The sequence below is a fragment of the Erithacus rubecula genome (assembly GCF_903797595.1).
Source record: "Erithacus rubecula genome assembly, chromosome: 10".
Classification (NCBI taxonomy): Eukaryota; Metazoa; Chordata; class Aves; order Passeriformes; family Muscicapidae; genus Erithacus; species Erithacus rubecula.
Window position 1 is genome coordinate 754,923 of NC_136662.1, and position 232,484 is coordinate 987,406.

At 48.3% G+C, this 232,484-nt stretch overlaps 8 protein-coding genes and 1 long non-coding RNA gene across 21 annotated transcripts; 6 read left to right on the forward strand and 3 right to left on the reverse strand.

Annotated features, from left to right (window-relative positions):
- The first annotated feature begins 18,923 nt into the window (after positions 1-18,923).
- Positions 18,924-109,959, forward strand: LRRC7 (leucine rich repeat containing 7). Of its 6 annotated transcripts, none has more exons than XM_079314337.1 (26): positions 18,924-18,974; positions 59,212-59,414; positions 62,817-62,934; positions 64,338-64,416; positions 65,287-65,376; positions 67,061-67,117; positions 71,620-71,683; positions 75,157-75,231; positions 75,651-75,795; positions 76,642-76,714; positions 81,385-81,514; positions 82,125-82,240; positions 84,626-84,695; positions 86,416-86,515; positions 87,786-87,910; positions 90,419-90,619; positions 93,652-93,765; positions 95,048-95,159; positions 95,338-95,518; positions 96,373-98,050; positions 99,807-99,956; positions 103,345-103,464; positions 106,120-106,338; positions 107,332-107,424; positions 108,547-108,621; positions 109,816-109,959. In XM_079314337.1, the coding sequence occupies exons 1-26, from the start codon at positions 18,950-18,952 to the stop codon at positions 109,921-109,923; spliced, it is 4,521 nt and encodes a 1,506-aa protein (XP_079170463.1). In that variant the 5' UTR covers positions 18,924-18,949; the 3' UTR covers positions 109,924-109,959. The 6 variants fall into 6 exon arrangements, with proteins under 6 accessions (XP_079170463.1, XP_079170467.1, XP_079170465.1 ...); XM_079314341.1 differs by having other exon boundaries at positions 108,564-108,621; XM_079314339.1 differs by lacking the exon at positions 99,807-99,956.
- A 7,094-nt stretch (positions 109,960-117,053) lies between these two features.
- On the reverse strand, positions 117,054-129,525 carry LRRC40 (leucine rich repeat containing 40). The gene is made up of 15 exons (XM_079314429.1): positions 129,338-129,525; positions 128,310-128,491; positions 128,040-128,113; positions 127,197-127,326; positions 126,123-126,246; positions 125,731-125,873; positions 124,934-125,106; positions 124,001-124,091; positions 121,020-121,065; positions 120,286-120,394; positions 119,719-119,826; positions 118,643-118,753; positions 118,148-118,225; positions 117,799-117,984; positions 117,054-117,230 (listed from the first exon to the last, which is right to left on the reverse strand). Exons 1-15 carry the CDS (start codon positions 129,492-129,494, stop codon positions 117,125-117,127), a joined length of 1,818 nt encoding a protein of 605 aa, XP_079170555.1. The 5' UTR covers positions 129,495-129,525; the 3' UTR covers positions 117,054-117,124.
- Positions 129,526-131,271: 1,746 nt separating this feature from the next.
- SRSF11 (serine and arginine rich splicing factor 11) lies at positions 131,272-146,980 on the forward strand. Of its 2 annotated transcripts, none has more exons than XM_079313956.1 (14): positions 131,272-131,379; positions 131,526-131,678; positions 135,592-135,725; positions 139,572-139,681; positions 140,882-140,974; positions 142,116-142,165; positions 142,493-142,620; positions 143,547-143,628; positions 143,786-143,917; positions 144,004-144,093; positions 144,583-144,678; positions 145,435-145,573; positions 145,650-146,210; positions 146,392-146,980. In XM_079313956.1, exons 2-13 carry the CDS (start codon positions 131,551-131,553, stop codon positions 145,845-145,847), a joined length of 1,380 nt encoding a protein of 459 aa, XP_079170082.1. In that variant the 5' UTR covers positions 131,272-131,379; positions 131,526-131,550; the 3' UTR covers positions 145,848-146,210; positions 146,392-146,980. The 2 variants fall into 2 exon arrangements, with proteins under 2 accessions (XP_079170082.1, XP_079170083.1); XM_079313957.1 differs by having other exon boundaries at positions 145,653-146,210.
- Positions 146,981-150,666: 3,686 nt separating this feature from the next.
- ANKRD13C (ankyrin repeat domain 13C) lies at positions 150,667-167,614 on the reverse strand. Its single transcript, XM_079313473.1, has 13 exons — positions 167,301-167,614; positions 162,641-162,682; positions 161,189-161,293; positions 160,195-160,280; positions 159,192-159,237; positions 158,460-158,526; positions 157,102-157,246; positions 156,313-156,444; positions 155,485-155,646; positions 154,359-154,438; positions 152,772-152,870; positions 152,150-152,250; positions 150,667-151,306 (listed from the first exon to the last, which is right to left on the reverse strand). Exons 1-13 carry the CDS (start codon positions 167,605-167,607, stop codon positions 151,176-151,178), a joined length of 1,503 nt encoding a protein of 500 aa, XP_079169599.1. The 5' UTR covers positions 167,608-167,614; the 3' UTR covers positions 150,667-151,175.
- Positions 167,615-171,223: 3,609 nt separating this feature from the next.
- LOC306805798 (cystathionine gamma-lyase-like) lies at positions 171,224-181,393 on the forward strand. Its single transcript, XM_079313958.1, has 12 exons — positions 171,224-171,434; positions 172,938-173,019; positions 173,302-173,397; positions 174,360-174,469; positions 175,913-176,044; positions 177,240-177,297; positions 177,597-177,674; positions 178,328-178,480; positions 178,848-178,969; positions 179,935-179,987; positions 180,647-180,785; positions 181,052-181,393. The coding sequence occupies exons 1-12, from the start codon at positions 171,273-171,275 to the stop codon at positions 181,058-181,060; spliced, it is 1,194 nt and encodes a 397-aa protein (XP_079170084.1). The 5' UTR covers positions 171,224-171,272; the 3' UTR covers positions 181,061-181,393.
- Positions 181,394-181,811: 418 nt separating this feature from the next.
- DEPDC1 (DEP domain containing 1) lies at positions 181,812-193,120 on the forward strand. 5 transcript variants are annotated; one of them, XM_079314345.1, is made up of 12 exons: positions 181,812-182,189; positions 182,879-183,163; positions 184,481-184,625; positions 185,299-185,414; positions 185,788-185,918; positions 186,362-186,409; positions 187,081-187,221; positions 187,689-188,471; positions 188,992-189,164; positions 189,783-189,959; positions 190,163-190,348; positions 192,292-193,120. In XM_079314345.1, the coding sequence occupies exons 1-12, from the start codon at positions 182,059-182,061 to the stop codon at positions 192,430-192,432; spliced, it is 2,457 nt and encodes an 818-aa protein (XP_079170471.1). In that variant the 5' UTR covers positions 181,812-182,058; the 3' UTR covers positions 192,433-193,120. The 5 variants fall into 5 exon arrangements, with proteins under 5 accessions (XP_079170471.1, XP_079170470.1, XP_079170472.1 ...); XM_079314344.1 differs by having other exon boundaries at positions 181,813-182,136; positions 182,898-183,163; positions 187,689-188,520; positions 188,969-189,164; XM_079314346.1 differs by having other exon boundaries at positions 181,815-182,136; positions 182,898-183,163.
- Positions 193,121-194,409: 1,289 nt separating this feature from the next.
- Positions 194,410-200,824, forward strand: RPE65 (retinoid isomerohydrolase RPE65; the record flags this gene model as incomplete). The annotated part of the gene is made up of 14 exons (XM_079314357.1): positions 194,410-194,507; positions 195,221-195,303; positions 195,611-195,761; positions 195,986-196,093; positions 196,181-196,322; positions 196,890-197,037; positions 197,297-197,378; positions 197,569-197,701; positions 197,819-197,958; positions 198,731-198,860; positions 199,762-199,876; positions 199,972-200,066; positions 200,149-200,260; positions 200,673-200,824. The coding sequence occupies exons 1-14, from the start codon at positions 194,497-194,499 to the stop codon at positions 200,822-200,824; spliced, it is 1,602 nt and encodes a 533-aa protein (XP_079170483.1). The 5' UTR covers positions 194,410-194,496.
- On the reverse strand, positions 200,666-212,479 carry LOC306805997 (methylcrotonoyl-CoA carboxylase beta chain, mitochondrial-like). 3 transcript variants are annotated; one of them, XR_013775356.1, is made up of 14 exons: positions 212,387-212,479; positions 210,944-211,338; positions 208,937-209,133; positions 207,895-208,073; positions 207,100-207,180; positions 206,385-206,563; positions 205,500-205,692; positions 204,537-204,628; positions 204,219-204,375; positions 203,597-203,719; positions 203,084-203,226; positions 202,677-202,758; positions 201,177-201,779; positions 200,666-201,123 (listed from the first exon to the last, which is right to left on the reverse strand). XR_013775356.1 is itself a non-coding variant. In XM_079314354.1 (13 exons), exons 2-13 carry the CDS (start codon positions 211,327-211,329, stop codon positions 201,696-201,698), a joined length of 1,896 nt encoding a protein of 631 aa, XP_079170480.1. In that variant the 5' UTR covers positions 211,330-211,338; positions 212,387-212,479; the 3' UTR covers positions 200,882-201,695. The 3 variants fall into 3 exon arrangements, 2 of the variants coding, with proteins under 2 accessions (XP_079170481.1, XP_079170480.1); XM_079314354.1 differs by having other exon boundaries at positions 200,882-201,779; XM_079314355.1 differs by lacking the exons at positions 205,500-205,692; positions 206,385-206,563 and having other exon boundaries at positions 200,881-201,779.
- A 2,365-nt stretch (positions 212,480-214,844) lies between these two features.
- On the forward strand, positions 214,845-218,605 carry LOC306805984. The gene is made up of 3 exons (XR_013775352.1): positions 214,845-214,996; positions 215,594-215,659; positions 218,439-218,605. It is a non-coding gene; the product is annotated as an uncharacterized lncRNA (long non-coding RNA).
- Positions 218,606-232,484: the final 13,879 nt, after the last annotated feature.

The window sequence follows — 232,484 nt, forward strand, 5'->3', positions numbered from 1 at the left end:
CAGCCCCAGCACCCCGGGCTGGGACCCCTGACTGAGCCCTGGGCTCCCAAAGCTGCTCAGAAACCCTGGGGGATGCTGCTGGAGCCAGGGGTCTGAGTGATTCAGGCAGAAATCAGAGTGAGGGGTTGAATTAAAGCCTGTGGATGGGTTCAAGTGCATTGAGCCACTCACACATAAGGCAGAGGTGCAAGTTGAATTTTTAGGATAAGTAAGTGAGTCAGAAAGTTTTAGTATGAGCTCTAATGCTTTTAGCGAGTGAAATGTTTCAAATGCCAGAGTTGCAGTGTGAGTTCTAGTGAAGGTTCAAAAACATATTAATGTTTTCAGTGGAGGCTCCAGGACCGTGGTTGTGGACAGTGCTCAGACATAATAGAGCTCTAGTAAGAATATTGTGACATTTTCAGATAGAGCAAGACAGGTTGTGTGTAGTTTATACATAACCTGGTGTGTTAATAAACTGGGGTTCTAACAGGTTAAGGAGTGCTGGTGTGAGTTTGTGTCTTATCTTGTTGGGAAGATCCTATAAGAGTTTCTATTGGGGAGAGTTGGTGCTTTACCCATTTGCTTTTTGCCATTTGCTTTTTGCCATTGCTTCTGCCATTGCTTTCCTGTGTCCCTTTTGAGGCTGATGTGCTTTGCAATAAATAACCTTTTAGCACTATGTGTTGCTTTGCTCATTTAAGATACCCAACAAAGTTGGTGCCCAGAGCACCAGGGATTAATAACCTCACATGTGGGACTGTGAGATCTGCAGCTGGCACTGCTGGCTTCTTCCATCTCTGGGAATTGCATGATGGGCTCAGCTTTGAAGGAAGCTCTGGCTGCCCCTGGATCCCTGGAATTGTCCAAGGATGGTGTTTGGCATAGAGGAACGTGTCCCTTCCCACCCAAACCATTCCAGGATCCTCCCCTAAACCCTGTGACTCTGCTGGGAGCCAGGGGACCCCTCTGCAGGTGGGGCTGGTGCAGCCCAAAATCCAAAAACCAGACTGGATTTCATTTCCAGGAATCCTTGGGATCAGCAGAGGTTTGTGGGGGTGCCCTGATCCCATCCCAGTGCCCCTGCAGGCTCTGGATCCATGTCCAGGGATGGAAAGGAGTTTTCTGCTGTCCCTGCAGGCTCTGGATCCATGTCCAGGGATGGAAAGGAGTTTTCTGCTGCCCTTCCCAGCCCCTCCAGCTGAGGGGAGCCAGGGCAGCTCCCACCCAAGGACAGCAAAGGCTCCATCTGACCTCAACACCAATAAAATCAAATTCCTGGAAAGGAGCCAGCAGGAAAGGCAGGGAATATTTCCCATCCAATAATTTATGCAGGAAATGGGGCTTCTCTCCCTACTCCAGGCTCCCCTGTAAAATGGAAAAGATTACTCTAGCTGGGCTCTTGTTTGGATGGGCTCCATTAAGCTGAGTGAGGCTTTGAAGCTCAGGTTTATTTGATGGAATTATTGTATGGAATTTATAAATCTGATACTTTAACCCCAGAGAGCCTCTCCTGCTGGGGTGAAGAAGCTGAGCTGTGCCCTGTTCCCTGGGCTCTGACGGAATGAGTGTAATTCCTGCAGGCCTTGACCCAAATCTCTTTTTCATCTCTTGCTCCTGGATTAAGCCCCTGATCGAGGGGAGGCTTCAAGAAATTCTTGTCAGAGATGCTTAAGTCGCTCAAGAAAAGGATGAGAGAAAAAGAGCTGGGAGGTTTTAGTAAACACTGAATGGTTTTTGCATCATTTCAGAGGCATGTGAAGCATCTGGGGTTTCTTGAGAACCCCACAGGTGAAATAGAAATGGGGTCTGGGGGAAGAGGAGCTTCAGCCCCTCCTGGGCTCCAGAATTCTTTAATTAAAAGAAAAACCAACAAGAACCTCCACAATCTGAAGGCAGCCTTGCACCTGCAGTGAAGCCTTACTAATTTTGGGTAGGCAATCAATAAAGGGTCAGGGTCTGCTGGGACAGCTCAGCATCCTCAAAGCAGGGCAGGGACACCCTGAGGAGCAGGGAGTTGGTTACAGCAGGCCAGGAGTAATTAGAGATGGGAGACTGCAATAATTAGAGATGGGAGGCTTGAAACCACTCTGAAGAAATTATAATTATTCTTGATACATTTTAATAAATGACTGACTAAAAAAAAAAAAAAAAAGATAAAAAACTCGCTTGGAGTAAGAAAAGATTGTTTATTTAGGGAGCAGCCTCAGTGCACGAGGGGAGGGAAGGAACTGGGGCTGGTGGTGACAGGCAGGGGACAATTATTGACAATTATTGCTCCAACCAGATGGGAAACAGCAGCTGGGAAGTGCCTGGAGCATCAGGATCCCCATGGGATCCTCTTAACTCCAGGGAATTTCTCCCTTTGGTGTTCCAGGCAGATCCAAAAACTCCCCCTGGCAACACCCTGAGAAGGGACCCATGGAGAAGGGAGGATTTCTTTGGGACAGCCCCATTTTTATACCGAGTTTTGGCCCATCCAGGAAGGAACGGGGAGCTGATGTTTGGGGCAGCACTGGTGATGATCCACTCCAAATTCCTCCCAAATTCGGGAGTGCCACATTCCAGTTGGGAATGAGGCTCTGGAACCCCGGGTCTGGCACAGGATTAACTCAAAAAGTCTCCCTGTTGTTATTGTTCCAATCCGTGGTTTTGTCTGTAAAAAAAAAAAAAAAAAAAAAAATCAAAAAAAATCCCCCGGTGCTCTGTGGCACCAACTCTGAGCTCTTGGCTCCTACTTTGTCAGGTTATCTTAAATAAGCAAAGCAGCTGGTAGTTAAAAGGTTATTTATTCCAAAGCACATCAGTCTCAAAGGCAATGGCAAAGCACTGGCAATGAGCCAATGGCCAGAAGCCACAATGGCAAAAAGCACCAACTCTCCCCAGTGCAAACTCTGATATTGGGGTTTTTAACAAGCTAAGATGCAAACCTGGACCAGCACTCCTCAACCTGTTAGAATTCCAGTTTCTTAGCACACCAGGTTATGTATAACACTACACGTACACTTTATTTTGTTCTATCTGAAAAATGTCAGCAATATTCTTGCTATAGCTCTGTGTGTCCAACTCTTGTCTATCACTGGAGCCTGCCCTGAAGAGATCAGTGTGATTCCACCTTCACTAGAACCTGTGCTACTACTGGGGCATTTGAAACCTTTCACTTGCTAAAAACATTACTTTAAAGCTCACAAATTTGCTTTTATTTAAATGTTTACTATATGTGTGAGTGGCTTAATATACTTTAATTTATCTAAAGGCTTTAATTCAGTCCCTGCACTCTGGTTTCTGTCTGAAGAATTCAGAGAGGCTGACTCCAGCACAGGGGCATCGGGGCAGGAGGGTGGCTCAGTCCTGGGAGCAGGGAAAGGAGCCCAGAGGGTCCTCCCAGGGCAGGAATTTGGGATGGAGCAGCCTGGGAGTCACCCTGGAATCCCTGGAGATGGGAGGGACCTGAGGAGTCACCCAGTGCCACCCCTGCCATGCAGGGACACCCCCCATTGTCCCAGGGGTGCCAGGCTGGCTTTGGGCACTGCCAGGGGTGTGACAGCCACAGCTGCCCTGGAATTCCATCCCAGCCCTTTCCCTGGCTCCAGAGGGTTCCAGCCCTGCAGCAGCCCCACAGTCTCCTCTGGGCTCTCTCCAGGTGCTGCTGATGCTGTTCCCAGGGCTGGGGCAGCTCTGCAGGTGGGTCTCACCTGGGCAGGCACAGGGACACAGCCTCCCCTTCCCCCATCCATGGGAATCATGAGCAGGACAAGGATCCAAGGAATGCCACCTCTGAGGGAGGGAGGCTCAGTCCCAGCCCAGGATCACAGAGACCCCCAAACCCCAACCGCTGACAGGAGACAACTCGGGGCTGGGTTAAAACCAGGACACCAATTCCCAGACAAATTCCCCCTCCCTGCATCCTGGACAGGAAATATTCCTGCAGAAACTCTCCGGACTGCTCACAAAATTAGAAATATCTGCTCAGTTTTACACCAGCAAAACCTCAGCCTCGTGTTTGCACCACTCGTTGCTGTATAAATATAGAAGCTGCTCTCCTCCAAATTTTTTCCAGCTTAATTTAAATTTCCTTGGATGGAGTAAGGAGCAAGGTTCATTCCCTGTCATGGGGAATGTAGCTCATGGAATGAGTTCAAGGGGGGCTTTCAAGATGGAAAGGGGAAAAAAAGATATAAATATAAATATATATGTATATTAAAATATATAGATTTATATAAAAATATATGTTTCTATATATAAATTTATATATATATAAATATATAAATATAATTTATATAATATATTTATAATTATACATCCGTAGGTAATTATAGATATATTAGATAATATACAAAAATAACTTTATAGATATATATTTTTAAACATTCTTTTTAAATTCAGATCATGTGGGCTCCACAGGTTTAAAAATAAAGCATCAGCTGCCAGGGCTGCCCTGCCTGCTGAGCTCCCACCCTGCCCTGCCCAGCTGATATTTGGGAATTTCCTCTGGAATGATTTCCCTGCCCTGCCAGTGGCAGTTTCATCACTCCCAGCTCGGTTTCCCTGGAAATGCTGAAATTCTTCCCTCAGCTTTGGGGTGAGGAGGAGCCTGCAAAGCTCTGCAGCCCCAGAGGCAAATCCTCCTGACCAAACCTGCACAGCCCAGGCTTTACCCACTTCACTCCAGCTGATTTTTCCCTGCTGAAGGGAAATTTGGAGTTTTGCTCCTTTCCAGCAGCCTGGGCTGGGTCAGGGCTCACTCCTGCTCACCTGGCATGGCTTTGTTTGATGTCTTGCCCTACTTTTGAGAACTTCCACTCATCTAAAGCTCAGTCAAAGCACCTGAAACTTCCACAGTCCCTCCTCTCCTCCATCCCTTTGTTCTTGGAACACCCTGGACTCGTGCCCAGGGGGGCTGGTGACACCGTGGCCTTTGCTCTCCTTTACTCACTCCAGTTTTTATACTTCCCATGCTCTATAAAGTTATTTTTTCCCTCTAAATTCTTTCCCTGGTTCTGTCCTTAACCTCACATCTTGATCCAGGTCCCTGCTCCCATTTTACACCATTCACAGATTTTTTGAAATAACTTTTTTTTTTTTTTTACCTCTGCCACCACTGCTGCTCTTCCTGAGGATTTAATTCCCCAGCTCCTTGTTCCCATTGGGAAGAAATGCAGATCTTTTGGAATGCTTGGTATTATTATTGCTTTGGGATCATTATTAATTATTATTGCTTTGGGATCATTATTAATTATTATTGCTTTTGGATTCCAAGCAATTTGATGGAGCCCAAGGAGAAGGGCAGGCAGTGCTTTCCCAGTTCCCAGAGGGATGGGGACACTGGAGAATGCTCCTGGCACACATTATCAGTGGAAAGAAGGTTCCTTGGTGTCCAAAATCTCAGTTTTTCTCTGGGTAGGAAAGGCTTGGCTCCTGCCCTGGCTGGAGCATCTCCCAGTGGGATGATGGAATTTTATCAGCCATGCACTGGGACTCACTGGCCATGAACAGGAGATATCTGCTGGAGGGAGGATGGGCTGTGGGAAGATAAAGATGATTGCCCAGCTGGTTTAAAGATGGCCCATGAGCAGAGAATGTGTGCCAGGAGATCAGGGGCACTGCCACACCCAGTTTGTAACAATGGCCCATTAACAGGAGATATCTCCCACAGGGATAAGAGTCACTGCCACACCCAGTTTGTAACAATGGCCCATTAACAGGTGATACCTCCCACAGGGATAAGAATCACTGCCACACCCAGTTTTTAACAATGGCCCATTAACAGGTGATACCTCCTGGATGAAGGGTGGGTCATGGGAAAGATAAAGATGATTGCCCAGCTGGTTTAAAGATGCCCATTAGCAGATAATGTGTGCCAGGAGATCAGGGGCACTGTCCAGCTGGTTTAACAGATGGGACAGAATCCACATTTCTGATCGCAACAAGACAGGAGATGGAGGAACAGGACACAGGGAATGGATCCCCAGAGGGCAGGGCTGGGTGGAATTTTGGGCAGGAATTCCTCCTGTGAATTCAGTGGAAAGTTTCCCTGGCCATGGCATGGAGCTGGAGTGACTTTAAGGATTCAAGGTTTCTCCCAAGCCAACCCATCCCAGTTCCTGCAGCCCCCCTGGAGCAGGGATTTCCAGGGATTTTCAGCTCCCTCTGCTGAATGGATTTCCATGCTGTTCTTCCAAAGGGCTGGCAGGAAAGTAAACAGAACAGATGTGCTCACACAAACAATCCAGTTTCATTTTAATGGAATGTTTATTCACAGCCGGTTTAATATTAATGGTAAATTGATCTCTGGAATTTTTTCCCATCAAAAATTAATGTGATGCACTCTTTGCTTTTGTGCATGGAAAGCCTCTCCCAATTAATTGGGAGATAACCACTGGAAATCCAACACTGCCACCCAGCCAGTCCCAGGCCATTCATTTCCTTAAGTGCACAAGCACTCCATGAATAATTAATGATGATTAATAGTGGCATTAAACTATTACTGGTGGATCAGGAGAGTGGGGCAGGTACCAGTTTGTGATTTATAGCTAGAGAACAATGAGGAATTTGGGAGGGGATCAGTCCCTGTTTAAGCTGGGTGCTTCACAAACCTGACCTCACACCTCCATGGCCACAAAGGTGCCACCTCCGGGGCTTGGAGGATTCCCAAACTTTTCCAGGGATTTGAACAAACTCTTCCCAACTCGGTCTCAGGTGGGAGTTGGACCCTCTGGATTCTCCCCCACGGGGGAGAGGTGTCCCAGTGCCATGTGGGGTGTGACAGGGATACTGGGGGGCAGAGCCAAGGGAAAGGGAAAGATTTTTCCATGGTAAAAAGCCAAGGAAGAGCCCCAGCAGGGCAGGATCCCACTTTCCCTGGAGAGCAGCTCCAGGCTGGGCTGCTCTGCACCAGCACGAACGTGCCTGGGCTGACAACATTAATATTGATTAAAGGGTTTATGACTAAGTGTGAGGAGGAAGCAGAAGCCTGTGCAGAGCTCAGAATAATTTGGAGTGGTTATTTTTAGGCCGGGATGAGATAATGGATTTACACCGAGCCAAGGGCTGTGTGCTTGAGCCCATTCCTGGCTTTATGGCTTTGAGTTCCAAAATATCCCTGGGGACATCACCCCTGGGCCACCCTCCATCCTCCTTCCCTGCAGGAGCAGACAGGACCTTGTGCAAATCCCACTGCTCCTTTCCCAGTGCTTTTTGCCTCACCAGCACCTCTTGAATCCATAAGGAAACCAGAGAAGTTGGAAAGAAATTAGTAAAAGGAATTTATCAGGAAAAACTTCTCCAAACCCTTCTTTCCATATGTTTGTTTGCTAAGCTATGGATTTTCCTTGGATGTTCACTCACAACCAACCTGCTGAGATTAAAGAATTGTTCAAATATTCAACGTGGAAAACATGAAACATTCCAGCCTTCAAAATAACAGTCTTGGGAAGCACCAATTGCACTGCTGGGATCCCAGGATGGGCTGGAACTGGGAAGGACCTTGAAGCTCATCTAGTCCCACCCATGCCATGGGCAGGGACAGCTCCCACTACCCCAGGCTGCTCCAAGATCCATCCAAGCTGGTCCTGGGCATTCCAGGGATGTGGAGTGAGAGGAGATCCACAAGGCAGGGATACACCTTTATCCCTGTGCATCCCATCCCATTATCCCATTATCCCATGATCCCATGATCCCATGATCCCATGATCCCATCCCATCCCATCCCATCCCATCCCATCCCATCCCATCCCATCCCATCCCATCCCATCCCATTATCCCATCCCATCCCATCCCATTATCCCATTCCATCCCCTCATGGTCTCCTGAAGGGAATTGCTGTTGCAATCCCTCCCACGGGGTTTGGAGCCAACCCCCTTCCCTTGGTCTCTCCAATGGAGGAATTCCACCCAGCCCCTGCCTGTGGTGGGGCTTAAGGGATGAGTCAGGAATTCACCTCCCCTGCTGTGCCTGTCCCTGTCCCTGTCCCTGTCCCTGTCCCCTGTCCCTGTCCCATCCCTGTCCTTGTCCCTGTCCCTGTCCCTGTCCCTGTCCCTGTCCCTGTCCCCTGTCCCTGTCCCATCCCTGTCCCTGTCCCTGTCCCTGTCCCTGTCCCTGTCCCTGTCCCCTGTCCCTGTCCCATCCCTGTCCCTGTCCCTGTCCCTGTCCCCTGTCCCTGTCCCATCCCTGTCCCTGTCCCTGTCCTTGTCCCTGTCCCCTGTCCCTGTCCCATCCCTGTCCCTGTCCCTGTCCCTGTCCCTGTCCCTGTCCCTGTCCCTGTCCCTGTCCCCTGTCCCTGTCCCATCCCTGTCCCTGTCCCTGTCCCTGTCCCTGTCCCTGTCCCATCCCTGTCCCTGTCCCATCCCTGTCCCATCCCTGTCCCTGTCCCTGTCCCTGTCCCCTCCCAGCCCGTTCCCAGGGGAGGAGTCCCCCGGAGTGCCGGTGATTCAGCGCCGTGCTGCTCTGGCCGCCTCCCCGGCTCCTCGCTCGTCAGGGAGGATGGGCTGAGCTGAATTTTAACAAACCCACTTCCCTGCAGCTCCTCCAGCACCAGCTGAAGGCGAAAAACAATCGAGACTTGGGCTCACTCTGGGCATGGATCCATCCCGCGGCAGGAGCTGTGTGCTCTGCTCATCTTGCTGGGATCCTCCTGCCCTCTCCCTGCAGAAAAAAGGGACAGAAAAGGCATTTTGTGCACTCCATGTGTTTGGAAACAAATCCTCCTCCTCCAAATGTGGCCCAGATCCCTTTGCTTTGGAGTTTAGAGATTCAGTGCTTGTGGTTTCCCCTAAAGGAGCTCCAGGAGAGCTGGAGGGACAAGGGATGGAGGGACAGGACACAGGGATGGATCCCACTGCCAGAGGGCAGGGCTGGATGGGATCTGGGCAGGAATTTGCCCAGATTTGCCCAGATTTGCTGTGGCTGCCCCTGGACCCCTGGCAGTGCCCAAGGCCAGGCTGGACACTGAGGTTTGGAGCAGTTGGGACAGGGGGAGTTGTTCCCATGGCAGGGGTGGGATGGGATGTCCCACCAGAAATCCATCAGGATTCTGTGATTCTGTCACGTGGAAATGGAATTTTGGGCGCCTTGCTGGAGCCCCCATGGGTTCACCCCCAAACTCAGGGATTCCCTCCCTACCAGAGGCTGCAGAGCCCAGGATGGAATTCCATAAAAGAGCTGGATAAACATGAAAGGGGGTGGAAATTGAGGCTCCTGGTGCTCCCCAGCCACCTCCCCTGCCTTGGCTCGGCTCCAGCTTGGAGATAGGGAATGGTTGATGCAAGCACCATCTCCTTCCACAGCCACTTGCTATTTTTTCCTGCAGAAAATAAATTTTTTAGGGTTTTTTTTTTTTTGCAGTGTCTGTCCTAGAGCATGGACAAGAAAGGTTGGCTATAAATTATGGAGGGCTGAGTCTTCTGTGGAGGGGGAAGGAAAATCCAGGAAGCCTCAGGAAGGGGAACAGAGCAGCACCTGGTGTGGATGGGGGTGAGCCAGGGGAGATGGGGATCCCACCAAAACCTTCTCCTGACCTTGGGGAGAGCTCTGGGGCTCTCTGGGCAGGGAGCAAACACATCCCATAACCCATCCCAACCCTGCCAGCAGCTCCAGAGCCTTGCAAGGGCAATGAAAAATTCAGCAAAGGCAGTGGAGAGAAAGGATCACAGAATTCTTTAGGGTGGAAAAGACCTCCAGGATCACCGAGTTCAAGCCCTGAAGCAGCATCTGAGCACAGAAAGTTAATTGGGCTCTGCTGGGGGAGGAGAAGGCAGCATCCTCCTCCCAGCACCTCCATCAACTCTGCCACTGGATTTGGGATGGGAAGGAATTTGGGAGCATTAATAGAGGAAAATGAGTTTTAGTCACTTTGTGGGGGAATTTAAATTTGCTTTGGCCAAATAGGGAAAGAGCAGAGCTGGGCAGAATCCAGAACTCAGAGCAGCTCCCTGAACCAGGAGTGGGAGCTCCTGGATGTGGGGAACAAATGGGAATGTGGGGATCAATGGGAATGTGGGGATCAATGGGAATGTGGGGATCATAGGGGAATGTGGGGATTAAAGGGGAATGTGGGGATTAAAGGGGAATGTGGGGATCAAAGGGGAATGTGGGGATCAATGGGAATGTGGGGATCAAATGGGAATGTGGGCATCAATGGGAATGTGGGGATCAAATGGGAATGTGGGCATCAATGGGAATGTGGGGATCAAATGGGAATATGGGGATCAAAGGAGAATTTGGGGATCAAAGGGGAATGTGGGGATCAATGGGAATGTGGGGATCAATGGGAATATGGGGATCAAAGGGGAATGTGGGGATCAATGGGAATGTGGGGATCAAAGGGGAATGTGGGGATCAATGGGAATGTGGGGATCAAAGGGGAATGTGGGGATCAATGGGAATGTGGGGATCAGGGGAATGTGAGGATCAAAGGGGAATGTGGGGATCAATGGGAATGTGAGGATCAAAGGGGAATGTGGGGATCAATGGGAATGTGGGGAACAAAGGGGAATGTGGGGATCAAAGGGGAATGTGGGGATCAATGGGAATGTGGGGATCAAATGGGAATGTGGGGATCAAATGGGAATGTGGGGATCAGGGGAATGTGGGGATCAAAGGGGAATGTGGGAATCAGGGGAATATGGGGATCATAGGGGAATTTGGGGATCAAAGGGGAATGTGGGGATCAATGGGAATGTGGGGATCAAATGGGAATGTGGGGATCAATGGGAATGTGGGAATACATCTGTGCTGCTGGGGCAGAGCAGGATTCCAGCACTGGGGTAAAGGGAAGCTGGACTGGGCAGGAAGGAGCTGAGCTGTGCAGGGATGTGAAATCCAGCATGGGCTGGTGGGTCCAGCAGCAAAGGGAAGTCTGGAATCCTCTCCTTGCTCCTTTTCCTGCCTGCCCTGTGAGGAGCAGCCCCAGCCCTGTTTCCCAGCCACAAACCCCCTGGCTCCTGTTCCACCCCGGGCTCTGGCTCAGCCCTCAGCAGGTTCTGGGAAGCAGCATGGTTTGGACCAGGAGCTCACCCCTTCCATGTCCTCCTGCCATTCCCTGCTCCCAAATTATGGAGCAGACAGGAGGGTTGGGAGCACTCACACCATCCCCTCCAAGCTGCAGCCTCTGAGCTGAACTCAGGGACTTCCCAGGAGAAATGTCCCATCCCTGTGTGGCTGAAAAATAAAGAGATGCAGGAATTGGATTGGGGAATGATTTGCTCATCACTTTATTCCATCCAGTAATTCCATGAATTCCAGCTCCAAGAGCTGCTCCTGGAGCTCACAAAGCCATCACACCCTGCTGGCTCCCAGCCCTAATTCCAGCCTCAAATCCCAAATCCTCCCCTTAACACAGGGCCAGAAACCCTGAAATCCTGCTGCTACAAGGGAGAGGAGCTCTGGAATCCCAAAGAGCTGCTGGGATGGGCTGAGCACCTGGGGAAAGCCAAGCTCTGCCTCTCCACTGCTGCATTCCCAATTATTGTCACACAAAAGAGCCTGGAGTGGGGACAAATCCATCATTGCTCTGCATCATTTCAATCTGTGAGTGGGGTTTTTAATACCCAGGCTTCTCCAGCTGCATCTTCCCATTTTTTATCACGTTTTCCCCATTTTCTGGAGCAGGCCTATCAATTCTCTGCTGCTTTCTTCCTCTTGCTTAATTGAAAATGTCACTTCTTGTATTTAATGAGAATTCCTGGCCTATTCTACCCCTGTCAGGAGAGACTTCATCCCAAATCCAGTCCTAAAAACCCACTGTGAAAATTTCTGCTGCCATAAACCCATAAGAGATTTGGGAGGGCTACTGGGCCCAACAAGGATTTGAACCCCATGTAGGAAAATTACAGCTATTTTTACAATTTCTGTCCCTCTTTTATTAATTCCATAAATTTCCCTTGTCAGCCAGTGCTGCTCCTGGCTTTGCTCAGGGATGCTGAGCCCCAGGAAGGGAGAGGGGCTGGAGAAGCAGTGGGTGGGTGGAGTCCCCATCCCTGGAGGGATTTTGGAGTCCTGTGGATGTGGCACTTGGGGACATGGAGCCTTGGCAGTGATGGACCCCTGCAGGTCTTGTCCCCACTCCATGACAATATCATCCCACTTCTTTTATTCATTAATTTATTTTTAAAGATGTGTGGAAAATCTGGGAAATGTGACCTGCAAACCAAGAGAGAGTGAAAACAACCAGCTCCTGACACTGCTGCTGTTTTTGGGGGTAATGGGAGAGCAGCAGTGGGGTTGGGAGGGAGGGAAGGCTCTGATTCATAATTCCCCATCCCACAATGTTTACAGCACTGGGGCTGGGAAAAATACCTGTTCCCAGGAATGCTCCTCAATAGGCTTGGCTCTCTCCTCACTGCCATTGCTTAGTAACAGCTCTATTTTTAAATGTTGGAGGGTAATAGACCAAAAAGTGGGAGTTTGCTCAGTCTCTGATCCAACAGGCACCAAACCCAGCGGGATGGGGCTGCTGGGATGGAGGGAGCTGGGCTGGGATCAGGGTGGGATCAGGGCCAGGAGCTGCCCACACCAACTTCCAGCTGGCTGAGGGAAAGCCCAAGCTGTGAGATGTGTGCAATGTGTGCAGTCCTGAGCTCCTGGTGATCTCCTGGAGCTGTCCCTGGGGCAGCCATGGGTGGGTTTGTGGGGAAGGAGAGGGTGCAGGGAGCTGGGGCTGGGCAGCAGCACCTTAAATCCCACAATCCCAGACTGGTTTGGGCTGGGAGGGACCTTAAATCCCATCCCATCCCACCCCATCCCACCCCATCCCATCCCATCCCATCCCATCCCATCCCATCCCATCCCATCCCATCCCATCCCATCCCATCCCATCCCATCCCATCCCATCCCATCCCATCCCATCCCATCCCATCCCATCCCATCCCATCCCATCCCATCATCCCATCCCATTATCCCATCCCATCCCATTATCCCATCCCATCCCATCCCATCCCATCCCTGCCAGGGATCAGGGGCTGCTCTGGGCACCCTGTGCCAGCCCCTCCCCACCCTCCCAGCCAGAATTCCTTCCCAATATCCCATCCATCCCTGCCCTCCTTCAGCTTACAGCAAATCCCCAACAGTTTCTTCTAAAATACATTTGCAGGAGTATCCAAACTTGCTAAAATCTGATTTGGGAAGCAGCTTTTGCAAACCCCGTGGGTGTTGTAATGGAAACGATGGGAGGGGTGCTGTGGACAGAGCCCTGCCATTGAAAATGGCATTTCCCAGGGTGTTTGGAGCAGGACAGAGCTGGCTCAGCTGGGCTCGGGGGTCGCTCCTGGATGTGGCGCTGTCCCCGGAGCTGTCCCTGGTGCCGCTGCTGCTGCCAGCACAGGCACTCCGGGGACAGCAGCGCACGCCGGGCACGGGATCCGCCTGGGGAGGGACCTTGGAGATGCTCCAGACCTGCAAAACCCACCCAGCTCCAGCACCGGGCACTGCCTGGTGTTCCTGATCCATAAAACCCACCCAGCTCCAGCACCGGGCACTGCCTGGTGTTCCTGATCCATAAAACCCACCCAGCTCCAGCACCGGGCACTGCCTGGTGTTCCTGATCCATAAAAACCCACCCAGCTCCAGCACCGGGCACTGCCTGGTGTTCCTGATCCATAAAAACCCACCCAGCTCCAGCACCGGGCACTGCCTGGTGTTCCTGATCCATAAAAACCCACCCAGCTCCATCCAGGGACTGCCTTGTGTTCCTGATCCATAAAAACCCACCCAGCTCCATCCCAGGCACTGCCTTGTGTTCCTGATCCTTAAACCCACCCAGCTCCATCCCAGGCACTGCCTTGTGTTCCTGATCCTTAAACCCACCCAGCTCCAGCACCGGGCACTGCCTTGTGTTCCTGATCCTGTAAAACCCACCCAGCTCCAGCACCGGGCACTGCCTTGTGTTCCTGATCCATAAAACCCACCCAGCTCCAGCACCGGGCACTGCCTGGTGTTCCTGATCCATAAAACCCACCCAGCTCCAGCACCGGGCACTCCCTGGTGTTCCTGATCCATAAAAACCCACCCAGCTCCATCCAGGGACTGCCTTGTGTTCCTGATCCATAAAAACCCACCCAGCTCCATCCCAGGCACTGCCTTGTGTTCCTGATCCTTAAACCCACCCAGCTCTATCCCAGGCACTGCCTTGTGTTCCTGATCCTTAAACCCACCCAGCTCCATCCCAGGCACTGCCTTGTGTTCCTGATCCATAAAAAACCACCCAGCTCCATCCCAGGCACTGCCTTGTGTTCCTGATCCTGTAAAACCCACCCAGCTCCATCCCAGGCACTGCCTTGTGTTCCTGATCCATAAAAACCCACCCAGCTCCATCCCAGCCCTCCCCTGTGAGCAGCACACATCCCAGCAGAGCGAGGCACCCTGTCCCTCCATGGCCACAGCTGCCCACATCTGGCACAGGAGGATCACTGACCCCTCTTTTCCCTTTCCCAGGGACTGACAGTGCTCTGGGGTGGGAGCTGCCCTCCCACCTCCCCCCCACAGCCCAGGATTTAATTTCAGAGGGAGTTCCCAGCTCTCAGTGTCAGAGGATGTGCAAGGAGATGAGCAGAGAACAGGGCATGGGCAGGGCTGGCTCCTGCTGAGTTACCAAAACAAGAATATTGGTCTAGTACTGATACTCCACTGTGATGGACAGAAGACTCTAACAATTTAAAGTTACATTTATTCAGTGTTTATTCAGTGTGGGACAATCCTCTGATATTCACTGCCAAACCACAGGTGAGCACAGAGTCTGTTTATTGGCAAAGGATTCAAACAAATACATATTCATAATAACAGCCCCTCCCATCCTCCCCTCCTATGGTAATTAGTTTGAATGGCTATTAAGCATTGATTGACTTCTTAAATTAGGTCTGGGGTCGTTTATGTGGGGAGGGGTCTTAAAAGGAGGAAGTAAGGTGAGTCCTCACCCTGAACTCTTGACCTTTTCTATACTGACAATACAAATGATTTCTGGGGATAGTCCAATTTTCCAAAGAATGGGTTCTGGTTGCACTGTCTGTGTTCCTTTGTTGTTCATCTTTTCCCACTGCAAGAACAGCTGAGCAAACACGAAATGACAGACAACCAATTATTTAAGTTTCAGACAACTCCTTCCTTCTAACTTCTAACTTGTAGCTCCTTTCAGCAAGGTGACCAAAATCCTGATTTTCTGAAGCGAGCGTTTCCCTGCTGCAGTGCCTGCCAGGGGATTTGCCTCACGCTGCTGCAGAGTGCAGCCACTGCAGCAGAGCAGGGAACAGAATTCCCTTGCCTGGGCTGTGCTCTGAGCAGAGGCTGTGCACAAACCACCTCTGCCAGCTCTGCAGCACAGCAACCCTTTGTGAGACCTGCAGCTGCTCCTGCGACAGGAGCCAGGCCTGGATCGTGGGGAGCTCCACTGGCAGCTGCTGGGAACTGGGATTGAAATATTTTCTGTAGGCCTGGAGAGCTCAGCTGCTCCAGGGAGGAGCTGGAATAGGAGGAAGGATTGTGCTCCACCTGACTGCCAGTTTGGAGGAGACAAAATGGGAATTGGATCAGGGATCCTTCTGACAACGTTCCTGAGCCCTGTGGCCAGCCCTGAGCGCCCCAGTGGCCCCAGGATGCTCAGGGGATCACAGATCCCAGATGGTTTGGGCAGAAGGATTTTAAAGCTCATCTCACCCAGCAGGGCACCTCCCACCACCCCAGGGCAGATCAGGATTGTCCCAGCTTCTCTCCTGAGCTCCTTTTCAGGAGAGAGGCAAGAGGGAGCAGTTTAATGTCCCTGGCTGATACATTTTATAGCAGGTTTTTTAAGTGCTTCCAGATGATAGAAATGGAATCATTTCAGTGTTAAAAGAAGAAATCGGTTGTTCCAGTTTTAAGAGTTATCAATTTTGCAGGTCCAGCCTGATGATGTCATCACTCCAGAAGAATGAACTTTTTCCCAAATTACCTTCAGTGCAGGGATGCAAATATCCAAATTATTCCAGTGTCAACCTAATGGAACAGCTCCAGCAATTCCTCATGGATAACAACAACTATCCATGGAGTGCACTCTGGGAATGAGGGGGGAGGGCAGGACCCTGCTGCTTTCTGGGTTTCCATCAAGATTTCCCTTCCTTTTCCATCCTCCTTTTTCAAGTCCTAAATTCTGCCTCAATCCCAATTCCCAAACTCGTTGACATTTTTGGGCAGAGCCTGCCAGGTCCCTCCTGCCCCACCACTGTCACCCTCTCCTGGGCTCTTTGTCACCACCCACAGAAGGTGACCTGAACCTCCCCCACATCACAGCTGTGCCTCATCCTCTCCTCTCAATCCCACAGTGAAAGGCTCCAGAAATGGAGATCAGCTTTGGCTGGGAGTTCTTCAAGTAGTGCTTGAGAGGACTTGGTGAAACCAGAGGGGAAAAAAGATATTGGGAATTCTAAAGGGAAAATGTCCAAAGCTGTGCAGCTCCACCATTTATTGAATAGAAGGAGCTGAGTCCTTAAAAGTGTTCCTTCTCTCTATAGTCCAGGCTTTTGAAAAATGGAGAATAAAAATATCTTTATTTCAGGGTTATCTCTGTGATGCTTTGATTTAACCCCCACCTTCCCAGCTGGACTTGACCAGACCCCTCTGAGCCCAGACCTGCAGAACATTTTTAGGGATCACACCCAGCTTTCCTGGGAAATTTGCTGAAGCAATTTCATTATTCAAGCCTTGCCTTATCCAGGCCCACAGCAGGAAAGGGGTTTTTTTAATAGGGGCTTAGCAGGGGAAATGCATGGAAGAGCAGTGGTAAAGCCCAGCTTAGTTCCACTTGTTCCACGGATCAGCTGGAGTTCTGCATCAGCAGAGCTCAGGGATGTGCTGGCATCCACATTTCTCACTATTCTGCATTTGTTGGCCTTGCATGTCCTGTCTGCACTGGACTCAGGGGAAGCTGAGACATGATGGAATTGAGGATTCCAGTTCCACAGCTCCAGCCTTGCCCTTCCCAGCTCCTGGCTTGGGGGTTGGTTCCCTGCTCCTCCTGCAGCTCCCCCTGCCTCATCCCTGTGCTTCTCCCTCTCCACACTTGCATTTTCAAGGAAGAAAATCTCTATTTTGTACATAAGGACTCGACCCTTTCGGGGGTTTTCCGGTTCCTTTGTGCCCTTCAGAATCTTGGTGTTTTTCAGGAACATCAGGAAAGGAAAGAACTCCCAGCTGTAACAAAAAATTCCTATCTTGTCCTACTGGGGATCTCCCAGGAGACAAATTTCTGTCTCTTGTCTCCCAGAAGCTGTCCCTGTCCCAGCTGAACCTGGACACCCCCTGAGATCAGAAACACTGGGCTGGGTTGGGAGGGACCTTAAATCCCACCCAGAGCCACCCCTGCCACGGCAGGGACACCTCCCACTGTCCCAGGGAGTCCCAGCCCCAGTGTCCAACCTGGCCTTGGATATTCCAGGGATCCAGGGGCACCACAGCAAACCAGGGCATGTGCACTTCGAGCACTGCAAAAATATTGGTGGAGGAAAATGTTCCTGGGCCTGATTTGACTTCCCACTCTGAGATGGAGAGAATGGGAGAGTCCTCAGAGCAGGAATTCCTCCACCAGCAACAGGAGAGGAGAGGTCACAGTGCCAGGGGATCATCCTGGAGCAGGGCTGGGGAGCTCACAGCTGGAACCAACCCTCCTGTGATCCTCCCCCAGCCCTGCTGCAGGCAGAGCCCCCAGAGCTGTGAAATCACCGAGGTGCTGACCTGACCCAGGCAGAGCTGTGAGGTCACTGTGCCACCGTGGCCACCCCGGGCCACTGCCAGAGCTGCCCAAGAGCCCCGGGAAGGGCACAGGGCAGCACCGGGGCTGGGCGCTGCTGCTCTGGGAACAAAGAGTGCGATCCGAGCAGCTCCAGGACTCGCTGCTGCCTCGGCTGCTCTGAGGAGCACCAGGAGAGGCTGCAGGAGCCCAGGCTCGTGGGCAGGGATGCGGTGGGAGGTGTCCGTGCAGGGGGTGGAACGAGGGGAGCTTTGAGCTCCCTCCCAACCCAACGCATTGAACCCCTGGAGGGTTCCCGGGATCGCTCCGGGTCACACACAGACACAGGGCAGGGAGGGACATCCAGGTGCGTGTCCTGCTCTGATGGGTGGGTGAAGCTCCCGGGACGGAGGTCAGACAGGACAGACTGGACAGCCGGGACAGCCAGGAAAGCCAGGACAGCCTCAGCCCCGGGCACGATGCCCTTGCCAGGGGTTCCCCGTGACCCCCGCCCGCCGGGGACACTGAGATGTCACCAGCAGTGCCCGCGCAGCTCCCGCGGGGCTGCGAGTCCCTTCCCTCACCTGGCCCCGCACCCTGGCCGGGTGAGGAAATGGCTCCTGCCGTGGCACAGGGGCCATGCGGGGGTCGCGGCTGTCCGAGCCCGTGCCCGGGGGACCGGGGGATGCTCCGGGGATGCTCCGCTCGCGGGGCGCCCGGTCGGGACGGGAACGAGCGGGGATGGAGCGGCACCGCCTGCGCTGCGCGCTTCGCATCGCACCTGCCCGCGGCGCATTCCTGCAGAGCATCCCCGCACAGAATCCCCCGCACATCCCCGCGCATCCCTGCACAATATCCCGGCGCATCCCCGCACATCCCTGCACAGAATCCCCCGCACATCCTCGCACATCCCTGCACAGAATCCCCCGCGCATCCCCGCGCATCCCTGCACAGCATCCCGGCGCATCCCCGCACATCCCCCGCGCATCCCGCGCACATCCCCCGCCCCGCATCGTCCCTGCCCGCACCGCCCCGCGGGGGGAGCCCGGTCGCGTCCCGCCCCCCCGCACCGCCCCTGCGCCGCCGCGGAGCGCAGCGCGGGCGCGCAGCGGGACCGGACCCGCCCCGCCGCCGCCGCCGCCGCTTTGTGTCTGGGCGCCGCCCGCGGAGGCGGAGCGGGCCCGGCCCTGGGCTCCGCGGCGCGGCGGGGCGGGCGGCGGGACAGCCGCGGGCAGCCCCCGGCGGCGCCCGCGCAGCCCCCGCACCGCGGCTCGGCCGCGCATGGACGCGCGCTCCCGCCTGCACCGTGAGTACGCGGGGCCGGGGCGGGAGGGGCGCGCAGCCCCCCGGGGATGCCCGGGCCGCCCACGCCCCCCGGGCGCGGGGAGGGAGCGCGGGGAGGCTCCGCCGAGCACAAAGGAGCGCGGCGAGCGCGGCGCAGCCCCGGGCGCGCTCCGCGCTCCGAGCCGCCGCCCCCGCGCAGCCCCCGCGGCGCAGTGACAGCTCCGGAACCCGCCTGCGGCGGGGGTCGGGCTCGGCGCAGCTCCTGGAAAATTCTGCGCCCTTGGCGGAGGCGCGGGGAGGCGCGGAGGAGGCTCCGTGCGCGCAGGGACATCGCCGCCTCCCCGGGCCGTGTGTCCATCCCGCCGCCCCGCGCTGCCCGGGGGCTCGGGGGCAGCGGGGCGATGGGCACCGGCTCGTCCCCGCCATGGGGGGTTTGGGGGAGGCCGGGCAGGGGGACCGCGGGCCCGTGGCGCTCGGAGCCGGCGTCCCCCGGCCCCGCGTCCGTGTGGCTGCCGAGGGGCGGCGTGTGCCCCGCGCACCGAGCTGGCTCTGCTCGTTTTCTCCGGGGAGGGTCACGGACAGGAGAGCCCTGTTGAAAGTTCCTTGTTTTGGGGGAAACAGGAACGATCCGATGGATATTTTTTGCCGCGCCCCTCATTCCACCTAAATCCCTTCCTTTTGCTCCTGTCCATCCGTGATTTCCAGCTAAAAACTCCGGCCACGTGCCGCTGGTGGGTGTCTTTAACCTCAGGTGTTGCAGTGAGAATAATCCTGGGGAGCAGCTGAAATCCCAAGCGCTCCCCTCACCATCCACCAGCAGAGAAGTGACTTAATCCGGTGGGTTTTGCTGTTCCGCATCTGCTCGCTCAGCTCCTCACGGAGGAGGAGGAGGAGGGAGGAGGGATGCTCGCCATGGCAACCTCGCGGCGCAGATTGCAGCCACTTCGGGGAAGTAGCGGGACTTGGGGAAGAAGCAGGAGCAGCTGGTCTCAGAAGCGGCACCATGGGGGATGCGCTGTGCAGGAGAAAAGCGGGACCCCTTTCTGGGAGCGTTCCCGGAGCCGCGGTTCCGAGGGGCGGGTGTGCGAGGGAAGGGGAATTCGGGGAGGTCACGGAGCTTCCTTTGCGTGCAGCCGCAGTGGAAGGAGGGCTCTTCACCTTCCCAGCACCGTTAATTACTGCGATTATTCCGAAATCCAATGATTTTATCGTCCAACACCTTCCTGTGCCTTGTTACCCCGGTGTCCCTGCGAACTTTAACCTTGGCCTGTATCCCATCTGCAAAACTTTTCCTTGCATAAAGCAGCGCTTTTATTTTTTAATTACCTCACAGAGGAGGAGCTTTGCTCTGTGCTCTGTTACACGGCCCATGTGAAATCCCCAAAAAGGGGGGGTTAGATGACACCGACTTTTGCAGCTGCTGGAGTAACAAACCCATTCCTGGGTGCCTGGTGGATCTGAGGAGCTGCAGCTCGGGAGCAAAGGCTGCAGAGAGCTGGGATGGAATCCCTGGGAAGCAGCAAATTCCCCACTCCCTGCACCTGCAGGAATTTGTCAGTGCTTCCCAACAATGTATTAAAAAATAAAGTTTAAAATCGCACCAAAAGGATTCTAGGAGAAAGCTTGGCTGCTGTCTCTGGAATATTTCAAGGCAGCAGCACCATTAGAGCCCCCAAAATACAGATTAATCACCTCTGAGGTCTTTGTATCTGGACAAGGCTTTGCTGGGAGAAAAGCAGAGACTCCAGGGATCCCAAACACAGCAGGACATGGAAATCCGAGCCAGGACAGGCTGGGGCTGTGTGGTGGCAGCCCCAGAGTCCCCTCAGAGCCCGTGGCCACCGAGCCAGCCCTGGCTCTGCACCGTGCCCTGGGCCAGCACCATCCCCTGGGGCTGCCTTGGCAAACCTGGCATCAGGAACAGGAGACTGATGGACAGCAGGGCTTTGAAACGGGGAATTCTATCCTCCTGGGCATTCAGGGAATTTTATCCTCCTGGAATTCTGCTGACACCCCCTCCCCTGCCCTGCCCGGTGGGGGAGCAGGGGCTCCATCCCCGGAGCTGCTCAGGAGCCCGGCCGTGCTCCAGGGCTGCCCATCCCGGCTGTCCCCACCTGGGAACGGGCTGGGGACATTCTGTGAGCAGGTGGGGGAGGAGCTGCTCCCCTCCAGGGTGTGAATCCGCCGGGCTGATCAGCGGCACTGGGAAAATCCGCTGGGACTCGGCTGGGGGAGGGAACCCACCCCAGCACCCCCAGAGGTGTCCGGGAACATCCAGGGCCACTCGAGAATCCCAATTAAGGATCTCGGTGGATGCGAGCCCAGCACAGCCCGAGCTCCTCGAGGTGGTACCAAGCCCTATTTAAAGATTTCTAAGAGCCACGATGTGTCCTTGGTTTATATCTCAGCTCCCTCTAATTTTAGCGTGGTTTCCGTAGGCTCTCATTTGCAGATTGCATCAAATCCTAGGACAAGGCTTGCAGAACTCGGGGCTGGTTCTTTTTTTTTTTTTTTTTTTTTTTTTTTTTCCTGGGAATGCAGCAATTTGTCGAGAGCAGAGAAATCCTCCGTGTTTGACTGGGCAGAGCCGCCCCTCCTGGTGTGAGCTGCGGAGAAGTTGGGGAAGGGAGGAAGGTGGAGGGATGAGCAGGGATGGCTGGAAGCAGCTGGGAATGAAGCTGGAGAGCTCTGACAGCCCCGGGGAGAGGCGGCTGCTGCCGCGGCTGGAGCCGAGCGCAGAATTAGGGAAAGAAAGGAGCCTTAAATCCCAGCGCTCCGGGAAGGGGGAGCAAATGCCGTGTTAATGGATCAGGTTCTGGTGAATAAAGAAGAAAAGAAGCTGTAAGCTCAGGAAGGCTCCTTTTTTATTGTAAGGAGGAGAACATTGCTCATCCTTTAGCTCCCTTGGATCCGGCGTGAATGACTTTAGAGCTACAGGAGTTTAAGCTCGTCGGAGGAAAACGGTGCTTCTTTTTTTTTTTTCAATTTTTTTTTTCTTTTTTATATTTTCCCCGAATATTTTCCTGGGGAAAAGATTTGGAAGTAAGAGTTGGAGCCAAGAGAATCTGTGGAGAGCAAATTTCACCTTTTCTAAGCTAGGAACCAGTGACCGGTGGGCAGAAATAATCCGAATTTATGTGAGTCGGGTGGAGGAGAGCAGCAGAGTTTTTTGCAGCCGGGATTAGGGAGCAGCCGGTGGGACTGGGAGTGCCGAGCACATTCCCATGGCTGGGAATCCAACACTGGGCTCCGCGTCACGTGAATTGCCAGGCACCGCTCCTGCTCCAGGGATGCTGGAGATGTGAAAACGTCCTTGGGAGATCTTGGATGCTCGGCATCGAAAGAAAGGGATAAAACCCGGGCTTGAGGAGCCTTTGGACAGCGGTGGCAGCTCGGGAATCGTCCCCGTGGGACAGGGAGCGCATCCCCTGCTGTGCCAGCGGAGCTCCAGGCAGGCAGCCCGGCCCTGGATCCAGCGGGATTTAAACGCTCCGGCTCCCTCGGAGCGGCTCGGCCCTGGATTGTTCCGCTGCACCGCTTTGCTGGGCACTTTTTTTTTTTTTTTTTTTTTTTTCGGTGGCTTTGCCATTTTCGCTGCGGCGGCCTGAGGGATGGCATGGCACGGGCACGGGCACGGGCACGGCCCCGGGCACGGCCCCGGCGGAATTCCCGAATTCCCCCCGCGAGGAACGCGCCGGGGCAGCGGATTCACCCTCACCCCGAGCCACGGCAGGAGCCGAGAGCGGGGCCGGCGGCGGCGCCTCGTGTCCCTGCTGCAGAACCCATCCCTGCTCTGCAGAGGTGCTGGCCAGGGACAGGCGGGGGCGAGGAGCTGCGCCGGGAGGGGACACGGCTCAGGGGGACACCGGGGGGATTTGGGGGGACAGACAGTGCGGGACTGAACAGCTCCTGCCGGGAGGGGACAAACCTTGGTGGCTGTGGGGGGACAGATCTTGAGGATTTGGGAGAGACAAACCTTGGTGGCTTTGGGGGGACAGATCTTGAGGATTTGGGAGAATCAAACCTTGGTGGCTTTGAGGGGGAACAGACCTTGGTGGCTTTGGAAGGGACAAACCCTTCTGGGGGTCGAGGAGCTGTGCCAGGAGGGGACACGGCTCTGGGGGGGACCCAGCTTGGTGGCTTGGGGGGAGAACAAACCTTGGTGGCTTTGGGATGGACAGTAATGGCTTTGGGGGAGAACAAACCTTGGTGGCTTTGAGGGGGAACAGACCTTGGTGGCTTTGGGAGGGACAAACCCTTCTGGGGGTCGAGGAGCTGTGCCAGGAGGGGACACGGCTCTGGGGAGACCCAGCTTGGTGGCTTTGGGGGGACAGATCTTGAGGATTTGGGAGAGACAAACCTTGGTGGCTTTGCGGGGGGACAAATCCTTCTGGGGGTCGAGGAGCTGCTGGCAGAAGGGGAAACAGCTTGGGGGGGACACACTTTGGTGGCTTTGGTGGTGACAAACCCTTCTGGGGGCTGAGGAGCTGTGCCAGGAGGGGACAGAGCTGTGGGCAGGGGGTCCTTGGTGGCTTTGGGGGCTGAGGAGCTGAGCTGTGGCTGCAGGAGCTCTGTCCCCAGCCCTGCCCAGATCAAACCCCACCAATCTCTGCTTTTCTTGCTTTTTTTCCAAATGTACAAAACCCAGACAGGTTCTGCTCCCAGCACCACCTTCCCTTGGCTGCTGCCCCTCCCGTGCTGCCTGTGCAGAGCCTTTGGGCAGAGGTTCCTCAGCCCTGGGACACGCCTGGGAGATGCTTTGGGCCAGCCTGGACCAGAGGGACAGGCTGGGATGGTGATGGAGCCATGCTGGGAAAGGAGGGATGAGCCTGGGAAAGGGGCACTCACTTCATAATCAGCATTAAAATCAGGATTTTGGTCCCCTCCCAGCTGGGGAAATCCTGGTTCTACCCTGCTGAAGGTGCAGGGATTTTGCTGCACTTTGATTTCACCCCAGGTATTTGCTGTGTGCAGCATCGAGGCAGCTCTGCCTGTTGTTCCAAGAAATATTCCTACATTTTCCAGCCTGAGCACTAAATTGGTGGCTTTCAGCAGTTCCCTAATTATGTGAGACATTTTTTGTACTTAACAAATGGTTCTGATTCCTGCCAGCACTTCAGCCCGGTGTTCCAGGCCCGTGGGTGTTGGGGAACAGAACATATTTCTGTGTCTGTGAATATGATCCCACACGTTGTCTTAAGTGGGAAAATGTTCACAGCCCTTATATGGAGAGGGATTTTTTTTCCCCCCTTAAATCCATCAGTGCCTTCTCCTGCAGTACTAACGCAGTTTGATCTTCCTGGTGCTCTCCAGGCTGGATTAGGAACCAGAAATTCACAGTGGGGTTTCTCCTTCTCCTGGCAGAGACCTGCCCAGGAGGTGGGGGATGCTTTTCCTCCCCTGCACAGCTGCCAGGTGAGGCTACCTGGGATCCTCCAGGTGCTGTTTCTGCTGGAATTGTGCATCCCTGGCTGGGATCCCCCCCCCTCAGCCATGCTGCAGCCTCCCAGCCCTGCAGGAACTGTGGAAAAAGCTGGGATGTGGCACAGATGGTGACAGCACTCCTGTGCCAGGGGGATGGTGCCACCTGGGGAGCACAGGAGTTCTGGGAGCACCTTTGGTGCCCTGGGGGCTGGGTACACCCATGGGCACGGGGCTGCAGGAGCCTCCAGGGGATTCTCCAGGAGCTCCTGCCCCATGGCAGCCCCAAATCCTCTGGGGCTTTGTGATCCCCAGGAGGAGCAGGAGGGGCTGAGGTCTCCTTTGGGAAAGGTGAGCCTGGAGCAGCAGCTCAGTGAGTGCACCTGCATCTGTTGGGATTCTTGGGATCACAGAACAGGGTTTTCTGCATTTGTTCATCCATGGCTGCAGGTGCTGCAGCATTTTTTTCAGGATTTTTTTTCCTAGCAAAACCACTTTTCTTTATTTTTTTAAATACCTGGCAGAGGTATTTTTGAAATACCTTTTGAAATATCATTTCCTGCAGAAATACCTGGGAAAGAGGCCACGCTGGAAACTGGGAGCACATGCACAAAAACCTTTTAATCCAGGATTTCTGTGCATTTTCTGTGCTCTCCTTGTCTCCATCCTGCAGGAAAAGGCACTTTTAACAGGATGTCATTCTCACTCTGCTGGATGAACATTCCCAGTTGTGATGACAACCATGTGGGAACTTGGACAAGTGAAAAATGGAGCTCCAGGAGCTGCCTTTCATCAGAGCTGCTATTTTGGGGGGACAGATTCAGCAGCAGCAGGTGTGAGGCAAAGTGTCAGCCTGGATTTAATCCCTGCCCAAGACATCTTGGGTTTGGAGAGGTGACTTTGGATAAATCTCATCCCCAAGGTCACTCTGTATCCGTGGGGAGGGCTGGGAAAATCCACACACAAAGCACACAAAGGAAGGTTTGCTCCTTCAGTTCTTCCTTCATCCAACTGATGCTGGGAAATACAAAATAAGGAGGCAGGAGAGTGGCATTCCAGGGAAATTTGGAGTTGCCATCCCTGGAGGTGTCCAAGGAATTCCTGGATTTGGTGACCTTGGAGGGATTTTTCTCAGCAATTCTGGGATCCTGTTCCTCAGGATTTGTCTCCTGTGTGCAGCTCCCACATCTGGAGTCTCTTCCACAGGGGGGGTGAAGGCAGGGAAGCCTCAGTGGCTCAGCCTAGCCTGGGGCTGGGGCAATGAGAATTCCTGGGCTGGGAATTCCCTCCTGGGTTTGGTGCTGCTGAACCCACCATCCCAGAGAGGCTGTGCAGGACCAACCCCTCCCTGCTGCCCAGGGACACAGTGCCTGGCACTGGGATGGGAAAAGCTTTTCAGATTTGGCCACTTGTCAGCTGTGAACTGAAATTTCCAGTGAGTTTTTTGTTTCCTAAGAAATCCTGGGCAGCTCAGCCCCACATCCAAACCCATCTGATTTTTACTCAGCCTCATTTAATTCCTCTCTGCCCAGGAGTTTCTGACCAGGTGCAGCAGATCTGACTCTGAGCTCTCCCACTGATATTTTCTTTTTTTTTCTCTCTGGAATACCCAGAAGTCAAATCCCACTCCTTTGTGTCCTCATCACTGAATTGGGTCAGGAGAGCTCCAGAGTCATTCCTTGGATCCCAGTGCTGGACCTGTGGCAGCTTTTGAGGGAATCAACTGCTCTGTTCAGAGGCTCATCCACATTTATCTTAAAAAACCTTCCCAAATTTCCCCTGGAGCAGCTACAACCCAGCCAATCAAAACAGGAGTCTGAAACTGAAATAAAAACCAAATAAATAAAAAATAAAGCAAATGGATATTGAAACAGAAATAAAACACTGAGTGGTGACTGCTGCCACCATTTAACTGCAGATACAACATGAACACTTCTTAATTAAGGAGTGGGAAAAGCTAATTAGCAAACTGCATCATGGCATTGTGGTGGAGATGAGAGCTTTGTGATTAAAGTTGCTTTGAGGAAACACGCCAGGAAAGAAATCCAGGTTTCCTGGAAGATCTGCGATGATTTTGTAATTGATTTCCTGGAGCAGGGATTTTTAATTTGCTGGGATTTCAGCTGCTGGTGTGTTTGAGATTCATTTGTCAACGGGAGGAGCCAGAGCCAGGCTTGCTTGGAGCAGCCCTGGCAGTGCTGGGATGAGGTTTAGGGGGTGAAGTGCAGGGCACAGAAAGGAACCTGAGCTCTGGCTGATTCTGTGCAGGTAAATTGGGAATTTGGGTGGGGTTAGAGGAGCTTTGGGGCTTGGAATTAAATGATCTTCCACAGAATCCCAGAATGTGCTGAGTGGGAAAGGACCTGTCCCCGTGCAGGACATCCCACAAAATCCAAGTGGGAATTCCAAAAAGGGGAAACACCCCAGAAATCTGTGGAGTCCAACCCAGACCATCCCACAATCCTGTGATTCAGAACCAAAGGGACTAATAAATTAAAGTGATTAATAAATTTAAAAATTTAATTTTAAACAAAATCAGACAAATCCAAGACATGTGGAGAAGCTGGAAATGAAAGGAAATCCTTTTCCACAGGAACTCTGGGATTGGGCAGTGCCCAGAAAACTGGGATTGCCTTTGCTTGGAGCCCTGAAATAAAGTTTCAGAGTCCAACATAAATACAACTTTTTACCTGGATGCTTTCACGTCCTGACACATGCAGTATAGATAAAAACCATCAGAATATTTGTACTCAATTCTGCTGATTTTTTCATCATTTTCTCATTATCCCTGGAAAGTGCAGAAAGCCAGGCTTGGAGGAAGCCCAGATTTACTGCAGATTCCAAACCTTTACAGGCATGAGTGCATTTTAAGATTATTTTTATTGCATTGAGAAGAAATGATGCACATTGAACCATTTCCTGACCTTTGACCACTAGGACCTGAAGGCCCTATATATTTGTGTGTATATATATATATATTATTTATTTATTTATTTGGGTTTTTTTCACTTGTACCCACTTGCCAGTAATAATTTCAAAGTGCTGCAGAAACCGAAGGGCATTTCTTCATGCTTCATCATGTATCAGTTTGAGGAGAACAACTATTTTATTTTTTATAGGACCAGCTTATTTCAGGGAATAAAGTCATTGGGTGGAAGCAGCCCAATACCAAAACTTGCCTCCCATGCTGGGAGTGGCCAGTGCTGGTCCCTGGCAGGTGTTTGGTGGCCTCAGGGCAGGAGGGGATTTGTCCCCTGCAGGTGTTTTCCCTTTTCCCTCTGCTTGGGAAGCAGATTTTAGCTTTTCCCTGTTTTCTGAGCCAGGCTCCTGCTGCTCACATTTGCAGCTTCATTTCACCTGGGACAGTGCCTGGAGCAGCCCCAGGGGATCCTGGAGCAGCAGATGAGATAATCAGCAGCTCCTGCAAAGTGATTAAATAAAGGTGGCACCTCCCCTGGGTGGGTTGGGGTGGCTTTGCCAGGTTTTGATGGATTGTTTGAGTCTGTTCAGGAGACTTTCCACACCGGGAGCAGCAGGCAGAGCATTAAATCCAGGAGCCCCAGGGCTGCTGAAGGTCAGTGCTCCCTGTGCCAGGCCAGGGCTGTGCATGCAGCACTAATATTTCACTTTTCACATGCATGGGGTGAGGTTTGTGGTTTTTTTCCTCCTGTTCCTGCAGTTTGATAAATGTGGGGAGAAATCCTGGCAGGGAACAAACGCTGGGATTTCTCTCCCATGTGCTCCCTTTGTCCTTGTGGTAGAGCAGCTCTTTGTGAAACCCCAGAGTGGTTTGGGTTGGGAGGGACATTAAAGCTCATCCCAAGCCATGGCAGCCACAGCTGAAAACCACGTTTCAGATTTAATTTCACCAGGAAAGTTCTCTGACCATTTACCCTCAGCTTGGTAGTTTATGGGAGGACAAAAATTTGAGTTTCTTTAGAAATGCTGAGCTCTTAAAAACCACATGGATGGTAATTAAGAGGGTTAATTAGCCAGGATCTCCTGGTGGGTTGTGGCAGTATTAAAGCACAGCAAGGTGAGTCCCACCCTGATCACAGCCAGGCCTGGTGCCAGCAGCACCCTGAATGGATTTGGGATAACCCCAGCTGGGATTTGGCTGCTCAGAGCAGCTGCAAATCTGTGCAAGCACTGAATATTGGAAATTTTAACAGATATTTTAAATATTTCGCAGCCTGTGTGCTTTGGCAGCTGGGGTTTGGGTTTGGGGGTTTTTTTGGCATCACCAGGCAGTTTCCTTTAAATAGTTTTGGATTTTTGCCTTTCCAGTCTGGCCAGGGTGACCTTTGCCTGCTGTGAGCTGAGCAAATGTCTGTGCTGGATGGTTGGTGAGGGTTCTGCTGCCCTGTCAGGGGATGATGCTGCAGGGGAGGATCAAACCCAAGGCTGGTTCTTTTACACATCCCGAGACTTTTCACCCCAAAATGGAGATTCCCACTGCCTGGAGAAAAGGAGGAATTTCTGCATGGAGAATGGTCAGGCTTGGGGAAGGGGGAGCCCCCATTCCTGGGGGGATTTCCCAGCCCTGCAGATGGGGAGTGGAATAAAGGTCCCTGTCCACCCTCCCCTCTGGATTTGGGATCAACTCCAACATTTGGGGACGTAAAGATTCCAACAATTGCAGAATTCTCTCAGGCACTCTGTCCCTGAAAGCCTTTGCTCCTTGTGATGGTTTCCACACTGCTCCCAGTTTCACAGCTTTTAAAAATATCCTCCCCAGTTTTGGTAGGAGGAAGTTTTCCTGCAGGAAAAGCCAAATCACCATAAAAGGCTTGTTATTAAATCTTACCAGCTCAGGGTTTTTAATTTAACTTGTTACATCACAGGAGTGTGAATTCATTAAACTCCCTATTCTTATATGTGGGATCTATTTCAGCTGATGAATCTCCAAGAAAAAGGTTGGAGATGCGTCAGCAGCTCCTGTGGCTTCTGGGAGGGAGAAATGTGGAATTAAAAAGGATTGTGTGGAAGGGGAGGGAGCAGACCCAGGGCACAGCCTGGATATTTGGGATACTGTTTGAGATATTGGAATATTTGGGGTATTATTTGGGATATTTGGAATATTTGGGATATTACTTGGGATGTTCTTTGGGATATTTGGAATATTTGAGATATTATTTGGGATGTTATGTGGGATATTTGGAATATTTGAGAGATTATTTGGGATATTATTTGGGATGTTATTTGGGATATTTGGAATATTTGAGATGTTATTTGGGATATTTGGAATATTTGAGAGATTATTTGGGATGTTACTTGGGATATTTGGGATATTATTTGGGATATTATTTGGGATATTATTTGGGATGTTATTTGGGGTATTTGGAATATCTGAGATATTATTTGGGATGTTATTTGAGATATTATTTGGGAGGTTGTTTGAGATATTATTTGGGATATTCTCATTCCTTTCCAGCTCTCTGGGTGTGTTTTATCCCCTGTGGGATAATGAGGAGCCCCCAGGCTTGGAGGGACCCTGTCCCTGTCCTGTGCCCTCTCAGCTTTGGCTTTTCTGTCCCCTGCAGGGACAGGGCCAGCTCTGGGTCTGCCCTTTGTTTTTTATTCTGTTTTTATTCCAGGCATTGGAACAGCCCAAGCAGAGATTCCTTCCTGCTATCCCAAACCCCTGTGCAGCACAGCATTCCCTCTGGCTCTCTCTGAACTCAAATTTCAATTTTGTTGGGCTCAGAGGGAACCTCAAACCCCAGGGGATTTGCAGGGAACATTGGCCTGGACTGTCCTGGGGGGAAAAAAACCCCAGAAATTCCCATAAATTCTCATTAATCCAGTGTTAGAACCATCAAAGACACATCAATATATTCACTGCTCCAATAAGTGATCAGTTAATTTTATTTTTAGATTTCCTCCCAAAATCCTGGCAGTGGCCACCAGGGCACCCCTTTGGCCTGAGCCCTCCCAAATCCTCTTTGGGACCTGGGAAATTCCTGCAAAATGTGGGAAACCCCAGCCAGAGTGGTTTTTGTCAGGCCACCCCTGCTTTTCCAGGGATGATTTAACACCCCATAAATCAGGATACACACCCGAGCAGTGAAAAGGGACAATATCTCATGGTACCATAGAGAAAAGTGACATTAATTACAAATTTAGGCAGCCGGTGTCAGTGCAAACCTGTTTGCTTGTTTACAGGAGAAATAATTCACCCAAACCCACAGTGAGGGAAGGATTTTTCTGGCAATTTAGTCAGGAAAAACATTGCTGGGAAATACAACTTTTGTGTCTCTAAATAACTGGAATAAAGTGATTTTTTTGGGGCTGATGGTGCACCTTGCACTGGGGGAACTCTTGGGATAAAGGAGAATTCCTCGAGGAAACAAAGTGAGAGGGAAAGGAAAGGATTATTTATTTATTCCTTTGCCCAGAGAGGAGCCAATCCTGGACCCTTTGCTCCCCAATCCCCAGTGGAGATAATTGGATAACCAAAGATAAATATTGTAGTTAAATGCAATGCAAATCTGCCTGGTTTAGTTTAACCTTTTTAGCTTTCAGTTCAAGTTTTGCTGTTCATCTTTGGCAAACAGCTGAGGTGAAAGCTGAGTTTGGGATCCCCTGGGATCAGCTCGGGCTGGATGCTCAGTGCTGGGTTTGTGTGTGAGCAGGAGCTGGGAAATCCCTCCAGGATGCTGGAAAACACAAACCCTTTAAACCATCCAATTCCCAGAGCTAAACTCACCTCTCTCTGCTGGCCTTGGAACATTCAGGGAGTCACAATCCTTTGGATTTGCTTAGCAAAGTCCTGGTGTTATTTGCTGGATGGGTTTGGAGGTGATGGATTGCACAGCACTGAGGGAAACAGAGATTTTAATGTTGTTTATGTCAGGGGTTGTGTCTGTGTGAGGGATCTCAGCTGGTTCCAGAGCCTCCCCTTTTCCTTTTCCTGCTGTTCTGTGTCCAGCTGCTCCTGGCAGGGCACAGGGGATGCTCACACTGCAACTCCTGCCTTGGCTTGGTGATTCCTGCCAAAATCAGGGAATCAGGGAATCAAAGAGAGCACTGAGTGCCTTGGTGATTCCTGCTAAAATCAGGGAATCAAAGAGAGCACTGAGTGCCTTGGTGATTCCTGCCAAAATCAGGGAATCAAAGAGAGCACTGAGTGTCTTGGTGATTCCTGCTAAAATCAGGGAATCAGGGAATCAAAGACAGCACTGAGTGCCTTGGTGATTCCTGCTAAAATCAGGGAATCAAAGAGAGCACTGAGTGCCTTGGTGATTCCTGCTAAAATCAGGGAATCAGGAAATCAAAGAGAGCACTGAGTGTCTTGGTGATTCCTGCCAAAATCAGGGAATCAGAGAGCACTGAGAGTCTTGGTGATTCCTGCCAAAATCAGGGAATCAAAGAGAGCACTGAGTGCCTTGGTGATTACTGCCAAAATCAGGGAATCAAAGAGAGCACTGAGTGCCTTGGTGATTCCTGCTAAAATCAGGGATTCAGGGAAAAGAGAGCATTGAGTAATTCCTGCCAAAATCAGGGACCCGTGTCCCCAAGTGCCACATCCTCAGGGATGTGAATCCCTGCAGGAATGGGGGCTCAGCTTTGCCCACTCTTTCCATGGGGAAATTCTCCTGCTGTCCAAGCTGAGCCTGCCCTGGCACAGCCTGGGGCTGTTCCCTTCAGTCTCATCCCTTCAGTCCCATCCCTTTGTCCTTGGGAAGGGACCAGCAGGATCTCCCCAGGTGAATCCAGGGTGCCCAAATCCATGTTTAGGGATGAATCCTCATTTTGGAGAGCATGGGAAGCAGCAGCAGGAAGGGGAGATGGAGCTGCCTGAGGCTCCTGTGGGGCTGCAATTCCCAAAATCCCTGTTGGGAGTCCCAGAAATCCCAGTCAAAAAACCCCAAAAGTTCTGGTGCTGTACATTGGGAAGTTGGAGTGAAACCCCTTGTGACAGGAACACGAGCACATCCCAGCCTTGGGATGATCCCAGCTCCAGAGGGCCCTGAAGCACTCCAGGAATGCAAAAAAACCAGGATTTTAATATTTAACCAGGAGCTGCATCTTTTCTTTCCTGGCTGGAAAAACAGAAAGTTGTGTCGGGTTCTTGTTGGAGGAATTTGGTCAGTGATGAAGAAATGAGGATTTGTGTCTTGGTTTTGGTTGGGATAGAGGGACAAAGTGAGGAATTGAGGAGGGAATTCCATTATTCCAGGGAATTGAGGAGGGAATTCCATTATTCCAGGGGATTGAGGAAGAAATTCCATTATTCTGGGGAATTGAGGAAGGAATTCCTTTATTTCCAGGGAATTGAGGAAGGAATTCCTTTATTTCCAGGGAATTGAGGAAGGAATTCCTTTATTTCCAGGGAATTGAGGAAGGAATTCCTTTATTTCCAGGGAATTGAGGAATGAATTCCATTATTCCAGGGAATTGAGGAGGGAATTCCATTATTCCGGGGAATTGAGGAAGGAATTCCATTATTCCAGGGAATTGAGGAAGGAATTCCATTATTCCAGGAACTGATGAATCCCAGTGCTGGGAAAGCTCCCTGGGAGGGTTCTGGATGAGAGGGACTGAGAGAGCTGGGACTGCCACACCCCAAAAATCCAACCTCTCCTGTTATCCCTAAAATTCAACCTCTCCTGTTATCCCTAAAATTCAACATCTCGTATTCCTAAAATCCAACATCTCGTATCCCTAAAATCCAACATCTCCTGTTATCCCTAAAATTCAACATCTCCTGTTATCATTAAAATCAAATCTTTCCTGGCATCCCTAAAAACAAAAATCCTGGTGCCTGTGGGCCCTGCCATCCTTTTATTTTTTCATTTCTCATGGAATTTCAAGTGCAGCTGGGATTTGTCTCATGTTTTATCCCTGAGTGCTGGAACAACCCCAGGCTGGTGAATTGATATCCCAGAAAATTCCCAACATTTCTGTTGGTGCAAATCAGTAATGGAAGGAGATGGGGGAGAAATGTCATTCCCTGCATTTTGTAGGATAAAAATCTCCTTTGTGACAAGAGAACTGTTGTCACCAGAGGGTAAAAAACAGCAAATAAAGCAGTTAAAAGGTTCCTTCTGCTCCTAAAAAAGGGCTCCTGTAATTCCCATTACTGTCATTCCCAGTTAAGTATGGAGGATGCACAGGAAGGGAAATTCAGACTTTAAAAATAATATTTTTGGTATGAAAATCAATATAAAATTATCAAATTTATATTTTAAAATATGTTTATTTTAAATGACTATATTATATTATAATATACAAAATAATATTATAAAAATAAAAATATATTTAAACTATATTTTAAAATATATTTATGTTAAAATATATCTCCCTTTTAATTCTGAAGGGACCCAGTTACATAAAATATTTTCCCAAATTTTTTTTAGTTAAAAGCTGATTTTTTAAAAAAATTATATTATCTAAATATTATAACTATAAATATAACTAAATATATTATTTATCTAAATAAATAACTGTAATGATGTAATATACATTTATATAAATATAAACAGGCATGTATAAATACCTCATGTACTAGTAGATAAATACATACATTTATTAATCCAAACACAGACATATAAATACACAAACACCCAAACCACACAGAAATTTAAATATGTAAACAAGCAAATAGAGCTTAATATCCCAAATCCAGGGATATTTCCATATACAAACACACAAGCATAAAAAAACCACAGAAAATATAAATAGAGATATTTCAATATGGAAGCAATAATTATAAATTCCAGGTATTTGGCTTGGATTTTGTAGTTTGTATTTTATTATTTTATTTTTTTAAGCACTTCCCAGTTTCTGGGCAGCATCCTGGGACATCAGTGCCATTCCAGGGTTTGTCTGGGCAGGAATTTCCTCGGGGGGAACTTGGTGTGAGGAAAGTAAAAAGTTCTTCAGCTCTGAGTGGAGCTGGGGAGGATTTGGGATTAAAGTTCCTTCCCCATCCAAACCAGTCTGGGGTTCTGGGATCAGTTTTTCTGGGAATTGAGGGTGGGGGAGGGAATGAGGGTGTTGGAGGAGTCTGGGGGGATCTGAAGGAAAATGTTCAGCCTGAACAGGAGCAGAGTGGAATCGTGCCAGGATCAGGGGATGCTGTGGGCTGGGAGGGAGCTGCTCTGGAATTCCCATCCCAGTCCCTCCTCACCCTCCAGGGAACAATCCTGCCCAAAATCCCTCCCATCCCTCCCTCTGGAGCCATTCCCTGTGTCCTGGCACTGCAGCAAATTAAAATCTCTCCTCATTTTCTTGGAATCCAGGTCAGTGGATCCACCCACTCCATGTGAGGGGAGTCTGGGATTCCTGGAGAGTCCCTGAGGATTCCTGTGATCCAAGATCCCTGAGATCCCTGTGATCCCACATTCCCAGATCCCTGAGGATCCCTGTGATCCCACATTCCCAGATCTCTGTGATCCCACATTCCCAGATCCCTGTGATCCCACATTCCCAAATCCCTGTGATCCCACATTCCCAGATCCCTGAGATCCCTGTGATCCCACATTCCCAAATCCCTGTGATCCCACATTCCCAGATCCCTGAGATCCCTGTGATCCCACATTCCCAAATCCCTGTGATCCCACATTCCCAGATCCCTGAGGATTCCTGTGATCCCACATTCCCAAATCCCTGTGATCCCACATTCCCAGATCCCTGAGATCCCTGTGATCCCAGATCCCTGAGATCCCTGTGATCCCACATTCCCAGATCCCTGAGATCCCTGTGATCCCACATTCCCAAATCCCTGTGATCCCACATTCCCAGATCCCTGAGGATCCCTGTGATCCCAGATCCCTGAGATCCCTGTGATCCCACATTCCCAGATCCCTGAGGATCCCTGTGATCCCACATTCCCAAATTCCTGTGATCCCACATTCCCAGATCCCTGAGGATCCCTGTGATCCCAGATCCCTGAGGATCCCTGTGATCCCAGATCCCTGAGATCCCTGTGATCCCACATTCCCAGATCCCTGAGATCCCTGTGATCCCACATTCCCAAATCCCTGTGATCCCACATTCCCAGATCCCTGAGGATCCCTGTGATCCCAGATCCCTGAGGATCCCTGTGATCCCAGATCCCTGAGATCCCTGTGATCCTACATTCCCAGATCCCTGTGGTCCCTGAGATCCCTGTATCCCACATTCCCAAATTCCTGTGTCCTGATGTGGGTGCTGGAAATGGCTCCAGCTCTCCGTGGGCAATGCACGAATATTTTCCTATGGAAATCAGGGATGAGTCCTTTCCTATGGAAACCATGGAAATCAGGGAATGGTGAATCCTTTCCTATGGAAATCAGGAATCCTTTCCTGTGGAAATCAGGAATCATGAATCCTTTTCTATGGAAATCAGGGAATGGTGAATCCTTTCCTATGGAAATCATGAATCCTTTCCTATGGAAATCAGGGATGAGTCCTTTTCTATGGAAATCAGGAATCATGAATCCTTTCCTATGGAAATCAGGAGTCATGAATCCTTTCCTATGGAAACCACGGGAGCAGCACTGGGATAATGAATGGAGCTGGAGCAGGGGGGTCTCTTGGTTGCTTTTTAAGAAGGAATTTTTTAAAAATTATTAAGAGAGGATAAAAAAGACCAAAGGGATTTCCAGGAACAGCTCCAGGTCTGTGTTCCCTCTGTCCTTCAGGGAGATGGAGTTTCCCACAGTCAAGTGAAACTTCCAGGTTTTTTAAGAGGTCACTGGACACAGAATTAGCCCAGAGAGGATCTGGGGGTGCAAACAGAGAGAAACCCCCCGTGGATGTGCAGGGATCTGGGATTCCTTCATTCCTCATCCTTGTGTTTCTGAGGAGCACAACAGGTGAATCGTGGCTCAAACCTTGTCAGAGCTGCAGAATCCCCTGAGAATTCCCTGTGCCTCTTTCCTGCAGCCAATCCAGAATTCCTGAGCCATCCCCTGGCAGTCCAGGCCAGGCTGGAGCACCCAGGGCAGGGGGAAGTGTCCTGCCCAACCCAACCATCCCAAAATTCCAGCACCCTCCTCCACAAAACTCCAAACTAACCCTTTCTTAAGGGTTAAAAGGAAAACCCTTTCTTAAAATTCCTTTTAGGAGAGGCACCACCATGTAATTAAGCCTCATAATTGCATTTACACATTTAAAACGTGGCATTAAAGGGATTTTAATTGGGATGTAGCCAGTGCCTCTCCCAGGAGAAGAGATCCTGCTTTTCCCTGGCTGCAGGCACAGGAATTCTGCATTTCCCTGGCTGCAGGCACAGGAATTCTGCATTTCCCTGGCTGCAGGCACAGGAATTCTGCATTTCCCTGGCTGCAGGCAAAGGAATTCTGCATTTCCCTGGGTGCAGGCACAGGAATTCTGCTTTTCCCTGGCTGCAGGCACAGGAATTCTGATTTTCCTCCTGCAGGCAGAGCCTGATGCTCCTCAGAGAGCATCCAGAGGGACACCCTGGTGTTATTTAAGGGTGTCTGTGCTCCTTGCCCAGTTTTTATCAGCTTGGGATGGACACCCAGGGACTGATTTCCAAACTGGGCTTTAACCTCCATCCACAAAAGAAACATTTAGTTCTCCTGAAAGACATTTTTACGTGCAAGTTGGGTAATTAGGAATTTAATCACTCTGCCTCCAGTAAGGGGAATGGGTTCTTTTGCTCAGAAAAAAAAAAAAAAAGCAAAGTTTAAAGTTTTTATTCCAGAGAGCAAATTGCAGGATTGATAGCCTGGAATGACTCGTTTGCCTTAGAAATAACTGGATGGGAAATGGGAAAAGGGAAAGTCATTTAGGAGGGCAGGGGGGAAGGCAGGAAATGCAGGAATGACCTTGTTCCACCCCAAAACCCCAAACCAAACCTCTGCCTGACACCTCCCAGGCCCAGCTCACCCAGGGCTGCTGTAAAACCTTCAGGATCAGAATTATTCCAATTGTTGGAATTATCACTGAGATTCCAGTGCCTTGCTGGGGTCAAAACCATGGAATTGTTTAGGTGAGATGAAGTTCACTGCCCTGAATTCTGCACATCCCCCAGGTTTGGAGTGCTCCTGTTGGGAATGAAGTGGGATTTTGCTTTTTCCCAGTAGGTTGTGTTTGATTCAGTAGGAAATTTGTGATATTACAGAGTTTAGTGCCCTTTATTCCAGAGGGGAAAAGGAAAAGGGCACAGGAAGAAGGAATGGGAATGTTCCAAAGGGTGTGTGGCAGTCACAGCCTCACCTGGGGCATAAATGCAAATCCAGCAATGTTTGGGCAGTTTTATGGATAATTATAATTATAAATATAAATGATATATTTATATATTATTTATATAATATATTATGTATGTATATATATATTTATATATATAAAATATATTGTATATATTCATACATGTAATATATAAAGATTACATAATATTAAAAGATATAGTTATATTATATATAGCTGTATAACTATATAATTAATATATAGTTATATAATAATATATAATATTATAATAATATATAATATATAATATATATTTTTATATATATTATAATATATATTATATATATAATATATATAATAATATATATTATTATATATAATATATAATAATTTTAATAATATATAATATTATATATAATAATTATAATTGTAATTATACATTATATATATTATATATTAGAATTATATGTAATAATGTATATCATAATAATAAATATTACAATATATAATAATAATTATATTTAATTTATTATATAATATTATATTATAATATGTGATAATTATAATATAGTGATTATAATAATTGTATAAATTATATAATGATTGTATATTATATATAATTATTATTATTAATTCATTATTGTTAAATATTAGGATAATTTGATATGGCCATTGGCTGTGCAGGTGTGAGCTCCTGGCAGATCCTGAGGGCTCAGGAAGGGAATTGAGGCAGGATATTCCTTTCCTTGTCACTATTTCTCCCCAAATGTGATTTTATCCCAAGATTTTTGGGCCAGGCAGTTCCCTCCATCAGCACCAGGCTGTGCTTGGATTTCCCCCTGCACTCCAGCTCTGGGGGAGAAAGGATTTGCTAAAAGAGTGAGTAAAAAATCCAAAAAATGGGGGGATGATTCCCTGTTATTAGTGATGAGTGGTGAAAGGAATCCCTGGCTCCTGCTGTGCTCTGCAGGGAATCCCATCTGTGCTGCTCAGCCAGACCCGGGGCAGGAGACACCCCTGGGAGCCTGCAGTGACCCCAACCCTGCCCCAAAAACTGCCAGGCAGGGCCAGCAATTTAAAAAGTTCATTCTGGAAAGGAAATTTTGGCCTTTGGGATATTTTTTTCCAATCGAGTCCGTGTGCTGTGCAAGGCATGAGGGTGAATCCCACATTTCCAGGCTGGATGTGCCTGCAGGTGTTGGGTGTTCCTCATTTCCTCAAAACTGGAATGATGCTGGCTGGAATGTTATCCCAAACACTGGGACATCCAGAGGATGGGTTTCACCTCAGTAATTGTGCTTTCAGAAGGTTTTCAGTGCAAATCAGTGAAGTCTCTATGGGTGAACAAGGTGCTGACTGGTAAGAAAAAAAAAAAAAAGGAATAAATATTCCTCAGGCCATTTTCAGGGATATTTATAGCCAAGAATGGGCAGAACTCAGGATTTTCTGTTTAAACACAGCTGCTAGCTGCAGCAAGAGCTCCTCAGTCATTTATCCCACCTTTAGAGGACAATTTAATTGTGCTGTTTGCTTGGGTTTATCCCTTTCCTCATAAAAACTTGAGGAAAAGCTGGAAGTGCTCTGCTGTTCTGGGGTTACTCGTGTGAGGATGAATTCCTGCTGCTTTGCAGCAGCAATATCCAGAATTAAGCAGGCTGAATAATTTCCAGGATCTGCACACTCTTTTAATTGTTTATAAATTGGTTGTGTGAATTGTTAGATTGATTTTTTTTTTTTTTTACATTTTTTTTTCCCCCAGGCTTGGTTCTGGATAATTTGTTTTATTGTTGATTTGTGTTGGGGTTTTTTGAAGTTTGGAGTTTTTACAGTTGAAGACCAAGGAAAAAAAAAATCACTTTTTTGCTTTTAGGTGTTGTCAGAGGAGTTCTGAACATTCTGGGACCTGGTGCAGAGCAGGCAGTGAATAATTCTGAAGTTAAATTGTTCCTCTTCCCACATTCACGTGGGAGAATTCTGGGTTGTGTCATGCACAGATCTTTTGTACCCTTGGTGGATTTGTTTCCTGTTCAGCTCCCCTCTCAGAGCTCTTGGCTCACGTCACAGCTAAAGGCTGGGTCACACTGTGCTCATGAAAAGGGGGAAACCAGCCTGGGAGAGCAGCTAATTCCAGACCCTCCTCACCTCTGGAGTGCTGCTGCCCCGGCCATCCCAGCTCCTTGGGGAGCTGTTTCCTGGCTTTTTCTGGGACACTGAGGACACAAGGAGTGTCCTCACCCTCTCAATGCCAGCAGCTCCCGGGCTGATCCTCAAATGCTTTCAAGTCTGATTGTCCCCAGCCCCAGAAATATGATTTAAAAGCCTTTCTGAGAGAGCTTTGGCCCGGGGCTGCTGCACAAAGCAGCAGTGTTGGGGGATAATGCAGGCAGGGCTTTCAGACAGCAATGCTTTCCCTGCTGCCTTTCTTCCCCAGCCCTGAATAAATCCATTCTGCAGTTCTTGTTCTGTGCCTGCTCTGAGGCATTGCCTTGTCCTGGCTCGGGGTGCCTGGTGCTGCCTGGCTCGAGGTTAAATGGTGCAAGAACAAACAAAACAAGAGGTTGGGTCAGCTGCACTTTGGGGAGATTTCTCCCTTTCCCTCTCAGATCCACCTGCATTTTCAGGGTCACATTTCCCACCTGCCTGCTCCTCTGGTGGCTGCTGCTGGCAGAATCCTCTGAAGGTGCAGCCACAGCCTGAGCATCCTCCTGGAGAGAGGTTTGGTTGCCTGGAAACTACAGCTGAGCCAACTGGAATTTCAGTTCCAAAGGAAACTCTGGGGGTTATTTCTTTTTTTTTGCCTTCCTTCAGGTCGGAACAAAGGCTGCAGGATTCCTTCCAAAGAGCCCCAGAAGTGCTCAGTGGAGCATTTTGGTGCCATCTGATGCAGGTGCTGAATGCAGAGGATGCAGAGCATTTGCATGAGGAGGGATTTTAGTGCTCTGTCCTAGAAAGGTTGAAATGGATTTTCTGGAGCTGACTGAAAACTTTGACACCTCCCACTTGGAGGAACCAGAACTCACAGAGGAAAACCTTTGCATGGCAAGCTGTATTTTTGGCATGGTCCTCCCTTAAAAACTCCATGGCTGGGAAATTTTAGGGGATTCCAGTTGTTTCTCCAAGCCCAGCTTTGGGTTTTCTGTCCACCCTGAAGCCAGTCCAGTGATTTTTTTTTTTAAATCCTGGCCTGTTTATATCCAGCTGAGGGGCACTGCCTGTTTCTTCCCTTGGTTTTCAAGTGTGAAATGTGGGATATTCTGGAGAGAACAAGAGGAAAAGTGGCTGGAGGGCTCCTCCTGTCCCTCCCTTCCTGGGGTGCTCCAGGGATCTCAGGGGGACACTCAGGGGTGCTGGGCTGTGGCAGGAGCTGCTGGGGCTGTCACCTCCCAGGGACACTGGGATCTGCTTGGCACACTGTGCATTTCCCAGCTGGACTCTGGCCCAGAGCACCAGGATCAGCAGGATGGAGCCAGGCAGAGGAATTCTGCTCTTGCCTCCCTGATCTGCCTTTCCTGCCTGCTCCTGGCAGGGCAGGGGTGGAGGCTGGTGCTTGGCATTTCTTTGACATTGTGCTGGCTCTAATATTAATTTGTGGTGAAGAGCAGAGAGAGAGAGAGAGTTCCTAAAAATAAATTACTGGAGGACTTCTGAGATGCACACTGACTCCTTCCCCCTCTCCTCTGGTGTTCTGCTCCACCCTAATTCGTGGCATTGGCAGATTTGGGGGCAGCAGGGGTTTATTGCTGTGTTTCTGTACCAGCACTGAAAGGAAATCAATGAAATCTCTCTTTGGTCTCAGGTGAACGAGGGGCAGTGGCTTCCCACTGGCAGAGTGGGTGGGAGTTTGGGAAGGAATTCCTGCCTGTGAAGGTGGGGAGGTCTGGAATAGAATTCCCAGAGAAGCTGTGGCTGCCCCTGGATGGGATTTAAGGTCCTTTCCAACCCCAAACCAGTCTGGGGTTCTGGGATGTGACTCTATGAAATGTTTGCTGTAAGAACTCCCAGGCAGCAGAACTCACCTGCTGTCAAATAAATTTTTATTTATTATTATCAACCTTTCCTAAAGGCCACGGCTGGGTTGGCTCAGGGACAGCACAAAGCTCCATTTTTGCAGACACAGTCCAGCCCTTCTTTTTTGTCAATTTTAGGTTCTTTTCCTTTGCTTCCTGCATTTTCAAGGGAACTGCTCAGGCTGGGCCTGTGCTCAGGGTAAAAGTGCAAATGAAAAGCTCCCAGCTCCAGCAGTGCTGCAGTGACTTCATTCAGAGCAGCCTTTTCAAAGCAGGTGCTGACCTACTTGCTTTAAATCGGGCCCTTTTTAACTGCACTTAATTAAAATTTATTCCTTTTTCAACGCACTCCATGAAAGCCCTTTGTGCATCCCAACAGCCACTACCTAGAAATGGGAATGGTGGCCCGGGAGAAATTCCATTTTCCCCCAGTAAATTGTCCTGTAGCTGCTCAGGGATGCCTTTGTGATCTGGAGGGTGCTCAGCAGCCCTTTGCAGAGCCCACAAAAGGCAGGAAACCACCAGCAATGGTCGGGATGAATTCCCTGGTGCTGAATTCCAAGGGCTGCCAAGACTTCCCCATTCACTTGGAAACAAGTGTCACCCTGGGTTATGTCAGAGCAGATCTGCTGGGGTAAATTATTGGGAAATGTGCTTGACAGCAGGGCCTGACCACCCAAATTATCATTTAATAGCTCGTTTATCCTGAGGCAGATGAGAGGGAAATCCCAGGGTCTCCAAGGCCACACGTGGCCTGGAATTGTTCACACTGAAGTGCTCCCATCTCCAAAAGGAAGCTTCTGTCTGCTTTATTGGGATATAAATCTGCTGGGAAAGGTTGGGTTGCAGTTAATTAAAATGCAAGCAAACAATGAGCAGGATGTGCATCTGCCACGGGGTTTGTTTTGGGGCTGTTATTGTGGCATTTGGGAAGGGAGCAGATGAGTTTGTTTGTTCCAAAGCCAATTAGGAAGGGACAAAATGATCCCTCAGCAGCAGGTCCCGGTGTGGGAAGAACCTTTCCAGAGCCTCTGCTGCTGGGGAGAAACTTTTTATTGCTTGGAAATAGAATCTGTGTGCTGGGGGGGGTTGTATCAGTCAAAACCTGGGGGATTTTGGAGCTTTTGGAACTTTTGTTTTGTGAGGTTTTCTGTTTTTCTAATCACAGGAGGGTTTGGGTTGGGAGGGACTTTAAAGATCATTCTTCTCCCCTGCATCTTCTGGAGAGTGTTCCATGATTTCAGCTCTTTCCCTTTGGATCAGCAGGAGCAAAATCCAGGGGAAAAAAAGCATTTCCAGCATAGGGAAATGACCTAATGAGCCCCAGCTTTACTGTCTCACAATTTTCAGGACTGGGGACTTCCTGAGCAGCTTCTCCCAGTCTGTTTTAAAGGGAGCAGAACTGCACAAACAACACTTTAAAAACTGAACCTGTCAAAATTAGAGGTTGGACAGAAGATCTCTCATTGGGAAATGTCAGAATTGAGTTTCATTTCTTTTTCTGTGTAATAGATTGGTTTTTGCTCTAATTAGCCCATTACTTGTCACTAGAAGGTCCCAATAACACCTGAGATTATTTGACATGACTCATGGATGGCATTGATCTCAAAATCAAAATATTATCTTTATTTCATTTTCTTTCTCAGCAGCACAAATCACTGAATCTTTTTTTTTTTTCTGGTCAGAATTCCTCCTGTTTCGTTCTAATGAAACATCTTGACAGTTTGGATCAGAAAATATGGGATACCTTGGGAGTAGAGGGAAGAGCTGTTTTCATTAGTGTAGAAATGTTATCACAGCCTCGCACACGGGTGTTAGAAACATCTGCTCCCCTAATTAGTTCACTGAGTATTTCATTTTTCTACATGGCTTGGAAGGCTCAGACACGTCGTGCTGGGCTCCCTCACAACTGAAACAACAGAAAATCAGCCCAGGCCAGGCCTAGACAAAGGCTGTGCTCTGCTGCTGCTCTGGTTTAGAACAGCCTCAAACAAAGCTGGGAAGAGTTTAAAGCAAAAAGGGTTTGAGCAGGGATGGCACAGATGTTCTGTGTGGTGACTTGCACCACATTTAATGGCATCTGAGGGACTAATTAGTGCTTAATTTGGGCTTATTTTTGTGTGCAGCATTTGGGGAGCACGGATACATCCACATCTCTGTTTAATGTAAAGTGCTGCAGGTTTCTTTGTTGGGATATTGGTTCAGAGTTGATGATGGGAGGTTTTATTTCCCTTTTTTCCCTCCTAGAGAATGTCCAATTGCATGTGAGCCAAACTGGAGTCTGCTGGGTTGGGGGGCTTTAGGTTGATCCTTCTCTTTCTCTCTTTCTCTTTCTCTTTCTCTTTCTCTTTCTCTTTCTCTTTCTCTTTCTCTTTCTCTTTCTCTTTCTCTTTCTCTTTCTCTTTCTCTTTCTCTTTCTCTTTCTCTTTCTCTTTCTCTTTCTCTTTCTCTTTCTCTTTCTTCTCCTTGGGAGAGACTTTGGCTTTGTGTGTCTTCTCACTTCTGTGCCTTTAAGGATGGCAGAGAGTCTGCATCCCCTGAGGTTGGAAATTCACATGGAACATGTGGGAAATTCACATGAAACATGGGAAATCCACAAAAAACATTGGAAATTCATATAGAACTTGTGGAAAATCCACATGGAATGTGTAGGAGATTATTCACATGGAACATGTGGGAAATCCACGTGCAACATGTGGGAAATTCTCTTAAAACATTGGAAATCCTCATGGAATACATATGAAATTATTCACATGGAAAAGTTGGGAGTTCCCAATTATAAAAATAAGGAGAGCAAACCAATTAAACCTGGCTGAATACGAGGGGGAGATGATTTGGGATGCTGGTGTTTGGCTGCTCCATGTTAATTTGGAGGAGGATATGTTTGTGTGCTCCTGCAAGGAAACGTTTCCATGCCAAACTCCAAACTCCAGCCCTGATTTCACTGGAGTGCTCAGAGCTGGGGTTTGGGGTGTGACTCATCTTTAGTCACAGCAGAGCCTGACATTCCCACTTGGAAAGGGCAAAATCTGCACTGCAAGGGGGAGTTGGGACAGTTTAGGTTTTGTATTGGAATATTTAGAGCTGGAGGAGAAGGAGGGAATATTCTGTTTGTCTCCCCCCTGATCTATGATAAAATCCCAATCTCACGAAGTCATGGATTGTGCCAGGTTTTTCTAGGATTAAAAACCAGTCCAGACTATTTTATAGGTACATCAACTTCCCTTGACAAGCGTTGGAGCAGCTCCTCGTGTGCCAAGGCAAGAAATCTGTGGGATGCAGCTGGGCTGCTGCCCATGGGCATAAACCAGGAGAAATATTTGGTGTCCTTTGTGAAACACAAGGGGAATTGTGGAATTATGGAATGGCTTGGGATGGAAGGGACCTTAGAGCCCATCCAGCTCCATCCCTTGCACTCCAAACCCTATCCAAGCTGGCCTTAAAAACATTTTTGTGCCTTGCTGCAGCCCTTGCAGAGCTCCCAGGTTTTGTCTTTATGTCAGTAAACTGATGGCTTCTCTTAAGAAAAATTCCCTAAAAGCAAAAAATTAACTCGGGAAAATGTCAAAGAAAAAAACTTGTTCTAAACCAGGAGGAACTTCTTTCTCTGGCAGACTGACATCTCCTATAATCATCTTCTAAATCCAGAAGACAGGTTCTTTGTCATCTAAATAATCGCTTTTTTGCTCTCATGGGAAGTGACAAAGTGAAATCCTTCCCTCAGAATTCCGTCTGTTCCGAGTGGATGCTCACACACCTCCCAGCCCTGGCTCATCAGCTCCCATCTCATCTCAGGCACTGCCAGACTTCAGATCCTCTCTCAGTGTTTATTTGTGTTTTTGACTCAGTGCAACTCACCAGAAATTAAAATTTAATATTCCTGGTCAGCGTTGGCAGCTCTAATTCCAACACCGAGCGCTCCCATGGATTAAATTCTGTCACAGCTCTGCTCTGTGGAGCTGAGGGGGGGCTGAAGGCCAGGCTGGAAGGAGTTTGGAGCAAGCTGGGATAGTGGAAGGTGTCCCTGCCCCTGGCAGTGTTTGGGATCCCCTCCATCCAAACCATTCCAGGTTCCTTTGAGTCCCAGGCACAAGGTTTCCTTCCCTGGGGATAAACCTGGCTTAAAACACTGTGGGTGAGGAGCTGGGGTGGGATTCCATCTCCCACCTGTTCCCCACTTCCCACTGGAACATTTCCCTCCATCCTCATAGACCCAGAGCTGACACTAAGTAATTCCTGCCCGTGGCTGACACTGTTTTCCTGTTGTCTTTTCCCAAATCTTTTCCACTCCTCTGTACTCCCAGCAAGCTGCTGGCTTGTCTGGTGTCAATAATTCAGGGAATTCTGTTCACACCTTCCTAAGAGCTGAGGGGTCAGGAGGGAGCTGCTGAACATTCTTCCTACTGGGAATAAACCCATGCCCCAGGTTAAAATGGAAAGATGTGCCCAAAAGTTTGTATTCTCCTGGGGCAGTGATCCTTATCTCTGTGGGAGATATCTTCTGTTAATGGGCCATTGTTTAAACTGGGTGTGGCAGTGCCCCTGATCTCCTGGCACACATTCTCTGCTAATGGGCCATCTTTAAACCAGCTGGGCAATCATCTTTATCTTCCCACAGCCCATCCTCCCTCCAGGAGATATCTCCTGTTCATGGCCACTGAGTCCCAGGGCATGGCTGATAAAATTCCATTATCCCACTGGGAGATGCTCCAGCCAGGGGAGGAGCCAAGCCTTTCCTACCCAGATAAGATTTTGGACACCAAGGCACCTCCTTTACCCACTGGTTTCCAGGGGACAAGAGCTACCAGACCTTTCTGTAGATCACTGCTTCAACAAGACCCCTTCATCTGCACTGCACCACCCTGACTGGCAGGGTGTCAGGCTGTATTCTGACTCTGGCAGTGTTTTTTCTTCTGTACTATTGCAGGTATTTTATTTTTCTCTTTTTTTCCTATTAAGTTGTGTTTCTGACTTGGAGTCTCTCACTGGTTTTGCTGTCAAAACCATTACAACCCAGCAGGGTGTTCCTGGGATATCTTGTCCCTAGCAGCCCCTGGGGCTGTGCTCTGCCTGGGCTGTGCAATGGGGTCAGGGAAGTTTTGGAATGGGAATTGCAGGATTTGAGGGAAAGCCCTCAGGGTTACAAGAGCACAGGGCAGGAAACATTTGTCTTGCTCCTGAGGTTTTGAACATTTATCTGCTGGCACAGCTGCAAACATTCCTGTTGTTTTTTGTGGGATAAATCAAGGATTAAGGCCAAGTGGGTGAACAGAAATATCTGGTTTGTAGAAAAAGACCAAAGATTCTGGGATACGTGAATTAACATTCTTATACTTCCTCTTAATGCCAATGCCAGTTCTGAGGAGTTTCCTTGGGATCATTCCTGGGATGCACAGAACATTTAGGCCTGGATGGGGTCAGCAGAGCTGGGAGATGATCAAGGGGAAGGATTTGTGGAATTTTATTGTTCATCTCTTCCTGAATATGGGACTAATCCATGACTAAACCAAGAGAAATGTGCTGGAAATGACTTGGATCAAAAATAATTTAAGTGAAACATTCTGTCTTATTTTGAACTTTATTTGAATTCTACTGAATTAATTTTTTTCTGACTGTGTGAGATCAGCGTTCCACCAAACACATTCTCCCTTTTCAAAAGATTTCTCCAGTTTAAAAAGTTTTCAAGCAAAAACACTTCCAGCCTGGTTTTGGCAGCTGTCAATAGCCAACAGTTGGAATCCCAAAGTAGTTCCTTAAAAAATTCACCTGCTGGTTGAGCAGGATGAAACCTGAGAGCCCCTGAACCACCAATTTCCTGATTAATGGGATTAAATTTCATAACAACAGCAATGCATTTCACAGCTAGGAAGGCAACAAATGTAAAATATGCATGGTGCTGTAATTTATTTTTTCCTTTCTTTGTTTCAAACTTGAATTTGGAGAGTGAGAACTCCAGAATGTGCTGTAAATAAATATGAAAAATGGAGTTTAAACCAAGCAAACGCTCAAGGCTGGAAGTTGTCAGGTTTCTGAGCAGGGAACAAGCTGGTTAAAATACAGTTTTATCTCTTTTTATAGATTCACTATTCTAAAAGACTCTGTAACTATGGTTGCTGCTGTCTTTCTGATCCATTTGTGCTCAGCAGAAGAATGGGGATATTTTTTGCACCTTTTGGGAGAAGGGGAATGTTTTTACTCCAGGGAAACTGGCTGTGATGAAAGGATGGAAAGGAGAGCTCTATGTGAACTCTGCCCTGCCTTAAATCTATTTCCAGTGGTCTGAACTTGGGCAGGGGGACCTGTGGCTCACCCAGGTCCTTGGGGAAGGTGGGGAGGAGCAAGGCTGGGCTCCTGCTCTGCTTTAATCCTTTGGTGCTCATCCTGCAGAGGTCTCAGCTTCCATGGCTCAGCTGTCAGCCACTGAAAATGAGATTTCCCCTGATGCTTAGTCAGAAATCCCAGTGCTGCTCCTTGTCCTGTTCCCTTTTTCCTGTGCCCTGCTGGGGGGAGTTGAGGTCTGACCCCTCTGTCACCCTCTCAAATGGGGTGACAACACTTGGCTGACAGAGAAGCCCTTTCCTGTCTTACTTTATTGCTGTTTTCCCCTTTTCCTTAGTGTTAAACCACTGGAATTATCATTGAAATAATGGGATTTTAGAACATTTGCTTTGCTCATACCTTGCACAGCCCTAGAGGAAAGGTCCTGCAAGGTTCAGGGAAGATCCTACAAGGATGAGGATAGAACATGCAAGGTCAAGGATAGATCCTACAAGGTTAAGGAAAGATCCTACAAGGTTGAGGATAGAACCTGCAAGGTTAAGGGAAGATCCTGCAAGGTTAAGGGAGGATCCTACAAGGTTGAGAGAAGATCCTACAAGGTTAAGGGAATCCTACAAGGTTGAGGATAGATCCTACAGGGTTGAGGACAGGTCCTGCAAGGTTAAGGGAAGATCCTACGAGGTTGAGGATAGATCCTACAGGGTTAAGGGAAGATCCTACAAGGTTCTGGTTTTGGTGACTTTGTGGCAGGTTTTAGTGCTCCCCCTGAGCTCCCACATTTTGCTGGGCTTGTCTCCATCCCATGCAGTCCATCCCTCTACATGAACCCACTGGCAGAGGAAGAGGAGGAACAAACAAACAAACAACCAAATAAATAAATATCCTCTGCACGAATCCAGGCCAGTTATTAATAACATGGGGCTCTGAAGGGGTGGAGGCCTCCAAGAACATTCCAGGAGGAGCAGCCAGGGGCAGGAACCCTCAGCTGGGGCTGGAAGGAGGGTGGCAGGGAGCCCCAGGAGGGCCAGCACAGCCCCTGCCCTGCCCTGCCCTGCCCTGCCCTGCCCTGCCCTGCCCTGCTGCTCCCTGGGCTCCCCGAGCCTGGGATGCTGCTCATCCTCCTGATGCCATCTGCTTCCCTGGCTGCAGGGAGGAGTGGGATCCACTCCAAGCTGCTCCAAATGTGGTTTTTCCCTGGTTGAGGCTGAGGTTCAGATGTTGGTGTGCAGGGCAGTCCTGGCCAGATGGACCCCACGGAGCTGGGATGGCCTCTGGGAGGGGATGGGAGGGTCTGGGGGTCTCTGTTGCATCAGAGCAGTGACCCTAAATTCCCTCAATCAGCTGGCCCTGAATTCCTGTGCTGCATTCCCAGAGCCTTCTGTCTCTATGGACTAGATGCTCCCTCCTCAGCTTTTGTCCAGCTGTTTTTCCAGCCCTGTCCCACCTCTCTCTGTTCCCACATCTCTCTGATCATCCTGACTACTGCTGATTTTTCATTCTTTTTTGGCTTCTCTACCCCAAATTCTCTTTATTTTCCCTCCTCTCAAACAGTGGCCAGAGCCCTGATCTTATTCTCCCTCTTTCTTTGATCCCTGTCCTCATTTTCTGATCCCTGCAATTTTTTTCCCATAGGCAGATGACACTGAGCACAATGAGATTCTTTTTGTTATTTTCCTTCCCAGTTTGCAGTATGCTGCCTTTGAATCAGTGAATCTCACCACAAAGCTGAGCCTGGGAAACTGAGAGGAGCTTCTGGATACTTTTCCCTGGTTTTTGCTGCAGGAGAGTTAGGAATGACAACACTGGAAAACTGTGAGAGGCAGGGAGGTGGGAATTGTGGGGATTGAAATCCCTGCAGCATTTACAGCTCAATCCCAAAATCCTGGAATGCTTTGGGTTGGAGGGACCTTAAATCCCATCCCATTCCACTCTCCCAGGCCCTGTCCTGGCCTTGGACACTGCCAGGGGTCCTGACTCCCCATGGCTGCAAAATAATTCTGGTTTTAGGATTCTCCTGAGTTAAGTCCTGATAGGAGGAGTTTGTCTTTTTAAGGCTGTGGAGGGATTGAATTTTTACTTTGCCACTGGAGAACTCAGAGAAGGGATGTGTTTATTAAATATTAACAGAATCATCTCTGAGTTGTGAGAGCTCACTACGTGTAGTAAATCAGTGCATTCAGGGTTGTCTGGGAGTCACCCAGCTCTGAGGACTTTAATGGACATAATTCAGTGTATTTTGGGTTGGTTTTATTCATTTTTGAGGGTGACATCCCCACAGGAGCTCTTTCCACTGCCTCCTCCACGTCTCCCAAAGAGAATCCACGTGGACTGAAAAGTGACAAAGTGTCTCAAAACTGCAAAATTACCAATCTGTTAGAAATATTGCAATAGAAATGAGCATAAAATAGAAAAAAAAATGCATAATACAATCTAAGAATACATAAAGTGTTTTGGCCATAGCCAGAGAAAATTGTCAAATGCCAAGGAGCACTGGGGGAGGAATTGGGGACCTTGTGCTGCTGTGAGGACATTGATGCACATTTTTATTTTTCATCATTATCAGTAGAAAGGTGGCTGAGATAATTTAAATGGAAATAAACTGATGGAATCGTCAGCTGTCCAATGAATTTAGAAAAGCTCCAGGAAAAGCCTCAGTTCCTCTGCTTGCACTGTGGGAATGACAAACAGGGATTGCTCAGTTTGGTTCTGGGAAAAGATCTGGGAAATATTCCATTGGTGCAGCTCAAAAAATGAGTAAAACCTTTATGAAATGCACCTGTTTGAGGGATTTGCTCTGGAACAGGTGAAATTATAATATTGGCAATTCCTGTCAGAATTAGTTTGAGTTTTGTGAACTGGAATTTGGAGGATGTTGGGACATTCCAAGTGTTGCTGGGAATGTTGGGGCTGTAATTCCTGGCAGAACCCTCCAGATTTATTGGGATTATTGGAGGCTTTGCTTTGGTTTGTAGCTGCCCAAACACTTCAATATTTGATACCTGCTGCAGAAAATGCCCATCAAATCCTCATTCAGTCCAGGATGGGAAATTCCCTATTTCCCTTCCCTCTGGGTTACAGCTCTGTGCCCTTGGGCCAGGCTTGAACTCCTTTTCTGGAGTCACCAGAGCAGGTTGGAAATGCAAATTTGCTGCTTATTTATAAGTTGCTGCCAAAAAGCAAAAGCCCAGAGGCTCCCAGTGCCTGGTGCAGCTAAGGCTGAACCCAGCAGGTGGGTGGATGGTAAATTTATCCAGGGGTTTTGTCCATGATTTTTTAATCTGGCTCCAGGCTCTGGACATCCAGCACTTGTTGGGGTTGCTCTGGGGAGGAGTCTCAGCCTGAGCTAAACGAGCTGAGACAAGGAAAATCCCTCTGCTTTGCTGGAATGCTTAGGACAAACCAGGGAAATAGTGGAAAAAAATAAATCCCAGAGCAAATCATTGTGGCTGAATGAAAAGGATGTGCCAAATTCTTGCAGAGCTGTTCTGTGCACACCTGCAATTCCCAGAGCTCTGCAGCTCCCTTCCCTGGGGAATTTTCCCTTTTATTCCCAGGGTGGAACAATTTGGTGCAGTTCTGGTGGCTGCTCCCAGTTTACAGCACGAGAGATGAAACTCTCTGGAGAGAGTCATTGCAAAGATTGCATAATTGGGCATTAAAGTTCTGATTATACTTTCCAAACTGCGGGACTTTGTTAAAAACCTGACATTCCAAAGCACTGAATTTCAGTGTTTGACAGCTCAGCTGTGAGAGAGGTTTTTTTTTTTCTTTTTTTTTTTTTTACAGAACATTTGTACCAGAAGAACAGCATGTTAATTGCCTAAAAAAAAACTGGGACAGATTAATCATGGAGCAGGATAGTGGGGAGAATGTAGCTCTAGAGCCCTCTGCTGCTGGATTTCCTCCTGGAAAGGGTTTCTGGCTTGGGGAGGGGCTGGAGTGGCTGTCCCTGCAGGTGGCACTTGGTGACAAGGTGGGGACAGGGCACAGCTTGGGCTTTTCCAGCCTCCCTGGCATTCTCCAAGCAGACATCCTTCCTTTCCATCATGTCCTTGAACATTCTTATTCCTTAAGCTCTGGAGGTGTCCAGCTGAAATGTTGGAGTCACCTCCCATTGTAGCATTTGGAGAACGACCAGCCCAAGCTGAAAACTGGATTTGGAGAAGGGATGGATAGCCACAAACTGCTCAGTGTCAATTCTTTGGTTTTACTTTGTTGTTAGAAGTGGGAGCTGGGTTTGTGCCACACAATAAAATCATGGGATCAACCTCCTGGTGGGGAAGGGACCCACAAGGATCTTCCAACTCCTGTCCCTGCACAGGTCTCAGATTTTGTACCTGGGGGCATCTGGAGCAGAGACAGCTCTGTAGGGCTTTGTTTTCTCAGATTTATAAAGCCAAGACCTTCTGGCACAATAATTTCCTTGGGAAAGGGAGGAGCTGCCTGGAATCTCCCATTTTCCTGTGCAAGGGCAGCTGCTCTGGGGTGACTCTGAAGCACCAAGGGAAGAGCTGGGAGCTCCCAGTGCCAGGAGAGGATTTAATTTCAACCAGAGAGGTTGTGCTGAATTCTGAATTATTCTGAATTATTCTGAATTATTCTGAATTCACCTCCCTTTGATGGGAACCTGGCAAAACTTGTTTAAAGCACAAAAGAGCAGGAGGCATCAGAGTGTTAAAACCAGGACATGGGAAGGAAGTGAGGATGTGCCACCCACAGATTTCCTTAGGGAAATGAAACCTAATTTCAAGGAACCACCTGTAGTGCAGCATTTTGTGAGGAAACATTCTCTGGGCAAGCTGTGGCTGTCTATAAAATAATTTTCTCATATTAGAGCAACCAATTTTCATGGCTGCTTGTGGGAACTGTGCCTTTGGGATTTCCCTGGTGCTGACATTCCCAAAATCCCATTTCTGAGCAGGATGGAAGCATCTCCCAGCCCTGCACCCACAGCCAGGACAGGGATGGACAGAGCACAAGGAGGAAGCGTGGGCAGGAAAAGGTTTTGTGCTTTTTGTTAAAATACAGAGTGGAGTGAGCAGGGGGAATTTCAACTGGGAATGAGCGAGGGGAAGAACTAAATCTGTGTTTGTGCAGGTCAGTGGGATGTGTCTGCAGGAATCCCTAGGAGAGAGGGAATTCCACAGTAAAGGAAGGATAATTCCATGGGACAGAAAGGCAGGAAGTAATTGTGGAGGTGCAGAACTTTGAGCTGTAGAGAATTTGGGGAGGTCAGGGAGGAGGGAGAGAGGCAGGGCAGGGTCTGGAGGGAATCCAGGAGCATTGGGATGGGGAAAAGAGAGAGGATGGCCCTGATGAGAAGGTATTGCTGGGGAATAACAGAGAGCAGAGAAGGTTTAAGAAGGGAAATGAAAGCTGGGAAATTGTGGGAATATCCCTAAGAATGGGGACCTTGTGGGGTGGAAACTCTGAGGTGTAGTTGGATTGCTGGGGCTTGGGATCAGAACTGGAATTGTGAATGGTTCAAAAATCCCAGTTTTGTTCAGGAAGGAAAAGGTTCTGTGGCTGGGTGGGAACAAGTCCCATGCTGAGGGAGCCCCACGATTTCCAGGCAGGTTGCTGTGTGCATTCCAGAGGGTGGAGAAATACAGAAATGAACTTAAATTCCTGTTTGGAACTCCAGCAATGCCTGGCCCAGTGGGAATGTCCCATCCCATGGCAGAGGCAGCAGGGACAGGGAGGAAGGGAAAGGTCCCTCATCCCACAGGGCAGGAGAGACCCTGAGGGGCTGGGAAGGGGCTGGAGAATCCCTGAGGAGCTGGGAAGGGGCTGGAGAATCCCTGAGGGGCTGGGAAGGGGCTGGAGAATCCCTGAGGAGCTGGGAAGGGGCTGGAGAATCCCTGAGGGGCTGGGAAGGGGCTCAGGCTGGAGAAAAGGAGGCTCAGGGGGAATTTCTGGCTCTGCACAACTCCCTGCCAGGAGGGGACACTGGGGATTTGGGATCTGGGAACAGGGACAGGAGAGAGGGAACAGCTCAGGGCAGGCTCAGGGTGGAATTCCCCCATGGAAAGGGAGCTCAGGGACTGGAGGTGCCCAGGGAGGGTTGGATCCCCATCCCTGGGGGAGCTCAGGGAATGTCTGGATGTGGCACTTGGGGACCTGGCCAGGGCTGCTGGGTGACAGCAGAACTCACAGATCTTAAAGACCTTTTCCAACCTTTACAATTCCAGGGTTCTGTGATTCCACAGAAGTCCAGCTCTCCCTGTGAGTCTCCCTGTCACTTTTAATTAAATCTCCCTGTCCTGGGTGGATCCCATTCCCCTCCTGGCAGCTCAGCCCATTCCTGCTGCCTCCTGCTAAACTGGTTCATCAGCCAGGATTGATGCAGCTGGATTGGGATGGAGCCACTGTCAAGGAATTGGGGATTCTGAGGAAAAAACCCAGAAGTTTCCTTGTCCCTGCTTAAATCCCACTTTGTTCCCTGGTGCCTTCAGCAGGTAAATGATGTTTTCTCTGCTGCTCCTTTGGAGAGCACTTCCAGCCATTGCTCCATAAAGCATCAAATAAAGCCCATTTCATCCCGAATTTCACAGCACATCATCTCTTAAACGGAGGGATTACTTCACATAAAAGCTGCAGCACATCAAAGATCCGAGCAGAAATGCAAATTCCCTGATTTCCAGACAGCACACTTCCCAAAGAAATCTCTCTTGTTTATTGGGATCCTCTCCTGCTGAAGTGTCTGCAGGGTGAGCTGTCAGAGTGATTGGAATTTCCAGCAATTAACAGCATAATGATTAATTTTCGACATGTGCCACTAATGTGCAACAAATTGCTGGAATTCTGTCACTCCTATAAAAAGAATCCGGGGTTTTCCTCGAGGTTGTGCAAGAATTGTCTGTGGGGAGGACAGGACACTGATTTTTTTGGTAACCAAACCAACCCAACAGCTGCTTTTGCTGTCACTAAAATGTTTTTGCAATTGGAGCCATCAGCATCTAGGGTTATCCAAAAATATTTACTCAGGAAAACTCCTTTAGGAAGGAATTTCAGGGAAGGAAATTGGGAATTTCAAGGCAAGGCCAATAGTGACCTTTGGAATCAATGACTATCTTATCAGAAAAGATAAAAATTTGCCTTTATATCTCAAAGGTGTGAGGTCTGGGCATTGATGACTGGCAGAAATAATTCTTCAATTGTACTTTCCCCTTTTTGTGCTCCTTTCCCAGATGAGGTGCTCAGGTCTCCAGGGACCTGCAGCAGAGCCAGGGAACTTCCCCTCATTAACATTCCCGGGAGACAAAAGCTGAAATCTGATTTTTCATGCTTGGTTATTTTATTTTAGGATTAGCCAAATCTGAATGTGAACCTGAATGCAGACCATTGTAATGGGGACATAATGAAGAGGATTCAATTATCAGCATTAAAAGGCATTTCTGGGGGAGATATGCTGCTTATCTGGGAATTTCTGTGCAGGAAAACAATGCAGATAATATTGCACACCCCTCTCTTTGATAAGACCAATTCCCCTTTGGAAGCTCCCTAATAATTCTGTTATTCAGAGCCAGAGTTCCTTAATCTTCCAGGAAAGTTAATGAAGGCGATTACCAACATCTTACATAACCCAAATAAATCCCTAATTTTGCATTTCCAATTAGGAACAGAGCAGTGACATCCCTGCCTCCCTCACCTGGGCAAAGTTTGGGAGAAAATGCTTCTTGTTTGTAAACAGGGAGTGGGAAAGTGTAACTAAAATGGAGAATCCCAGGGATGCTGAGGCTGGAAAAGCCTTCCAAGGTCACTGAGTGCAGCTGTGACTGATCCCCTTTGATGTTTTTTGGGATGTAGAAGATTCCAACCCTTTTCCATGGGCAGGGGCAGCTCTGCAGGTGCTCAGGGTCTCACCTGGGCAGAGGGGCAGGATCCAGGCTGGCACTGCTCCTTCCCATCCTGGCACCTCCTGCAGAAATCAAGCAGGATTCCCAGGAAGAGCAGTGCTGAGCAAATTCCACCTCATCAGAGACCTTTCCTGAACAGGAAAATGGGGAGAAAATACAAAACAGCAGCAAGGATTGATGTCAGAGCTTAAATAAACACAATCCCCGAGTCACAGGTATGGGATTGCAGCTGGAGACAAAAGTTTGGGATAAAGAACACAAGGTAGAGGTAGGGGGAGTTACACAACCCACAGAGCAAAGAAACAAGGTGCTAAATCCTCCCAGTTTTAGTGCAGAGCTGGTGCCCACAGAGCTGCAGCCTGCAGGAAGGTGAGCAGCAAATCTGGAAACCAAAATCTGGGTGAGGAGGTGGCAAAGCTGCAGAAAGGCTCCACGTGGTTGTAAATGCAGAGAGAACTTCCCTCCCTCCCTTCAAAGCTCTGAATTATTAACAGGGTTGTGTTTCTAATTGAAATGTGGTGCTGGAAATGAAGATGATTCCAGAGCTTTGAAGTTCCCTAATTATTGCAGTGACCCAGACTGCAACTGGACACTGTGGAAATCAGCCAGGCAGCCCACAGAATTAATTAAAGGGAAGAAAGGAAATAAAAGTGGATGCCTGGCCAGTGCCAGGAGAATATCCATGGGGAAAAGGCTTTGGGCTGAAGGAAATTTGAGGGTTGTTTTCTTTTTTAATTCCAACCTTAAGCTCAGCTTTGTTCCATTTCTTATGTGTGGTCAGTCCCTGTTATCAAATCTCTTTTGGCAGAGAAAAATGTGAATTCTGGGGTGTTGGAACAAACTTAAGTCAGGAGGAGGGAGCAGCTGCCCTGCAGGAATCCTGGTCAGGGCTCCAGAAAAGGCTCCTGCCTTCCAAACAGGATTTTATGGGATTTGGAGAACAGAGGGATGTGCTTTAAAGAAAGAAGAAATCTAAAACATCTTTGGAGGTTGAGATGGGAGAAGGAATTCCATGTTAATGGTGCTGATTGTGCTGCTAATAAGAGAAAGGAAAGAGGAGCAGGAAAACCATCCCTGGTGTGAGATGTGAATTCCCTGCTGCTCTGAAACAATCCCTATTTTCTGAGCCCTCTGGAAATGTTTTACTGCTCCTTCCAGCCCTGCCAGGCTCCCATCCACACCTCCAAGTTCTTGATTTTCAGCATTTCTCAGTAACTTTGCAGCTCTGCCAGATCCCTGCAGCTGGGATTCCTTGGAGTTTTCTGAGTGAAACTGGGAGAGCAGGAGGGGTTTGATGTTGGTCAGACACCCAGGTTGGTCCCTGAGAACCCAAAACCCTTTTCTGCCTTTGGCCCTGCCTGAATTTTGGCTCTGGATTTTCACTGTGGTTATTCCCAGCTCCCTGAGATACCAACACTGCTGTGAAGTGTTCCGTGAAAAACTTGTCTGGGAGAAAAAAATTAAATCCATCATTAATGTATCCTGCAAACCAGCCAATTAAAAATTGATTTATCCTGCCAGTTACTCAGAGGAGACTTGTGGAGTTTTTTGGGGCAGCATTTTCACCTGCTGTGTTCCAACACCCCCTGCTTGGCTCTCCAGGAGATCCCAGAATTCCAGAATGGTTTGGGTTGGAAGGGATTTTAATTCCATCCCATCCCACCCCTTCCACCATCCCTGGGACACTTTTAGGGATCCAGGAGCAGCCACAGCTCCTCTGGGAATTCCTTCCCCAAATCCCATCTATCCCTGGATGCATCTCCTCATGTGCAGACCCATTGCAGAGGATAAAGCTTTTAAGGTGGAAAAAAAAAGAAATTGTTGGGTCTTTTACCCTTTTATTCCAAGATATTTGGAATGCTGGAACCTGTTTCACCCCATCCTTGCATCAGCTGGGGGAACCTGCAGCAGTTTTCTCTGTCTTTCCAGCAGGTGAGGGAAATGTCTTCTCCTGTGGCTGCTGATAAACAGGGATTAGTGTTTTCCTGCACAAAAGATCCCTGAATGGAGAGGGGATTGGATTTTATTGTAATTGATTTCCATAAAGCTCCTGTTTTCCTCAGATGAAGGAGTTTCTTTACAAGACAATAAACTGCAGGAACTGATAATGAGCTGCTTGCTGGAGCTGAAAAGGAGCAGGTTATTTTATGCTGCTTTCCTCATTCCTCTGTCTCTATTGAAGAAATAATCTGATTTTTGAGCTCCTTTGGAGGGTCTGCTCTCCCTGTGTGATGTGTGAGGTGGGAAATGAGCTCAGGACTCAGCTCTGGGGAATTTTAGTTCTAAAATGGGGACAAGCAGCAAGCTCAGGTGTGTGCAGGGGAGGCAGAGGGTGAGGGATCCCTTGCAGGGACTGAGGAGGGGATGGAGCTGCTGTGTCCTGACTCAGCTCAGATCCTCTCCCAGGAGCAGCCCCCAGCACCAAGGAAAGCATCTCTGAACATCAGGAGAGAACAAAACGTAGGGAAGCAAAGTGTAATTACCAAAGCTGGAATTAGTCCAGGGTGGGAATTAACAATGCTGAAATTTATAAAAGGTTTAATTACCACAAGCCCACAGGGTGTGAAATTCTCCTTTCAGTTGTAGCCCAGGTCCTTCCATTCCATACTGGTGCTTTCTACAAAAACCTTATTTTGTTTTATTTGGAGTAATTTAGTGCTTTTTTTTTTTTCCTAAATACAACTCAAGAGCTTGGAAGTGTTTTGGAAAGTGGGAGTTGAAGGTTGAGCCCTCCTTGCCTTGGTGCTAAATACATTCCAGGACAGTCTGGCTTATCCAGAATGTTTAAGTAACTCCTGGAGGTGTCCAGGATGGATTTAGGGGCTGCTTGACCTGTTCCAAAGCTGCTTTTGGAGCATTCCCTCCTTCCTGCAACGTTTTGTTCCAGTGCCAGGGACTGAGGCACTGTGTAAAGTTACTCACTGAGTTAGGGGTGCTCCCACTGCTGGGGGTGAGGGAGGATCTGCATTGCTGGGATTGAGGGTGGGAGAAGTTTGGGGAACTCCCTGGGTGTATTTTAGTGCAGGAAATGGATTTTGCTCAATGCCCTGTTGGAGTTTCCAGGGGAGCAGCAGGAATGGTTGGGGATTGCTCTGTAGCCACAATTCCATTCCTTTCTCCCTCAGCTGCTGCAGGAGCCCCTGGGAGTGGCTGTGGGGCTCTGCTGGTGTGGGGGATCCAGGGAATCCATAATTCCCATTCCCATGGAAGCAGAGCCAGGTGCCTCCACCCCAGCCCAGGCTGGGCCAGGGGCCATTCTTGGCTCTGTGCTGCCACGGGTGTGTTTGGGCTCTGTGCCTCCTATGGCTCACTTCCCATTAAAGCCAGGCTTGGTGTGTTCCACCCCAGAGTGGGGAACCAGCAAGATCCAGATTTCCCCATTCCCACCTTTCCCTTCCAGACAGACACCCCCAAAACCGCGCGGCGCAGACCCCGAACATCCCTGGGGGAAAACTGCTTTTAACAAACCCCAATCCACAGAATCACCCCAAGAACATCCCCCCAAAAAAGCTGCTGAAATCCCCCTTTCCCTGCCTTTCTTTGGCCTCAGTATGCTGCTTGGAGATGACCAGCAAAAGGAAGATCATCGGGCGCCTGGTGCCGTGCCGGTGCTTCCGCGGCGAGGAGGAGATCGTCTCCGTGCTGGATTATTCCCACTGTGGCCTGCAGCAGGTGCCAAAGGAGGTTTTCAACTTTGAGAGGACCCTGGAGGAGCTTTACCTGGATGCCAACCAGATTGAGGAGCTTCCCAAGGTAATCATCCACCTCCTGCTGGGAGGTGTGCCCGGCTCTGGGCGTGCTGGAGCTCCTGGGATGGGCAGCGATGGGGAGTCCAGGGAAACTCCTTGGAATTGGGGTTGGATTGGGAGAGTAGGGATTCCTGCTGCTTCCTCCCAGCATGGCAATGGGGCAGCTTGGAGCCTGCAGCTGGGAAAGACACTTCTCCAAAAGAAACTGCTCTGGCACCAGAAATTCCTGTGCTGTCCAGTCCCTGGATCAGGAATTGCCACTGCCTTGGGATCCTCCCTCTACCTGCTTTTCAAAGCGAGCTCTGCTTCAGGATCAGCCCTTTATCCCTGGGGAATATTCCTGGGAATCTCAGTTACCTCCTTCAGGATCAGCCCTTTATCCCTGGGGGATATTCCTGGGAATCCCAATTCTCTCCTTCAGGATCAGCCCTTTATCCCTGGGGGATATTCCTGGGAATCCCAATTCTCTCCTTCAGGATCAGCCCTTTATCCCTGGGGGATATTCCTGGGAATCTCAGTTACCTCCTTCAGGTTCAGCCCTTTATCCCTGGGGGATATTCCTGGGAATCCCAATTCTCTCCTCTGTGTCAGGATCAGCCCTTTATCCCTCTGGGATAGTCCTGGGAATCCCAATTTTACAAGCAGGAGTTTCATAACTGCCCTGGGATCATCCAAGTCATCCTTCCTGTGTAAAACTCTTCTGGAATCTTCCAATCCATTCTCCTGCTGATCAATGTTTGCTATAAGAAATTAAAAGTTACTGCAACCAAAATGTTCTGGAAGCAAAAGAGGGAAAGGTGGAAAAACCAATTGCTGGCAGGTGCTGGCTCCATAATGAGTGTGAAGGGATGGGATCCAGCCCTTCATGGGATTTTTCTCCACAATAATGAAAGATGATTACCAATCTCTAATTAATCATTGCTCCATTCTCCATCAGCAAATTTCCCAATTTTTTTGCTGCACAGAGACTTTGTACAAATTCCATTTACAAAAGTACAAAATGTTTGTTTTTTTTTTTCCCCATGCCGTGGAGCTGCTTTGCTGGAATTGATGGTTCATTGCTTGAGGAGCAATGAATTCCTCCACAGAGGAATTCTGCACAGATGGTGGGGCAGGGCAACCAAAATCCTGGTTTTTCACGGAAAAATACTGTGGGGAGCTGTCCTGGAGACACAGCACACAGCTGGGTTCCAACCCCAGAAACCCCAAATGGATCCAGGAGAAAACCTGCTCAGGAAAAAAAAAACAAAAAACAAACCTGCCCTGAGCTCCCTTCTTGTCCTTCTTGTCCTTCTTCTTCTTCTTGTTTTTCTTTTCCTTGTTCTTCTCCTTCTTGTTTTTCTCCTTCTTGTTCTTCATCTCCTTCTCCTCCTCCTTCTCCTCCTTCTCCTCCTTCTCCTCCTTCTCCCTCTCCTCCTCCTTCTCCTCCTCCTAATAATAATAATAATAATAATAATAATAAATTCCCTTCTTTTCCTTCTGCTACTGAGGAATACCTGAAGTGTCTGTTTAAAGAGGAATTTTTGGGGGATATTTGGGTTGGGCTCCTTGAAATTATCAAAGTGTTTCAGACTTGGGCTCGATGGAAAACAAATATATCAGAACAAGATGCCAGAATCTGCATGGAAAACTGAGGTCCAAATTGCCATTGGGATGAAGGTGATCATTTAAATTCAGAGTAAATCGAGTTTAACATAATCCTGGCCATGTGGAAGAGGAGATTAATGGCAGTGTTAACAGCACTCATCAGTTTTTGTCTTAAGCCTTTATTAATTGTTACCAGGAATTCAACAGCTGAAATAATTCCTTTATCAAATTTTCTGCTCGAGGTGTTTCTGCTGCAGAGCTCAAGGCTTTTTTTTTTTTTTTAATCACTGAATTAATATTTCAGCACATAAAGTGCCTTCTTTTCTTCCCATGAAACTGGCACTGTATTACTTAACATGAACTTTCATGTTATACATTCAGTTCTGCCATTCTCTCCTCCCTCTGTAAATGTGATTTCAAAGAATTTCTTCCAGAGGAGATTTTTGGTCATTTTCTGTTCTTTGCCAAATATTCTGTGCCCCTGATATTACAAAATTCTTTTGAATCAAAACTTTTGATCGTGTTTTATTATTTAATGAGGAAACAACTCAGTTAAGCCCAGCTCTACTTTCATGTGATGCTCCAGAACAGAACCCAATAAATTATTTTATATTTAACTGATGCCTTAAACTCATTCTGCCTGGTTTTATTTTAATTTTTACTTTCCATTTTAGATACCACAGTGATGATTCTTTTCCTGCTGATTTTTCTTTCTTCATTTCTTGTATTTCTCTGTTTTTTTAAGGATTTACAAGATGGTTTTATATTCCTTACTCTCTTTTTTTTTGGCTAAATCCAGCCAAGTCTTTTTATTCTCTTTGCCTTTGACTTCATTCCCCTGCTGCAAAAAATCCTTTATTAGTATGAGTCAAGTGAATTGATGACTAATAAAGGGAAAATTGATCTGGATGAGAGTGGAGTCATTGGAATCAGCATCCAGAAAAACATGAGTGGGATGGAATTCTCCCCAGAGGTGCAGAATAAAACCCTGATTTTATAACTCAGAGCTCAGTAGCATCACTTGGATTTGGTCTGAGAGAAATTAAAGTTGTACATGGGCAGAGGGAATGATGATTCCCACAAAATCCTGATGGCCAGGGGGCTCTGGAAACTGGGAAAAAATATCTGTGAAGCCTCCAGTGGGTGAAAAAAAAGAAATTTTGGGACCTGATTCCCACATTCCACATGTCATGTTCCTTCTGGTGCAACAGCACTTCATAAAATCATTCCAGGGAGAAGATTTTTAACTGGGATTAAACTTCCAAAAGCACTTCCAAAGCCTTGGGTGTGTCCAGGTGGGGACAGAACTCTGAGTTCTGAGCCCTCCTCAGCTCCCAAAGGAATTCCTGGTGAAATCTGGGAATCCACCTCTATAAAACTGGGATTTGGTGGAAAAAATTAGAATTGAGTCCTGAATTTTGGGCAGGGATTTCAAGAAAGTACCCTCTGGATAATGCCAAAGCTTTTTGGACCTTGGGGATAATTATTTAATCTGAATGCTGTCACAGTATTTTAAAATTTCATTCATTAAATATTTTAATTTAGCGCGAGGCACGAAAATTTGGGGAGTTTTATGACAAATATGAAATATATTAAAAAAATATGAATTCTATGTGGAAATATCAAAATCACAAGGCACTGATGGCAATGAATTTGCAAATTTTGGCTGCTTTTAACCATTCCTGCCACTCATTCCTGCCTCATTTTGGGAACCTTCCCAAAAAACCCGCTGGGAGTGTTTTCTGCTGTTCGTACCACCCCAAATGGAATTTTTTTTTTTTTAAATTTCTATTTTTTTTCCATGCAATCCTTGGAACAGCAACTGTTCAGCTGCCAGGCTCTGAGGAAGTTGAGCATTCCTGACAATGACCTGTCCAGCCTGCCCACCTCCATCGCCAGCCTGGTCAACCTCCGCGAGCTGGACATCAGCAAGAACGGTGAGACCCCAAATCCCAAAAAAAAAAACAGCCCAGGATCACCAAAAAACAAAAAAATGGGAGCTGGGGTGAAGGATTCACTCCTGGGGGTGAAGAAATTCCTGTTCCGTGTCGGGTTTCCCATCAGGGGATGATCCATGGAAATCCAGCTCTGGTTTTTCTTTTAAAAATCAAAAATCCAGCTCTGGTTTTTCTTTAAAAATCAAAAATCCAGCTCTAAATTTTCCTTTAAAAATGAAAAATCCAGCTCTGGTTTTTCTTTTAAAAATCAAAAATCCAGCTCCAAATTTTCCTTTAAAAATCAACAATCTAGCTCAAATTTTTCCTTTAAAAATCAACAATTCAGGTCCAATTTTTCCTTTGAAAATCTACAATCCAGGTCCAATTTTTCCTATAAAAATCAACAATCCAGGTCCAATTTTTCCTTTGAAAATCAAAAGTCTAGCTCAAATTTTTCCTTTAAAAATCAAAAATCCAGCACCAATTTTTCCTTTTAAAATTGGAAATCCAATTCTGGTTTTTCCATTAAAAATCAAAAATCCACCTCCAATTTTTCCTTTAAAAATCAACAATCCAGCTCTCATTTTTTCCTTTTACAATCAAAAGTCCACCTCCAATTTTTCCTTTAAAAATAAAAAATCCAGCACCAATTTTTCCTTTAAAAATCTAAAATCCACCTCCAATTTTTCCTTTAAAAATCAAACATCCAGCTCTGTTTTTCTCCTCTAAAAATCTGAAATCCAGCTCTGTTTTATCCTCAAAAATCAAATTTTTCTTTAGCATCCTGTGCTCTGGGGGATTCTGCCCAGTTGGGAATAGGAATGTGCAGCCAATTTTCCTTGAATTTAGGAAAATTCCACTTCCAAAGTGGTTTAGGGCTCGCTGGGCTCTTTTGTGTGGAATTTAAATTCCCAGGATTTATCCAGACTGGTTTGCTGCTGTGCACTCCCAATTCTGCATTTTCATATTGATGGGCCAAAAATCCTTTGCTGTCTGAGCTCCAGGGTCTTTGTTTTTTAAAAAAAATGAGTTTTAGGAACTCCTGGGAATGTTTGGGAATTTCCTGTCAGTGGGGACCTGGAGATTCTGAGGATCCTGTGAGAGAAGAGCAGTTTGGGGAGGGGTGAAGGCACAAATCTCAGCACAATTCTTGTCACTGCTAATTCTAGGATATTATATAAATCCAGGTTTGCAGAAGAGTTAGAATTTTGTATTTTGGTGTGTTTATTTCAGCATCACCTTTTGGATGCTGATTCCAAACTGTGTTTCCTTCCTGCTTGAGCTGAAGATCCCCAGGGAGAATTTATGAACAAACCAGGCTGAAGAGATTTTGTGTAGATAAAATCTCTCTCTACCTAATAAACATTTTTTGTGTGTCTGATATTGTTTCTGTGCTTTTTTAGGAATCCAAGATTTCCCAGAAAACATTAAGTGTTGTAAGTGTTTAACCATCATCGAAGCCAGCGTCAACCCCGTGTCCAAGTGAGTACCAACACCTCGTTTAATTAATTAATTAAATTTAATTAATGAATTTAATGAATTAACCTGAGTTTGAAACCCAGGCTGGGTTTACCTGAGCTCTGTCAGTGCCACTCAGGCTGGGCAGTCTCTAAATGAGGCTCCACCTGGACACTTTGCCACTTTATTCCTTATTCTTTTCAAAATCTTGCAAAAATAGCAACAAATAATGTGTTGGAAAGCCAGGAGTGAGAAAGTGGAGTGAAAGGGGGAAGTTTAAAAAAATAGAGAGGGAGGAAAAGGGAGGAAGAATGAGAGGAAAAGAGAAGGGAATAAAAGAAAGAAGGAGTTGAAGAGAGAAAAGTGAAAAGGAGAGAAGGGAAGAGAGAGGAGAGAAAAGAGAAAAAAAGAGAAGAGGGAAAGGAAAGGAAAGGAAAGGAAAGGAAAGGAAAGGAAAGGAAAGGAAAGGAAAGGAAAGGAAAGGAAAGGAAAGGAAAGGAAAGGAAAGGAAAGGAAAGGAAAGGAAAGGAAAGGAAAGGAAAGGAAAGGAAAGGAAAGGAAAGGAAAGGAAAGGAAAGGAAAGGAAAGGAAAGGAAAGGAAAGGAAAGGAAAGGAAAGGAAAGGAAAGGAAAGGAAAGGAAAAGGAAAGGAAAGGAAAGGAAAGGAAAGGAAAGGAAAGGGAAAGGAAAGGAAAGGAAAGGAAAGGAAAGGAAAGGAAAGGAAAGGAAAGGAAAGGAAAGGAAAGGAAAGATCTGCTAGAAGTGAGTTCTTGAGGAGAATTTGGGTAGAAGAAGTAGGTGAGAGAGAAAGTCACCTTTCTGCTTCTAAATATACATTGTTATTATCTCCATGGCAATCCGGGGGGAGCATTAAGGTTTGCTCTGTTTTTTTTAGGCTGCCAGATGGCTTCACACAACTTCTAAATTTGACCCAGCTCTATCTCAATGATGCCTTTTTGGAGTTTCTTCCAGCTAACTTTGGAAGGTAAGAATGAGTCACCACAGCTTATTCCTGTTTGAACCCAGCTCAGGGTCCAGCTCAAAGCTGGCTCCTCTTGGAAAATGGAACAAAACCCCCAAATTTTGGTTTTTCAGCCCTGTTCCACGGGGGGTGATGGGTTTGGGGTTTGGGGAAGGGGAGGACAAGCAGAGCTTGAGGAGGCTCCTCCTTGCTCAGTGCCTGGGCTGGGAGCAGCACACTGAGAAAACAGCTCAGATTGCTGCAGAATTCAAAAAGTTTAATAAAGGACAATAAGAGAGAAATAAAGCAATAAAACCCCAATGGCTGTGGGCATTCCTGCAGAGCATCCTTAACTCAGGGAACGTTTCATAACTGCATCAGCCTGTAGGACATTCCCAGACCTTCATGCATTATCCAAAATCATCCCCACAACCTGTACATTGAATTTGTTTCTGGCTCCATCCTGCCCAACACTCTCTGATCAATAAATTCCTCCCCTGCAGTTCTGCTGTTCTCACCCTGTCTCCATCCTGATAATCCAAGAATGTGCAGAATTATTTTATTTTTTTTACCATTCTCTGAGTTAGTTACACAAACAGAAGCTTTTTACATCAGCGTGTTACAGTCCAAAAAATAGATTTATCACACACTATTTCTAAGTTTTGTGAATGGCAGAAGTAAAAGAAATTATATTCATCCAGCAAAGTTTTCCAACATTATCTTAGAACACTGATTTTAATATTTGCAAAAAGTCAGGATGGAATGGGATGGAATGGAATGGAGTGCAATTTTATTTTATTTTATTTTATTTTATTTTATTTTATTTTATTTTATTTTATTTTATTTTATTTTATTTTATTTTATTTTATTTTATTTTATTTTATATTTTACTTTATTTTACTTTATTTTATTTTTTTTTTATTTTTACTTTATTTTGCTTTTTATTTAATTTATCTTTATTTATTTATTTATTTATTTTTCTTTCTTTCTCTTTTTCTCTCTTTCTCTTTCTCTCTTTCTCTCTTTCTATCTCTCTCTTTCTTTCTCTCTTTCTCTTTATTATTTCTCTATTATTTAATTAATTAATTAATTAATTAATCTATTTATTTATTTATTATACATGGGAACATCAGCTCAGCTCTCCAAACAAAATGACCCAAAAAAAAAAAAATAAATAAAAGGTGGCAAAATCCTGCTGGGAGTGACACTGGGCTGCTCAGAAATAAAAAAAAAAAAAAAAAATAAAATTAATAAAAAAATAAAGAAAGTCTGCTTTATCACATCCCCTGTATGTGGGACTGGAAAATATCAAATATCAAATATCAATTTGGGACCTTGCATTTACAAACCTTGCTCTATTTTTATTTTTTTATTATTTTCTTTTTTTTTTTAATATATATTTTATTTTTTATTTTTATTTTATTTTTTTTTTCTTCCAAACTTCCCAACTTTTCCCATGTTTGCTTTGCTGGAATCAAAAATAAATAAAATTAATTTTAAATTGCTGAAAAAACCTGATCAATGTCAGAGCTTTTCAGGAGAATTCAGATAAGGACAGAGATTACATAAATTTTTTTTTTTCTGATTTTTGTGCCACAAGAACTGGATTATTTTGCACTAAAAGTATTTCTTAAAATGAAAATAAATAATTTCAAGCTGTTCTGATGGATTCTTTGAATGCATTAATTATTTTTTCTCCTATTTCCAGACTTGTCAAATTGCGAATTTTGGAGTTGAGAGAAAATCACTTGAAAACTCTACCAAAGTAAGTGCTGGGGAATTTACATTTATTCACCTGCAATTCCCAAAAATTACAAATATTTGCATTGGCAGCAATTGGATTTATAAAAGTAATTTTAAAAAGAAGGTTTTTATTAAAAAAAATTTTAAAAAATCATGGTATAAAGAAAGATGGACAATGGTTGATCAGCTGAGTGGAACTCAAAAGCCAAAATTTGACTTTTTAACTTAAATATCTGATATTTTAATTTAAATATCTGAGGTTTTAATGTAAATATTGATATTTTAAGATAAATAAGCTAAAATTGGGAAGCACCAGATGAGCCTGGTCGGTGAGGATGTGACATTTTCCTCACCTAGGATTTATCTGAAATATTAAAAACATCCTCAAATATTTTATCCAAAATTATTTTCCCCTCATGGTCTGTCAAGAATTAAATTTTTTGGGCTTTACAGGACATTGAGTCTCTTCTGCTCAGGATTATTTAAGTGAAGTGGACAAAAAGTTCTCAAAAAAGCAAATTTTTAAAATTTTTTTAAATTTTTTTTTCATCTCTTGCACGCTGTAGAAAAGATGGATTTGAGAATGTTGATATGGATTATGATTTCTCTGGATTATTACATGGATTTGAGAATGTTAAATATTGTAAAAGAAAATAATAATTCTACAATATTTAGAAAAAATAATGTTTTAAAGGACAAATTCAGCATTTGGGCATGGAATGGAATGTGGTTTGTGCTCATTATATTTAATTTAATTTAATTTAATTTAATTTAGTTTATTTCCTGGGATGTATCCATAGGAACTGGATGCAAAATAGACTAAAATTGGAGCAGAAATAACAATTTAAAGGAATTCTGACATGGCAGGATATTCCCAGAAAAGTTTTTTTAACCTGCAGAAAATTCACATTTAGCCCAAAGATCTTCACAAAGTTCTCCCCTAAAATCCACAATTTATTTTCCCTGTGATTATTTCCCAAGATCAATTTGAAATATTTGGGAATCTCTGCTGGATGTTACAGATAATTTCAGATCTTTTACAAAAGTTTTGCTTTGTCCCATAAAAATAGAAAAATAGAAATTTTTTTTCTGGAATTTCTGTAAAATTTCAGAGCATTTGGAGATTCTGAGCAAGTTTTAATTTAAATTTTTAGTTTTAATTCTTTAATTTTTTAATTTTTAATTTTTTAATTTTTTAAAATTTTTGATTAAATTAATTTAATTTTACTCTGCTGGTGGATTCCTGGACCACAGCACATCCCCTCACTAAGGAGAATTTTATATTTTTTTTCTCTGTCCTAAACATTATTTTCTCTTCATGGTCAGCAGATCTGATGCTCCTAAACTGATTTTTTGGGATTTTAACCTGAAGAGGAATCAGGAATATTCAGGAATCTCCTCATTTTGGGGTTTTTTTGGTTGTTTTGTTTTGTTTTGTTTGGTTGGTTTTGGTTGTTGTTGTTGTTTTTTGTTTGTTTTTTGTTATTTTTTGTTTTGGGGTTTTTTTGTGGGTTTTGGGGTTTTTTTTGTTTGTTTTAGTGGGTTTTTTTGTTTTGTTTTTTTCTGGTTTTGGGGTTTTTTTTTTGTTTTGGGGGGGTTATGTGTGGTTTTTTGTGGGGTTTTTTTTGTTTGTTTTAGTGGGATTTTTTTGGTTTTTTGTTGTTGTTGTTGTGGATTTTTTTTTTCTTTTTGGGTTTTTCGGAGTTTTTTGGAGTTTTGGAGTTTTTGAGGGGTTTTGGGGTTTTTGAGGGTTTTTTTGTGGGTTTTTTCATTTTTTTAACCTGAGGAAAAAATCTGGACTCTTGTGCTGCTGCAATTTTCAAAGATCCTGGAGAGAATTCCAGGATTTCTCCCCAAAATCAAGTGGCAAACTGAAGGATTGCTGGTGACTCACTGGAGTCTGCAGGGATGAGAAAATCCCAGGATTTGCTGCTCTCACCCTCTGACTCACTGCCTCAAAAAAAATCCTGGATCCTCAGCAGATCTTCGGGATTTTTTGGCAGCAGGAATTGTTTTTCCTGCACGACCTGCAGGGAAAAATATCCAATGGATCATTTCCAAAGGAGAAAGTTCTGCTGTTGGGGGAAAAAAAAAAATCAAAATAAAATAGGATTTCTCCTGGATTTCAGCATTAATTTGCAAGTTGCAGTCCTCTGGGGAGATTCCAGATTTTTCCTGAGTTAAAAGGAAAAAAAAAATTAAAAATCATGGAGGTTCCTGAATATTCCTGATTGATCTCAAAGGTCCAAAATTCAGATTTAGTTGGATTATTTGTAATTTTTATTTATGGTTATTTCATCATTTCCTGTGTATGAGGGAATTCAACACATCAAGGTTTTTAAGCAGCATCATTAATACTGTGTGAAAAGATTTTAAAAAATAAAATTAATTAAACAAAATTCTTCCTGTTATCAATACCTGGCTGATACCTGATAATTGATATTATGTAATGTTATGTGTTCTATTCTATTCTATTTTATTCTATTCTATTCTTTATATAATATATACATATCCTATATTATATTATATTATATTATATTATATTATATTATATTATATTATATTATATTATATTATATTATATTATATTATATTATATTATATTATATTATATTATATTATATTATATTATATTATATTATATTATATTATATTATATTATATTATATTATATTATATTATATTATGTTATGTTATGTTATGTTATGTTATGTTATGTTATGTTATATTATATTATATTATATTATATTATATTATATTATATTATATTATATTATATTAATTATATATAATTCCCAAATCGCACTTTTGGAAGCCGCTTGGCAAAAATCACAGGATTTGGGGTTTTTTTTAAATGTGTTGAAGTCAGTCCTATTGTTTTGATTTAGGAAATAAAGGATTCCCCATTGTTTTCCTTTAAGAAATAAAAGATTTCCCATTGTTTTCTGTAGGAAATAAAGGATTTTCCCATTGTTTTTCTGTAGGAAAAATAATTTTTTCATTCTTTTGCTTTAGGAAGAAAATTATTTTCCCATTGTTTGGCTTTAGGGAAAAAGGGTGTTCCATTATTTTCTTTAGGAAATAAAGGAGTTCCCATTGCTTTAGGGAAAAAAGGATTTCCCATTGTTTTACTTAGGAAAAAAGGATTTCCACATTGTTTTGCTTTAGGAAATAAAAGATTTTCCCATTGTTTTGCTACAGAAAAAAAAAAAAAAAATTCCCATTGTTTTGCTTGAGGAATAAAAGGATTTTCCCATTGTTTTGCTTTAGGGGAAAAAAGGCTTTTTCTCTGTGGCCTAAACCAGAGAATTTTCCTGCTTATTTGAAGAATTTACAATAAAAATTCATGTGGGCTTTATTTCGCGCTTTCTGTGTTTATTTTCCAGTTCCTCTGTAGTTTATTTCCTTTTCCTCTGTAGTTTATTTCCTTTTCCTCTGTAGTTTATTTCCTTTTCCTGTGGAGCTTATTTCCTATTCCTGTGGAGTTTATTTCCTTTTCCTGTCGAGTTTATTTCCCATTCCTGTGGAGTTTATTTCCCATTCCTGTGGAGTTTATTTCCTGTTTTTCTGGAGTTTATTTTCTGTTTTTCTGGAGTTTATTTCCTGTTTTTCTGGAGTTTATTTCCTGTTCCTCTGTAGTTTATTTCCTGTTCCTGTGGAGTTTATTTCCTATTCCTCTGGAGTTTATTTTCCTGTTTTTTTGGATTTTATTTCCCTGTTTTAAGAAAGAAAAAGTGAAATTTACTGTCAGTAAAACCCCAGCAGTGCTCTCAGCACAGCCAAGCTGAAATGCTGAACCAGGGCTCTATTTTTCACAGATAATTTCATTATTTCAATAATAATCACTTTTACCTCTGGTACAAATTACAAAGATAAAATGGTTAATATTTTAGATCACAGCAATTAAGGCTATGCTAATATTTTTGATTAGGATCTGATTACCTCAGGAGGCCTCTGAACTGCCTCTTGCAGTTCATGGGAAATGATTTAATTATTTTTATCTTTTTTTTTTTTTGCACTCCCCAAACCCAGGTAGAGTTTGGTCTATGAGGGCTTGAGGAGAAATTCTGCACTGGGCATAAAACCCTGTTCATGGAAACAAAGGCAAAATTTGATTTATTAACTTTCAACTTGAGAACCTCAGAGCAGGGGACCTGGCTTGAGAGTCCAAACACTTTCTAGTGGTTTATTAAAAAAAACACAACAAAGGCATAAATCTCCCTCAAAAAAAAAAAAAAAATTTTTTTTTGTATTTCATTTAAATCACTTATTGATATTACATGGGGCATTTTCCCTGAGCAAACATGCCAAAATGTACTGAGATTTTATTTATTTTGACATAAAAATAACTGCTGGTGGCTTTTGAGTTCAACAACCTCAATGTCTCAAGAATGCAATATGTGATGCAATTTTTTTTTTTTTTTTTTGCCACCACAGTATCAATGCAGGTTTATTTTTATCCCACCAAAATCTGTCGTTTTGGGGAGTTCAAATCTCATTTTAGGTTTTCCTGGTCTGTTCCAGGTCAATGCACAAACTGACTCAGCTGGAGAGGCTCGACCTGGGCAATAATGAGTTCTCTGAGCTGGTAAGAAAAGCTCCAGTTTTTCATGGGATAACCTTTGGGGTTTGGATGCTCTGGCCATGGGGAATTCCACTTTCATGGAAAGGTTTTCTGGGATCATGGCTTTGGGCAAGGGGCACAATTCCCTCCAACCCCATCCAGTCTGGATTCTAATTCCAGCAGAGTTTCCTGCAATTCCAGGAGTTCCTGTCCCTAACTCATCCCCAAAATCAGAATTAATTTCCCTGAGATTGAAATCTTTGGGGAATTCTGTCTGTTGCCAGCACAGGAGGAACATGGATCAGGGATTACAATCCTACAAGGGAATATTTCCTGTAGCTTTAGTTAAAACTGAGATAATTCCACTTCAAACAAACCCTGAAATGTCACCTGGTGCTAAAAAGCTGTAGCAAAGTCTCTACATCTGTTTTATGGAGCAACTCCCACCCTCTTCCAGGCTGCTCATTTATTCCAGGCAGGAGAAAAGAGAGGATTGAGCTCTGATTTCTAATTAAAATCTTCAGCGTGGATAAACAGAGAGAAATTTTCGCAAGCGCCCCTCGGAATTTTAATTGCAGGAATTAAATCCTTCCCAAATTCAGGGTGTCTCTTCTGGGGGGGTTGGCTTGGATTTGTGGTGTTTGGAAAGAATTGGACAATTTTCCATAAATTCCCACGGCAGCCAGGGCCAGAATTCCCAAATTCACTCATTTTTCAGGCAAAATGCAGGAACTGGAATCAGATGGGCAAAGAGGAAAAGTGGTGCTGGTTTAACTCACACCTGGAAAAATGGGATTTAAAGGTTGTGTTTTCATGGATTCTGGAAACCTGGCTTGGGTTTCCATAGAAATTTGTTTTTTTAGTAGAGGAATTCTGGAAACCTGGCTTGGGTTTCCATAGAAATTTGGTTTTTGTTAGAGGAAGGTGGGTTGGTGTCATGGGGGAGCCTCATTTCTCTTCTATCCTGGGACTGTTGGTTTTGGGTTTTTTGTTTTGTTTTGTTTTGTTGGGTTGTTTGGTTTTCGGGGTTTTTTTGTTTGTTTTTGTTTTAGAGGTTTTTTTAGGGGTGGAATTAAATGTAGAAGAGATGGCATTTTTTGTTCAGACTTAGTTGTTTATTAATTTTTATTGATGTTACAGTGAGTTTGACAGTACTTTTAGCCAGCAAACTAAAATTTGAATTTTTTTCCCCCAACAAGGTTTTTTAAGGATAAATGGTTCAATTAAGAATGGACACTTGAATTATTTTTACTTTTAACTTAATGACCAATCCCTCATGACCCAGAATGTGGAATTTTTTATTTAATTACAGAAATACCACTTAGACTTATGAAGAACAAGGTGAAAAAGAAACATTTTTAAAAGCTTTTCTTAAAACTTTTATCTTGGTTTTTTATATACTCCAACATTCTAAGACTTTAAATTCTAAATTTTCTACTATGTGAGGACATTTGGACAATTCCTTCAATAAAAGACTTGAAGGTTTGGTCAGACTGAATTGGTCAGGGAGCTGGACTGGGTCAGTGTGAAACATTTCCAGCTGGTCCTATTCCTATTCCTGTTCCTATTCCTATTCCTGTTCCTATTCCTATTCCTGTTCCTATTCCTATTCCTATTCCTATTCCTATTCCTATTCCTGTTCCTATTCCTATTCCTATTCCTGTTCCTGTTCCTATTCCTATTCTATTCTGTTCTATTATATTTTATTCTATTCCTATTCCTGTTCCTATTCCTATTCCTATTCCTATTCCTATTCCTATTCCTATTCCTATTCCTATTCCTATTCCTATTCCTATTCCTATTCTGTTCTATTATATTTTTTCTATTCCTATTCCTGTTCCTATTCCTTTTCTGTCCTATTCTTATTCCTATCCCTATTCCAGTTCCTATTCTTATTCCCATCCCTAACCCTATTCTATTCCTATTCCTATTCCTATTCCTATTCCTATTCCTATTCCTATTCCTATTCCTATTCCTATTCCTATTCCTATTCCTATTCCTATTCCTATTCCTATTCCTATTCCTATTCCTATTCCTATTCCTTCCTATTCCTATTCCCATTCCCATTCCCATTCCCATTCCCATTCCATTCTACTCTATTCCAGTTGAAGCAATTTATGTGGAAAATGAGAATATTCCCCAAACAGGCCCAAACCAAAGCATTTCTAGCAGACACAAATAAGATTTTAATGACACTTGAATACCAACCCACCCACAAAAATCTCCTCTGGATCATGGTGGAATATTCCACAATAATGGGAAATTCTAATCCAAGGAATTCCCCATCAAAGTGTGCTCTGTGCAGCCCAGGAACAGGCCTTGAAGAAAGGTGTCTGTTAATGAGAGGGATTGAAGAGCAAATTAAAGTTGAGAGGGGAAATTATGATTATCCATAATGACCTCAGCCCCTGAACACTCCAGAGGGATAAAGAAACATTAATCAGCGCAGGAACAAATAGTATCAAACGACCATTAATCAATTGAGCCTGGAAATGAGAAGTGGTTTTAATCACTGGAGGACAGCAGAATTTCAGTGGAATTAACAGAGGCAAAATAAATCATCTTTAAAATGCTCACCACTGGTTTTTAATGGGATACCATTATGTGGAGATGTGGAAAGCAAGGAATGGGTTCTGTTCATCAGCTTTGTTCTTACCTGATGAGGCATCAGGGGCTTCTCCCACATTCTCTGGGCAAATGGAAAATCAGATTTTTTTCTGGGAATGGCAACATTCCAAACCAGACCACGTGGGATAACTCGAGGTCTCTCTTGGGGTCTGCAGGTCCATTTGTTTCTGCCTGTGCTGGAATAATTCCAGGGCACTTGTACTGCTGGACCCTGACTTGGAATGGAATATTTTATGGAATATTTCCTGGAATGTTTCATGGAATATTTCATACCAGGTTCTGGCAGGCTTTGAAAAAAACCTCAACAATTTGAGAGGGCGAAGGCAAATCCCAAATGTTTGGTGTGGAAAGGGTTTTATGGGAGAGGAAAACACTGCTGGGGAAATCTGGGAATATTTGTGACCTGGATTTGTAATTCTGGAATTTGACAGCTGGAGGGAGCGAGGAGTGATTTGGGGAATTGCCTTTTTTAGCTCCTCTCACTGATCCCCTGAAGGGTTGAAGAGAATAAAACAGATGGAAGTTGGATTTTGCAATTCCAGGTTTTATCAGTGCCCCTTCTCTCCTGTGCATTCTGACTCCTGGCTGTGCCAGCTGCAGATATCAAATCTCCCAGGGATGTGTCCTTTGGGCTCATTTCTTTTGCAAAAGGTTCTCAAATTCTCACAAATTCTGATAAGGAGCATCAGTGGTTAAATAACACAAAGGGAATGTTCTCCTCTTGTCCTTAAACACCAGGTGGGGTTATGAAAAAACACAGGGAAGTGAAGAGAGAAGCTGTATTTTTTAAAGAAAATGTTGATTTTTATTTAACTAAATACACACTGCTTTATTTAGCTGCCCACAATTGTATTTATTCTTTTTCTCAGCCCGAGGTTCTTGAACAAATCCAGAACCTAAAGGAGTTGTGGATGGACAATAATTCCTTGCAAGTGCTACCTGGGGTATGGACATTTATTTTATGGAATTACTGGGTGATTTGGTGACCTGCACCTACATTTCCTTGGGTGGGTGCAGAGAGTCAATAATTAATTATTGATTATAAAATTTATGGGATGTTTCAACAACAGAAAAGCTCCACCTGCCTGGTGGGAGGTGGGAATTGGGAACATCCCTTGGATCTGGGTCCAGATGGAGGAATACCTCAGCTGCATGCCCAGGAATGCCAAATCCCAGCAGATTTGATTAATCTGAAGCACATTAATTAACATGGGGGGAAGGTTCATTTTACCCAACCCGGGGAGAACAACACCCCAAAGGGTGCAGAGAGAACTCCAGATCTGGATTTGTGTGTTTGTCTCTAATTAACACTCTAATTAACAGCTCTATCTGCTCAAGTAACTCTGTCTCACGTGCTATTAAGTCTATAGGGAAGTTAAAACAGCTCGTGTACCTGGATGTGTCCAAAAACAGGATCGAGACCGTGGACCTGGACATCTCTGGCTGTGAGGGGCTGGAGGATCTCCTCCTCTCCTCCAACATGCTGCAGCAGCTGCCAGACTCCATAGGTGAGCAAACAGCAGGGATTCCTCTCCATTTCAAACCTTTTTTTAATATTTTTTAATTTTATTTTATTTATTTTGGGAAATTATTTAATTTTTTTTAACATTTTATAATCATGGAACAAGGCTTGCCATTCAATCCCAAAGGAGGCAGGAAATGGTGTCTGCACATTCCCATTCTGTAAATTCAGGAGCAGAATTCCTTGCTGGGAAGGAATTGACCCACCTGGTTTGCTGTTTTAATTAAAAAAAAAAAAAAAAAAAAAAAAAAGAAGGACAGAAATTAATTTGGTTTAAATGTAAAAATCAGTCTGAGAGCAATGGTGGGGTTGCTGCTCATTCACAGTGGAAAAGGGAAATAAAAAGGAAATAATTCAAACTATGAATTTTCTTTTTATTTTGACTGCTTTATCTGCCTGGAATTCCTGAGTTATTTGGGATCTGTGGAAGTTCTGGGAGCTGAGTGACTGTGGGGACATCCCTGTGTCCACTGGGACATTTCTTTTCTGTCTTGAGCCCTTAAATTTGCTTTTCCCTTTCCCTTTGAACATGGAGCTGTAAAATTCCTCAATTTTAAATAAATTTACTCAGATTCCAACGTGGATTGCTAATTAATGCTGCTAATTATTGACACTCTTCTCCTCCTATTTTCCATCTTCTACATCTCCCCAGCAATCCCAGGATTTTTATTCTATGATTTTTCTGCCCACATTGCTTTTTAGAGGGCATTTAGCAGGAATAAATCCCTTTGGAATGATGCTCCCTAAAATCCAGAGCAGGGTTACAAATCCCTGTTTCTGGGATTCCAGGAAATCTCCAGGGGAGCTGTTTATCCCTAATTTCTTCCTGCAGGATTGTTGAAGAGACTGACAACTCTGAAAGTGGACGACAACCAGCTGACAATCCTGCCCAATGCCATTGGAAAGTGAGTCCAAGTTGCACCATTTTTAATTAAAATACCTTTCCCCCTCTGCTTGTGGGTTTTCAAATATAAAATCAAACAAATATATTGAATTATGAAATGATTTCCAACCCCCAGGTTGTGCCATTTAAATTTGGAGCAGCACTTGTAAACCTGGGGATTTTTCAGTGCAAGGGGGAAGAAGGTAAAATATATCCAATTTTCCAAGAGGTGTGAATCAATTTGGATGAGCAGAGCAGCAAAAGTAGAGGAATTTGGGGGAAATCCATCTGTTCCCATGGCAACAACCAGGGAAGGATCTGGCTGTGGCCTCACAGGGATGGAGAGTTCCTAAAATATGACAGAAACCTCAGTAGGAAAGTGCAGTGGTTTTGGTTTATTAATTTGAAAATTTTTTTGTTGTGAGATAGGATTAGGTGAAAGGCAATGTAGCCCTAACTTTAAATGGTACAAAGAGTAGAAACTATAAGAAAAAATTAAGACTATTGCTTTTTCTCTCACACACTTTTTTTTTGCACTGAAAACATACAGAAAAAAAATTTAGCCAGTTTACTATTTTTAAAATAGCCTTCCACTAATTCCCTTGGAAGAGGAGACTTTTTTGCTTCTGTTTATGGAGGGTTTTTTACAATAAACAGTTTTCTTGTGGCTTTGATGTTACACTGATCAGCTGCTTGGCAGAATGAAATTTTGATTAATGTGTAAAAATCTAACAGTTTTTCTCATCATTATTATTGAGAATCATATTAATTTATGAGGTGTAAGCCCTGTTTCAATAAGAATTTAGCTGTTGTGATGCCATTTGGGAAAAATAATCCATATTTGTGACCTATTCCAGCCACTGAAATCCCAGGCTGGCCCATCCTTGGTTTAGATTTATGGGATTTTCATGGAGAGCATCAAAAGATGGGAATCACTGAAAGACAAATCTTTGCTCCCCAAATCTCTGTGGAGCAGCAAATTCCCATCCAAGAGGAAACTCAGGAGGCTCCAAGATCTGCAATAAAATGGATTTAAATCCAACCTCAGCAATTTTGGGAGTCAGGTTCTAAAACCTTTCAAAATGTTTTTGATTTATTGGATTGCTCCAGTTGAAGGGAAATCCCCTTTTTAACCCAATATCTGTTCAGTGTTTTTCATGGAGCTTTAATCCCATTCCAAAGGCACAGCCCCTGCTCTGAAGTGGAATTGCAGAGCAGCTGGGATCACCTGGGATCCTTTGTGCTTTTGCAGTGGAAAATTCCCTCTCCTCTAACGAGGGCAGAGTCTCCCCCACCACAATGAACTCAGCTCTGACTCAGCCCTTTGGATGGACTCCTGCTGGGTTTCTTTATCCAAAATTCCAGTGGTGGAACCCCCCACCAGAGCCTGTTATTGTCACCCAGGGACTGGCAGTGTGGAGGAGGGAGCATTCCATCTCTTCCATGCTGACTCCATGCTCTGCTGGAGACTTCCACCCCCATTTTTGGGATTTCTGTCCAATCTCAGCGTGCACAATAGGCCTGGCTTAGTCAAACATTCCCCACAAAATCAGGGATCATTCATTCTCCAATGCAGCCACAGGCTGGAGACGTTCCCTGTGGGATCTGCAGGGGTGGGAAGGTGCCAGGAGCAATTCAGGACCCACAGCTGGGCCTGGGGCAGTGTTTGGGGCACGGGTCACGCCAGGCTAGATTGGTGTTCCCAGGTTTCAGCAGGATCTGGAGTGAAAGAACCAGAGGGAATGGCTTGGAGCTGGAAGAGCTGGGATCAGTGAGGAGGAGGAGGAGGACAGGGAGGGTCTGGCAGAGCTGGAGCTGTGCCTGCCCCATCCCTGGGAGTGTCCAAGGCTTGGAGCACCCTGGGGCTGTGGGACATGTCCCTGTCCAAGGTCCTGGAGGAGCTTTAGGGTCTCTCCCAACCCCAACCAGTCTGGGATTCTGGGATCCTTTGTTCTGCAAAATTCATTTTCCCTGATGTTGGACATCAGTGCCAGCAGGTGACCCCTGGGGTTTGGGCTGCTTTGGCCATTCCTGGGCTGTTGGGAACATCTGTGGCTGTAGGAAATGCAGCTTGGATGGGTGGGAATTGCTCTCCCTGCCCCATGAATCTCTCTACTCATCTCTCTAAGAATATTCCTGATTTTCCTTGCACCATTAACTGCCCTGTTCCAGTGGGTGCCCAACTGACCAGCAGCTGATTCGTGTCTGCCTTGCCTTAAACCTGGCAGGGATGGGAATTTCTCTCAGCAGCACAGCCAGGTTAATGATATTTTTCCTAAATCAGCACTGGCAGAATTACAGCTGTTCTGTCAGCTTCCCTTCATGCCTCATCCATGATCCATGGGGATGGAAAATCCCTTCCTGAGCTGCAGCTCTCCCACCCCAGGGGTTACAGAGAGGAAATACAACTCCACAGGGATTTTGGTGTTTTTATTGTGCCATCTCCTGATGGCAGCAGGCAGGAAAACATCTGGGAAGGCTGTGCCAGGCATCACCTTCCCAATAAAATTCCTCTCTGATAAAATCATCCTTCACTGCCAGAGAAATATCCATGGATGCAGCTCAGATTTCCTGAAGGACTGGGAGGTGGCAGTTCTCAATGAGTTTATCTCATTTCTGGGTGTGTTATCAGCAGGGAAAGGGGAATGTGCTCATCCTGCAGGCTAACAGGATTCCCACTGGGAAAAATCCTTCAGTGTGTGCTTGGAGATGAGTTGTGGATTAAAGGAAAGCTGGAGCAGAACCTGGCAGAGCCTATGGATGTGTTCCAAGGAGCCCTTTCCTGATCCCTGTGGCTTCCCAGCCTGCTGGAGTGCAGCAACCACAGGGAAGTTCTGAGGATTCCCTGGGAGGAACAGCAATCTCTGGTTTCATTTGGCATCAAATTTGAAGGCTGAAAGATCTCTTAAATTAAAAAACTGGGATTAAGGTAAATTAGATACAGAGTAAAGACCCAGTCCTGCAGCTGAGACTGCTGTGAATCAAACAGAGCAAGGTCTGTGGAAGGTGTGGTCAGAGCTAAACTTCTTAAAATATTTGGGAAAAAACAGAATCCTCTGACAAGTCCCTAAGGCAGCGGACAGGGAGATGGGAAATTTTAGGAAGAAATAATTGGCTGTTATTTAACCTTACCCTGATTAAAGAATTTGAGAGTAAGAGGTGGAATGTGAGGAGCAAAGAGGGCAGAGGAGCTGGGTGGTGCCACTTGTGGTGGTCACACAACTTTCACTTGAAGGATTTTAATTGACAGTCTTGTTTTAGAAGAACTTCTTTGTCATTAAGGAAGTTCTCTAGAGAAAGAACTCTCAAATTTGGAGAATTTTAGTCTCATTTAGAAAGAAATATTTTCTCCTAAAATATTTCAGAATATTTTGATGTATGTCTATAATCCATATATTTAATATATGGATTTGTATATCTCACTCTGTAATGTGTAGTAAATCCATATATTCCCATTGGGAATGTTATTTGCATTATCAAACGTTAAATTCTTGGTTCTGTGATCTTGGTTGCCCTGATCTCTGTATGAAGTCCTTGGAATTCTTCCTCATGCTCTTCAATATCCTCAAATATCCCAGAAAATCTGTATTGTAGCGTGGGCAAACCAAGTGGCCTTAAAGTGTGCTCAAAAAATCCAATTATTACAGATTTCTGCCAGGGAAATCATAGAAATCATGGAATAATTTAGGTTGGGAGGGATCTCAAAGCCCATGCAGTGTCACAGCCTGCTCCAGCATGGCCTGGGACACTTCCAGGGGCAGCCCCAGCAAATCTACCCTGGATGTTCCCTCTCAACCTGGTGGAACCAGGGGCTGGTGAAGCTCCCAGAGGTTTGGATATGTTGCGCTGGTTTGAAAGCAAAACCAGTGAGAGATTCCAAGTCAGAAATACAATTTAAAGGGGAAAAAGAGAAAAAGTAAAATACATGCAATAGTAGAAAGTAAAATCCACTGCCAGAGTCAGAATACAGCCTGACACCCCACTAGTCAGGATGTTGGTAGCAGTCCAGATGAAGTAGTTTTGTTGAAATAGTGATCTATAGAAAGGTGTGGTAGCTCTTGTCCTCTGGAAACCAGTGAGTAAGGGCAGCTTTGGTGTCCAAAATCTCAGTTTTTATCCAGGTAGGAAAGGTTTGGCTCCTGCCCTGGCGGGAGCATCTCCCAGTGGGATGATGGAATTTTATCAGCCATGCCCTGGGACTCACTGGCCATGAACAGGAGATATCTCCTGGAGGGAGGATGGGCTGTGGGAAGATAAAGATGATTGCCCAGCTGGTTTAAAGATGGCCCATTAGCAGAGAATGTGTGCCAGGAGATCAGGGTCACTGCCACACCCAGTTTGTAACAATGGCCCATTAACAGGAGATATCTCCCACAGGGATCAGGGTCACTGCCACACCCAGTTTGTAACAATGGCCCATTAACAGGTGATACCTCCCATGGAGATAAGGGTCACTGCCCCAGCTGGTTTAACTGATGGCCCATTAACAGGAGACAGGGATCACTGCCCCAGCTGGTTTTTAACAGCTGGCCCATTAACAGGAGATATCCCCACAGAGACAGGGATCACTGCCCCAGCTGGTTTAACAGATGCTGATAGAATACAAACCTTTGGGCACATCTTTACATTGTGACCTTGGGCAGTTGTTGATTGGATGCTGCAGTCCTGCTAACCAGTGGTTTCCCATTGCAGCTTGTCCCTGCTGGAGGAATTTGACTGCAGCTGCAACGAGCTGGAGTCGCTGCCCTCCACCATCGGGTACCTGCACAACCTGCGCACGCTGGCCGTGGACGAGAACTTCCTCCCGGAGCTGCCCAGGGAGGTGAGTCCTTCATCCCTGCCCAGTTCCAGGCTGGAATTCCAGCGTTCCCTCCCTGCCCTGGCACACAGATCACCCAGCAGGGAGCTGCCTTGTCTTGGTGTGCAAGAGAAAAAATTCCCAAGGTGCTCGGTGGTAAAACGGAGCAGTAAATCCATGGAAATTTGGGAATATCCCAGTGAGGAACCCCAGGCATTCCCTGAGGCTCCTGCCAATGGGAAAATGTCGTTTCCTGATTGAATTCTGGATTTTCTGCCCCTTGTGCCTTTCAGTAAAACCTGATTTAGCCACCTTCTGAGATGAAAAGTGATAATAAACTTCATTATGTATTGTTTATTATTTATACTTTTATATTTATTATTCATATTATATATATTTATATTTATATTATTATTTATTATTTATGTTTATATATTCTCATATTAAATATGAACTATGAACTATTAAATGTAAATATATTTAATAAATATATTACATATTTTCTGTATTTAATTTAAATATTAAATATATTACATATTTTTACATTTTTATAGTAAAAACACCCATGTCACATCCTCCAAACTGTATTCCCAAATTTGGGATTCCATCATTTTTGGCTTTTCCATTCCCACAGATTGGGAGCTGTAAGAACGTGACTGTGATGTCCCTGCGCTCCAACAAACTGGAATTTCTTCCTGATGAGATTGGCCAGATGCAGAAGCTGAGGGTGTTAAATCTGAGTGATAACAGGTACTATTCGCAGCTTTTTTTTTTTTTTTTTAGCCCATTTAGGAATTTTTTTATTAGTTTAAACTTTTCCTTTGAGGTCTTTGTAAAGATACATTTCTCTAAAATATATTTTAAAATTAAAAACTATCTTTAGAATTCTAGTTTAAAAATAGTATCATTATCATTTTAATGTATTTTAACTGAAAGGAAAGAATCGTGGTTCTTTTTTCTTAATCCTTATGGTTTGGTCTCAGTTCATTTGACATCCAAAGGAAAACTTCAAGAAAACTGAAAAAGGCCAAAATCTGAATCTTGGTGTGTTTTAATAGCTTCAAATCCATTTCCTTCTTTTATCTCCTGCTGTTTCCATGAAAAAAAAAAAAAAAATGAGATTGTCTATATGTTTGTAATATTTAATGAGAGAATTTCCTCTTTCTGTTCCTAAAAGGGCTGAGAGAATTCCTCCTTTTCTGATCTTAAAGGACTGAGTGAATTCTGCCACCTTGTTCCTAAAAGGGCTGAGGGAATTCCCCATTCCCAGTCTTAAAGAGCTGAGAAAATCTTCCCCTTTCTGTTCCTAAAAGGGTTGAGAGAATTCCCCCTTTCCATTCCTAAAAGGGCTGAAAGAACCCCCCCATTTCTGTTCTTAAAGGGTGAGAAAAATCTCCTTTTTCTGTTTTTGAAGAGCTGAGAGAATTCCCCCTTTCTGTTCTCAATGGGCTGAGAGAATCCCCCTTTCTGTTCCTAAAAGAGCCAAGAGAAACCTCCCTTTGTCCTAAAAGAACTGAGAGAATCCCCCTTTTCTGTCTGTGGGGTCCCAATTTGCCACTCCCAAAAAAGTCAGAAAAGCTCCTCAGACCCCCCCATCCATCCACACAAATTCCAAACCCTCTTCTCCTGCTCAGGAATTAGGATTTAGTCAGATTGTTTCCACGAGTGCTGCTACAGATGAAGAATTTTTCCTGCACTGCCGAATTTAAAAGCAAGAAAATTGTATTAAAAAAAGAATATTGGCTGAAAATATTCAAAGCCCAGCAATGACTTTAGGTGCTCCTCATCTTTAATCTTGTCTGATGTTTAAAAGTTGTATCCAGGGGGTCTTGGCAAAGCAAGTGAAAAATGCAGAGTTGTGTGGTTTGGTTGGGTTTGGAGCTGGAGAATCAGTGGGATGTCTTGTCCCACATCAGTCCCAAGGGTGTGCCCAGTTCTGCTCCCTCTGATTCCCAGCTCTCCACCCTGGAGCATCCCAGAGACAACTCCCAGTCCAGTCCTGACTTTTGTGTGCCCAGAAACGTGGGAATCACTTCCCTGGGAGGCAGGGTCTGACTCTGGCACTAAAGGGCTTTTCCTCCAGATTTTTCCCAAATCTCGTTTAAGATTTGGGTTTGCTGATGCTCCTTTGGTCACTCTGGTTCTTCCCAATTCCTTCAACCCCCAAAATCTGGGAGAGCCACAGTCCATGGCTGGGCCAGGGTTAGGTGGGAAATGGGTCAGGAATTATTGGATGTGAGGGGGGGGAGATCTGGAATAGAATTCCCAGATTTGCTGTGGCTGCCCCTGGATCCCTGGGAGTGTCCAAGGCCAGGCTGGGGCAGCCTGGGATGGTGGAAATATGGGATGGGATAATGGGATCCATGGGATGGGATTTAAAGTCTCTCCCAACCCAAACCACCCTGGATTCCATGATTCTATAAAAACTCCCTGTTCTGAAAGACTGATGGGAAAAACATCAATGAAGATTCCACAAATATCCTGCCATCCACTCCCATTCCCACTCCCAGATCCCTTTTAGAAAATTGTGTTTAAATGTCTCATTAAAATACTTTTTTTCCCTTGCTCCATTTAATTTTATCATTTAAGTTATGAATATTTATATTATTTTAATCTTTGGTCTGACATTCTGACAAAAATGAATTTTCCATCATCTTGGAATATTTCTGTTCCAAACTTCCAGTGTCCAATAAAGGGAGCTCTGTGAGTGACACTGAGGTTCCTCTAAACCTCCCTGGGACCAAGAATTTTTCTTTTTTCTGTCTTGTGTGTGTAATTTTATTGCACTGTAACCAAATTAAAATATCTCAGTCTCTCCTCACTACCAAAGGATGTGATGTCAGCAGTTCTACTTTCCAGATAAAACCCCTAATGTGGAATATTAATCAGAGTAATAATAATAATAATAACAATAATAATAATAGGAACAATAATAATAATAGGAAGAATAGGAACAGTAATAATAGTAATGGTAATAACAGGAATATTCATAAAATATTGCATTTCAGTAAAATTGATTTTTAAAAACTGTGAAATTTTAGTTATTTCAGTGTGATAAACATGCTGCATATAAATCTTTAAGTAAATGATTTTGGAAATGAAGGATTCACCTTGTCCCAATATTCTCCTTTACAGACTGAAGAATTTGCCCTTCACTTTCACCAAACTCAAAGAACTGGCAGCCTTGTGGCTTTCTGACAACCAGGTAATGTCTTTAAAAATATTCCCATTTCATATATATATATATAATATATGTAATATATATATTTTTACATATATATAAAATATTCCCATTTTCCTTAGGAAAGGGGCTGCCAATGAACCCTGTCACTCCATAGAAGATTTAGAGAAATTTTGGAAGGGTTTGCTCCCAGCCCAGCTGTAGATTTCCATTTCCATATCCAGCCATAAATCCTGCTGGGTGTCATTTTTTACTATGGAAAAATCACCTTTGCAGGATTTATTTTACCAAAATCAGCCTCTGCCTCCTTACCAAAGTAGTAAATAAAGGGCAAAAGTAGCACAGGAGTATTTTTGAAGTAGAAATTCAAGATGTTTGTTCCCAAACTCGTTATTACCCTGTTTTATTATCAGCATTTGCTCCATCTGCTCCTCTATCCTTGGCTTCCTCTTCCCTTTTCCCACCCATTCTCCCATCCCTGCATATTTTTAACTCCACAGCACTCAGGGAGAGTTCAAACAAGTCAAAGATGCACGAGGATTTTGGGTCTTGCTTTGGAGAAAATTCATTTCTGTGCCTTTGAAATCTGAGGGGGCCTTTCTTTGTTCCTTATAAACTCTGGTTTATACCAGATATTCTTTGGGATTCTATTTTAACCCAAATTATGCAACAGGAACCCTGAGAAATGCAACGGTTTCAACAGCAGCTGAGCTCTAAAATAAGTCTGCAATGTACATTTAGTTTTAGAGCTGAGCCAAAAATGTGAAAGCTGGAAGGGGGGGGGAATAAAAAATTATTATTAAATTTTAATATGTTAAATGAGGATTCTTGAGGTTTTTTTCCCCTCTGATTTCCATTTTTAAAATTAACATTGCCTGGCTGTGCAGCCCAGGCACAGAACACCCCCAACCCTTTAAATACACAACATTTCCCAGCATTTTGACTTTCCTGTGGCATAGCATGGATTGATCTCCATCCTCTGGGCTGTGACAGTCGCTCCTGGATCAGAGTGACTTTGGGTAGAGCAAAGCCAAGATAAAACACTTCCAGGTGAAGTCAAACACAGCAGGAATTCCCAGGGAATGCTCCATGGGATTCTGCAGTGTAGGTTTACTCCCAGCTGAACTGATAACCACCAGGAATTTACTCTTCATCATCAATTAACTCTTCATTAGGCCTGGCTTAAAATGCATCCCCAGGAGTGTTTTGTTGCATTTGTGCCATAGGAGGGTGGCAAAAAGGATAATCCAACACAGTTCTTTGTGTAATGGAGAAGCAAAAGAGAGAGAGAGCTGCATTTACAGGAACACTGCACTTGTACAGGGTAGATCGTGCCAGACAGAACAGGAAAGGCTCTTTGGCCCAGGAAGGCAACACCTCTCTGAAATCATGCTTTGTGCAAAACATCCCCAGCACTCCCAGGGCTCTCACACACCCTGCAGGTGTTTCATCATTGCTGGGATCTCTTGTCCTTGTCCATCCTGAGAAACCCAAGGCTTCAAGGCTGCTTTTCCCTGGCTCCCAGCAGCATCCAGTGACAGTGTGTAACTGTGCAGTGCCAGGTCTGTTCCTGCTCCTTTTCCCTTGGAGCCCCCAGGCAGGATTCCCAAGGAAAGGGGAGAGGAGGCTCCACAGGGAGTTTGTTTTCCTGCAGAACTGCAGCCAGCCTTGCATCCCCTGTGCAGGGGAAGCTGGATCCTGCCCATTTCCCAGGAATTAATGTCTGTGTGTTCCCACCCCTCAGTCCAAGGCCCTGATCCCGCTGCAGACGGAGGCGCATCCCGAGACCAAGCAGCGAGTGCTCACCAACTACATGTTCCCCCAGCAGCCCCGCAGCGACGAAGGTAAAACCCCAGCAGCTCTTTCCTTGGGGCCAGGCTGAGCTGGAACAACACCAGGCAGAGCAAAAGGTGTAAAATAGGTTCATTGTATTCAATATAATATTTATTGAAAGGTTTCGGTATTTATTGAAAAGGTTGGGCAGTGCAAGAGCCCAGCCCGGGCTGCACACAAATCATGGTCATGAATTTTACACTTTTATAAGTTTTGGTTCATATTGGGGTCAATTTTCCAAACAGAACCCCAGGCTAGGAAGTCTCAGCCCCTGGTTTGCCCCTTTCCTTCACTGCTGTTTATGATTTTTGGGTCCCAGTTGTCCTTGATTCACCAGCTGGGAAGGAATTGTTTGGTCCAACCACCCCATAAAGAAAACTCACTAACACCTTACTAACACCTTACTAACACCTTACTAACACCTAACATGGAATTCCAGAGTTACACACCAAGCAGCAGAGATTGTGAAAAATATAAAAGCTGAAAGCCAAGGCACCAGGGGAAGGCAGGGAATTCCAGAGGGAGGGGAAGGTTCACAGCTCCACTGACATTCCAAGGGCACAGGGACATCCCTGGCTTGGCTCCCATGGATGAATCCTGATAATCCCAGGCTGGCAGACTGACATTTTCTGATTTTTATTTTCCCATCAACATTTTCTGATTTACATTTTCACACTGACATTTTCTGATTTACACTTTCACATTGACATTTTCTGATTTGGATTTTTACATTGACATATTCTGATATAAATCTTCAGACTGACATTTTCTGATACAGATTTTCAGACTGACATTTTCTGATTTAAATTTTCACATTGACATTTTCTGATTTACATTTTCAGACTGAATTTTCTGGTTTACGTTTTCAGACTGACATTTTCTGATTTCCACTTTCACATTGACGTTTTCTGAACCCCTTTTATTTTCAGAGAGGAGCAATCTGGGCCCTGCCCTGGGTGTGCACACACCAGGAATTTTTGGCTCCAGACAGGAGCTAGTCTCCCTGTGGTGTGGGGGTTCTGGGCTCCCAAATTTGGCTGGATTGAGGCTCTGCCCCTCCCACAGGTCCACTAAATTCAAATTTTCACACTCCCCCTCTGCTCCAGGGCTGCCCCAAACCTTGGTGGTACTTCCCACCACTCTAATCCAATTTTTATTCCTGACTCTGGGATGGTTTCTCAGTTCCCATTGTCCTCCTCACATTTTCAAACAATCACCCAAGTGACCAAGAAGGAAAAACCTGTTTGGATCATCCCCCTCTCCCTTCCCAATTCCCTGCAGATTTCCAGTCAGACAGTGACAGCTTTAACCCCACTCTGTGGGAGGAGCAGAGGCAGCAGAGAATGACTGTGGCCTTTGAATTTGAAGACAAGAAGGAAGAGGAGGAAAATCCAGGGAAAGTCAAGGTAAGAAGTGCTGGATTTATTCTGGGACCCATTTATCATAAATAGGGTTCAACATGCAGGGCTTGCACTGGGTTTGTGTTTTAATGGCAGATTCCTGCTGTGTCCCAAAGGGAATTGAGACAGAATTACTGCCCAACCTATTATTTTTTATTTATTTATACATATACATTTATAATTATAAATATATAATTATATATATAATTATATATATTATAATTATATATAATTATAATATATAATTATTATAATATATATTATTGTATATTATTATATATTGTTTTTATAATTTTTATAATATTTTATTTATTTTTCTTTTTATTGTCCAACTAAATACCTTTCAGGAATATTTGAATCCCATAGGGGATCCCACATTCCTCTCAAAGTACAAGTCAACAAGGGCTTTGCAGCCTCATGGAATGTGCAGTGGAGAGGGCATCACTTGTGAAAAATGAAGTTCAAAGCATGAATTTCCTCCCCCAGTTTTAGGAAATTAATGTCATTGCAGAGTTCTGCATCAATCCCTCAATCAGCTGCATTGTCAGGAGGGTATTTTCAAACCTGTCAGCCTTCACATGGCATGGAAATGTCTCTTTCTTGAATAATATAAAGGAATTATCCCACACTTCAACCCTGCAAATCTCTGTGGTAGAACACCCAAAGTAAAATGTGGGGCCAGAGATAAAATCATCTGAGATTTAAATCAGATTTTACTTCTCAAATTAACAGTTCTCTTGTCAATAGCAATTTAACATTCCATTGAAAACTTGGTGGAAGTTCTTGGTTTTTCTTTCCAATATTTTTCCCAGTTGGGAATTTCTCTCCAGCTCATGTGCCCAGAGCTGATGGACTCTTCTGCTTTAGGGAAACAGAAAATGAAGCCAAAATCAGCCCTCACCTCACAATAAATAGATGAAAGTGGAATTTTACCCTGGATGACTTGCAGGTTTATGGGTCGTGCATGAAAAACATCATCTGGGAAACTTTTCTGTTGTTCCACAACTTTTATCAGAATTTTCCCTGGGGGTGACATGGCTGGAGGTTTCAACATGAACATTTTTAGCAGCTTCAGCAGAGCTTTAAGGGGTACATTTAAATAAATTTAAACCCTCAACAGGCATCAGCCACCAACACTGCAGCATTTCATAAGAGCAGAAGAAATTTTCACTTTTTGTCTCTCATCACACTGAACTTTCAGCCAGACAGATGTTAAAATAGATTTAATAATTGGGATTGTCCAATAGATTTTTTTTTATGGAGGATTTTGAACTTTGAAAATTCTCTCTTTGGGGTCAGGCTGCTTTTGATGGAATGGGATGGGAGGGAATCCAGATTTCCTCTGGGGTGGTGAATGTGGATCAGGGAGGGAAAGATGCACATCCCAGTGCTGTCCCCCACCACAGTTGATATTAAAGCTGCCAGGGAGGTGAAGCTCCTGCTGAAATCCCTGCTTGGGGTTGTCTGTCTGTCCCAGCCTGCAGCTCCTTCTCCCTGGCTGCAGCTCCTGAGGATTTGCCCCAAACCATGGCCTGAGCTCAGGGAGGCACCAAGCCCCTCTTGAGGCCACCCCTAAACACCATTTCATTCCACATGGTTGGAGCAGGGCTTCAGTGCTGCTTCCCAGGCTTGATTCATCTCTTCCTGTTGGAATTCTTTATTGAAAGCGACATCCCACTCATAGATTTCAGCATTTTCTGTTCTACTCCCTGATGTTTATTCTCTCCTGGTTCTGATCTGGATGCCAGCACTTGATAGAGTTTTATTTACCAAATCAATCATGCTTTTTGCCTCTGAAATATTCCTGCAGACAGACCACTTCCAGCTGAATCCAAAATTGAGTTTTTCCTACTCGTTGGGAATTTAAATCCAGCAGCTCTGGCTGTTAAAACCAGCTCACCCACACCGTGAAAAAATCTGCTGGCTGGTAAATTCCAGATCCTCTATCACCAGCAGGACTCTGAAGTTTCCTGACACCCTCTGGAAGTTCAGGTGTGGGGTTTTCCAGGAAATCTGTGGGGCTGGCAGTCAGGGAAAGCTCAGCCTGGCCTCGGGGATTCTCTGCAGAGCTCTGGGTGTGTTTCCCTGTGCCAGAAAAGAGTCACAGACACCCGGCTGTGTGTGAGCATTATCCATCTCCAGGAGCAAATGGCTCCCAGAGGATCAGCTCCTGCTCTCAGCTGCCATCCATAATTCAGATTAATTGGGTACACGGAGCGTGGCTGAATTAATTCAGCATTTCCAGCAGGATTGTTGGGGAAAGCCTGATGGAATGTGTCAGCAAAAGTGCAGAGCTACCCACGCCCTGCCAGGGGGAGAGATGGGATAAATTCCCATCCCCTCTTTTATGGCACTGGGATTACATTTGATGCTGACAAAGAGGGGATGAGCGAATTTCAGTCCCGAACTCCCCAAACAAATCCCCCAAACCACGAGGAAAGCGCCCTCAGCCATTTCCATTCTGCATTTCTGCTCCCCCTCCTAATTTTAACCCATCCTTTTCTGCCTGTGCAGGTTGAGATCAACCTCAAGCGTTACCCCACTCCCTACCCCGAGGATCTGAAGAACATGGTGAAATCTGTGCAGAACCTGGTGAGCAAACCCAGCCTGGGCGTGCGCCCCGAGAACGCGGCCCCGGCCGCCAACCCCGACCCCACGGCCAAGGACAAGTACGAGCACAAGTGGCCCCTGACCCCCAAGGAGATCTCAGTGGAGGTACTGCGAATTCTCACTCCTCTCCAGAATTCCACACCCCTTTTTTTCCAGGTTTTGAACCCCAAAGGATGTTTTGATCCGCTGGGAACCTCAGACCTGAGATTAATGTTGGGTTTAATTCGGGTTTAGATTGAGTTGCTGAGTTTTGTCCAGTTTGAGACTGAGTTGTTGTTTTTTCCCAATGCTGCTGAATGTTGGGGTTGAAATCTCCCTAGATGGGAATTCTGCTGTGGATTTATCCCAGCACTGTTAGATTTCATTTGGTGACAGGGGGCTCCATGACCATCCCATCCCATTTAATCTCCCTGGGCTCTGCCTGGCCCTGCTGTGCCAGGAGGTACCCTTGGCTTTGCTGTTAGGAGCAGGATTAATTAACCCTTAATGAGTTAATGAAGGCAGCAGGGGAGGCCCATCCATCCAACCCTGGATGCTCCCAGTGAGCTGCAGAATCCTCCTGGAGTGTTTGCCAAGCACAGGGACAAATTCTAGCCCAGGATTATCCCCCAAAAGGTGAATTCCTAAATCCTGCTGGAGCCTGGTCTCACCCACCCCACCAAAACTTCGAGCATTCAGAATGGGGGAAATCCCTTTTGGAGTTTAAAAGCTTGGGGAGTTCTGCAGGAATGTCAGCATTCCTGAAAATCTTGGCAATTTAAGGCTGAAAAGAAATAAATGAGGAAAAATATTTTCCTTCTTTTTCACTCCTTTGTTATCTGAACATTGTGATAAACTCCCTGTCCTTGAAATGCCCCTGGCTGTGGCCACTCCTGGGTGCAGGAATTGTTCTGTTTTCCATGTCTTTGTCTAACCCCCCAAAGTTTTCTCTTCAAGGTGGCTTCAGAAAATTTCAACTCTAGGCACAATTTCAATTAGGACTAAAAAAGCGGAGTTAAATACTTAATTTCAGCTAAAATATTTAAATCACTCATGTTTTCATCGAAATCTGAAATCTTCAATTCCACCATTATTCCTTTTTTTCACTCATTGAATTCTCACTGTGCAAATCTGGTCCTTGAACCAGCTGGTGACCCAGGCCACGAGTCCTGACATTCTGCTCTTGTTGCTGAATATACAGAATTTATTTTGTATTATCTATTGTTTGAAGTGGAATATTCTCCACAGCTTTCTGTGGGGTTTAATTATCCCTATGGGTTTTAATTATCCTTCCATGTTTCCATCTGGAATTTGATCCCCATGGCCTGGCAGAGGTTTTAGGCGCTTGTTGTGGCTGTGGCTGGCGACGTGGCCTCCAGAAATATTTGTTAAAATAATGTGAAATTTTTCAAGGAGAAAACAAACACTGCAGTGAGCTGAGCCCCTGCAGGGTCCTGGGAGCTGGCAGAGCCAGGGATGCATCCCCAGGGAGTGGAAGGAAGGAGGAGATGAGTGTGGGGACACAGGAACCCCACAAAACCCTGCACAAAGAGCTGAATTACTGCATCCAGAGCCTTGAATGTGGCTCCTGAAATCAGGAATCCCACCAAACAATGGCATTGCAGTTTCCTCCCTCATTCTCTCCCAGAGCACAGCTCCCCCAGCAAAAGCAAGATTTCACCTCCTGAATTATCATGGTGGAGATGGGGGAACTTTTTCAGATTTTAATTTCCCTGGGATGGAGTCAAGACTGGTACCACAACTATTCCAGCAGCTAAAGAAAAGGAAAGGGGATGTTCTCATCCTTCCAGACACCAGGAGGGGTTTTGAGCTCTCATCAGGGTGGGGCAGATCCATTTCCCTCTCCTGGGCTTCCTGCACCAGGATAAAACACACGGGAAGAGCAGGCAGAGTGTGAATGGTTCTGTGAACAATATTGGCCTGATTTCACTTGTAACCCATTAAATAAAACATAATTAAGCTCCACTTGCTCTGTGGATAATTAGCAGACAAACTCAAGCCTGGAGTTAAAGTGCACTTTGAAATTGCAGGTGTGTTGTGATGTAGCTAAAGGCTGAAGGCACTTTCTGATCCCAGGTAATTGAATTTCAGATGCAGTGCTCACTTTCCATCCTCAGATAAACCAGTTTCTGATCTCTTTTGGCTTTCCCTGCAATTAGTGTGCACGTGTCTCTTCAGAAACTGTTTCTATATAATGAAAGGGAGCATCTGGAATGAGGAGCTGCATGTCAAATGCACTGGAAAATCCATCCTTCACCCCCATTCACAACAAGCAAACAATGTCTTGATTAATCACCCATTAAAACAAACCCCTTCATCATTCTAATTCTTTTGGAAAAATGTGAGTTTTGGCCACAGAGGAGTCTGGGATTATTTAGGGAGTTGTGCTGCTTTTTCATGAGAAGCAATGAGGAATATCAAGGCCAGCAAGTCAGGTCTTTATAGCTCCTGTTCTTGATGTGTTTGAATTGAGAATATCCCACATTTCCTCTGCCTCATCCCTTCCCAGAGCCCTGGGCTGCTCCAGGCAGATTCCAGGAGTCTGCTCATTCCAAACATTCTGTCCCTCTGGATTATAATTTAATATTCTTGTGTTCTCAGCCTGAATAGTTGATGATTTTTCTCTTGCCAGCTGTTTTAATGGTTTGCAGCAGGTATTTTCTCCTCAGTTCTCTGCCCTCTTCCTGCATCCTTCCCCAGCTAATCATGAGGAATAAATCCTGAGGAATAATCTCCAGGCACCAACTCACCACAATTGCATTTATCTCTTCCTTTTCTCCTTGCAATTTTCTTCCTGTTGGTGACCTTTTTGTTCTTCAGCTTGTAAGAAAAAGGTCTTCTTAAAGAGAGTGAAATTAAATGGGACATGATTTGGGGTTTTTACAGCATATTTCACATATTCATGGCAGATTTACAAATGCCAGAGTAGTTCTTTTGAAAGTGCTTTTTTTTTTTTTTTTAATCGCTGGGCTGGGGGATGAAAAGAAAAGGAAAATGTTATAAAATAGGGAACTTTGTGCACCTGAAGTTCACATCCTGTCAAAAATGGAACTGCTGGGTCTCCCTCTCTTCCAGCAAGGGGGGCACTTTAAGCTTAAAACTCCTGGAAGTTTCATGGCACAATATTGGGATTCCAGGTCCAAGATAAAGAAACCAAAGAATCCCCCAAGAAGCCCCTGCCTGACCCTGAGAACAGCCAGAAATCACCTCTGGAAGGCCCAGGCAGGGAGGACAAAGCCCAAAGCTCAGAGGTACAGCCAGACCTGGGCTGCTCAGGTGGAGAACTTCACCCTCTGCACTGCCCACAGCAATGGGGTTCCACCAGTTTGTTCCTCCAGTTTGTTCCACTGCACTGGGAGAGGGCTGTGGGGTCACTGGGCACCTGTGGAGCACCAGGGCAATCCTCTGCATGGGGAAGGGGTCACTACATGTGGGGATCACCATGGAACTGCCTTAAATATCAGCCCTGAGGGCGCTGATTAAAATGAGGATTAAAAAGGTCCTGCCTCCACTAGAGCATCAGATGCAAAGGGTTTGGTGTAAACAGCATTAAATTCTCCAAGGATAAATCACATGGCAAATGCTCCTACAAATCTCTGTCACTACAAAAAGGGGTTAAGGGCAGTTAACCTCTGGAAGTTTTCTCCTTGTAAGTAAAAACAAGAAAGTTTTAACCCATTGTAGCATCGTACATTCCAGCAATGTGGATTTGGGTTTGGGTGCTCCAGATTAAATTGTTTCTCTGGTTATTACATCTCTCCCTCTTACCTTCCCTCTCACTGGAGAACCTTTACAACCTGTCAGGGTTCAGAGATCCTCCTGTGTCACCCATCCCTGTCTCATTCTCCTCACCTCTGAGCTTTCTGGAGGGGTCAGAAAGGCCCCAAAATTCCCATTGGTGCCTTCATTCCCTCCTAGGGCCCAATGTCCTGATTTAAATTTTTTCTTTCTAAGAATGAGTCCCACTTTCCTCCCCCAGTTCAACTGGGGTTTATTTTCAGCACATGTCCTGTTGCAGGGCTTGTGTGAAGGTCAACTGTGCTGAACTCTAAGGCAGAAGTTTATTAAATCCAAATCATTTTAATTTAGCCACAAACTCCTTGGAGACAAAGCCATTTTAATTAAGTACAGCTCCAGGGACAGCTGAATCTCTGGAAGGACTCACCAGAAATAACTGAGTGAGGAATCCTCCCTCCTGAAATACCAATTGTTTACACTCCATTTGTGTTTATTTCTTCCTACTGGCAGCATTTCTGATGACCTTGACTTCATCAAAAATTGTTTACACGGCCCTGACGCATCCTGCAAGTTCCATCTGGTTTGTCCACATTTCCAGAACGAGCACACCACCCCAATTTCGAGGAGGGTTTGTGTAGCATTAATTAGAGCTCTCTGCTGGCAGATCAGAGCTTCCTGCACTGCCCGTCTGGTGGGTCTGGGGGGACCACGAGGAGAGCGCTGTGACCCGTCTGTGTGCTGCAGTCCGAAGTGCTGCTGCTCCCTGTGCTCACTCTGCCTTGTTGTGTCCCTCAGGATGCCTTTGGACATCCTGGCAGTGAGATGAGGATAGGGGAGCTCCGTCCTTCCATGCCCGAGACGCCGCTGTACCCCCCCAAACTCGTCCTGCTGGGTAAAGACAAGAAAGGTACTGATGGGTTCTCAGCCTTTGAGATGAAATCATGAGATGGGGGTGCTCCCCATCTGCTTGTAAACCGTGGACATTTGTGCACGCATCAACCCAACCCAGTAACAGCTTTGCCTTTAAAATGTGTTTTTCTGGTGTTTCGCCGCCCCCTGAAAGCGTTTGCTGTGTTTTGTTTCAGAGTCGACAGATGAGTCTGAAGCAGATAAGATCCATTGTCTGAATAACAGCGTTTCCTCAGGCACTTACTCAGACTATTCCCCTTCCCAGGCTTCCTCAGGGTCCTCCAACGCGCACGTAAAAATGGGCTCCCTGCAGACCACGGCTAAAGAAGCAGTGAATAACTCTTTGTGGGGGAACAGGTGTGACATCTTTCCTGACACAGCTTCTGCTTCCCCTTTGTCCTGTCTGGGCCCTCAGAGCTGCCCTGTTAGGGCGTTTGGGTTAAAAGAATCCATGTTTTTATCCCGTGTTGGCCGTGCAGAGCTGGCCGCCCTCCATGTTCCATGGTCCCACAGCTGGTGGTTCAGCTTTGTGCCACCTCCAGGAATTAAATCTCCTGCAGCTGGTGCCCCATTATTGCTGTCCCAGCTCCCTCTGCCCTGGACCTCCAAAAAAGTTCTGGAAAAGCCGTAACCTGCCCTGGAAGCATTCCAGAACCGGTCTGTGCCTGCCCTAAACCCCCTCACATCGTTCCATCCACAGCTCTGCCCCATTAAAGAGCTGGATGAGAACGGGCAAGAACTGCCTCTGGTGTCTCTGGTTAAAAACTGGGGGGGAACCTTCTGTTGCACTCATGCATTATTTTTACAGCAGGAAAATCTGTTCAGAGGGATTTCTGGGAACACAGCATGGAGCCAGCCAGGCCTTTGAGTGACTTCTTGGCTTCTCTGTGTGTGTCCTGCTGGAGCCTGTGCTCCAGGGCAGAAACCTGCCGCCACCATTCCCGTGCCAATGGCACGGCATCCACGGAGCTCGAGAGGAGCTCAGTCAGTGCCAAAAACACCGAGGGGGCAGGTTTGATTCCTGGACTCAGTGATCCTGTGGGGCCCTTCCAAGTGGGAATACTGAGTGCTAAGAACCCCTGCAGTCTCCCAGTGCGATCCCGAAGCCAGAGCGTAGACGGGAGAAGGTTGATCAGCCTCCCAGGGACGATGAGCGCTGACGTGCTGGGACAGAGGACATTTTATCTTGTTCCCTTCTCTTGTCTTTGCAGGCTGGCGCAGTCGTTCCCACAGCCCCTGGAGACCAAGCCATTGCTGAGCCAGCGGGAGGCGGCTCCGGCCGGCGGCGTCCCGGCGCGCCCGGAGCGGCGCCCGCTGAGCGACGCCTTCGCCGACAGCTGGAACGACAGCTCCCACTACGACAACACGGGGTTCGTGGCCGAGGAGAGCACGGCAGAGAACGCCAGCACCAACCCCCTGCTGAGCACCAAATCCAGGAGCTCCTCCGCGCACGGGCGCCGGCCGCTGATCCGGCAGGACAGGATCGTGGGGATCCCCCTGGAGCTGGAGCAGCCCGCGCTCAGAAACACACACGACTCTGAAGTGCCTCCTCCCAATCCTTGGCAAAATTGGACCAGAACCCCCAGTCCTTTTGAAGACAGGACAGCTTTTCCTTCCAAACTGGAAAGCACCCCCAACACCAGCCCTTTGCCCGAGCGGAAAGATCACGTCAAGGAGTCTCCCGAAATGACGAGCACTTTCACTCCGGGAATTCCCTGGGAATATCACGACTCCAACGCTAACAGGAGCCTCACAAACGTCTTCTCCCATATGCACTGTCGCCCAGACCCTTCCAAAAACGTCATCTCCATCAGCAAGAGCACGGAGCGGCTCTCCCCGATGATGAGGGATTTAAAAACGAACAAGTTTAAGAAGTCGCAGAGCATCGACGAGATCGACATCGGTGCGTACAAGGTGTACAACATCCCCCTGGAAAACTATGCATCCGGGAACGACACCGTGGGCCCCCACGAGAGGGTGGACAAGCTGCTGGGCCCGGAGCACGGCGTGCTCAGCATGTCCCGCAGCCAGTCCGTGCCCATGCTGGACGACGAGCTGCTGACCTACGGCAGCGTCAAGGTGCAGCCGCAGCACAAGGCGTCGGTCACCAAGAAAGTTTATCAGTTCGACCAAAGCTTCAACCCCCAGGGCGCCGTGGAGCTGCCGGCCGACAAGCGGCTCCTGCCGCCCTTCCAGCTCAACGCCGAGTACCTGCCCCAGCCGGCCAAGAGCCTGCCCCAGGAGCTGGTGAGCCCGCGGGGCTACCGCGGCTACGCGCCCGTGGAGCCCGTGTTCTCCTTCTCGCAGCCCTCGGTGGGCGAGGAGCCGGCGGCCGCCCCGTTCCCCGGCCCGGCGGCGCGGCCCGGCTTCCTGCGCAGGGCGGATTCTCTGGTCAGCTCGGCCGAGATGTCCGTGTTCCGCAGGGTGGGCGAGCCCCAGGAGCTGCCCCCGGCGGACAGGTACGGCCGGGCCCCGTTCCGCGGCGCCCCGGAGCGCCAGGCCGGCATGGCCGTGCCCGAGGCCCAGTTCCTCAAGCGCAACGGGCGCTACGAAGACGAGCACCCTTCCTACCAGGAAGTGAAAGCCCAGACCGGGAGCTTCCCGGTTAAAAACCTCACGCAAAGGAGGCCCCTGTCGGCACGAAGCTACAGCACAGAGAGCTACGGCACGGCCCAAACGCGGCCGGTCTCAGCGAGGCCCACCATGGCAGCTCTGCTGGAAAAGATTCCGTCAGACTATAACTTGGGTAACTATGGCGACAAGCCTTCCGATAGCAGTGATATAAAGCCGAGGCCTCCCCCTGGGAAGGGAAATGAGAGCTGTGCTAAAATGCCCGCTGACTGGAGACAACAGCTACTTAGACATATAGAAGCTAGAAGGTTAGACAGGGTATGTTTGGCATTTCTCTGCAATTAATGCCTTTAGTTGTGTGTTGCGCTCTGTCAAACGATTTGCACGTGCAGTGGTGACCACCAGAATTCCCAGGGATGAAATTCCTGCCGTGGTGTCTGACCGGCCTGCTGAGTGCCCTGGGGGTGCTCGGCTGGAGCGAGGGATCCCAGAAATTCCAGAGGCTCCTCACTGATGATGCCCCTTGGGACAGTCACCAGGGTGGTGGCTCCGGGCCCTGGGTAAATCCAGAGGCTTCACACTGCTGGCATTCCTTGGGGCAGTCACTGGGGTGAAGACTCTGGATCCTGGGTAAATCCAGAGGCTTCACACTGGTGGCATTCCTTGGGGCAGTCACTGGAGTGAAGACTCTGGATCCTGGGTAAATCCAGAGGCTCTGCCCCGGTGCCCGTCACCGGGGTGGGGGCTCCTGCAGCTCTACCCAAAATTAGGAAGAGCCCTGAGGTTCTCTCCTGCTCGTGGAAGGGCTGCTGGAGCCACCAGGTCAGTAACGACCAAGAGGTGCTGGCCGTGTCTTGGCAATAAAAAGGAATAAAGGAAAAAGAGAACAAGCAATAAAATGTATTTTAGCTCTGGTGTCACTGTTAGCGCAGGGGGTTTAAAAGTGTCTATAACTGAGAAATATCCCTGGGTATCCACTGCCACTGTTCTAATGGGAATGTGGTCATTACTCCTTTTAGCTGTAGGAAGTTATGCTGATTTGCCTTCTATCCAAAGGGTTCTTTAGTGCATGATTCAGTCATTACCTATTTAATGACCTAATCCACGAATCCGATTTACTCCGTGATCTGAAGTGGTTGTGACAAATTCCTGTGGTGAAATGCATAAGAAGTCATTGCCAAATGTGTCCATATACTGCTTTATGCTAGAGCCTCCTGAGTTTGGTGTTAATATCCTCCTTACCTTCCAGTTGCTCAGATGTGATGATATTAAATTATCCTTTAGGATCAAATGGGGAAACTTTAAAAAGGGGCTCCAAGGCTGAAGCATTTTTCTCCCTCAGCTCTTTTCCTTGTGCTGTGTAAACCCACTGGAAACTGCCTCCTACCCAGGGAAACCAGTCCCTTCCAGGTGGCAACAAACTCTTGCCAGATCTTGCTGGTTTAAGGAACATCTTTACACTTACTTCACAATGTGTGCAAAGGGTATTTTAGCCCTGCAAACTGACACTGGTCCCTAATCCCTGCGAGGTGGTTCCTGCTGGGTGCAGAGCTCCAAGGAGCTGGGCTGGGCTGCCTGCTGGAGGCTGTGCTGGTGGGAGCAGCCCCTGTCCCCTGGGTGGGCGCAGGAGCCGTGTCCCTGTCCCCTGGGTGGGCGCAGGAGCTGTGTCCCTGTCCCCTGGGTGGGCACAGGAGCTGTGTTCCATGTGTTCAGCCAGGTTTTCAGGGAGCAGGACTTCCCCAGGGGTTGCTCCTCCATGCTAGACACGCCTGTGACTGCACAGCCAACCCCAAATTCGGCCTTTTTTTGCCAAAAAACGAGACTTGTCCCACGTGAACTCCAGATGCCACCACCCCCCTTGTGCTGTCAGCGTGGAGTCCTCTCTGGTGCCCATTTTCTGTACGAGGAGCAATGTACTCGCTGTGTGTGACCAGTGCATGCCTGGAGGAGCTATTGATTCTCAGTACTGTTTGTTGGCTTAAACTAAAACTCTGTGAACTTAACCATGTATGTGTGAGACTTAATTCTGAGCATGTGTGTTCACGTGTGTCCCGTGGTTGTTTCCTCTACTCAGAGCGCTGCTTACAAACACCACACAGTTAGCCTTGGCATGCTGCACTCTGGAGGGGTTTCAGCCATGCATGCCGGCCGAAGCATGACTTTAAACTTGCAGCCTAAATCTAAATTTGAAAACCAAATGCTTCAAGAGCTACCTCTACCGAAAGTAAGTATGGGCTAGCCAGCACTGCCGGCGTTCCCGGTTAATTAACGATCCTTGCTTCCTCCTGGTTTAGCTTCTGCCTCTTCCTCCTGCTTTTGCCATGCCCAGTCCGCAAGGCAAGGCTGGCAGGGGTGCAGCTTTGCCCCTTGCTGGTCTTGCTTTCTGGATTCTGGAGCTCCCTGGCTGTCATTCCTGCCTCCCTGCTCTCCTCACACACTCCAGGGCTGCCATTTGCTCAGTGGGGAGCGTGGTTTGCTCTTGGGATTGTTTGATCCTAGAAAAACGGGTGTGGAAGTGTTAAACAGGCTCCAGGAGACAGGGATTTTAGTATTTCAGCATTAATTTGGTGTGCTGTAATTCCTGATGGGTTTTGAGCACGTCACCACACCCAAACCCATTTTAAACTTCGAGAAACACCTAAAAAAGAGAATATTTCCCTCATTTATTTACTGCTTATCTTATATTTATTATCAATATATTGTTGACTAACACTGACATACAAAACTATATATTCCAAATGAATATTTGAAGGGAGAGGCACACAGGACAAGAGAGGGCCATTCCTACAGGATTCCCATTGCCAGGGAAGGATGCTGAGACCTTTCTCTGCATCCTGAGGGACAGGCAGAGCTCAGCCTCTCCCTGCCCTGGCACAGGAGCTGAGGGGACAGATCAGCTCTGTGAGTAATTAAAGGGCAGCAGAGCCCAAATCCTGCATTTCCAATGGGATCATCTGTGCTGGGAATTGCCAGTTGGCCCCTGGCACCGCTGGCACCTGCCCAGGTCAGAGCAGCCTGGCCAACAATTCCCAAAGGAGAGTTCCAAAGCTTCAGAGCTCTGAGGATTTGAGGAGAGCAGGATAATTTAGCAGGAGCCCAGAGCTCGGCCCTGCTCCTCCTGCTGCAGTGGGAATTGCAGGAGTCCAGGGCAGGATGGCAGCACCCAGGGAGCAGTGCCAGCCTTTTCCCACTGCCCCTGCCCCTCCACCCTCTGTCACCTCCATGCCACGTGCCCCCAGGCTCCTGTCCTGCTCTCGGTCTGTGCTGCTCTGTTGTGGGGCAGGAGGCTCTGGGGGATCCCCCTGGATGTGTGTGCTGGGCAGGGACACCCCAGTGTTGTCTTTGCTTCCCAAGAACTCGTTTGTCTGCTCAGGTACCTGTCACCAGTCCCTGGAAAAAAATCCATTGGGCATCAACCCCACAAATGGTGCTGGTTCCCTCCCTGTGTTAGGAATGGGGTGTTTTGTGGCACTTCCAGAATTTTAGGCTGTAGGGGAATATGGATGTTAATGGTGGATGTCTGAGGAAATTCAGGAATCTGCTCTGTGATATATTTTGGGGTGTGGTCTGATGTGGATTATTCTGCTTTTCTCTTTCACCAGCATTCCATTGCTCCATATCCATAGAAACTGTGATGCTGAACTGCGCTGGGGGGGTTGTTCTCTTGCTGTACTGTTTGGGGAAATGATTGTTGGGAAAGATTACTGCAGGGGGAAATGACTGTTGGAAAAATACTGTGTATATTTAGCCTTGTTTAATTTTATTGCTTCACACCTTCCACAGAATTTGCATTTCCTAAAGAATCCAGGCCACAGCAGTTTAATCCTTGCCTTTCCTCTTCCCCCCTTCCCGTGGCCTGGATTCAAGAGAGTAATGAGTGAGCTCTGGCTGTCAGGAAATCAACTTGAACAATGAATTACTTTGAAAATGTTCATTACATCCATCTACTCCCTGTAGAAAACGTGGGAAGTGCTGCTTTCCTCTTTTCCCCAGATTCCATGGAAGTGGAGCTGGGTGGCAGCCTGGCCCAGCTCAGAAAATGGCCAGTATTGCAAAGGGACAAATTCCTTTTGGTGCAGCAAATGCAATCCCAGCATTTCCCTGTTTCTGGAAGAAACTTTCTGGATTTTCCTGTTTCCCTCTGGAGTGCGAAGTCCCCTCTGCAGATCCCTCAGCATTCTCCAGAGGGATCCTTTCCCCTTTTGGCTGCCAGTGAAAAGTTTTTAAAAGTTTGTATTTTGGTGCAACCCATTCCCAGACAGGGAATTCCCACCTTCCTTGGGAAGAACAGGGAGAGGGGAGCAGAGGTTCCCTTTGGAATGGGCACCCAGAGAGCTCCATAAATTGATCCCTCAGGGTGTGAGCAGATTCCCAGCACAGCTCTGGAGGGAACAGCTCATTCCTCCATTTTATTGGGAGTAAAGAAAGCTCTGCAAGGAGATCCTGGGCTTTAAACAGGAGAATTGTTTACAAAATTCATTATTTTCCTGGAAGATTCCTTAAATGATGAAAGAATTATAATGAAAGTTTGCTTTAATTTTAAATAATCAGGGTTAGATTTTTTTCACTTCATCTCACGGAGATGTGATTTAAATCGTAATTTTCTTCTATTTACTTTTAAACTTCTGTTTAAAAATAGTTTTTAATGGAAAAATTCCCAGCTTTCACATTTCAAAGCAAATTTGATTAATTCTTCATCCATCTAGAGAAGTGTATCCAGATTTATTTCTTTTTTTAGTTGAAACTGAAGAAGAAATTCCTGGAATGGCAAAGGAGAAGAATAGATATTTTTTGTTCCTTTGCAGATTCCCGTTAATCAATAAGCACTACATTGTGCCAGGTGCTGTCAGTGGCAGGACAATGCTGGAATTTTGGGAAATCTGACACCCAAAAGGTGTTTGGAAAACTCCCAGTGATGATCAATAAATAGAGAGACAATGGAAACTCAGGATGGGGCAGGAAAAGTCCTGAAAACATGAATGAAACCACCAGGGGGGAAAGTGACAGGGAAAAAACACAGAACAGGACAAAAATTGAATTATGAACATTGAGGGAACTTTCCCTGTGTGTTGTGACCATTCACCTTGAGGCAAACATTGAATTCCAGGTTAACATTGTACAAAAATTCTGCCTGGCACGACCCAGGAGGTTCTGGTAGCCAGCACAACCTCGGCACTGCCAGCAGGGGAAGTTTGCTGCAGAAAACACAAACAGCTCCTTTTTCTTGTGGAAATCCTTCCTAAAAAATCCTTCCTAAAAAAGTTCCTGCTGCTGGCATGAGCAGTGAGAAAGCCCTAACTCCAGAATTAACGCCAGGCTGTTTAAATATCAGAATTTTGCCAAAACTCGTTTTTCTGAAAATAACGAGTCCCATTGGGTGAATTTTCTCTCCTCTCTCATCATTCATTATTCTCATGATTTCTCTCCCAAACCTCTGGAGCTCCTCTGCTTGCAGAGAGCCCCACGGTGGGGCTGTGCTGGTGGAGCAGGCAGGGCGTGCATTGCATTGCAGCCGTGCATTGCAGCCATGCATTGCAGCCGTGCATTGCAGCTGCTGGCTTGTTTGAGGGGTTTGTGCTGGTGACTAAAGGCTGCCCTGCCTTTGTGAACAGACCCCGTCGCAGCAGAGCAGCCTCCTGGACAACGGGCAGGACGAGGTGGCCGTGGGCAGCCCCTGGACCCCGTACCCGCTGGGCAGGCGGGACGTGCCCCCCGACACCGTCACCAAGAAGGTAAGGGGTGCCAGGCTGGGCTGGCTTGGCAGGCAGCTGTCTGCTAAGGAAGGAACAGCCTCTCTAGAAATGGAGAATGCAAACCCCCTCCCTCCAAATTAGTATAATTTTGAAATGAAGGGGCTCTCAGGCAAAGAGATGGGAATTAGGAATAACAGTTCTTTACTAGGAAAATTACAATAGCAATGCAGTATTACACAGAACAATCCCAACCCTGCCAGAGTCAGAATCCAAGCTGGCACAGTCAGTCAGTCAGGGTGGTGGCACAGTCCCATTCCATGGTGCTGCATCCTCCTGCAGGGGCAGATGTGGCTCAGCTGGAGCAGTGCTCCTGGAGAAGGGGCAGTTTCCTCTGAAGCTCCAGGGATGATGTGAAAAGGTCTGGCTTTCCTCTGGAATCCAGTGGGAAGAAGGTGCCTTGGTGTCCAAATCTCAGTTTTTCTCTGGGTAGGAAAGGCTTGGCTCCTGCCCTGGCTGGAGCATCTCCCAGTGGGATGATGGAATTTTATCAGCCATGCACTGGGACTCACTGGCCAGTAACAGGAGATATCTGCTGGAGGGAGGATGGGCTGTGGGAAGATAAAGATGATTGCCCAGCTGGTTTAAAGATGGCCCATGAGCAGAGAATGTGTGCCAGGAGATAAAGATCACTGCCACACCCAGTTTGTAACAATGGCCCATTAACAGGAGATATCTCCCACAGGGATAAGAATCACTGCCACACCCAGTTTGAAACAATGGCCCTTTAGTAGATAATGTATGCCAGGAGATCAGGGTCACTGCCCCAGCTGGTTTAACAGATGGGGACAGAATTCATACTTTTGGTCACATCCTGAATTGCAGCCCAAGACACAGCACTGCCCCAGCCCAGCCCTGGTGCAGCAGGACAGTTTTGGGCAGCACCTATGGGTGCTTTATCTTCATTCTGCCAGGGTCGGGATTAAATGCACGAGATGGAATTTCTTGTTTGGTCTCAGACTTTTATTAGTTCTGATCTATATTACAAACCATCAGTTCTACAGCACTTCAAACACTAACAAACTGAAAATGGAGCCCTGTGTCTCTCTCTACAAGGCCTTTTAAGGATTAACTGTCCAATTAAGAAATGCCACCTTAATTAGTTTTACTTTTAACCCAATAACCAACCACCCATGGCCTTCAATGTAAACTTCTCTATTTAAATACAAAATATCACCCAAACCCATGAAGAAGAAGGTGAAGAAGGACAAACCTCCACCCTAAAACCTCCATCTTGCTTTATATATATATATTAGAATATAGAATCTATATTCTAATATTATATTCTAATATTATATAGAATATTAGAGTATATTTAGAATATATTACTATATTCTAAAACCTTAAACTCTGCATTTTCCAGCATGTGATATTACACACTTCTATTCAAACTACACATCCATAATCCCAGTTTTATCAGTCAATTTTGGAAACCTCCACTGCCCCAGGTAAATGCAGTGTTGTTCTCTGGGGGTCAGTTCCTGTCAGCACAGAAAGTCTAAAACTCTCAGTGACCAGGCTTCCAACACCTGGGGGTGCTTCAAGGCTTAAAGGAATTGCTGTGAGTTTGGGGTGGTATTTTCATGGTGCCCTTTGTGTGTGTGGGCAGTGGGTGCAGAGGGCTGGGCAGGGATGCTCCTGCCCTTGTCCTGGAAAGTTTCATGCCAAGGTTTCATCCCAGTGATGCTGACAAAAAGCACAAGTGGTGGGATGGCTGGGCTGCTCCTGTCCTGGAGAGTTTCATCCCAAGGTTTTCTCCCAGTGATGTTCAGTCCATAAAAATCACACGTGCTGGGATGGCTCCAGCCCAGCCCTGCACAGGCAAAGCCCTTTTGCTGATGGACTCCTTGGAAAATTGTCTCATTTCTGGTGATTCTGTGGTGGTGGATATTGAATTCCAGTCCTGGCTGCCCCTCCCAGCCCCAGCTCTGCTCATGGGCTCAGGAGCTGCTGGGTTGGGCTGCTCTGAGCATGAAGCTGGAGAATGGAGAATGCTCACACACAGTGTTGGAGCTGCAGGGATGAGGCAGGATAATCACAGGGCTCATTGCCAGATCCATCCCTGAAGTCCCAGGAGTGAGTGACACCAGGTGGAGCCACGAGTGCTCCTGGTACCTGCTGTGTGCAGTGGCTCCCTGCTGCTCCAAGCTTTTATCCAAGGCAGAAGCAGCAGCCTCTGAATTCCTGGAAATGCAGCCAGGGACTCCTGAGTGCAGGAGAATTGCAGGAGGGTGGAAAACAAAAGCCATTTCTCCAGAGATGTCTCTGGGCAGAGGAGGGGGAAGCTGGAGCTGTGGGATGCAGCTGGCCCCGACAGCCGGGCTGTTTATCCTCCCATCTATGAGAAAGTGGGATGAGAAGTGCCAGGAGCTGGTTCTGCCAGCAGCAGGGCTGTTCTGGGGCAGGGGGCTGTGCTGGGCAGGGGGCTGTGCAGCTGCAGGGCTGTGCTGGGCAGGGGGCTGTGCTGGGCAGGGGGCTGTGCAGCTGCAGGCTGTTCTGGGGCAGGGGGCTGTGCTGGGCAGGGGGCTGTGCTGGGGCAGGGCTGTGCTGGGCAGGGGGCTGTGCAGCTGCAGGCTGTTCTGGGGCAGGGGGCTGTGCTGGGCAGGGGGCTGTGTCCCTGACGGTGCTGGCCCACAGGCAGGTAGCCACATCCAGACGCTGATGGGGTCGCAGAGCCTGCAGCACCGCAGCCGCGAGCAGCAGTACGAGGGCAGCATGAACAAAGTGACCATCCAGCAGTACCAGCCCCCCCTGCCCATCCAGATCCCCCCCTCCCAGAGCTCCAGGGCCCCCCAGCCCCAGCGCTGCCTCATCCAGACCAAGGGCCAGCGCAGCACCGACGCCTACCAGGAGCAGGTGAGCACGGGGAGCTGGGGACACCGACCCCCAGATGGACCTGGGAGGAGAGGGGACCTGGGCAGCTGGGACTGGGGGAGCTGGGCAGCTGGGACTGGGGGAGCTGGGAGCTGGGACTGGGAGAGCTGGGAGCTGGGACTGGGAGAGCTCTGGTTGGACTGGAGGAGCTCTGGTTGGACTGGGTGAGCTCTGGCTGGTCTGAAAGAGCTCTGGTGGGACTGGGAGAGCTCTGGCTGGACTGGGAGAGCTCTGGTGGGACTGGGAGAGCTCTGGCTGGACTGGGAGAGCTCTGGTGGGACTGGGAGAGCTCTGGCTGGACTGGGAGAGCTCTGGCTGGACTGGGAGAGCACGAGATGCAAATGCACCCCTAACCCTTCCTGCTGTGGTGCAGCCCTGGGAGCAGCTCCTGTCCCACACCCCTGATGTTCAGAAGCTGCTGGGGGAGGACGTGCTCAGCTCAGGCCATGGCCAGGAAACTCTCTGAGCTCATTTATATTTTATATCCAACTCCCCAACAGTCTTTGGGCTCTCCCTGACAGAAAGAGGAGGCTCAGCACAGAGTGTGGCAGGAGGGGTGGGAGCTCAGTGCAGGCTGTCAGACCCCAGCTGTGCTCCAGACATCCCAGAGAATTTTATCCCCTGGCTTTGTCCCAGGGGTGCTGCACATCTGGCTCCTCCTGGGAAAATAAAATTGCACCAGATGAAGCCTCACTGATGGGTTTACCCCAATGTTTAAGTGAAAAGCTTGGCCAGGGTGGACTTATCTTTCACAAATCTAAAAGAAAAGAAAAACACGAAAATCTGTGCAAAAATCTGTGAACCACAGGAAATGTTGTGGTAAAAATGCAGTGTGGGGAAATCCAGTTCTTCCAGTTTACAGCAAAATCCCAGTGGCTTTTCCCATTCTGTGGAGCTCATCCAGGGAAATGGGATGTGAGGGAAGGAGGTGGCTGGGCAGGGCTCTGTGCTGACATCTCTGCTTTTCCTGCCTAGTTCTGTGTGAGGATAGAGAAGAATCCTGGCCTTGGGTTTAGTATCAGTGGTGGAATAAGTGGACAAGGAAATCCATTCAAACCTTCTGATAAGGTAAGTGTGAAGTTCCTCTCTCCCTGCTCCTTGTTTGAGAGGTCACAGAGTGGAGGCAGAGAACATGAGGGGATGTTTGTGCTTCTCTCTTGGTGTAATTGAAAGATTTTTCTTCCCCATACTTGGCTTTATTTTTGGGTTTGTTTGTTTTTTTGTTTAGCAGAGTGTTGTTTGCTTTTTTTCCCCAGTTAAAGAAGATGAGGGAATCAAACATCAATCCCATATTCCCTGGATAAGATCATTCTTGGGGCTGTTTTCTGGAGAATTGTCTCTCTCACTTTTATAAGAGTCACCTTAGACCCCAATTACACTTTTACTAAATTAACTAGAGGGAAGCCTAAATTACAATGTCACCTCTGGAGGCTGAAATTCCAGGGTTTGTAGCTGCTGTGCCAAATAAAACCAGCCTGGAAATCCCTGGATCCTTCCAGACCCCAAGGCAGCAGCTGATAAAACTGACACCTGGTGGTGGTCAGGGACATCAGGATTCATTTTGGGAATTGCACATTTAAGGTAAATCAATTTGCAATAGAGGGAGGCCTCAAAAACTCCAGCATGGGTGAGTCCCATGGAAATTGGACTCTCACAGCCATGGATTTTTGGTGCCATGGAACTGATTTGTTGGAAAAGGAGGCCTTGAACACATTCCTGGAGTCGATGTTCTTGGATAAAACTGGATTTGTTTGCAGGGACAGTGAGAACTTCCATAGGTAGGGAGAATGTTTGGCAAATTAATTTGGAAATTAATTTGGAAATTAAAGCAGTGTTTCCTAGAGGAAGCAAAGATTGCTGTGCAGATTATGATACACATCATTCTAATAATTAACACTTGCTCCATTTTAATTACCCTGCTGATAACCTGTCACTCTGTTCACACTGGGCTTTCTTTGCTGTGTGGGATTTTAGCTTCAAATGTCCCACAATTATTGCTAACTGCTGAAGAGCTGCTCCAGCCCCAAACTGGTGTTTGACAGCAAACAGAATAAAACAAAAAACAAAAAAAAAAAATTGGTGTTAACCCAAATCTCCAGGTAGCCAAAGCCCCCAGGCCCCAGTTAGGGAGTTTTTTGGGGTGTAGTTCTTGGAGCAAGCATCCTAACCTGTGTTACTTCTGACTTATAGGGTATCTTTGTTACTAGGGTTCAGCCTGATGGCCCTGCCTCCAGCCTGCTCCAGCCTGGAGACAAAATCCTCCAGGTAGGGATGGCCTGGGGCCCCTGGGCAGAGCTCAGCCCAGACACAGGGGGGTCTGAGGCAGCCCTGGGCTGCCAGATCTGCTCTGGGGGACTCTAATGGGGATTTGCAGCTCTTACCCCAAAGCACTTTTTGCCCTGGTGGCCACGGGCACCTGGTTTGGATCAGAACTCGTGGGCAGCACCCAGGACAGGGATTGTCCCTTATGGTCACTGCTGGGCACCCCCAGAGCAGAGCCTGGGGGGCTGCAGGGTGTCCAGGGCAGGGAATGGGGCTGGGAAGGGGCTGGAGAATCCATGAGGAGCTGGGAAGGGGCTGGAGAATCCCTGAGGAGATGGGAAGGGGCTGGAGAATCCCTGAGGGGATGGGAAGGGGCTGGAGAATCCCTGAGGAGCTGGGAAGGGGCTGGAGAATCCCTGAGGAGATGGGAAGGGGCTCAGGCTGGAGAAAAGGAGGCTCAGGGGGAATTTCTGGCTCTGCACAACTCCCTGCCAGGAGGGGACACTGGGGGGATTTGGGGACAGGGACAGGAGAGAGGGAACAGCTCAGGCTGGGCAGGGCAGGCTCAGGGTGGAGGAATTTCTCTCTCACAGGGTGAAAACCCTGTGGATTCTTGGGGCACCAAGTTTCTCCTGCTTTTCCTGCTGCCAATCCCCTCACAGTCATTCCCAGGGATGCTGACCAGCCCTGGCCATTCCCCCTTTGTCCCCTCAGCTCCTCCCTCCAGATTCAGGCAGATTCTCCTCTCTGGGCTCTCTCCAGGCTCCTTTTCCCCTCTGGCTGTGCCATCTCACTCTGCCCAGCATCTCCCAAATCCTGGAGACCCCTCCCAGCTGCAGTGTGCAATTCCAGGGTTCCATTAGTGCCTCGTCTTGGCACAGCTGTCCATGTATTGGGAATTTTCCCTGCCTGGAATTTGAATTGCTCTTTCCCAGAGGGAAGGTGTTTTATTATTAAAGCTTTAAGCAGGTCCTGCTCAGACCCCAGAGTCACAGCATGATTTAATGGAAATGAAATCATTCCTTGGAGCACCCAGCCCAGCCCTGAACCCACCCCACAGAGAACATGAGAAATCTGTGCTCTGTGCTCATGATAAATCCTCCTATGTCCATTATTTATTTTTTTATTGCCAAATATCCCTTTTTCCCCCCCAAACAAGCCACTAAGTGTCCTTCCCTTGTGTTTTCCCTGCTGCAGGCCAATGGACACAGCTTTGTACACCTGGAACACGAGAAGGCTGTGCTCCTACTGAAGAGTTTCCAGAACACAGTAGACTTAGTTATCCAACGTGAGCTTACTGTCTAAATATTTTTTTATAAATAGTAAATATGTCTAGCCAGATCTAATGTTCAAACAGATTTATACATAGGAAACCAATTTTTTGCCAATTGCTGGACCAATGGCAAACAGTAGTGCCAAATGTATAATACTCTATGTTAGTACCAATCATTGGGAGAAAATATAAGAATTAACTCTATAAATATATTGTTCATGTGGCTCCGTATTAGTTTTACTTGTCAGCCTCTGGCTGTGCATTGGTGCGTTTTTTTAAAACCAAGTTCCTTCTTAAAAGTCAATTTCATATGATTTCAAAACACAGAAGCACATACAAATCCTTTAGGAATTCTGCTGTCCATCAGAAACACTGCCTCAAAGTTGTATATGCCTTTATAAAGATGAAATATATTAACCTGTACTTCCCATGAAATATTTCTATCATGTCGCATACGAAAGTATAGAGAAGAAAAATATTTTCATAAACACCTCAAAGAAAGTATATATTAAATTAAATTTAATAATGTTCATTTATTTTCAATGCAAAGATATTCTATGCCTTATGAAAATACCTGTACATATGCCGTGTGTATAGCTGGCTCCGTAGGGATCAGGAACTATTCACTAAACAGGGTGAGAGAATTCTCCAGTTGGAACTCTGGGACCTCTGGGACAAGGAGCCCACTGGGAATGGGAGGTGATGGGATAACAGCTCCCTCTGGAGTGGGATAACTCCCTATGGAATGGGTGATCTCTCTCTGGAATGGGATAACTCACTCTGGAGTGGGATAACTCCCTATGGAATGGGTGATCTCTCTCTGGAATGGGATAACTCACTCTGGAGTGGGATAACAGCTCCCTCTGGAGTGGGATAACTCCTTCTGGAATGGGTGATCTCTCTCTGGAATGGGAGAACTCCCTATGGAATGGGATAACTCCTTCTGGAATGGGATAATTCCCTCTGGAGTGGGATATCTCCCTCTAGAGTGGGTGAACTCCCTCTGGAGTAGGATAACTCCTTCTGGAAGGGGTAAATTCCCTCTGGAATGGGATAATAACTCCTTCTGGAATGGGATAACAGCTCACTCTGGAGTGGGATAACAACTCTCTCTGGAATGGGTGAACTCTCTCTGGAATGGGATAATCCCTCTGGATTGGGATAACAACTCTCCCTGGAATGGGATAATTCCTTCTAGAATGAGAGAACTCCCTCTGGAGTGGGAGAATTCCCTCTGGAGTGGATGAATTCCCTCTAGAGTCCATGAATTCCCTTTGGAATGGGATAACTCCCTCTGCAATGGGATAACTCCCTCTGGAATGGGTGAATTCCCTCTGGAATGGGTGAATTCCCTCTGGAATGGGATAACTCCCTCTGCAATGGGATAACTCCCTCTGGAATGGGTGAATTCCCATCTGGAATGGGTGAATTCCCTCTGCAATGGGATCACTCCCTCTGGAATGGGTGAATTCCCATCTGGAATGGGTGAATTCCCTCTGCAATGGGATAACTCCCTCTGGAATGGGTGAATTCCCATCTGGAATGGGTGAATTTCCTCTGGAATGGGATAACTCCCTCTGGAATGGGTGAACTCCCATCTGGAATGGGTGAATTCCCATCTGGAATGGGTGAATTCCCTCTGCAATGGGATAACTCCCTCTGGAATGGGTGAATTCCCTCTGGAATGGGTGAATTCCCTCTGGAATGGGATAACTCCCTCTGGAATGGGTGAACTCCTTTGCTCTGGCTCTTCCCTGGATTCCATGTGCACACACTACAGGAGAACACCGAGGACAGGCAGGTTTGGCTGGATGGAGGAAGGTTGTGATGGTGGCAGTAAAACTCCTTTTGTTGCTGCTAATTTTACTCTTTAATTTCTCATTTCAGATTCCCCATTGACATTGTTGTGTATTTTACCCCCCACCCCCTGTTCCAGGCCCTGCTGGGGATATTCCCATGGGTGAGGCTTTCTGGGATCCTTGACTGGAGTCCTGGGGAGGGATGGGTGCAGAGCTGACACATCCCAGGGAGCAGCAGGTTGGCAGAAGCATTCCCAGCACAGGGACAGCCCCTCATGTCCAAATCCTGTTCCCAGCAGAGAATCCCAAAGCCCAGACTGTGCCCAGCTGCTCCTTCACCCTGAATAATTTCCCATTTTCCCAGTGCCAGCTCACAGCTCCTACCCAGCTGATGGCAAACCAGGAAAGTTCTCAGCCAGTGACCATTTAACATCCTCAAATCCAGTTTCACATTTTCCAAGGTATTTTTTAACTGCCAGCCCTGGGAGGGGACAGGGGGCTCCACACAGGGAGCAGGCAGGACAAGGCTGAGGGTGAAGGGGCAGCTGAGAGCAGAGCCAAGGAAATCCAGGAAAAATCTGAGTAGGAAACGTGCAGTTGGTAGTGAGCATTTGGAGTGTAAAGATGTCACTTGGTTAAAAACCTTTCCAGGGTCTGAAGGGCTCCAGGAGAGCTGGAAAGGGACTGGGGACAAAGGATGGAGGGACAGACACAGGGAATGGATCCCCAGAGGGCAGGGATGGGTGGGATTTGGGAAGGAACTCCTGGCTGGAAGGGTGGGAGGCCCTGGAATAGAATTCCCAGTGAATTGGCTGCCCTGGATCCCTGGCAGTGCCCCAGGCCAGGCTGGAGGGGTTTGGATCCCCTGGGACACTGGGAGGTGTCCCTGCCATGGCAGGGGGGGCACTGGGTGGGCTCTGAGGTCCCTTCCCACCCAAACCATTCTGGGATGCTGTGACCCCCCTCTGCTGGAATTGAGATTGAATTACCTGGTGTAATCAGAAATGCCCCTGCAGAGAAATCAGCTATCAGAAATGTTCCTGTGCAGAAATCAGCAATCAGAAATGTCCCTATACAGAAATCAGAAATGTTCCTGTGCAGAAATCAGAAACAGAAATGCTCCTGTGCAGAAATCAGAAATGTTCCTGTACAGAAATCAGAAACAGAAATGCTCCTGTGCAGAAATCAGAAATGTTCCTGTGCAGAAATCAGAAACAGAAATGTCCCTATACAGAAATCAGAAATGTTCCTGTGCAGAAATCAGAAACAGAAATGTCCCTCCACAAAATCAGAATCAGAAATGCTCCCATACAGAAATCAGGAATTAGAAATGTCCCTGGAGAGAAATCAGCAATCAGAAAGGTCCCTGTACAGAAATCAGAATCAGAAATGCTCCTGGACAGAAATCAGGAATGTCCCTGTGCAGAAATCAGGATCAGAAATGCTCCCATACAGAAATCAGGAATGTCCCTGTGCAGAAATCAGGAATGTCCCTGTGCAGAAATCAGGATCAGCAATGTCCCTGTGCAGAAATCAGGAATGTCCCTGTGCAGAAATCAGGATCAGAAATGCTCCCATACAGAAATCAGGAATGTCCCTGTGCAGAAATCAGGAATGTCCCAATACAGAAATCAGGATCAGCAATGTCCCTGTGCAGGAATCAGGAATGTCCCAATACAGAAATCAGGATCAGCAATGTCCCTGTGCAGGAATCAGGAATGTCCCTGTGCAGGAATCAGGATTAGCAGTGTCCCTGTACAGACAGACAGGTGCACAGAGCTCAGGACAGGGAATGCAAACCCAGGGAATGAGCCCAGCCATGGCTCAGGGGAGGCTCCTGGGGGGGATCAGGGTGTTTGTTCCCAGGAACTCCCCTGGGTGAGGGATGGGACAGGGGCTCTGTGACCCCTGGCCAGGCTGGGGACAGCCCCAGGTGGCACAGGGTGGCAGGGCTGTGGGGACAGCCCCAGGTGGCACAGGGTGGCACAGGGGTGGCACAGGGTGGCACAGGGTGGCAGGGCTGTGGGGACAGTCCCAGGTGGCACAGGGTGGCACAGGGGTGGCACAGGGTGGCAGGGCTGTGGGGACAGTCCCAGGTGGCACAGGTTGGCACAGGGGTGGCACAGAGGTGGCACAGGGTGGCACAGGGTGGCACGGGGTGGCAGGGCTGTGGGGACAGTCCCAGGTGGCACAGGGGTGGCACAGGTTGGCACAGGGGTGGCACAGGGGTGGCACAGGTTGGCACAGGGGTGGCAGAGGGGTGGCACAGGGTGGCACAGGGTGGCAGGGCTGTGGGGTCAGCCCCTTTCTGGCAGGAATTGGACACAAACTCAGCCAGGATTCCATTCCCAGAGCCCAGGGCAGGTGCCCAGAGCTGTTTCCCCCCCTGAGCCATCCCAGGGACACGTTCCCTGCTCCAGGCTGGACTGGAGGATGCCCAGAGGTCCCTGCTGTGATTCTGGGATGTCACAGCTGGAATTCCCAAAGGAACTGGGGATGTTTGTGCAGCTGGAGCTCCCTGCCCCAGGCCATGCCCACACAACTTTTTGGGCAGCAGTTTGGACAGGACAGGGATCTGTGGGTGCATGGGGAGCTGGCCTGGCCCCACAGGTGGCACCAGGACCAGGCAGCACCACCCAATCCCAAAAAGCACCATTTGCAAATCATGGAATTGCTGACCAAAAAAAAAAAGAAACCCCAAAAAAAGCTTTTTGCCAATGCTCTCCAGCTGGTGGAGTGGGAGTGCCTGGCTGGCACCACGGGGTTTGGGCACTCCAGTGGCACTGGGACTTCTCTGTGTCCCCTCCCTGGGCAGGGCACTCACTCATCACTTCAGTTTTCTACCTGTGAGTACTGTATCCAGTTCAGAACCAACAGCTTCCTTTAGTAAAGATTTTACCATTTTATAAAAGACATGTTTAATTATGATGGAGATGGCTGTATTGTAATTAATATTTTGAGATAATTGTGATTTTGAGCTTAAATTATATACAGAAATGGTCATTTTTGTATGTGTTCAAAGATTGCTATATTCCAGATGACTGTACTTTTCAGTTGAACTCCAGTATCCATGTAAATAAAGCTGAATGAGGAAATATTTACTACTTTATTAACATAGATTGTGAATGTACTTCATGTTTTTTGCAGTATAAAGAACTTACTGAACTTGAAAGCTGCTTCATTTTCTGTGCAAAAAGGTTACTTCAAAAATTCTATTTTAAATCTATTGATTGAGTGCAATCAGCTCCTGTCCCTTGGCACATGCAGGTTGTCCCTGGCCCTTGCATTTTGGGCTTGCTGCATTTTGCAGATGCTCCAGTGCAGGGGGAGCCCAGGGCTGAGCCCATGCTGTGCAGTGCAGCAGAGCCATTTTCGGCTTTGCTGCACCCACCTTTTTCAGTATTTCCAAAAAAAAAAAGTGTTTTGAATAACATTAAAAAGTCTCTTTATTGTATAAATAATAAAAATGTCACCTTATTGTAAGGCTTTGGGTGGTTTGGTTTTTTTTTTTTTTTTTTTCCCCTGGCAGAGAGGAGGTTTCAGAGGGTGGGGAAGGGGCTGGGAAATTTGGTAATTCCCAGCTGGGGCTCCCCTGGTTCAGCTGCAGCCACTGGGAGACATCAAATGTGGAGTGGGAGGGATGGAAATGGGGAAGGAAACTCAGTTTGGTGGCTTTGGGGGCAAATGTGTGCAAGGACAAATGTAGGGATGGGTGGAAGGACAAAATGTGTGGAAAGAAAATGCATGGAGGACAAATGCATGGAAGAAATGGATGAGAGGACAAATGCAAGAAGGACAAACTATGGAAACAAAAGGGGGCAGGGGGGTCCACCATGCAAGGAGCTGCAGGAGTGGCCCTGGAGCTCCAGGTGTCCCCTGCTGTCCCTGCACTCAGGCACTGTCACCCATTTCCCAAGGGACAGACCCTCCCTTCCCACCCCCACTGCCCCAAACCCCTTTCCCTGACAGGTCAGTGCCCCCCATCCTCCTGCCCAGAGCTTCTGGTCCCCTGAGCTGAGGGAGAGCTCAGAGTGTTTTATTTCATCTGGACACGTTGAAAAGGTGGGGATTTTAATGTGGAATTAAATCCTGCTGTGCTACAGAACCTCCAGGGCTGTACCCATGAGAGACCCTGAGGAGATGGGAAGGGGCTGGAGAATCCCTGAGGAGATGGGAAGGGGCTGGAGAATCCCTGAGGGGCTGGGAAGGGGCTGGAGAATCCCTGAGGGGCTGGGAAGGGGCTCAGGCTGGAGAAAAGGAGGCTCAGGGGGAATTTCTGGCTCTGCACAACTCCCTGCCAGGAGGGGACACTGGGGGGATTTGGGGACAGGGAACAGGGACAGGAGGAGAGGGAACAGCTCAGGCTGGGCAGGGCAGGCTCAGCAGGAATTTCCCCATGGAAAGGGAGCTCAGGGACTGGAAGGTGGTGCAGCCCCACCCAGATCCACTGCAGGACACTTGGAAGAGTTTTGAACAAGACAAAGTTCTCAAAGTTCCCATGTGCAAAGCTCAATTTCAGCTTGAAGGAGCCAAAGCAGACATCCAAAGGGAACATTTATTGTCTGGGTGCAGCAGCAGCCCCAGTGCCACTCAGCTGAGCCCTGCACACACCTGGGGCACCTCTCAGCACCTCAAACATCACCACCCCCACAGCAGGGGCAGCTCTGGTGAAACAAGATCAAACAGGGAAACAAAAACCACAGAATTGTTCCCTCTGCCTCTGGCCCCAGTCTGATGGTGACAGGATGGGACCCCCTGGCTGTGCTGAAGGCAGCTTCCCTTGCTGTCCTGTGATAAAAACAGTGCAAACAGAGTAAGGGGGCAGAAATCCTGCTGGAACATGCAGAGGGCAGGGAATGTTCCACAGCTGGGCTCTGAACTCTGCAACCAAGGCTGGAGGCTGGGCAGACCCCCAGCCAGCAGCAGAAGGATGGAGGCAGGGGAGCCCAGGGGTACTGGGGGGACAGAGGGGACCTGGCTGCTCCTGTGGGGCTGGAATGTGGCTCTGCAGGGATTGCAGCAGTGCAGCTGTGCCCTAGGCCAGGCTCAGAGGGATGCCCAGGCTCAGGAGGGATGCCCAGGCTCAGGAAGGGTGCCCAGGCTCAGGAGGGATGCCCAGGCTCAGGAGGGATGCCCAGGGCTCAGAGGGATGCCCAGGGCTCAGAGGGATGCCCAGGAAGGTGCCCAGGCTCAGCAGGGGATCCTGCTCCTCAGGTACTCCAGCACTGCAGCCGTGCCCTTGGCCAGGCTCAGGAGGGATGCCCAGGCTCAGGAGGGATGCCCAGGCTCAGGAGGGATGCCCGTGCTCAGGAAGGGTGCCCAGTGCTCAGGAAGGTTGCCCAGTGCTCAGGAAGGGTGCCCAGGCTCAGGAAGGGTGCCCAGGCTCAGGAAGGGTGCCCAGGCTCAGGAAGGGTGCCCAGGAAGGTGGCCAGGCTCAGCAGGGGATCCTGCTCCTCAGGTACTCCAGCACTGCAGCCGTGCCCTTGGCCAGCACGGCGGCGCGGGGCGTACGGAACGGGTTCCCCTCCAGCAGCAAACTCCTGCAAACAGGGATGGGATCAAATGTGGCACCCACACACTCCTGCCCTGCACACACATCTCTGAGGGCTTCCAAAGCCCTGGGTAATTCCTCTTCTGTCCTGCTCAAGGAGTTTGGGTTTCTGCTTGCCTCGTTCTCAGCAGATGGATTTTAATTGAGATTAAACTGAGATGCTGAGAAGTCAGTGGGGTGTAGCACACACCCTCCAGCAGGGGCAAGAAGAGAACTTCTGGGATATAGAATCAATTCCAGAGTGGCTCAGGCTGGCCCAACCTTCCCTGCTCCAGCAGCAGTGTGACTGGGAGCACAGGGAATGTCACCCCCAGGGCTCCAGCATGAGCTTCACACAACCCCCAGACCCCCAACACCAGCTCTGAATGATCTAACAACTCCCACAACTCCCTGCAATGTTCAGAAATTAGGGAAGAGATTATGGAAAAAAATTGTCCTGTTCCACAGAGAGACCCTTTTAGGCAAACCCCACACCCTGCCCAATGGGTGCTTTTCCCTCTGGCAAACATTGCCTGAGGAACTCAGAAAATGTGTTTCTAACCCACCTAACCACACACCTGAGGTTCTCACAGTTGCCCAGCTCTGGGGGCACCTGGAGGAGATCATTGTTCTGCAGATCCAGAGTTCCCAGCTTGTCCAAGCCCTTCAGCTGCAGGGGGTCAATGGATCCCACCTGGTTGTTGCTGAGCAGGATTGTCTCCAGGGCTGGGAGGTGATACAGGACACTGGGAAACACCTTAAACCTTCAGGAAGGGAAAGGAGGGACAGTCAGAAACAGGGCATTCAAAAAAGGAGCATTCCTGGGAGCTGAAGTGGCTCCTCATTCTCACATCACAGGAAAATTGTGTCAAATTCAGTCCAGCTCTTTCTATTATTGCATTAAAAACAATCTGAGGAGTTGCTCACCTATTAAAAGCCAGATTTATTGTGTGCAGTCTTTTCAGAGCCTCCATTTCCTCAGGCAAGGCTGTCAGAACATTGTTTCTGTTATCAAATAAAGACAAACAGCAAGAACTAAACTTGGAACCATCTCCTGCTTCTCTTTCTGGCAGTGCAACAAAATCAGCCCATTCCCTGTGCTAATTCCCAGGATTTTTTGGTGTGTTTTTTTCCTGGGGGGTGGTGGGAGTGTTTTGAAATAGCAACATCCCAGAATCCTGCTCTGACTGAGGCAGGATCTCTCCTCCACAAGGCTCAGAACTGGTCCATTTCTTTTGGTGTCTTCTTTAGACAAAGCCCAAATTTAGGCCATGTCCTGTTCCAGCTCTGGCACAGAGGAATTTTGGGAGTGAGAGATGATTTCAGTGCTGCCATCCCACTGGAACAGATGGCTGCTTTAGGGAGGCTGGGAAAGAAATTCCCAGGCAAGGAAGTGTAAAAAAAAAAAAAACCATCACCAACCTGAGATCCAAATGGGTCAATTTTTGGAGCAGGCAGAGCTCTGAGGAAATGGAGGAGATTTTGTTGAAGCCCAGGCTGACATCACAAACTGAGTCCTTCAGCTCCACAAGCCTGCAGCACAAAAGGAAGATGCTCTCATCATGGTTGCTTTGTAAGTTACTAAAAAACCTGGTTTATTCCACAAATCAAAGGCATGTTGTGGTTTTTATCTGAAGGGGTTTTGGGGAGATCATGGGATGTCACTTGTGAGAGCTGCTGCTCCTCCAGCCTCACAGAGGGGGGAAGGCAAAGCTCAAATCAGTGATCTACAATCATCAGGTTGCATTTTCTCTCACAAATATTGCCACCAAAGTCTCCTCAGTAAATGCAGCCAGGAGCTATCTCAGAGACCATCATTGACATCACTACCACCTCCTGCCCTGGAGATGTTTAAACACAGACTTTACCCACCCTCTTCTGCAGCCAAAAAACCTGACAAATAACCCTACTTTTCCCATCTTTTGTTTCTGTTCCCCTGTTGTGCTGTTACAAACCCTGGGAGTATCTGCTGCTGCTTGTGGAAGGTTATTTATTGTACTGACATGCTTTGCAGTAAAGGTTTTAACAGCTCCAAAAGTTCCCTGTTGAACCCCTCAAACAGAATCTCTAAAACAAAAGGCAATGAAATGAGAAAACCCTCCTGCCTGCACTGCTGGCAATCCTGAGCAGCTGCACACCCCCCACAGCCCCCAGGGAATCCAGCAGCTCCACAGTGACAAGGCACAGGATGCACGAGCAGCAGCTCCCAAATCTGAGTCTCTGAAGCCTTTTGGCCCCTCTGGGATTGCCCCTCTCTGAGCTGTCTGTGCCACAGGGTCTGTTCAGCACATCTGGGAATAAATCCAGCTGTCAAACACCAGTGTGCATGATGGGGGCTCCCAGCAAACCTCCTCCTGCCACGGGGGGATTCTCTGCTGCCAGCAGTGCCAGGGAAAGCAGTGCCTGCTGCCAGTGGGATCAGTGTGCACAAACAGCTCAGGGATGCTGCAAACCAAGGCAGGAGGGGAGAGCAAACCCCGTGGGGGTCCCAGCAGTACCTTGGGGGGATCTCCCTGAGCTGGTTCCTGCTGAAGTTCACGGTGGCCACGGGGTTGGAGCCCACGGCGTCAAACACGGCCCCGGGGATCTCTGCAGCCTGCTTGTCACTGGGGCAGGATGACACCAGTTAGGGACAGGAGTGACACCAGTTAGCCACTCATTAGCAGGGCATTGCCACCTCGAAGAGGACAGCAGCAGCAAAAAGCTCCCAGCACTGCCCCGTGTCCCAAACTGGATTTTTTTTTTTTTTCCTTTCCCAACCCTTCCAGCTTCTGAGCAACACTCCTCTACTACAAGATGTTCTGGGACTCTGTAAAAATCATAAAGAGTTTTAAAAGTACTAAAAGCACCTGCTGGGGTTCAGCACTTCAATGAGTTACTGCAGAATATTTGATAATTAAAAAAAAATCCAAACCTTACAATCTAAAACTGCCCAGGAATGAAAGGGGGAAATGCCCATGTGCAGAGGGTTTGTGGAGAGCTGGATGATGAAGGTGAGGAAAAAACCCACCAGCATAAAAAAGGATAAAACAGAAGTGTTGTGAATGGGTAACACCCCCAAATACCTGTACTCCAATAATTTCAGTGTGGTGATGGCGTGGATGTTGACCTTGGACTGGCTGGGAAGAGTCATGGCTGTCACAGGAGGATCCTCACCAGGGCCAGGGACATCATCTGGGGACACCAGGGGGACACAGCTGAGCTGCTCTGAGGGGCAGCACCACCACCCCTCCAACCCTGCTCTGCCTCCCCTCAAAACCAGCAGCTTATTTCAGTCATTTCCTGATAAAGGGCTTTGTTTGCCAGCCTGGATTTGGGGTTCTTTTGGGGTGAAGGGGGAGAAGGGTTGACCTGGGCTTTGTGAAGCAGTGGAGATGAGCTGCTCTGTGAGGCTCTGCCACAACTACAAAAAAAAATCAGGATTTCTGACTGGAAATGATGACCTAGAGCAGCTTCATCCACACCAGCACAATTCCAGGTGAAGCATTAATATTTACAAACCCTCCTCTGTGAAGTTCCTTCTGATTACTCCCCACAATCCACATGAAAAATCTCCTGCAGGCCTGAAATGGGAATTCCCATCCAGCTGAGCAGGGTGAGTCTGGTTTTGTAAAGGATAATCCTCAATTCAGAATGTTTAATATTCAGTATTAGCTACTAGGATAAGAAAAAGAAACAGAAATTATTATTGCAGGATAACTGGGGGTCTTGGATTCAAACAACCATCCTCCCTAAATTCTAATTTACTTTAATTTCTTAAAACATTCTCCTTAAAATGAAGTGGAAGAAAGCAACATACCTTGGATTTTGCTTCTCAGATATTTCAGCAGTTCCTGGGTGCCTTTCTTTAAATAAAAAAAAAAAAAAAGACAGACCCCAAGTCACTCAGCAGTATTTGTGGGGGACAATGCAGAGGGACAATGCCAACACACAGCACTCCTGCCCAAAAATCCCACTGAAAATCCCACAGCAGCTTGGGAATTTATTTATCATTTTATTTATTCCTGCTGAAAATTTCTGATCCTGAACCACAGCCCCAGGCTCCACTTTTGTAGCTCCTTATCTGAAGATTTTTGCCACATCCAAGAGCAAGTGACAAAATTCCAATGAGCTTAATTTTCATTTTAAAAAGCTCCAGCACAATTTGCTGCAGAGAACAGATTTACAGTTTGTCACTGAAGCTGACTGACCAATGCTCTGCTTCTTCAAATCAAAAACTCTGAGAAAATCAGGGCAGTTTGCATCATTTGCAGGGATTTGTAACAGCTCCAAAGGTTTCCCTCAGTTCTCTCACAGCAACTTCCAGTGGTCAGACACAGCTGCCACTGCATAAACCTGTGAGGAGTGAAGGCAAATCCCCCTGCACTGATGGTTTAGGGGAAAGGCAGGATTGGGGGTGATTTTGAAGGTTTGGGATGGGATTTTGAAGGTTTGGGGGGTGATCTTGCAGGTTTGGGGGGTGATCTTGCAGGTTGGGGGGTGATCTTGCAGGTTTGGGGGGTGATCTTGCAGGTTTGGGGGGTGATCTTGCAGGTTTGGGGGGGTGATCTTGCAGGTTTGGGGGGTGATCTTGCAGGTTTGGGGGGTGATCTTGCAGGTTTGGGGGGTGATCTTGCAGGTTTGGGGGGTGATCTTGCAGGTTTGGGGGGTGATCTTGCAGGTTTGGGGGGTGATCTTGCAGGTTTGGGGAGTGATTTGCAGGTTTGGGATGTAATTTTGCAGGTTTGGGGGGTGATCTTGCAGGCTTGGGATGTAATTTTGCAGGTTTGGGGGGTGATCTTGCAGGTTTGGGGGGTGATTTTGAAGGCTTGGGATGTAATTTTGCAGGTTTGGGGGGTGATTTTGCAGGTTTGGGGGGTGATCTTGCAGGTTTGGGGGTGATCTTGCAGGTTTGGGGGGTGATCTTGCAGGTTTGGGGGGGTGATCTTGCAGGTTTGGGGGGTGATCTTGCAGGTTTGGGGGGTGATCTTGCAGGTTTGGGGGGTGATCTTGCAGGTTTGGGGAGGTGATTTTGCAGGTTTGGGATGTAATTTTGCAGGTTTGGGGGGTGATCTTGCAGGTTTGGGGGGTGATTTTGCAGGTTTGGGGAGGTGATTTTGAAGGCTTGGGATGTAATTTTGCAGGTTTGGGGGGTGATCTTGCAGGTTTGGGGGGTGATCTTGCAGGTTTGGGGGGTGATCTTGCAGGTTTGGGGGGTGATCTTGCAGGTTTGGGGGGTGATCTTGCAGGTTTGGGGGGTGATTTTGCAGGTTTGAGGGGCTGATTTTGCAGGTTTCAGAACCAAGGATTGACCTAAAGTCCTGGATATCAATGAGTATTTTTCCTTCCAGCTGACACAGCCTAAGAGACTGGATGAACAGAGAGGGATAAAGGGAATGGGGATGTTGGAAAGGATGGAACTGACCCAAGGAGACAGAAAGGGAGAGTGGGGCTGGAAAGGGAAGCCAAGCTGGGAAGTTGTGAGGAAAAGGTGAAGGTCAAGCTGAAATCTCAGTAACAGATGTGAGGAGGAAAGCAGAGAGCAAGGCAAAGCTCCAGAGCCAAGTAATAGCAGAGGAGTTAATAAAAACAGACCAGGATTTACCAGAAATCAACTGGAAATTCATCAAGAACCAGGAATGGGGTTGGAATGAGAGGCCTGAGGAAGAGAAGGTGAGCTGGGCAGGGCTGGAGGAGAGGAGAAAAGAATCTGCTGCTCCTCTACACTCCCTCCAGTCCTTTATCTCAATATCCACCTGCTCCAAAAAGTGCCTGGGGAGCCCTAAAGCTCCTCCATCAATTGTTCCTCTAAATCAAGTGGAAAAAAACCCAGCCAGGCAGAGCAAATTGCAGCCCCATGAACTTACAGTGCTGGTGATGGAGCCAGGCAGCACAAACAGAGCTGGTTCCCTGTGCTGCTCCAGGTGGGAAACACAGCCCAGGAGTGAGAGCTGCAGCTGCAAATCCTCAGGAATCCAGGAAGAGCAGAGCCCCAGGCTCCAGCCTCCTGCTGCCCTAAGGATTCCTTTTCTTGGGAATAACCCACACCCTCCCTTTGCTGCCTCCCTGCAAGAGAACTAATCCTAGATCCTGAATTAAGACAGGACCTTAAATCCCATCTCATTCCACCCCTGCCATGGCAGGGACACCTTCCCTGCCAGGGATCCAGGGGCACCACAGCTGCTCTGGGCACCTGTGCCAGGGCCTGCCCACCCTCCCAGGGAACAATTCCTGCCCAAAATCCCATCCAGGCCTGTCCTCTGGCACTGGGAGCCATTCCCTGTGTCCTGTCCCTCCATTCCCTGTGTCTGTCTGTCCCTCCATTCCCTGTGTCTGTCCCTCCATTCCCTGTGTCTGTCTGTCCCTCCATTCCCTGTGTCCTGTCCCCCCATTCCCTGTGTCTGTCTGTCCCTCCATTCCCTGTGTCTGTCTGTCCCTCCATTCCCTGTGTCTGTCTGTCCCTCCATTCCCTGTGTCTGTCTGTCCCTCCATTCCCAGTGTCTGTCTGTCCCTCCATTCCCTGTGTCTGTCTGTCCCTCCATTCCCTGTGTCTGTCCCTCCATTCCCTGTGTCCTGTCCCTCCATCCCTTGGGAATTGTTTCTCTCTTTCTGCAGCTCCTTCAGGCCCTGCAAAGCCACACTGAGCTCACCCCAAAGCTTCTCCTCTCCAGATGAACATTCCCAGCTCTCCCAGCCTTTCCTCCATCCCTCTGACCATCCAGTGGCTGCTCTGGACCCTCAGCAGCAGCTCCAGCTCCCTGCAGTGCAGAAGTTCACACACACACAAACCCCAGTGCTTACTTGCAGCAGCTCTCTGCGAATGGTTCTCAAAGGGTTTCCCTCCAGTGCCAGGAATTTCAGCTGGGGGAGGTTTCCCAGGGTGTAAGGCAGCCTGAGAGGGGAAACAACTGATTCCAGAGCAGCTCCAAACAACTGAACAATGTGCAATGCCTGGTCAGAGAGGATCCTCAAGCTCAGGTTCAAAGGAAGAGATGCAGGGTTTTAATTAACTGAAGTTGGAAAAGCATCCAGTCCTGCTGTGCCCAACCCCACCTTGTCCCCAGCCCAGAGCACTCAGTGTAACCCCCAGGAATTGCTGGGACACCCCCAGGGATGGGGATCCAACCTTCCCTGGGCACTTCCAGTCCCTGAGCTCCCTTTCCATGGGGAAATTCCTGCTGCTGTCACCCTGAGCCTGCCCTGCCCAGCCTGAGCTGTTCCCTCTCTCCTGTCCCTGTCCCCAAATCCCCCCAGTGTCCCCTCCTGGCAGGGAGTTGTGCAGAGCCAGAAATTCCCCCTGAGCCTCCTTTTCTCCACCCTGAGCCCCTTCCCAGCCCCTCAGGGATTCTCCAGCCCCTTCCCAGCCCCTCAGAGATTCTCCAGCCCCTTCCCAGCCCCTCAGGGATTCTCCAGCCCCTTCCCAGCCCCTCAGGGATTCTCCAGCCCCTTCCCAGCTCCTCAGGGATTCTCCAGCCCCTTCCCAGCCCCTCAGGGATTCTCCTGCCCTTTCCCAGCCCCTCAGGGATTCTCCTGCCCCTTCCCAGCTCACTCAGCTGCTCCTCACAGCACTTCAGTCACAGGCAGAACACAGAACATTTCACAAGTCCCACTTTGATGACAGCAATCCCACAGCACACAGAGGGTTCCTCCCTCCCCTGGCTGAGTCATTTTTGAAGTGCCCTTCCCCAGGGGGAGGGAGGAGCTGCCCCCACCCAGCCCAGGTGCCACTATTACCTACTGATGTCATTGTTGGCCAGGTCCAGCCTCTCCAGCTTCTGCAGCACTGTGATCTCCTCGGGCACTGCCTTGATCTTGTTGTCCCTGAGCTCCAGCACACACAGGGAGCTCAGCTGCTTCAGATTCTCTGCATTCAGCATTTCAATCTGATTCTCCCCAGCATGTAATTCCTACAGGAACAAAGAGCAGCACAAGTGTGGAAAAATTGCTTTAAACTCACCTCCTAAATCATGACATCAGCAGTCACCAGCATGATGATGTGGGGAATATGGACATCTTGATTCCCCTTCATCTGCCTGGATATAACCTGATTATGTTAAAAGGAAAAACAGTGTATTTACTCCATAGTTATGAAGAAAGAATGAACAATGAACAAAATGAAATTTATCCAGAAAAAGTTCCCAGAGATAAAAAAATAACTGTTGCAGGCAATATTAGATCCAGCTTTCAGTCACTCCTCTCCCTAAACATTTTCTATTTCCAAATCTGGAAACTCATCTTTCAAAAGGCTGAACAATGAGGGCAGAGATAAAAAAATAACTGTTGCAGGCAATATTAGATCCAGTTTTCACTCCTCTCCTTAAACATTTTTTATTTCCAAATCTGGAAACTCATCTTTCAAAAGGCTGAACAATGAGGGCAGTAAGAGAAGCTGCACGTGGGGATGCATTAAACAGAGTTCTAAACCCAGAGCTGCCATCTGGTTTTGATCACAGAGCTTGTGTTTACAGCACTGCCATTATTTCAGAGCTGACAGCAGAGGCATTTCCAGCAGAGCAGCAGCCCAGGCTCACCTTCAGTAACTTGCAGCAGGGGAACTCGGGCAGGGCTCTCAGTTTGTTCTTCCTCAGGTACAGCTGCTCCAGGGATGCCATATTTGCTAATTTAGCAGGAACTGTTTCCAGGTAGTTTTTGGTACAATCCAGCTGCCTCAAGCCTGTGGAAGTCAATGCCCAGTGATAAACAGCAAGAAGAGAGGATCAAATTGCATTTCTACAGCAGCATAATTATCCTGGGGTTGAATTTGAAATAAACACAACAACACTTTGCCAGACAGATCCTAGAAGTAGTAACTCTGATTTTCCTGAGGAAACAGTAACTCTTTAAAGATCTGCTTTAAAACCCTGCTAAACACAAGCACAGCAGAGGCTGTTTGGAAGTGAATAACCCGAGGAAAGTGATTTACTTTTCATGGCACTGAGATCTGCAGGCAGCTCCCTGAGCTGGTTACAGGCCAGATTGAGCCTCACCAAGTTCACCAGCAGAGCAAAACTGCTGGGGATGGCTGTGAGCTGGTTGTTGGACACATCCTGCAGGTTGGAACAGAGAGAGACACACATGAGAGGAGTCTGAAACATCCCAGGAGTGCTGCTAGTGCAAAGTTAATTAGTGGCAGAACAGTAAAATTATATGGTTGCAACAGGCACAAGTGTGAGAGAGGAAAAACTCCCCCAGGACTGACAGATCAGGGATTTCAGCTTTCCCAAAATATGTCAGAGCAAAGCCAGGGCTTTAGACTGGCTCTTTAAAATGCTGCTCATTGTATCTAATTGATACAGTAATTAATGGCTCCTGGGTCACAAGAGCCCAGCCCACAACTGCAGGTTCCTCTGAAGCCAATTTTAGTTTTGGTTACAATTTTTTTTTTTTTTTTCAGAGCATTTTAAAACATGACAGCTAATTATTTTTTTAACTATTATTTTTAGCTTGTTGTAACTAGTAACATTACTATCTGTATGTTATCATTTTGTAATTATCAAAAGTTAGTATGTTACAATTTAAGTTAAAAGTTGTTTTTTAGTTTCTTTGTAGTGGTAAGTTTTGAGATTTTTCTTTTTTTACTTGTAACATGGTATTTTTGTTTGCTTGTGAAATTGGTTTTTGCTTGGTAATAACATTTTTTTTTGTTTGAGGTGGATTTATTTTTTGTTCTAAGTTACAAAATCCCTAACTCACATGCTAACATACACTTTGCCTTCCAGTTATCCAGTAAAACTAGCAATTCTTCTCTTCTACATCAAAACTTGCTATCATTTCTATTCCTTCTTCAAATTCTACATTCCAAGACCTTTCTGTTACACATCTATAAAACCTCCCTGCCAAATCCTGATCCTTCCCAACAAACACCAAACTAAAACCAAACCCCACCATGCACTGACAGAACAGTCACTGGAATATTCCCTGAGATTTCTAACCAGCAGTGGGAAAACAGGGAGGAATCCTTGCCAAAGAAAGAATGAGAGCTGAAGTTGTGCTTTACCAGCTCCTCCAGGCTCAGGAGCTGGCCCAGCCCCTGGGGCAGCTGGCTCAGCTGGTTGTGCTGCAGCTGGAGGCTCCTCAGCTGGGGCAGCTGCAGCAGCTCCTCGGGGAGGCTCCTCAGCTGGTTGTGGCTGGGGTGTAAATTTGGAACACAAAAGGAAAGGGAAAACACTCAGGAGTTTTTAGGAATGGAACTGCACACTGAATATTTGTGTCACACAGCCTGCTGGTAGGGACACTGCCATCTCTAAGGAAAACCTGACAATTCATTGGTTTTATTTATTTGTTGAAGAAGACTTTTAATCCTACTCTGAATTTACAGCATTCCAGATGCATCCCAGTTTTGTTGATGTACTTCACACAAGCAGTGGTAGCATAACCTCTCCTTGTGCACAAATATACAAAATTACCCCAGTAAACAGAAGATTCTCAACCTTCCAGCACAAACAAGATCTGCACAGTTATTTACAGAGTGCATTATTCATGACTGGAAATGTCTTATCCTCAGAACTGCCTGACCGAAGCAAATAAATGCAAATAAATATTTTGTGTGTGATTATTCAGCACAACACTGTTTGCACCTTCCAAGCAATTGTGACTTTGAATATCAGTGAAAACAATTCCAACAAACCCAAGGCCACTAGTTTTGATCCAAAACTGGTAACATGTATAATATATAATTATATTCTATATATTAATATATATATAGTAAGTAAGTTAATATATATATAGTAAGTAATCTGGAATTAATTTTTTGACAGAAGGGTTGATATCCTGTAAACTCTCACTGACACCTGAAAGTCACTGCAGCATTTCTCATGTTTGCTCTGTTGCATGGCCTTACCTGACATCCAGTTTCTGGAGATTTTCAAGTTGCCCTAAAGCAGAAGGGAGTGATGTCAGTTGATTGTCATGCACCTGGAGAAGAGAGGTTTGAGAACAGTTACTCATTGGTACCTTGGAGGTACAAAACACCCCTTGGAGGGATTTTTTTTTCCAGGAATTGCTCCCCAGTATCCCTCTGTGCCCTGGCACTCCAGGGAAATTGCTAAACAGAGCCCCAGGAGAAGGCAGCCCTGCATTCCAGAGGGAGCAGGAGGGGTCTGGCACTGACATCCAGCACGGTGAGGGCAGGCAGCAGCTGCACGTCCTGGGAGAGGCTCTGCAGCTTGTTGGAGGCCAGGATCAGCTTGCTGAGGTCTGTCTGCTCCCACCAGCGATCGGCAGCTCCGAAGGACAGGCTCTGCTGGGCACCCTCGGGAGCCTCCAGGTTGATCCTCCACACGTGCTCGGGCACTGCGGCACAGACACAGCCCGGGTATACAGATAGATAGATATATACATATACATACAGGGATATGCATGTGTGTGTACATATATAAAAACATGCACGTGTACATAGATGCACACATATACACATACATATATACACATACATACATATAGATATCCATACATACACACACACATATAGAACACACACATTCCCGCAGTCACTCTAGACCCATACATACATATAGATATCCGTACATACACACACACATATAGAATACACACATTCCCGCAGTCACTCTAGACCCATACATACATATAGATATCCATACATACACACACACATATAGAATACACACATTCCCGCAGTCACTCTAGACCCATACATACATATAGATATCCGTACATACACACACACACATATAGAATACACACATTCCCGCAGTCACTCTAGACCCATACATACATATAGATATCCGTACATACACACACACACACATATAGAATACACACATTCCCGCAGTCACTCTAGACCCATACATACATATAGATATCCGTACATACACACACACACACACATATAGAACACACACATTCCCGCAGTCACTCTAGACCCATACATACATATAGATATCCGTACATACACACACACACACATATAGAATACACACATTCCCGCAGTCACTCTAGACCCATACATACATATAGATATCCGTACATACACACACACACATATAGAACACACACATTCCCGCAGTCACTCTAGACCCATCGCGTTCTAGAGACATTGTAGCAGAGGTAAGAACACGACACAAGCCAGACGCGCACAGCAGCGGGCAGACGGTGCCGCCGCTGCCGGGCTGGGCTCACCGTGGCTGAGGCCGCGTCCCGCCAGGTTGAGCTGCCCGCTGCGCCGCGCCAGCCGCAGCAACCCCTGCGGCACCGCCGCCTCGGGCTCGGCCTCCCGCCCCAACCGCGGCCCCGCGCCGCCGCCGCCGCCCGTCCGAGCCCGCCGAGCCGCCGCCATCCCCGGCACCGCCGGAGCCGAGCTGGAAGCGGCGCCGCCCGCAGCCGCGCCCCGGCCCGCCCGCCTGACAGGCGGGGCCCGCCCGCCGCCATTTCCCGCCCTCGCCGCCGAAATGGAGCCGCGCTGAGGGAGCCGCGCTGGGCCCCGAGAAACTCGGTGATGATGATTGAAAAAATAAAAACATGGATCTAGAGAAAGGGAAATATATGATTGAACTGTTTAAATCCCCCTGTTACGAAGATTATGTTTCCTAAATATGTTGTATCTACTGACAGCTTGCTTTCACACAGCCCAACAGATTCTGAAAAATCAGGTTTATCTAGATCCGTGTTCTTTTCTTATTTTAAGCCTTATGGTCTATACAAACTCCAAAACTTGTATGATTGACACGAATCATTTGTCAAGTATGTGATTCCAGAAATTCACTTCAGGCACTTGCTCTTCATGAAGGATATTGGCCTCATTAGTTTTATACCAGCATTCTTTAATTCTCCTTCTTTTTTTTTTTTTCTCCTTTCTCCTCTCTCAGTGGAGTCAGAAACACCCAGAAAGAACTGAGTATTTCAACTGATTATTAAAAAGAAGTGCTGCTTAAAAACAGGTTTTAAGGACTTCTGAGTGTGCTCTGTGCCTCAGGGCCCCTGGTCACTTTTATCTCCTTCAGTTCATTCATTTTTCTCATTCAGTGCTGTTGGAAATCAACTAAATTCTGCCGAATTTATTTCTTCATTCACATTTGGAATTTAAATAAGCTTTTGGCAATTACAAGATACGGCATCTGTGATATTTCCTGAGTGGAAATGTGATATTTGATAGGGCAGGACAGTGAGCATCTACTTTATGAATCAGATGTAGAATTTTAGCTTGATTAATAAATAAGGTTTTTATTTACATTCAGGAACATTTATGGGAAAACACATTACAAATGAATCAGGAAATAATGTAATTTGTACTATGCTAACAGCAATTTATTTTTTATAAATAATATTAATATTAATGAGAAATTCCCACCCCAGCGTTGCACTGCTCTTGATGCCTACCTGAAAACAGAGGCCAGACAAAATTAAGAGAATAAAAAACAGTAAAATGAGGGAATAAAAGTGAGAATAAAATTAAGAGTTAATCTCCCAATTACAGCTTCAGGTCATGAAGTAAATTCCCCCAAGTTTGCTGCCCCCCAACTCACTTTTATTTGCATTTCTCAGGGCCTGAGGCAGTGAGAAATCCTCTTGTGTCTGAGCAAAATAGGAAAGCAGCAGCTAAAACTGTACCTGGAGTTTAGAGTTTTACACTAAAGAACTACATAAATATAGGAAAAATTAAAAAGCTAGAACCCTAAAACATCGCTTGGACAGTGTATTTCATGAGAGTTTGGTCGGTGAAATTGTGGGAACAGAGGTCACTCTTGAAAATTTTTTAAAGTTTAATAAGGGATAAAAGGGACAGTTTCCAGCACTGACAGATTATCCTATATCAAAAAGGAGTAAAATGGCAATACTAATTGTACTATAGCCGAATCGTTATAGTTAATATTAACTCGCAAAAGCTAATTATAAATGCGAAAGCACTATGTTTACACTGTTATAGAGATTTGGGGTTTTTTAAGATTCGGGTTATTTTGTTACAAACAGCAATAGGAATATCGTTTATATTGCTATTTATAACAAAATAAGAGGCGGTAGGAGGAGGGAATAAGGGCTCGGAGCCCCCTCAGGTTTCCCGCGCGCGGGCTGTGAGGGGAGGGGGGGGGCTGAGCGCGCCCCGTCTGCGCAAGCGCCGCCCCCGCGCGCGCGCGTCCCTCTGCCCGTGCGCGTCCGGCGGCGCTGCGCAGGCGCGGGGCCGCGCGCCGCGGTGCACTGTGGGATACTGCGGCCCGGGCAGGCTGGTGAGGCGGCGCGCGCGGGGCCGGGCCGGGCTGGGCCGGGGGCGGCGAACCGAGCCGAACCGAGCCGAACCGAGCCGAACCGGGCACAGCGCCCCGCCCCGCCCGCGCCTCACCCCGCTCCTCTCCCCCCGCTCTGTCTGCTGCAGCACCGGCGGAGCGCGCGGCGGCGCCATGGCCTCCAGCAGCGGCACCGACGTGATCCAGGTCACCAACGTCTCTCCCAGCGCCAGCTCGGAGCAGATGCGGACCCTCTTCGGCTTCCTGGGCAAGATCGAGGAGCTGCGCCTCTTCCCCCCCGAGTGAGTGCGGGCCCGGCCGTGCCGCCCCCCGCCCTTCTCCCGGGAGCCGCGGGGGCGGCGCTGCTCCCGGCGCGGTCACGGGATTGGTGCGGGATTAATGCGGGATTGGTGCGGGATTAATGCGGGATTGGTGCGGGATTAATACGGGATTGGTGCGGGATTAATGCGGGATTGGTGCGGGATTGGTGCGGGAGTGATGCGGGATTGATACGGGATTAATACGGGATTAATACGGGATTAATGCGGGATTGATGCGGGAGTAATGCGGGATTGATGCGGGAGTAATGCGGGAGTAATGCGGGATTGGTGCGGGATTAATGCGGGATTGATGCGGGATTGGTGCGGGATTAATACGGGATTAATGCGGGATTAATACGGGATTAATACGGGATTAATGCGGGATTGATGCGGGCCGGCCGTGCAGCCACACGAGCGGCTCGGCCGAGAGTCACGTTTGGCTCCCGCAGTTGTTTGTTCAGGGTTGTGCCCGCTGAGCTTCCGCCACCTGCACAGCAGCAAAACTCTTCCATCTGTAAAAATGCATTTCTTGGGCTGGAGTAGCGTTTTACCCCTGATTTACTTTTAATATTTGTGTTGCTTGCCAGCAAATCTGTGCTGAGCAGCAAGGTGACCACTACCAGACAAATACACATTTCTCGTTTGCACACCTTGCAAGGAATTCTGTGCAATTTAAAACAAATAATGCACATTTCAAATGTGTATGCGACTGAAAATAAAATTTCAGGCACCCTGGCAATTTACAAATAGCCACAAAAAAGACCCTTTTTATGTCTTCACTTGCAGTTAAGTTCTAATGAAAATAAATAATGCTTTCGGGATCCTTTCTGATGCAATATCAAACCTGGGTGTTAGCAGTGCTGATGGTTTCAGTTTGGTTGATTTACAGAGCCTGCTGTCATTGTATCTTGATATTTTGCATACTCCTTATATAACTCAAAGGTTTTCTTTCTGCCACGATGAAGATTAATCAAACCAGAGCACACCCAATTATTTGCAATACCCGAGATAACTTGGATTTTTAATTTTAGGGGGAAAAGCTATGACAGAAATTAGTTTTTCCTGATTCCCAGGGGGAGTTTCCTTGTTGCCAGCTGGCCTGGGGCAGGTGCAGTCCTATCCTGGCTGCTCTTTGAACACTTTGTCTCATTTTTCGGGCCAGCTGGTTGGTGGCTGTGAAACTTTGTAGCTGTGGATACACATTAACTAATGTGTTGGGTGATTGCTTCAGAGCCCTGCTGTCCTTTCCCTGCTCTGAGGGGGGCTCTGGGTTACCCTGGCTCCCTGCAGGGCCCCCAGTTCCACTCACCCCAAAACCAGGGACATTTCCTAACACTGCCACGTTCTTCTTCTGTTTCTTCTCCTTCAGATTCCAGCTCCTGACTTTTCCCTGCCCATCCATTTTTGGAGGGGTGTGGGCTATAAATTCTAACCTGTGAGTTCTCCCTGTGATCTGGGTTCCTCTCTCTGCTGGATCCTGCTGGGATTCTCCCTTCCTTGAGGAGCCAATCCCATTTCCCTTGCTCCACCTCCTTGTTTGATCTGTGTCACTCTGCTGCAGAACTTCCTTGTTCTCCTGCACTTCCAGATCATCTGTGACTTCCTGAGCTTCTCTAAATTCCTGCTTTTCCCAGTTTCTCATTTATTGTACACTTCAGCTTCATCTTTAATGCACCACCAGATTTGGGATTTCTTCCAGTTTTCCTCCCCCTCCTCCTCCTCCTCCCTGACTCCATTGCCTGGTTCTCATCTTGATTACATTCCATAAAGCTCCATCCAAACTGCAAATTGCTGACTTTCCTGTATTCCAGCCCCAGGAAATCCTGGTGTTTCCAAGCATTCCAGTGGCTGAGAGACAATTCCTGAATGTTTCAGATTTGGGTGAATTAGAATAATGGTAGATGATGGCTTTTTTTTTGGGAACTGTTGAGAACAGCCAGTTCTTGTTGGATTTGAGAGTGAGTGGAAATAGAATTTTTAAAAGTGCAATGCACAGATGTAAATTAAATGTCAGGCTGCAGAAGCATTGCCTAACACATTTTCAGTTGTTATTTTAGGTTCATTATTTTGGGAGAAAGCTCAGCTACCCCAAAACACTCCCAGTGGCACTCCTGGCTGTAAACAGGATCTGCTGCAGAGTCAGTAGGATCTGCCCTGCTTCACATTCCTGTGTTATCACTGGCATTTTCAAAATGCCTTAAAATATTGGGCTGCATTTCTGTGATGAGCTGTCTAATTTTTATACAATTCAGGTTAGGAACTCCTTCAGCTCTGCCATCACCCCTTGATTTACTTTCCTTTCCAATTTTGTTCAACACCTTCTATTAATGCTTCTTTGGGTTTATGTTATTGTTATCTTATTTCTTATTATTAATTATTACTTATGGGCTAATAAAGGCACCATTTTGGCAAGCTGCTGGGCACAAAAGAGCCAACAGATTCCATTTTTTTCCTCATTTATCACTGCAGTTACTTCCCAATTTATTCAGTCTGCAAGCTGTGGGAGCAAGTGGCTGTTTCTAATTTTAATGCTTCAGGAGCTGCAGTGTGCTGGCTCCAGTTTAGTTTTCCACATCAGGTGAATGTAAGGTTATTAAAGTGTGGTCTGACAGTCACTGGGGGCAGCTGTGTGTGCTGTGCTCAGTAGGGCTGAAGGTGAGGGAGCTTTTGGCATTTGCAGTGCCAAAAATAAACCCTGGATCTCTGAGGTTGTGTCAGAGTTGTTTCCCTGAATTCTGACAAGCCCCAGTGTTGAAAGGCTTGATCAGCCCAGATCAAACTGCTCTGGAGCTGGGGTGCCTTTGAAGTGGGATGGTTTGCAGTTGTGGCTGGGAGCCCAGGTAGGAAAATGAGATTTTTGTCAGGATCAGTGATGTTTTCAGAGCTCCCTGGGCTGATCTGGATCTCTGGCCTGGCACAGGAACAAGAGGTTTGGGACTTGCTGCTGCTTCCACTCCCAGCTTTTAACTCATCTGTCCCACAGTTCTGTCTGCAGAACAATTTTTCTTCCTGTCTTTGAGTTTGTAAATCCAATTACAGCAAAATCTGCCCCACTTGCAGGACAGGGGGCTCTTAAAAACCCATTCTGGACCTTGCCTGGGTTGGCTGCACCTGGTTTTTCACTTTGGTTTTAGGGAAGTTACAGCTGTGGTTCTACAATTCTTTCCTGTTGTAGGAAGTAGATATTTCTGGGTTGGTTTTTCTTTGAAGTGACTCAAAACTTGTCAGTTTTGGGTTTGTAGGTTGACAGACACTTGTTCTGAGCTGGGAACAGACACAGACCTCCCTTGGAGAGAGGTTTGTTTTACTCTGCTCAGCTTTTCATTCCTGCCTGAGCTCCTTGAATTTCCTGCTGAGGGACAGGATGTGGGAACATCCCCAGGATGTGGGAACACGGTGAAGTTTGCTCTAAAAGCTGAAATGGGATTGGGTTAATGAGTAAAACAGGATCCCAGCCTGGTTTGGGTTGGGAGTGACCTTAGAGCTCCTCCAGTGCCACCCCTGTCCTGGCAGGGACACCTTGCACTGTCCCACTGCTCCTGGGACACTGCAGGGATCCAGGGACAGCCACAGCCCTTCAATCACCCCCTCCTCATTTCACAACCTGCCTTTATCAGCCCCTTGGGGCTAGAGCAGGGGGTGTGAAACCACAGGCTTGAACTAACACACAACTGGTGACACTTTCTCTTTTTCAGCCAAGTTTTCCTCCCAGCCAGAGAAATAAAAACCCAGGGCAGATTTTGCGCTCACGGATTGATAGCACATAACAGAACTTTTATTTACCTTTATTCCTGGTGCATAACAGAGCTAATGCTGAGCTCCAGGTGAGGAGCAGAGCAGTGTGTGGCTGTGGCTGGCCCTGAGTGCTGTCTGTCTGTCTGTCTGTCTCTTGCAGTGACTCCCCCTTGCCCGTGTCGTCGCGCGTGTGCTTTGTAAAGTTCCACGACCCCGACTCGGCCGTGGTGGCCCAGCACCTGACAAACACTGTCTTCGTTGACAGAGCCCTCATTGTGGTTCCCTATGCTGAAGGTTTGTAACTTGTTTGATGTTCTATGGGGCCACCCTTGGGTGGTGGTTGGTTCTTGGCTAGTGCACAGAATTTACCAGTAGTCCTATGTCAAACGTGTCCGAGATTTGCCATTGTGAAACCCTTGGTATATTGCCTTTGGCCCCTGGATTTGATCCCTTCTGTTTCCATGGTGACACCAAATCCAAGTGGAGAGTTTTGTGTGTCTGCAAGTGTAGAATAAGAACGTTTTAGGCAGAATTCTGTGCAAATTTTGCTCTGTGTCAGTCTCAAGGAGACGTTTTCCCAACCAGACTGTAAAGCAAACGGGTCAATCTTGGAAGGAAATTCCACCTAAATAATTGTTTGCCACTTTCACTCTCTTCATGAGAATGGTTTCTCCCTCCCTGAGAGTGCATGGGAGAGGAATTCACATTCCTTTGGGATATGCTGCCCCTGCATTTATTTGGGAACATCCCCAAAAAAGGCCCTCACTCTCCTTATGGAGTCCAGTATACCAAGGGTTTCAATTATTATGGTTTAATTCAAAAGTGACAACTTCCAAGAGGTGCCACATGGGCACTGGTCCTAGTTTTTAATTCCAAGTTTTCTTGTTCATCCTTGATATATTTAATAGAATTTCACTAAATAATAAACTCTTCTCTCTGTTATTTGTGTGTGTGATTTTTGTAGTGGAGAAGGCAAATGCAAAGCCCTTCCAGATGACTGAAAAACAGTGGGTCCTCTGCAGCTACAGGGGATTCTAGCCATTAACTAAAGGCCAGCAAGCACTCAAGTCCCCAAGTGTTTTCCTGGTGTAACCACTTGTTAACTACATTTTCTCTTCTTCTTTTTATTTTTACATTTTAGGGTGTTACAGTAATTTGAAAGGCAATGAGCAGGGTTTTTGGAACTTACCTTAAAAGCAAAGTGCTGAGAAGACACCTCTTCTTACAGAAGTCTTATTAAACTCTTCTAGACTTGCTTTAGAAGTAACTGATTTCCATTGTACTTGTGCATTTCTTGATTTACTTCTGGGAAAGGTTGAATTGAATAAAATCTTGCAGATTAAGTCATACTACAGTGCTAAGTTTGGTACATGGCCTGGGGTCACACCTGTAATCTGCCATGCTGGAGCTGTCTCTTGAGGCCTGGGGAGCTGTCTTATCTTATCTTTGTATTCCTTAAGCTGAAAAGATACAAAACTTAAACTGAAAAGATGTTGAACTTAATTCCTGGAGTGTAGGAATGTGCAGTGACTGAGCCCTGCTGCTTCCTCAGGGCCCTGAACCCCTTGTGCAGTGGAATTACTGCTCCTGCTGCCACTGCTTGAGCAGAGCTGAAGGTTTAACCCACCCTGTGTGGGTGTTAAACACAGCAGCAGCCCAGGGAGATTGTGCTGCAATATTCTCCAAGCCCATGGGACTAATGCTTAACTCTTCCTACAAGGATAAACCCACTTTTCTCTTTGTCACTCTGACTGTGCCCACTGTGGATGAAGCTGGCACATAGAGAAACCTGCCCAGCAGCTGTGCTTCAGAAAAATCAAATTATTCAAGTAGAATATTTCACTGGGCCTCTTCAGGAGTCACTCCTGGGCTGTACCTTGTGTTATTCACCAGATCACAATTTCATGTCCTTGGCACATGACAAGAGAGATGTTCAGCCAATCCAGTGCTGCCCCTGGGTTGATAATCCCACACTTGTGTCCCTGTGCTGGAGTAGAGTTTTCCCCCTCAAAATTCAGCCTGCCAGGGTCCCAATTCAACAAGAAGCAGCATTTCCCCAGCCCACAGTGCCACTGCTGATGTGCTTAAAGCCAGGCCTGTGCTGAATGGGGCCTCTCTGATTTCTGCTGTGCTCATGAACCTGTGTGATTATTGCCTGTCACTAAAGCAAATGTTTATTATCTGTTTAGTGCAATCATTCCCCCCCCTGTCCCAAGTTTTAGCTCACACAGACACTTTGGTGTTGGCTGTTGCTTTGTGTTATAGAGCTATACACAAAGGCTACGGTAAGGTTTAGTATTTGTCATTTTCTCTGGGCTAATTCCTAGATTTGGAAGGAACTCTTAAAGGTTAAAGATGGCTGGGGGGGGTGTTTAGGTTCTTTGGTTAATGTTTGTTTCTTTTGTCTGTTTCTTTTTCTTTCATTTCTACACATTCATGCAGTATTTCATGGTTCTAACAAAGCAGCAGTAAAAAAAGCTCTTGAAGCATGAAAATTAACTGGTGAGGGGCCTCATTGCTTTTTTTTTAAATTGTAGTTTATTTAAATACTTTTTTAAAGAAACAATTAGAGGATCAGATGCATGAATTTTTTTTTTAATGGATGCAGATCTTCTATGAGGTGTCTCGAGCTAAGTCTGAGGATTTATATTTAGATGCCAGAAATGTTGTAGTTGCACTAATTTGAAATGTTTAGCTGTAATTGATAAATATCCTCTTGAGACATAATTTTGCATGCCAAATGACCCCATAATCTCTCTGTAGGTATGTTGATATATTTATGCATTCCTGCCCTTTGCCTCCATGACCTTTTTCCCCTGTCCCTCCATAAGTTTGGGTATCTAAAGTGCTGCCAGCTCAGTGCCACGAGCCAGATATCAGTGCTGTGTATTGTACTTTGTGTAGATTATCGGCACTTCTCAGTATAGGTGGGAGGAACCATTACCTTTATTTAACAGTGGTTTTTCTTTTTTGTTGTTGTGTTTTACAGTTCTTTTCCCTGGTTCAGCCTGAACTATATACCAGGCCCTGCTGAAAATACCACCCAACAGTTTTCTTCTGCAGCTTATCCAGTTTCTCTTAAGTGCCCTGTACAATATTGTATGTTTTATGATGAGATGCAGTTTCTTAATATGTATCACAGAAACACTACTGGTATTTGCAACTATATAGTAAAATTGTTTTATTGAACTCTCATTTTGGGGGCTTGGGCACATTAACAAATTAATCCATCTGTATAGGGCTTTTGCTGTTGGATAGAGTAAAACTCCCTCCACACCTCAGTGTCCTGAGCACTCTGTGTGCAGAGCAGGCAGTGCAGTAACCCCTGGGCTTAGCTGGCTGCAAGACTTTGGGCCACGAGTCCCCTGTGCCACTGCAGGTGGCAGCAGCATTGGTGGTGCTCTAGGCTGGCACATACTTGGAACAAATGCATTTTACTGCACAGGTAAGGAATGTGCCAGCATCCCTGTGTGTATCCCAGCCACAGACACACCCCCAGCAGGACTGCATTCCATGTGCCACGTCAGCAAAAGCCCTACCCAAAACACCCATCCCTTCTCTTTGAAATTTGCCAAAATTTGTATGGTAGGTGTAAAAAAAAAAAAAAAAAAACAATAGTGAACTGTACCATATTATTAACCCCTAAATCCAACTTTTTTTGTCTTGTGTATCTTGATTTTTCTGTGTGCTTTGTAGTGAAGCAGCCGACACGAGTCGTTGTTCATAAAACAGCTTTTGAAAGTTGAGAGCACTCTCACCCCTGGAGAACCGACTGTGCTTGCTTACGTTTGGTTCATGACTTAAAAATCGAGTACAGGTGATGAAACCTTGGCAGTGTTAACAACAAAGTAGTGTGTATTGTGCTATTTTTTTTTTGCTCTAGAAACTTAACCTTTTGTAGAGAAAAAGGAACAGTCAAATTGTCACCCATTGAAGTTGCATTCTGACCCCCCAAAAAAAAAAAAAAAAAAAAAAAAAAAGTTAATGCTAAATGTTAATAGCCATCAAGCTTTGTATTTTAGCCAACATAAGTACTTTCAACAAACTCAGGTGGTGTATCAGGGAGACTTTGCTGGGTGTATTTGTGTATTTGGTGCCCCTGGTTGGGATGCTCTCTAATGCCAGGCTGTTTTCCTGCAGGAGTCATTCCTGATGAGACTAAGGCTTTGTCTCTCTTGGCACCAGCTAATGCCGTGGCAGGGCTGCTGCCCGGGGGGGGGCTGCTGCCCACCCCCAACCCCCTCTCTCAGGTAGGCTGGGCCCCCCTGGCTGTCTCTGCTGCATCCCCTCTGCATCCCTGCTGCTTCTTCCAGCCTGATTGTTCAGCCCAGCTCCTGGAGTGCTGCATCCACCCCTGCACTGGGACAGCTCTGCTGGGAATGGGCCACTGGAGGGACAAACAGAACATCCTGCTTGCCCTGTTTCCTTATTTCTGCTCTCTCAGGGCTCTCCTTGTGCCTCCCACCCCTTATTTCTGCTCTCTCAGGGCTCTCTTTGTGCCTCCCACCCCTCTGACCCACTGTACTTTACAGATGTGACAAGCAGTAGAGATCTCACAGGTTTTAAATTCCTCAAGTCCAAGGAGCTGCCGTGCTGTGAGATTCCCTCCATTAATCCTCCAGCTGAGGGCAAAGTTGGAGCCTGCTTGTGTGAACCCAGCAGAATTCATGTGGAAGATGAACAGTGAGAATTGCACATTGTGGGAGAAGCTGGAGTCACAGCTCAGCTCTTAACAGGGCTCAGAACCAAGGAGGCAAATTAATCACAACAAAACCTCATTAATTGTGCACTCCTCAAACCAACCCTCCTGCTGAGCTGAGGGAGCCCCTGAATGTCACCTTGGGAACCCAGGGAAGGGCTTGGGAGAACCAAATGCAACCCAAAAGATTTAATTCACTAAAAAACTGCCTGGAGATGGTTGTTGAGCCCCCTATCCCCAGCTGTGGCAGCACTCAGGGTGTGTTCAGCACACACATTTCAGGGCACTGTGCTGCAGTCAGGTTCCCAGTTTGCCAGTCAGGTTCCCAGTTTGCCAGTCAGGTTCCCAGTTTGCCTGTCAAGTTCCCAGTTTGCCTGTCAAGTTCCCAGTTTGCCAGTCAAGTTCCCAGTTTGCCAGTGCCTGCTGGGTTTGGGTTTGTTTCTCAATCCTCTTTTTTTAAATGCCCAAAATGAGCTGCTTCAGGAGCCTTCTGCTCTCCAGTAGCTTTTCAGGCAAATTTGAGATACTGGCAGGATGCAATATTGTTAAATTGCCTTTTAACATAAACCACAGCCACCTCAAAGGAATTAAAAATGGGGCAACAACCTCAAAAACTTAGAATGAATTTCCATTTAGCACTGAAAAATAACTTCATTTTCAACTCTCCCTTCCATTTTTGCAATGTTTTACTCTTCCACCTTTCTTTCCCCTGCCCCCTGATGCCACTGACTGATTTTTGTCCCTGCCACAGATTGGTGCTGTCCCTTTAGCTGCTCTAGGAGCTCCTGCTCTCGACCCTGCCCTTGCTGCTCTTGGGCTTCCTGGAGCAAACCTGAACTCCCAGGTATGTCCCCATCCCAAAATATCCTTTATTGCCCCCCTTCCCTGCTCTGAAATTGCTTTTCATTTGTGTCACTTCACAGCCACTGCCTGCAAACTCCAGGGATTGGTTTCTCTATTGGAATAACAAAACATCTGCTTGAATATCAAATTCAATGTTGGAATAATTTGGGAATAGCAGTGAAATATTTCAAATATGTGTCATTATCAGGCCTTGTTCTTCAAGTAAAAAGTAGTTTGACTTTTTAATTTTGGTGCTGTCAGAAATGTGAGGAAACTTCATTAGGTTGTTACAGCTGAATAAAAAAAGCTTTTATGTACTGAAAATAGAATGTTGAGTATATTTTGATCAATACAAATATAGCAATATAAATATACTGATCATAACTATATAGATAAAATATTTAAGAGGTAAGAACCAATTGCTCTTTTGAAGCAACAATAATTTAATGCATTGCTAGTGCCATCATTTAATTTTTTTATGTATTCCCATATGGAAGAACAGGCAAATGATGGTAAAAATTAAATAACAAATTAAAAAATCATTGCAAATGCAAATTAGAAAAAATGTAAATATGGGGTGATGAAGGATTTTTGCACATTAAACCATCAGATTGTAACAAACAGCTCAAAAATGAAACTTTGGGCTCATGATAAAAAAAATGAGTGAGGATTAAACATTTTCATCTTAATACCCCATTGGTGCAGGAAGTGCCTGATCAGAATAATACTTGGATTATCCTAAGAGCTGTAAATGCATTTCTTCATGGAATATTTCAATGTTTACAAGGTGGCATTGAGGTCTTCAGTGGAGACAGCTTAGAGAGCTCTGCTCTCTTGCAGTGACAGAAATAACCTGGGCACAAAATTAATGAGTACATAATTAGAGATACAACACACCCCAGCAGTGTGTTTTTATCCATTTGTGGTTTTATCTGTTTGTGTTTTTATCTATTTATGGTTTTTATCCATTTATGGTTTTTATTCCTGATCCTGCTCAGGGCAGGGCTGGCTTTGGCTGCTGTGGAAAATCAAAGCCCTGAGCCCCCAGTGTGACCTTTCCTCTCTGCTGGGGCTGGAATTCCAGGGAATTCTGGAGCTCTCACATCTCCCAGCCTGATTTTAACTTGGTTTTTTCCTCCCAGTCTCTTGCAGCAGATCAGCTCCTAAAACTGATGAGCACAGTGGATCCAAAGTAAGTACCAGTGTTCCCAAATCCTTGTACTGGGGAGAATCCCTGGGAATGTCCCTGGGAATGTCCCTGGGAATGTCCCTGGGAATTCAGTGCCCAGTCCTGTCCTGCTGCAGCTTGGAGGGGCCTTGGAGCAGCCTGGGCTGGGGAGGGTTCCCTGGGATGGGATGGGATGGGATGGGATGGGATGGGATGGGATGGGATGGGATGGGATGGGATGGCATGGGATGGCATGGGATGGCATGGGATGGCATGGGATGGCATGGGATGGGTGACAGTGCACACCTGTATCCCTTGAATTCCTGAATTTCTGGAATTTTCTCTTGCCAGGTTGAACCATGTGGCTGCAGGACTTGTGTCCCCCAGTCTGAAATCAGATACCTCCAGTAAAGAAATAGAAGAGGCCATGAAGAGAGTCAGAGAAGCACAGTCCTTAATTTCTGCTGCTATAGAGCCAGGTAATTAATTCCAGCCTGGAATGAGCCAGGTATTTAATTCCAGCCTGGAATGAGCCAGGTAATTAATTCCAGCCTGGAATGAGCCATTCCAGCCAGGATGGGGCTTGGACACAACCCATGATGGTCTGCAGAGCACTGTCTTTATTTATTGATCAGGTTTTTAATCCATCCTGCAGTGGGTGCTCCCTGTGTCCTGCAGAAATGTGCTGGAATGAATCTGGTGATTTGCCCAAAATTCATTGATTTGAAGGTTATAAAACACCCAAGCTTCCCTGAGGGAAGTTCCTGCTGCTGTCTCAGATTCCTGGATTTCCTGGCCTCACCCTGCTGATGCTTCTCAGGGATGTTTTCCTTTATCTTCATTCCTAATCTGGGCAAGTTTGTGAATAATTCTCTTTTTTGGAACTTCTTTCAGCAGGTTTGGTTTTAGAACAAGCTCCAGCAGCTCTCTCACAAATGTCAGAGCCACCAAATCTGAGAGGCAGAAACCTGAATCCTGAAAATACAGAATATTCATCAGCTCCTGATGGTTTCTAGGAAAGAACAGAGCTCCTGTTCTTGTTCTTGCTTAGCTTGAAACTCTTTTGTGGGAAATTCAAAACAATCATTTGAGAGGTTCTTCAGCCCCTCATGAAATGGCAGATTCTGGGATTTTCACAGGATTTTCCATTGCCCTGCAGCCATCAGCTTTTCCCTGACTTAAATTATTTTTTTTTCCTGAATTTTGACTTTAGTTTTGCATAAAACTGTTATTTTATGTCACAAACACGTCCCTGTCCTCTGTTGGTTCTTTTGCTCTTGTGAAGAAAATTATAGATGAGCCTTCATTTCAAACAGCAAAATTGATTTCTATCAATTACATGAAGGCCCAGGTCCTTTCCTTTAGAAAATCTTTTTGAATATTAAAATATTATTTCCTTTTTCAGACAAAAAAGATGAGAAACGAAGACACTCGAGGTCGCGGTCGCGCTCGAGGAGGAGGAGGACACCTTCCTCCTCCAGACACAGGTGGGTGAGCAATCCCTTAAAAACACCTGCAGAAACCATTCCTGGCTTTGGTTTAGGGCTCCAAGGTTGATTTGGGTGTGCAGAGCTGGGGCTGAGGCTGTGGCTGCATTTGGGCTGGGAACATCCCCACATGTCCTCCCTGTGCTGTGTCCCCCAGACGTTCCAGGAGCAGATCCAGGAGAAGGTCCCACTCCAAATCCAGGAGCAGGAGGAGATCCAAAAGTCCCAGGAGGAGGAGATCCCATTCCAGAGAGAGGAGCAGGAGGTCTCGGAGCACATCCAAAACCAGGTATTGCTGCAGGGACTCTCCCTGTGCTGGCACATGAGAAATGCTGCTTCAAAGTGACTTAAACCAAATCTCTCTTCTATTAAAAGGGATAAAAAGAAGGAAGAGAAAGAAAAGAAACGTTCTAAAACTCCCCCCAAAAGCTACAGCACAACCAGGAGATCCAGAAGCACAAGCAGGTACAGAAATGGGATTTTCCTTGCTCTCTGTTCCCAGCAGGATTTTGATACATTTCAATATTAAATAGGAAAAACAAAAAAAAAGTTGTTGTGATGGAGCAGCTGCTCTGTGGAAGGTGTCCCTGCCCATGGAAGCAGCTGGGCTTTGAGGTCCCTTCCCACCCAAACCATGCCTGGATCCTATTGGGTCATGATTCCAGTCTGGATCTGGTGCAGGCACATCACCTGTGTCTGTAAGATACTCTTATTTTCCTGCAGGCTTTGAGGGGAATTCTTTGAGCTCAGAACAGTTTCTCCTTGCTGTATATCAGAGTTTGATGCTCCAGAACAAATCCAGGCAAAAGCGTTTCATTTTTTTTTTTTAAAAAACTTCCAAATTTAACTTGCACTTTCAACAGCTGTTTAGTAGCCTGTGAGCAGGGCTGGGGCTGGAGTTGGGGTGCATTTGTGGCTGCCAGAAGCTGAGCTGGGCTGTGTCTGTCCCTGCAGGGAGCGGCGGCGCCGGCGCAGCCGCAGCGGGACGCGCTCCCCGAAAAAGCCGCGCTCGCCCAAACGGAAAATGTCCCGCTCGCCGTCACCCAGGAGGTCAGGGCAGCACAGCATGGGGGCTGGGAACCACAGCTGGGACCCCCGGGGGGTTCTCTCTGGGGGGAATCTTTGCAGCTGCTGGGGGCTTGGCTGGGAGCTCCAAGGGCCAGGGGTGGTGGGGGTTGGATGTGCCACAATTCCAGGGGTGGTGGGGGTTGGATGTGCCACAATTCCAGGAGTGGTGGGGATTGGATGTGCCACAATTCCAGGGGTGGTGGGAGTTGGATGTGCCCCAATTCCAGGGGTGGTGGGAGTTGGATGTGCCCCAATTCCAGGGGTGGTGGGGGTTGGATGTGCCCCAATTCCAGGAGTGGTGGGGATTGGATGTGCCCCAATTCCAGGGGTGGTGGGAGTTGGATGTGCCCCAATTCCAGGGGTGGTGGGGGTTGGATGTGCCACAATTCCCAGTCCCTTTGGCTGTGCCCAGCTGATTTTGGGTGGCCTGGGTGTTTTGTGACCCTGTCCCAGGATGGGGAGTTCGAGGGGCTCCAGGGTTTGGGCTCCATGGTACCTGTGGGGCCCCTGAGCTCAGGAGATCCCACGGTTCTGTTTGCTCAGCCTTGGCTTTGTTGTCCTTGAGCCAGAGCTAAGTTGGGATTTTGGGTCTTTCCTGAAGGCAGAGGCTGTTCCCCACTTGCACTCTGCCATTTTCCTTTGGGTTTGCTGTGGGCTGTGGGTAACACTGGACACAGCTCCAGCCAGGGAATGGGGTGATGGTGATGAGCCTCATCCTCCTCCTGCTGATCTTCATAGGCATAAAAAGGAAAAGAAGAAGGATAAAGACAAGGAGAGGAGCAGAGACGAGAGGGAAAGGTCAACGAGCAAGAAAAAGAAGAGCAAAGACAAGGAGAAGGATCGAGACCGGAAATCGGAGAGCGACAAGGATGTGAAAGTATGTTCCAAACCCATCCCCCACCCCCTGCCCCTGCCCACAGCGAGGTGCTAACGTGTCCCTTTCCCTGGCAAAGCAGGTCACAAGGGACTACGACGAGGAGGAGCAGGGCTACGACAGCGAGAAGGAGAAGAAGGAGGAGAAGAAGGCGGCGGATGCTCCCTCCCCCAAGGGGAAGGAGGCGGCGGCCGAGAAGGGCAGCGGGGACCCGGGCAGGGAGTCCAAGGTGAACGGGGACGATCACCACGAGGAGGACATGGACATGAGCGACTGAGCCCGCCCACAGCCCCCCGTGTGATCCTTTATGCTGTACTTGTTAATCCTCAACCTAGATGTATCCAGCTCCGAGCTCTCCGTGGTCTGTCCATCCCGATACTAACTCACACCCAAAGCTTGAGACAGGGACCCGCCCCTGCTCCGGGGCCGGGCCGGGCTGCGCGTCCCTCCCCCAGCACGGGCGGGGCCAGCGCTGCCTCCCCTCCTGCTTCCCTCCCTCCGGAGTGTCCGGGCTCAGCCAGCAGGGCCAGCGACGTGTGGGAAGGGTGGCACAGCCCCCCTGTCCTGTGGGAATGCCCCTGGAGGGTGGCACAGCCCCCTGTCCTGTGGGAATGCCCCTGGAGGGTGGCACAGCTCCCCTGTCCTGTGGGAATGCCCCTGGAAGGTGGCACAGCCCCCTGTCCTGTGGGAATGCCCCTGGAAAATGGCACAGCCCCTGTCCTGTGGGAATGCCCCTGGAGGGTGGCACAGCCCCTGTCCTGTGGGAATGCCCCTGGAAAATGGCACAGCCCCTGTCCTGCAGCCACCCAGGGGCCTCCCAGAGTCAGCCTTGTGTCACAGCAGCTCTCTGTGCCCTTGGCTCCAGTGCAGGGCGTGGTTGGGCGTGGCTGGCTGTGCCCAGGGCTCTGTGCCCAGGGCTCTGTGCCCAGGGCTCTGTGCCCTGACCCTCCTCAGGGCTCTGTCTCCACCGTGCCCCTTCAGCTGGGCTGGAATCCTGACTCAGGGCAGTGCTGCCCGTGCCCAGGGAGGGAGGGTTGGGGGAGCAGCCTCAGCCAGGGCTGGGGGCTCAGGAGCTCACCCACTGCAGCAGGGAGTGCATTTTAAAATGACCTTGGCCTGTTTTTAAAGCAAGTCCATTGATAATGTACTTTTTACTTGATCTCGAGTTGTACAAACGATGAATTTGTGTTCCTGTCCCGGCCGTTCCCTCCCTCCCGCACTCGGTGATCCCCTGGTGATCCCCTGGTATTTGCAGAGTAGTTACCCAAAGCTGTTCCTTAGTTCCTGCAGCTCCAGAGCTTTGACTTTGTGCAGGTAAAGAGACAAAAGTAGCCGACAGTCTGTGCCATGTCCATGTACAGTTTCGGAAAATGTTTTACAAAACTTTGATAATAAAACCCTGAAACTTCACCTCCTCTTCCTAGAAAAGCCCTGGCTGTTATTTCCACTGCTGGATGCACCAAACTTCACCTTGTTCCTTTAGTTTTGGGGAAGAAATGGGTTAAAATGGGGAGGTTGATGGGAGTGCTGGTGGATGAAAAGCAGGAGAAGGCTCTGGGGAGACCTCGGGGCCAAAGCTGCAGTTATGGAAATCTTTGGTTTAACTGGCAATGGTTGAAGCCCTTCCTGGGAGTTTTCCTGCCCCTTTAGAATCAGATTTTCAATCAGCAAATCCTTTACCTGCAGAGGGAGGCCCTGATCCCTCTCTGAGCTCAGGGGCTGATGCTGGGGAGCAGGAGAGCAAGGCTAAGTTTGAAAACTAAAAACCCCACCAGAGTCCCCAGCCCTCCCTCAAAAAAACCAAAAACTCAAAAGAACCCAAAAGAACCCAAAAACCCCCAAGTTTCCCTCAAAGCCAAAAGAAAATACCAAACAAAAAATCCCCCCCACCCTCCTGCAAGGCCTCTGTGCACATCCAGCCTTTGTTCCTGCCCTGTGATCCCAGGAGCTGAAATCTGGAAGGATTAAACACAGAATTTCAGGCTCCTTTTCCCCCTCCCTCAGCTCCAGGTGGGGCTGGAACTGCTCCCACCCCTCTCCCCAGAAAGCCTGGAATTCCCAGAGGGCTGAGAAGAGGCTGTAATGAAAATGCAGGATTTTATTTAAAAAATGACCAAGAAAATGCCCTTGCAGAACTCAGCAGCAGGAGCTCCTTCCCTCCCCTCCGAGTCCCGGGGACAGGAGAGGGAAGCCTGGATTGCACAGGTGGAGCAGTTTCCAAATCCAACAGCATAGTTTGGTCTTTATTCTAACAAATGATACAACCCAAAGTGACTATGAGTGAAGGGAAGAGAAAACCAGGGAGCAGACAACAGGAAAACCAAGAGAGGTGACTCATTTTCCATGGGAGTTACAAACTGTCAGGAAAAGTGAAACTGCAGCATTACAGGAATTGGTTAATCCAGATGAAATAACACAGTTCTCCTGGCAGCAATCACAACTCAGGAGCAGGGACAGTAAAAGAACAGAGGGGCTGCTGGGAATATCAAAGGAATCCCACAAACACACCTGGGGGACAAAGGGGTTCAAGGCAGGAATTGGGAATTGCAGTGCTGGGAGTGCAGCAGCTCCAGGAGAGGAAATCCAGGGTGTTCCCTGTGCCAGGGGCAGAGCAGGAGTTTGGAAGACCAGAGGAACAGTTTGGTTCAAAAACAACCCACGGGATCCTTCCACAGCAAGGTTGGACAATTGGGTTGAGCAAAATTCCTGGTTGTCTTTGAAGAGCTAAAAAAAAACCTCAGGAAAAAGAACAGAAGTGGTGGGAGGGGAGCCCCAGGCTGGGATGTGATTCCCACCTGGCTGCCCCTGCTGCTCCCTGCAATTCCTGCTGGGTGCCCAGGGATGGGCTGGAGCTGCAGCACTGACACATCCATGGATTTCCCTCCCTGGGACCAAACCCTGCAAGAGCTGGCCTGGCCTTCAGGGCAGTGGGGAAAGCTGAGCAGCAATCCTGCTTGGAAAAGGAATTTCCCAGAGCCACGGGAGAGGGGAGGGACCCTGTGCCCCAGCCCAGAGACAAACTGGGCCCACAAACAGTCCCCGTGCCCATGCAACACAACCCAGTGCCAAAAACAGGTTTTAGTGGAGAATATAAACATGGATATAAACATGGATATAAACATGGATCTAAACTTGGGCAGCCCCTGGGGATCCACAGGCTCAGCCCAGTGTCCCTCTGACAGAATTCCCTCAGTGCAAACCTGCCCTGGTGTCCCCACGTGTGAGAACTTCTCACCTGGAATGTTCACACAGGAAACCCATCCCAGGAGGAGGGAAGGTCCTGAGAGCAGCTCCTGGGGCTCCCCTGGAGCTGGGGAACAAGCCAGGGAAGTCCCATCCCCCAGCTGCACAGGGAGAGCAGGAGCAGCCAGGGTTTCCTGGGATAAAGCAGAACAAGGACAGTCCCAGGGCTGTGCCCACATTCCAAGGCACAACAACCCTCCTGCAGCCCCTGCAAGTGTCCTGGGGCTGAAAATCCCCCAGATGTGCAGCCAGAGGCCACAGGAACCACAGGAAACACTTCCAGGACCTGCCCTGGGCTTTGGGCAGACACCCCATGGCCACCAGCCCCCAGCAGGGCTGGAGCCACAGGAGACCCCCCAAAACTCTTCCTGTCTTCCAGTTCCAAGCCCAGGATCCACCCTGGGATCCAGCAGTGGCTGCACTGCCCCACAGCCCCATGGAGCCAGGGATGAATTTGAGAAAAGCAAAAAATGCAAAGAAACAAATCCCTGGATCCTCCCTGAACCACTGGGGGAGTTGTGACATTGACCTTGGGGAGGAACCTCTCCCTTCACTGAATTCCCAAGGGATGGGGTGCCCTGCATGGCTCCACACCTGGCACAGGTCCTGCAGCTGCACAAAACATCCTGGCAGGGGACAGGGCCCTGTGCTGCCCACGGGCACCAACCCAAGCCCAGCTCAGCCCCAGGACATTCCCAGCCTGTCCCAGAGATCCCACCTGGCTCCCAGGAGCAGCACAGGCAGTGTCAGCTCACCCCAGGGGTGTGAAACACCAGGTCAGGAATTCATCATTACTTGGGAGAACAAGTTCCATCATTCCCTGAGGATGCTCCACACCTGCCCTGACACAGCACACAGCACTGCAGGAGTCATTTCCCTTTGCTTGTTTTCCCTAAAGTTTTATTTTGGATTTGAGTTTGAATTAACAGCAAAGCTGCCCTGCTCCCCTGTCCCAGTGCTCCCAGTTTTCCCCATTCCCACACATCCCAGTGCTCCCAGAGCTGTGGGAAAGGACCAACCCCACCCTCCCTCTCTGGTGCTCCTGGACTTTGCTGACAGTGATTCCCTGGTGCTCCCCAGAGCAGCCTCTTTGGGATGAGATTCCAGCATTTGGAATCCCCTGCTCTCAGGTGTGCCTGACACCCTGCCCTGTGCTCTGCCCTCCCTGTCCCTCGTGCTCAGCACAGCTGTTCCCTCCACTGAGCAGCAGTGATCTTCTTCATTATAAACTTTGATCCTTAACTCTATGGAATTCCAGAAAAAGTTTTACCTACAGTGCACAAAGAATATAATTTGGAAAATATTTACATTTTTGTACAATGACACCACAGCACTTGAATCTAAATTTCTTCATACAAACAAATAGCACCATCAGCCTTCTGCACAAATCTTGCCTAACAAACCCCAAAAAGGTGGATTAGTGGTAGATGAGGAGACTGGAACAACTGGGAATGGGAATAAGCTCAAGGAGCTGGAGTACTGAAACATCCACAAAGGGCTGGACAAGATGAGCTTTGAGGTCCCCCCACCCCAAACCAGTCTGGGATTCTCTGTGATGGAAACACAGGAAAGAGGCAGGAAATGAAGTGGGAACACCCCAGTGAAAGCTGCCCAATGGCACCAGGAGTGCAGGGCAAGCTCCTCCTGCAGGAAGGGGCAAAGCCTGAGCTTTCCCCTGTGCATCCCAGATTTCCAGGCTGCTGAGGGCACACACAGACTGACCTGCTGGTGCTCTGCCTTTCTGGGACACCTCTCCCAAGTGAGGCTCAATTAAAGGATTAACAAGTGACATTCCTGGCCAGGCAGCCCTGGAGTGCTCCCAGAAGCACAGGGAGCAGAGAGCAGGGAGGGAATGAGGGGATCAGGCTGGGCTGCTGCTCTGGAGGTGCCTCTCTCCCTGCAGAGCACAGCTGGCTCTGCCCTGGGGGCAGCAGGAAACCCAAGTGTCAGTGGTGCCCATTTGGTTCATTCATCTACAGCCAAGGCATTCTCTCCTTGGGGATACCTTCCAACATTCCATGGCTGAGCTGGGAGCTCAGGGAACAGGGAGCACGGGAGGGACAGGGGGGGAATCACCCCCAGCCCCGGGCCCAGCTCAGTGCCAAGGTCCAGCAGTGTAAAAAATTTAAAAAGCAGCAGCTCCTGCCAGCAGCTCCAGGGCCAGGAGTGGCTGTGCCAAAGGGAATGGCAGCAGGAGGCTCTGGGAAGCAGGAGCTGATGCCCAGTGCAGTGCCAGCACATCTGCACTGCTGCTCGTTCCCTTTGAGCTCATCCCTGGCTGTGCCCACCCACAGCTCTGCTCCAGAGTGGGTGCAGCCTCTCCCCTGGCTGGGCTGGGCTCCCCAGGGAGCTGCCAGCCCCCCTAGAGGTCGGGGAAGCGGCTGGGATCCTCCTTGTAGTCCTCAGGAATGCTGAAGATGGACTGCTGGAACTCGTCGTAGCGGAACTCCTGGAAGGTGACAGTGGCCGTGATGGTGGGGAACACTGGGATGTCTGCAGGACCAACAGCCACAGTCAGGCAGGGCAGGGCACAGGGCACCAGCACAGCTCACACAGCTGGGAGCAAAGGTGGCCCTGGCCACCCCCAGCCCAAACTGCTCAGGGTGCTCAGCACACGTGGCAGAGCAGAGCAGAGCCTGGCCAGGCTCCCACTGCAACCCCAGGAACCTTCTGTCCCTTAGGGAGTCACAGACATGGCAGAGCAGAGCACAGCCTGGCCAGGCTCCCACTGCAACCCCAGGAACCTTCTGACCCTTAGGGAGTCACAGACATGGCAGAGCAGAGCCTGGCCAGCCTCCCACTCTAACCCCAGGAACCCTCTGACCCTTAGGAAAGGGGCTTCTGGGACCACCTATCCCATGAGTGATTTTAGACATTTAGACATTTGTGATTTTAGTCATTTCCATCTGTTACAAGTGCAATTGTTTTCTATTTTTCACTTTAAATAAATCTATCAGCAATAATCCTTGAAGGAAAGGAAACACAGGAATGTTCCAAAATGCTCCACACCTGAGATCCTCCCTAATGCAGGAAAAATCCAACACATCCCAGTGCCCTTGGAGCAAGGCCCCAGCACTTCTGTGCTCCTGAACTCTCCAGCAACACACTCCTAGCTGAGAGTTCTCCCCCAGAACTCCAAAAAGGACTTTCTGAACACACTGCACATGTTTAGATCTGGATTGGATATTCAGGGAAATTTCTCTTGGAAAGGGTTTTCCAGCCCTGAAGGGATTCAAATCCCTGTGGATGTGGCAGTGCTGGGGAATGCACTCAGAGGGCTTTTCCAACCTAAAATTCTGGATATGTAAAGCCCCAGGAGTTGCTGTGTGCTCTTACCTAGTTTGACAGGAAAGCCTGGTGGAAGCTTCATTTGAACAAATTCTCTAAGTTTGTTAAAGTGCTTGAAGGGTGCAATGACTTCTAAGACATTCAACAACCTGCAAAGGAGAGCAGAGCCTGTGACAGATCCTCCTGCCACAGCCTGTCCCTCTGGAACAGGAAAACACCATCCAAAGGGCCCAGGGACACAAGGTGACAATGACATCATCCCCCTTCTCCATCCCAGGGCTTCAGGGTCACCCACACCCAGCTCCTGGTGATGCAGAATTACAACAAACCAATCCCACAACAGCAATTCCTTGGCCTCATGTTCCACAGGAGATGAGGGATGAGGAACCATCCCCCTCCTCCATGGACATGTGGTTATGGGGACACAATTCTGTGCTAAAACTCATTCTGGGAAAAACCATTTCAGAATTCTATGGGTTACTGGTAACCCTGCCCAAAACTCTGCTCTTACCAAGCCAGGTGAGGGCTTGGCTCCTCCCCCTGCCCATTTTTAGGGACTCCTTGCTCAAGGGCCTTTAGCAGTGCCACTCCCACTGTGGGATCTGGAGGGTTTTGGACAATGAGAACATTCCCAGCAGGAATGGCTCCCTTGGCAGGAGCCTGGACTCACGATTCAATTCCTAAGGGGAATTCCTGGCTCATTGCTATCGTGGCTTTGAAGGTTTTCTTGCTCTCCTTGCAGACCAGCTCCCTGCCCAGGTGAGGAGCTCTGTGAGGGAGAGGGAAAGTCAGTGTTGCCCAGGGAACTCTGGATTTAGAGACTTGGCTTGGAAAACATCAGGGAAGAATCTCTACTTTCAAAGGATTTGCTTTATTGCAAAGCTGTGCAGAATAAAGATAAAAACCTTTTAATTTAGATTACTTTGAGTTCTGCTAAAGACAAAAGCAGAGAAATTACTCCAATAAAGTAATTCCTCATAAACATGGTGCTAATAAACCCTCTAAGAAGTGTATATTAACCACTACCCAAAAATGCCCATGGCAGGGAGTATTTAAAGTCCCTTAATCCATCCCTCACTGGGTGGGCTGTAAGGTCCCTTCCAACCCAAAGCATTCCAGGATTCCCTGCCCACAGCTGAGGCACTGACACAGCTCCCACACACAGGGATCCCTTCCCAGCCCTGTGCAGAGCAAACACTGAGACACCAAACCCAGCACTCCTCCCTCCCCACAGAAACAAGCAGCACCCACCCAGTGGAGAACTCAAACCCCCCTGAGACCCTTCCAGCCCCAGCCCAGGGGTGCAGAGGTGCTCAGCCCAGGGGTGCAGAGGTGCCCAGCCCAGGGGTGCAGAGGGGTCCAGCCCCTGCCCAGGGGTGCAGAGGTGCCCAGCCCAGGGGTGCAGAGGTGCTCAGCCCAGGGGTGCAGAGGTGCCCAGCCAGGGGTGCAGAGGTGCTCAGCCCAGGGGTGCAGAGGTGCTCAGCCCAGGGGTGCAGAGGTGCTCAGCCCAGGGGTGCAGAGGTGCTCAGCCCAGGGGTGCAGAGGTGCCCAGCCCAGGGGTGCAGAGGTGCTCAGCCCCAGCCCAGGGGTGCAGAGGGGTCCAGCCCAGGGGTGCAGATGTGCTCAGCCCCTGCCCAGGGGTGCAGAGGGGTCCAGCCCCTGCCCAGGGGTGCAGAGGTGCCCAGCCCAGGGGTGCAGAGGTGCCCAGCCCCTGCCCAGGGGTGCAGATGTGCCCAGCCCAGGGGTGCAGAGGTGCCCAGCCCAGGGGTGCAGAGGTGCCCAGCCCCTGCCCAGGGGTGCAGAGGTGCTCAGCCCCTGCCCAGGGGTGCAGAGGTGCCCAGCCCAGGGGTGCAGAGGTGCCCAGCCCCTGCCCAGGGGTGCAGAGGGGTCCAGCCCCTGCCCAGGGGTGCAGAGGTGCTCAGCCCCTGCCCAGGGGTGCAGAGGGGTCCAGCCCCAGCCCAGGGGTGCAGAGGTGCCCAGCCCAGGGGTGCAGAGGGGTCCAGCCCCTGCCCAGGGGTGCAGAGGTGCCCAGCCCAGGGGTGCAGAGGTGCCCAGCCCAGGGGTGCAGAGGGGTCCAGCCCCTGCCCAGGGGTGCAGAGGTGCCCAGCCCAGGGGTGCAGAGGGGTCCAGCCCCAGCCCAGGGGTGCAGAGGTGCCCAGCCCAGGGGTGCAGAGGTGCCCAGCCCAGGGGTGCAGAGGTGCTCAGCCCAGGGGTGCAGAGGGGTCCCTGGGGGCCCTGCAGCCCCAGCAGCACTCACTTGCCACTCTCTGCAGAGATGTACTCCTCCCAGGAGATGGTGTTGGGGGACGGCGGCGTCAGCGACTGCCGGCGCACGGGCTGGGGACAACAGAGCTCAGCTCAGTGCCACTGTCCCCTAGTGCCACTGTCCCCTAGTGCCACTGTCCCCCCTCAGCTCAGTGCCACTGTCCCCTAGTGCCCCTGTCCCCTCCCAGCTCAGTGCCACTGTCCCCACTCAGCTCAGTGCCCCTGTCCCCTCCCAGCTCAGTGCCCCTGTCCCCTCCCAGCTCAGTGCCACTGTCCCCTCCCAGCTCAGTGCCCCTGTCCCCCCTCAGCTCAGTGCCCCTGTCCCCCCTCAGCTCAGTGCCCCTGTCCCCACTCAGCTCAGTGCCCCTGTCCCCACTCAGCTCAGTGCCACTGTCCCCACTCAGCTCAGTGCCCCTGTCCCCTCCCAGCTCAGTGCCACTGTCCCCACTCAGCTCAGTGCCCCTCTCCCCCCTCAGCTCAGTGCCCCTGTCCCCTCCCAGCTCAGTGCCACTGTCCCCTCCCAGCTCAGTGCCACTGTCCCCTCCCAGCTCAGTGCCACTGTCCCCTCCCAGCTCAGTGCTCCTTTCTATAGGATTGGGCTGTGCTGCTCCATCATAATGAGTTAATTCAGGGCTCTGAGTGCCAAGGCAGCAGCTCCAGCTCACACAGAAATGAATTAATCACTTTAAAAGCTCTGTGTGTGTTCCCAGCTGAAGCCTGGCTCCTTCTGAAGAGCTCTTGATTTCCTGGTGCTAATCACAGGCTTCCTCCCATTTTAATGAAGCTCAAAGGAACACGATTGCCTTTCTGGCTTCCCTTTCATTCCCAACAATCAACATTGGGTCTCAAAGAATCCAAAGTGATTTGCCACAGCCAAACCCCTCATCTCTTCTAAGAGACAAATTAAAGCTGAATACCCAATATAACCACAGAAATCCCTCCCTGTGTGCACTAATCAGGGCAATTCATTAATGCATCACCACAATTACACTTGTGGGTCATGTTTATGATTTTTAAATTATGCCAATCAAAAGCAAATAAAAACATTATCTATGCATTTTTTTGCACCATGAGTGCAAAAATTCTCCCCCCTCCTGGGCAGAGTTTATCAACTGTACCTCAAAGTTCTGCTCCATGAGGTTTCCCCCTTTGCTGAGGCTCTCCATGATCGCTTTGTTCCGTAGGATGTCCTCCTCACTGAGGTGTTCCCTTCTTTTCCTGGATTCCAACACAAGTCCATTCACCAAGTAGAAATCTGCCAGGAAGTTTCCTACTCTTTCCTGCACAAAAGGAATCAGGAACATTAATGACTGGCAGAAGATAAAATAAAAACCATTTGGATTCTTGCAGATCGAATAACTGCAGTAAGGGGATTTGGGGATTAAGCTGGAATTCCTCCAGCCCCCCACATGGGCTGGCAGTGGCAAATCCCAAAAATCCAGCAGGAGCAGGTATTTCTTATGAAGGGAAGCTTTAAGACAGAGATTGCTGAAGGATTGGAGTGAAATCCCTTTCCAGAGCACTGCCACTGCTGCCTCTCTCCAGCAGGAGAGCACAGAACCCTTCCTGCAATCACCCTGCAGAGCTCAGAGCCCTGAATAAAACCATTCCCAGTCCAATCTGCCCTCCCCTGCCCAACAGCTCCAGAATCCTTTCTCCTAGTTTTCCCTGCTGAAGACAGCCCAGCAGAGAGATTCCACATGGAATGAATTTGTGCTAATTGGGGATAGAGGGAGAGGGATTTTTCCTTTGTCCTGAACAGCTCATCCTTTCAGAATCCTGGGCTGGTTTGGGTTGGAAGGGACCTCAAAGCCATTCCTGGGACACCTGCCCTGTCCAGCCTGGGGCAGCCACAACTTTTCCAGGAAATCTGCTCCAATGCTTCTGCCAGTGCCTTTCCCTCCTCCCTCCTGCCCAGCACCAGGCTCTGAGTTCCTCCCACTCACAGTTTTGTCCTCCCTGAAGAGCCACCCAGTCTGGGCCCGTGTGAATGTGATGGATTTGGTGGATAAGGTGGCAGAGTAAATATCACTGCTCATCAAAATGTCAACCTCCTCTTCTGTCTCCATCTCAGATTCCTGGAAGAAAAATTCCAAAATCCTCAGCAAAACTCACAAGCAAGGGCTGCCTCTTCTAAAGATACACCAATAAATACAAATCCATAAGCCTTGTCCTTTGGCCCTTTTCCCAGAAGCAGCATTTCCTGAATTTTCAAGCAGATTTATAAAACCTCTGGCCAAATGGTTTCCAAATAGTTTAATCTTGAATATTAATGTGAATAAAGCATCCCAATGAGATTTATGCAGCAGCTCAGCAGCCACACCCTTTCCACAGGCAATAATCCATCTGCTTAAGTGATTGGGGCATAAAGCTGTAATTAAAGACTTGACTAATTACAGGGGGTCCAGTGAGTCAGACTCTCACCTTGTTATCAGCTGAACTGGCCATGGAGTGATGAAAAGGATGCAAAGCAGTGGGAGCAGGTCTGAAAACCCACCTGAGGACACCTCAGCTAAGCCCAGTGGAACAATAACAATAATTGAAACCACACCTTTCCCATCTATTCCCATTCCAGCTTTTCCTCAACCACCAATCTGCATTCAAAGCTGCTTTTCCTCACTAAATTCAATATCACCCTCATAGCTCAAGTTGGAACAAAAAACCCTTTGGTTTGCAATTCTTTGGGTGTTTCTGAGGTAAATTTTCTTTGCCCCACCCCCTTCCCAGAGCTTTACCTCGTGGTGTATTCGCTGGTAAACTTTTTGCTCGTTGTCTAAAACTACAAAAGATTCGGAGGGCGCGGCGTCACCGTTAAAAATGAAGCTTAAATCCCCTCGTTGGCACTTCATGTCAGTAAAGTCTATCAGAGTTGTGTCCAGCCTGTGAAAACAACCCCCAAATGTCACTAAAACCACCCAGAAGTGAAGGAGGAAATTCAGGTTTCAAGCAGGAAAATGAATTTTTTTTAATGGTAAATAAATACGTAAAGGGATGAGTTCTCGTAGGTTTTCAGAAGTGAAGCCTGGATGCAGAAATCAGCAAAAAATTGTTAGGAAGTTTTCTTTCAGAAAATTGTATTTAATTCTGGCAGCAGGAGGAGGGGAGGGGGAGAGAATTTATTCATTGCTACACACTGAAAAACAACAGGGTCCTCCACAGACCCTGACTTGAGTAACAACACTGGGACAAGACCCAAAATCTGAGGAGGACTCAGAAACAAACTCATTTTTTAAAAATTTGATTTATTTTTATTGCTATTTCTATTTTTCTCCCTCACCAACACCAAGGAAATGCTCCTGCAGACCTGAATAACTGGAAAAAGATGGAAGCAAGGCCATGGATCTCTGTAGCAATTCATGTCCTATTGCCAGAGCATTTATTTCTCTAAAAAGGTGCTTCAAGAACCTGAACTGGCTGACTCTGAGGAGTGAGGAATTAAAACTCCTCACAGGTTTCCAAGCAAAAACCTGAATTTATCTATTTTCCCCTCAGTTCAGGCCTCATGAGAAGGAAAGTAACAGCTCCAGACTCAAATTTCACCAAAAAATTCACTTTACACACCCAAACTACCCCTTTAATAGAACAGAAAATTCTACAGATTGAATCTCCAGGATCACAGTCTTGCCTCTTTGTTTTTAAGTTTTAGCCCTTAAAGAAAATGCCAGAAAATACATTTGATTCCAAACTAAATCAGTGGAAGAGCTGAGCTTGGAGAGACTCCTGAAACCCCTGCTGAGTTTGTGAATTTATCACATTAAACACCTTAAAGAGAAAAATCATATCACTTTTTTTTTTTTTTTTTTTTTTTTTAACTACAGACTGGAGCAGCAACATTTCTCCACAAAATACTGGAATTTATTGGCAGTTGTGTTATAAATACCCAAACCCTGTTTCTACTGGCACATCTGGCAGATAAAGCTTTATCCAGCTGCTCTTGCTCTATATTTAAGTTATATTCAGCTCAAAAGAGAAATCAGAGAGGCTGAAATTCCAAGCCATGGATGTGTCCAGGCTCCTCAGGGATTCTGTCAGATCCACTGGGATGCAGCTTTTCCCTGGCACAGAAATATTTGGGTACAAAAGCAGCACTCACCTGATATTTATACCTTGTTTGTGTATTTTACATGCATCAGAAGGCAGAATTCTGGAAAGTAAAGGCACTAAAGGAGAGAGAGAAAAAGCAATCAGGGCACTGAGATCACTCTGCAAAGTATCCCCATTAAAATAATTTCATTCCCATTAAAATAATTTCACCAGTTTGATTCTGGATGTGTTTTAATGCAAATACAGAATTTCCCTTCACCATCTCAATCAAACAACCAATAACAAGGGTATTTCTATTTGATAAAATTGATTTTTTTTGTAATTGTAACTGCACACCCTGCTTCCAATATTAGACAGAATTTGTATTTCCAACACAGGTAAACCATTTAGAAATCCTAATAATTGTGGTTATTCACAGTTTGAATTCTGGGATTTAACAGTTTAGATAACACACCAAGGGAAAGCCTGGCTCCAATTAAAGCAGAACAACCACAAGCATCAAAATGGACCAAAGGATTAATATTAATTACTAAATTAACACAAAAAAAAATCACAGAATGCCACAGTGGTTGGGTTGGGAGGGACCTTTAGGATCATATTCTTAAAGCAGAGTTACTTCCCCTCCTTACTGAGCCACTGGGTGAGAGAACTCAGCTCCAAAAGTGAATGAGCCAAACCAAATCTGGAGAAAGTTGTGTGTCCTTTCCTCAGGCTCAGAGCAGGACAGGAGTGTGCAGGTGATTGCATTATCTCCCTGGGGAAGGGACAGGGGAACACTCACCCCAACTTTGAAAATCCCAGTGAAGCTCTAGATAGAAGTCACCTAGCTGAGAAGAAAAGAAATATGTGTTCACAAGTTTTTCAGGTTAAATAATTGTAAAATTTGCTGAAAGACAGGCAGAAGTTGGGTTTGGCAAACAAATGTTGTATTTGAATTTGTACTGAATTTAAACATCACTGAGCTTTAGCTGCAGCAGAATCAATAATGAGGAAATTATGTAGCTCATCTGAACTCACATTTTTAATCATTTTTTAATACTAATTCAACTATCAAGCCCTGGCTTGCAAAAGATTTTTGCAAACACGTGTTTAGAAAACACCTATGGAGTTCTCTGCTTGCTTTGATTGATCCCATCAAATACAATTCCAATTAATTAGACAATAATTAATGAGTCAAGTTTCAGGCAGGACTATTGCAAACACCATTTCCACTGGTCCTGTGGAAATGTGCTGGAGTCATGAGGTCAGAGCTGCTCAGGGATCACAGCACAGCTCAGCTTGCACAGGCACAACTTCATTAACTTCTGATAAATAAATGGGTTTCTACAAATTGCTGTCCCCAAACTGAGCAACATTTCATTGTGCCCAATGGGAATTGGCTGCTGGATGCTGATGGAGAACAAAACCAAAAATCTCCATCACTGGGCAAGAGTTATTTGGGGACTGAACAGAGCAGGAAATTATTCATTGATGCAAGATTTAAGAAAGCCTTAAAAATCTAATTCAACAGAAATTCTTTCACTCTGGATTACAATGATGAGCAAGTCTGTCTTACCCAAACCTTTCATTTGAATTTCTAGAAGTTGAAAGGAAGTATTCCAGAAGTTGAAAGGAGGTATTCTCTTAAAATAAATAGAATTCTATGACCCCTTAAAACAGAGCCAAGATTGCTTTTAGGAGCAAAAGACTGGTAAAAACATGGAACAAACTTCCTGGCAGTTTTGCAGAGTGTCCTTGCTCAGAGCACTGCTTTCCATCCCACCTGCTTCTGTCAGCACACTCACCTCCTTCAGGGCTTTTAATAACCGAGGTCGCTTCTCTTCAACACTTTCCCTGGATTGCTGCTTGAGCTTCCTCAGGAGTGCTGAAACTGCACAGGAATTAAGCCATGAACTCTGTCTGCTGGGTAATTACAGGTGAGTGTCTTATTTGAGGCCTTAAACCCAACAATGCAATGGAACATTTCATCAGATCTGAGAAATTAATCCCAGCTACAGGAACTGCACATTAACCTGCATGGATCACCCCAGGAAGAAAAGCCTCAATAATTGTTTGTAAAATGAAATGTATAATCATATCAGGAGGAGTTTTACACAGGCATTAGTAAATATGTGGATATAAATATACTGAATGTGTGCAATATCTACTCCACTGAGAACATCAGTAGTGAGGAGTTGCCATGAGAATGCTGTTGGTAAATTATAAACTAGTTCATTAATATATTAATAATACCTTTACATATGTAACACATGGTGAGTTTCCTGCTATAGGAATGCACCACCACACATGACAATACCAAATATTATTAACATCCACCAGTGAGTAGCAGCAGAATGATTTCATTTTGCTACTCCATGTCTGAAGTGAATAAAAACTTGAATAATATGTAACATATACATTTTATTTTCCCACTGACCTGCTGAGATGCAGCCTAAAGCCACATCCCACTGATACCTGAGCAAACCTGTGAGCACAGGGAGATGATCCCACCCAGCTCAGCTCCATCCTGACCCAGGATATGCTGGTGCAGAGCTTTCCCCATCCCAGTCTGAGCAGAGTTAACAGTTTGCTTATGTAACCAGTGCAATTTCTTATCAAGGAAATGGATGTGCCTGATCATGTCCAGATAGAAAATGCTCAGTTGATTAACAGAAACCCTTCAGAGAGCTCAAAGAGGGCTGGGGGAAAATAAGCCAGCCCCAGAGCTCTGCTTTGCTGCTGTGAGTGAGCCCCAGTTTGGGGCTAACTGGCAAACTGGGAGGATGAAGAGGTGCTTACTCATCTGTCTGTCTCCATAGCTGATGGCTTCGGCCAGAGGGCTCCATCCCTGAGCATTTTTCACCTTTACTGGAGCATTATGGGCTAAAAGCAGGTGGGCACATTCTGGGAGAAAACATCCACAGTTATTCACAGGAGAGGAAGCAGCAGGAGCAGGCAGAATAGAACTCTAGCAAAGCAATTCCTGTCAGAGATACTACACAGATTATCAAAACACAGATCTGCATTCTGACTCATTAACAAACAAAGCCATTTGGGCAAGTACTTCCAGCAATTCCCTGTTCAATATTACACTAAGAATAATTGGGGATCAGCCACCAATTACATAACACTGAAGACTTGTCCCTCCTGCTACGTGGATTTTGCTTTTTATAATATTTCTGCATGTCAGTGCACACACCACCATGGAACAAAGATATTTATATTTAATGTGTGACATCAGCTCTCTGTGCTGCACACACAAACCAGAGTTACCTCAGAGCCTTCATCCCTCTCCAAGGGGTGAATGGATCATGGGGACATGGATTTGGGGAGACAGAGGAGGCTGAGGGACCTGCACATGCCTGTGTGCCAGAACACCTGGGGAATGAGGGATGCCAAACAGGCACCTCTGGTCCAGGAAAACCTCAGAGCAGGTGTGGAACCAACAGCTGCATCCCCCATCCACAGGTGCACAAGAGGGTGGAATGAAGAAAGGAAGGAGATGAGGAGGGTTGCAGTGCTCCCATGTGCTCCTTGGAAATGGTTCCTCAGTTCCCAAACCTCAGCACATGTCACCAAAGCCACCTGAGCCATCTGGGGGTGATGGAGCAGGGCCCAGCTGTCTCATCACAGGGGACAGGGACTTCCTGGGTCATTTTCCTACCACAGGTGCCACAGGAAACTGCACTGGTCATTCCAGATGCAGCAGCTGTGAGTCAGTGGCAGGCTGAGTGGCTGGGGAGGAAGAGATATTTCCCTGCTGAATAAACTGTCTCCTGTGGGGATAAACAAAGGCCTGACTAACCCAGCCAAGGGATTGTTAGGGGTCCTTAGGCAGGGCCCAGGACAAGAACATCACTCTGCAGGGAGCAGGCAAATCAGCTTGGAATCACCAGCCAGACTCCATCTCCAGCTCAATGAACAGGCTGGGAATGTTCACCTGGAGAGGAAAAGGATCCAGGGAGAGCTCAGAGCCCAAAGGGGCTCCAGGAGAGCTGGAGAGGGACTGGGGACAAGAAGAAACAGGAAAGGGGAGATGGCTTCCCACTGCCAGAGGGCAGGGTCTGGTGGGATATTGGGAATAAAGCTCAGATTTCTTATCCCACTCTTCTCCAAATCTTCCTCCTAGAAAACCTCACTAGCTTGAAACACAAAATCACATTCAGGAAAATGGAAAAAAAACCTTTTCTCCTCTTGCCCCTGAATCTTTAGGATCACTGAAGAGGTAACAAAACAAATGGTTCTACCCACCTTTATGTCCCAACATCACAGCAAGATGTAAAGGAGTGTTTCCTAAAAGAAACCACAGAAATAAAAGAGATTAAAGTCACCAGAATCCATTGCAACCCCTTCCTTAGGAAACTGCAGCTCCTGCTCTAACCCAGGAACACACCAACACCCAGCACAGCAGTGACTTTTTTCTAAGTGCATTACAATTGTCAGAATAAATATACTGAGACACATTTCATGGGCCAAGAGAGGGTTTTTAATGGTATCTTGAAACTCTCTCCAAGCAGAGATGTCCAGAGGTGTCTTTGAGAAAGACACAACCCAAACCCCTCAGCTCCCCATGGCCTGAAGGGTCTGATCCCTCCCCAGCCTGACAGATCTGGGTTAAAAGCTACTCACAGATATGATACTGATTAAAAATTTAACAGCCTGATTTATTAATTTTTCAAAGACTGAGTACTCATTTTTTACAACTACTGGGCATATTGAGAAGGAACAGCACCTTCACTACAAAGCTGCCTTTTGGTTGTTTCCAAAGGAAGCTTTGGAGATGATCAGCAGCCTCTCAAACCTGTCCCCATTTTCCTGTGCTGGTTACAGGGGTGCTATTTGTTGTTAAATATTCACTGGGAGGCATCAGAGCTGTTTTTCCTGGATTAATGCTGCCACCAGGCTCATGACATACTTTATTTAGAGAGCTTAAGGATGCAGAGTTCTTCCATTTAACTGTATTTTGCACATTTAAACACTCTTAGAGCAGTCAAAAGAAGACAAATTTCTTGTGCAATTCTAACACACACACTCTGTTGATAGTTAATTTTCTAACTCCCATTTTGGCAGCAGCAAGAACCTGCTCTGTGCAGAGGATGTGCTGCACATCTGGGAGAGGCTGCCACACAAATGCCAGCACCCTGCAGCAACAGGGAATTCTGGCTGGAGATGGAATTCTGCCCTGCTTGTCCAAGAGCAGTGACAGGGCTGTTCAGGGAATTTCAGGGAATTCTGCCCTGCTTGTCCAAGAGCAGGGACAGGGCTGTTCAGGGAATTTCAGGGAATTCTGCCCTGCTTGTCCAAGAAAAGTGACAGGGCTGTTCAGGGAATTTCAGGGAATTCTGCCCTGCTTCTCCAAGAGCAGTGACAGGGCTGTTCAGGGAATTTCAGGGAATTCTGCCCTGCTTGTCCTAGAGCAGTGACAGGGCTGCTCAGGGAATTTCAGGGAATTCTGCCCTGCTTGTCCAAGAGCAGGGACAGGGCTGTTCAGGGAATTTCAGGGAATTCTGCCCTGCTTGTCCTAGAGCAGTGACAGGGCTGTTCAGGGAATTTCAGGGAATTCTGCCCTGCTTGTCCTAGAGCAGTGACAGGGCTGTTCAGTGAATTCTGCCCTGCTTGTCCTAGAGCAGTGACAGGGCTGTTCAGTGAATTTCAGGGAATTCTGCCCTGACAGGGCTGCTCAGGGTGTCCTGCATTTCATCCTTGCAGGACACTGGCAGCATCCCAGGCAGCCACAGCCCAGCTCATTCTAACCCAGCTCAACTCCTGCTCCTATTAATAGCTGCTCCAACATCTGGGAGCCAGCACAGCACTGGGAGTCCTGGATGCTCTGGTAGGGGATGGAAATAACCTTCCTGAGGAACATATTTGAGACACAGCCACACTGTGCAGCCAGGAAATGCAAATGGTGTGACCCACGGGGAAACATTTCCATAAAATCATGGAATCACAGGATTGGTGAGGGTGGAAAAGCCCTCCAGGATCACAGAGTCCAAGCTGTGCCCAATTCCCACCTTGTCACCAGCACTGAGTGCCACATTCAGCCCTTCCTTGGGCACCTCCAGGGATGGGGACTCCAAAATCCCCTGGGCAGCTCCAGTGCCTGACCACCCTTTCCATGAGGAAATTCCTGCTGCTGTCCAACCTGACAACCTGGGGTTGTTTTCTCTTGTCCTGTCCCTGTCCCCAAATCCCCCCAGTGTCCCCTCCTGGCAGGGAGTTGTGCAGAGCCAGAAATTCCCCCTGAGACTCCTTTTCTCCAGCCTGAGCCCCTTCCCATCTCCTCAGGGATTCTCCAGCCCCTTTCCCATCCCCTCAAGGATTCTCCAGCCCCTTTCCCAGCCCCTCAGGGATTCTCCAGCCCCTTTCCCATCCCCTCAAGGATTCTCCAGCCCCTTTCCCAGCCCCTCAGGGATTCTCCAGCCCCTTCCCATCCCCTCAGGGATTCTCCAGCCCCTTCCCATCCCCTCAGGGATTCTCCAGCCCCTTCCCATCCCCTCAGGGATTCTCCAGCCCCTTCCCATCTCCTCAGGGATTCTCCAGCCCCTTCCCAGCTCCTCAGGGATTCTCCAGCCCCTTTCCCAGCCCCATTCCCTGCCCTGTCCAGCTCCAGCCCCTCCATGTCTTTGCTGGAGTGAGGGGCTCAGAAGTGAGCCCAGGATTTGAGGTGAGGTCTCATCAGTGCCCAGCCCAGCTCCAGCCCCTTTTCCCAAGAAATCAGTACTCCAGCAGCTCCTGCAATGCTGCCCATGCACATCAGGTGGGCACAAAAACACACCTCAAACACAGCAGCTGTCCCCACAGACGTGTGGCCTTTCACCTCTGCTGAGGCACCTCACACCCACAGGGAGCCAGGGCTGCTTTCCAGCTGTTTGCCAGCTGTTTGCCAGCAAGAGGATTTGTCTGCTTCAGGATTTAAGCTCTTAAATGCATGTTATAATAAAACTGTAAGTCATCTACCAGGTGTAGCTACAGGCTTCTCCCAGGAAACTCATTGTTTGGGAATAATGACACTGGCCTTCCCCTGGGCAGTGATTTGAAGGTTAATTTAGAAGCTGGGTAGGCACTCAATTAACACTCAATTGCTTTTAGCAGAACAGCAGGAGTCTCCCATTCCACAGCATTTGGCTTTCCTGCACTGAACCAACACTAAAATGGGCCTGGATTATTAACAATGAGTTCTCTCTCCCCTCTGTCCAATCCTCATCACACTCCAGGATTCCTCTGGCTTGTTTCTGAGCAAATCATCAGCTGGAGTGTCCCCCAAATAATTCCCAGTTCCAGTGTGTGTAAACAAGTGACAGATGGAATCAGGCAGGAAGAAAACAATAACAGGGAAATGTTACTCAGACCTTTGGAATGTCAAGCCATCAAGAGGTTTGTTGTGGGGTTTTTTTTGAACAGTTCAAGTAAAAACTTGGGAGGAAGATGATGAGTCAGAGATCCCTGAAGTGTCACAACTCTAAACAGAGCTGGGAAAGCAGGGAGATATTAATTAGAAATTGATATATGGATTAAAAAAGGATGGAATACACATAAAGAGGGAGCAGGAAGTGCCTTCAAGGACAGATTTGGAGCTGCTGCTGCTGCTGAGTTGCTTGAAGAGGAACTGGAGGAGGAACAAGGAGAAGCAGCAGCAGGAATAGAGCAAGTGGGAAAAATCCTCCCCAAGTCTACAGCTTTCATTCTAGCAGGATTTGCTGGATTGAAGGAGGCAGGATAAACAGATCTGGAGCTGGATTTGGAACTCTGCCCTTAGGAAAGCACTGTGCCAGTTGTAGGGAACACTCCTGCCCAGCCTGCTGGGAGCTGAGCCCTGTGTTACCCTGCATCCCTCAGCTGGAATTCCCAATTCCATCACTCCTGCTGCTGGGCCAGGCACTGAGATCCTTCAGCCTCGTGTTCCTTTGGAATTTACAGACCACATTTAACACAGCCCATCTCCTTATCAGAAACACAGCACAGGCCTCCCTTTATCACAACTTCTCAGACACAACACACGTGGAACTTGCAATTCTCCACTAGAAATGGATCGTGTTACTCTTGAAACGGGTATTAAAAATGGAGATTAAAACGAACCATGAAGGTCAAGCTAATCCCCCAGACTGATTTATCTGTTAACAGTATAAACTATCCCCCAATTAAAATGCTTTGAAATGTCCTCTCAAGACATTCAATATTTACAAATTTCAGAGCAGCACAAGGATCAGATTCCACCCCTGCCACTGACACTGCTGTGGACAGAGCATGTGCAGAGAAGCACCTGAGAACAACTCTCTTAAAATTCAGAGTTACATCATTTAAAAAGAAAGGGGAAAAAATGAATTGGTTTTTATAGCCTGGGGAAGCATCAAAAACTGCTCTGCCAACAGCCAAAGGAATCACTCAGCATCCCCCAAAGCAAACAGCTGACAGCTCAGACATCCTAAAGAACAAATCTTTTAAAAGCAGGGGGGTCTTGGACACAGAGCAACACCTGGTCAGAGGCAGCTCTGCCAGCACAGTGCTGGTACTGGAGCTGGCAGTGCTCATCCATTTCATGAAAATCACGGAATTACGGAATGGTTTGGGTTGGAATGGACCTTAAAGATCATCCAAGTGCCATGGCACGGATACCTGCCACTGTCCCCGGCTGCTCCAATGCCGTGTCCAGCCTGGCCTTGAACGCTGCCGGGGATCCAGGGGCACCTCAGCTGTGCCAGCGCCTTTCACCCTCCCGGGGAACCATTCCTGCCCAGCATCCCATCCACCCTGCCTTCTGCCAGGGGAAGCCATCCCCCTTGCGCTGTCACTCCATCCCTTTTCCACCGTCCTCCCTAAAGCGGATTCACACACCCGTCCACAAGTCCCCGGTAGAACTCCCGAGGAATTTCCCGTTTCCCGTTCACCAGGCGCATCTCCCGCCGCTCACCGTGACTGTCCTTCTGGGCGATGCCCTGGGTGCGGATGAGCGCCGAGAGCCGCCGCACGTCCCCCTTGAACACGCACTCGTGCACGGGGAAGGGGCCGCGCTCGGGCCCGGCGGGGGCGGCCCGGGCCGGCGGGCGGTGCCGGTGAGCGCCGGGCCCGCGGTGCCCCCCGGCCCGCCCGCCCTTCCCGCCCGTGAAGGCGCCCCCGGGCGCCGCGGCCGCCTCGTCCTCGCCGGCCGCCAGCAGGTCCCCGTCCTCCTTGCTGGGTTTGTGGTCCCTGCGCAGCGAGCGGAGCTTCTCGCCGGTCATGGCCGGCGGGAGCCGGTCCCGCCCGGAGCCCCCGGAGCGGCCGCAGCTCCGCCCGCGCCTCACGGGCCTCGGCTCCGCGCCGCCATCTTCGGCCGCCGCTCTCGCGAGACTGCGCCGCACCGAGAGAGCGGCGGGAGGAGGCGCCGAGTGAGCGGGAGGGGCGGGGCGGGATCCGCCCCACCGGGCACGGCCTGAGGGGCGGGACCGGGACCGGGACCGGGGATCGGGGGATTGATCCCTACAGCCGCGTCCTGAGGGACGGGATCGGGACCGGGACCGGGGATCGGGGGATCGATCCCTACAGCCGCGTCCTGAGGGACGGGATCGGGACCGGGGATCGGGGGATCGATCCCTACAACCGCGTCCTGAGGGACGGGATCGGGACCGGGACCGGGGATCGGGGGATCGATCCCTACAACCGCGTCCTGAGGGACGGGATCGGGGATCGGGACCGGGGATCCATCCCAATAACCGCATCCTGAGGGACGGGATCGGGACCGGGACCGGGGATCGGGGGATCGATCCCTACAGCCGCGTCCTGAGGGGCGGGACCGGGACCGGGACCGGGGATCCATCCCAATAACCGCATCCTGAGGGACGGGATCGGGACCGGGGATCGGGGGATCGATCCCTACAACCGCGTCCTGAGGGACGGGATCGGGACCGGGACCGGGGATCGGGGGATCGATCCCTACAGCCGCATCCTGAGGGACGGGATCGGGACCGGGGATCGGGGGATCGATCCCTACAACCGCATCCTGAGGGACGGGACGGGGGATCGATCCCTACAACCGCATCCTGAGGGACGGGATCGGGGATCGGGACCGGGGATCCATCCCTACAACCGCATCCTGAGGGACGGGATCCATCCCGACGGGCACGGCCTGAGGGGAGGGATCGGAACCGGGGATCGATCCCAACGGGCTCGGCCTGGGGGACCGGGACAGGGAGACTCCAGGACTCTCTGAGCAGTCAGTGCTCTCCCACCTTCCATGGAAAGTTCTTTGGGAAATTATGGGATCTGGACGAGTGTTCCTCAAAACCAGGTGCAGGGAAAGGGGAAAGCGGGACAGCGCCCCTGCCGCGGTGCGAGCCCATTTACCAGCTCAGAACGGACCTGTCGGGGTCGGAGCTTCCCAATTTCCCACCTCCTGCTCCTGGGCCAGTCCTGCAAGTTTCTGCTTCCAATATGGGATGAGTAATTGTAAAAATGATGATGCCCCAAATGCCTGGTGAGTTGGATTTTTTACTAATTCTCCCAGGAAAAACAACCCCCCCAAGTTGCCAGGAAGGTCAGACCTTCTGTGGGAACAGAACTGCCTTCCTGGTGACATTTTCTTTTCCCATTTAGCATCATCTCCATCATCCCAAGTGGCCAAGAATTCGAGGCACATTCAGGTATTCCTGTGCCTGCTGTCCCATCTGCTTCCCACACAGCTTTTTACAGCCCTAATACAGAATTTTAGGGAATTTCTAATTCTAGGGAAAGTAATTCTATGGGAAAAAAAACCTTATTGTTTGTTTGTTTTCTCTATACTCTAGTGGTCTTTCCAATGAGATTTTTTTCCCATCCTTGTTTTTTGAAGAAAGTTAAACTCATTTGCAGTCAGAATGTGAGAGTCTGGCACTGTCAGCAGTTCTGAAGTCTCCTGTTCTCCGTGCTGGAAACACACACAGAGCACAGCCAGTTTTGTGGAATGGAGGGATTGGCTCAGGTTTTTAGCTGATGCTGGAAGACTCATTCTGCATTTTTAATTACTGGAGGAATGAAGTCACTGTTTACCAGCTTATTATGGACTCCCTTATTCACCCCAGAAATGGAACCGAGGCATTACTCACAGCAAATGCTCTGGAAAAACTGGTGTTTGTAGGGAATCCCAGCTGTGGGATTACTTTACAATTACAAAATCCTGAAAATGCTTTTTTTTTGCCCCTCTATCAACAGAACCTTCCTACAGCAAGTGGATTTGTGAACATGGGGTGGAATTGTTCTTCCTTGTGTGCTGAGGCCTGCACACATCCAGAGTTTTGCTCTCCTTAGATCCATTAGATCCAGCTTTGCTCAGATTTTACCCATATTTTTGTCATAAAGAAAATGTTTCCTTACAAAATCTCATAAAAATCATTCATCAGTGGCCTTCAGCACATATGTGCTCTTTGTCCTCACATGTCAAAGTGCTGTTCCATGGACGTCAGTCCATGCATGGTAACCTTGGCAGGTGACCCAGTGAATTAATTTTTAATCACAGAATGCCAGGATGGGTCAGGCTGGAAGGGATCACAGTGCCTCCTCTGGAGCCACCTCCCTGCTCCAACAGGGACATCCCAGAGCACAGGATTGTATCCAAATGGTTCTGGAATGGGCAGGGACAGTGGGCTGTCCCTCAGACCCCACTGACACTGCAGGGACAGCTCACTGTCCCTCAGACCCCACTGACACCATTGGCAGGGACAGCTCACTGTCCCTCAGACCCCACTGACACCATTGGGCAGGGACAGCTCACTGTCCCTCAGACCCACTGACACCATTGGGCAGGGACAGCTCACTGTCCCCCAGACCCCACTGACACCATTGGGCAGGGACAGCTCACTGTCCCTCAGACCCCACTGACAGGGCAGGGACAGCTCACTGTCCCTCAGACCCCACTGACACCATTGGGCAGGGACAGCTCACTGTCCCTCAGACCCACTGACACTGCAGGGCAGGGACAGCTCACTGTCCCCCAGACCCACTGACACTGCAGGGACAGCTCACTGTCCCTCAGACCCCACTGACACCATTGGGCAGGGACAGCTCACTGTCCCTCAGACCCCACTGACAGGGCAGGGACAGCTCACTGTCCCTCAGACCCACTGACACTGCAGGGACAGCTCACTGTCCCTCAGACCCCACTGACACTGCAGGGACAGCTCAATGTCCCTCAGACCCCACTGACACCATTGGGCAGGGACAGCTCACTGTCCCCCAGACCCCACTGACACCATTGGGCAGGGACAGCTCACTGTCCCTCAGACCCACTGACACTGACAGGGACAGCTCACTGTCCCTCAGACCCACTGACACTGACAGGGACAGCTCACTGTCCCCCAGACCCACTGACAGGGCAGGGACAGCTCACTGTCCCTCAGACCCACTGACACCATTGGACAAGGACAGCTCACTGTCCCTCAGACCCACTGACACTGCAGGGACAGCTCACTGTCCCTCAGACCCACTGACACCATTGGGCAGGGACAGCTCGTTGTCCCCCAGCACTCCCAGGTTTTTCCCTCAGAGCTGCTCCAGCAGGTCCCCCCCAGTCTGTACCGTGCTGAGGTTATTCCCAGGTGCTGCGGCACTCCAGGCAGCGCTGCCGGCAGCCGGCACACTGCTCCCGGTGTGGATCAGCTGCGTGCTGCGGGGTCATTCCCGGTTATTCCCGGTTATTCCCGGTTGTTCCCACAAATGCGCCCCCGGATCCCTGGATCGGCCCCTCAGAGCGCGGCGCTCGGGCGCCCCCCAGCGGACGGGCCCTGCCTGCGCAGGACGAGCCCCGCCCCACCGGCAGCCAATGGGAGGGCGCGGGGGCCCCGCCCCGCCGGCGCCGCAGCCAATGGGGAGGCGCGAAGGCCCCGCCCCGCCGAGCCCCCGGAGCGCTGAGGGCCGGTCCCTCAGAACCGCAGCCATGGCAGACAAGGAGATGCAGGGGTTCCTGCCTCCCTTCAAGCACTTCGCCACCAGCGCCATCCATGTCGGCCAGGATCCCGAGCAGTGGCGCTCCGGGGCCGTGGTGCCGCCCATCTCGCTCTCCACCACCTTCAAGCAGCGGGGGCCCGGCGAACACGCGGTGAGTGCGGCCGCCACCGGGGTACCGAGCCCCGCGCGGGGCACTGAGTCACCCGCGGGGACACCGAGCACCGCTCCGGGCTCGGGCACAGCCGGGGGGCCACGAGCATCCGGCGTGTCCCGGCCGGGGGAAGGGCAGGGAGCTGCCGCTGCGGGCGTTTCCCCACGTGGCAGCTGCTGGGCGAGCGCGAGCATCCCGCTGCGCTGGGAGCGGGGCTCTGGCCCGGCGGGCGCTGCAATCGCCTCAGCGCGGCCGTGGCGGAGCCGCCTGCCGCCCTCCCTGCCCCGTGCTCCGGGAAGGGCCTGCCGGGCAGCGATGGGCCCGCAGGAGCCGCGGGGCTCCAGCCGGGGCCGCTGGGTGGGCAGAGGTTGGGTGAGGTTGGGATGATTCCCGTGTGGCAGGCGGGGAAGGGGAGCAGGGAGCGCCCAGGGCTCGCAGGGATGCCCGGAGCCCCCAATCTGGGGGGCTCTCCCTGCCCTGCACCCCCCCAGGGCCCGGGAAGAATCCCTGTTCCCCTACACACTCTTGATGTAAGAGCCTGCTCCACTTTTCCTTTCAAACCGAGGGAATATTTGCTAAGGATTTTGTGGATGCCTTGTAGAAAGTACCGGAAAAGTTTGCATTGAGCTGTGCTGAAGTTTCTGACGGCGTGGCACAAAGCTGCCACTTCTAAATCAGCACCTGCTGGTCGGGCAGGGGGAATTTGCCTCGTGATTCCTCATTCCACACAGAATCCCAGCTGTGCTGAGGCCCTCAGGAGGAGTCACGCTGCTGTGGCCACATCCTGGTGACAGGATCCATGTTCTTGCCGGGAGCTCTGCCAGATCAATCTGCAGGATTCCTGACTATGAGGAAGTTGACATTAAAGAGAAATCCTAAAAGCAGGCAAATTCCAGGGTGCTCAACAGGTTCTCTTGGTAGCAACTGCATCTGTGCGTGCACGAGTGGTGTTTTCCTCATTGCATTTCCCCGTAATTTACATAAAAGCTGTGGCACTGAGAAACGTGTGGGTTCTCCAGAGCTGATGAGAGGATTTGGCCACAGTACCCTGTGGGTGTGATGGAGATGGACACAGATTTTCCCTGAGAATCCCCTCCAGAGAGGCTGTGGAGTCTCCCTCACTGGAGATGCCCAGAGCTGTCTGGACACGATCCCGTGCCCCGAGCTCTGGGCTGGCTGAGCAGGGAGAGGGGCCTGGGCACCCTCATGGTCCCTCCAGCCGGGGCTGCTGAGGGTGTCTGGGCTGTGCAGCCCTGCACCTTTTCTCCCCCAGTGCCCACAGAGGGTGTCTGGGCAGAGGCAGGAGAATGTGGCTCCTGGCCCAGGGCACCCCAGGCCCCTTTCTGTGCTGGGGGTGCCCAGCTGGGTGCTGTGCCAGGACACCCTCCTGCTGCTCTGGGAGGGGCTGGCTGCCCTCAGCCAGGGCTCTTTAGGAACCTGGAGCTGCTGCTGCTGCCAACTTTGCCAGTGCTCTGGCTGATGTTTGTTCTGTTCCCACCCCAGGGTTATGAATACTCCCGGTCTGGGAACCCCACTCGGGATTGCCTGGAAAAGGCGGCGGCCGCCCTCGATGGAGCCAAATACTGTGAGCAGCTGATGGGCTGGACCCTGGGGCTGGGAGCAGCCTGGGACACAGGGAGGGGTCCCACTGGGGGCTTTGGGGTCCCTCCAGCCCAAACCATTGCAGGGCTCTGTGACCCCGGCTCTGGCTGGGTCTGGGCTGTGCACATCAGGCTCCTGCTGTCACTGGCTCCACGTTCCCAGGGAGGCAGTGACAGAACAGGTTCTTTTCAGAGGCAAAGCGAGGAAGGACAAGGCAACTCTGACTTGTTGTGTCACATCAAACACTGACTCCTTTCTCTTCCAGGCTTGGCTTATTCCTCTGGCTTAGCAGCTCTTTTGAACATCTGTCACCTGCTGAAGACAGGGGACACAGTTATCTGCATGGATGATGTCTATGGAGGTGGGTACAGCACCCTGTGGCTTCAGTCTTCATTGTGCAAGGGATCAAACCTGTCTGATGTCAGGAACTCTGAATTGCCCATGTAGAACCTCCCTGTTCTTTGGAGCCTTTTCTCTTTGTGAGAACACAGATCCCTCCTGTCTGATCTGGATGTTGAAATATTCTGTTGGCACAACATGGAGGTTTAGAAAAACATAACCAGAGATGCATGTTGGAGTGAGGGGAAATGGCAGCACCTTTGTCTTGCCCAGGTTTGTTTGCAGAGCAGGACCCTGTGCAGCCCAAGGCAGCAGCACTTCCCAGGGTCTGCTGTTTCTCCTGTCCCTTCCCAAGGTTTGGCCCTTTCCCAACCATTTTGTCTGGGCTGTTCCAAGACAGGGATTCTCACAACAGAACCACCCAAACATCACTCAGATATTTCCTTCAGCTCACAGAATCCACCTCCGTGTTCCATCCCCTCCTGCTCAGATGGAAAACTCAGTGCCTGGGGATAACCTTGGCCAAAGGACCCCAGCAATCATTGTTAATCCAGGCAATATTTCCTGGCAGTGAGTGCTACCCATGCACTGATCACCTGCTGCTGCTGGATTCCTTCAGCCTGCCCAGGGAAAGGCTTCAAAGACAGGGAGGAATCATTTTAATGGAGTGTTGGGAAACAGTAGCTGGAGTCTTCCCCTTGGTTCTTCTTCTCTGTTTAATTTCCTGGTCATAAACCCCACATTGATTTCAAGTACTTCATAAACCACTCTGATCACCCCTGATTGCTATTTCATGATCCTTAAATCCACAACAATCTTTCCACTTTGTAAATAAAGAAATGATAAATGTGCCATTTATGGTGTGCAGCATAAAGCTGTGCCCTCCTGACTGTGCCTGGCTGATGCAAGAGGCTGGAGAGCAGGGAATGCAAGATAAGGAAGTTGTTTCATTTTGTGATTTTGTTTTTTTTGGTTTTTTTTAAGGCACAAACAGATATTTCCAGAAAGTAGCATCGGAAAATAATTTGAAAGTAGTTTTTGTTGACTGCTCAAAACCAAAATGCCTGGAAACTGCAATTACACCAGACACCAAGGTAGGGGAGAGGGAAGGGATTTTCAGGGGATGTTCAATTGTTTAATCCTTGCTTCTGTTGAGTTTGGGGGTGTGTTGAGCTGAGGGGGAGCAGCCTGGGGCACAGCTAGATCCACCATATCCCACTGTGCTGCCTCATGGAAAACATCCTAAAAGGGCAAAAACCCTGGAGAGAGAGAGGAGGGAAAAGGGAAAAGGTGAGGAAGAGCAGAGGGAGCACTGAGCTCAGAGCTGGAGGTGCTCTGTGGCACTGGGTGGGTGATCCCTGCTCCAGGGGAGGGAACTCAGCTGGGAAAGGCTCTGGAACAGGCTCTGTCCTGGCTCTGGGAACAGGCTCTGTCCTGGCTCTGGAACAGGCTCTGTCCTGGCTCTGGGAACAGGCTCTGTCCTGACTCTGGAACAGGCTCTGTCCTGGCTCTGGGAACAGGCTCTGTCCTGGCTCTGGAACAGGCTCTGTCCTGGCTCTGGAACAGGCTCTGTCCTGGCTCTGCCCCTCTCCAGCTGGGAAAGGCTCTGGGAACAGGCTCTGTCCTGGCTCTGGGAACAGGCTCTGTCCTGGCTCTGGGAACAGGCTCTGTCCTGGCTCTGGGAACAGGCTCTGTCCTGGCTCTGCCCCTCTCCAGCTGGGAAAGGCTCTGGAACAGGCTCTGTCCTGGCTCTGGGAACAGGCTCTGTCCTGGCTCTGGGAACAGGCTCTGTCCTGGCTCTGGAACAGGCTCTGTCCTGGCTCTGGAACAGGCTGTGTCCTGGCTCTGGGAACAGGCTCTGTCCTGGCTCTGGAACAGGCTCTGTCCTGGCTCTGGAACAGGCTCTGTCCTGGCTCTGCCCCTCTCCAGCTGGGAAAGGCTCTGGAACAGGCTGTGTCCTGGCTCTGGAACAGGCTGTGTCCTGGCTCTGGAACAGGCTGTGTCCTGGCTCTGGGAACAGGCTCTGTCCTGGCTCTGGAACAGGCTCTGTCCTGGCTCTGGGAACAGGCTCTGTCCTGGCTCTGGGAACAGGCTCTGTCCTGGCTCTGGGAACAGGCTCTGTCCTGGCTCTGGAACAGGCTGTGTCCTGGCTCTGGAACAGGCTCTGTCCTGGCTCTGGAACAGGCTCTGTCCTGGCTCTGGAACAGGCTGTGTCCTGGCTCTGGAACAGGCTGTGTCCTGGCTCTGGAACAGGCTCTGTCCTGGCTCTGGGAACAGGCTCTGTCCTGGCTCTGGGAACAGGCTCTGTCCTGGCTCTGGAACAGGCTCTGTCCTGGCTCTGCCCCTCTCCAGCTGGGATGCCCTGGGATGCACAAGCCCAGCTTTAGGCAAAGCTCCCTGAGCTGGGAGGAGCTGCAGCCTCCCCTGGCTCTGGCAGGGCCCTGCCCCTCCCCACTGCACAGCCCAGGGGGAGCTGAGCCCACTGGGCACCAGAGCCCTGGGAACTCTCTGACCTGGAGTGTTTTGGGTTTGTGCAGCTGGTTTGGCTGGAGACCCCCACGAACCCCACGCTGAAGGTGATTGACATCAGAGCCTGTGCAGATGTGGTGCACAGGCACCCAGGGGTGCTGCTGGCCGTGGACAACAGCTTCATGTCTGCCTATTTCCAGGTGTGTCACCTGCCCCAGGGCAGGGGGATTGGGAGAGGGATTGGGAAGGGATCATATCAGGGTCAAAGAAGACCCAGCTAAGCCTTGGTGTTGGAGGTGTAAAGTCACCCTTTCTGCAGAGAGCAAAGTGCCTGTTCTGTTCAGGGTACTGTGATCTTGCTGAATTAAGAACTCTGCTGGAAGTGTTAATGCTTAGCTCAAGCAGCTCTGCAGTTGGCCTGGGACACAGCAGAGGCTTGGAGATTTTCCCTGCAGTGTGTTATTCACTTCAGAATTGCCCATTTCCTCCAGAAAGGGCTGTGTGGAAGAACACAGGGTGCTGGTTAATGTGTCTGGAGCATCCTAGTGTGGAGAGAAAATCAGTGCTAATGATTAATTAGTGGGAGCAATATGTGAGGTACCACACTGGGCCAAGAAAAGCAGAATTTTACAGTGATCTGTCCATCAATATTGGGTGTAAAAGGGCTTTTTCATGATGGTTCTGGCTGGGCATCTCCACATTCCCTGGCTGGGAGTCTGTGTTTAATGTGGCAGCAGCAGTCTTTGCATCTGCCTGCTTTGTTCCATTCTAACAGTGATGCCCCTCACTCTTTAGAATGTGTTGATACAATGTGCAAAGTGCCTTAATTAGTGACTGGTTAAAAATCTGGCACTGCTCATCACCTTTTGCCCATCCACCTCCTGGATTGTGTCACTTCAGGAGGCTCCTGGGCACAGAGCTGGGGGGTGAGGGCAGAGGGAGCTGCAAAGGAACCTCCTTTCCTCCTGTTCTCAGCTCCTCCAGGGCAGGATCTCCAACCCTGGGAAACAAAGCAATTCTTTGCTCTGCAGTTTGAGTCCCTCATTTCCCAGGGAAATGCACTTTACAGGGTCAATGCCATTACTGGTCCCTCAGCTGAGCAGAACTGGTTTTTCCCAGCTGTGCTCTGGATGTTGGATGTGCTTAATCCCTTCTCTCCCTACAGCCTGTGGGAGTTGGGGCAGTGGTTAAAATCACATTTTCTTGTGCTTACCTTGGATTCAGAGTGCCTCCCTGTACTGCTGCTTTCAGCACATGTTCTGTTGTCATCCTCAGGTTTGTGTGTTGGTTTCTGCACTGATTTTTCCTGTGTGAGCTCACAGCCCTTTGGAACAGCTGGGAATGAACCTAAGTGACCCAAACTTGAGTTCTGATGTTCTTTTCCTTTTGTTGCAGCGTCCTTTGTCCCTGGGGGCTGATATTTGTATGTCTTCTGCAACCAAATACATGAATGGTGAGTATGGGAGATCAGCACATCCTTAGGGCAGGGTTAGATGGGAGACTGGGGAGGAATTCCTGGCTGGGAGGGTGGGGAGTGGCAGTGTCCCCCCCATCCCTGGCAGTGCCCCAGGCCAGGCTGGACATGGGGGTTTGGAGCAGCCTGGGGTGCTGGGAGGTGTCCCTGGGGGTTTGTGGCAGGACCCTGGAGCAGCTGGAGTGGCTGATCCCATTCTTGTCCCCTGTCATTTGTAGGGCACAGTGATGTTCTCATGGCTCTGCTCTGATCCCATTCTTGTCCCCTGTCATTTGTAGGGCACAGTGATGTTCTCATGGGTCTGGTCTCTGTAAATCGGGATGATCTCTATGAGAGGCTCAAATTCCTGCAGAACTGTAAGTGCAGACAGGGAATTGCTGACAGGGATCCTGTTCACAGGCACAGCTGCTGCTGGGGAGGGTGTGCAGCACACAGGTGGGAAATCTGCCTGGGAATGTGACTTTAATGGGCACACTGAGTAAACTGAGTTTACTGAGTGGAACTGAGTAAAGTTCAATTAAAATAAAACTCCAACAAGTAAAACTCCAATAAAATGAGAGACCTTGATCTCCATTTCCCAGGCACTTCAGGAGGGCACTGGGGCTCATCCTGAAGCCACTGAGGTGCCCACCTGCAGTGAGGGGGGTTTGGAACTCCCTCACCCATCAGGATGTGCCCAGTGCAGAATTTTCTTACCTCTGATGAGTCCAAGCATTTTTTGGTCTCTTCACTGTCAGGAATAAATTCGTGTCCAGGGTTCTGCCTGCAGCAGGGGAGGTTCACTGTGTCCAGTAAATGTAATCCTTGAGGCCTGAGCCTGTTAATTGGGCTCATTAATTGTCTCCCCAATGTGGGAGATGAGGAGCAGAGATTGGCTCAGGTCTCTTCCCACTCGTTCCAACCTCAGAACTGCTGCAGTGAGGGCACCTTTGGCTTTGCTGAGTGCAAAGCACCAGTGCTGCTGGGGAATTCTGTGGGATTTTGTGGAATTCTGTTCCCATTCCCACAGCCCTGGGAGCTGTCCCCTCCCCCTTTGACTGCTTCCTCTGCAACCGTGGGCTCAAGACTCTGCACGTCAGGATGAAGCTGCATTTCCACAACGGCCTGGCTGTGGCCAAGTTCCTGGAATCCCATCCCAGGGTGCAGGAGGTCATTTACCCAGGTGGGTGGGGAGGAGTGGGGAACATCCCAGGGCTTTGGTTTGGTCTGGGAACATCCCAGGGGTTTGGTTTGGGAACCTCCCAGGGCTTTGGTTTGGTTTGGGAACATCCCAGGGAGGGGTTTGGTTTGGGAACATCCCAGGGCTTTGGTTTGGTCTGGGAACATCCCAGGGGTTTGGTTTGGTCTGGGAACATCCCAGGGGTTTGGTTTGGTTTGGGAACATCCCAGGGGTTTGGTTTGGTTTGGGAACATCCCAGGGCTTTGGTTTTGGTGTCCCGTGACTGGGGCTGGGTCACTCAGGTGAGGCTGAGCTGCCCCAGCTCTGCTCTGGAGCTCACTGGGAATTCTCCCCACTCTCCCCATTCCAGGGTTGCCTTCCCACCCCCAGTACCATGTGACAAAGAAGCAATGCACGGGCTGTCCTGGAATGGTCACCTTCTACATCAAAGGGAACATCAAAAATGCCTCTGCCTTCCTCAAGAACCTGAAGGTAAAGGAAAGGCAATGAAATCACCCTCAGGGGAGCTGGGGGAGGGTGGAGGTGCCTGTCCTTGCCAGGTCCTTTGGGTGTGCCCAGGGTCACTCGGGGTCGTTTGTCCCGGGCTGGAGGGCAGGGAACGAGGGCAGGGAACGAGGGGAGGGAACGAGGGCAGGGAACGAGGGCAGGGAACGAGGGCAGGGAACGAGGGCAGGGCTCAGCCCGGGAGGGAAAGAGGGCAGGGCTCAGCCCCGCAGGGAACGAGGGCAGGGCTCAGCCCCGGAGGGAACGAGGGCAGGGCTCAGCCCCGGAGGGAACGAGGGCAGGGCTCAGCCCGGGAGGGAACGAGGGCAGGGAACGAGGGCAGGGCTCAGCCCCGCAGGGAACGAGGGCAGGGAACGAGGGCAGGGCTCAGCCCCGCAGGGTTTGTTCGCTCCCGGCTCAGGCGGGTCCAGCTCAGCCCGGGAGCTGCTCCTGGGCCTTTCTCAGGACGGGCAGCCGGGGCTGCTGCAGCTCTGCTGGGATGGTGCAGCTCCCCCAGGAGGGAAAGCTCTGAGCAAGGGCCTGGCTGGGGCACAGAGGGAGCCCCTGGCTCTGGGAGTGCTGCCTTGGCTCCAACAGGGACATGCCAGGGGCAGGATGAGCCTGTTGTGAATCTGAGCTCTGACCTGCCAGATGTGCACTTTATTCCCCACTTGCACCTAATGCAGTTTACAACATAAAGGTTATTGTAGAAAGCCTTAGGGGAAAATGTCCCTGAACTTTTCTTTTCCCTCAGTGTCCTTGGGGAGTTCCAGCCCCGAGGCTGCTCCAGGAGGGTTTGGGCAGAGCTGCCAGGGGTGCTCAGGGTGGGATTGTTGGGGGGTCTGTGCAGGGCCAGGAGCTGGATCAGTGATCCCTGAGGGCACTTCCCACTCAGGATATTCCCTGATTCTCTCTTTCCAAGCATCCACAGCCTCCTTCCCTTGCTCCCACAGGTGTTTTCCCTGGCTGAGAGTCTGGGTGGCTTCGAGAGCCTGGCAGAGCATCCGTGAGTTCATCCTTCCATCCTCACAAAGCAGCACAGAATTGCCACCATTGTCCAGCCCCAGAGCTGTTCTGCTGTTTGCCTTCAGCAGAGCTCAGGGGGTGTGTGCAGCACAGAGCCAGGGCAGCTTCCAGAGGGAGGGAATCCTGACTGGGAGGAATTTTGCCTTAGGGCTGAGGCACAGTTGGTGTCCAGGGAGACAATCCCAGGAGTGCTGAGTGCTGGGAGAAGGAGCAGCTGGGACTGAGGAATGCTCTGCTCCCTGCCCACAGCAGGGCAGGGTCACTGTGTGCCCCCAGCTGCCTCTGCCTCCCTGGCAGCACCTGCTGGGGCTGTTTGAAACTGCCCCAAACAGGCTTTGCATGCAATTGCATTCTTTGACTCAAAGCCAATTTGCTTTTTGAAAAGGTACATGGAAATTCATGGCTATAATTAAATGCTACATCATTTCACTTATTGGTTTCACAGCAAACCTTGAACCCCTCCAGCAGCTGGAAGGAGCTGCTGCCAGGAGCTCTCTGCATCTGTGGGTCACACGAGTGGCACAGAGGAGGGGTCAGATCCTGCTGCCATTGCAGGGCTGCTGCCAGGGAACAGCTGGGCTGCTCTTACCTATCAAAGTCCCAAATTCTTAGGGAAAAGTCTCCTTTTTATCCCTGCAGGGCCATCATGACCCACGCCTCAGTGCCTGAGGAGGAGAGGAAAGCTCTGGGAATCACTGACACCTTGATCCGCCTCTCGGTGGGGCTGGAGGACGAGGAGGATTTGCTGACAGACCTGGGGCAGGCCCTGGAGGCTGCTGTGAGTGGGGAGTTCCCCTCCCAAAATAATCCCCACCCCCTTCCCAGGGGCTGAGCCTGCAGCTGCAGCCCTGCTCAGGCACAGCCCCTGGATCCAGGGACAGCTGGGATGTGCCAGGCACAGCCCCTGGATCCAGGGACAGCTGGGATGTGCCAGCCACAGATCCCATTGAGCTAAAATGTGACTTCAATTTGTGAAAAGGAAAATAAAAATGTGTGGTTGATAGAGGGGCAGAGCACAATGATCCCTCCCTTTCCTTCCTGCAGTTTGAATAATCCTTGAGGGTCAAAAAGGAACTTGGAACTGGACGTGGCTGTGGACAAGGACATGGAAACCAAACCTCTCCTGCTGTGCCTTTGCTTTGCCAGCAGAGCTCAGTGTTTCTCCTGCTGCTGCAGGGCTTGGGGCACAAGGGCTGGTTCCTGTTACTGCTCTCAGGTCATTCTCACCTATCAGCTTGGCTCAAAAACTTGATTGAGCTCAGATTTATTTTAATTAAGTTAGAAATTTGTGTAAGAGCTTTTTATTCTCTTGAGGTTTTATTGAAAATGAAGTGAAATCCAACTCCTGACAAATAATAACTTTCCAAAGAGGAAACTTTGTCTCTTTTAAGAAAAAATCATGTGCTGTGGGAATTACTGGAATAATTTGAATTAAAACACGCTTTTCCCTTCCTTGCTTGTGTTTCCATTTGCACGTGCTCCTGGTGTTCAGAATCAGGGGCTGGAGTGACCCTGGAGCTGCTGGAATGTTCCTGGGAAGGTGGAGGGGCTGGAGCTGAGTCAGGACAATTCTGTATTGTCCCACTGAAGAGCCTCCAGTGCCCAGGGGGATTCAATCCTGCCCAAGCCAAGGGAAGGAGTTCCCACCCAGCCCTGCTGCCTGCACAGAATCCCAGCCTGGTTTGGCTTGGGATGCCCCTCAAAGGCACCCAGAGCCCCCCCCACGCCTCAGCAGCGACAGACAGGAGGCGGGGCCAGGCGACGGAGCACGTTACTGACTGTTAAGTAACGAGGTGGGATTGATGAATTCCTGTAATTACTGTTAATCACAGTTAGGTAATTAACACCAGCGAAGGTGCTCGGGCGGGATTCGAACCCGCCGCCTCTGGCGTCCCCTCAGCCCGGCCCACCGCCTGACGTCACGCGCGCGTGCGCCTGTCTCGGCCAATCAGCGGCCGGCGGCGGATTTGAACGGCGGGGCGGCGGCGGCGGCCGTTGCGCGCGCGGCGGGGCCGGTAGGGGGCGCTGCGCTCCCCGCCTGAGGGGCCGCCATGGCCGGGCCGGGAGCGGAGCCGGGACCGGGAGCGGAGCCGGGAGTGGGGCTCGGGCCGTACCGGGCCACGAGGCTGGTGAGCACCGAGCGGGGCCGGGAGGGACGGGGACTGGGAGCGGGGCTCGGGCCGTACCGAGCGGGACCGGGAGCGGGAGCGGGGCTCGGGCCGTACCGAGCGGGACCGGGAGCGGGGCTCGGGCCGTACCGAGCGGGACCGGGACTGGGAGCGGGGCTGCTGGAGGGAGCGGGGCCCTCATGGCACCCATGCGAGCGCTGCGGGACGGGAGATGGCTCTGCCCTCGGGGCCGCTGTCACGACAGAGCGGCTGCCGCGACATGTGGGTGCCGTGGGACCCCCCGCTCCCTGTCACGACACGTGTGTGCCCTGCAGCCCCCCTGCCCCGTGCCCGTTCTCTCGGTGTGCCGGCGCTCGGGGACGCCCTGCCCGCTATCGCCGCATGGGGGAGCCCTGGCATCCCCTGCTGTCTGTCGCGATTTGGGCTGCTCAGGGACAGTCCATGATATATGGGAGCCTTGGCATCCCTTGCTCTCTATCGCGACATGGGCTGCTCAGTGACACCCCATGATATATGGGAGCCCTGGCATCCCTTGCTCTCTATCGCGACATGGGCTGTTCGGGGGCATCCCGTGATACATGGATCCCCTGTCATCCTCTGCTCTCTATCGCGACATGCGCTGCTGAGTGACACCCTGTGGTGCCCTGTCATCCCCCTGCCCTCTGTCCCGCTATATTGCCGCCCTTGTGTCGTGACACGCGGGCATCGGCGCCGCCGCTGGGCCGCGCTCCTGTCGCGACAGGCGCTCCGTGTCCCCGCAGTGGAACGAGCTGACGCGCTACTTCCGCGCGGGGATGCCCGTGCGGCGGCACCGGCAGCGGCTGCGCTCGCACGGCAGCTGCTTCACGGCGGCCGAGGCGGCGGACTGGCTGCACCCCGTGCTGCGGAACCACCGCAGCTTCGGGCCCCACGTCAGCCGCCAGCAAACGCTGCAGCTGCTGCGGAAATTCCTCAAGAACCACGTCATCGAGGACATCAAGGGCCGCTGGGGAGCCGAGGACCTGCAGGACAACGGGGCCCTGTACAGGTAGCGAGGGATGAGAATTATTCCTTCTTCTCCTCTTCTCCTCTCCTCCACCTCTTCTTCTCCTCTCCTCCTTCTCCTCCCCTCCTCCTTCTCCTCCTTCTCCTCTCCTCCTCCGCTTCCTCTTCTTCTCCTCTTCTCCTCTCCTCCTCCTCCTCTTCTCCTCCTCCTTCTCCTCCTCTTCTCCTCCTTCTCCTCCTCTCCTCCTCTTCCTCTTCTCCTCTCCTCCTCCCCTCCTCCTCCCCTCCTCCTCTCCTCCTCCTTCTCCTCCTCCTTCTCCTCCTCTTCTCCTCCTCCTCCTCTTCCTCTTCTCCTCTCCTCCTCCTCCTCCACTTCCTCCTTCTTCTCCTCCTCCTCTTCTCCTCTCTTCCTTCTCTTCTCCTCCTCCTCCTCTTCCTCTTCTCCTCTCCTCCTCCTCCTCCTCTTCTCCTCCCTCTCCTCCTTCTCCTCCTTCTCCTCCCTCTCCTCCCTCTCCTCCCCTTCTCCCCCTCCTTCTTCTTCTCCTCCTTCTCCTCCTCCCCCTTCTCCCCCATTTATAATAATATATATTTATGATAAATAATAAGTATATAATTTACTTATTAAACGAGGTTGAGTTTCTCGGTAGATTTTTTTAAAAGTCAATAAATCAAAAGGTTTCAAGACCCGGGTGCTGGGCATTGCACCAAGAGCACTCCTTAACTCAGGGAACACTTCATAAATGCATCAGCCTGTTGAATGTTCATAGATATTTATGTAAAATTCAAACTTGCTCCCCCCAAACCTGTAAATCAATATTTTTACTTTTTTATTATTATTTTTTTTTCCTTGTGGCTGCTCCTTGTTGGTACACTCCTTGATAACAGAGATCAAGAAATCTTTTCCTTGGAGTTTTGGTGTTTGTTACTTTTGTCTTTAAATAGGATCACCTAAGAATGTAAAGAATGTTTTGATTATCCTTTTACCATTCTCTGAGTTAGTTACATGAACAAAAGCTTTTTACATCACCATGTTATAGACCAAGAAAAAATATATTTATCATACCATTTCTAAGTTCTGTTAGAACTTAGGACTCTGAAATTCCAGCTGTTAACTGGCCTCACCTCTCACATTCTGGGTCAGGCTCTGCCAACATCTTCAGCTCAACTTTGGCATCAAGGAAAAACAGCCCAAAGCTAATTTATCATCTGATAAATACAATTTTAAAACCAGTATTTTCCTTTTTTTTAAGTCAATCTCAGAGTCACACTGCTGTGGAATCAGAGATTTTGTTTTGTCAAATCATTTATTTCATTACAGATAAATTCTGAATGTATTTCACATCTCTCCCATTCATTACAGATTTCCTCCAACATCTCCAGTCAAACCTCTCCCAAGCCCACCAAAGGAGAACTTGGGAAACTTCTCTGGAGAAAAAGGAAAATTTTTTAAACTGCCCAGTTCATCCAAGAAGGCTCTGAAAAAACTGGAGGTCCTGCAGTCTCTGGTAACTTCTGTTCCTTACAGCTTTGCACTTGTCTTTGTTCTGTAAAATTTAGTGGCACTGCTCTGTTGTGGAATCTTCCCTTAATAAAAAATAGTTTGGATTTAAAGGAATTGAGAAAAATTAAGAAATAAATTCATATGAGAATTTTTGTTTTGGGTTTTCTTTGTTTTAATAATTCTGAGTGCAGAATTATCCCTGCTAAGGGATTTTAAAGTATTGGGAGGGCTGGAATGTGAAGTCCTAGAAATTATCTGCACAATATGGTCTTGTTGGAATTTAATTTATCTTTGGGAGATAAGGAATAAAAAAATCATTTAATTGGCCATCTCTTTGGAAATGATGGAATGTGTGTGTGGCCCTTGATTCAGCTGAGATTTGTGTGTATAAATTCTGAATTTAGGTTCCAGTCCTAAAGGAGGATAATTCATATATTAACACATCTGGATTTGAGGTGGTTTTACCTTTTAAATTGCTGATTTGGGATTGATCAGGGTTTTTTAAATTTCTTTTTAGTTGTGTTGTTCCATTTCAGTGCTGAGGCTGCAGGTTACTCCCTGGCTCATGTGGAATTCAATGTTCCACAGAATGCCCTGTTCTTCTAATTCCAATTTTCTCTAATTTTAATTGTTTTAAGAGGCTCGTTTATCTTACAGTATAAACCACTCATTTTCAGGAAAACTTAGCCAGACCAAAAGCTGATGTAACAGAAGAAGAGAAGGACACCCTGCAAAGGAGGGAAATAAGCCAGGAAGATGTGCAAGAAACATGGAGAAATATCATCCAGATCCAGTGAGTGAGAAATCCCCCCCAGCACCTCCTCATTCATAGGAAACAGCCCAAGCAAATTTTGCAATTTGTTTTGAATGTATAAAACTATATTTTAAGTTGAATATTTTTTCTTGTTGTTTACACAGTTGTCTAATCTCTTTATTAACATTGAATTGTTGCATTTTGTGAATTTCTGATCCTGTGCTGGTGCTGAAATGTAATTTTGTATTTTTTTTTAAATTGTTGCTGTTTGTCCCAGGGAAAAGTGTGCTCAGGGTGTCTTCCTGGAAGGGAGAAGTTGTCAAAGATAATTTCAGCTCAAAGTTTTTGAATAGATATGGACAGAACTCATTTTCCTTCATGCCTTGCAAATCTTTGCTCTCTCCCTCCCCAGTTTACAAACCATCCTGGGAGTGCCCTCGTTGGAGGAGGTTCTGCAGCCAGCCCAGATCATCCCTGAGTTTGTTGTGTACAACATGAGCAACACCAGCAGGCACGGGGTGGTGATCCTGCAGGACAAAGCAGGTCTTTATTTCCCTGGATTTGCTTCAAAACTCTTTATTTGGAAATAGCAATGCACCTGTTTCACACTCTGTTGTTTGCACTTTTTCCTCAAAGCACAGCACAGCTCAGTGCTTAAATCCCATCCCACCCCTGCCATGGCAGGGACACTTTGCCCAGGTTGTTCCAGCCTGGCCTTGGACACTTCCAGGGATGGAGCAGCCACAGCTGCTCTGGGAATTCCATCCCAGCCAAAAAATCCCTTCCCAATATCCCATCCATCCCTGCCCACCTTCAGCTTCAAGTTATTCCCCTTTATCCTATCAAAATTACATATGTAGCAATATTTAAAACCAATTTTAAATGTCATCTTTTGTACTTCAAGTGTTAATTAATACATGTGAGCCATTATGAGTTAATTATTTGGGCTCATGACTAAATGATGCATTTTTCTGTCTGGATTTCAGAAGACCTCCCTCACTGGGTGCTGTCAGCCATGAAGTGCTTGGCCTACTGTAAGTCACTGAGGAGCTTTTTAATTCCAGAAGCCTCTTTTGAGAGTTGAAAGGGAAATATTTGTGTGTGTGAAATCAGCTGTGATGCTTCAGTTCAGAAACAGGCAAAACCTGTGGGTGGTTTCCTCTAATGCAGTTTTCCAGTGAAAGGGACTTTGCTTTTCCAGCCCCTGGCTTTTAGCTGGACCAAAACATTTCCTACACTTGATATTAAACTGGGCAGATCAATTTGCTTTGGTTTTTAAACAATCAAATATAAATTAATTAGATGAAACCAGAGATAATGAGCTTGTTTTCCATGTGCTGAGTTTCCTTTTGCTCAAGGAGCTTGAACTCCCTGTGGGAGAACTGGGATCACTGTGCTTTGGAAATAAGGGACATATTGAGGGTTAGTTATTACTTTGCTGAGGAACCTATAAAGGCCATAAATTAATTTTTCTTTCTTTATTTTCTTGGTGTGGAGCAGAACTGAGCAGAGTCTTCAGTGGCTGCCTGGAATCTCTTGCACTGCTTTTGCTCCCCAATTGTGCCAAACACAATATTTGTGGATTGTTAATAGGATTCTTTGCTTGTGAAACAAGAATAAATTTAGGCTGATCTTCAGCAATTCCTTTTATTATAATGGGATTGTGGATTTTTGGTGTGAACTTCCTTTTTTCCCCTCTCTTCAGGGCCCAGGAGCAATGACATGAGCCAAGACACCTACAGTGGCTTCGAGCGGGACGTGTTCAGAACAGTTGCTGATTATTTTCTCAGTCTTCCTGAGCCATTGCTTACTTTTGAATACTATGATCTCTTTGTTAATATCTTAGGTATGTATGAATTTAGAAACAGCCAGGGAAGCTCTGTGTTCAGATCAGCTGGGGGACAAATGTGTGATTCAAAGCAGAGCTTGGCCCCCTGATCTGTGTGGGAGCTCCAGTCTGAGGAGGATCATCACTGCTCCATTCTGTATTAGTGTCAATTAAAATGTAGTTCTGCCTCATGATTTCCCATTTAAATTGCTGTTTCAGCTCACATTCTAAATATTCAATAACAAAAACTTTGAAAGATGTGCTTGCTCTGCCTGCTCCTCATTACTGCAGTGTTACCTGGCTTTGTTCTTGCATGTTGGTTGCAATGACTTCGTTAAATTGCTTTGGGACTGAACTAAAGTCTTCTTAATTAATATCTTAATTAATATCTTAGCTTTGTTGTCTGTCTGCCCAGTTAGCAGCTCTCTGAACTGGTTCATTTCCATACCACTGGCATCTTTAACATCTCTTTCATTTCCTGATAGTTATGTGTGGCTACATCCAAATTCCTGGTCTGGGCAGTGGAAAACGTTCTGTCCAAGAGGAGAAATGTGACCCTCAGCCTTCAAAAACTCTTCACTTGAACTCTTTCAAGTCCACTGAGTGTCTTCTCCTAAGCCTGCTCCTCAAAGAGTCTGATGAGAAGGAGGAAGGAGAAGCTTCCAGGTTTCCCTCAGAAGAGCTGGGAGCCCAAAACCAGCATGGAAAGAAATGGCAGCAGCACAAAGTGCCACGTCAGCAAGGCAGTGCTGGGAAGCTGATGGGAGGGAGCTGCCAGAATCTTGCAGGATTCAGGAGTGGCCAAGAGCCACCTGCAGCAGTTAGGACAAGGTGTCACTCCTTGGAAAGAATTGGAGCTGCTGCTTCAAGCATGTGTAATGAAAGAGGATGTGTCCCCCTGAGGGGAGGTGCTGTGAGCACCCTCAGGAGAAGTGACCTGCTGGAGGAGCAGAGAGTGACCTCAGGGGAGGAGCTGGGCTGGCAGAGCTCAGGTCAAGGCCAGAGGCTGAGCAGAGTGCCTGCCCCATCTCCCTGGGCTGCTGGAGCCAAGGGAACCCTGAGCCTGCTGGGCAGGAGGAGCTCCAGGAGCTGCAGTGCCATCAACAGAGCCAGCACTGGGACCACAGGGCAGCCCTGGGGACAAGGACAAGGCTCCTCCTGGGAGGGCTGTGCCAGCAGCACCCAGAGGCTCTGCAGGAGCAGCACTGACCTGGCCCAGGGCACAGCAGAACCTGTCCCCCCCTCCCCCTGGGTGCTGCCTGCCACAAGTAAGGGCTCTCTGCAGCATGCACTGCCTTGTGTGCCCTCACTAACCCTGCCTCCCTCCCCTCTGCCACTCTTGCTAGCTCTGTGGGTAGGCAGAGATGGGTTTGGGGGCTTTGAATTGGCTGAATTGTTTAAGCTGCTGCAGCTCTAACAATTAATGGTCTGTAGTATCTCTGGAGTATGAGCTTGCTGTGTCAGTAATTGGCTTTCCTGCTCAGGTAAGTGATGGGGACAGGGAATGTGCACACACCTGCCTGTTGGAGATGCCTTTTTCTATTCTGTAAATCATTATTTTATGGGAATAATTAGTATCATTCCTTAATTGTATTGTGGCCCTAATTGCACCATAAAGAAGGAAGTTGAAGATGAGCACACAAACAAAGTCCTGTACATTCCCTTCTGTGATTTCTGTGAAACATAAATAATCACACTGAAAAATAAGAAATCTGCAGTACTGAGGTAAAAATATGCTGGAAGCTGCTTCAAATGTTAATGCCAGCTGTCTTTGTGGTTACCTTGCAGATGTGCTGCAGCCTCACCTGGAAAGAATTGCAGTGGAAGCTCTGCAGATCTGCTGTGTGCTGCTGCCACCCCCGAGGCGCAGGAAGCTGCAGCTGCTGCTGAGGATGATGGGCAGGATCAGTGGCAATGTTGACATGCCACAGCTGCACGATGCCATGGGCACCAGGACCCTGGTGAGAGAAGGAAAAGCTCTTCTTAAAGATGATTGCTCAGTCTGGTTTCTCACCCAGCTGCCATTTGGAATCTCAGACTGGTTTGGGTTGGGTTAAAGCCCAGCTTGTTCCAGTTTAAACCTGGCTCTTGGTGTGCATTAGGTGTGGGTAAGGTTGGCTCTGCAGGTTTGAATCACCTCACTTGTCTCAAGATGACCAACTGAAGATTTAGGTTAGATCAGGAGTAGGAAGGAATTGTGGATTCAGAGGGAGGGCACAGAGCAGCTGTGGCTGTCCCTGGAATGTCCAGGGCCAGGCTGCACAGGGCTTGGAGCAGCCTGGGATGGTGGAAGGTGCCCCTGCCCCAACCCAAACCATGGCAGGATTCTATTCCACAGTTGTCTGAAGATGTTCATTTTTCTAGAGCTTAATCCTCTTTCTGCTACTATCCTTTTCCAATATGAATTTTTTAATTGAAAGTGCTGTTCAATTCCAAAGAAATTAATTCACATGAGGAAACAACAATGACTTTTCCTCCTTGTGTGCCCATACCTGGAAGTTGTATTGGAGGGTTTGTGGCTCTGTGGAGTGAGAGGAGGGGGATGAGTCCCAGTTTTTGGTGCTGCTGCCCCTTTGCAGCTGCTGCAGACGTTCTCCCGCTGCGTGCTGCGCTCTGCCCAGGAGGAGGATCTGGATGAGCTCCTGTCCACACACTTGCTCTCCTTCCTGATGGACCATCAGCAGGAAATATTCCAGCTCCCAACCTACCTGCAGGTGGCTGTGCAGGATCACCTGGAGTACCTGAGGAGGGCTCAGGTTGGTGCCATCAGAGCAGGTCATGCTCATTTGTTAATTGCTGCTTCTGAAGTTGGGATTGTGCAAATGAGCCCAGGGCATTCTGAATGTACAGATATTAATGGCAATGTTTTGCAGCCTGTGAGTGGGGGTGGGTGGTTATTGGGACTTACTCAAATAGTGCAGAAGCAGTTGAGTGCATGCAGAGCCCTCTTTTCTTTCAGTGCAAACAGGAAAAAGAAGAAATTTGTGCCATCTTGCCAACATACTCCTACTGCAAACAAATCACTCCTCAGGAGTTTGAAGAACAAAAGGTCTCCACCTCACAGGCTGCAGTGGCAGAGCTCCTGGAGAACATCATCAAGGATAAAAACCTCTCTGTGAAGGACAAAAAGAAAAAGTTAAAACAGGTGAGTTTATTTCATCTGCTTCTGCAGTGCCTTTGTGAGGAAAGGGCTCAGGTACCAGAGCCTGGGGCAGGAGAGGAGCAGAATGTGCTGAGAAATGTTTGTGCTCAAGAGATTTTTCAGAGCTTCATGTGCTCTGCTTGGAATTTTAAAGATGGTTTTTAATGCTGTATCCATGGAGCCAGGCTGGGAGAGCTGGGGGACACTGGAGAGGAGAAGGATCCAGGCAGAGCTCAGAGCCCCTGGCAGGGCCTGGAGGGGCTGCAGGGGAGCTGGAGAGGGGCTGGGGACAAGGGATGGGGGACAGGCACAGGGAATGGATCCCCAGAGGGCAGGGATGGGATATTGGGCAGGAATTCCCAGATTTGCTGTGGCTGCCCCTGGATCCCTGGCAGTGCCCAAGAAGGGTTTGGGATGAGATGGGATTTAAAGTCCCTAAAATCCAAAGCACTCCATAACAATCCAGCCTTGGACTGGCAGCAGGGGTGTAAAAACAATGGTGGAAAACCAGGATCAACCCATCCTGCTGCAGCTGCTGCTCTCCATTCACTGCTCCTGGTGGAATTGCAGCCTCCATCCCAAGTCACCATTACCATGCCATAGCTGGGGTTAAATTCATACATTATTGCTTTTAACACTATTGAATTTAAGAGACCAAACTCTCTGTGTTAAGAATCCTGAAACATTCTTTTGGTGGCCTTGGCTTTGTGTTTTGTAACATTTACACTGCTCAAGATTATCTTGCATTTCTCTGGCCTACCAACAACTTGCCTAATAGTAAGGCTAAAACACAGCAGTTTCTGGCAGGATTTAATCCTGGAGGGTTTTTCTTTCCTTTGGCAAATCTTTCTGCCCAATGGAATAGTTTTGTCCTTGTCCTGGAATCTCCTAAGCAAGTCTTGTGACTCCCATTTGAACAAGCAGCTTTTCAGGGCAGCCACACTTGGCTTTGGTGCCCCCCTGACTTCCATGTGTGTTGTGGAAACTTTCTGGGCCTCTAAAAGTGAGCCTGGTTTGGTTCAACACCATCAGAACTCCTGAATGCAAAGAAGAGTGGTTAATTGTAGTTGATTAAGGCTTGCAGTAAGAAATTATTCACAGCAGCAGGGCAAAGGGGAGGAAATGGGGGCCCAGAGATGGTCCCAGGACTGGAGGTGCCTCAGCAGAGCCAGCACAGGGTGGGCACTGCCCTGGGCCTGCTGGACACGTTCTGCTTGGTGGGAAATGTTGGGAATTCCTGGGAAGAGCCAAATTCATGGCACTTTCTAGAGGGTGAGATCCCAACTGTGTCAACAGCAGAAGTTACAAAGGTGATTTGAATCCATCAGTGGAAAGGTTTGGCTCATGTTCAGATGCATTTGCAGCTTTTCATCCTTTCCTAAAGCCTTGCATGGGAAACAGGCAGAATGTCCAAGTCACTGCTCAGATTCCAGATATTTTCATTTTCATGGAATCAGTGTAAGATCCCTTCCAAAGCAGGCAGAGTCTTGGCTCCCTGCTGGGTAAGGCACATTTATGGCAGGAGTTGTGCAGGCATGGGCCATGCTGTGGCACAGCTGCAGGGGCTGCCTGGGGGGCTGTCCCCTGCTGTCCCCTGCTGTCCCTGCTGTCCCCTGCTGTCCCTGGTGCTGTCCCTGTCCCTGCTGTCCCTGGTGCTGTCCCTGTCCCTGCTGTCCCCTGCTGTCCCTGCTGTCCCTGTCCCTGCTGTCCCTGGTGCTGTCCCTGTCCCTGCTGTCCCTGCTGTCCCTGTCCCTGCTGTCCCCTGCTGTCCCTGCTGTCCCTGTCCCTGCTGTCACTGGTGCTGTCCCTGTCCCTGCTGTCCCTGCTGTCCCTGTCCCTGCTGTCCCTGCTGTCCCTGGTGCTGTCCCTGTCCCTGCTGTCCCTGTCCCTGCTGTCACTGGTGCTGTCCCTGTCCCTGTCCCTGCTGTCACTGGTGCTGTGTGCAGTTCCAGCAGGAATATCCCCACATCTACGGGCGCCGCTTCCCCAGCACCGCCTCGGAGTCGCTGCTCCTGGAGCACAAACCCACCATCAAACAGCCCATGCTGAGCCTCAGGAAAGCCAAATTTCACAGCCTCAGGTACTGATTGCACCTCACCTCAGCCACCTCTGCCTGCTGGAAGCCTGAGGGATTCACCAGAGCAATTGCTGCAGGAGTTTGGTGGCTGTGCTGCAGGAGGAGGAAATGTTTACATGGACACTGTGCTGGAAGTGCCAAAATACCTTTTTTAATTTTTTTTTTGTGCAGATGCTTTGGTATAACTTCTAAAAAAAAATATTTATCTGTTTACAAATTATTACAATATATCAGAGTGAAATGTGAAAATACACAAAATTTATATATGTTTTTTTATGAGAAACTAATGACCTGCCTCTTATTATAACCTTTAAGTGTCTGGTGAGGATTTGTGCTGTTTAGTGCAGATTTTACATGTGTCTGTGTTGTGACCAAGTGCCTTTTTTTATTCTCAAAATGTTTGTCTTTAAACAAAGGAGCTTCAATGAGTTCAGGAGCAGGAGAGCCAGTTCACCATAAATAAATGATTGTCTCACTCATAAATGTTTCTGTTCATATCATCTGTAAAACCCTCAACAGCTTTTTGATATTTATTCATATTAAAAGACTTGAAGTATTTCTGACATTTTCATGGAAGATTCTTTTTGGGTCTGTAGGTGTGATTCTCCAAACAGGAGTGATGGATGGTCCATGAAGTGAGAACAGGATGCAATAATTTTCCCTTAAAAAAAGATTTTGTCAATGAGAAACCCAAATAAGCCTCATTTTATTATGATTAATATATTAATGATTCCTGTGGGGAACTTTGTGCTTTCAGGACAGGGAGCAGCTGTTTCTTTCTCAGAACATCTGTAACCAACCATTTCCAGCACTCAGCACCTGCCTGGACTTGCTTCCAAAGCTTCCTGCCCCATTCCATGTTGCATAAATGCTTTGTTTATGTAGTGTTCCAGTTAAGTAACTTATTAGTGAGCAGCTCACATTTCCCAGGATTTGGCTTTCAAAGGCCTGCCCTCATTATTCCCAGATCTTGATCCAGGTTATTTAATGTTCACTTCTAAGGTTTTGACAGAACCAAAATGGGAATAAATAGAGAAATTACAATTACAGTTTTTCTATAGAAAGGAGAGAGGCCTCAACCATGATCTCAGTGCAGGCTCCTGGTTTTTCTGTGAGAAGCCTGAACTGAACCCTTGTGCAAGTGGAAACTGCCTTGAAAGAGGGAGCAAACAAACAAAAGCAGGGCACCAAGCCAACCCTGACTGGCTTGTAGCAGCCCAGGGAACAGGGGCTGTTTCATGTCTCTTGTCCCTTCACCCCAGTTTGGCTCCCTGGAGCTGTTTCTGTCTGTGAGGAGCACCTGAATGCAGGTGCTGATAAAACACCTTCATCTTCTCCCTGAGAACAGCAGAGCCTCAGGCCTGTCAATGTGTGGAATTGCTCTTTGCAGCACTTTTCATAATTGGTGACTCCTGCTAGGGATGGTTCCTAATGATGAGCTGAGGGGAGACCTCAGGGTGTGCAGCTGCAATCTCTGCTCCTGTGCCAGGACCCCAGGGCACACTGGGGCTGTGCTGGGGAGGTTTGGGGTGGATTTTGGGGAAGGTTTGCCCAGATCCCCAGGGAATGGTCCCAGGGCTGCAGAGCAGCTGCAGCAGCGCCCGGACAGGGATGCTCGGGGGGATTTTGGGGAGTCTGCAGGGCTGTGGTGCTGTGAGTCCTTCAGCTCGGGAGATTCCATGGTGTTTGCCACTGGCATTTTCTCCTCTCTTGGTGTCCCCAGTGTCACATCACTCGTGGAGAGGCTCTGGAGGAGCCAGGATGTCCCTGCAGAGCTGAGTGCTGCTGCCAGCCCCTGGCACAGCTCCAGCTCCGTTTCACTCCTCCCTGGGGTTTTTTTTCTTTGTAATCACTTCTGCTTGGGAAGAATTTAGGTCTCAGAAAAACAGTGAAAGCCCCTTTTTGTGTGAACAGCAGCACAAAAGCTCCCAAAGCCCAGGGAGGATTTTGGTGCTGAAAGCCAGCTCTGTTCCCGGGGGCTGCTTTGGGATGGGGCTGCCCTGGGCAGGGCTCAGCACCCCATAAATACCAGCAGGGCTCTGGCCCTGTGCTTGGCTCTGCAGGCTCAGGGAGGATGTACAGCCAGTGAGTATCCCTGCAGCTGCTCTGGGAGCACATCCCAGATGAGCATTGCCTGGGGCTGGGGGCTGCAGGGTGGCAGGGGAGGAGAAGGGGGGAGCTTTCCCTGTGTCCATGCTGGCACATCCCATGCCAAGGTGTGTTCTGGTCTGGGGAGCAGGCTCAGAATTTGGAGCAGAATCATGGAACCCTGGGATGGTTTGGGTTGGAAGGACATTAAAGCTTATCCAGTGCCATGGGCAGGGACATTTCCCCTGTCCCAGGTTGCTCCAAGCCCTGTCAGGTCTGGCTTTGGGCACTTCAGGGATCCAGGGCAGCCACAGCTGCTCTGGGCAGAGTTCAGCAGCCTGTGCCTGGTGTGTCTTCATGGGCTTTGCAGCAGATAAAACTGGAACCCAACAAAAAATTCTTTGGTTAAAAAAAAAAAGAAAAAGAAAAAGAAAAAAAAGCTTTTCCAAGAGCTGGTAGATCAAGGTGGATTTTGCTTTCTGCTGATTTGGGCAGGGTGGGCTGTCCCTCCATGTCCCTGTCCCTCCTTATTCTCAGGACAGCTCTCAGCAGCTGTCTGCAGCCTCAGAGCCTTTCCCCATGGAAAGCTGCTTCTCCTTCCTCAAGTTCTTTGCAAGTCACAGATCACTGCACCCAGAAAGATCCAGCCCTCCCTGGGAGGGGCTCCCAGCTCTGCCCCTGCCCAGGCTCACCCTGCTGTGCCCTTCCAGGGTGGAGCATCCTGCTGGAGGCTACAAGAAGCTCTTTGAGACCGTGGAGGAGCTGTCCTCTCCAGTGACTGCCCATGTCACAGGTTGGTCTGGGGCCTCATCTCCTCCTGCTCTGCTTTGTTCCTGCAGTTTGGGAACTTCCAGGGCTCAGAGGCTTCACAAGGAGCTCACAGGGCTGGTGGTTTGGGCTAGAGAAAGGTCAGATGGGGTGGGGAGCCCTTTGGACATTTCAATACTGAATGTCTTGGTCCACAGCAGGTGTGGAGGTGAAGAAATGTGTGTTTAAAGACTAAGTGAAATTAGTAAATGAGTTTTAGATTTTCCTGCCGTCACAGTAACCATCCCCTGGTGTGACTGGCCGTGCCCATCCCAACGCTGCCTCTCCCACAGGCAGGATTCCCACCTGGCTCCGAGGAAGCCTCCTGAGATGTGGTCCTGGCTTGTTTGAGGTGGGCTCAGAGCCCTTCTACCACCTCTTCGATGGCCAGGCTCTGCTCCACAAGTTTGACTTCAAGGAGGGGCACGTCACCTACCACAGAAGGTAGAGCCAGTGTGCCAGGAGCAGGAGCAGGAGGCTCTGGCTGCTGCTGGGCTGGGGCAGGCTGTGCTGGGGACACTCTGCACTGCTCACTGCAGGAGCTCTAGCACTGAATCACCAAGGCAGCTGCAGTGAGGAGCTCCCAGAGCCCTGCCAGGTGCAGCAGAGCAGTGTGTGCACCGTGGCCAGGCTGCTGTCCCTGTGACAGGTGTCCCCTGGCCCTGCAGGTTTGTCAGGACCGACGCCTACGTGCGAGCCATGACGGAGAAGAGGATCGTCATCACCGAGTTCGGCACCTACGCCTACCCCGACCCCTGCAAGAACATCTTCTCCAGGTACCAGAGCTGCACACCCTGCTGGGCTGTGCCACCCACTGCTGCTCCTCACCAGCCCCTGACTGCCTGTTGGTTTTCTCTGCTCAGGTTTTTCTCCTACTTCAAAGGTGTGGAGGTGACAGACAACGCCCTGGTGAATGTCTACCCCGTGGGTGAGGATTACTATGCCTGCACTGAGACCAACTTCATCACCAGGATTAACCCAGACACCCTGGAGACCATCAAGCAGGTGGGTCTTTGTCCTGGGCTGGGAGAGGTGAGGAGGAGTGAAAATCAAATGGAAATCATGGAGTCACAGGATGGGCTGGGCTGGCAGGGACCTTAAATCCCACCCAGTGCCACCCCTGCCCTGGCAGGGACACTGTCACTGTCCCAGGCTGCTCCAAGCCTCAGTGTCCAGCCTGGCCTTGGGCACTGCCAGGGATCACCCAGGGGCAGCCACGGCTGCTCTGGGCACCCTGTGCCACCCTCACAGATATTCCCAACATCCCATCTAGCTCTGCCCTCCTGTCCCTCCATGCCTTGTCTCCAGTCCCTCTCCAGCTCTCCTGGAGCCCCTTTAGGCACTGGAAGGATCCCCCTGAACTTCCCCTTCTCCAGGCTGAACACCCCCAGCTCTCCCATGGCAGCACCTTCAAGTTTGGGTTGGAGTTTGCAAATCAGAGCTCACCTGCAGACTTTGAGAGGAACTTCCCACAAGCAGAGCAAGGATGGATTGACTCACAGCACCTTGCAGAGCTTGTGCCTTCCCACCTGCTGCCAGGGGAGCTCCTGACTGTGTCCCTGTGTTCTCCAGGTGGATCTCTGTAAATATGTGTCTGTCAATGGGGCAACAGCTCATCCCCACATTGAGAACGATGGCACCGTTTACAACATTGGCAATTGCTTTGGGAAAAACTTTGCCCTGGCCTACAACATCATCAGGATTCCTCCTCTGCAGGCAGGTCAGTCATCCCACCTCTGAGCCAGCTGGGAAACTTTGCCCTTACCAATCATTTCTTTGTCATTTCAATGAATTTTGTGATCAAGTTAGGTTTCTTTTCAAGTTCCTTTAGATTTTTTTTCTAATGTTGATTTAAACCACTTCCAGGTGGTTTCTAAATGATGGATTTAGTGCTAAAGGCAGGAATTTGCTGGGCAGATGCTGTAAGCACAGACCAAGAGTGGTGAGACCTCCATAACCTCTCACCTGTCCCATTGCAGACAAGGAAGACCCCATGAACAAGTCGGAGGTGGTGGTGCAGTTCCCCTGCAGTGACAGGTTTAAGCCCTCCTATGTCCACAGGTAACACCCCATGGGGTCAGCAGCTCAGCTGGAACCAGGCACTGGTTCTCACACACAATCAGCAATGAAAATTAGGTGATGAACCAAACTCAGGGTCATTTTCAGTGATGATCTAAGTGTTTAGGATGAGCAGCTCCATGGTTTTGTCCAAACTGGTGACCCTGATGTGCTCCTCTGCCTTTCCCAACAGCTTTGGGCTGACCCCAAACTACATAGTGTTTGTGGAGACACCAGTGAAAATCAACCTGCTCAAGTTCCTCTCCTCCTGGAGCCTTTGGGGAGCCAACTACATGGACTGCTTCGAGTCCAACGAGACCATGGGGGTAAGCACGGGCTCATCCCAAACTGGGCTGGGCTGGGCAGCCACACCTGGCCTGGGAGCTCCACTGGCTTCACCTTCATTCCCCTGAGCCTCAGCCCAGCTGCTGGGTGGTTCCCAGGTGTGGCTGCACGTGGCAGAGAAAAAGAAAGGGAGGCTCCTCAACCTCAAGTACCGCACCTCGGCCTTCAACCTCTTCCACCACATCAACACCTACGAGGACAATGGGTTCCTGATCGTGGACCTGTGCACCTGGAAGGGGTGAGCCAAGGCTCCCTGGGCACCACACCCAGCACTCCCTGCCCTGCACATCCCTGCCTCTGGCACTCCCACCAACCCATTTTATATTTAACACGTGGTGACATGTAGACTATACAGCACTGAGATCTCCAGAGGTGCAGGGAGCCTGCTTGATACTCATCTTCCAGGAAAAAAATAATTGTATCTTTTATTTACTTTTATCTTTAAGAAATGTTAGTGACTGGTGAAGGGCTGATGCTATTCTGGCTCCTGGGGCTGCCATGAGCAGGGTGTGTGTGAGGCTTGAATGCTGCTCTTCATGTAAACACAGAAATGTGGCACTGACATGATGAAGCTCAACCCTGTGTTGGCTGCACACCCAGCACACCCTGAGCTGAACTGATCCTGGCAGAGAATCATAGAATTCCAGCCTGCTTTGGGTTGGAAGGGACCATAAAACTCAGCTTGTTCCACCCCTGCCATGGGCAGGGACACATCCCACTGTCCCAGGGTGCTCCAAGCCCCTGAACACCAGCAGTTGCCTGGATTTCCTGACAGGGGCTGGGGTGCACACACAGCTCAGCTCTGCTCAGCTGCTGGACTGGGGCTTGTGTCTCACTCTGTTCTGCCCCTGGAAGTGTCCAAGGCCATGGCTTGGAGCAGCCTGGGACAGTGGAAGATGCCTGAGATAAACACAAAGGCTCCTCCCAACCCAAATGAATTTTAGGCAAAAAAAACCCCCCAAAACACCACCGAAATCCCATGTGTGCTGTGCCTGTGCTGCTGCTTGCAGGTTTGAGTTTGTTTACAATTACCTGTACCTGGCCAACCTGAGGGCCAACTGGGAGCAGGTGAAGCGGCAGGCGGAGAAGGCGCCGCAGCCCGAGGCGCGCAGATACGTCCTGCCCCTGAGCATCGACAAGGTACTGCTGAGCCCTGAGCCCTGCCAGCTCTGCCCTGCCCAGGCACTCTGGGCCTTCACACAAAGCCAGGGCTTCTTCAGCTGGGCATTGTTTTACTGCTTTGTTTCTATGGTTGATGAGAGTGGTTGTGGCTGCCCCATCTGGGAAGTGCCCGGGGTTGGGTTGGATGGAGCTCTGAGGATTTGGTCTAGTGGAAAGTGTCCCTGCCCATGGTGAGATGAGCTCTAAGGTCCCTCCCAGCCCAAACTCTGTGACGTCCCCATATGTCACCATTCATGGCAGATCCTGTGGGGCAGCAATTACTGGAGTCACCATCTCTGGATGTGTTTAAGAAAAGGCTGGACATGGCACTTGCTGCTATAGTCTGGACTCTGAGTTGAGGTGTTAGGACATAGGCTGGACTCGATCTTAGAGGTCTCTTCCAACCTCATTATTCTGTGATTCTGTGAATCTGCTCACAGCACAGAAGCAGGTGTGGTTAAACCCTCCAGCCCTCGCTGTGAGGTCCCTGGAGCTGCCAGCCTGGCACAGACAGAGCTCTCTGGCTGGCAGCTGCTGGGTTACTCTCCATGACCCTGCTCGTGGGGGCTGGTGGGTGGGCTGAGGGCTGCAGGGCTGCAGGACAGCCCAGCTCTCACAGAGCTCACTGGGCTGTGGATCAAGTGAGAAGTGCAAGCCCACGTGGCAGAGCTTAATGAAACCTCTGAATGCCTCCAGGAGGGAGGGAAGCTGTGCTCAGGCTGAGGAACAGGCCAGCTCTAGCAGCACTGCCGAGCACACGGCAGCAATCGCTGCTGAGGCTCTGAGAGCCTTCCCTGCTCTGTGCTTTTTGCTACAGTTCTGTGCAAATAAACTAAAACTTCTCTCCAACCTCTTGGGTGTTCCTTTCTCTTTGTCACAGGCTGACACAGGCAAGAACCTGGTCACCCTGCCCTACACAACAGCCACGGCCACGCTGCGCAGCGACGAGACCATCTGGCTGGAGCCAGAGGTGATTTTCTCAGGGCCACGTCACGGTACAATGTCACCCCAGCTCCCCCAGGCCACAGCAGCCAAGTGCTGCCTGCACACCACTGACCCTCAGCATTGATGTATTTCCCTTTCCTTGCAGCCTTTGAATTCCCCCAGATCAACTACAGGAAGTACGGGGGGAAGCCGTACACGTACACCTACGGGCTGGGGCTGAACCACTTTGTCCCAGACAGGGTAACTATCAGCCAACAGGGAATCTGGGGACAACAGGGAGTTATTTCTGAGCTCTGTGGCTTTGTGCTGTCCCCACCTTTAGCTTTGCAAGCTGAATGTTAAAACCAAGGAGACCTGGGTGTGGCAGGAGCCCGATGCGTACCCGTCAGAGCCCATCTTCGTTTCCCACCCCGATGCACTGGAGGAAGATGATGGTAATTTTGGGGGGTGGTGACATTGGGATTGGGATTGGGATTGGGATTGGGATGGGCTGTGCCACAACTGGGCAGGGAAGAGCCTGTATGCAGCTCCTGGATGAGATGGGACAGGTGCTAACACTAGTGGGAAATTTCTGAGGGAACATAGGAAAACAAAAACTAGAATAATGAAATTTTTGGGTGGGGAGAGACCTTAAAACTCATCCTGTTCCATCCCCTGCCATGGGCATGGACACTTTCCACTACCCCAGTTGCTCCAAGGCCTGAAGCTGGCCTTGGACACTGCCAGGGCTGGGGCAGCTCAGCATCAATAACACTCCCGGGAGTGCCAGGGCTGCTGTCCCCTCGCCCAGGGTCAGACACAGCCCACACCCCCCTGGGCCGCCCCCATCGCCTTCTCACCTTGCAGGGGTGGTGCTGAGCATCGTCATCAGCCCCGGGGCGGGGCCCAAGCCCGCCTTCCTCCTCATCCTCAGCGCCAAAGACATGAGCGAGGTGGCCCGGGCCGAGGTGGAGGTGAACATTCCCGTGACCTTCCACGGGCTCTTCAAGAGAGCGTGAGCACAGCCAGCAACAGCCGGGCCCGGCTCCTGGCAGCCCCCAAAAGGTGCAGCCCCCAAAAGGTGCAGCCCCCAAACTCCTTCCACAGCCCCTGGGCATTGGTGGGGCTGCTCAACTCAGATCAAGCAGTTCAGTCTTGTCAATGATTCTTCAAAATGCTTAATCGGGTGTTTTTTAAATGCACCCTTTGGTATAATTTCTAGTTAAACCACACCTTTGGGGTAGTGGAGAGGTTCTGTTTATGCAAAATTAAACTTTGTAGCTGCAGCAGAGTGATAGCTGAAAGAGCAGAGAGTAACCTCAACACTTTTACACGTGGTAACATTGTGTACCACAGGCTGTGCTCTGTTACATGCTTGAGATTTTTAGCCTATGCTGAAGGATCTTGTATTTAAACATCATTTTAAAAATCATTGCTGTAGTATCCTCAGAGCAATCCTCAAGTGGAATTGTTTCACAGCTGCTTTGGGAATCCCAAGAGAGTGGCAGGCAGAGTTTTGTTCTTCAGCCAGGCTGCAAACTGCACACCTTCCCTTGTGTGTCTGCTCTTTTCCCTTTCTGCTGTCCAAGTGCAGTTTCTTGATTTCTGGATTTCATGTTAAAAATGGACATGAAAAAAATCAAGCAATTGTTACCCCTTGGGCTGACTTTGCTTCCTTAGAGTGCTAGAGATGTTCAGCTTAATCCTTCCTTCTCCCCAAATAAACTTTCAGATGATGTTAAAAGAGGCTATTGTTGAAAATAAAAATTTTCTGCCATCAGATTTAAAATCTGGGATTCCTGTTTGTCTTCAGTTGTTCAACATTTTTATTAATGGTATCAAAGAATTAGAAAATCTTTATACTCAGAGTTCTGGTAGAGGGTTCTGCAGTTACATCCTGATGATGGGATGGGGATGGGGAGAAACAGTCTGGTACTTCTTCTGCTCCATGATTTCCAAGCACTGGGCAATCACCTTATTAAAAACAAAAAAAATATATATAAACAATGAGCTTCAAACAAAAAAACCCAATATAACTCATGATTTCTGCACTTGTTTATTTGTTCCTTCTTCTTGTGAAACACTGAACACTGTAAAATGAACAGGTCAACTCTCACTTATTTTCATGTGTAGCTCATAAAGTGGGAATTTCAGGGCTCTAGGACTAAAAAAAACCTTGTTGGTGCTCACCCATTATCAAATTTCCCATAAAGTCCATGAAAATATTTACCATCCACATAGCTCCATAAATATGGACCATATTTAGAAGGGTTGTGTTGTGATTTAACCCCAGCTGAAACCAGGACAGACTGAGATCTTCAAGCAAACAAACTTCAGAAGAGCAGAGAAGATTTTTATTGCTAATAAACAATCTAACAAGGAAAAATAAAAGAACAAAGGCAGCAGCTTTCAGAAAGAACCTGATGGAGGGAAGGATGTGTGCCAATTTCAAATCAATAAAAAAGCAGGGGAGCATCCCAAATTTAAAGCAGGAAGAGAAAAATGCAAAAAGCAACATCCCAAGAGAAAAAAAATGGAAACAAAAGGATTCTTGAGAAGCCTGAACTCCAAAGAGTGAAGATATGGGTAATTATATGGAAAAAAAAAGGAATTCAGATGCAGATTATGGTAAAGTCAAAGGAGAGGCTCAGTGAGGAAATGCTGTGGTCAAGTAACCAGAATTCAAGAGGAACTTTTTTGATAAACTATTGGAGAAAAGACAGGATGAGAATTGCAGAGAGCAATTCCATGGAGTGGGAAGTGGGAGCCCCAGGTGTGGAACCAGCACCAACCCTGAGTGAGTCATGTTCAGCCACTGGGAGCTTGCAGAATAAAATGGTTTAAAAATGAAATAAAAGGTTTTAAACCCACCTTCCTGGTGTCTTGAGGTAGAATGATCCCATCATCCCAGAGCCTGGAAGAGGAGTAAAAGGCACTGCTTTCTTCCTCTAGCCTGGAGAGGGCACAGAATTGAACAGGCTTAAAAGCAGAATAAAAACAGCAGAGCAGTGATAAAAAATTACAGATGAAACAGGCAAATCCATCCATCTGAAGAGAATGTTGAAATTAATCAGAAAGCAGCAAATAACAGAGCTGAGCATTCTGCTGTAATGGGAATACCCTAACAGAAAAGAGATAGAAGTACATGGAAATTTAAAATATTTTTTTCAGTAGATCCATGGTTGTTCCATTAGTCAGGATGTGTTGCTGTGTAAGGTGAACAAAACCAGGTAATTTAACAATGAAATGCCTGTCAGGTTTATATTAAATGTCCTTACTTTGCCTTCAGCTGGTTTAGCTCCAGTTCCTCCCCTGTGCAGTCCCCAGCTGGTGGAACTGTGGGGAAATGTTGAGAATCCACAAGAGCAACTCTTGCATTGGGCCACAGGAACAGAAAGTTTGGACTGAATGATCTCCCACACTACAAGGAAAGAACCAAAGGACAGAACAAACTCACTGAGATCAATCCCAAAAAGGTGTCTGTGGAATGAAACAACCCAGGACAATGGAACACTGGATTTGTATGAGGACAGACACCCTGTGCTAGGAACCACCACCTCCCACTGCCTCCAATATTTCTATTTTAGCATTTCATTTTTTAATAACAAACACTTCCATGTTTAATTCTCCCATGATTAATTCTCCATGTTGACTTTTCAGCAATCACATGTTGTGCTGCATTTCTTACTCAAATATTAGTTCAGAGCTCGAGTTCCCCAGCTGTGGGATGCAGTGACACTTGAGCAGTGTGACAGGTGTGTCCCCAAACCCTGGGCTGGTGCCACCCCTACCATGACATAGCTGTCACTCCCAAAACAGCCTCCAATGACAATGGTTATTTTGGGAACAGCAGCACAGGCAACTGCAGCCATCATGGAGGCCTGGGCCTTCAGCCTGTTGGAATGAGCTTCTGCCTGCAATAAAAATAGATATTTTAAATCCTTTAAGAGTTTATTCTAGATCCTCTCTGCTCCCAACAAACTTGTATTTCTAAATTATTTATTTTATTATTCTGTAGAAACAGATCTGGGATCTAATGGAGGTTTTACTTCTCTTAGCTCAGGACAAATCCTACTTTAATGCCTTCACTTTAAAAAGAGAAAGAGCCAATTTTCTGGAGTGCAGAGTTAGCAGAGGAATCAATAAGCTGTATTTCAATGTCAAAAGCACTGCAAATCCCAAACTTTCCAGCCTGCCTTGCTAACTGAACAGTATCATTTTATATCAGCATCCAGGCCTGCTTAACATTCAAGTGACAACATTCTCAAATCTTTCCATTAGCAATTCATTATGAAGCTTCATCAAGAGTGGTTATAAATAGTTTTCCTAGCAGTTAATAATTCTGCAAATGTAACTTTAGACACAACAAGGGCTGAGAGGTGTTTGAAATGCACTGAAGCAAGCATGCCTTACCTGTGAGATGCTTGCAGGCCCTGCTGGCTGTGGAGCAGTGTTTTGCAGGAAGAGGATGGGAATTCCCCTCTGGCCACAGAGCTGGACAAAGTGGCTGCCCTTGAGAGCAGCATCATGAGCCAGCTCCCCATTGCTGGCCACTATCCCCAGCAAGTGCCTACAGAACAAACATGGACAGTTGGACTCCATGAGAGGCTCTTTCCAACCTCAGCAATTCCATGATTCTCCCTTTGGAGCCCTAGAAAGGATTGGAATGACACCAAAGCTGTTGAGAAATGCATGTCCACCCCTCTGGATGGGCAATGCTCCCAGCCATACCCTTCCACATGGCCAAATCCTGTCACTAATGTTGTTCCATAAGCAGCTTTGAACTCCTGGAATCTGCTCCCATCCACCAGCCGGCTCAGAACCTGCAAAGAAAGATACAAACTTGACTTTAGCAGAGAAACTGAAGTGAGAACAGGAGAGCTCTGCTAAAAGAAATGCTCTGTTCCAATTTTAACAGACCTGAGCTATAAGCACAGAGGGTCTTTGCTAAATGCTCAATATGCACAAACCATCCAATTTGGGTTCAGTTTAATTACCAATACCAAAATGCCTATTTTAAGACAAAGGCCAACTCCAAAATTATTTTAGTTTTACAAAGAACAGTTGTTCCTGTGCATAAAAGTACAAAAAAGCAAAACCCAAACCCCAGTGTGTGCAGTTCCAGATTTTGTGCTCAAGAAATGCTTGGTTCAGATGGTTTATGTTTTTTTCTAACATAGTTAAAAAGCTGCCTTCAAAGTTTTCTACAGCAAATTCCCTCAAGTGCAGGGATTTACCACTGGAAAAGACACTGGATTCACATCCATGGAGATGAAATCTCATGTGGAGCACAGTGAAAACAGCATGGGCAGCTCTGTGTGTCTCTGCTTAAGCTTTAGTGTCAGTCCCAACCTCTAACAAGTTTGAGCTGTGCTGTTTTTCAGCCAGTAATTTCACCATTTCCTTTTACATCATTTTGAATGCTTGGGGGGAAGAAACAGAAAGGCAGGGGAAGGGAAACACAGACATTAAAGGGATCCCAACAGTGCATGGAAACAGGGCAGCACTGGCACAACCTGAGATTATTTCATCTCCAGCAGGATTTCAGGTCAAATATTTTCAATAATCCCACAGAACCCTTGCCATCCTGCTTTGTTTCAGGCTGGCAACAGATGAGGTAATAACTGAGAATAACACCTGGAGCTGAGGACAGAGCAGAGAGGGGGCTGCAGAATGAAATCCCTGCTCCCTTACCAGTTTGACAGGAAGAGAGCAGCTGTAGTGCAGTGGTGCCAGCCCCAGCAGCTCCTCAGGGCTGTACAAGGGGCTCTCAGGCTCCCTGTCCTGCTCTGGCACCGGGGCACAGTTCAGGGTGCACACAACATTACGAATGCACTCAAAGGCCTCCTCTTCTGAGGCTGCAAAATGGTCACTGCAGCCACTGACTCTAGGAGAGAGACATTAATTAGCATTGAATTAATGAGTTCTGAGTGCTGAGGGAAAATCCAAACTCTAGGAAAAAAGCTGAGACTCTCCAAATGCCCTGTGTGATTTGGTTCTGTATGAATGAGCTGAAAGCAGTAGCTCAGTGATTTCTCTGCTGCCCAATCCCAAATTAAATTCACTGTAAGGAGTTATTTTTCCCCATGACTTGTGTTTATCTGGATTTCAAAAAACACCTTGGAATTTATTTTTGTGATGCTGTTGTTGCAGAGAATATTGAAAAGGGAAAAAAAGGGAAGCAAACTCCAGGAATTATTTTAAAATAAGAGGTTGCAACCAAGATATAAAGAAAGGAATGTATTCCATGTGGCATAACTGGGTTAAATGTGTGTATTCTGGAAAACACTTAGAAAATAGGAGATATCATCCCTCTTCTGTGGCTGCTCCCTGTAAGGCAGAGGAAATTACATGCCTGAAGTTGTCCAAGAAGTACATGGATCAATAGAGACCCAAACCCAACCTGCCAGTCCCTGCCTCACCCCATCAATCATTTAATTTTACTTCATTTGGCTGATTGAACCCAAACCCCTGAACCTGAGAAGGCAAAGCAGTATGAGCCACAGGCTCCACCCTTAGCCCTGCTCTGAAATGCCAATGCCACATTCCTCTCCCTGGTTTTGGGAATATTCCACATACTGTGAGTGCAGCCTGGCTCCTCCAAGGTCCTCAGGAGAGACATCTTCCCCCGTGGCAGCTTTCACCAGGGGAGGCCCAGCAAGGAACAGGGTCCCAATTTTGTCAATGATCACAGATTCCTCAGCCATGGTGGGCACATAGGCACCTCCAGCCACACAGGAGCCACACACCACGGCCACCTGAGGGGACACAAACACTGCACTGCTGGACAGGGGACAGCAAAGGCAAAGCCAAGCCCAAAGTTGGGGGCAAAAAGTGCTAAATCACAGCTTGGGGAAGAAAGCAGAGGCAGAACAAAGTGTACTACCTGTGTATAAAAGTCTAAAAAAGCAAAACCCAAACCCCAGTGTGTGCAGTTCCAGATTTTGTGCTTAGGAAATGCTTGCTTCATATAGTTTATGCTTTTATCCAACACAGTTAAAAGCTGCCTTCAAAGTTTAACAGTCAATTCCCTCAAGTGCAGGGATTTACCACTGGAAACGACACTGGATTCACATCCATGGAGATGAAATCTCATGTGGAGCACAGTGAAAACAGCATGGGCAGCTCTGTGTGTCTCTGCTTAAGCTTTAGTGTCAGTCCCAACCTCTAACAAGTTTGATTTGAGCTGTGCTGTTTTTCAGCCAGTAATTTCACCATTTCTTTGACATCACCTTGAACTGTTGGGGGGCAGGAACAGAAATGCACTTTTCCTACACCCCCTGTGCCACTGTACCTGAGGGATCCCCATGGCAGACATGATTGCCTCGTTGTAGAAAATCCTGCCACCGTGCAGCTTGTCAGGAAACAGCTCTGACTGAGGGACAGGCAAAAGGAAAAGGCATTTTTAATATTAACTGCAAAAGCTGATGCTTCCTCTTCACTCCATTCATGCCCAAACTGTCATTGGGAAGGGCCCCATTAATAATCACACCTGAACCTTTCATGTACAGCATTCATTATGCTTTTTATTTCCTTATACATTGTCAAATCCCTCAAAAATACACGTTTGCTTTGAAAGCACAGGTTAAGTTGTGTGATTTTTTTATTTTGCTGAACTCAATATATTCTACTCAAACTGACTGGAAATGTGGAGAAGGGAAGGGTGGTAGTTCTACTTCATCTGAAATGCCTTCAGCAGTTGCATTTTTTACTTAGTTTTGGATACAATTCCAGGTAAAAACTTTTCCTGTGTGCTTGCCCTCAGTGTGGAAAGGGAACAGCTATGAGAGGATGACCTCTGCATTTTGCAAAAGAACCTGCAAAAGAAATTCTTATTTTGCAGTCAGAATTGCAAAAACTCCACTTTTAAAGGCCACAGAGCTTAGTGCACCACTGGCACAACCAGGACAATAAAATACAGAACATTTTAGAGATTCTGAATTGAAAACAGACACCTCTCACTATGTACTCATTCATCAGACACAACTCACTGGAGTTTCTAAGCCCTGATTAGGTGGGAGGTGCAAGATCAGCCCAAGTGAGGAAATAAATACAGATATTTTCTGCTCTGCAGAGGAGGCAGCAGTACCTGCAGGGGGAGGAAGGCTCCCCCACTGTCCACGAGGTGCACAGACAGCAGCCTGTTCTCCATGGCAATTTCCTGGGCTCTTAATTGTTTTTTCACTCCAATTGGGTAAATTGTCCCTCCTTTCACAGTGGCATCACTTGCAATGAAGACACACCAGACCCCACAGATTCTGCCAATTCCTGCAAGTGGCACCACAGAAATTTATCAGGATTCTCTAAAGCAACAGGCAAAGCAAGGGGGGCAAACGTTTTCAGGAGTTTTTGTCAGTAATGCTGCATCAAGAAGCTCCAAATCAACTTGAAAATACCACACAGGGAAGAAGTCTACACTCTCCTCTGGAATGACAGTACTTAAAAAATTAATCCAAATGACAGAACCTCAAATAAGTTTACTTAAATCTGGTGACAATGTAACAGAAAAAAATACACTGACTCCCAATCCTTGAGATAAAAGGAAAGGCAAATAAAAAATACCCCTATAAAAGTGAAAAATCTGTGAATGATAGAACAACGAAGAATCTGTGATTTTAAAAAGGGTTTTCATAGTGTTCTTCTAGTTACTTTTTAAACTGGAACCACTCTTCAAAATGCAATTTCGCTGATATTGAACGAAATTTAATTTCATTGAATTACATTGAATTACAATGAAACTTCATTTTGAAGAGCTGTTCCAGTTTAAAGAGACAATGTTTCCATAGAAAATGCAATTGTCATGATCTGAAAAACACTTCAAAATATATGTCACAGCTCCTGTTTCTTACAGTAACCTTCTCCCTTCTCCTTTAAGAGGCAACAGCTGATTTGACACAGCACCCTACATTTTTTGAGACAAAAATTAGTAAGTGGTAAGTAGAATTACTAAATCTAGAAGAAATGAAAAAAACAAATTTTTCAAAGTTTCCTCTCCGATTTCCCATTATAGTAATAGAGCAGTGGCTGGAATAAGAACCGGATAAAACCAGTGTATCATTTTCCTAGGAAAGCACTTCAGATCTGAAAAGATGCCATAGATTTTATTCCTTTTCCCCTCGCCGGCGCATTACCCGTGAGGCAGCCGGCAGCAGGGACATCCCCGTAGGGCAGCTCCAGCCCTGCCAGCGGGGACAGCTCCAGGAAATCGCCGCGGTCCAGCAGCAGCCGCAGGCGCTCCCGCACGAACAGCTTCTTGTTGCGCTGCGTGTGCCGCAGGATGGCGTTTGCTCCTCCTCCTTTCTTCACCCTCTCCAGTAATTCCGAGTACCTGATGGGAGAAAAAAAAACCACAAAAAAGCAAAGTTTCGGCTCGTGGGAAGAAAGCAGTGGGGTGAGGTCGCACGCTGGAGGGGAGGGATGGATTCCAAAGGGGCACGGTGGGGCTGGAGGAACCTCAGGGCCAAGTGCAGGTCCTGCCCCCGGGCCGGGAACATCCCAGAGATAAACACGGGCTGTGGAGAAGGGATGGAGAGGAACCCCGGGAGGATCTGGGGTGTTGGTGATGAGAAGCTCACCCTGCCCTGTCCAGAGGAGCCCTGGAGCTGCTGCAGCCAGGCTGGGAGAGCTGGGGGACACTGGAGAGGAGAAGGGTGCAGGGAAAGCTGAGAGCCCCTGGAGAGGGGCTGGGGACAAGGGATTGGGGACAGGCACAGGGAATGGCTGTGAGCTGAGAGGAGATGGATTTGGATGGATATTGGGCAGGAATTGTTCCCTGGCAGGGTGGGCAGGGCTGGCACAGGGTGCCCAGAGCAGCCCTGGATCCCTGCAGTGCCCAAGGCCAGGCTGGAGGGGACCTGGAGCAGCTGGGACAGTGGAAGGTGTCCCTGCCATGGCAGTGGGCAGTTTTTGAGGGCTCTCCTGACCCAAACCATTTTCCTTACAAGTTCCCCTTTAGCAGATTGATCTTAAATACAATTGCATGGTTTACATATAAATGGCATGAAAATAAAGATACATTCCTATCTCCAGATTATTGTTTTTACAAGGTGTAATAAAAAGCAAAGGTCTGTTATTTAAAGCAAACATTTCACTTTTGTTATCCAAAAACTGTTTAATAAAGCCAATAATATCATCCATAATAATGAGGCTATCATAGTGTGCTGTCCTAACTCAGCATGAACCTCCATGTTCCATCTACTCTTGGGAATAATCCAGCCAAGAGCTTCCTCTGTCAGGTCCTGCAACAAGTTTATCTGACAAAAATCAGTACCTGGGAAGTGGAATAAATTACTAAATCTGGATATACTAAAAGCAGGGAACATTTCAGTGTCAAGAGGAGGGAGTGTTATTGTCAGGGCAGCACCATGTATAGGTAAAAAACAGAATAAACTGTAAATAAACGTGGAATCTCAACTTTGGTCTTAAATAAACCAAGTTCTTTCTTTATTTCAAACACATTTTCCCCCCAGATGCATCACCTTTAACTGTAAATGTTCTTTGGCAGGAAGATTCACACAGCACTTTGTGTGTGACTGTGACCTGAGTGTGGCTCATGTGAGAGATGGAGGCTGGAAAAACTTTGGAGAAAAAGGATTTTAACCATGTCCTCAATGCCACCACAGGAGGGCACAGTGAGTTTTCCAAAGCTTTGCTTCCAGCTCGTGGATCACTCCCCTGAACAAAGGCCTTTGAAATTTTGCCATCTGATCTTTAGGACAAACACTTCAAACCCATTCTGTCATTTTATCCAAAAATCATGATGGATGGCAGCACCCATCCTCTACTCTGTCAGGAGTGTGTGAGTCACCATTTACGTCTTTGCATTCAAAATGCAACAGGAAACAAATGTTACGTAGGTCTGGAAAAAGTATTTCTTGGCAATATATGCAAAACAACACATGGCACTGTTTTAAATACTTTGCACCTCCATTTGGGTATTTCAGTCAACATTTCATGGGTGGTTTGTGTTGGAAGGGACCTCAAAGCTCAGGCAGGGACACCAGGATCCAACCTGGCCTTGGACACTTCCAGAGACTGGGCAACTTCTTTGTTCCATGGGGCAAATATTGTCTCCTGTTAAAAGTCCCTGAAGTGCCCATAAGTGACTCTTCAAAAACACCACAAAACCGGTTTATTACCTTTTAACCACAGCCTCGCTGTTCCTTAAATTCTCTTCGAACACATGTCGGTACACGGAGGGGACACGGCCGTCTAGAACCGGGAATGTTTTGGGATCCCGCCTGGATTTGGGTTTATTACTTACAAACCGGCAGGGAGGCAGCGGCTGGCTCCTTCCCCAGCCCTGCCCGGGCAGCTCCCGATATTCCCTCTGGAGCAGGTGAATCGGGGTTTTATCTCGATATTCCCTCTGCAGCAGGCGGATCGGGGTTTTATCTCGATATTCCCGCTGGAGCAGGCGGATCGGGGTTTTATTTTGATATTCCCTCTGCAGCAGGCGGGTCAGCGGCGCGGAGGGGCCGGGGCGCCGCCGGCCCAGGGCGCACAGCGGGGCCGGGCTCCACATCGCCGAGAGCTGAGGGACAGCGAGCGACAGGGACATGAGGGGACATCCTGACTCCATTGTGTCGTGAGGGGACACCCTGGGTGCCTTCCCTGCCAGGGGAACGTGAGGGGACAGTCCTGCTCCCGCAGGTGGCATGAGGGGACGCCGTGACTCCAGTCCTGTATCGGGGGTGGTGAGGGGACATTCCCCACTCTGTCTTGCCCCAAGTGCCGTGAGGGGACAGCGCTTTGATACGGGGTCGTGAGGAGCCACTTTGGCTCCAGTCGGTCGTGAGGGGACATCCCCTGTCCCGTGAGTGCAATGAGGGGACACCCCCTATCCCGTGAGGGCAATGAGGGGACACCAACAGTTCCCATGAGGGCCATGAAGGGACATCCCCTATTTCTGCAGAGGAACCCTTGTTCCACGAGGGCAATGAAGGGACACCCCCTATCCCATGAGGGTAATGAGGGGACACCCCCTGTCCCGTGAGTGCAATGAGGGGACATCCCCTGTCCCCATGAGGGGACATTCCCTATTTCTGCAGAGGAACCCCTATCCCGTGAGGGCAATGAGGGGACACCCCCTGCTCCCATGAGGGGACACCCCCTGTTCCCACGCGGGGCCACCCCCGGTCCCGTGAGGGCAATGAGGGGACACCCCCTATCCCATGAGGGCAATGAGGGGACAGCAACAGTTCCCATGAGGGCCATGAAGGGACATCCCCTATTTCTGCAGAGGAACCCCGGTCCCGTGAGGGCAATGAGGGGACACCCCCGGTCCCGTGAGGGCCATGAGGGAACATCCCCGGTCCCGTGAAGGCCACGAGGGGTCACCCCCGCTCCCCGCCGTGCCATGGCGGCCGCGAGGGGACAGCCCCGCACCGGGCCGGGCCCAGCCGGGCCTGCGGAGCGCGGCGGGGCCGGGACCGGAGCCGCCCGGGCCGGGTGGGGATGGCGGGGCCGCGGCCTCTCCACCGGAGCTCCCCTGTCGCCGCTGCCCCGCTCCCCGCCCGCCCCGAGCCCGCTGCGGCCCTGCCGGACCCTGCCGGACCCTGCCGCCACCGCCCCTTCCTTACCCCGTCCGGTCCGCGCCGCCTCTCGGGGCGGCTCCGCAGGGCGGCCCGCCCCCGCTGTGCTGTGCCCTCGGTGTCCTGTGCCCTCGGTGTCCTGTGCCCCGTGCCATGTGTGTCCTGTGTCCCGTGCTATTTGTGTCCTGTGCCCCGTGCCATGTGTGTCCTGTGCCCCGTGCTATGTGTGTCCTGTGTCCCCGCTGTCCTGTGCCCTCGGTGTCCTCTGTCCCCGCTGTCCCGTGCCCTCTGTATCCTCTGCCATGTGTGTCCTTTGTCCCTCCTGTCCCATGTCCCTGGGTGTCCCCTTCCTTGCGTATCCTGCGCCCCAGTGTCCTCTCTTAAATTAAGTCTATCATCAGAATATTAAAATGAATTTGATTTTTCTCCTTCCACGCCCCATCCCGTCCCTGGGCTGCTTTGGTTTGCTTTTGTCAAGCATGGCACAACCTTCTCGAAATTAGTGGGTTGCCTTTCAGTGCCTTCATTAAAATGCATCCCTGCCAGGGAGCTCTTTATCCATATTATACATATTAATAAGGCTGGGTAGCAATAATTAAAAGATGACTAATATGTTCGTGAGTGAAAGTATCCAGCATGGGCTGGAATTCGTAGGCAAATAAGTTATATATGTTGTTAAAAAACCGTGAGAGTAATAATTAAAATTTCCGGAGATATAATAATTAAAATTACTTTTTTTGTCCTCTTACAGCTATATCAGACAGGACACTTTTCAGTGCTGTGCTCCCTTGTAACAAGAAACTCAGCCACAAGAGCTTCCTGATGGAGCCCATGCATGAATTCAGCAGCTGCTGAAACTCATTCAGGTTGATTTGGGGCATTTTTGGGGATGCTTGTTGCTCATTTCAGTTCTTCCCTCCTTCCCCAGTGTAGCCAGAATTCTTTTCTCCCAACACTTTGAGAAACTTGTGAAGAGCTGCAGAGCAGACAGAGTCTCTGTGCAGCTTTGCAGAGATCTTTTGCATTTCCTGTGGGGTACCATGTGAATTCTTGTGCTCTCTGTGGTGCAAGTGATAATGGGGAAGGAAGGAGTGGTGACAGAAATCCGTGCAAAGCAGAATACATTTGAAGAACTCTGAATTTCAGAGAGTTGCTGGTGGTTCTCAGCTTCCTGGAGGAGGAATTGCAGATGCAAACACTTGGATATGTGTTTGAAGTGAGGTTTGGGCTCCCTGGTGTTTCTGGGCTCCTTTTAAAGTTGACCCACATATAATTTCCCTGGATTCATGAGATTTTTGAGTTCTCTCTTCTGTGAATGCATCAATGACTCTTGTCCAATTATAATTTTCATGCTTATTTAATTTTCCATAATTGTTAGGCTTCCATAGGAGACATTATCTCTAAATCACTGGTGTTGCATAGCAATTTTATTATATGTGATTTTAATGTGCAGATTTTCTATAAATACCATTTGCTGCTAATTTCTTGGCTTATATTGTGGTGGCTTTGGCAGTTGGGCTTGATGACCTCAAAACTCTTTTCCAGCCCAAATGATTCTCTGATCTTTTATTATTTTACAGGTTTTCCAGTAGATAGAATCAGCGGTCACAGGCAGAATTTGCTGTATGTAACAGAAGGGGTTTTCACTCAGGCTTTAATTTAATTTCATTCTCATGAAAGTTAAATGCTGTTTGCTCAGATTAAAGGAGAAAGAAACACTCCTCACATTTCAGCCCCCACGTTTCTGAGTGCCTGTTTATCCCAGAGAGAAAGTGTCAGCCACCAGTTTGCAGCCTGGGATAAATAACAAATCCTCTAATTGAGAGCCGAGGGATCCTAATTGACTTTTGTTAGTCCCCCAGCTGGGCTCAGCCTTCCTCTCCTGTCATGGCATGGAGCATCCTTTGTTCAAGGCACCCTGAGGTAGGAAAACCCAGCCCCTCTGAGAGGCTGCAGCTTTGGCAAGTGTTTCAAGTTGTTATTTTAGGAGCTTATTTTAGCTACTCCTGAGCTGAGCATTGAGAATATATAGAGCAGCATTCAGGGAAAACGTTCATGTGGTGGTGGCTTCCTTTACCATGAGCTGCAGCCCTGCCAGCCAAGCTCAGCTGTGCCATTTAAGGAACACTGAAGCTTTGAGTGGAGCTTAAACTTAGAAACTTTGCTGGAGTGCACCGGATGCTGGGGGAAACCAGAACACACTTTTTGGATTGTCAGACCAAAGGCAGCAGGGTTCCCACAGAGCCCTCCTCCTTCTGCAGCTTCTGTTTCATATTTAGATTTTGTTTTTTAGTACCCAAAGAGTTTTAATTGGGTTCTGACCATGGTGGCCTGGAAGTTGGGCTAAATTAAAGCAGGTTTTGTTTGTTTACTTAGAAGTGCTAACAGACTTGGACAGTCCTGCAGCGTTTTTTTCAGGACTTACATCATTCTAAAATAGATTTGATTCAAAACTAATTTGATAAGAAAGTAATTCTTATGTGTTTGCATCTACCCCAAAGGCAGAGCTGAGCCTGGGGAGTTGTGCTGAGGGAGGATCTGGATTTGATATGAAATATTAAGAAGTTTATTTATTTTATTTGCTGGAAGATCCAAGAGAACACAAGGAGTTAAATGAAATAGTTGGAAGATACAGAGAAACTGGGAGCCTGATCCTCAGTAAGTAATTGGCATTTCCACTGAGGGTATATCAGATGCTCCCACACCACTCAGCTGCATCTTTTGGGTGCTTTGAGGTTTTATGGACAGAGATCCAGGGATGTCTTCCCAAGCTGAGCCAAAAGATGAGGGTGATCCCTTGAGTCATGGAAGTTTTGTTCACATTGTTCATCACAGCAGTGAGACAGCAGCTGCATTACAACACCTCTAAAAAATTATACATTAGCATCAAACCCTTAGCCACAGTTATTTTCACATCATCTCACAGTATCACAGTACTTTTAACTCTACTTTAGTAGAGTTACTGCTTCTCAGCCTGCTGCCACAAAGAGTTGACAAACCCAAGAATAATCCCATAATAACTCCAATTGTGGAATCCCAGCTGATTTGGAGAAGACAAACAATGTGTCTCTTGCTTCCATCTCTGAGAAATGTGAGTTTCTGGTTTTGCCTTACTCCTGCAAAAATTGCACAGAGCAAAAAGAGAAGAATTATCTAAGAGGAACAGAATTACCTTCTGATTAAGGCATAATTAATAATGTGAACATGATTAGCAGTGCGTACATAATTAATAGTGAGTACAATTCCCAGTTGCAGGACCAGTCTGTCCTAAATTGCACTGATAAGAACTGAAAAGAAGAGAATTTTATTCTGAGAATGCAGGTGAGTGGTGATGATACCCAAATTAGAAGTGAAATAACTTTCATGAGCCAAAACTTGTTGCTTTTACCCACACAGGTACGTGAAACCCTTGAGCAGCTGCTCTTGCACAGTTTGAAATGCAACAACTGTGTGAAGACCTGTTCCTTCCTGCTTCAAAAGCCCAACCAGGAGTGTTCTGAGGTAATCCAAAATCTCTTTGTGGCTGAGAGGAGATGCAGATCCAGCTGCAAAGCCCAGGAAAGTGCTGATGGATTTATTCCCCTGTGCACAGTGCTGACACCAAAGCCTCAGCCTGGTGGAGTGCCTTGCCCATGGCTTTGGAAGGCCATTCCCAGCTTGTAATTGGTGACTGGATGTGGTCAGGGCAGGCAGATCAGGGTGCAGGAAGGGGCTGAATCACTGAGTAAATATCCTATCCATGCTGTAGGAGCTGCTGTTACTCACAGCACCTTTGGGGGCATGTGACGTGTTTGTTTTTCAGGAAAATGTTACTTGAAAGAAGAATTGAGGTTAGATGTGTCCCAAATGTGCAGCCCCACACCTTCCTCATGCACCTTTTGTCTCCTTCAGACCAATTTAACATTCTTCCTACCCATCCCCTTAGAACTGATCCCCCACTCTGAGGTCACAGCAGAGAAGTTTTCATTCTGGAAATGCCAGTGTAGTTGCATCATTAAAAGCCCCCAAAGCAGATGGTCTGGGTTAAAGCAAAATGGCTTTTTTTTTTTTTTTTTTCTGCCAGTGAAGCAGCATTATGATGATTAGAACAGCCTGTTGGCAGTTCCTGTCAGCAATTTTTGCAAGCATGTAATATATAAAAGGATAAAAATACCATTTACTGTGATTTGCTCACCACAGAAAGAGGCCAGAGTGATACAATACCAAAATCAGGGAAAAAAAAAAAAAAAAAAAGTCCTGCAAATAGTTTTGTGTTCTCTCTTCTGCACTTTTCCATGATCCTGGTGGATAAATAAATCTGCTTGAGGAGTCTCACCCTCCTTGTGGTGCTGGGGTACCCCAATAACTACCAGCCCCACTCTGTGACAGCAAAGTCCTCAGCAAAATATTTCAGTTTTGAAATCATGGAGCACATTTTTGAATATTAAAACCTCATTCCTCACCTTTGAACTCCATGAAATTTGCCATGATTTGTAAAATATCTCTTCCTTGAGCTTTGGTGTAAAGTTTCAGAAAAAAATTGAATATTAATGAACCATAAACAGAAAATCACATGCAAGATGCAGCAGTTATACCAGAAAATCCTCCTCCAGTTCCTGCTTTCCTGATCCACTTGGCATGAAATGTTTTCTTGACTTCTACTTACTATTCTCATAAAAACCACAGGGGTTTCTTATCACTGCTACTTGTTTTGTCCAAGATCCAGTAATTGGTACCATGTGAATTTGCATTTTGCAGTGACAGAAAAGGAATGGGGGTTCCAAAAAATCACTTCAGCATCTCAACCTCTGGCAAACACCAGGGCTGCAACCCCCCAGTCTCTAAAAATCCATGGATTTACACATCAAGTAGCTTATTTTACTCCTGCTGGCAACCCCTATGTGAATATTTACAGCTCAAATGGAATCATGATCAAAAATTAGCAGTTGTTAGATTTTATAAAAATTCTCTTGCCTCTTCAGACTGGAATTGTTTTACTCTTGGTTTGCATGAATTCCCTTGATATATTAATAATAATTTTAGTTGTTGGTAACATACGTAGCTATAATTTTAAAAATATATATCTGTGGTGTGAACCAGTGAACAATTAATGATGCCAGAAAAAGAGGAAAAAATTAAACTCAGACTCAGAGCACCCTGTGAAGTGTCAAGGTGCATTTTAAAGGCTTGGTGGGAGGGTTTGGATTCTCCAGCCCCCCTGTGGGTTACCTCTCCTCTCCAGGGTACTTGGATCATTTTCCCCTGCTAGCCTTGGTTTAATTGGGCTGTGTGTGAGAAACATTCTCTCAGCAGGGAGCCCTTCAGCTGGGCTGGGATTCTCAAGGAAAAAAAACCTCCTTACAAGCCCTAAAGCACATGAGAGATGCTTTGATTTAAAATCTCTTTGAGCTGGGCTCACCTACTGCAGCTCTCAGCCTTGTTGGTGCCTTCAAATTCCCCCTGTTTGTCTGACTGGATCCTTTTTGCAGCATTCAGCCCTGATGACCACAACTGATTGTGACAAAACACCCCTGGCAGTGGATTCTCCACTCTGATGGAGACTTTTTTAGCTGGTATTGTTAGAAATGAAGTTAAAAAAATAAATGAACACATGGTTTCAAAGAGGAAACACGCAGGTGTTTTAAGGAGCTGTTCTGGGTAACTGCAAAGAAATGGAAGGAAATGTCAATGCCCTGGCAAGTGACTTTAATCCAGTAAAATCAGGAACTGGATGTGGAAATTCACTGGTTCCAGACCTGGCCCATCACTTGATTGCCTTGTCTTGGTGTAAATGATGAGGAATTTCTGTGAATAAGGCAGAACATATCCATAGGATGGAAAAAAGGGATGGAGCAACATTTTCCTGCTGGCAGTGTCACTGAGAGCCTCCTGTGGCACGTGGAACTGCCACACTGGCTGTGCAGCTTTCCTTGTCCCCAGTAAATCCAGTCTTGATGGCCCAGGGAACTCTGGAATATTCACAGAGGTGATGCTACAGAAATTCCAGAAACCATGGTGGGATTAGCAGTTAGCACAGGAAGCTTTTCCACAAAAACCTCCAAGAGATTTCCAGTTGTAACATTTTGAACTTTGAAAATATAACCAACATTTTCATTTTTAGGTCTCTGACTGTTATATTCTGGTCTCAGCAGAAGAGCAGTGGTGTAATTAACAGCTTCATTAATGCCACAGTAATAATTATGAACTGCAGGAATGGCTGTTGCATCAGGAATTCTTCTTGTAGAACTGCAGCAGCTTTTTGCTTCTTCAGAACTCAGGAGAAACATATCAAGGTAAAAGAAACAGTGAAAAATATTATTTAATCTGAATCTACAAATACCAATATGTTAAAAAAGAGGGAATATTGCAGGTGGATTACACAGTGTGTGTACATAGATTTCAATTATAAAAGTGTTTAAAATTATTAATTTTCATTTATTTCCTTGCTAAAGCATGATCACAATGTGTTTGCTGTGATTATTTTACAATGCAAAATTCAGAACTGTGCTTCATATTTATGATTGGTCAAATAATCCAGATGCCAGCTGCTGTTTGCTTTCTGTTTATTGCATTTATACTTATGGATCTATTACATAAATAATCATGAGTGACTTCCCAAGTCTAGAATGAGTTTCTGGGAAATTTTAGCACTTCCAGAGTTTTCCCACCATTCCTACATTTGCTCTCATTTTTAAAAGAACACTCTAATTTGATATTTAATTCTTGGAAAGGAGGGATCCAGGGAGAAGGATTTGGAGCAGCTGCTGAGGGTTTGGATCCTGGAATTTGATTTCCCTTCTCCTCCAGAGCCCAGCTGGGAGAAGGGCAGGGCAGAGGTGGGACTGAGCAGAGGGCTCAGTGCCCCGACCCTTCTCTGCTCTCTGTGTCACTTCACCCCAGGAAATGGGGAACCTCAGCTGTCCCCAGGAGCTTGGGGAACCTGAGCTGTCCCTATCCCAGCCCCTGATCCCATCCCATCCCCAGGTCCCATCCCATCCCATCCCCTGATCCCATCCCATCCCCTGATCCCATCCCATCCCCTGATCCCATCCCAGCCCCTGATCCCATCCCCTGATCCCATCCCATCCCCTGATCCCATCCCAGCCCCTGATCCCATCCCATCCCATCCCATCCCCTGATCCCATCCCCTGATCCCATCCCATCCCCTGATCCCATCCCAGCCCCTGATCCCATCCCCTGATCCCATCCCAGCCCCTGATCCCATCCCAGCCCCTGATCCCATCCCAGCCCCTGATCCCATCCCATCCCAGCCCCTGATCCCATCCCATCCCCTGATCCCATCCCATCCCCTGATCCCATCCCATCCCATCCCAGCCCCTGATCCCATCCCATCCCCTGATCCCATCCCATCCCCTGATCCCATCCCAATCCCTGATCCCATCCCATCCCCTGATCCCATCCCATCCCCTGATCCCATCCCAGCCCCTGATCCCATCCCCTGATCCCATCCCAGCCCCTGATCCCATCCCAGCCCCTGATCCCATCCCATCCCATCCCATCCCCTGATCCCATCCCCTGATCCCATCCCATCCCAGCCCCTGATCCCATCCCATCCCATCCCCGGGTCCCATCCCCTGATCCCATCCCATCCCCGGATCCCATCCCATCCCCGGGTCCCATCCCAGCCCCAGGTCCCATCCCCTGATCCCATCCCATCCCCTGATCCCATCCCATCCCCGGGTCCCATCCCATCCCCTGATCCCATCCCCTGATCCCATCCCATCCCCTGATCCCATCCCCTGATCCCATCCCATCCCCTGATCCCATCCCATCCCAGCCCCTGATCTCATCCCATCCCCTGATCCCATCCCATCCCCTGATCCCATCCCATCCCCGGATCCCATCCCATCCCATCCCCTGATCCCATCCCCTGATCTCATCCCATCCCCTGATCCCATCCCATCCCCGGATCCCATCCCATCCCCCGATCCCATCCCATCCCCGATCCCATCCCAGCCCCAGGTCCCAGCCCATCCCCTGATCCCATCCCATCCCCGGGTCCCATCCCATCCCCGGGTCCCATCCCAGTCCCTGATCCCATCCCAGTCCCTGATCCCATCCCATCCCCTGATCCCATCCCATCCCCTGATCCCATCCCATCCCCTGATCCCATCCCCTGATCCCATCCCATCCCCGGGTCCCATCCCAGTCCCGGATCCCATCCCATCCCCAGGTCCCATCCCATCCCCGATCCCATCCCAGCCCCAGGTCCCAGCCCAGCCCCGGGGCCCCGCGGCACCGCCGGCATTAATCCGGGCGGGAATGCTGCGAATTCCTGCCTGCTGCTGCTGTGCCGGGCGCGGCTGGCGCTGGGACCCTGCCAGAGGAGAGCAGGGCTGCAGCTCCGGCAATTCCAGCACATGGATTGGCCCCAGCGCGTCCCTCAGCTGCTGCTCCCTCTGCCAGGCTGGCCACAGGAGCAATCCAAGCTCCCTGCACCTCCCTCTTCCAAATTCTGGGTTATTTTCTGGAGTTATCGAATTCTCTGAGAATGGAGATATTTTGGAATGTCAGGCCTGAGCATCACAGAAATCAGGGCTGGGAGAATTCACTGCCAGCCCATTGCCGTGCCACCTGGGAGTTGTTCTTTCCCTGATCTTAAATTCTTAAGGAGATTTTCATGAGGAATTCTGTTCTCTTTAGATGGTTTATTTACTGAGGCAATGGCACAGGGTGCCCAGATTTGCTGTGGCTGCTCCTGGCAGTGCCCAAGGCCAGGCTGGACATGGGGAGCAGCCTGGGGCAGTGGGAGGTGTCCCTGCCATGCTTTGAGGTCACCTCCAATCCAAACCATTCCATGGCAACTGCTGTTCATGCAGCAGGAAGAAAGAATTGCACATGACTCCATCTAATAGAAAAGTCACAGAAATAAATGCTGCTTCTTGTGCAATTATATTTTCTGTAACTGTAAAAAAGGCCAGAGGGGGGTTTTCTAGCCCTGCTTGGGGGAACTCACATCTTCCACAATTTCCAATGAATTTGGCTTTTTTTTCTCCACGTATATTCACCACTGGTGACACTGAGTGGTTCAGCACAGTGTCCACCACAGTTGGTTCATTACATCTGAAACTCAGCACTAATCTTCAACCCACATTTTTCATTTTTTACCCTACTTGGTGTGTGCAAAAGAAATAGGAATAGAGAAATTTATTAGTTTTACAAACATTTTAAAAGCTTATGATAATTTGTTCTGAAGGCTTCATCATCTGGGTCTTACCAATACCTCTCTCAGTCAAGAGGAAGAAGGAAAATGAATTTCTACAGTGGCCATTAATCATCTTTAAAATAGATCTGTCACTAAGACAGACCCTGCCAAGAGAGGTCCATTAAATGTACTTAAGATTCATAAAACTTTCACAAGGAAAGAGATCTAAAAAGCCCAAAGAGATCTGTTAGCCAAAGAGAAATCAGTGCTCTCCTGATCCATCTGCACCCCCAGCTGAGTTTCTGGAGTTGTTTTAACTTGCTGCTCCCTCCCTGAGTTGGAAAGCCTGTTCAATTCTAATTAATCTGTTGCCTCTTCTAATTTGGAACAAGGTGGGAGGTTCAGGGTGAAGTTATAGAGATGGAGCAACCTGATCTGATAGATCCCTACTGGGGGTGGAACTGCTCCTCCTCCTCTGTGCATTCCTGCAGCTTATCATGTGCTGGCTCTGCTTGGGCCCCTCCAGCTGCAGACCAAGCAGAAAACACAATTTTTGTCTGGCACAGCTGAGAGCTCCTTTCCAGACAGGGAATTTTATCAGCTCCCCAAAAGCTCTAATGAGTTCTATCTTTGGACTATCAGAGTGGAAGCAGAGTCACACTGGAGCCCAGGCAGAGAACAAGGGATTCAGGAGGGACACAAATCCCTTCTGTGAGTTTTGCTGGCCTGGGAAAGCTCCTGGTACAATTGGTATTCCCCAGTGGTGGTTCCCACCCAGTGCAAACCCCATCTGCTTTTGATTGCAGGATGATTTATTTGTGCCAGAGGTCTCCTCCATCCCTCTGCCCTCAGGAGTGGGAGCTGAGCACAGCAGGGCTGGGACATCCCTGTGCCCCCAGGCTTCCAACTGTGCTGAGCAGGGAAAATGCTCCCAGCTGGCACAACCTTTACAGGAAAGATGAGGGGGGAAAAGCACAGTAAGTGTTGCCTGTTGCACAAAGCAGGGGTTTCTGACTGAGCCCCAAAATCCTCCCTGAGAGGGCTGATGGGGCAGCCCTGCCTGCAGCCTGCTTGAGCAGCCAAACCAACCTGCTCTGCATCTTTTCCACCATTTCTTATCAAAACACTGCCCTGATACAGGGAGCCTCTCACAAAACATAATCAAGCCTGCTGCTGCCAAGGAATGATTGCTGCTAGCATTTATTTTTCCACAATTATTTTCAGGGTTGTCCTTTCGAGGCAGACCAGATCAAGGAGTGGTGTGTGCAGTACCTCATCCCAGGATAAATCCAGGGAGGCTCTATGACTCAGGAATGACTCACTGCTCCTCCTCTGTTCCTTCCAGACTCTTGGGGGTGTGCTAATTTATTGTCAGTCTGATTCTGCAGTCAATTATTCCCCCCAGCTCAGCTCTCCTGTGCAGAAGGAATCCAGGCACGTTCTGCTCATTCCTCTCCAGGGGGACAAACAGGTGAGCAGACAGTGTCACCTTCACTCTGGCATCCAGGGAAAAGGGGGAGGTATTTTTCCTTCCTTGAACAACATGTCCAGGTTAATGATTTGGAGCCAGAGTGTTCCTACCAAACCCCCCAAATCCCAATTACTAAACTAAGATTGACCTTTCAGAGAGTTATTTCGAAAAACTTGGATAAAATAAGGTGGGTATGACTCAAACTGCAGGAGGAAAGTGTCTGCATCACAGCTAAGGCCCACAAATTGCTTTCACTGTCAGAATCAAGCATTCAGAATAAAAAAAAACACCAAAACAAGAATGATTAATCTTTTTTTTTTTTCTCTTTTGCAAGACAGATTGAAGCATCCCAGAGGAGCTGCAGGGGAAGTGTTTAAACAATGCTTGCTTAGTGTCCAGCAAGTCCTCACTGGTAGGCATACAAGAAAAGAAAAAATAACTAAAATATGATATTTTTACATATGCATGCACAAGATACATAAGCCCAGAGAATCACAGAAGCATGGAAAATACTGAGCAGCAAATAATCCTCTTCAGTTCTTCCCAGCCAAATTTTGTGAGCCTGAGGACATGACAGACACAGCAGAAATGCAGAAAATACATTTTTCCAGTGGTAATGCTGGTTTAAAAACCTCTTCCCCCATGTCATTCAGCTCACCCCCATTTTTCCACCTCCCTCCTCCCAGGCTGTTTAGTGAGACATTTTTCAGTGGCAGCACTGGCTCAAGGTGCAGCACCTTTAACACTTGCAGCTGCTCCTTCCCAACCTTGTGTTACCCTGGCACGAGGGGCTGTGTGGTAAATGCTTGTTCTGCACAGACTGGGGCTGAAGTGGCCCTGAGCTGGCCTTGAAAATCAAAGAGAGGTTGAAAACAAAGATTCAGAATGGCAAAATAGCATTAAAATATAGTTTTGGAATTCTGTACTTTAAAATGTAAACAAATCCCCACATCCTAAATTCATGGAATTATAGAATTCTGGAATGGTTTGGGCTGGAAGGGATTTTAATGATCTTGTCCCAGCCCTCTGCCAAACACCTCTCATTAAATGTTTTAATCAGCCAAACCTTCTGAGGCAGCAACAAACTCTCAGAAACCACAAGATGCTGCAACTTGACATTATTATATGTTCAAATAATTTTATTAAGCACAGTGTGGGAAGCTTGGCTGTTTTTCAAAATATCTGCATCCAAAAGAAGTCCCTACACCTACAAAAATAGCAGTTGCAGACAGACTCCAGATCAGAGTGTTATTCACAACATCAGACTTGTGATCAATAGCTGGGAGAGTGTTGCCAGAAATAGTCCTGCTCTGGGAAATGCTTCCTGCTGCCTCAGAACAGGTTGTGCAGTTTCTCCTGGATTTTATCTGCAAGCACACAGAGAAAAGCAAAGCTGCCTGACTCTGGTGCAGCCAGAACCAGGCCAGGAGCACCAAAGCCCCCAAGCACCCCTGAGTGTTTCTGGCAGGGATGAATCCCATCCCTTCCCCACTTGCACAAGAATTCACACAGCCTCTTGATGAACCGGATGGGAAATCCATCCAGCTGGAGAAGCAAAACTCCACATCCCCATTCCAACTCAAAAAAGGCTCTCCCAGCCAGATTGCAGCTCAGTCTGTGCTGTGTGCAGACAGGACCAAGTGCTGAGTTCTGCCTGGAGCAGCCCAGCCTGGGAATGTGAGACAGTCTGAGGCTCCACCTGGAAACAATTTTCACCCCCATCCCTTTTTCTGTCTCCTTGCCTGCAGCGTGCCTTGGTTCCCTGTGCAGCACCACAAAGCTTCAGCAGCACCAGGGACCACTCCTGTGCCCAGGAATGGGGAGAACTGGGGCTGCTGCCAAGGAAAAATCTTTGCAACTGGGGCCAGCTAATCAGGTAAATGCTTCCAGTCTGCCCAGGCCAAGCCGTGTCCTTTGCTCTTCTCCAAATATTTATGTCTTTGTGAAACACATAAACATTTCATCAGAGGTCTCTTATTCCCAGTGTTTCATGTGAAGTTGTGGTTTGCATGCTCCTAAAGCTCCTCAATGTGACTAATTCACACTGGGGGAGTTCCTGACTTGCCTCACCAGAGTCACGGAGCCCCAGAACTCAACCCAGAGATCCAAATCCCCAAAATCCAATCCCCAGGTCCTCAGCCAGGCAGGGAAGGGATGGGAAGTGGTGGCAGAAACTTCTGCACTGATGTGTGTTCCCAACCTGCAGCTGAAGCTCCTCATTCCTCTTTTTCCTTCATTTTCCCCCTTTCCTCCATCCAAGAGTGTTTGCCTCAGAACTTTCCAAAAGGAACAAAACCACAGGAGCAGTTTGGGAAGTTTGTGTAAATCAGCTGCTGAATGTAAATTTAGTCATTCACTTAATGTAAATTCAGCTGGTAAATGGCAGTTTGGTGTTTCCTCTACTATTTACTAAGAATTCACACACTTAGTAAATCTCATGTTAAAATTCTGAGTTCCCCACTGATCTACACCAGCAAACACAGAAGAATCTTCCCAGTTAGGATGAGTAATTGAGGAGCTGAATTATTCAGCATTGTGTGGTCTGTGGCAGCCAGCAGATAAAATTCCCAAGTCTCTGTTACTTCATTTACTTTCTGCAAAAAGCCTTCCCTTGGTAATTTTAGAGCTCAGAGCATGGCAGCACACAGCAAGCTCCAGCTAAATAGCACACTCCCCAAAAGTTTGCTGTTTCCTTAATGCTCATGAATATTTCAGGAGCTCTGCTGAGAGGTTTTGGTGCATTCCAGGACAATGATTCCAGGTTTTCTTCAGCCTGGAGAGGAACTGAGTGTGGCTGAACTGTGCCACACTCTGCATTATTCTTTTCAGCCAGAATTTATTGCTGTTAGAGAATCAGATCACCCAAAAATATATAAAAATATGATCTTTAACATGAGATGGGCACAATTTTTGGCTGTTCTAAGATCAGAGTTTTCTCTAGAAATTCATTCATTTCTTTAAACCATGAGCAGTGCTGGAGTTAAGGAACAGAGTTTGCTTTTCTCACCCTTTCAGCTCATTCTTTGCCATTGCTTGAACTGGTAAAAACACTTGGATAAAAATTTGAAGTGACAGCAACACACAAGATCAGCAAATTACTCTTTTCCAGCTGAAATTTGACTTATTGTAAAAAAATTACAGTGATTTACATCAGCATGTGGTATAATTTGGGAAATACTCCATTGTGGTGCAAGTTAATTTAAGTATTTTAATGTGTTGTTTCATTTCTCTTCTTTTGCTTATGTTGGTGATTTTTAATATACCATAGGAGTTCTTAAAAATAATGCCCAGCATAAAAAAATCCATGTCTAATAAGAAAACAATTTTTCTTTCTAATTTCTTTCCTGTTTAATGCACACACTTTTATTGAAGAGGACAAAACCCCTGACTTGCTGATTTTAATTGAGTCCCCAGTCTGTGGGACAGCTTGCTTTGATTACATTGTGCTAAATTACTCATCCTGGACAGAGCCTTCTCTTTATTTTCTCCTCCACGAGCCAAAATATGATATTGCTTGGCAAGAGGAATGTGCATCTAAAATGTCAAATTACAGCTCAGAACTATTATGGGATAGATTTGGCCATAGCCCTTTGTGGCTGTTCCAAAACAGATTTCTCTTTCTAGGAGATCCTAAAACCTAATCCATGCTTCATGTTTGGCTTTAGGTGGTATTTTGGATGTATTTGAATGTATTGCTTTGGTTGAAGTCGACATTTCTAATTTCTCCAGGTTTCCAAAGTTTCAGATTGCATGAGCTGATAACTCTGTGTACACACAGTGCAGAAATTGAGAGCTGCAGATCATTTCCTACCAAATCCTAAATAGCCACCTACAAAATGCATATTATTTTGCATAAAAGAAGAATAAAATGAGGTTCGTATTGGTCAACTTTTCATCTGAAGACAGCACAGGAACTTGATCAAATCTCTGCCATTAATTAGCTGATACCAGTGTTCACTAAAATTTAATGAGAACCTGTTTCTTGGTGTAATAATTCTAAATTCCAGGTGCCACCAGTACAAAAACTCAAGCCCCTGGAGTTCACTTTTCATGGGAATATGAAGAAATGGCTTCATTTTAATTTAATTTTTTAATTTTTTTTTTAGTTTAGCATCTGCTAGTTTGGTATTCAGTGCCAGATTTGCAATAGATTGGATTCATGGAAATATAAAGGCTTAACAGAGAAATGGCATTCACTCTTTTTATTCTGAACATGGATAGTTGTGATGGAACCATGAAGATTTTGCTATAAATGTTTGTGCAATTCAGCTAACCTTGCTGTGCTGAGACAGGATGCTGGACATGATTTGAAATATGAAAAATCCTGACATTCCATGTTCCTGGGGCTGCTGGGGGCCCTGGCTCTCCACAAATGGATTTTGTGGAGGTGAGAGGCAGGAGGGGGGAGGGTTGGGAGAGCTTTTGATGAGACAAAACTCAGGGCCCTCCAGATGATTGCTCAATCAAACTGAAGGATTCAGAGCTGCTCCTACTGCCAGATGATCATTATGTTATGGAAGAGGTTTGGATGGAAGAACTTGGGAATTCAGAGCTGGAGTAATGATGAATCTTCCCCAGACTTGTCAGATATCCCATCACAGCAACTCTGCCTGTGTGCTGATGATTGAAAAAGACAATCTTGGCAGAGCCAAATCAAAGACTTCCACAGCTTTGGAGGGCTTGAGCCTTTTAACCACATGGTAATTATAAAGACTATAAATAACACTGAAAAATCCAGTTCAAACAACCCTCAATAAATTATTTTAATGTGCTGTTGTTGGCCCCCTCCTTCAGGATATCACAAGTCTGCACTGTCAGTCTGACAGGCTGAAATGTGCTCTGTCAAATCAACAGCTCAGCTCTTCTTCCAGACTGAGGGAAGCCTTGACTCCCTGTTTGTAGATGTGGCTTTTGGGGACATGGGGCAGTTCTGGGGGAACAATTGGACTCTATGGTCTCAGAGATTTTCCAGCCTAAACCATTCTGTAATTCCATCAAAACTTCACCTAGCGTGGAGAAAACTTTGTCACCTGACAGGATATCAGGGAAAAGCCAGCAGGAGAGTTGTCTGGGACTGTTCTCTGCATGTTTTTCAGATGGGAATGACTCCAGGAGCCCATGAATTGTGGCTTTTCTTGCTGAGGGAGAGCTGAGTGCAGACAGTGGCTCTGGAGGAGCTGAGTGGGCAGTGCCACCCCCCAGGGCTGCTCTGGTGGTCTCAGCTTGGACTCAGTGGCCTTGAAGGTATTTCCCAGCCTCAATCTGTGATTCTGTGAAATATTGTGTAGCTCTGAGTTCCCAGATGTAGGAACAGTGGCAAGAATCAGCTTTCCTGCCTCCTTATCAGTGATGAATGTTTGCCTTGGAAATCTCTCCAAGTATTTACACTCTGGAGCAGGGCTGCTTCTGCTGCAACTCTGCAGACCTGGGGATTTTCTTCCTACTCCCAGCTGCTGTGGTCATTGCCAGGTGTAAATCTCTGTCTGCTCCCCAGTCTCAACCCTCCAGGCTTGTTTTGATGTGTGCCACATTTGAGTATCTCTCCAAACCACTGAAAAGGTTTTTCTGACAAACAGAAAATGTTCCCCACTATCTGTGTGCTGGAAATGACATAAAACACTCTTTTCCTGTTCAGTGAGAAAATGTTCCATGTTATCAGTGTTTGCAGGAGAACAGAACTAAGAATTTACCTTTCAAAGCAGCTCTTTCTGAGAAGTAAGCAGGGCTTTTGAACACTTTTAATCATTTTTAAACTGCACATTGGAGCATCTTTGTAATGTTTTAAGTGTACAAAACAAACAAGAACCTGCATCAAGTAATACCAATATCCACCCTGTAAACAGATCTCACAGCCCCAAAACTTAGGAGTGTGTGGGAACCCTGCTGAGCCCTTTATTGTACCTTTAGGCAGCAAAATCCCTTTGAAAATCTGGGCTTTAGGCCCAGCCCTGCCAGGAGCTCTCTGTGGAAAGCTCCTCCTCCTGCCTGGGGCTGACCCTGGCACAGCTCTTGGAAAGGCTCAGCTTTCCAAACAGCCTAGAGCAGGCAGGAAAAAATCATGTCAGAAGTGGTAAATAGATGAGTTGCCAGATGATTGATCCAGATCCTTTCAGAGACAGGAATTCTGATTTGTGAGCAGCTGGAAAGCACTGCTGGCTCCTCCCTGGTGCCAGTCTGTGTGTGGTCACTGCAATGTGCTCTATATGCCCTTTGGCCACGTGTCAAAAGTCACATGTCATTAATTTCTCCAAACTTTGCAGTATTAAAGGTGTAGGAAGGTCGTCAAAATGGAAAGTGCCTTATAAATGTGAAGAATTGTTTCCTGTGGTTTAGTTATTTTACTTCTTTCAATCCAGATTTTTTCCTGATGACACAATTTGAGCTCTACCTCTGAGATTTTTCTCCCACAAAGAAATGGTTTAGAACAAAAGGGACTTTTAACAGAAGATAGCACTTCTGTTTGTGTAACTTTTGTAGAGTCATTAAAGGCAGATTGGATTTATTGGCACTCCAAAGATGCTGCCCAAAGAATCTGTGGCTGCCCCAGATCCCTGGAAGTGTCCCAGGGCTTGGAGCACCCTGGGACAGTGAGAGGTGTCCCTGCCATGGCAAGGGTGGCACTGGATGGAATTTAAGGTCCTTTCCACCCCAAACTATTCCAGGATTCTGTTTGGTCACACAGCTCCCTGCACTTGGATAAGCAGGAGCTCAAAGAGTGGCTGGGACTTGTCTGTCTCTCCTTGTCAGCAGTGCTTACACACTGTGAGGGTACAAACACAATTCCAAGGCTTGTTCCATTCCCAACAGAGAAAAGAGCAAAAATCATCACTCAGAATCAACACTGTGTCAGACAGACATCCCAAAAATTCTTATTAGATATTTCAAAAGAAGCCTTTTTAATAGCAATTGTTCTATGTGGGATTTTTTTTTCTTTTTTTATAATTTCAGTATAAAGTATTTGGTATTTGAAGTCTTTAATTGTGTTGGCAAAAAGCCACTAAGAGGCTTTGATTTTTGGAAACAAATCCATGTGACTGATCTGAGTGGGATCATAATGGCTACAAGGTCCTGTCCATTAGGAGCTATTTTTAACAATGAAGTCAGAACTGGAATGGGAAAGCAAAGTTAAGACTAAACTACAGAAAGGTAAACCTTGCAATATTCTTAAAGATTAAACTGTCCTGCAGTTACAAATTGGCTAAAGTTATTCCTGGTGCCTAAATCCCATTATTAAACATTTAATAATGTTTAGATTATTGCTAAACATCTACCAACAAAACTCCAAATACAGGCAGTGCTCCTACACTGAATGGTCAAGGTGTGTTGGAGCCCTTCCCAACTTCTTTCCTGTTACTTTTTGCTTTAGTTCATTATTAGCTTGTGCTTCTACATCTTTGACCTGTCTTTCATTTTGTTCCTGTCTGTAATTTTGTTATCAGTTGTTTCCTTTCATGGTTTATTTGTCCTCAAGTGTTTTTGGCAACTCCTTATCCAATTGCAGCTGTACAGGATGATGTTCTGCACCATCATTCCACATGCAACAGGCAGAGCATGGATCCCTGGGGCATCCAGTAAATAAAAACCAGAGATAATCCCAAACTGGATTGGGTTGGGAGTGACCTTTAATCCCAGTCAGTGCCACCTCATGCCGTGACAGGGACACTTTCCACCATCCCAGGCTGCTCCAAGCTCCATCCAGCCTGGCCTTGGATATTTCCAGGGATCCAGGGACAGCCACAGCTTCTCTGGACACCCCGTGCCAGCCCCTGCCTGCCCTCAGTGTAAAAGTCTGCCTAATACCTGATCTAAATCTCTCCCTTTCAGTTTAAATTCATTTCCCCTTGACCTGCTGCTAAAAGGTGGTGGCAGGGGGTGATGAGCTCGTTCTGGGCCATGCAAAGGGCTCTGTGAGCACACAGAGGGTGGGGTGGGCACACAGCATCTCCTCTGGGATATGGGGTACATGGAGAGCAGCAGAACTGGGAAAACTGCTCAGTGTGAGCAGCTGGGGGGAATCAAAGTAGTGCTGGGGACAGGAGAAAGCACTGCCCAGAGCCATGGGAATGGGAGAGCAGTGGGGAAATGTGATGGTGAGCTCAGGCTGGAGAGGAGCAGGAGCTCAGAGCCTAAAAGGGATCCAGGAGAGCTGGAGAGGGACTGGGGACAAGGCATGGAGGGACAGGACACGGGGAATGGGTCCCACTGCCAGAGGGCAGGGACAGATGGGATACTGGGATGCAATTCCTGTCTGGGAGAGTGATGAGGGGCTGCGATGGAATTCCCAGAGCAGCTGTGGCTGCCCCTGCATCCCTGGCAGTGCCCACGGCCAGGCTGGGATAAGCTGGGACGGTGGAAGGTGTCCCTGCCATGGCCGGGCCAGTACCGGGCTGATTCCCGGGCTGATCCCCGGGCCAGTACCGGGCTGATCCCGGGTCAGTACAGGGCTGATCCCGGGCTGATCCCTGAGCCAGTACCAGGCTGATCCCGGGCCGGTGCCGGGCTGTCCCGGTGCAGGGCTGATCCCGGGCCAGTACCAGGCTGATCCCGGGCCGGTGCAGGGCTGATCCCCGGGCTGATCCCGATGCCGGGCTGATCCCGGGCCGGTGCAGGGCTGATCCCGGGCTGATCCCGGTGCCGGGTGTCCCGGTGCAGGGCTGATCCCGGGCTGATCCCGGTGCCGGGTGTCCCGGTGCAGGGCTGATCCCGGGCTGATCCCGGGCCGGTGCCGGGCTGATCCCGGGCTGATCCCGGTGCCGGGTGTCCCGGTGCAGGGCTGATCCCGGGCCGATGCCGGGCCGATCCCGGGCTGATCCCGGTGCCGGGTGTCCCGGTGCAGGGCTGATCCCGGGCTGATCCCGGGCCGGTGCCGGGCTGATCCCGGGCCGATCCCGGGCTAATCCCGGGCTGATCCCGGGCCGATCCCGGGCCGATCCCGGTGCCGGGTGTCCCGGTGCAGGGCTGATCCCGGGCTGATCCCGGGCTGATCCCGGGCTGATCCCGGTGCCGGGTGTCCCGGTGCAGGGCTGATCCCGGGCTGATCCCGGGCCGATCCCGGTGCCGGGTGTCCCGGTGCAGGGCCGATCCCGGGCCGATCCCGGTGCCGGGTGTCCCGATGCCGGGCCGATCCCGGGCTGATCCCGGGCTGATCCCGGGCCGATCCCGGGCCGATCCCGGTGCCGGGTGTCCCGGAGCCGGGCTGATCCCGGGCTAATCCCGGGCTGATCCCGGGCCGATCCCGGGCTGATCCCGGTGCCGGGTGTCCCGGTGCAGGGCTGATCCCGGGCCGATCCCGGGCTGATCCCGGTGCCGGGTGTCCCGGTGCAGGGCTGATCCCGGGCTGATCCCGGTGCCGGGTGTCCCGGTGCAGGGCCGATCCCGGGCTGATCCCGGGCCGATCCCGGGCTGATCCCGGTGCCGGGTGTCCCGGTGCAGGGCCGATCCCGGGCCGATCCCGGTGCCGGGTGTCCCGGTGCAGGGCCGATCCCGGGCCGATCCCGGGCCGATCCCGGTGCCGGGTGTCCCGGAGCCGG

Bases quoted from the DNA above. Each gene is read 5' to 3' on its own strand.
- LRRC7 (XM_079314337.1), top strand. From the start codon at position 18,950: ATGGACGCGCGCTCCCGCCTGCACC. The intron at 75,796-76,641 runs GTGAGCAAACAG...TTCTTCCTGCAG, and splicing joins GCAGCTGCCAGACTCCATAG to GATTGTTGAAGAGACTGACA. The intron at 95,519-96,372 runs GTGTGACATCTT...TTGTCTTTGCAG, and splicing joins AACTCTTTGTGGGGGAACAG to GCTGGCGCAGTCGTTCCCAC.
- LOC306805798 (XM_079313958.1), top strand. From the start codon at position 171,273: ATGGCAGACAAGGAGATGCAGGGGTTCCTGCCTCCCTTCAAGCACTTC. The intron at 171,435-172,937 runs GTGAGTGCGGCC...TTCCCACCCCAG, and splicing joins GGGGGCCCGGCGAACACGCG to GGTTATGAATACTCCCGGTC. The intron at 176,045-177,239 runs GTGTGTCACCTG...CTTTTGTTGCAG, and splicing joins TCATGTCTGCCTATTTCCAG to CGTCCTTTGTCCCTGGGGGC.
- DEPDC1 (XM_079314345.1), top strand. From the start codon at position 182,059: ATGGCCGGGCCGGGAGCGGAGCCGGGACCGGGAGCGGAGCCGGGAGTG. The intron at 184,626-185,298 runs GTAACTTCTGTT...ACTCATTTTCAG, and splicing joins TGGAGGTCCTGCAGTCTCTG to GAAAACTTAGCCAGACCAAA. The intron at 187,222-187,688 runs GTATGTATGAAT...ATTTCCTGATAG, and splicing joins TCTCTTTGTTAATATCTTAG to TTATGTGTGGCTACATCCAA.
- ANKRD13C (XM_079313473.1), bottom strand. From the start codon at position 167,607: ATGACCGGCGAGAAGCTCCGCTCGCTGCGCAGGGACCACAAACCCAGC. The intron at 161,294-162,640 runs GTGGGTAGAACC...GTTTTCTCCCAG, and splicing joins TGTGATGTTGGGACATAAAG to AATGTGCCCACCTGCTTTTA. The intron at 159,238-160,194 runs GTGAGTGTGCTG...TTTTCTTCTCAG, and splicing joins TATTAAAAGCCCTGAAGGAG to CTAGGTGACTTCTATCTAGA.
- LRRC40 (XM_079314429.1), bottom strand. From the start codon at position 129,494: ATGGCGGCGGCTCGGCGGGCTCGGACGGGCGGCGGCGGCGGCGCGGGG. The intron at 128,492-129,337 runs GTGAGCCCAGCC...TCTGTGCCGCAG, and splicing joins GGGACGCGGCCTCAGCCACG to TGCCCGAGCACGTGTGGAGG. The intron at 120,395-121,019 runs GTATGTTGCTTT...TGGTGTCCCCAG, and splicing joins TCTGAGAAGCAAAATCCAAG to ATGATGTCCCTGGCCCTGGT.
- SRSF11 (XM_079313956.1), top strand. From the start codon at position 131,551: ATGGCCTCCAGCAGCGGCACCGACGTGATCCAGGTCACCAACGTCTCT. The intron at 131,679-135,591 runs GTGAGTGCGGGC...TGTCTCTTGCAG, and splicing joins CTGCGCCTCTTCCCCCCCGA to TGACTCCCCCTTGCCCGTGT. The intron at 143,918-144,003 runs GTATTGCTGCAG...TTCTATTAAAAG, and splicing joins CGGAGCACATCCAAAACCAG to GGATAAAAAGAAGGAAGAGA.
- LOC306805997 (XM_079314354.1), bottom strand. From the start codon at position 211,329: ATGTGGAGCCCGGCCCCGCTGTGCGCCCTGGGCCGGCGGCGCCCCGGC. The intron at 208,074-208,936 runs GTAATGCGCCGG...TGCCACTTGCAG, and splicing joins TGCTGCCGGCTGCCTCACGG to GAATTGGCAGAATCTGTGGG. The intron at 206,564-207,099 runs GTACAGTGGCAC...GTGTCCCCTCAG, and splicing joins CTGCCATGGGGATCCCTCAG to GTGGCCGTGGTGTGTGGCTC.